The 288,358-nt window shown below is 46.8% G+C and overlaps 1 long non-coding RNA gene across 1 annotated transcript; it reads left to right on the top strand.

Moving 5' to 3' along the window:
* The first annotated feature begins 34,285 nt into the window (after positions 1-34,285).
* On the top strand, positions 34,286-42,623 carry LOC123831844. The gene is made up of 2 exons (XR_006787974.1): positions 34,286-34,733; positions 41,872-42,623. It is a non-coding gene; the product is annotated as an uncharacterized LOC123831844 (long non-coding RNA).
* The last annotated feature ends 245,735 nt before the right edge of the window (positions 42,624-288,358 follow it).

Genomic DNA, 288,358 nt, shown 5'->3' with positions numbered 1-288,358 from the left:
ATGGTATCTCGTGATTAGACTGGGATTATGGATGTTGGGGAAGAATTTTTCAGAAGTGAAAAATTTTTCAGAAGTGAAAAATTCTCATTGTACCATACCAAAGGACACATATCTTTTGTTGATGTTAGTGACATTAGTGCCACAAATTTCCTGGTTGTCCCTTTTTTACTCTCTTCGTTCGGAGTGAGTCAAAATTCTAGCCTACGTTCAAAGGGAATGAAGCTCCTCTTTGAAAGAAGGAGTATCAGAGAATTTGTGAATGTATATTAAAATCACCACAGTTATTAATAAATATTTTTGGAGATACTTTGAGGCTCTGTACCATCTTGTTTCTCCTTAAAGTTTCTCTCACTTGTTGTAGCATGAGTCAGGGGATCTTACCTACTGTAATTATTGTTTTGTTTTAGTGGTGATTTTTTATTTTTCTTATTCTTTCTACTTTTATTAGTTGGAGTTCATGTGTCAGAAAGATTTGTCTTTACTTTCTTCATTTCCTTGTTTAGTTAATCATTTATTTATATCAGTGTGGACTTGTAGATATTTATTTTATTCTTCAGATTTTAGTCCAATACTACTGTTGTTATTTGATGGCTCTGATTGTTCCAGCAATGGGGGCTCTTTGAGGTGGGCACCTATGGTATTTTTAGGACTATAAGACACACCTAGGTTTTAGAGGAGGAAAATAGGAAAAAAATTTTGAAGCAAAAAATGTGGTAAAATATTTAATAACCTGTGATCCTGCTCCACCACCCTCCCCCCACCCCCCTGCACAGCGAGCCAGGTAAGCTATATTCAGACTATAAGACACAACCCCCTTTTCCTCCCAAATTTGGGGGGGGGGTGGAGGTGCATCTTATAGTCCAAAAAACACAGTATATCCTTTTATTTACTTTTTTAAATAACACTTCCTTCTTTTTTATTTTGCATTATAAGACACCCCAGAATCATCTTGTATTTTCTCTAGTCTTGCTTGTCTCCGGGGATTTCTGGTTATTGGAGAATGATATTTAGAGGTCAAGATCTAGGCAGTAGGTGTGCTTATTGCTATTGGGGTGTCACTACTTCTAGCACCTCTGCAGCAGGGAAGCTGGGAAATGTATGCATTTATATTCATTCATGTATGCACACATATCTATGTTTACTTCTGTATTTCTCTATCTATCTGCTGATAGATGACATGCATTCATTCTCATATCGTTGATTTGAATTCAGTCAGTACCACAGGACTTATTCTAGACTTCTGTTGGTCGTTTATTTATAACTTTGTTCTCTGACAATGGGAAACCTAGATCTTACTATCTCCATTGCATTTCCTTAGTTGTTCAACCCCAGTGCACATGGAAAGTTGTTTCAAAATTGTTTACGTACCCTGGTGGGAGAGAACTGGAATAGAGTGATAATGTACAGTTCTTTTTTTTTTTTTTGCCTTTAGTCTTAGTATGCTGTCAAAACACTGTTTTTCAAAGTTTCTCAGCTGAGTTCCCCTTTCCCCTAGCTCTTTCCCTGAAGCTTTGTCACAGATTTATAAGAGTTAAATTTATGTGTCATGATCGGTATTATGCCTGCGTTCTGCACATCCTGGCTGATTTTTATAAAAGTTTCACATAGTTCAGTCTTTCTGTTGTGCAGTTTTATGGTGTCTGACAAATTCACAGGGTCATTTATCTATCTCCAAAGTACCATAAAGAGCAGCTTAAATTTCCTAAAATTCCCTGTGTGCTCCTTTGTATTCACTGCCCCCTCCCAGCCCCCACTAAGCACTGATCTCTTTTCCATCCTTACGCAGCATTGTGGGATTGCCTTGCTTCAGCTAGAAATATATTTAAGGTTCATTCATGGCATTGTGTGAAATAATAGTTTGTGGAGTAGTGTCCAGCTGTATGGATGTACCACAGTTTATTTCATCCTTCACCTGTTGGAGGACCTCTGGATTGTTTCTACTTTTTTGGAAATTAGGAGTAAAGCTGCAATAAACTTTTCATTCAGATTTTTTATGTGAAGTGTTTCAACCACTTGAGGAGATGCCTACACTTGGGATTGCTGGGTTGTACAGTAAGTATGTGTTTGACGTTATATAAGAAACGGCCACATTTTCCCTAAGTGGCTCTGCCACTTTGCATCCCCCTTAGCAGTCAAAGAGTGCTCATTTTTAATGATACTTGCACTTTTGTTTTCTTAAGTTATAAGAGTTTCTTTGAACAAACATATTCAGGATGCAACCCTTTTATCAGATATGTGGTGTGCAAATATTTTTCCAGCTCTGTGGTTCTTCTTAATTCTCTCCAACACTGCCTTTGCACAGTAAAATTTCAAATTTTGGTAAAGTTCAATTTGTGAACTTATTTCTTTGAGGAATTTGCTTAGTATGTTATATTGAATTTTTAATGTGCCACAGAACACCTCTTAGGTTATTGTATCTCTATTTTATTTAATAACATGCTCTATCATGATGAACTCTACTATGTTTTAGTATTTATAAGACATTCATATTTCTCTTCATGCCTTCTTTCTTCAGGATATTTAACATAAACTAGATGCTGCTGTTCGTTAGTGTCTCTTTAGAAAGTTTTTCTATTAATTCAGCTATTGCTTCGGGGGTGGCAAGGTTGAGTGGCCGTGGGGACAGAAGGAGAATTAGACCAGGTGGCACCCACTCTTGCCCAGCTCTGGTACTGGAGCGACCATAGTCACTTCCCCTCTCAAAGTCTCAGTTTTCTCATCTGTTCTATTCCTACCCGCCTTGGTTGTTGTACAGATAAAATAAAACCAGGTAGAGGCTCACATGGAAGTAGTTTTTATGTTTCTGTTTTTAAATGTATATCTGTCCCCAGTCTCTTCCGTATTGCATGAGAGATGAGAAACCGTGGAGGAAGCAGAGAATGATAGCAATTCTTTGCAATGTGGGCATTGGTGTCTGCACGGCAGGAGGAGGACTTGCCACTCACGCCCCTAACACTCTCTGACCTGGTGGTCTGTGTAGGAGGTGCTTTGGAGTCGCCACCCCACCCCCTCGGGGCTGGCCCGGTCCTCCCGAAGCAATTGGGAGGTCACGTGAGGTCGACTAGGACGGACAGCTTCCCTGGGGCCCGCCTACCACCACTGATTTCACTTCTGGATACAAAACAGTGAAGAAAAGAGACCACTAAGTACAAAGCTTTTCTTGGGTTGTTCAACTTGTTCCTGTCGCTTAGAACTATACAAATCATGGAATGTTGTTTGTGGAAAGGACTTCGGAGGTTCATGACTCCACTGCATGGGTCCTGATTTAGAACACGGGTGGGCACATGAGCTCCCTGTAGGGCAGTGGCGAATTTCCTACCAAATCATTAGGGGCTTTTCCCACCAGGTCACCCTGGTGCTTTCCTACCCCGCTCTCCCCCCGCCGCTCATCCCAGCTTTGATGCTGGCCGGGCCCTCTCTCTGGGATGCCTTCTTTTTCATTTTTTCTTCTCTTGCTGAACTTCCCCTTCAAGACACCTCCAAAGTGTCCTATGCTCCGTCCAACTTTCCACCCACCCCTCACTACCGAAAGGAGCTGCACTCTCTTCTGAGTTGACGTGGCATCTTAGCGCAGCTGCTTTGGCACCGTGGTAAAGGCACGCTTCCGTGTCTGTCCCCCTCGCTGAAGCGTCAGCTCCTGGAGGACAAGAAAGGTGCCTCGTCCCACCCCTGGCCAAGGTTCATAGACAACCTTCATGAATGCTTGTAGCTCTGACTCTGACTCCAGTCCTTGGTTGTAAAGGCGAGGAAGCAAGTAACTTGCAACACCCCGCTTCCAAGCATTCCTTTTTCCTGAAGATTAATTGAACTATTAGTACCCTCAGGAGTAGATGGGCTTTGCTAAAGGGTTTCTTTAACTGTTTTTTAGCACAAAGAACCCACAATTCCTCTTTGTGTCAGAGCAAGTGCTCGGGACTTAAGGAAGCGGACCAGGGGGCACACGGGGGTGCCTGTGCAACTGTGCTTCTGGTAAACCCAGCGGACAGAGCTGCAGGAGGCCCCCGTGCAGACTGTCTGGGGTTCTCCTGTGTGGGGCGGACACAATTAGATCTGCAGAGCACCCGTCCTGGGGGGCGAAGGCTGACAGCGCGATGAATAGGCTGCCGCTCCATTTTCATCCCCGTTCCTGCAAAGAGACACACACTCTCTCGTTTGTCGTCCAGAAACCCGAAATTTATAGAGCTCTTCCTTCGCAAAAACTCCTAAACCAGGTTTATTTCCACGGACTTGACCTTTGGCGTTTAGACTTTCTCCCCACTGGCAAGGCCAGGGTCCCTTTTTTTTTTTTCCTGCAGACGGCCATTTTGGCAGTCTCCCTAACAGCCTAAGGAAAGAACCAGAAGGCTTACATATGGAGACCTCATCCCTGGCCGCCTAATGGATTCAAAAGACATCCTGAATATTCATCATCTCTCCTTTTATGAGCACCTTGGCAATTCCCTCCAAAGGTGGAGGCCGCAGTAAATTCAGAAGGGCCATTTCGTGAATACCAATTTATTCTCAATTCAAGTCTCGTTCCTTCCCCCCACTGCTCCCCAGCTCAGCGCTGGAGCTCCTCGGATGGCAGTGAAAGCGCGGCATTGTCTGGGCTCCCAGGAGGCAGGAGGCAGGATCGTTTCTGCAAACCGGGAGACTGAAGGCCCGCTCCCCAGCCTGCTTGCTGGGCACTTACTCTGTATTTGGGCAGCTCCCCTTACCCCCAAGCTGAAGGTGCTGGGGGAACGTTACAGTCACGCTGGAGCCCTTGGCTGGGTGGCAGGGCTTTTCATTGATAGTTGCAAATGAACAAATAATACTTTTCAGCTCGGTGCACAAGGCCTCACCCCATGGTGTACTAGGAATCCATCAAGATTCTCCAGAGCTGTATTCCCTGGGCACTGCCGTGGGGAGTTTGTCAGTGGAGATAGACTCACAGGCAGACAGAGGCTCCCATTATTTTGGTTCATTTAAAGAGCTGAGGCCAGTTGGCCCTGAATGGTGGCCAGAGAAGGGGGCCGTTACACTGTCGACTGCAGCATCTGTCTCCCCCGGGAACTATGCTGGCAGTTGTACCTTTTCTGACACCGGCTTCACTGTCACCCGCGTCACAGCCCATGGCTTATCAATTTCCTCTAGTTCTTCTCTCCTTCCTGGAAAATCTGGGGCCTGAAATCTCAATCCCATTTGCTTTCGTGCCTTCTTACTCTGAAATGGAAACACAGGTACTGAACATTTATCTATTCATGCTGGTGCGCTCATTAAACAAGTCTTCCAATTCTATCTCCTAACTTATTCTAGGAGATTATTTCTCGGACAAAGCAAAGCAGTTGTCAACCCCAAAGGCTTGGGCCAACCAGTGCTGGCCCAGCGCCCAATGCTTCCCCAGGGACCCACCTTTCCTCTGCGCAGGTTGTTAAGCTCCCATCTGAAGTCAGGGGGCTGGGGGGGGCTCTCTTTCTTCCTTTGTGCACCCTGACTGTCTTAGGGACTTTAAATAGCTCTCAGCCTATCACAGAAGTCTCACCTCTGGCTTCTGGACAAGTTTGCCTTGGTCCTCAGGCTATTTTGAAATGTTTTTAATTAGTTGCCAACATTTGCAAATTGGGAAATTTCACATTAAGGAATCCAGACTTTTGGGGAGCCTCATGACATATCTAAAGATCTGGACACTCTGGACCCGCATTTCCGTCCAGCAGTTGGCCGGTACGGAGCAGATGTGGGGGGTGGGTGTGCGTCTGTGAGTTCGCCACGCTCCCCACCACTGGGTGTGCTGCCTGCTCTGCTCACACCGCCCCCAGCCCTGCCGAGCCTATGTGGACACTTGCATTTGTGAGATCTGGCCTCATGGAAGACAGAAAATCTGCCTAGGAAGACTATAGTTCCTGACTCGTCACCTCTTGTTTGTAGTTATTCTTTTCAGAGAACAGAACGGACCCAGGAAGGACCATTTGTGACTTTCACCAATTTGGGAGGCCTTTCGGCTATTTGGAGAGGTAGGGAGAAAATATGGAAGTCTCACACAGCAGGTGTTGTTTCCCCACCTGCCCCCCATACTCGGAGGCAGCAAGCTGACTTAGTCCGAGGTCTTAGGAGTCTGCAACATCCTAGTGGGAATGTCAGCAGGTTGCTTAAGCAGGAACAGACTTGAGTGTAGTGTTGGGGGAATGCAGCAGAGAAGCCATTAACCTAACAGGACAGGGAGTGACAGAGGCCTCAACTCGAGCTTTATAGGAGGCGACTCCATCTGGTTGGACGGAATGCCAGTCACAAGACAAGAGGAAATAGACAAACATGGCCAGTTGCCCCAACAGAAAAGATTAAGGATGTGAAATGCTTTCTGAACCCAGGTGCCCGGGTACAAGTCAAGGGTCATTAATCTTGTTCTTTGGGTTGATGAAGAAGAGAGGGGTGCTTGGTAGAGAGAGTTCGCTCCCTTGACTGAATAGTGGATGGCGGAGAAGGTGGACCATCTTCTGCATCCTCTGGTGACAGGCTGGTGCAGTGACATGGCCTGCCTTTGAGAATGGCAGACAGTAGGGAGAATCATTGGGGGCTTACGAGCAACCATCTTCAAAATTTTGACTTATTCTTAGTTTGTTCTTCTGGTTAAGCAAAAGAAAAATGCACTTAGGTCCTCAAATATGCTGAAAGGAAAGTGCCGAAGAGGTAGCTTTGGCTACCTTTCAGATCTGAGGTTCCAGGGCCCCGTGAAGTGGAAAATTTCCCGTCTCCGACCACCTGCGCTCTAGGTGATCTGAGTGAATTGGAAGAGTTGGAGGGAAGAAATGCTTTGTATCTCCCTTGGTGGCAGATAAGATGACAACTTGAACAGTCCAACCAAACTTCTGTCTTATTCTTTTATTTCAGGTCATGCTCATTCAAAACCCATCCGCTACGAAGTCACCTCTTAAACACGGGCTGACTTCCTGCCTTTTGGGAGCCTTCCCATGATCAGACCCACGCTCTCTCTAGGCCACTTACACCTTCGACTCTGGAATTCCCAATTTTTTGGAACTGGCTCATGGCTTCTGCTTCCACTTCTCACTCAAAGTCATGGTCTGGTCCCTCCTGGCTTTTGATTTTAAGTGCCCTACTTGTAATCCGCTCAGGCTGTGCAAGAACTGAGAAATCGGAAGTATTTTACGTTCCAGGCTGCCGGCCTTACGAGGTGCTGACAGTGTTCTGTAGGGATATCTGCTCTGCTTTTCCTATTGAAATGGGTGGGGGAACCGGAGCGGCGTGCTTAACGGGGGCAGAGAGCATATGAAACTGCCTCTGAGATAAAGCTGAGAATGTGGCGACGGCGTGCATCAGCTCGGCTCGGGGAGGAGGGGTGCACAAGAGCAGGTTGGGGAGCTGGGGAGGAAGGGAAGGCTTCTATCTGTGTCTACGAAGCAGAAACGGCCAAAAGGCCAAGACGCTTAAGAAATAATAATTAATTTGAATAGCCTCTATTAGAACCATCCTCAGAGGCACTTTTCTGAATGGAAGCAAGTAACAGGCATTGTGCACTGGGCCCATTGCAAAGGGGCTGGGCTGTGAGTGGCTGGTGGAGGGACCGTTCATTGGACTCGAGGGCAGAGGGGAATTTCTTACTCAGGCAACATTCCCACCGTGCCTGCAGACTAGTCAGGGACCTGTCTGGGCTCTGTATTTGCAAAACAAACCGAAATCTGCCTTTTTCTCCCTTTGAAAGACAGTAACAAAAAGTACTTCAGAATAGCTTTGGAAAGACAGGAATACCTGTCTTTTTTTTTTTTTTTTTTTTGAAAAGCAAGTTCACGTTCTCCTATAGAAAACATTTTCTCGATGAATCTCTTAAACGTTTTTTGATTCCTTGACTTCTCTCTTCTTGTAATTGTTTTGTTTCTGCAGCCGGAGTTGTATCGGTAACAAGTCAGGGTTCTGTCTCCCCCATGATAACAGTCGGACGGAAAGTCCCTCCTGCCCATTATTAGTATGTTATCCTTTTCTCTGAAGCTCTGGACGCGCCACTGGGTCACAGGTACAGTAATATACCTGGACGTAATCAATAAATGCTTCATTTTCTGGCTGAAAGTCAGCCTGTCTTCATGAGCATTCAGCACAAATCATTATTGGTTTGAGAAGAAATACAACTATTTTAAAGTCACTTGGAGGGTGGTGTTATACTTGTTATACTCAGTGCATCTCAGTAGATATTTGTCCATTGGAACATTCGTAAATAAGTAAATAAATAAATAAATGCATCTCCTTTGTGTTTGCACCTGGGATAGGCCCCAGGGATATATTAGGAAATTCCTTGTTCACCTGGAGCTTGAAATTGTAATTTTCAGATTATAAATTCATATCTTTATTTGGGGTAGAAAATAAAGTCTCACGCATCAAACCTCAGCACACCATGGGAATATGAGAGGTGTTTCTTAACGTGTGTGAATTGATTGGTTAATCACTTGAACTTGGGAAGGTCTGCAAGAGCAAGGTTTCTGTTTGCTGCTTTCTCTTCACTCTCCATAGTCATTAGCTACGTGTTGCCACTGATCCACTACTTATGCTGTCCTTCCTGTGGGAGTTCCTGATTAAGATGGCTCTATACTCACCTTGCAGTCCTGGGGTTAATATAGGAATTGCGAGCCTTTGCTATGCTTCTCCGCTCAAAGGCTCTTAGAAAGTTACAATTGGAAATATCCTCTAGTCCTGTGTGTTTTGCAAAGGGTGCAATTTATGTTAAGAGATGTTTTATGGACAAAAGCATCCTGAGCTCACGTGGGCTTGGGACACGCTGGCCGAAACGGTCCTACCACGTGTCTTCGGTGCGAGACAGCCCAGTGTCTACGGCTCATGGATATTGTGCATCTTCGATTGGATTAGGACATGCAGGATTTTCCAAGTATTTTTGGCCACCCAATGTTTATTTTGAAAGTTTCTTGAAGCATTTTCTGTGGGTCTAGCGCTTGGAGAAATCCACGCTGGAAAGCAGCGCGCGGGCCATGCTCTGTCCGTAGTCCAGACCGGGAAGCCCAGACTAGAGACTCAGTGGCTTGCAGAAGGGGCCGGAGAGAGGTCAGCGCCACTGGGCCCGGGACCCATGTTCTTCAGGGAGCCAGGCCGTTGTCCTCCCATCATGGTATGCTGTTTTTTTTTTTTTTTATTCCTCCCCACCGCTCTGGCTTCAGCCTACAAGCACTCCTTTGTGTTTTCTGGGGACATCGAGTCCCCTTAGGAGGAGTGGGAGTTGGCCCTGTCGGTCGGTTTCTTGGGTTCCGACTGGAGCTTTTTCTTCCCTTGCTCACAAGTTCAGCATTTCAGCCGGTAGGAGACAGTGCCTGCAGTCACACCCTCAACCTGTCCTGGGACAACAAGCCCCAAAGCCTTGATCTTATTGTGGCCTTGTGATTCCTTGTTATTCCTTCAGCTTCACCTCCCATCCTCCTACTCAGTTCCATCAAGTGAGGTGACTCGTTTGAAATGGCTGTTGTACAATTTGTGTGTCCTTGGGGGTTAGCTATGTTTAAGATTGCTCTGGGTTCTGTTTTCCTGGTGAGATTTTTGTCTGGCTACAAGCAGGGGCATTCTCTCCTCTCACCCCTCCCTTCTGCCCCAGTGCCATCAGAGTAGACATTTGTCGTTGGAACTCTTCTTGTTGCCACAATATGTTATTAACTTGTGTGGCATCCAGCTGTCTATGACTGTAAATAAATATAAGAAAGAAAGTAGGTGTTAAACATCTTGTTAATGCCGAAAGAAGCTTTAGATCACTTATTTCACCCAGTGTCTGTCTACTGAGTCAGAAATATCATGAGGTCCTGGACTGAATCACCAATCAGCTGACTGGGCATTATTTCCCAGTAATCTCATTATACTTTGGCTATTTACTGAACTGATGAATTGTTTTCGTGCCATTTTATAAGAGAAAATAGGTACATAATGAATTTTTATTTGTTCGTTGGATTTTTCTTTCCTCGGTAGTTACTGAGATTCTATCTTCTACAACTTCCAGTTTTAATATATTTAGGGTAAAAAAGCTGTTAGATAAATAGAACTAGGAATTATTTTAGTTAAGCCATTTGTTGAACTAATGAAATTAAATGTATCTTCAGGGTGAGATGAAGTGTCTTCTTCAGCATTTCTGCTGGAGGTACTATCTGATAAAGAAAACTGATCCTGTCTTTATCATAACGTTTGGTCCTCCCTCCACCCCCACCCCCACCCCCAGGCAAGAACACAAACTAAGCCTCAAATCTAAAAAAAAAATTATTCCCACGTAGCCTTGCTTTTAATGTAATCCTCTACTTCCTGTTGGAGGAAGGTCCTGTTCATTGGCTAGTCCCACCAAGAGACACATTTAATTACTACTTCTTTGTTTTTGCTTTTTTAAGTGTTATATTTATGATTACCAAAGCTTGTTTAAGGCATTATGGCTGAAAAAAAAATGTAGTCGAATGTACTGGAGCTCTTAAGAAACTTTAATAGGCTATCAGAAAACAGTGAAGATTTATGTAATGTCTCCCTTCCAGGAAGATATATTGTTGGTTCAGCTGCAACTTCTTAACTTCATCATATTTTATATACTTTGGCCATCACAGATTGCCACAAGGCCCATTGCACGGCGTGATTTAAAATGTGTTCTGATTAAGTATACAGAAGTGATCCTGTTCCCCAATGGAGGAAGGAGGAACATCATAAATATACATTGTTTAAGTGTAAATTCTACTTCGCACTCATAGGATATATTGTGCTTGTATGTTTTATGCTCTGTTGGTACTTAAAAAAACACACACAAATTTCATTTGCGGGCATTTCCAGGGATCAAATCAAGAGCCAGGCAGCAGGGACCCACTTAGAATTCCCCCTTGTAATGCGGTGGAATAGGGCAAGTAGAGGAAGTACATCTATAGAACAAAACTCTTCCTTCTATGTAGAGTGGATACCAATCTCAGCTGACCCATTCAAAGAGACAAGGACATTCACCATCTACTTTTCTCACATCAAGGCTCCCAATGTGTTTGATGGGCAGAAGTTCCACCTTGGTCACTTGCTGGACTCTCCTTGTTTCAGGGAGGTGCCAGAATCTGGGTGCAAGGCCTCTTATCATCAGGTTCCCACAAAATCCTTGTGGTCAGACCACCTAGTGTCCTGGGTATCCGGTTGTTCTTTGTCTCCATGCTGGGCTCAGGGCACAGCTGTTTCTGCTGAGCCTGGGATCCTGGGTGCCCAGGGGTGCCTGCCCTGGGAGCCCTGCCCCGCCATGGCCTGGCGAGGCCACGCCAGCTCCACAAGCCACACCCAGAGCAGAAGGGGTCCTCACAGCTCTCAGGTCCTGCAGCGCTCGTGTCTTCCTAGACCCGGCAGGATGACTCTAGGACCCAAAAGGCTCTCCCTCCCCTCCGCGGCTCTGGGGCACACAGCACCACCTCAGCCTTCAGATGCTTCTGCTCTGAGTTCTGCTGGTAAATCTGCTACGATCACCGAGTCAAGGAAGCCCACCTGCTTGAAAAGGGTGGTAATGGTGACAGAGCAAAAATGTAGGGAGAACAGTAACACGTTTATAGTTCAGTAAAATTTCCCTTTTACGTGTTTTGCTTTAGGTGAGCAGAGATGTTAAGACCACAGGAAATGGCAGTGTAAGTGGCCAGATTGGGAATATGAGTCGACTAGGGCACCGTGAGTATCCAGGAGAACAGTTCATGTCACATAAGCAGTAAAATAAGCAAAGACTGGACAATAAAAACAAACAAACAAACAAAACAAACAAAAAGCAGGCCCGGGAATCTGTCTAGGGAAGAGCGATGGAGAGGACAATGAAAGGCAGGGCCGTTGTTCTGTATGCGTGCAGACGACAGTCACTTACCAAGTGCCGTTGTCCCGCTGGCCCCGCCACTGGGGAAGCCAAAGCTCCTTGGAGCTCCTGCTCAATGCTCAGTTCGCATCACAGCCCTGACCCCCAGATCCTAGGGACCGGATGCTTGTGGGACTTTCAGTTACTACAAGGGTAGCGCAGTGCATAGACCTCACACTGCATGACGCCCTCTGCATGGCCAAGGGCAGCACTTTTTAATCAACACAGCATTTCTTAACAAAATGCCCGGTTACTTTGAGTGGGTGAAATAAGTAAAGACTATAAGGATGGTCACATCTGTTCAGGTCAGGTTTCATTGTCATCTGAACTAAAATCAGGTCAAGGTTTCTGTGGCCAAATTATTTGTTACAAAAAACTGTCTGTGTTCAGGGCTTTTTGTATGTTGGAGTTGCCCACAGGGATTGTGGGTCTGAAAAGAGAGTCAAAAGCTGTTTCTAACTGGGCCAGAAGAGAGAATGGTATATTCTGTATGCATGATGTTTGCGTATGCAGCATGAATGTCTTCTCCACGCTGTGGTATTAGTTGTAACAGGAAAAAATACTTTGTTTTGTTTTTTCATATTATTTCAGTTAAATGGCATTAAGAAACTTTGGAATAAACTAGAAGTTTCTGTCTTTCTCTCTGCACTTGACAGTGAATGAGGCCCTCCTCTGTGTGAGGACTGGCCTGAGTGTAGAGGATGTGAGGTCCAGAAGACTGTCCCTGCCTTCGCGGTGTTTCCCCCCAGGGGCGGGAGAGAGTGGGCAGTCAGTGGATAGTGAGGGACAGTGTGGAAGGGCCAACTTAGGCAATAGCTCAGGAGGCTATGGGAATGGAGAAAGGGCGGCCACCTCACACACAGGGCAGGGCTGAGAGTGGGTTTCTGTGAATGAAGGAGGTGATGGCCTTGAGCTGAGTCCTGAGTGACCTCAGGCACTACAGGTGCATGGAGGCAAAGGGATGGGGACTGAGGGACATTGAGGAAATGTTCCAGACCGATGAAGCCACATGCACAAAGGCAGTAATAGAGAAGGTCAGCTGGTTAGAGTGGGGACCGGTGATGTTGGAAGAGAGGGGCCCGGGGCCACATAGTGAAGGATGATAATCTGGACCCCCTGCATCAGTGGATCATTCATGAAAAGCTTGCTCCAAAGTGTCGCAGGTTCGATTCCCAGTCAGGGTACATGCCTGAGTTGCAGGCCATGACCCCCAGCAACCACACAGTGATGTTTCTCTCTTTCTCTCTTTCTCCCTCCCTTCCCTCTCTAAAAAATAAATAAATAAAATCTTAAAAAAAAAAGCTTGCTCCAGTGTGTACAGAATGCTCAGAGTGTCTGTTCACGACCTACTACCAAGAGCTCATCTGGTGTTATTGAAGATCTGTTATTTGTGCCAGAAACAAGGGATTGGGCATGCTCTCTTGGAAGCATGGAACATCCTGGAACATGCGTGGGAAGAAGTAGGTTGAGGATCACACTTGGGGAACCAGCTTCTGGTGGCAGCCCGACAACTGCCACCAGTCATTTCCCGGGGAAGAAGAGAAGACATTGTGGACACAGCTTCCGACAGACCAGAGCTCTACCCATACATTCTGCCTCTCGTTTAGGCGGAAGCCACCATAAACAAATGGGACTGCATCAAATGTAAAAATCCTTCTGCACATCCAAGGGAACAATCAACAGGGTGAAATGGCAACTTACGGAACGAGAGAAAATATTTGCACGTCATACATCTAATAAGGGGGTTATATCCAGAATATTTTAGGAACTCCTACAACGCAATAAAAACAACACCAAGACCCAAGTAAATTAAAAAATGAGTAAGGGATTTGAATAGATAATTCTCAAAAAATATGTACAAATGACCAACAAGTATAAAAAAGATGCTCACCATCACTAACCATAAGAGAAATGCAAATCGAACCCACAGCGAGATACCACCTCATGCCCGTTAGGATGGCCACTATCAAAAGGACAGAAAATAATAGCTGTTGGCGAGGATGCGGTGAAATTGGAACCTTGTGCAGTGTTCATGGGGATGTATAGGGGGGCTGCAGCCACTACGGAACCCAGTATGGAGGCTCCTCAAAAAGTTAAAAACAGAGCTGCCGGATGATCCAGCAACCTCATTTCTGGGTAACTAGCCAAGAGAATTCAAAGTGCCCCTTCCAGAGATATTTGCACACTCACATGCATCGCAGCATTATTCACAATCGCCAAGAGTGGAAGCAACCCAAGTGGCCATCCCCGTATGAATGGTTAAAGGAAACGTGATGTACACATCCAGTGGAACATTCCATAGCCTTATAAAAGAAGGCATTCCTGTGACGTGCTACAACGTGGAGAAACCTCAGGGACATTATGTTAAGTGACATACACCAATCACAAAAGGACAAATACTGTGCAATGCGGTGCACACGAAGTATCACAGAAACAGAAAGCAGATAGGTGTTGGGTTGCTCAGGGCTTGGGGAGGAGGGGGAGGAAATTAGTGTTCAATGAGTAGACAGTTTCAGTTTTGCAAGATGAAAAGTTCCCGAGATCTGTTGCACAACTGTGTGATTTTTACTTACTGAGCTCTACAGAACTTTTAAAATGGGAAATTTAACGTTATATATACATATATTTTGCCTTAGTAAAAACAAACCTCATTGGGTACCAAGGTTCTGGTTGCTGTGGAGGCCCCCTCGGGACCCGGAAAGGGGGGTGGTGCTGGAGAGGGGCCGGCAGTCTGCGCCGTGGCCAGCCGAAGGGCACAGGCGTGTGAACAGCACGTGGAATGGAACGGGGAAAGAATGCCGGAGATGGGACCAGCCTGGGCCATTTTAGAGTCTCCATCCCTGCTGGTCCCCCTTCTTGGCTCTTTCCCTCGTTCTTTGTGTTGTTGCCACGTTACTTCCAGTTGGCAGAGCCGGTGAGTTGCAGGTGACGGCTGTTTCCCAAGTGCTGAGCTCTCTTCCTTAATTACCCCGGTTCCTAGTATTACAGCGCAGACCCGCTGGTAGGGCGTTTGGCACCAGGGCGGGTATAAATCCCTCAGCAATCTCCCCACACGCAGTTCCTAGGATGTAACACATACTTTGCCACCACTGGCTATACATGCCTCCCCTCTCCACACATGCACCCTGAGTGAGCGCTCAGGCCTTGGGGGTGCAGTTGGTTTTTTTTTTTTTTTTTGTTTTAGCCAATCTCAGTGACAGTGGACAGTTTTACATTCCAGAAGAAAACAAAAACTAACCTGGCCTCCATTTTACCCTGGAAGCCAGGTTGTTGAGAAGGAATACCGTGTTCTCTTTGTGCATTTGAACATGTATCCGGGGCTTCCTAAGACAGCTAATGACCTGGCAGAAACTTCCCACTGGGGTTGCCATGGGGAAAAGTGACGGAGGAAGCGCCGTGTGGCTAGCGGCTACAGCAGGGACAGGGTTTCTTGTAGATGTTCAGGAATCTCTTGTGTGCATGTGATCCTGGGAGAAACGCACATCGATGGAAATTATTTCTCTCCTTCACGTCCCTCCTTCCCCTCCGGAAGACCTGACTCTAGGGACCCAGGATGGTTGTGCCGTGGGTGGCTTTCCAGAAGTCTCCTTCTCTGAACATGGCCTGTGATTCTTCACCTTCCCTCCTGAGGAAAACAGGCCTGTGGTGGAGAGAGATCTTATAAAGGGTTTTCTATCACAAAATAGCGCTAAGGTGATACTTCAAACAAATACGTGGAACAGGGCATGTCCAGGGGCCGTGGAAGGTGGGTAAGAGGCAGAATGAGAAGTCAGCACGCACAGATGCCCACCGTGGAGTGTCCACCAGGAGCTGCATTCTCACCCTTCCAGCTTCTCCACACAAGGGATCAGTGTTCCTCCCTCCAAAGCCGGGCTGTTCACTTACGCACTGGTCTAGTCACGTGACATCAAAGTGTGGCTCCTGCAATTCTCCCTCGATCGTATCATCATTTGTCTTCCCTTCCATGTCATTTTAATCAACTTATTAACATGTTATTATTACCCTTATTTAAAAACTCCTTCTTTTGTCTCCTTACCCCATCCCCAAACTAGCACCCCTTTTCTTTGATATCCTCAGAGGAAACATCTCCCAGAAGGTCTTGTGTCTCCTAACGGCCTCCCATACTTTTCTCTCCTGCTGCCTCACGTCCATTCGAGCGAGTCCTTTCCCCTTTTACTCCACTGAGGCTGCTTTTGTGAAGGTCACTCAGGACCTCCATTTGCTAAATTCAGTGACCTATCAGCACTGTCGGACACTGGGAATACTTTCTTTTCTGGATACCACTCTCCCTTGGTTTGGTTACAAACACATTGGCCACTTTTTCTCAGTCCCCTTTGACTGATTCTCCTCTCTGATCTCAGAACATCAGAGTCCCCAGGGCTCAGGTCTGGGGTCCTTTCTTTTCTTTATCTACAGGCACGACTCCTTGAGCTCATCCAGTCTCATGGCTGCAAACCCCACCTGTGCTAATGGTGACCAGATGTGTATGTCCATCCCAGTCTCCTCTCCCAAATCTCCAGACTTCTGCATCCGAAGTGCATCTTCTCTCTCCCCACTTGGATGTCAAAGGTAGATTTTGGCCAAAGTCAAACTGCTAGTGTCCCCCCTCAAGCCCTCAGTCTGATCTGCTGATTCCCCTCCAACCCTCACACAGTCTTCCCCATCTCAGTTGCTCAGGCCAAAGACACCATTATCATCTACGCCTCTCTTCCCCACATCCCATATCCGTTATCCACCAGGAAATCCTGATGGCTGTATCTTCACCATGACATTCAGGATCCAGCCACTTCTCAGCATCTTCACTGCTGCTCTTTTGGTCCATGCACTGACAGCTCTAATCTTAATTATCTCAGCGGATTGGTAATTGGTCTCTTTGCTTCTCCCCTTGTTCCCTCATGGCCTTTACTCAACAGAGAGGGCATTATAAAATAGTTAGAAAGTTAGCTCGTGTCCAGTGCTCTGTGCCCATCCTCCAAAGGGTCCCCATCTTCCTCAGAATGAAAGTCAAAGTCCTTACGATGGTAAGAGGCCCTCGTTGTTCCTCTACAGCCTCCTCTCCTACTTGCCCCCCCCACCACGCCTCACTCCCCCACTCTGCTCCAGTCTCACTGTTCCCCTTGCTGGATCCCAGTACCTCAGACATGCTCCCCACGTCGGGCCTTTGTCCTGGCTCTCTTCTCTGTGCCTGGGAACCTCCTGGAACGATCCACCTGACTGGTTGGTTCCCTTGATTCTTCCTCATGTCTTGGTTCAAGTGTCCCCTTTTGATGAGCCTGCCTGGACCATCCTGTTTTGCATCGCCACCCACCACATGGCACCCCCAATGTCCCTCACTTCAGTGTGTGATTTTCCTATAGCACTTACCAACTTGTAACCTATAACTCGATTATTTATTACGTTTACTATAACTGTCTGTCCATCCCTGACCCCCACCCCCAAGAGGATAAGCTCTATAAGGGCAGTTAAAAAAATACTTTGTTTACGGGTATATTCCAAACACTTGTGAGTGAGTAAGTACCTGGACTGAGTAGCAGTTTCTTAGTTGAGTAAATATTAGTTGAATGAATGAATTAAAAACCACATTAGCATAATATTTTAATCCTCTTAACAGTGCTTTTGTGAGTTTATTATTATTATTATTATTATTACTATTATTGATTGAGAAGTTAAACAGGTTTTCTAAGATTTGGCAGTGACTAGATGGCTGACATACTGGTGTGCAGACGTGGCCTCTTAGGAACAAACCTGCCCCCACTGGTTGGCACACATGCGGTGGTCGACCTGTCTGAAAAATAACTCTTTCTGCCCTTTCGTAGCCTTATGCAGATCTGCGGGTCCCCTAGTTGTGCCCTTGAAAGGTTGTGCTTTGGTGACAGGCTTTGAGGCCAGGAGCCTCATTAGACGTTGGCCCGGAGAGTTGAACATACAATTAATAAGTGGTTCCATTTATTCCTAATGGAAAGTATTTCTTGAAATCATTAGCAAACTTCCCTGTGTTGAAATTCCCAAGACTGTTCTTACAGACTTTTCATTTCCTTGAGCACCACACATGCTTCCCTGAGAATAAGAAAGTTTCCCTGGAGGATCTCACGAGATGACTTTCTCTCTATATTGGTTCTTGTTGCTCTGCAGATGAGTCTCCGGGGCAGGCCTATGCTTCCTTTTGAAGCAGGAAATGCTCATTTCTTGAGGTAGTAAATCTGCATATAATATTAAAATGAGTTCCTTTGGGAGGGCTGGGAGGTACTGACTCAAGGCACCATTCGGCTGAGTACTTACTCGAGTTGTTCTGAGCAGCCTCTTGGACGGGGTGGTTGCAACAGCGTCAAAGGACTCTTGTGGATGGAGAAATGGGGTCTCGGGGAAAGTCACTGAGGAGTGAGTCACAGTTTGGGACGAGGCCAGGGGAAAGCTCTCCACCTCTGTCTCCTGACCCTTGGTGTCAAGGGCCTGCTGGCCCAAGTACTGGGAAGTGTCCCCAGAACCTACGGAACCTGTGTGTCCAGTAGAGAACTCAGGGACCAGGCACTACCTTTGAGTTCTCGGAGAAAAGACAAATTTATTTTGCTCTAAATAGTGATAATTTGGGGGGGGGCATGGAGGGAAATAAAATCATGGAGATCAGCTCACATGAAAGAAACAGTTAAGTGAGCTCAGCTCTGGAGACTTATGGGAGGGACCTCTTCACACTGACTCTGAAGCAGGGAGTTCATGGAGCGTGGGCACCCTGGGGCCCACAGTGTCTTGCCTGGCCCCGAGCTCTCAGTGGGGGCTTATGGGATGTGGAACCCTCGTTTGTAGGAATGGGTGGCCTTTGGGGCAGACAAAGAATTTAAAGGGACATCAGAACACATGGTCAGAAACTCTCTGCCCTCTTTATGTTCAGGGTGTGTTTTCTCATACTCTAGACATCTCCGCTATAGATTTAAGAATGGATTTCAGTGGAACTCAGATACGTTTACAGATGGAAATGTCTTAGAGATCATCTAGTCTGATGCCTTTACTTTTCAAAGGAGAAAAGAGAGACCTATTTAGGACTTACTCACCCGACGCCCATGACCACAGAGCAGCAGCCCCACCAACAGCGGCACCGACCGTTCCTGCCGTTACCACAGTACGTCTTCCCACACCATTTCTTCAGCACCCACTGCTCATGGTGGATCCCATGTGGCCTTGCAATAGAGTCTCTGCATTCTTTGTTCCATCTTCCACAAACCAACCTGTCAAGTAGTGTGATCCTGTTTGAAAGGGGAGGAAATCAAACCTTCTGCATGATTGGTCCATGGTTATGCAGTTGATGTTGGGGTCAGAATTCAAATTCAGTTGTCTGGCTGCAAGGTTTTTGGTTCTAAGAGGTCAGTCCTCTTCCCACTATGGCCCACACTTATGTCCCCTTTTATATATGACGTCAAATAACGACCTGATTGAAGGGAAGTCCTCTCCTCCGAAGGCAGGGGTGTCCAGCCTGTGGCTGGCGGGCTGCATGTGGCTCAGGCTGGATATGAATGCAGCCCAACACAAAATCATACATTTACTTAACACATTATGAGATTTTTTTGTGTGTGATTATGTGTTGCAGTGTATTCACTGTGTGGCCCAACACAACTTTTCTTGTTCCAGTGTGGCCCAGAGACACGAAAAGGTTGGACACCCTTGACTAGGGTTTCCTCATGGCACGGGACTCTTCAAGGTTCTTGTTCTAATGAAGCCCCAGGTATTATGGTGGTTCTTGTCAGAGCAGGGACTTTGCAGTGACCAGGTCATCAGCACCAGGGTTGGGGGTGGTCAAAGCTGGCCTAAGGGCATGCCCAGTTGCAGGCTGCCTGCATGGCTCAAAGTGAGGAAGACTCTGATGGGTGTATCATTGTGTCCGTCCCAGTTATCCCCCAATTTAATAGGTGTGTCCCAGGAGGGATGACACATGAAGTAACTATCAGACCTGGAGCCCTTTACCAGATACTTCACAATTTGTATAGCCATCAGAGAGTGAGGGAACACCCTGACAATGAGACATAAGGTCCAGGAGGGTTTGGACTGGGGGAAGTAGACACAGGGCCCTGAAGTGCAGGTGGTGGGGGGAAGGGGAGACTTTAAAAAAGAAATTCAGTCAAGAATTCCAAGTCCTCCTTTCTGCCCTTAGAACAAACCCCAGACTTCTTACCCTGGCTTACCGCACGCTGTGGGACTTGCACCCTCTCTGAGTTCCTTTATTCACCCTCCTTCTTTTGGTCAAAGCTCATTTCCTTCTTAGGGAGCCTGTACAGCCCTTCTGATGGCTTTGCATGCTTTCCTGTGAACCTCCTCCCCATCTCCCCCTTCCAGCAACATTCATCCCACTTAATTGTCAGTTCCTTCCCGGACTCCCCACCCTCATGCGACATAGCCACCAGTCTCCAACACCTTCTTTTACTTCTCCACATGGTAATTATCACCACATGATATTTTTCTTGTTGGTCCAAAGCCTTGTTTATGCATTTTTCTTCTCTGCCCACAAAAATGTGGTGTAGGGAACCATCGTATCCCGAGTCCCCAAGACCACCTGGCAAATACAACATGCCTGAAAAGTACTTGTTGAATGAGAGGGAATGAAGGGGGTAGTGGACAGATAGAGGTTTTAGATTCGTGCATGTACTGACTCACCCATTAGATCATTCAGTGTTAGACCACACCTTAGCTCAGCATTAGCTTCGAAGCCTTGGATAATTTACCTAACTGACATGGACCCCGGCATTCTCATATGCTAAGTGCACGTGAGATGTCCTGCTTCTGCGTTGCTGTGAAGATGTGATGAGGTGGCTCACATACGTTTCTGATGGGTGAAGGCATGCACAGCCCTCCTGCAGTGTTTATTTAGCACTTAACCGTTTCACTCATTACGGTACACCCAGCTCTTCGTATTGACAGGTGAAGGAACTACGGTTAGTTTCTGCATCCTTCTCAACCAGCAATAATGAATACAGATTAGCTCGTTAGCTCAGCCTCGTCTGGCTGCTTTATTGAGGTCGGAGAGAGAACACACATTTCCCGTGGGCAGGGGGCAGCATGATGACAGAGGCTGGGGTGGTGATCTGGAGGTGGGGGGATGAAGGGCTTGGTGTGGGTTAAGGAAGAAAAGCTTGGGATGCTAAGATGTTTTTAAGGAGAGGTTTGTTGAGTGTGCCCTTTGGTTTGCTTGGGGAGTATATCCCGGGCACGTTATGCTGTGTCAAGGGAAAGAGTTCTATTCCCAGGCAGCACGTGGTCTTGTCGCCTGAGGCTGGCGGGGAAGGGCTGTTCCCGGCAGGCACTGTAGTGCTGGATCATGAGGGTCTGAATCTGGCTCTGCCGTATATTCACTGTGTGACCTTAAACAACATCCTTAACACCGTTGTGCCTCCTTCTCCTCAGCTCTAAAGTGGAGAAAAGGATAACAATCATCTCTACCTTATCATGAAGACTGTGTCTTTCAAATGGAAGGGGCTTAGCACAGTGCTCGGACCACAGTGAGTGTTAAGTGGCTGCTGGCCACTAGACCAGCAGCATTATTGTTCTCTCTGCAGTGTCTTGATCTGTGGAACAGTGCTGATGACGCCTGCCTTAGCGGGTTGTTGCAGAGAGTAGATGAGCTCACAGCTGAATGGCTTGTTAAAGAGGGACCAGGGCGTAGGAGGTGTCCTTCCCTCCATGTGCGTTAATCCTCATCTGCTTTCACTTCTCTTCTCCTCTTGTTATTTTTAAATCTCTCATAAGGTGCATGAAGGGGGCCTGGTGCTTAGGAGCAGGGGCTACAGTTCTGTCCCATTAACCTACCTGGGCGGGGGTGGTCAAGCTACCTTTAGTCTGAAGTTTTCCACCAAGATATTGGACAGTGTATTTTACCTGTCTGTGGTCTGATAGTCTCACCTGCAGAGCAGGGATAATGATGCTGGCGCCACATCCCCTATAGGACTGTCAGTCAACGAAGTCTCAGGTGCGCATGTGTTTGCAAGCTCAGAGCCCTATGAACTGTGAGGTCGTGGTGTCCGAATATGTAGCCAGGTGGGGATATACGGGCAGTGGCCCAGCAATGAGCAGTGTGCTCACTCCTTCCCTCTTACTGAGAATAGCATACGCTTTCTCCTCTGACTGCCTCCCACATATGCGTACAGGCACGTGTACACCTTGGTTTCTCCTTGCCCCAAATTACTGTGTTTACCAACGGTTACTGCAGGTGGGTGAGCAAGTCTATGTGCTTTTGAAGAAGACAAGCCTTTATCTCAGACTGCCCCTCTCCTGGCACTAATCACTTCCAGTTACTTACCTGGCTGCTGTGGTTGGGGTAGAGACGCCCTGCCTGTGTATGAGGTCTGTCCAGAAAAAGTGCAGCCATTGTTGATATAACGAGAATGGTTTGCAAACATCAATGTGACCTGGCAGCCAAGGAGAGTGGACTGGAATGCACGTGGGTGAACAATGATGACCTCACTGTACTCGTCAGTGGAGGCGGTAGACGCCATTGAGTGAGCATGTGTGCTCTGTGGCCACTGCATCCAGAATGACTGAGCTAGTAGAGAAATGAATTTGCATCCAATTTTGTGTTAAGCTTGAACATGCCTCTGGAAACGATTCAGATGATTCAGAAGGCCGCAGCTATGGGTAATTGGTGATTGGTAGCTTCATCATGATGCCATGTCCACTCATGCATCACATCTTGTGCAGAGATTTTTGGTGAAACATCAAATCATCCAGGTGACTCAGTCCCCCTAGAGGTCAGATTTGGCAACCTATGACTTCTGACTTTTTCCAAAACTAAAACCACCTTTCTTCGAAAGGGAAGAGATTTCAGACCGTTGATGAGATTCAGGAAAATATGTTGGGGCAGCTGATGGTAACTGGGAGAACTGTGTGAGGTCCCAAGGTGCCTACTTTGAAGGGGACTGAGGCATCATTGTTTTATGTGCAGCGTTTCTTGTGTCTTTTATCTTCTTCAGTAAAGGTCTCTGCTTTTCATATTACATGGCTGGATACCTCTGGACAGGCCTCGTATGAGGCGTGATGCCGGGATGAGTTGAGCCCAGGTAGCCATCCTCTGGTTATGCATACCGGTTCCTCAGCTAGGCATAAAATACCCTTAAAACTAATTTCTGGATGTGTGGAGCCACTTTCTTTTTTCTTCTTTTCTTTTTGTTTTGCTGAAATTTGAATGAAGGACATGGCTTACACATTTTGGTCTGTTCTTCACACACTCTTTGTGAGACTTCAGAAGCAACTGGGACTTCCTTGACAACGTCTCAGGACAAAACCGGTTATCTTTCAAACAGCTGGTCCCGTTGTGAACAGGATCTCAGAGGCTAAACTGAGGAGGTTATTTTATTTTTGCCAAAGGTAGGCATGACCAGGGAGAGGATGGACTTCAGGAACACATGAGAAATGGGGCTCAGTGAGAACGTCTATCCTGTGCCATCCAGGCTGGGGGAAGACCATCCTTCTGGCTTGGATGCCCATCGTGTACCATCAGTGAAACATGGAACCCTCCACATCCCTAAAACCCGGGGAGAGCGTGCCGTTGAAGGAGCACAGCTGGGCTTGTTTTACACCCCGTGAATGTGTTCATTGGCCCAAGACCAGCTCTACCACTGAACCTGCCCTTGCCCCATGGCCATGGCAGGCCTTGCGTGGGAGCACGCCCCCTCTGCTGCTCTGCTGAGGCTTGTATCCTCTGGGGGAAAGTTGTGCGGTGGGCTGGTGGTGAAGTGAGAGGGAAATATGTACACACAGGGCCCGGCTGAAAATGACTTTAGCACAGAGTTTATTTAATACATCCTCCAAATTGTATTTTGAAGCCTCTGTTAACAAGAAAAGCACTCTCTTCTTGAGCAGCGGGGGTGTTTTATAAATGGAATTTGCAGACCGGCAATGCTCCCATTAATTTTCCCTGTCTACAATTACTATCATTACATTCTTAAAGCACTTTTAAAATAAACTACACCATGATGTAATGTGCGCACTCGGAGCTCCGGCGATGGGGCAGTGAGGCCACAGCATCTGGAGTTTGGAGTGCAGTCTTCTAGGGAACATCTTGATGGCTATAATTACTGTCATGTTATGGGAACTTAAAAAAAAAAGGCGCCAGAGTTCCAAATAAAACATAAAATGGCTTTGATATAATAAATGTTACTATCATTGTTTAAAAATGTTGTGACCCGTCTGCTATAGTTTCTGAGAAAGATATTTTCCAGCACTTGATCCTCACCGCTCCCCCCACTTTCGTATTCTATTACCGCAGATAAGGATGAGGAAAATCCTTAGGACAGACTTGTTTTAAATCAGTGTAACACAATGCCAGCATTGTCTCTCTTCAAGATGAACTCTGAAATTAAATTTGGCATGAGCTTTACCAGAACTCCAAACGTCTTTGCTCCAGAGACACTTTATCCACCCTATTAGGGAGCATTAATAATTCAGATGTGATGGTTGGAGTTAATTGTGCTCATTAGGATAAGGCTGGGGCTGAAGCATTCTTCTGCAGGACACACTTGCATGCACGGCGCCCCTAGCCAAGGCATCCGGAATAGGTTGGGCTCACCCCAGAGGAACTGGGACTGTGCAAAACGCACATGTGGTGTACATGCTATCATCCCATGGGAACCACGGTGAACTTGGACCCAGGTATTGGACCAGTTTCCGTACAGTATGAAGGATCATGTATATGTGGAAGAAGTGATTATCATGGGTCCTGGTCTGTGGAAGTATCCGTTCAATATCTCAAGGCAGTTTTATAATGTACAGTTTATTTAACCTTGTGAAGTCAAAGGGACCATCTCATAATGAGTATTAGCAACTTTAAGGAAGCCAGCGCACCTCAGGCAATGGATGAGCTTTGGGAATGGCGAGTACACAGACCCCGGATGGAGTAATCTGTTCTGTTGATTGTTTTTCTCTACTGGTTTGCGGGTAACTTTTTTTCAGTTGGAAGATGGACCATCTGATGTAAGAGTCGGGACTTAACCTGAGCTGGATCCCATCAGAGTCAGGGAGTTGGTAGTTTTTTTTACACATGTCACACGATCAACTAGCTGTCTCTGCTTGTTCTCTGGGGTAGTGACTTCTTTTTAGTTCATTTGGTATCCTGTGTCCCCTTCTCTCAAAGGTGTGTCCATAATGTCTTCCCTGTGGCTGACTGGCGGTAAGCTAGACCACAGGATGGAGGGGGACAATGATTCAGTCTCCAGGTGTGAGTTTCTTGAGCCTCAGTGTACTCACCGGGGTTAAGTTCAGCAGTCAGCATGGCTGGCTCCCTAGAGAAAACACAGGAGATCACTCCAGGCCAACCCAGGTCAAGGGAGTAGGGTTGACCCTAGTGGCTCATCTGACTTCAGGAAAAGCCATGCAAGCCGAGGCCCAGCTGATAGCATTCCTGGGGCTGTCTTTACATGTAGTCCAGGATGCAGTGCTGATGTCTGCGTTTCCAAGCCTGCGTCCAGAAGATCTTCTGTTCACTGGACCAGCGATTTTCAACCTTCTCCGTCTCAGGGCACACACAAACTAATTTCTAAAATTCTGTGGCACGCCAAAAAGTATATTCTGTTTTTTGCTGACCTGACAAAAAATAGGTACAATTTTGATTCATGCACACCGGACAGCTATCATTATGGTTACTGCTGTCATTGTTTTATTTGACATCCTCAGGGAAAAGAGGTCACTGCCCCTGCCTGAATAGTCAGATATTGTGGGTTTTAACAATTCTTGTGGCCCAGCCATTGAAAATCGCTGCACGAGACACTTTCCAAGGTCTGCTCTTTCTCCGAGCTTGGACTTCATTATCACAGTCCACAACAGTGTTAGGTGGAGAAAAATTGTTTGCAAGGGATGGGGGGCCCATGGGTGGAGGGCTCGTTGCCTACTACCCTCAGGTCCAAGCCAGGTTTCAATTGCTTTGGTGATTCCGTTTTGAAAATGCTCTCGTCTTGACTTCGTCTCACACGTATGCTTCCGTCCTTTGAGAGATAGCTGCATCTTTTTACTGCCCCTTCTACCCCTTTGCTGTTCCCAGTGTGGCTCCAAAGGACCGGAGACTCAGTAATACCCCAGAGAATATTTGTGTGCATGGGCTTTCTGAAACAAATGGAACCTTCTCATTGAAACAACGTGATGCCATTTCAGCACTTTGTGGTGCTTTATAAAAAGACTTCAGCAACACTAACTCAACATTCAGTCGACTCTCTGTTTGTTGAAGCGTTTATGGCTCTTACTCAAGACAAGAGAAATAACAAGGAAAGGAATGACTCCGAATGCAGAACATTTTATTACACAAATAAAGAAAATAAGAGCACATCTGTTAGCTCTTGCCAACTTTTGAAATATGGATTCCATTTGTCTTTATTATGGCCTATTCCCATAGTGCCTTTTCCCTATTTATTAATTTTTGAACGTTACTATTAAACAGAGATATGTGCCTACTGCAAATAGTCAAAGCTATTTCAAGAAACATGAAAAATGAGAAGAATATATTAACTTACCTTTTTACTATTCTGTCAGTAAATTAAGAGGCATGCAACTGTTGCAGCTTATACTTCCTTTAAAAGCGTCCTATGCATTTTCATGGCAAAACATCTCATTAAATCTATAATAATCATGATGACTCATAGATATGTGATTCCCCTCGTTAAGGAAAAAAAGGACAGGAAATCCAATATAAATGAGCTGTTTTCCTCAGTAGTGTAATAAAACTTGGATGCTGGTATATGAGTTTTTGATTATATCATCCACTGATAATCTGGGGGTTCATTTCCTCCCAGGGAAGAGTCCGCCTCCTTCCCCCACCAGCCGCCCCCCCTTGGCCCTTAACATTTCAGCTGGGGAAGAGGCCTCCAGGTCCCAGCCACTACAGCCTAGCATATTTTAAGGGCTGTAAATTTTCACTGTCAGATTTGAGCCAGGGGTGTTAAGCTCTAGAAGATTCACATCTGCTCCCTACTCAAATGCGCTTTTGTTATGCTTCGTAGGAAGGGTGCTGTAATGCCACAAGGATAAATCCCCGTTGGGGAGGGGTACATGATGGTGTCTCAAAGCGAAACGCTCCTGACTACAAACAGAGCCGGCCTTGATTCTGTTCTTCAATTCCGTATTTCTTTCCAGAGTTACATGACGATTTTTCATGGCTCTTGAATGAACAGAATGAGTCACCATTAAATTTCTAACATGAATAATTATTTTGTAACCCAAGTCACAACTCCTGCCTGTATCGGGTTTCGAAGTTTGGATTACCCAATGTCAGGTTTTCCTAAATAGGACTGCATGAATTCAGGGCCAGAAAACAAAAGAAATGTCTCAGCAACTGCTAGGGGAGGGTGCCCGTAGTCCAGGCCAATGCATCCAGCCCCCGAGTGTTTATTAAATACCCATAAAGGTAATCAAAGACTACTTAGTGTTAGAAGTATATTTATGTTCTCTCTATTTGAAAACCTCACCAACCAAGAGGGGAAAGATGATAGACTAATTTTACAGCTAGCAGCGATGCGAAGAGATAAATACAGTCAATCTTCAGTTTACTAATGGATTTTGTTCCAAACTCTGTGAGTCTTTTGGAACTGCCCATGCATTTTCCCATAGACACAAATTTATAAATGGCAGTGAGGTTTCCCAGCCAGCCCACAGAATATCCTTAACCCACAGGCAGCTGAAAACGAATATGGAAGGAGTTGGTCACCAAGTTTCTGGGGATTCCTTTATTAGTTAGTTAGTTTGTTTATTTAAGAATGTGCCGAGCACTTCCAGATGAGAGCCGTGGTGGAAGGTAGAACAGTGTGTTGTGTGAGCGCGGAAGACAGTCAGGTGAAGGTGATGGGGGTCAGAAAACATCTGAGCCCACTTTTGTTTTGCTGGGAGGGAAGGTCAGAGCCAGAGAAGGGAGGGAAAGGAGGAGTTTCCTTGGGTGTGACGGGTCCTCAGCATCTTCGCCTGTTAAGGTCAGGCAGGGAGGTCGGTGACCATGTCAGTCAGAGCTGGATCAATAGGAGGTGACACATATGGGTTTGTTTGTCCCATTTAGAGATGAGACATCTAATAAGGGACTGACGTGATCATACGTGCACTTTAAAGCTTCATTAGGTCCCCATATTAACACTGGAAGAGAGCGGCCAGCAGTGCAGAATAGGGCGAAGGGCTGGGAGGCTATTGGGGTCACGTCAGGGAATATCCAAGAGGCACGAGAACAGGGTGGATGGGGAAGGCTAAGAGGAGAAGAATTAGGGATATATAAATATATATATTTTAATCAGGGATATTAAGGAGGTAAATTTGCTAAGACCCAAAGACAGGTTGCCTTGATGGTAACATCAGAGATGAATAGAAGGAGGTGGTAATAGAGCGGTCACAAAAAATCAAATAGAAAGAAAAAAGGGAAAATGAAAAGGAAGTGAGGGGGAGGCGCTCAGTTCCAGATGTGCGCTTGGGTCTCGGCCCCTCTCCGAGGCTGGGGATGGGGGCTGCACTCCGGAGCGGGAGCAACGGCAGGCAAGAGGCGGCAAGACCCTCAGGGCAGACGAGGAGGGTGTCTCCAAGGGGCAGCCAGAGTTGGGGGACCGCAGCCAGAGAGGGAGCCATGCCCGGAGTCAGGAGAGTCCAACATGTCAGAGAAGATAGTGAGGAAGAGAGTGAGAAATACATGTTGGGTGTAGCAAATCGGAGGACGCTGGTGCTCCGCGTTCCAGCCTGGGAGCCCAGGAACCGTGCCTCTGTGTCCTGTGCTCGTGGCTGTGCCACAGAGCGAAGCAGCTTTACCAGGGTGACATGGGGTGGAGGCGGAGCGGCAGGTCTCTGTCTGGAGGGTGGTGAGCACCGGGTCGGAACAGTGACGGCGGTGAGCTGCAGGCCTGAGCTGCAGGGGTTTATAGGCGGTCCATGATGGGTGTGGGGTGGGGGCAGGATCTGAAGAGCCCTCCTCCAATAAGGGAGAGACCCAAGGAAATGTCCTTACGGTGTGCCCAGCTGTGGGGCATGGGTGCTGACTATAGACATAGGTTATGGACAAGCTGATCCTCATCGGTCACCGTGCCATTATTACTATGAGGACCATGTTTTCAGAAAGCGTGAGGATAATGTCTGTGTGACCCAGCAGACCGTACAAACCTCATCACAAGCTCCTCCTCACTAGCTTCGTCTCTTTCCATTTTTCCACCAGGTTTTCCCCGTACTGGAGAGCTGTCCCTGCCCCCTACCCCCACCCCCACCCCCATCCTCTTCCCTGCTCCGTGCCTTTCACACGCAGTTTGGCGTTTCATGTATGTGCCCTGCTCCTTCTCCCAGCCATCTTCCTAAACTGCCAGTCTGGGCATCACCTCCTTAGTGATGCCTCTGGTAAGAACTCCCTCCAGCCTCTGCTCGCTCAGTGCTTTGCTTGCATCTCTACTGTAGAAAACAATGCAGCTTAAAAATGGCATCTGCCTCCCCCCTCAGGCTGTGAGTTCAAGGACACGGAGGTGCTTGCTGATTTGGACTTTCCCACAGCCCAGCCCTGTGCTTGGGTCCATAGGAGCACAGGGTTTGTTTAATGGCAAACTCTGGCCCGGCTCAAAGGTTAGATGTAAAACAGTCGGTCAGGATGGATGGCGCTGAGCTGCACTGGCTCGGAGTCCTGGGGAGTGGGAAAGACCACCTACCCCAGACTCTTCGGACGTCGAGAGTGCCTAACTGCTATGTACGCTTTTATGTTAGGAAGTTCCATTGATTCCTGGAGCTGCGTCCTCAGTGGTCCTGGGCAGCCAGGATGCCTCGCGACTCTCAACTTAAGCATCTGAAAGAGGCCGTTTTATTTTGGGAGAAACTCTGTGTCACCTCTGTTGGAAAAAGAGGTGCATTTGAGGCCTTGGCAAGAGGCTCTGTTTCCTAAATCTGTAAAATAAATGAAGTTCTTTGGGGACATTGACTCTTCCATAACCTCTCTTGATGCGTTTGGAACGTATTTACTATGACAGAGAGCCAATTCGGAAGTGAGGCTCGGAGAATTTTCTTTCCTGAGCTCCTGGAACACAGTATGGTCGGTGATACTCATGCGTGGTGATGACTCAGTGGCAGGAAGTGACACTGGATGTGACTTGGGCTAAAACAGCACTTGAGGGGAGAGAGGAGCCCGGAGGCCTGGGGGCCTTCGCAGTGTCCTCGGTGTCTTGACTACAGACGGTTGTCCCGCTTCCTTTGGAGCCTGGTCCAGACCCTGCCAGCGAAATGAAGGCCCCCTGCAAGCATCCCTTTGGTTTCTGGCTCCAAAGTTACTGCTCCATTTCCGTTTCTGTTAGACTCAGGCAGACTGCACAAATGGTATCGTGAAAGTTTTGGTATCGTGAATAGTGAGTCAGTGAATCATAGTGGGAGGGGTACCGTACGTGACATTAGACTGGGCTCCAGTTTCAGATTTTCTGCTAGTATCTGCACGACTCCGACTGTCACTTAACCTTTTCAAGCCTCGTGATGTCATCCCTATAAAGGGGGATGACAGTAGGTGATAATGAAACCGTGACAGCATTCGCTGGGCACTCACTATATGCCAGACACCGCTGCATGTGGGTTCACTCTCATCAGTCCCTACGGTGTAGATGTGACCGCTACCCACTGTACAGATGGGTGAAGTTCACGGAGATTGTGTCCACGGGGAGGAAGCGGTGGAGCTGGGGTGAGAATCCAAGTCCTTCTGAGCCTGATGCTGCGCTCTCAGCCGCGGTGCTAAATGTTGCCCGTAATAAACTGAAAATCCCGACGGTAGTGTACAGGATCATCAGGTACTAGGTTCTCCTTGATAGAAGGTGATTCCTCCACGTCACCCCTTTCAGCTTCCTTCGGTCTCCCGCAGAATCTGGGACGTCTCTCCCAATCCGGCTAAATGAGAATTCTGCGGGCTGCCGCTTTCTCCCTGCATTTCCAAGTAGCAAAGGGCGGTGAGTCCGACCAGGGTGTAACACGTGATATTCCCGAGGGGACCCCGAGGAAGGAGCTCCAAGGGGAGGGTCCTTGAGGTATCGAGTGACACAAAAGTACCACTGCTAAAGTAGATTACGGTCATGGCACCTATATTTCCAGTGACAAAGTAACGCATGCGAGCTTAGAAATGGAAAATTTAGAGAACAGAATGAGCAAAAAATTAAAATCACCCATATTCCCTTCACTTGGTAATGCCCAGTAGACATTTTGCTAAATACCAGTATTTCTTCAACATGACGGTATCATGCATATTATCTGAGCGGACGTAACTGTTTGCATTGGGGGTGGAGGGCGGGCGGGCAGCACCGCGAGAGACAGGGCAGGGGCAGACTGCTCTACCGAAGTTCGATTTTTTACACCTTTTGTTTTTCTCTCCTGCCTTCCATCTTTCCCACTTCATAGCTCTTCTTCTCTTTTCTTCACCTAATAACTGTATTCATTTTTTAAAGTCAAAGAGTATAGTTTATTAATAGACAACAACGAATCAGCAAGGCCCACCAGACAAAAGAAAGCAGACGTTAGCTGATTAGACAATTGCACCATCCCAGTGGCAACCAGTTTATGGAACTTGCTACCTCCCAGGCCCAGGCCTTTCTCTTGAGTACCTGTAAGGTTTACACAGGACGGTTGCTGTAACCCAGTGCCCAGCACTAGAACTGTGTGGTGCTGGTCAAAGCAAGACCCGGCAAGACAGTGGGGATGCCCTAGCGCCCCGTGCCACCACTGCTGGAATGTCACTGTCGGCGGCAGCTCCGTGTAACACACTGCGAGCACGGTCACAGTACAGGGCATGAGATGAAGAGGACGTCTCAGCTGGCTTCTGGCCAGTGCAGGTCTGATGCATTTCTTTGACACCTGAATAATCTGATCACGCCCTTTATAGAGGTGAAATAAACCCCATCCTTGCCAATGACCACTTTGTATCAGTGTTCCCCAACATTGAGAAGTTGTTTATTTTTTTTAAAGATTTTATTTATTTATTTTTAGAGAGGGAAGGGAGGGAGGGAGAAAGAGAGAGACAGAGAGAAACATCAATGTGCAGTTGCTGAGGGTCATGGCCTGCAACCCAGGCATGTACCCTGACTGGGAATCGAACCTGTGACACTTTGGTTCGCAGCCTGCGCTCAATCCACTGAGCTATGCCAGCCAGGGCTGAGAAGTTGTTTATTTTTTTTAAAGGCTTTATTTAGACAGAGGGGAAGCGAGAGAGAAAGAGAGGGAGAGAAACATCAGTGTGTGGTTGCCTCTCTTGCACCCCCTACTGGGAGCCTGGCCCACAACCCAGGCAGGCGCCCTGACTGGGAATCCAATGGGTGACCCTTTGGTTGGCAGGCCCGAGCTCAATCCACTGAGCCACACCAGCCAGGACTGTTTATTATTTTTTTTTAAAAAAACAGCAAGTCTGAACAAACTACTCATGCTGCTGAGAAGAAACAGTCTAAAATTAGCTGTTGTTGTTTTTTGTCATCAGGTAATTTGAGCAAGGCCACCCTCTTGTACTCATGATGGAACATTACTTAGGAAGAAAACTAGACGGGTTTTTCCTGTTAATCAGTGGTGACTTCTCCGTTTCTGAGAGATGAGGGGGAGGAGGGCTGTGGCTAAACCTTGAAAGGCTAAGTCATTCGTGATTGGAGAACATGGCTGTGGAGAAGGAAGATATTCCGGAGAACAAGGGGAGTGAGGGATAGACAGTTCCCCTCCGGGTAGGGCTGCCGGATTTAGTGCATGGAAACACGGGACCCGTGAAATCTTTGGGACATACTTACACCAAAGCAACCATTTGTTGTCTATCTAGCTGAAATTTACATATAGCTGGGTCACCTCAATTGTGTCCGGCAACTGTCCCTCTGGGCAGCGAATCAAATCAGTGAACCAGTAGAAACATGAACAAATGCTTAACAGTTCTCTAGTCAATAAAGATGGTTTAAAATTTAATATATTTAAAATTTTCTGCTAGGTGGATATGTGAGATTTGTCCAGCCTGTCCTCTATTGATGAGATTTTAGTTTTATTTCCTGTTTTTTTCATCATTAAAAACAGGGCTGACACTAACATTAAAAATATACTTATGCACGGATAGGTTTCAGTTCTATGAGCAGAGAGTTCACACAGTAAGGTCACTGGGTCAGAGAACATGTACATTTTAAATGTTGATAGATATTACACAATCACTTTCCAAAAAGGTTGTAGCAATCTGTACTCTTCTCCTTCCTTTGTCTGTGCACCCAGCAACAGGCGGGGGAGGTGGGCTCCTTGCATCTTCATTAGCACTGATTGTTTTTAACTTTTGTCAGACTAATGAATGGCAAACTGCTATTTCATCTTCATTCACATTTTTCTAAGCACCCATGAAGTTAAATCTAGTTTTATTGATCTATTCGCCTCTTGGAAATTCATTCTTTTGAATGGCCTATTCATGTTGTATGCCCATTTTCCTATTGATTTATCTTTCTCCAATTCATTTTTAGGTGCTCCATGTGTAGGAATTACATTACCTTGTCTTCAGCTGAAATTGTTTTTTCTTCTCAGGCTATTATTTGCCTTTTGACTTTGTTTAGGCTGTTTCTTTTGCCATGTGAAATTTTTCAAATTTTATATAGCCAAATATTTCATTTTCTTTTTCTTTTTAAAATTTTTTTTTACTGTGAAAGAAATATATCTCCATGGTAAAAACTAAAATGACACAATGAAGTGCAGAATGGAAAGGAAGGGTCCTCTTTCCCATTCTTGGCATTCTCAAGCTGCTTCCCCGAATCTCAGCATCGATAATGTTCTCTTTTTGTACCCATTTGGCATTTCCTGTGGGGATGTCAGCATCCCTCTCCCTCTGTCTGAAATGGCTAACATTTACTGCGTACCTGCTTCATGCTAGGAACTGTCCTACGGGAAATTCCTGCCTATGGAGCTAACATTTCAAAAGTAGAAAAAGATAAGAGATACATAAACCAATAGATAAGCAAAAAAAAAAGTTCAGATCATGATAAATTCTGTAAATAAAAGAAAGCTAAGCCCTGCCTGGCATAGCTCAGTGGATTGAGTGCAGGCTGCGAACCAAAGTGTCGCAGGTTCGATTCCCAGTCAGAGCACATGCCTGGGTTGCAGGCCATGACCCCCAGCAACTGCACATTGATGTTTCTCTCTCTCTCTTTCTCCCTCCCTTCCCTCTCTAAAAATAAATAAATAAAATCTTTAAAAAATATATAAAAAAAGAAAAACACAACCCAGTTTAAAAAAAATAAAAAAAAAAAAGAAGGCAAGCTGTGTTAGGGCACAGGCCGTAATGGTGAGGAGGACCCTGTTTACGTGGGGAGGTGGAGTGCCTGCTGCTGCTTTGCACATACAGAAGCTCCCGTGGCGGTGGAGGGGGTCTGTTTGCTCCCCGGGCATCTCTTTGTTGTGGCTTGGCCGTCTCAGCCTGGGTTCTGGGAAACGGGGCAATGCAGAAGTGAAAGAGATTCCGTGCCCCACGTGTCCGCCGAAGACAAACGAAGCACATCGCCTCTGTGGAGGAGAAAGGAGAAGTGCAAGACTGCAGTGGGGTTCGGCAGTTAATCTCCGGGTTCCTGCTGGTCGTTCGGCTCCTGGGCCGAGCTCTTTGGCGGCTTGCGGAGAGCTGGTTTGCTGACCCAAACAGACGGACAGACAGATGACTTATGGGAAGCTCCTGAGTCACGCCTGCTCCCATAGCCAGCTGCCTTCTCCCTGCTCTGAGGAAGCGCAACTACATCCTTGTGGCAGGAAGTCCTCACAAGGGCCTGTCTACACAGCACATTCCTGCAGGAACGGGCCGTGGAAGCGTGTTATGTCAGGATTCCTCGGCGCCTCTGACGGACCCCTTTGGGTAGTCAAGGTTCTCGTGTACTTTCTTAATTCCTGTAATTGGGTGAGCGAAACGACAAACCATCTGGGGCTCTTGGGGTAGTGCTCCGCATGTTTAAGCGGTCAGAAACCCTGATGTAGGTGAAGGAGGACTTGGAATCACCTTGATGCTCAGCCCTTGGTAAGCGCCCCATTTATTTCAGCGCGTTCTGTAGGTCTTGGCACGGGGAAGCCCAGTCTGAAAAACACATTACTAGACCGTCCGCTGGAGGCAGGTCTCTGCTGTAGGTTCTCAGCTGTGCTGGTACAGGATCCATGCGGGACAATTGTGGGAGGAAGTCGGGGAAATGTGGAATCGGCAAGAGAAACAGAGAAACCACATCAGAAAACAGACGACATGGCTCTTGTCCTTTTAGGAACAATTACAAAATGAGCTGAAGTCCTTTTCAAGCAGACCTAAGTGGGAATGTATACAGTGCCAGCTGTGGGCGTAGGCATTTGAAAGAGTGCTTCGCTGTAGGCTGTGGGATAAGGTGCTGAGTCAGGATTGGTCTGGGAAGTCATCCTAAAACGGTGAAGAAGTGGAGGCAGGTATTTCTATTATGACGGTGGCCTGTGTGGGCAGGAGAGAGTGTGCATGAAGTGACCATTGGTTATTGGTGAGGACACCAGGCTGGGGAAGGCAGGACAATTTTCCAGCGAGAGTGATGATAAGTGGTATTGCCTTAAACCTCCATTTGGTCCTGTTCGAAGTTACCTTCAAGGCAAAGCTATTGGTCTGCTTCCCCTCATGTGTTCAGTTTGCCTGAGGTGTTGCATCGAAGTAATGATAACCAGCAGTCGTCGGGGACTTACTGTGCCTGAGTGCCGGGAGGGGCTCATCTCATTTGATCTCCAGGGCAACACTGAGTGTCGCTACCTGTCATCATCATCACCATTTCACAGATAAAGCATGTGTTAGTCAGGATGAGTTAGGTTATGATATGTAACAAGCAACCCTCAAATCCCAGTGGCTTAAAAGGTACATGCTACCATGGATGGCTAGCAGAGGGGGCTCAGCTCATGGAAGTCATACAGAGGCACAGGCTGACAAGGGTTCCATCTAGAAACACGTTTCTAGGATCTCTGGGGTGGGGGGGCGGCGAGAAAGAGAGAGAGAGAATCTGGTGACCTGGCTGTTAGTTCTTGTTTGAAGGCGATGCCTGCCATTTCAGCTAGCCTTTATAGGACAAAGCAAGTCATGTGCCCATGTCTCACTTCAAAAGGAGGAGGGGAGGGAAGGTCTAGCATGTAACTGGGGGGAGAGAAGAATAATACTGTCTGTGAACAGCTGTGACAACTTCCAGCAAGGGGCCTAAGGGTCAAAGAGGACACTGTTGGTAGACAGACTGTAGTGAGAAGTGAGATTCCTTCTTAACCTTCCGCTCCCTGTTTCTAGGCTGTGGTGACTAGAACAGAACCTTTGAAAACATGATTTCATAGTGGATCTCTCGCCAAGTGAGAAAGAAAAGAGATAGAACGCTGGAACTGTATTCAAAGACTCATTGGTCAGAAATGCTGTGGACTTACTGTCCTTTTTGGAGGAGAGTTAGAGGATGTTGGAAAGCAGTCATTGAAAAATAACAGATTGTGCCACAGTTGGCCTCCTTTGATCCTTAAGATGTTTAAAAAATTGAGATGATGATTCTGCTGCTTGCTTCTTTGGGTCATCTTGGTGCCCGCATCTCAGTTGCCTGATCCTGGCATCCGTGGCTGAGTCTAGGATGGAGGAGAATGAACAAAGGGAGGGAGAAAAAGGCTCACAGAGAGAAGTCAGCGCTTGGGAAAAAAAAAGGACGGAGGGTGTGAAGCAAGGGGGTGAGCTAGAGGGCTCAAGAGAGAATACGAAATGAGTAGGCCCACCCGCATTTCTATTTTCTATTCCAAGACAATCACATTTCTGGGACAGAAGATCAAAAACAAAAACATCCTCTATAAAAAAGCTGTTAAATTGGTGGGCCCGGCCAAGAATCTGAGCACTGCTGTGCTCTAACCCCGCCTTGTTGGGGTTGGCAGACCCTCGTCTGGAGCAGATCTGCCGAGAGACTGGAGCGTCAGGGGCCCGGGAAAGCCAATCTAAGAATTCTGTCCTGGCTTCTGCTTTCCGAGTGCGGCACACAGAGGCTCCCATGGTGTTTCTGTGGCCCTCGGATTCCCTGGTGTCCAGCATGGCTTCAAAAATAGCATTTTGCTTTTTAATCGCCAAGGGTGAAGAACGATTTTCTGTTCCAAGAATTGAGAATTTGTTATAAATGCGAATTTGGAGTAGGGTCCCTTCCAAACATGATATTAAAGCCTAAATTTTAAGGCCAGATCTATACTCTATGGGTGTTAACTGCTAGATTTTGTGAGCAAAGTAAAAATAAATTAATTAGTTAAAACAAAAAAGGAACTTGCTATTTGGTATGGTACACCAAATAGTCAGATTTATTTATTTGTTTCATTTCACTTTTTTTGGCATTGTATTACATAGATATGGTCACAATGATCATATTCTCACATGTATAAATTTTAAGTTTAAAAATAAAATTTTTAAGTACTTAAAGTGAGTTTAATTTAAATTTAAATTAGTTGTGATTAATGCTGCAAATAATATGGGAGAATATGAAATAAAAAGTTAGAATACACTTTCCATTGAATCCCAGCCCTCAGACATAATCTCTAGCTAAAATAGATGCTAGCTAAACTAGAAAGCTTACATAAGACCCAAAGTCTTAGACCGTGATACCAAAATTGTCAATGTTTAAAGTGAAAATCACTCACTATACTAAGAATTAGGAAGATCTCAAATTGAAAGCTCAAAACTCAGTGAAGACAATTAATAGATGCCAACCCCAAGCTGATGGACATATAGAATGATAAACATTTTAGAGAATTTCTTATAGGAATGCCTCAATGAAGAATTACAAACATTATAACATTATAAATTTTAAAAATTACAAAGCATAAACAAAGAAGCAGAAAGCCTCAGGAATGCAATAGGAAAGATAAAGAACTCCCACTCAATGGAAGTTTAGGAGTGGAAAGTACAATGACCAAAATAAGAAACTCAATGAAGAAACGTAAGGACAGCATGGAAGGACTGAGAGAAGAATCTGGTAATCGGCAGGAAGAACAATAGAAATCACCCCATCTGAACAACAGGGAAGAAATAATAATCGAAAGAAACTGTGGACAGAGCCTCAGAGACCTGGAGAAAGAGGAGAAAGAGGGAGAGGCTGAAAGAGCACACCAAGAAATAATGGTTAAAAACTCCGATTTGGCAAAAAACGTGAAGCAACGAATTTAAGAAGCTGAGTGAACCTCAAAGAGGATAAGCCCCTAAAGATGGCTATTTGAAAACACATCAGAGTGAAACTTGAAAACTACAGACAATACAAAAATTTTGAAAGCAGCTTACCTATAGGGGCAACACAATGAGAATGACCACAAACTTCTCACAGAAAGTATACAGGTCAGAAGGAAGTGGATGTTTTCCAAGCGCTGAAAGAAAAGAACTCTCAACTCAGAATCTGATGGCCAGTGAAAGTGTTTTTCAGGAATCAGGAGAAATCAGGGTGTTCTCAAATGAAGAAAAACTAAGATTTTTTTTCAGCAGATCTATTTTTAAAAGAAGGACTAAAGGAACCTCTTCAAGTGAAAAAGCAATGACAGATGAAGGATCTTGGAGCATAGGGAAGAAAGAACATGGTTAGCAAAAATATGGGAGAAAACAATTGACCTCCCTTCTCTTCTTATGTGTAACTGAAAGAAACAAACCTGAAACAAACCAAAAACACATAACACAAACAATGTTTTGAAGAAAGTGTGGAGAGCTTTTTCTTCAGTAAACATTCACATTGAATACAAAATGTGCTTCATATTTTACCCAGCACGAGAATTTCGTCTTCAGAATAACTCTTGGTGAGAAATTCATCCTAAATGGACCATTTCCATTTCTGAAATTTTGTCAGAAGTCTCTTCCTTTCCTGTCTCCTTATTTGCATCATGTCTGATGAAGAGAGCACATCAGATCTCCCCAGAGGTCCATTGCGCTGAGCTCATGGAATTCTCCTACTCTGTTAGCCAAATTCCTGGGAGAGTTCAGTATATGTATTGCATGGTACTGCTTCTTGAAAAATAATTCACACAAATCCTAAATCCTTGCAAGATATTATTTATAAATAAAATAACATTTTTGGTGAATGAGATAGCTTCATTTTATGAAAGAATTGTAAACATTTTAAGGAGTGTTTTATTGTACTTGTTGCACTGGCTTTTCTTCCTCTTTTCTCTTCCATGCTAATATTGAAGGAACTTAATTTAGGTCAAGCATTGAGGCAAATAAAAAATGAGTTAACATTATAGAAGTACTCGATTCCTTTCCTTTCCTTTCAGGATCATTTGAGAATAAGTTGCAATTACATTATCCTTCTTTCTAAATAAATATTTCAGTGTGCATCAGCTAAGAAGCAGGCTCTTATAAACAACCACCATATAATGGCAAGATTGAGGAAAATTACCATCAATGCAATACTATTATCTGAAATAGAGTCACAATTCAGAGATATTTTCTTTCAGAAAATAAAATACTGCTTTTTAAAAAAATGAAATGAAATAGGGTTAATAGGAAGGGAAGTCTTCTAGAATTTTTCGCCTTTCCTTTCTGGAGCTCTTTCCTTTGGATAACCCATTTCTTCTCAGAGACCGGCACCCACATGGTCTCCGCCTCCAGCGGTCAGTGCTGTGGACCATCAGCACTCGGGAAACTTTCCCACGTGCCCTCAGGGCTTTCTAGGGACTGGCTCCGAGTCTTTGCAGCCTGATGGCGGGGAGATGCTGCTGTTGACTTTCTATGATCCCATTTCCCCAGGGCCATGAGTAGTGTTTTCAATGACCTTTAGAAATGTGGACACTTCATGAAGGTCTCCAGGAGCCAGAAGAAGCATTTAAAGAAAAAAGACAGCTGCTGCCCGCTTACCTTATTGTGGTAGCTTTCTGTCTCTCTGCAAGCAAATACGAACAATTTAAAGCTGTTCACAATTCAATGGGTTTTGACCAGATTTGGGAAGCCAATATTTTCAATGGGTTTATCATACTCTCTTATGAAAAAAAAAGCAAATAAAAGCAAGTTACAGCGTAATGTTGATGGAATCAGTTTATCATCATAGATAAAGACAATTTCTGTATGACCATGGACTTGTATGAGCATAAGAAACCAATCAAAGGATATATTCAGTACATCAAATTATTAACATCAGTTACCTTAGAGACGTGAGATCGACTCTTTTTCGCATACCTCTATACTTTCTGGCTTACCCAGAAGATATGTTCTTTTTGTAATAAAAAAATGAAATGAAACAGGTTTTGAAAAGCAAAGTATGCGGAGCAAGCACCCGGACCTCATTTAGTACAAAGCTCCCAAATAGCAGAAGCGGAGGCTATGGGCAGGGTCTCAGCCAAGCGCACTGCCGGACTCGCAGTGACCGACTGCTGAGTGAGTGGACGGATGACGTGGGATCGCCCCTGCTCTGCTCCAAAGAACCGTCCTTTGTATAAGCCCGTTTCTCCTGGAGAAATTGTTTGCATATTCTTCCATGCGAGGACACATTTTGCTGATCTGAGAAGAGATGAAGATCTGGAAGGAAGTGAGATTCTATTTTGGAGAAATAAAACTTGAAAAGGCTTTTTTCAAGGAGTGAAATGAGGCTTTCTAGTTGAATGCCAGGAAAGCCATTGGCACGTGCCCTCTGGGTTTTACATAGCGTTGCCCCCAAGTGCCCTCTGGGTCTTATTACTTCTGGATCTGAAACACCTTCTGGCAGCATCCTCTTTTCTCAAGATCCTCTAAATGCCAGGCTGCGCCCCAGGGCACCGTCCCAAACTGTTAAAACACAGATGGTTACAGCAGCCGTCCTTTGTGTGTGTCGCTTTATAACCCAGACTCCGGCAAATCAGCTGCATTTTTCCACCCAATTGTTTGACTCTTCTGGTGCACACAGCAGGGTCTGTGGAACACAGCTCTCCCCCCAAGGAAACCCTTCGTCACTGGTTTCAATCGGCCTTTAAAAGGGCCTTGTTTCTGTCTGAAGTTCAGTCTTGGAGGCATCTGACTTGAATTTTCTTTGAGCAGCAGTTACATTAAATGGAAACGATTTTTCTCCTCTCTCCTTTCCTCATTCTAAACTGTGCTGGCCCTCGGCTTCTAGCTGTAACGGTGCCTGGAGGTCAGCTCCTCAGAGGACCTCACACAACGGACTGGGTCGTGTGGCCCTTCCAGAAGAGTATACAGCTGGGCCGACCTCCAGAGCACGGAGTGGTCAGTGTGTGAACCCTGCAGCCCCTCCCTCTTGGGGCAGCCCCGTCGTTGACTTAGGCCACTTGCGTCTCGGAAAGGGAAACTGGAAGCCAAACACTTCTTTTTACCTTCTCAAAGGCTTGAACCCCTTCTTGGAAAATCTGCAGGATCCTTACACGTTCTCAGATATTCTCCTTTGTGTCTGACCGCGGTGAAATGATACAGACTCGGTGGAAAAATCTGGGCTGAGCTGGCAGACAGTTGGGGGCGTGGAACCACGTGACTGGAGGGGGTGCAGTGAAAGCCCTTTCAACTTGGCCACGCCAACTGCCCTGAGCCTCCATGAAGACTGGCTCAGCTGCATCCCCTGTTAACCTAGCATTCCACGTGGGACATGAGTACCGTCTCGTAATTAGATGGTGAGCATCGTGATGGACTGGACACAATGCCAGAGAATGGGTGGCATCAACAGGGCCTGGACCCAGCAGGTTTAGTGTGTGGGGCTTGAGAAACCTCAAGTCTAGTTTTTTTAAAATCACTTCTTTGATACAAGATCTCAGGAAAGTCCTGCAGCCCTGGCCCACCTCCACCTCATTCACAGTCAAGGGCAAGCACTGTGAAGAGTGAAACAATCACAACCATAGGGATGGGAAAAATGATCCTCTAATGATCAGACATTAAAGCGCAGTGTAAGGAAAGTAACTTTACCTCATGTACTTTTAATGCATTTCATAAACCACACAGCAATTTACTGGGACACGGATTTAACACACCACACGAGTGGCAAGATAAGAATTACCGAGTTGAATGTGGGTTCACTAAATATGCTGGAACCCTTTTATGGTGTCGACTCTGAGGAATGGGGCTAACACCCTCTTTATGGGTGCGTGGAGAGGGCTTGTGCTTTCACTGTACATAGTTGTTCTGTTTCAAGGGACATGATTTCACTGGTAGCTTTGCCAAATTTTTGCAATAACAAGGTTCTACTGTATTTCTATTTTAGCACCACAATATCATGCACTGAAGGTTACTTGAAAAAAAAAACCTCATAAAAAAAGAATGAATTTCAACCAACCCCAGGTGACTCGGGATTTCGGTTATAATCCAGCATGAAGACTACATCTGCTCTTTGCTTCTCCTCATCTGCAGTGTTCGTCATCTTACGTAGATGTTGCTGCTCAGGAGCTCATTCCCCAAGAGCTGTCAGTGGAATCTACTCAGTTAACTTTGTGTGAGGAGATACTGCCTTGATGTCTTTGTAGTGTGTGTGTGTGTGTGTGTGTGTGTGTGTGTGTGTGTATTAGAGAGAGAAAGAGAGAATTGGGAGGCATTGGTAATATTTTCTGATACTTTACAAATTTAAAGTCAAATTCCCTGGACGGCACAAGCATCTCCCTCTTTTATCCATTTAAGACAGATCATCGAGAGATTGCTCTATGTGATCATCATGTATTTCTCAAAATGAAACTATTGAGGACAGGGGTAATCCATCCGTACCCTGTGAAGACCACAGCGTGTGTGGAGAACATGTCCAGACCTTGAGATAACAGCGGGGGATAAGCCGTGTACACAGGCATCGCATCTTTGGGAAGACACGTGAACCTCCTGGAAAGATGATGGACATGGGAAGAACTCTGTTGTTGAAAAGGGAATCATACCTTGGGAGAGTGAAATTAGTGTGGGGCGCCAAATCCTGAACTATCCATAGCTTCCTGATTTTACCTTTGATGATATTGGTGACTCCCTAACCAAAAAGGAGTGGAAGAGCAAAGCAGCCAGTCAGCCCTTCAAACTATTCGTCTACATTAAGTTAAACAGCAGGATGTCTGATCGAATTCTTTGCCTGGGGAACGCCGGGAGAGAAGTCTGTTTAACTAGAAGTGACTGATGCGGTGAGCTTACACCAACATGTTAACATTCAAGCAATTGTACACCGGAGTTCATCACACCAGTAATCCCAGTTCTATCTTATAAACCAGCTTGCCCCTGGACGTTGGGCTATGTGGACTCTCTCCTTTTGGCGACCCAAAGGAGTATGTAAGCACTAAGAACAGCCTCGGCCTGGACCCGCTGGCTTTGAAAAGGGCTGCCCGAGCCAGCCCTCCACCTGTGGGGAAAACCAGCCTGGACTCTCTCTCTCGTTCGGCTCAGAGGGGGTCAAACTGTCAGTCGACGGCATGCTTTGTTCTTATTTTTCTGGCCAGCTGCCTTGGTGCTGCGGCTGATACTGCCGTGGCCGTCTTCACGTAGGCTGGGTAAGAGGCTCACAAACAATCACCTCCCTTTCCACCTCCTTGGTCAAACGATGGCTCGGTCTCCCACAGGAGCAGCGCCTTGGAACCCAGCGGACAGGGAAGTGGATGAATAGCTGTTAAAAAAAGAAGAGTACATTTTAATGGAAAAATGAGGTATTTTCCATTGTGGTGAAGTCTCTTTTTTCAATCATAAAACTGCTCAAAAGAGGAAGCAAAAAGAGGAACCTGTGTTCATTTGTTTTAACTTGAGTTCGTAAAATGAGTTCTTGAGAAAGCTGGTAGCTATCTATTTCGAAGAATGATGACTTCTCCTTGACATCTGAATCTTGCATCTGGTTCAGAATATAATGATCTTCCGTAGTGATCTGCATTTGTAAATATGACTACAGATCAACAACTAGTCATCCTGTTGGCAGCTCCACATGCCAACATATGGAGAGGGAGAGAGGGGAGGGAGAGGGGAGAGAGAGGGAGAGAAGGGGGAGAATGTTTGCATATTTCAACTATTCAAATTATAAGATCAGAGACTTAAGAGTAAGATGAGACCTTTCCTATTGTGCACAGTCGCCTGATACTAGCAGTGCGTTGTGCTAGCGAGTGCGCAGGTATTGTCAAACATGGCGTCTCTCCACAAGCCCTGTAGTCCGGACTTGCGTGTGGATGCCCACGCTGCAGCGCAGCCCTGGAGCAAAGGCAGAACCAGACTTGTTATTCCGAGAGACGCTCCATGTTCCTAGTACTCCCTAGTTGGGGAACTACTTTGACTGCAGATTACTAATCACAACTTGTCCACGGAGAGCCAAGCTTTGGGCTACAAAACGTGGAAAACCCACTGCACAGAAGCCACCTACAACGTCCACCTGTCAGCTGGCCACTGGCAATCGGAGGGAAAGAGAAAAGCAGGCAGATGTGGTTGCTAAGCCGTTGGAGTTACGGTACCAACAAGACTTCGAGGGAGGTAAGTAGTAGGGGTGTGGGGTGTTACGTTCTCTCTGAAGTTCTGTTCGGAGCCCGCCCGGACCTGGCGGGACACTTTCTCACTGGGCTAACTGCGGGACAGTGGCCGTGACAGTGTCAACAACAGCAGCACGCACAGCAGCCGCTTGGAAAGTGGGCCCCTTCCTTCTGCACCTGAACCTTAGCTGCCTGGCAGATTTCACCCTCTTTCCCTTTTCCCCAAGCAGCGTCTTCCCTGAGTGTGGCTCTAGGGAGAGGGGGGCCGAGGCTTTCCGGCTTGCTTGTGGGAAGGAAGCTGAGTGGGGCGCTTCTTTCAAGAGCAGGGATGACTTCAAGTGGTGTTAGGAATCCACTCATGAGTTGCTTCTCCCTGAGGGTAGTTCTCCAAGTTCCTGTGTAAAGAACTTTGCAAGGGGAGGGGGTGCGATTCATTCGCTCACGGAAGATCAGGTGACTCTAAAGTTGAGCTTGTCACGCGATAAGTAACATAGACGGAGCTTTCTGTGTGCAACGCTCTTGGTCACCATCTCATTCAACCCCAACAGCAGCGCTTCAGCAAGTATTGTTCCCCGCAAGAGTGTAAGCAGGTGAGGGCAGGGACTTCGGTTCACTGGTGGACGCTGAGCACTCAGCAAGTTTGCGTTTTAAGTTCTTTGACAAATATTATGCTGCCAGAGGAAGAAACCGAGGTTCAGTGAGAGTGAATACTCTGAGAAGCTCACCCAGCTGGATAACGGCAGAGCAGGGAATCACGCCTAGTACTCTGTGGGGGCTTTATGCTGGGGGTGGGGGGGGGGTGGCGCTGCATGTCCCAGAGTCCCCGTTCCTGTGGCCCCTGGTTGAGGCTGGGCACAAGGGATGTTTGCATGGGATTTGGGATGCAGGATGAAGCGGCAGCGTTTGTGCTGGAAGGGCAGGCTTCCCCAGCTCCCAGCTGATCTCTAGCAGGTTCTCTGAGTCCCGGGCCAGCACCCTCATGCAGCTTTGTGGCGAAGGGTGCCAGTGCTTCTGCAGGTTACCTGGACTGTCGAGGTTCAAGGCCAGGGGAGCCAGGGACAGGGTCTAGGTTGTTCTTCATCTCCCTGCTTCAGGTCCAGCTTATCTCCCCAATTGCTGACTCTGCTGACCTGCAGCTACTGCAGGGTCACTAACAAAGGCAGAGGCATAGACTCGCAAAGATTCTTCATCAGCTCCCACAATGATGGCTGGTCTAATCCCCATAACAGACCCTTTACTACACATGTGGGGGTTCTGCTTTTCCCATCAAACCTTAGCTGTTACCTCCTGTCAGATCCCAACCTATCTAGAACCCTATGATCACTAGGACAGCCAGAGGGTGAAGGGATAGCTGGTTCCAGTGGGGTTCGAACCATCTGGCTCTGAGAAACTAAGGACTTCTTAACCAGATGCTCAGAGAACACAGGTGAGGGGCACATTCAGTGCAAAACAGAAAATGAAGATGTCATTTCGGTGTTTTTATTTAGCCTGACAGAACGCAGAGCCAGTTTTCATGGCCAATTCCATTGTTCAGATGGGCTAAGAGTAAGCTGATGAAAACATATTGCAGTGGCCATTTGTGGGGGACATAAAATTATCCTTTCTCCTGATTCCTCAATCAGTGCTTTTACATATCTTAGTCACAGGCTTCATTTACATGCCGATGAACCGCGTGGAAAGCGAAAGTGTTCTCTGTTCTTACCTCCACGAAGCATCAGGGCGGGGGAGGGGGGGTGGTGCTTTTCCACGCTTCGTTCATTCGGTGCCGCAGAGATTCCAGCATCAACATGGGCCTCTTTCCCCTTATTATTATTTTCAAAGCGCTATTCCACTTTTCCAGCGTGCTTTTTCTGGAAAACAATCCGGCGAGGCGCTAGCAGCTCAGACGCAATGCGGAAATCTTGGCTGCAGGAAGCACTGGCTGCAGGAAGCACTGAGCCTAACCAAGCAGCGCTTCGAGCCCCAGCGGCCGCCGTTCCGAGGTTCACCCTTGGCCATTGTGCACGTTCCCCTGCAGCCCGCTCACACACTATGGGCCCCGGGACTTTCCAGGGTTTCTCTGCCTTCTGCTTTTGGGGTAATATTGGTTTGACCAGCAGAAGAGCAGCATTAGAAAGACCCAATTTTCTTACAAGGGCAGCAGGAGAGACTTTATACAACCCATCGTGATACTTAACTTGCAGGAGCCTTCTCTGGCTCCTCAGCCCCCGACTCCCTGTGTCTCTGCCCTCTGCCCCTTCAGCGTTACATCGTCTGTCTCGTGTGAGAAACCATACCTGTAATTGGCCCTCCCTTGTTCTACATGGATCAGGTAATAGGCAAGAGGCCCTGTTAAACATGCGCTTCATCTGAACAAGTAATTGTTGGTATAATAAGTACATTCCAAATTTTGCATGGTTCATACTCATCCTAAGAAGAAAATGTATTGCAGAGCTGAAGTTTAAATTTAACCAGGCATTCTGCATTTTATTTGCTAAATCTGGCAACCTCGGTGTGGATGCGCCCTGCCCCCCACATCCCCCACGACCCCCCACTTTCCAAATCCTGCCACAGGAAGCCCAGCTCTGGACAGCTGATGGGATTTTCCTTGATGAGTGTGTTTGCCTTCTAGCCTTTGCCTATGTTTCTTAGTGCCACCACCCAAACACAACGTTAGTAGGGCATTTGATATGAACCTTGTTGTTTTTTTTATAACTGCTCTGGTGGCAGAGCTGGAGAGTTGGAAACAGACTCCAAGCAGCACCAGCCTTCGGACACGCAGTGCTTGCTCACGGACGTCACACGCAGCGTGAACGCTCTCGGGGTCACACAGCTCTCCTTCTGCTCCTTTCCTCTTGTGCTCAGAGTTGGCCAGTCCTTTTCTCTTACGGCAGCAGTGGTCTTCTCTGCTCCAGGCTGAACTGGGCCAACGATTTGTGCGTGCTGATTTCGCTACCCAGAAACGGCGGGCTCACCAGACCACGAAGGCATCCCTGAACTGGAGTGTAGGTTCTTTATATTTCCCAAAGGATCAACATTTTATTTTTTCGATCATGTAAATGCTTTTCAATGATAGTTGACATACAATATCATATTAGTTTCAGGTGTCTGCCTCAGTGGTTAGTCATGATAACTTATGAAGTAGTCATTCTGATAAATCTCATACCCGTCTGGAGTATAGATTCTTATGACCCAGTCACGCAATATCAACAGAGAGAGGCTCACGAGTAGCTTGCAAAGTCATGCTGCAGGGGAGGAGAAAGGCTTTTTGAAATCAGTTGGAAAATAACATTTATCAGGCTTTTCCAGATTCTAAAACTACCGTGTTCATTGTAGGAAAAAATGCAGACAGACAGGAGTGCAAAGAACAAAACTTTAAAAAGTCATTCATGTACCTGACACCTACTGTTAATATTTTTGGTGTGTATTTTAAATAGTATTTCCATATATATATATATATATATATAAAACTATACATATATTATATGTATAGTTTGTATATGTATATGTATATGTATAGAACTGTACATATATCTCAAACTGTGTATGTAGTTTGAAAACAGTGGCATGTCACACAAGAGCATTGAGATTTTTCTGTTACTATTTAACACTGAATTGTGACCATTTCTTCAGCATCAGGTTTACTCGTAGATCAGTAATTCTCTGCGGTGTTTGGGTTGCAGGTCTCATTCAAGAAAGTAGTGAAGGTTTTGAACCTTCTTCTAGGAGAACTGGAAGAAGTATCCAGGTACCCAGAGACTTTTGGATAAAATTAGACTCTCACGCTGAAGCTGTAGTTCCTACAGGGTACCTAGGACCTGTTTTAAAATCCCACAACTGATTTTAATTAGTACCAGTACACGGGGCATTTTGAGGCTCCCTCCCAGTAAGAATGCTTTTCTATAAGCTAGAGGGGCGATTAGCCATTTGCTACTTTGAGACCTCAAGTGCTAAGGTTTTTCCTTTGGTTTTCTTAGAATCTAGGGTTAGGTTATGGTAAAGAGGAACTGGTAGCAAATGTGCAGATTGCTCTCTGTTTACATGTAAGTTCTGAAGTTGTTGAGCTAATGGGTCTTCCCTTGGTCGGGAGCCAGCGGCAAGTCATGAGCGAGAAGCCTAATTTGGATTTCACAAGAGCCCTGTCACAAGCCCCGCGCTTCCTGTAGGAAAGCTGAACGTGCCGTGCCCTGTCTGTACGGCTGGCTGTAGCTCTGCTCCTCGTGTGCGACTTCCACTGGAGGCCGTAGGAAATCGATCTCGTTAATCCCCGAATGCTAAAGACGTCTTTCGGCTACTTTTCTTCTCTGTGTGACTTTCAGGGTATTGTTAGTCAGAAGGAGATGAGGCAACTTGGGAAAACACAAGATGGTGACAGTTTTCCACATGAAGATCGTTTGGTTTTACTGTCCTCCCCCCACCTACCTGCAACAGGTCTGGCCTGGGGCAGGACTGGGGGGTGTCTGTAGCTCACAAAATGCAGCCGCAGGACTGCTAATAATAATAATAATAATAATTATTATTATTATTATTATTATCATGAACTACAGTGATTATAGGTGCTATTTACTGGACACCAGTTATACACCGACTGTTGGGTTGGGCTCTTTGCCTGGCGTACAGTCAATTCTCCGCACTCTGAGAAGCAGGTATCGTTTTCCTCTTACATGGGAGAGGCAGTGGATGGACCAGTCAAGAGCCCAGTCATTGGCACGGCACAGTCTGGAGTCCCATCTGCTGGCCTGGTGACCCTGGGGCTCGTTGGTCTCATTTGTAAACCGGAGGGTAAAAGAAGGATTTGAAACCCAGCTAGCCAGACTCCCTGTGCTGCAGACTGTTCAAGGGTTCAAAAGTCAGAGAGGTCCTTTCCTCATTCTCAAGCACGTGAAGGCCCTTGGTGCAAAGGGAAAAGCTGCCGAGTGGGGTGGAAATAGCCTGAGGTGGAAAGCAAGAGGTTGGAGTCTAACTAGCTAGGTGGCCTTTGGCCAATGGGAGTGATGCCTCCTTGGCCCACTCGACAGGGCTGTTGGAGGTGCTAAACAAGACCAGGGTGGTGAACTTGCGTGCTTGGCTTTTCCTTGCTGCCCTTTCTGACGACGTTGCTGGCTCATGGCAGAGAAGGAATATTTGTTACATTCTGCTCTGTGCTAACTTGGGCATAGATACCAATCCTGAAACAACCCCTGGCCGAGGGAGGGACAGCAGGAGATCGCAAAGCAACCACTACGCCCTATTGTGTACCCACAGAGTAGCTCTCTATTGCATGGAGGCTAAACACATTATTTTCATAGTTTAAAAGCTCAAACACTGGTGTTTAGCCAAAACCTAATGTGAATAAGTTTTAAGAATATGTTAACATTTTATTTTGCATATATTTTTCTTCTCATGAGTGCACATAAGTTTTTAGGATACAAAGATGCACATCAAATTAAGTCTAAAAAAACACTTTGAATGAGTACGAGATAGAAATTATCAGTGATAAGAAAGCAGTTTGTTCTTTCTTTTGGGTAGGTGAAATAAAGGTACGTCTTACGATGAACAGTGTATTAGATTAAATGACATGAAATGATTACTATTTAATAAATGCCTGATAAGTGTGAGGTGCTTTGCATACATGACCTCTAGCCTTCCAAGGTTAAGTTGACAGTACCATTACTGTTCCTATATTACAGATGAGGAAACTGAGATTGAGAAATGCTAAAAATTGCTTAAGACCACACAACTAGTACATAGAACTAGACATAAAACTAGATCAGCAATCTCCAACCTTTTCCATCGCATGACGCACATAAAATAATTACTAAAATTCTGCAGCACACCAAAACCTGTGTTTTTTGCCAATGTGACAGAACAAATAATAGGTATAATGTTGATAGACTTACAAAAAGTCTTAATAGTAATTACCTACCCTTTTTGGCTCCAAAGTGACTTTTTATAAAATCTGGTGCCTATAGGGATTTCCGTTACCAAGAATTCACCAATCAGATGCAACTTTATTATGTGACATGACCAATAAGATACAACTTTATGATATGACCTACCTATGTATTTGTGGTCCGAGACAGGACATTCACACTGGACAGCTATTGTGTTCACCTTAGTCATTTTTTTAAAAATTGGACAATCTAAGGGTTGAAAATCAAGGGACTAACCCTGTCTGTGCTCTTTCTGCTACACCACATTGCTTTTTGCCTCCAGAGGGAACGTAAATTTGGTAAAGTAGCCAGAAGCCCTGACTTATTTATTATATGGCCTCATATAATCCCACGACCACATCTGAAACCAAAAATTGTTATCTGAGAGCTAGTAGCACTGACATGTTTGGGCAACGGGACAGACTATTTTGGATGGGAATCCAAGATCTCATCTTGCGGGTGGGATACTTCCTCACAGATCCTCACCCCTCAACTCTAAAGCCACAAGACTTTCTTGAAGGCCCCGGGGAGGCTGTGCTGCTGGGAGATAGGAGAGGTGGGAGATGGAGGAAGGCGAAAGGCACAGGCGGAAGTGGCCCCCGGCTGTTCCAGCCTTTTCCTCCACAGCTGAAGTGGCTGTGAAGCCACTGGGCCTTCAGGGTCCATGGGGTTCCAAAGGGAAGGAGCCTTCACAGCATGAAGTGACTCAGGTACTGGCCCGCTGTGTCTGCAGCATTATGGATGAGATGAAATAAATTCACATGGACTACTGAGTCCTGTGGAGGAAAAGGGATGGCGCGACTTCTCTCTCAAGGGGAGAGCAAGCCCTGGAGTGCCTCCGCCACCCTCTCAGGAGGAGAGTGCCCCAACCCTTGCCTTGACTGGCTTTTATTGGATTCAATTTGCATAGGAATACAGGGTGTATACGTAAAGCTCATTAATCATTATCAGGCAGTAAGGATCAAACAATAGATAACATACAAAGAACTCTGAGGGCTTATTCTGAGTCAGAGTCAGATAGCTAAATGGCCATAAAACTTTGGGGAACAAACTCACTTCCTGCTTGGACCCTTATCATTTAACTGAGAGCATTCTAAACAAAGCAGGTTTCATAGGGTTTTACACAATCTTTCTTAGGCCTGATTGCCCTAGGGAACCCGCACTTTCCAGCACAAGGCTGCACCCACCACCAGCATCATTTCAGGCTTAAGGCATTGTTTCAGGCTTAAATCAGGCAGGGGAAGTAAGGCAGCCAGGAGATTAAGAGACTTCTCTAAGACAGAATGGGGACTCAGGCTATGTCAAAGCCAAGGGGCAAGGGTCCATCACTCCTTTTCTGTAGCCCCCAAGTCCTTCCCTGGGGACCCCTGTGATTGTGCTTGTCTTAAGTCATCCCTCCCCTGAGGAATCTTACCTGTGATTGGCTAACCGATCAAGCACTGGGGGCCAGGCAGGATGAAGTAAAAGAGGCAGAGGTGGCGCCCCTGCCAGGGAGATAAGCTTTGTCTTCTTAACGGCTTATGGTCTGAAGGTCGCTCACTCAGCTCTAGCCATGGGGGTCGGGGGTGGGGGGGTGGGGTGGGGGATTATAGCTTCTGAAACCAGGTAGGGCAGTTCCCAACAATGAAGGCCCTGTGTCAATCCTGAGTTCACTACAGAACTGTCACTACAAACTGGACCTTTCTAAAGAGTGCAGTGACTCTCACCGGCATGGGGACAATAGTGAAGGTGTTGGTGCAGGTTCAAGAACTCTAGGATGGTCACAGGCTCTATTCATTGGCCAATCATGTATTGAAGTCAACTATGCATTGGGCACTGGGCCTCCCAAAGGTGAGTCTGAGGCAGTCTTACCCTCAAAGAGCCTACCTCTAGGCGGACAGAGCTTAGATCCAGGGTTACCAGCTAAGGCAGCATAGGAGGAGCTGGAGAAGGAGAGAATTATTCTTGCTGGGGCTTCTCAAAGTCAAGGTCATTGAACAAGGCTAGCTTTGGGATGGGAAAGCAAGAACTGAATTTTGATAATACCTATTTCTGTAGCATTCAAAATCATATTGCAATGAACATAACTCATTAATCTACATGCACTGATTGGAGAGAAATATGGATAAGAAATAGGACATAGTTTCTGGCCTCAAGTAATTTCTCTCTAGTGGGCTTCTGTGATAATCCTGCAAATAATGTCTTGGGAGTTAAGTAGAGAGCTAGGAAAGCCGACTCCCTGAGTCAGGCCTTAACTATGTTGTAAAGGTGTCTTTGATTCTTCACTTCAACCCTTTCTTCTCTGTGCACCACCCTCACTAGCCACCTCTCCCTCTTCCCTCACCTTGTCTTTAATTTACTCTTCCTGTTCCCAGGCACCCGATGCCTGCTCTCACCGGTGGGAGGCGCACTGTGAGAGAAGTATGCAGTGTGATGGGAAGTTTACAGCAAGGGCATTCTCAGGGCTGCAGTGCCTCAGAAATGCAGGGAGTCATTTTCTGATACAAGGATGTCTGGAACTGTGATAGAAGGCTGAAGGAGACATCTGGTAGCAAGTTTTTACTTAGTGCTCTGCCCAAACACACAACCCCAGAAGTGACTCTCCTACTTTTCCCTACATTGCTTGGGCTCTGATTTGAGTCAGGAAGAAAATCTTGCCTTACAGCTTCTGTTTGGGATCTTAGTACCTTTTGGGCATGTTTGCACAACTTGTCACGTTGGGGCTCAGGCAGTAGGTAAGACAGGCCCCAACTTTTCCTGAATACGCCCATAGCAGACCTTGCAGATCAGTAAGGGCCCCTTTTATTCCCCTTCATGAAGGGGGAGGAGGAGAACAGTGCTGAGCAACCACCTGGTGGCTGCTTTATGATTGGGTCATGCTAACGTTCTTGGGAAATTTTCCATTAGTCTCTGTTCATATCTGTCAAAGTATTAGCCGTGACATTTGCTCTGGGTCTTATAGCTTCTCATTTTGTCTTCTGAAACTATCCCATACAACCAGGGCTGGGTGAGAAGTTCCCCAGAGGAACTGGGGTCATAGTCACTGGTGCTCTGTCAGCAGGGAAAGGCAGCCAGCAGGTCCACAGGGCTGGGACGGCACCACTCAGTTGTGGAGAAGTGGAGACGTGGACATTACTTTGCCATACACTTTGGCTTTATTTCACTCGAGAGTCCCATGAAGACTCCTCATGGCACTGAGGGATTCTCCTCTGAAATGGAGACACAGCTCAGAGTTGAGCCTGTTGTTTGTGGGCAAGTAGTGTCTGATTAGCAATACAACTCATTTCTCTGAAATCATCTGCCCATAAACTTCAGTCCCAATGTTGAAAGACTAGACCCAAAATGAGGAAGAAGTATAACAAGGAAGAACACTAATTGTTTTCATTCAACAGAAGGTATTTTGTTTTGTGTTATTTGAGCAAGCATATATTTAGGTCCCTATAAAGTGGTATGGGGTCACCCTGGTGAGGTGGCTCAATTGGTTAGAGCATTGTCCCAACATGCCAAGGTTGTGGGTTTGATTCCCAGTCAGGGCACATACAAGAATTGACCAATGGATGTGTGGATGTGGAACAACAAATTGATGTTCCTCTCTTTCTCTTCCTTTGTTGCTCTCTCTCTCTCTAAAATCAATCAATAAGAAAAACTTTTAAATGTTAAAAAAGATGATTCAGGGCATAGTGGTATATGTGATGTTGTCTTCCCCCTCAAAAACCATACCGTTTAGTTGGGAGATAAGGTATGTAATATAACCTTTATATAAAATCATAAAATGTATAGAAAATGAAGCATATACTCTGTACAATTTACAAAGATGTCTTCCAAAGGAGCCTTTGGTGTTTGGTATCATTTTCAAGTGCTACAGTTTTGGTTACGTTTTACCTACTTCTTTGTGTTTTTATTTTGCAGTGAAAAATTATTTAAGATTTTAATAACCAATTTAAAAATCAGTCCAATTTAAAAAGAGATAAGTAGCCATGTAAGCAGTACTCCAGCTAGTAAAAAAAAATAGCTTTTTCTAATAAGTTCAGGAAGGAGTAAGGGTACCGTGTGCTGATGCTACCAGGGAGGTCTCCCTGTGGGTTCTCAAACAGGTTCTTGAAGGGAGAACAGATAAGAGTCATTGCAGGCAGAAGGGGCTTGAGGAAGGACAGATTGGTGGGCAACAACAGGATTCACATCTACGTCCTCATCCCAAAGGACCACCAGCAACCCAGCTGTTTAATGTGTAATGGTTGTTCTCAAAACCAGTGTCCTTTTGTAAAGGTGAGAAGTGGAATAAAGAAGGTCTTGAGGTTAGAGGACGAACAAGCCCACGTTCTTGTGGGTGAAAAAGTATATAAAACCAACTCCCTTTCCTGGAAGGAGAGATTTTTGAAATTAACTCTGGACATTTCAACCTAATTTTAGGTTCAACCTAATTTTAGGTTGAAATTCCCTCAAATTCTGAAGGCAATTGGCTTTTATCTTGTCTTCTGGAATTCAGGGTTGCTACTGAGAAGTGAGATGCTGATCCAATTCCCAGTACAATGGTTTCCAAGAACTATTTTCCACTCTTTTGGAAACTCTTTGCCTGATGTTCTAAAACTTCATCATCATATTCTTGGGTAGTCATTTTTTTTATTAGACTCTTAGTGGGCATTTCAATCTGGATACAGAGTACTGTGGGTTTTGGACATTTTCCCAGCGTTATTTCTTTGCTAATTTTGTCCATTATGTTTTCTCTGTTCTCTTTGAAACCACTATTGGTTGGATGTTGAGCTTCCTGAATGAATTTTCTCATTAGCTTATGTTTTAGGCCCTGTCTTCTGTCTTTCTTCTTTACCTTATTGTCCTACTCTTCCACTGGAAGTTCATGTTTCTGCTGTTTCTACTTTTTCTTTTCAAGGGATTTTTCTTGATCTTTGAGTATTTCTTTTTATATAGTATCTTGTTCTGGTCTCACGAACACAATACTTTTTCTTATCTCTCAGAGATATTAATAGTTTTCTGAGACCATTTTTCTGCTCCCTGCATTCCTATATTTCTTGAATTCAGGCGTCAGATTGAGTTCAGGTCTCCTCCACGCGCCTTTGCCCTGGGCCTGGGAGAAAGGTGCAATGATTACTCAAAACATGTTCTCAAATAAAATCTTTAAAAAAAAAGCCCTGGCTGGTGTAGCTCAGTGGATTGAGCGTGGGCTGCAAACCAAAGTGTTGCAGGTTCGATTCCCAGTCAGGGTACATGCCTGGGTTGCAGGCCATGACCCCCAGCAACCGCACATTGATATTTCTCTCTCTCTCTCTCTCTCTCTCTTTATCCCTCTTTTCCCTCTCTGAAAAATAAATAAATAAAATCTTTTTAAAAAAGCATGTTCTCGTGGAGCATCATGGGAACACAAAAGACCAGGCTCTATGAGCACCTTTAAGTCACCTGTTTACATCCCATCTGCTCATACTCCATTGGCCAAAGCAAGTGACCTGGTCAAGCCCAGAACCAGGTAAGCAGGGAAATTGTATCTTGATAGACACTATTTGGGATATTATTGTGAAACTTTAGGACATCGGGCAAAAAGAGAAGGTCCTAAATGCTAACACAGACATGCAGATACACAAACTAACACGTAAGCAGAAGTCATAAAGCATTCATACCTACAGACCTTTAGCTTTAGGGATTAAATGTGTTTTGTTTGGCAGACTTGAGGCATAAGTATTGCTTATGTGGTTTGCAAAAGGACAAAAGAACGTAATGGTTTCTGCATTTTAATTTTCATGATGGAAATGGTGAAGTTTACTTTTTACCAAAGTTCAGAAAATAGTGCAATTGGGCACAACTTCTCATTGTTCACCAGGAACTCCAGGACGCCATTTATTTTCCAAAAACAAATTCTCTTCTCCTGAATTCTGACCTGCTATTATATCTTCCTGTACGTTGAACTGACCAAAGAGTCATTTCCATCTGTTGAACAGTATCATTTTCCCTCAACCAACATACATTGCAGCCAATGAACACAGTCATTTATGGCAAGAAACCTACGAGGGCTATCGTAGGTGGCATGGTGGGCACATACCCAGCCAGCTACTTGCCTTGGAGGTCTCGTTGGAAAGCTTGGCTTGTCTCAGTAGTGGAAACGTGTCCAGTGGTCTCATCCTTTTCTCAGACATCTGTTCGTTTCTCTAAAACCACTGCAGGTCTTGGCACCACGTCCCAGCTTTTTGGGAGAGGCCCCCAGAATGGTCTGAGACGTATTCTGTACGTTAGGAGTGGGGAAGCTTCTGTAGTGTCTGTCTACATTGCCTTCCCAAAAGAACACAGGAAGGCCCACTCCTTTTGATTTTATGAACTCATGATGGAAACAGGGCATCCTAGCTCATCGTGGAATAAAGGTTTCAGAATTAGGTTGTATTCGGGGCTTGACCCAAAAAGTACAAAAGTCAGGTACCAGACAGTTTTGTGTTTTGGGGTACACGTTTGTACGGTGATTAGGCTTTGATCCCGTGGGGTAGAGCTCCAGCACACAGAAAACGCACCCACACACACCCAGCGGGATACGGGAACATACCAGAGTTTATGAGCATTGGGATTTAATTCTCGGAAACCTTGTCCTTTGGCATCTGCCAGTATGCCCTCTGGAATTTATTATGTGCCCGCAGTGTCTCTCCGACCAGCCGTGCTCCCCTGTTTCCACTGTCACCAGCGTAATTTCAGCCCCTGTCACCTCGCACCTGTATTGTAAAAACAGCTCAGTCCCCGTCTCTCTGACTCCAGTCTTCCCCAGTTCCAGCTCCCACCTTGGAGCGACGGAATCAACTCCAGGACGTGGCTGTTGCCATGTCGCGCCCTCCTCCACCGCTGCTAAAGGCCTCCCTCACTTCTTCACCCAGAAGAACTCGTTGTCCCTGCATCACCTCACCAGGCCCTGCGGGGTGGGGAGAAGGCGACCCAAGAATGTCTGATTATTAGGATCACGTGGGAGATATTGAGATATGTGGTCGCTTGTCCCTCCTATGGATGGGACTAAGGGAGCCACATTTTCAAAATCTTTTATTTTTTTATTTTTTAATATTTTATTTATTTTTTAGAGAGAGGAAGGGAGGGAGAAAGAGAGAGAGAGAGAAACATCAATGTGTGGTTGCTGGGGACCATGGCCTGCAACCCAGGCATGTGCCCTAACTAGGAATCGAACCTGCAACACTTTGGTTCACAGCCTGTGCTCAATCCACTGAGCTACACCAGCCAGGGCTCAAAATCTTTTATTGAAGTCTTATGTACATACAAAAATGTGACAACTAGAGTAATTTTCACCTTTCATCCAGCACCCAGTTCAAAATATAGCAAACAGCAAAAAATGCTAACAGCAAAAAAATGTAGCCACTATGTTGACTTCTAAAAGAATTTTTATATATATACATAAAGATTTCCAGATTATGAGCTTGGTTTTGGGGGCAACTCTGTTTTATGAGAGTTAACGAGGAATAGTTTGTGGTCTTGAGATGATTTTCAGGTTGTTTGATATGTATACAGTTTTTGCCCAACCAAATAGTAGGCTTCAAAGATCAAGAATTTCCTTCATTTATTTCACATCTTTCCAGCAGTGCACCGTTAAAAATTGTTCTTGCGTTTGTTGACTTATTTGGGACACACTTAACTGTGATTATTGTGAACTGCTTCTAAACACAGTATTTCTATGTCTGTCCTCATGCAGAGTGGATGCCTGGCTCACGTTTCCCGAGCTGAACCCTTTGTCTTTTTCCTCCACAGTCAATGGACGAGAAAGAACAGCAGAGTGAGGACCCGCAGGCTGTGAGTTTGAGGCAGGGCCGGCTCAGTGCGGGGACCCCTGACTCCAGGGCTGAGTCTCCTTGCAGCAGGTTCTGCTTCCCCCTTTTTGAGGCCGCAGCAGCACTTCTTAGAAACTCTTTTAAAAGTAGAAGTGACATCAAATACAGTGCTGGGCACACAGTATGCAACAAACACACATTTACCGAATGGAGTAAATAGGAGAGAACTCGTTGAAATAATGCCAACACATTATCTCTAAAGAACCGCGCCCCCCCACCACCACAGTTCCTTGCATAATGTTTTATTGACTGAAAGGTGTGAGCTGATAATATTCTTGCTTCAATGGCTAACTTCCTTTTTACCAGCTAACTGATGTTCAACTCAATTTGTTGTTATTGTGCATTCAGGGGATGAGAATGGTGTGTTCACAGGAGTCTTAGGGAGGTGGTTGTTTCCTCTCTGAGCCATCATAACTTTGCAGTCAGGACCCGTGCATGAAAATGGATAAATGCTAGCTGAAAATAGGTCTTGTTTTTAGCTGTCTCTGTCAATTAGCGCAAATAAGAAACACCATTCTCAAAACCTTGTGGCAGGTACCGTTTCACGTGATGCAGAGAGATCAGGTGTTTATAAGAGCCGAGGACAGGATGCGGTCCCTGTTCTGAAGGAATTTAAGAAGCCACGATGAGGCAATATAAGATGAATGATGAGGGACTTGTCGGTCTGAGACGCCAGAGCCTGGAAACATCATTCTGGCTGCAGAGGGCAAGGCGGCTTCATGGGGAAGATGATACTTGACATGGATCTTGAAGGACTGTGAAGCATTTGACAGGTGCTGATTGGGGCCAAAAACAAAGACAAGGACCTGAGAAAACGCAGGGCAGCTGGGATGGGGAGCAGAAGACCCGGATGGGGCTCTCAAGACGGGTACATCCAATGAGGCAGCAGACAGCAGAGCACGTGGAATTCTGGGCCGGGAAGCTAGGAAGTTCCCGCAGGGCCCAGGTGTGACATAATGAAGTTCTGCATCAAGAGGCAGTGGTGGAGCCTGGCCGGGCGTCCCGGTGGGTGGGAGCACCATCCCATACACCGAAAAGCTGTGGGTTCAATCCCTGGTCAGGGCGCCTGCCTCAGCGGCAGCAGATTCGTTCCCCCGTCAGGGTGCTTACGGGAGGCAACCAGTCGGTGTTTCTCGCTCACATCAGTGTTTCTCTCAGCAAGTCGGTGATGGCAACACAGGGGTGAGGGATCTGAGATATCGGAGAGGGCTGGGCTTTGAGCCTGGGCGACAACTATAATCAAAGTACCAGGCACACAAAAACGCCATTTTTTCTTTCACAACCACGCGCTTCTAGGAACAGTAATCTGTAGTCATTGTCTTCCCTTTTGTCTCCAATCACAGTGCCACCTGTGGCATCTGCCCTGTCTATCTCCTTTATCCAAGCCACCGGTGACCTCCAGCGGGCCAGATCTAACGGACCCATCCAGTTTTCAAGCACCGATCTCTTTACCATGTGTGTGCACTCTTCCCAGTTCCCTCCGTGAAACTCTCTGTCCGCTGGTTTTCATGATTCCATTGTCCGCATGAAAAGCACTTCAAGCCCTGGCTGGCGTAGCTCAGTGCATTGAGCGTGGGCTGCAAACCAAAGTGTCACAGGTTCGATTCCCAGCCAGGGTACATGCCTGGGTTGCAGGCCATGACCCCCAGCAACTGCACATTGATGTTTCTCTCTCTCTCTTTCTCCTTCCCTTCCCTCTCTGAAAATAAATAAATTTTTTTAAAAAAGCACTTCAAAAAGACCAGAAAGTCTGCTAGGCAATCAGAGATCTTTAGCACGACAGCAGAGTCAAACCCAGAGAGGGACAGACCGGATGCAACTGCCCTCTGTCTCACGAAGGAGAGCAAGAAATCTTTGCTTTTTTCTTTCTATGAAAACTGGAGGATGGGGAGTCTAACCCTGATTTTGCAGGTATGACAATGTCTAACTCATGAATTGCCCTAGAGAGACATCAGAATGTATGGGGTGCTAACAAATATTGTGCAAGTGGAGATTAAATCAGGCCAAGTGATTTATTAGACAAGTCTAAAAAGTGATATCATTGGCTCCAGGGAGTAGCACTGGATTGGTTTATAAGATCACTGAACTTGGTTGGAGCGATTGAGTTGTAGATATTTATTGTTGTTTTAACTGCAAGAACCTGGCATAACTTCTGCATTTCCAAACTCCAGAATGTGACATTCATTCAGACTGCAGCTCCCTCGAAAGTGATTGAAGATATTAAGCCATTGTGGTTAAAGGGGTAAAAGTAAATAGATATTCCCCTCTGCTGGTTTTATTGAGCTGCAATTTTGTATACAAATTGGAGCCCCTGTTTATTATTGCCCTTCATGATCGCTGTATCTCATTCTCATTTTGTAAACGACAGCACATTTTTCCCCACAGCAACCACAGTAAGCTCCAACGGGATTTCCAGCCCAGCTGCAGGCTTTCTGTCTGTGTCTGCCGCCTCCAAAAGCAATAAAGATTCCACAGTTATGTTCGGGTTGGACATCTTAGCCTTGCCCAAAGTGGCAGAAAATTGATCTCTCTCTCCCTCTCTCTCTCTCTCCCTCGGCGCTCCCACACACACACAAACACACGCACACCCCAAATAAACAGAGACATGCTGGTCTGAGGAGATAAACTTTGTCTGGTTGTTCTCATAAATAAGCTGCACCAGGAGCCACTGAGCAGAGGGCAAGGCAACCAAGGAGACGATTTTAGGAACCGTTTGAGAAACATGCTTCCTCTTGCCTATAATTTGACTTCAGTCTTTAGCCTGGGTTTGGGAGCCTTGCTTTTGGTATATGAGGCTTTCTCTCCATTTAGCTGAAGGGCATGCAATAGCCTCCTTGGATTAGAATGTATTTACAAATCACCCAATCTTTCAAATAAATATAAGCCTCATGGAAGGTTTATTGTTTGTTTGTTTTTCTTTCTGGTGTGTGTGAAGAGCAGTCAGGTAGAAGGCACCAAAGTTTGGCACATGGGGAGAGGGCAGGGGACGGACCAAATCGCTCTGTTTGCAGTCAGTGGGGACTTGAAACATGGCGCTGCAATGTGAAATCCGCTCTGTGGGTCACAGGACTGTTCCAGCTTTTTCTTTCCTTGCAGCTGGCGAGTCACAATTTTAGTAGACCCGTGGTTCCCAGCTCTGCTGTCGTTCTGACACGTTAAAATACTATACTTCTCCATGCCTATCAATACTTAACATTTAACCATATTGATTTCACAGGGTTATTATAAGATTAGTCAGAATATATGTTAAACTCATAATACAGAAATGGTACCTAGGATATGCTTGGGGGTTTTTTTAGATTTATTGAGGTGTCATTGACAAAGGTTGTGTATCTCTAAGGTGTGCGACACGATGCGTTAATATATGCGTGCTTTGTGAAGTGGTTAGCACAATCAAGGTAACGTATCCATCATCAACTCACATGGTTCCTTTTTTTTGGTGAGAAAAATTAAGATCTACTCTCTTAGCAAGTTTTCAGCACACAGTATGGTATTATTAAGAATTGTCTTTAAAGGACACATGGACAAAAACTAGGGGGAGGGTGGTAATGGGAGGGAAGTGGGGAGGGTTGGGTGGGTGGGCTGGAATGGGAGTAAAAGGGAGAAAACTGTACTTGAACAATGACTAAAATTAAAAAAAAGGAAGAAAAAAAAAAGAATGGTCTCCATGTTGTGCAGTAAGGTCTCCAGAATTCACTTATCACTAGATCAAAATGGATAAAGCTTGATCAAAACGAATCAGAAGGAAGGTTTCTGCGTTTCCCAGCCCCCCCAGCCCTTGCTAAGGGCCATTGCAGCACCAAGCGAGATCATGCCGTGTTTACTTGCCTTTCTGCATCGGGCTAATTTCACACAGATTTTCGTCCTCCAGCTTCATCCACGTTATGGCAGATGGCAGCACATCCTCTTTTTAAGGCTGAATAGTATGCCGCTGTGTGTGTTTACAGGCGTCTTTGTGTGGGTGCACACATCACATTTTCTTTGCCCATCCATCACTGGGCACCTAGGTCGTTGCCGCGTCTTGTCTATGGTGATTCACACAGCCGCGAACACAGGAGGGCAGCTGCCTGTCTGAGGCCCTGGTTTCACTGCCTTTGGCTGTACGCCCAGAGGTGAGATTGCGAGATCACGTGTAGTCCCAGTTTTCATTTCTTGAGGAACCTCCACACTGCTTTTCATGAGGGCTGTACCAATTTACATTCGTACTGTACACAGCATCCCATTTACATTTAACACTGCCCGAGGGCTCCCTTCTCTCCACCTCTTTGCCAACACGGACCTTTAGGATGATACACATCCTAACTGGTGTGAGGTTACATCTCATTTGGTTTTGATTTGCTTTTTCCAGGTTAGTGACGTTGAGTATCTTTTCACGTACTTGTTGGCCACCTGTATGTCTTTTTTCTTTCTTCTTTTTTAAAGATTTTTTATTTTTTATTTATTTATTTTTAGAGAGGGAAGGGAGGGAGAAAGAGAGAGAGAGAGAGAGAGAAACATCAATGTGCGGTTGCTGGGGGCCGTGGCCTGCAACCCAGGCATGTGCCCTGACTGGGAATCGAACCTGCAACACTTGTATGTCTTCTTTTGAAAAATGTTTATTCCGGTCCTTTGCCCATTTTTTAATTGGGTTGTTTTCTTGCTGTTGAGTTGTTTGGGTTCCTTACATATTTTGGATACGAACCTCTTATCAGATACACGATTTGGAAAGATTTCCTGCCGTTCTGCAGGCTGTCTCTTCACGCTGTCTCCTGGTTTCTGTTACTCCGCAGGAGGGTTTAGTTTGATACAGCCTCATTGGCCTATTTTGGCTTTCATTGCCTGTACTTTTGGGGTCATAGCCAAAAAAATTCTTGCCCAGCCCAATGACACGAAGTTTTTTCCTGGTGGTTCTCCAGTGTCAGGCATGACATTCAAGCCTTCGATCCGTTTTGCTCTGATTTTTGTGTACAGTCTGAGACAAGGGAGCAGCCTCATCCTTCTGCGTGTGCAGACCTGGTTGTACTTGTGCCATTTATTACAGAGACTGTCCTTTCCCCATTGTGTGTTCTTGGCAAGAAGGCGAGGGGTTTATGGAAGTTTTTGTCCTGCTAGTTTCACGATTTCTCGAAGTCGAGTCTCAAACATTACAGGCTTTTAAGAGAGGAAGTAGTTTCAATACGAAGACATCACTATTAAAAGAATTAAAACTCACCGGTGTGCCGGAGAACATGAGACATTTGAACAGAGCTGAGTGTGCTAATGGAAAGTCGGAACAATTTAGAAATTTCTCTGGGATTCAGCGAACACTCCATAAATGATTATTAAAAACATAACAGACCCTAGCAGCCATTCGGGTTGACGATAAGGTTTATCATTTGGTTGTGTATGAGATCAGAAAAAGCTAAGATTCTGTGACTTATTTTTTTTTATTCAAGTAATAAATTAACTGGCGACCGGAGCTGAGGGAGCAGAATAGAGAGAACAACCGGCCCGCTGTCTTAGTTACAACATAGCAAATGGCCAGTCTTTTCTGTGTCCTCGACAAGGCTCGCTTTATGGCTGAAACAGTTACGGAGCCATTTGTAATTTTAACGGTGCTTTCTCGCCCCGGTCTCATTCATTCCGTACAGGGCCCCTGTAAAGTGCAAGCCGTCTCAGTCTGAGGCCATCAGCTTGCAGTCGGGCGGCTCGGAGGAGGAACCCCGGCTCCCACAAGGACTGGTCATGTGACCTGGCACAGACCACGTGCGCTTCCCGAACTTTGGTTATTCTCCTCTGCTAATGAAGATCCCATTCACTGTGCTGGAGCTCTGTAGACATCCGCTTATGACAAATGCTTAGCATCATTTTGGGAACACTGCAGGTGTTCAGTTTATTGGGGACAATTATTGTCGTATGGTTCTTGACATCATTGGAGAGAGGTCAATGATCCTGAGCTGAAAGACACTGGGGCCCAAAGAGCGTAAGTGAGTTCAACTGTTGCTCTGTCTGAAGGCCGCACGGCCGCACCCTGTGCTCCAAGGGGCACCCGCTGAAGAGTGAGAACCAGGCAACCTCACCGGCCACCTGGACCGCGGCTTGGTTGGCTTTTTTGCATATAGTGTCTCGTTGCGATGCTAAAACTTGGAAAAGAGTTTCTTGGGCTTCTTTTTCAACTTATTTGGCTGCCCAGAAATATTATAGAATCCCTTGATAGGATCACTTTGATTTTTCTTATATTTCAGAGGCAGCAGAAACAATTTCAATAACAGATTATTAGATAATGATTGATATGCCTGGTTTGTAATAATTGTATTAAATGATCGCCTGCTGTATCATTAGGACTGCAGGGGTTGAGACTGGTTAGTTATTGTCCCGGGATTAACTATCAAATCATCTGGAAACTGAGTAACTATCATGTGGCAGTGATTTATTTTGCTTTGCCAAAAAAAAGTTTATGTTACCCTAACATTCTCGGAGATCAAATTTTAGGACTCTTAAGAACCTAGAAAAGGTGATAAATATTTGTGGTTCTTGACTTATTCCCCACGAGGAGAAAGAAAGCTTTTCACAGTCACAGCTCTATGTGGAGGGAAGTGGTATATTTTTTTCCATCATATAAGCCATTGGTTTAGATCCACAAACATTTCAGTCTTATTTTTCTGGATCCCTAATTTCAAAAGAAGCCTGGTTTTGTCCACCCACTTAGATGAAAACTTAGGGAATTAGAATCTAATAGTTTCTGAATTTTGCCTCAGGGAACTCGGATTTTTTTTACTTTAGAGCCGCTAGTCTTGGAAAGTTGGGAAATGGGCTTGTCTTTCTCTCATGTTTGCCTTTTTTTCCCTAAAAAAACGATCGTTAATGACAATGTAAAAACATACTCAGTTTAGTCATTCCTTTGTTCACGGAACAAATACTGTTCAAGTGCCCACTGTTGCGCTGTGGGGTGCTGGAAAGCCGCCTCTTTGGACCAAACAGCCTCGGTTTGCAGCATTGCTGGGTGTGCACCTTCCCCCAGGGCTGGTTTCAAACTCTCAACAGGTCGTCACTGGTCACAGAGCTGGACAGAGCAGCAGCGGTTCTGCCGAGCTGGGCTGAGCCGGCGCCAGCCCACTCCTGACCGTGTGCCTTAGGGAGCCGTCCTGTACACACAGCGTTAGTGCCAGATGAAAATGGAAACAGTCAGCTCAATATCAGAAAAAAGCGAAGATGGTCTGACCTATTTTTTGAGAAACCCGAGTTCTGATCAACTAGAGTGTAAAAGAAAACGGGATGTTTTCCATTAGTTCCCGACGCCGTCTCCATTCCCATGACTGACGCAGATGACTCCATGATTTGAACCTGGTCAGTAGAAATGTAATTAGTTCAGCATCTTCAACCATGTTTGGAAATAAGATGGCAATGGAATGATAAACTTCTATCGCTTCCACACACACCGTTGCCCAGTGTGTACCCAGGGAGCTCTTTCATCGGGCACGGTTATGGAGGTGGGGTGGGTGTCGTTACGTCATTATAGACACACTGCTCACCTCCATGGGTCCGAGCACTCCACTGATGTTAGAGCTTGGGATTCGGTGTCCTGTGTTCTGTCGCATGTCTATAGCTGGCATCCACAGGCAGGCCAGTCACTGTACAATGTCACACGGGAAAGGGATAATGGGAAATCGATAGATTTGTATAACCCATGCTCACTCCCAGAAAAAAAGATCCCATGGGTGAGCCCTGTGGATGGTGGGTCAACAGAGTTTCCTGGGTGAGTGTGTGTGCATTTTTCTTGATGTGTTGGACATCTAAACACGTTGCTGAACTCACATTGTATACAGATTTTGTTTCTTGATTCTTATAAGTGAACATCATGTCAAAACTATGTCCTTACGTAATAAAAACTCTTTGTTCCATTTTTAGTAGGCACAAAATAGTTCATCATTTCCCTAAACATTCTGCAACTTTCAACATTGGGATGTTTTTTCATATTTTTCTTTTATTATAAATAATGCTTCAGGTGATGTTCCCGTCTACAAATCTTTGGTCATATGTCTGACTCCTTTATTTAGAAGAAATTCTTGAAGTCAAGGGTGTGACTAGTTAAACAACTTTGTATCAAGATGGTCCCAGCATGCTTTTCAATAGTGCGGCATCTTAGGGTGTGGCCTCACAGCAACTTTTTTGCATCAAGAATTACAATTTTTAAAACATTACTCATATGACAGGCAAAAAGTGCTATCTCATTTTAATTTGCCTTAAGAGTACTAGTGACGCTCCACTTTTTGGTATGTTAATCGTTCATTTGAATTTCCTTTCCTATGAATTATCTGCTTATATCCTTTGTCTCCTTATTTCTTTAACTTACATTTTATTTTTCAATTACAGTTTACATTCAATGTTATTTTGTATTTAGTTTCAGGGGTACTGCACAGTGGTTAGACAATGATACACTTTACCAAGTGTTTCCCCTGATATTTCCAGTGCCCACCTGGCTCCGTACATAGTTATTACAATATTTTGACTACATTCCCTCCTGTGCTGTACTTTACATCCCAGTGACTATTTGTAACCACCGATCTGCACTCCTCAATCCCTTCTCATTTTTCACCCGGTCCCCCAGCCTTCTCTGGCAACCATCAGTCTGTTCTCTGTGTCTATTTCTATTTCGCCTCTTTGTTTATTTTGCTCTTTATATACCACATGTAAGTGAAGCCATATGGTATTTTTCTTTCTCTGACCGACTTATTTCACTGAGCATAATACCCTCTACATCCATCTGTGCTGTTGCAAATGGTAAGATTTTGTTCTTTCTAATGGCTGAGTAATAGTCCATGGTATATATGTACCACAACTTTTTTATCCACTCATCTATTAATGGGTTACTGGATTGCTTCCATATCTTGGCTGTATTCGCTGGCTGCAATGACATAGGGGTGCACATATTCTTTTGAATTAGAGTTTTGAGGGGTTTTTTTTTCAGGTAGGTACCCAGAAATGGAATCACTGGGTCACAAGTCCTTTGGCTATTTATTGCATTCTTAGAGTATTATAGTGAGAGTGAGAGTATATAACTTTGTCTTTCATACTTGATGCAAATATTTCACCCAGCTTAGTTTTTTTATATTAGCATATTCTTGTGATATGTGGAAATTAAAATGTGTATCAAAGGTACCTTTATATTTTCCATTTGTAATTTCTTCCATTGAATTTAAGCTTAGCAAAGTTCTTATGCATTCAGATTGAATACTTCCCTATATTTTCTTTTGCTTTTTGTGATTTTAATTTTTTAATACTTAAGTCTTTATTCTGTGTAGTTCACTGCATAGACATAATTTAAAAATTAATATCTAACCAATTATCCTAACATCTATTGTAGAATACTGCTCCCATTCTCCATTAATTTGTGATATTCCAGTTTTCATATATTTATTATTAATTTATAAAAGGTCCTGTTTCTGAAACATTGACTTTCTGCTACCTTTCTGTCTAGTCTTATGTCAATACCATTCTTATTTAATTATTATACACATAATACTTTAATAACTTCTAGTGCTATTTCTCTTGTTATCACCTCCATTTAAAAAGGAGCTGGTTTAAGTAGGTGTTTTAAAAAATTATTTATTTATTTTTAGAGAGAGGGGAAGGGAGGGAGAGAGAGGAGGTGGGGAGAAACATCGATGTGAGAGAGGAACACCAATCGGCTGCCTCCCATACACACCCTGACTGGGAACCAAACCTGCAGCCCAGGTGCGTGCCCTGACCAGGAATCGAACCCATGACCTTTTGGTTTTGTGTGACAATGCCAAACCTGCAGAAACATACCTGCCAGGGCTAAACAGATTAAAAAAAAAAAGTTAGAAAAAACTTCCTGTTGGGGTTTTTGATGATCAGTGTGTGGAGCTTACGTGTATGTTTGGGAAGAATTGTCATAGTCACACCACCGTAATGTAAATCACGGCATAATCATCTAGTTTACAAGTCAAAACACAAGGAAAACCAACCGGAGGCTGAGGTGCGGAAGGGCCGGCGAGGCCTGGGGGTGCGCGGACCCACTGCACTTGGGTCAAGGCTTCCTCACAAATTTATTAGCTGTAAAGTCTTGACGAAGTCCCTTAAGACTTTTGGAACATGTACGTACACATTTTTGATCCCCGTAAAGATCAATATTCCTCTCAGACGGACGCGCCGGGACCAGAATCTGCAAACTACAACTGAGTTTCATTTCCTTCAACTGGAAAAACCTATAAACTATGTTCACTCTCTACCTAGACCTTTTAAACATCAAATGGTTCCCCCCCCGCCTTTCCCTACTACAGGGAGAGGTCATTGACAAAAAGACCCAAACGTTTTCAGGCCACAAAGAATGCCTTGGTGTTTTATAAGCAGGAGGCCTGTCAGGCAAATTGCCCTAGGCAGGAAAGCAGATCATATATCTCCGGCTTATCTGCCTCCTTCAGGCAGCTGCCAGCCCCCCTCGCCCTGGGATGTTCAGGGGAGATCTGGCGGACCCTCGCTGAGCCCCACTGTCTGGCCTGGGCGGGCCTGGGGCTGCTTTGCCCCCGGCGTTTGACAGCTGCTCTCGCCCCAGCCTGCAGGTTAGGAAGCTCAGCTTCTCCCCTTCCATTGGTGACTCTCTGCCATCATTTTCCAACTGCCTACTACTGTTTATCTGGAATCCGAACATCTGGGAAGCCTTAGGAGACCAAATTCGTTGAGGGCACAGACTGTGCTCTGGTTGTATGTGCGCAGGACAAGCAAACATGTTGATAGCAGAACTTACTAAAGGGGAACTTCTGTCATAGAATCCCGGGTTGGGAAGATTTAGTGTCCTCTCCCATGGTACCAGGTATGATGGAGTCTGGGGTCTGGAAGAGGCAGAATGATCGCCAGCTGAACCCTTCTCCCTTTGCAGAGAAGGAGCCCGATTCACAGAGACGGCAGCGTGTCTATGGGCCGTGTCGTGCGTCAGTGGCAGAGCCGGGGGCAGGAAAGAACGGAGCTTCCTGGGTTCTCCCCACGTGGCTGGTACTGCGCCACTCTGGAGGGGACACCAAGGCGAGGCGAAGCGTTCACGGGTGCACTTGACAATCCAGGGAACGGACGTTAGAGCCAGTGACAGGGTACCCCGAAAGCGCCCGGCTCACAGAGGGCGCAAACATGGTCTTCTAAAAGTCTGAAGGAGTAAACACATTGAGAAAATCAAGCTTGTACTTGGAAGAGTCTCTTCTTGGGTCTTAGATATTTTCTTTCTCATTTATAGGAAAATATCTGATTAGGAGGAAACGTTTTTACTTCAGCTGATAGTGGAAAATACTGGACCTGGTTATACCTGGTCTCAAAAATACCCGGGTCTCAACCTGGTTTTCAAAAATATGAATATCCAGGTTTGATCAGCTCCCCAGCCAGTCTGACTGGTTCTATAGAGGGGTTGTTATTAAAACTGGGGACAAGAATAGCCACCTGTCCAAATCCCTTCGGCTGGCTTCTGGATTCTTCCCAATCTGCCTCCATCTGACTTAGCAACTTCAAGACCTACTTGTCCCTAACTGGAAAGATGCTTTTAGCGTATTCAATTCCAACTTTTGAAAGTCTTCTGAACTTTGTTAATTTTGGTTTCCAAGTGAGTTTTTCTTCTCGCTGTTCCTTCTCTTGGTGTATCCAATGTCATCTTCTTACACATAGCTTTAGTCAGCTCTGACCTTTCCTGGCTCTCATCTCGGCCTCCGGGACCTTCATACCCTTGTCACGCATTTTCACGCCTTCTGGCCTCGTCACCCACAGCTGAGTTTGAACCTTGGAAGGATAGGAAATGCAAGGATTTCCTCATGACTAGTCCTAAGACCACTCGGTTATTGTAAGGGGCATGAGTGGGTTGAAAAGAAGAAATCCGGTTGAACGTGGGGAAGGGAGAGGATCAAGTTCAGAGGCCGCCTCTATTTCCTGTCCCGGACCTTGTCGCAGTCAGGCCTGACACAGCCCCCTCTATGTGGATTCTTGAATTCTCATTACCACACGTGGAAGGACAGCCCCTCGGGGCTTCTCCTTTCCCACATTTCTCTGGCTTATTTCACGGTCTCTTTCCTCTCAATGACCTTGTTTTACTTTGAGTCACGGCAACAATTATTTGCTCTCTCTACATATTCCTTCCCCCCTCCCCTTCACTAGTTTCAGGTATTTACTTTCAAGATCTACAAGGATTATTGTAAGAAAAACAAATTAGGCAGGCGGGCTGTGACTGGAGCAGAAAGTTTGTCAGAGGCGAACTGGAAATGGCTCTTTTCTAAGCTTGTAATTCCCCATGACGTAGCTCCATCCTAACCAGTCATCCCGGGCTCTCTGATTTGTGCTTATGTTTCCTTCTCCCACTGTTAGTCCTCGAGCTCAGCGTTATTGATTTTCACGTGCTGAGTACCCAACACAGTGTCTGGTGCACAGTGAGCCCGCAATAAACGTGTGCAGGACACGAAAGAGATCTTAGATTTCTTTAGTATATGTGCTGCCAACGTGAGCACAAGCTTAGATTTCTTTTAAAAAAGTTTCATAACTGAAAAACTATCCTCCTTTTTTTTAAATTTTTTTTTTTTAAGTAGTAGACAAAACAATGGTCTGGACACTTCAGGGAACAAAATGGTATCTTCTTTCTCTACCTCACAGCCTCCTGCTTTTCTCTGAATGTGACCTCAGCTTGTTACGTGTGCCTCGTCTGTGTGGTTGCAAGCATCTGTCTTTTCTGTTTAAGGTTCCGTGTAACCATTTTCTTCTATGGAAATAAAAAGGCCGATGCTTGCAGCAACCGTTTGCTGAAGCTGGTGAAATGGATGGGTTTTGTTGACAAATAGCCCTGGCCTGAATTGCTGACATTTCTCAGCCCTCCGCTGGATTGCACAACATTGTGTAACACTGCATGGAAATAAATGAGTTTATTAGCGATGAGTTGTGTTTGTGGCTGTGTCGGTGTAGGATGATAAACATCTTTTGCGGGTACTTACAGCAATAATGACACCGCTGTTTTTCAGTTCGCCCTTTACCATCAACTATGCCATTATTCAGTTCAGTGGGAGCACCTAACCTCAAAGAATGTTATGAGAGGAGCTTGTTGAAACAGAGTAATGCACAGTAGGTTCAGAGTAACCCGCCACTGGCAGGGCCACGGGATAGCTGCGCAGCCAGCTTCTTCTCTGTTGGTGGTCTGTAATGTTTCTGCTTTAAACCATTCACATCGGACACAGCTTTGCCCCACCAGACCCAGGAGTTTTCAGGGACTGAGAACAGCGCTGTGTTTTCTGGGGGCAGCCCTAGTGATTGTGGGGCGAGCCTGTGCCTCCAGGGTGTGCTTCTTGAGGAGAATCAGCGGAACTGAGGTCCCTGCCCTCACAGAGCCCACGGCCCAGTGTACCCAAACAAGCCACCGATGGGGCTCAGCCCTCAAGTGCAGGAGCCCAAGTCCAAGTGTGTCACCAGGTAGAGCTGAGCTCCCGGACGGCCGGGGTGGTTCCGCCGTGTGGGGGTGAGGTAGGGAAGATCCACAGGAAAACAAGTGAATGGGAGATCTGGAGATTATGGTCAACAAAAAGGAGTAGAGAGAATGTTCTAGTTTGCCCCGGGGTAGGTCATACGGGAAGTTAAGGAGGAAGGAGCAGTGAGTTGTGGGAAATGGAAGGGAAATGAAACCATTAGATAAGCAGACCAGCTAAAATTCCCTCAGGGAAAAAAAAAAGATCATTGTTCTCTGTCTGACTCACTTAAAGAGTTTTAGGTAAGACGTGAAAACAGAGGCAGAATCTAAGCTGAGTTCCGCAGGCTTTTGTTACTGTGCACTCGCTACCAGCAGGGCGGCGGGTGAGGTGTCGGGGGACCAAGGCGAGGAAGAAATGGTTCTGCCCTGTCTAACCAGAGACAAGGAGTAGATGGCTGGTTTTAATACCCTGCGGTAAGGCTAGGTGGGCTAGAGGGGTGCCCAGGGTGCTATGGAAGCCCAGGGGAGTAGGGCCCCCTTTGACCTTGGGAAGGGTGGAGGCGGGTATGAAAGAAGGAAGGCCTGAGACTCATTCTCGTAAAGAAGTCTGTGTGGGGTGGCGGAGCGAGAGGGAGCGGGCAAGGTTCTCACGGGTAGAAGGGAGAGTCCTCACACGTGAAACCACGTGATATTTGCTGAGGCTGCTCCCTGAGCCCGAACCTCTGGCCCATCCAGTCTGAACCGAGGTGGGCGGATGGAGGGAACCGCATCGGGACCCCAGGCAGGGTCACGTGTGCACCGCGGAGCTGAGCCCGAGAACCTGCAAGGGGTCTGAAGACGGGCCCTAGCATGCTGGGGTTGTGAGGAGGGACAGCGTGAGGGCCACAGCGCTCCACAGTCCAGGGACTCTTACAGTGCGAGGTCTGGGGACGTGCCTCCGGGGACAGCACTGAGAACGGAAAGGAGTGACGGGTGCAGAAAGCGTTTGTCACTTAAAACTCCGAAGGTGCCGATACTGTCAGGACATGGAGGAATGGAGGAAGAGTGTGGACTCCCCTCCACATGTGTGGCTCCCTCGGCGCCAGGGTCCTCTGACTGCCCCTGGGTTTGATGGGCTGGGGGTCAGGTGCCTCCTGGCATCTATTCTGAAAGGAGACGGGCACCGAACTTCTTTCCACCCACTGGTGGTTTGATGGTCCGAGGAGTGGTGTCCCCTCTGTCCTGGCTCCACCAGCTACCGGTAGTCTTGTCCCTACAGGCAGGCCAGTGAGTGACCTCTAAATGTGGTTCTGCATGCACAGGTGATGAAAGGGATGCCTGCCTACAGGGTGCTCTGAGGCCCCCTCTGGAGACGCCTGTGAAGGGTGGGAGGCGCCGTGCCCCTGGTTTTTGGCATCGCTCCTCAGAGAGCTCCCCACCCCTTTTCTCTGCTCAGCCCCTTTCCTAGCATGGGGGATTGATGGGGCTTTGTCCCCAGGGCACCCCCTCCCCAGGAAGGCCAACAGAGCAGACACTCCAAACCAGCAGAGACGGCGGCGCAGCATTTGGGAGTATGTGTGTGTGTGGGTTTAACATTGAGTCAACATTATTCTAACACCTTCAAGCTCGCTGAATATTTACAGCGTCTAGTAGGTGGCAGACGGAGGCTCAGCAGCACCGGGAGGGCTCCTCCCCCCAGCCCCAACCCCCGCAACCCCCTGCCAGCAGACTCCTTCCCTGCAGCTCCAGGAAAGCCACAGTGAGATTTTCTCTCCTCCTGGCAATTTTTTTTTATGGTTGAACCATTGAAGCCGATTTAAACGTTCGCTATTAAAAAATAAATGCAAGGAATAAGGAGGCCACAGTGGACTCCTCAGGAAAGACACCGTTTGCAGTCCTGTATAAATGAAAGTCAGAAGGAGGCTGAGAAAAGGATAACTGCCACCCCAACAAAACGAAACAAAAAGTTTCCTATAAGCCGCCCTGGCTGCGAGTTCACAGACAAAGAAGCGGAGGAGAGTTCCTGAAAGGTCCCGGCACCCACACTGGCTCCATCGGCCACTGTGCAACTCCTGCTGACTTCAGCTGGCCTTTGGTCCTTCCAGAAGAGTCAGAAGGTTTCACACGGATTTTTTTTTAATGTTGGAAAAACCACTCAGAAGGAAAAAAAAATGAGAAAAGTTCTTCTTCCCTTTCCTTTTAATATTTTCAGTAGCACAATGCATTTAAAGTTAAGGCCTAGATTCCTCAGTGTACTGTGGCCTCAGGCCACGATTTAGATGGAAAATTTAAGTAAGATTAATGCAGTTTATTATCCGACAGGATATCCCTACAAGCCACACTATTTGGCTGAATTTTAGATTCCTGATCTAATATTTCAGATGAGATTTCCAGATGGGTGTCTTATTCCTGTATTAGTTTAGTCAGGGTGATATAGAGTTTGTAAAACAGGAGAGGTTAAACTACTTTTAACACTTGATTAATCATGGAAATTACTTTGTTACTGTTTGAATTCACTGACTTTTGTTTATTAAGTAACTCCCTAAAACCCAAAGCCAACACAAACTACAGGCACAGTTCCAGCTTTGCTAATTTATTTGATGACTTCTTCAAAGGGAAATTTTTAAAAAAGCGGTAAATTTATGCTTCCATGGAAAGGGCTGCCGCATGCTTGCTCCTGGCCCTGAGAGCATGGAATGGCTAGGTTTACAAGACTGAGATACGCACGTGTGTGCAGGCACACACACACACACACACACACACACACACACACGCATACACACCCAGACCCATATTCGAATTTCCTGGACCATTTCTGGGCAGATCAATCTTCAAAACAAATTGGATGACTAATAATCAGAGCTTTTGCTACTTCCATCAAGAAGCAGACGGGTAACACAGGAACCGTCCGAGGTGACTAACCACACATATGTTCTGCCATCTTCCAAGCCGCCGGCAGGTCTGCCCAGCGAGGGAGGTGGGTCCCAGCACGCCCAGGGAGGCTGCCCTGAATGGAGGGGCGTGCCCTGGAGAAAGTGCCCCAGACAATGAGACAGCCCGCGCCGCCCCCTCAGCCCTCAGCAGGGAGCGAGGAGGGAGGGCCGGCTGAGGAAGGAGACACAGCCCCACACCAGCACTTCTCTCTGGGACATGAAAATTTCCTGAAGTCTGGGTTTGGTAAATTGATTACAATCTCCTTTCAGAGACCTATCAGGAGCAAACCCGTGGGCTGCAGACATAAATTCGAATTCCAGAGTCTCCGACTAACCCAACTCATAAATGGATTCCTCAAAGCCGGCTGAGCCAGAAGACCTGGCTTTGGAAAACCACTTGGCAGGGGTCATTAGCTTCAAAATGAGATGAACTGCTCTATTTAGCCCTCACTCAAAACTTTACAGGGATGCCAGATTTCCATAAACACAGGTTTCCTTGAATTTCCAGGGCTTTGATTAACTGGTGGATGAGGGTGTCTCGCAAACACAGCTTTGTATGCAGCATTCAACTTGGATGGAGCTGGGAGCTGGGAAACAGCACAAAGGTTCCCCTCTTCTCCCTAAGAGGTGGGCTCTTCCCTTGTTTTCCGGAGAGCTCGTTTTGTTCTGAGAAGCCTGGAGAATTAAAAATTAGTCTCTGGGTTAAAAATGGGGCGATCTATCATAGTCTTGTCATGGACGTCACCATCCGTTAAGCTCTAAATGACTGACTGGCAGCGCGCTGCTTTATGGTGCGTCTTGACTGCCCCAGAGGAACGCGGGGATTAAAAATACACACGTTTGTCTCTGCTGAGAAAGTCATAACGCTGTGGCTTCTCCCAAATAAAGAGGTTGCTTGCAAAGAGAGATTTTCTTGTTTTCATGGGTTTTCATTTTTTCCTCTTACGGTGGGTTTTCTGCATTGAGACGGGCACATTGGGCAGAGAACCTCAAATCGATGCCATGTAGGTCCCCAGAGCTAAAAACTTGAGTGGTTGCTTTTCTTTTCTTTTCTTTTCTTTTTTTTTTTTGGTTTCCACATTCAAGTCAATAAAAACAAAATAAATTTGCAGGCTACATAGCCAATTTTCTGTATTCTGAAAAGCTATTTTCTTCCAAGGGAAGTAGCTTGGAGCCCAGGACCGACTTGGGTTATAACATGGATCTGTTGCCTCCATGGGTTTTATTCTGTACTTCCGTCAACACCGGCCATTTGTCTATAGGATTTAAACATCCAAGGTTATGCAAGAAGGAAGTATTAGTTCAGCTAGTTAGGCTGCTTCAGACGGGTTGAATCTCTAGCTTTTCCGAAGGACTAACAGGTATCCTGAGGTAGGGTTTCTTAAGTATATGTTTAAGCCTAATTGACAGCATCCCTGAAAACACATAGTTAGGAGCAACTTTGCCTTCTGTTTTAACCTTTTTCTGGTAGCAGAAACTCCTAGGTTTGTCTAATGAGTTGAATCGTGCAGGTGGTTCTCCCCAAGTTCGAGTTCTAGTTGTAGGAGGGAGTGCTCCTAAAGTCGTCCTCAGAGCACGCTCAGATCACAGTTTGGTTCTAGGCTGCAGGAGAGCAGGGCCAGTCCTGAGGTCACCAAGGTGTGGGTCTAGCACAGCCTGCGACGGCACAGCAGCCCGTGTAGTCATGTCGTTGGAGCATGAGAGTTTCAAGACCTCTCTCTGAGATGTGCCGTGATGACTCCACCCACTCAGAGCCTGACTCAGGCTTTGCCCACAGTACCGGCAGGCAGCTAGAGCTAACCCTGTGGTCAGGTGCTGTTTGTAGATTGTATTCTGTCTCCTGCTTCTCATCCTTATCTTCCTCCTCCTCCTAAACATCATCATCATCATCACAATCACTTCTGGCCCTTAGTGACTAACGTAGAGATTGACCAAGACAAACATAGTTCAGCCAGTTTAGCTGGTTTCTTCTCTTTTTTCTAGTTCCCCCCACCCGCTCTCGTCCTTTTCTTTCAAGAGCCCAAACCAAGTAGATGAGTTCCCAGAAACAGTCCCTATAGAATGCAACACAAACATCTATGTGAAGGGGATTGGCTCCAGTGCGACAAGCAGATGCAGAGCTAATCAGCACATCCTCCCGGGTCTGGTACCTCCTGGGGCTTCTGGGATTAGCCCTTGGAGCCTCCACAATGCAGAGATCCTGAGAAACTCCACCCTTTCATTTGTTAGATTGAGATGCCGTGGAACTGAGTGTCTTGAGTAAGGGCAGAAAAAAGTATGGGAACCCTGGGTGCAAGGGAGGTGAGGAGTGAACGTAATAAAAAGACAACAGAACCCACTCAGTGATTAGACTGAATTTCCATTCCATACTGTGGGCAAGATTCCTTTGAAGAAGTCACGAGAGGCTCTGCCAACAGGGATCGCGTGTGTATTGTTAGGCCAGAGCGGGGAGTTGCTTACATGCATGCACTTAGTGTGACTTGGTAATTTTTCCATGGATCTAGGATGCCTCTCCCGTCCCACCCTCTTCTCTTCCTTAGGGGTGCCTGGTGGGTCGGCTGCTGCCTGCCAGCTACCCCAGCATGGCGATCTGCCGCCAGCGCTGCTCCGGGTAACTTCCGCGAAGCAGCTTCGGTCCTGCACTACAGGCGAACCACCCTTGCTCTGTGTGTACCTTCACTCATCCATCGAAAATTCGTTCACTGTTCTTATTGCCGGGTTTCTGGCTTCGAGGCACTGTGCTAAGCAGCGGGAATACAATGGCGTTTGTGCTTTGTAGGGCAGGCTAACTTAACCAAGTCTTTCTAAAGAAATGTCAATGGCAAGCCAGGCCAATTCCAGGCAGGGGAAGCACAGGGCATCAGAGAGCATCCCGCATTGAGCTGCTGGCAGGATCCGGGGTGTGAGCAGCGAGCCTGGATGCTGAGCAGGAATTTACCGGAGGAAGAGGGGCGCGGAGGGGGCTCTGGTTAGAGAGGGAGGCAGTGCGGTACCGTGTGCGCGTCCGCCCGCCCGCCCGCCCAGCCGACACCGCACGGCGGTCTCCGCAGGAGGTGTGGCGGCGGTGGAGTGGAGGGCGCGTCCCTTCCCTCGCCTCCCAGCGGAAATTTGTCACCTGGATCTTGCAGCCGGTTCTGCCACCTGTGCCCCAAGTTTTATATGGCCTCGCACGTGACAGGGCTCTTTCTTGTCTGGCCCTAACCCCTCGCTAGGCTTCATTCTAAAACAAGAAAAGAAAATAAAGAACAAAGCTCAGGGTGGTCTCTTGAAGAAGTCACACTTTCCTCCACTGCAGAACCTACCAGGTTCCATCTTCTTTGTTTGAATTTTTTGACCCTTAGACTTGACCTGTTTTATTTCATTGTAACTTTAGTTCCTCTAAAACTCTGACTTCCCACCTCAGACCACCCCTGGGGCCACCTTGAGTAGGACTCGGGTCCACGGCCCCCCGACCCCTTTGCCCCTGGAGGTCGGTTTCCTGAAACCAGCAGGCGCCCTACCTGGTTCATCTCCAGGGAGGCCCTGGGCACCCATTGCTCTGCACGGCGACCCTCCAGTCTGATTGTATGAACAGCAGCCGTTCTGTTGAATATTTTTTAATGAGGTCTTTTGTTGTTGTTCTGGTTTTAAAAATAGCATATGCTAGCTTTAGAATGCAGAAGTAAGAAACAGTGATATTAAATACAGAAGTAAGAAATGGTAATATTTAAAAATCGCTCATACATACAGATATGATCAGTATACATATTTTTGTGTATTTTCCTCTAGTATATGAATATATATTATATAAAATTTAAGACTTCTTTATATGGACCAGATAACAGTAATTTGGGGGATGTAAGATTTACAAATCTTATCTTTCAGTCTGTAGCTGGCCTTATATTTTCTTAACAGTGTCTTTGAAGAACAATAGTTTTTAATTTTTAGTAAGCCCAATGTGTTATATATGTTATAAATTATAAATATACTGCAAATTATAAATATTCATTATTATAGATAATGTTTTTATGCCTATTTTTAAAAATTTTTTAAAGATTTTATTTATTTATTTTTAGAGAGGGAAGGGAGGGAGAAAGAGAGAGAGAGAGAGAAACATCAATGTGCAGTTGCTGGGGGTCATGGCCTGCAACCCAGGCATGTACCCTGACTGGGAATCGAACCTGCGATACTTTGGTTTGCAGCCTGCACTCAATCCACTGGCTAGGCCAGAAAGGGCTATAATGTTTTTATGCCTATTTTTTAAAATTTTGCCAAATCCAAGGTAATTAAGATTTTCTCCTTGTTTTCTTCTGGAAGTTTTATGGTTTGGTCTTTTACATCTATGATCTATTTTGAGCTAATTTTTGTGACAGTGTTGTAGTAGACCATTTATATATATATTCTGAACTCTTGGTTTTATGTATTTGTCTGTCAATTCAAATATCATGCTGTCTTGATTACTATCGATTTATAGTGGCTCTTAAAATAAGATAGTGTAAGTATTCTAACTTGGTTCTTTCTGCTTTAAAATGTTTTACTTATTTTAGATCCTTTGAATTTCAGTATGAAGTTTAGAATCAGCTGGTGAGTTTGCACACACTAGCCTGCTGGTATTTTGACTGATTATTTTCTATCCAGTCATCCATTTAAAAAGAATTTACTCCTTAAAATGATTTTCCTTTTTGCTATTATTCGCCAATGAATATTCTCATATTATCTTGTAGGGTCTGTCGTGATGCCCCTGTCTGATTTCCAATATAGGGAGCTGACATGTTCTTCCTTTTCGCTACATGTTTATCAGGTTTGTTTACCTTCTCAAAGTACCAGCTTTTGATTTAATTAGTTTTCTGTATTATTTTTCTATTTTCCACTTCATTGAGCTCTGCTCTACTATGATTACTACTATTATTATTATTCGTTTGTATTTGCTATTCTTTTTGTTGTCCCTTAAGGTGGACATTTGGATCATTGATTTGAGACTTCTTTTCTAATAGAGCCATTGAAAGCGGTACATTTTCCTTTACGTATGATTTTAGCTGGACCCCACACATTTTGATATGTTTTCTTTTCATTTTTATTCCATTTTACATACTTCCCCAATTTCTGTTGATTCTACAGTTGACCTGTGGGGTATTGAAAATTGCATTTTTTAGCTTCTAAATATTGGGAGATTTTGCCAAGATTTTTCTGCTACTCACATTTAATTTAATTCCAGTACGGTCAGAGAACGTACTTTGTATGATTTGAATATTTTTAAATTTATTGAGACTTGTCTTATGGCTTGAAATATTGTTAACTTTGAAAAATGTTCTGGTACACTAGAGAAAAAGTATATTTTGGCATTGTTAGGCAGAATGTTCTATGAATGTCAATAAGGTAACACTGTTTTTCTTCCATACTCTTAATATTTGTGTGTGTGTGTATACTTGTTCTATAATTTATTGAGAGGGGTGTTGAAAGACCTGATTATATTTGTGAGTTTATCTATTTCTCCTTTCCCCTATATTTTGAATCTCTATTACTAACTGTGTAAGTATTTAGGATTTGATAATACACTCCCGATAAATTAACTGCTTTCTTATTATGAAATCACCCTCTTTTTCTCTTGTAATATCCTTTACCGGAAATCAACTTTGATACTGATATAGCTGCTTCCATTCTCTTTGGTTAATACTACAATGCTGTGTCTGTTTCTATCCTTTTCCTTTTATTCTGTGTCTTCATGTTAAAATCTTGTTTCTTGTAGTTGGCAGGCGATTTGTCTTCATTTGTTTTGTATTTGTTTTTCCGTCTGGTAACCTCTGCCTTTATGTGATTGCTATTTATTTCCTATTTCCCCCACCTCCTTCTCTACCCCTTTTCCTCTTTCCTGCCGTGCTTTGGATTAGTTACATATTTTTTTATTCCATTGTACCTTTTGTATGGGCTTATTTGTTACAGATCATTTTAAATACCTACTTTCAGTGACTGTGTTATGGTTTATCGTATATAACGTTGTACCTTCAGGTAATATCAAACCATTCTGCATGAAGTATAGGAACTTCAGAAGAACATACTTTCATTCCTCCCTTTCCTGCCTTAGTACTATTATTGTCATGCATTTTACTTCTGCATATGCTTGTAAGCCCAACAATACATTTTGAAACGATTTGTGCTTCAAAGAGCCAATGATTAAAATGAGAGTGAAGAAATAAAGACAAATGATTTATATTTAAACATATATTCTGCCTTTCTGGCACTCTGGTTCTGCTAGGACCCTCAGCTGTGTTGCTTATGGGGCTTCCAGCTCCGGCAGTAACTGCCAGATTGAGAAGACCGTTCACCTGTATGAAGTGGAGCAGCCAGAACGGCGGCTTCCCCGTGTCCCCTCTGGAGCCGGGGTTCCCAGCCCTGGTGCACCTCTATCCAGGGCAAGCAGGATTAGGGGCGGGTGCCAAGCTATTGGGTAGGAGGGGTGCTGCCACAGTGGACTCCAAGTTGGCCTTACACAAGACCACGCTGTGACTCACATGGCAGTATTCCTGTCTTCTGTGAAACAACCCTAGGTTCTCAAACACTTGAAAATATGTCTTCCGGGAGCCATTTCATGAACCGCCCCAAAGCAGGGGGCAGGCTCCGCTGGCCAGGCCCCGGAGACCGCAAAGCGAGCTGGTTCTGCAGTGAGTCACCGGGCTCCGGGCTCGCTGACCCCTCAGAGGAGGGGGGGGGCGGTCCGTGCCAAGGGCCCTCTGAGCACCTAATCACTAACAGCACCGCAAAGAGTGTCGCTCAGTTCCTGGCCAAGCCCCGGGCTCTTTGGCATTGGAGCGGGAGATCAGCGGGGGACAGGCGGGTGGCAGTCCGGAGTGGCTTTCACTGGGAACTGGCCGAGCATATAATTATACCATGAGTCAAGCTCTCTCCAGGGATGTAAGATGACCAGAGGAAAATGAAATAACATTGGATCCCACATGAATAGAGGCACTGGTGGGGAAAGCTGACTCCTGAGAAAGAATACTCAGACTCAGAAGTTTCCCAGCACTTCAGTGTCTCATGACTTGTCCTGGTGCCCCTCCTCTTAAAAATAAAGGGGTGATAGGGGCACAGTTTATGCCTTTGCCTTAACCTGGGAGGAGCGAGTGACCAGACAAGAAGCCACAACAAGGGATAGATAACCCTTGACAACAGTGAAAGCCATTTAGCTGGAGAACTTGTATCATTTTGGCTCCAACAGGGTGCTGTTTATTCAGGGAGACTTGAAACTGACAAAGGAGTGGGGGGGGGGGAATTAAAACAAATTTTCTCCTGCTAAACCACTTTGAAAGGTATGTTTTTATGGATCCAAGAATAGCAGCCTGTTTGCCTCCCTGGTGCTGGTTCTCCCTCTTGTTTCTTTTTTGGTCAACGTCCAAAGAGTTGGCCTCTTTGCACAGTGGCAACATAGTAGCTGCAGCCAATTAAGTGTGAATGGCCCTCCCTCCCCTCTAAAGCCTCCTTTGCAGATGATATAATTAGCCAGGGGACTTTTGATCGGTTTGCCCCACCCCACTCCCAAAACACGCGCGCGCGCACACACACACACACACACACACACACCAGTTAGGGGGCAGCCCTGGCCTGGGTTCTGTGGGTTAGAGAGATCAAGATAAGAGTGATACTCTTTTAAGATGACTTCCAAAAAGGGTGATTTTGAGACATAACCTGCAGAAACAAGGAAATGCTCTGAGTGGGAAAGAAGACATAGATTCTGAAACTGACCTGCCTTCAGCCATTAGCGGTGTTTCTGAAGGTACCAAGCGGTGGGGTGGCATTGGTGGTAGAATTTGGAAGGTAACTGAATGTGCCTCAAGGAGAGGGTGCCGTGCAGGGTGGGGGCGTCGGTCAAGGTTAGTGTTCAGTGTCTGTTCAGCATTTCAGGTTCAATGTGAATATTCAGGTCATTGGCTTTGGGGGGAAGTGTTGACGCAGAAGGAGAAGTTTCTGCAGCCGACCATGAGTGATGATTTCATACTTACCGCTGAGCTGTGGCCGTCCTTCCAGGGAACAGCTTGCCCCTCCGATGGGACGTGGGTGCTAAGGTCCTCAGGAGCACAACTGCACGCCCTCATCCCCAGAAGTAAAGATGGAGGCAGCTTGGCATGAGCAGTGCCCCTGTGTTCATATGCCTGATGTCATGATACTAAGTCAGCCAGTCGGCAGTTATTGGCTGCCTAGTACTGCTTCTGTTGTTATTATGCGAGCATTGCAGGGGTCCGAAAAGAAGGGCCTTGTAAGAAAAAGCTTGTGATCACCATTGGGATCGATGTCCAGTGTCCTATCTCCGAATGGAAGACTCGGTCCCCTTCCTCACTGCCTGTCCCACCCACAATGTGAAAATCTCAACGACGTTGCGAGTGTGGAGAACGTGTAGCCAACTGATCTACGTGGGTCGTCCAATGGGGCTCCCTCTTCCCGTCCCTCTTTCACGGACCATCATGGTTTTATTGTAATTCTAACTATCAGAGAGTTCGTTGTTTTTAATCTAGCAGCAATTTCTTAGTTTTCAAAGACATCTGTTACCCTGTTTTTGCTAAGATGAATTTTCCTCTTAACACTTCCCATTTCTGCAGTTTGAAATTGGTATGCATATTTCACCTGGAAGTTGTTTTCATCCTCCTTGTGTAGTTATGAAACTGGTAAAATTGGCTTAATATTGAATACGTGAGGTGAAGGCAGGTAGGTCTCTAAGGAAAAGGGTCTTAAGATGTGTTAGGGACTGAACTGCATGCCGCCTCCCCCCCCCCCCCCATGCAGGTATTGAGCCCCTAATTCCCGGTACCTCGGAAAGTGACTGGGTTTGGAGATACACTCTTTAAAGAGGTGGAGTGAGGTCCGGGAGGAGACAGAGGGTGAGTGAAGGAGAAGTTTAGAACTTCTTTGTCTAACTGTCAAAGAATGGCCGTTCCCCAGACGTCGGATCTCTCTACAAAGAGAAACATCAGCTCCTTCTCTAACTTCATAAAATGGCAGCGGGGTGTGGTACTCGAATGACCGTCCTTGGTTTTGTCATTGCGCTTTTTCATTTAAAAAAGCCAGCCCTCACTCATTTCCAGGACGTTGTTCTGACTGGTCAGATTTTTCCTTCCATTTTCAACTCACCGTGGCTGTTTGTACCTGAAGCCAGCATAGCAGGTCAGTTCTGTCAGGTCTCTTGGGAAAATCGATCGGGTACAATGAGATACATTGGTGACATCCAAGTACAGTTGTAGACACCGTCCCAAAAGGAATCATCTTTTTTCTTATTCTCCTTTTTTTTTTTGGTGGAGTTAAAGGCTTTTATTCCCCCTGGAATATTATCTTTTAAATATTGTCAAAGCATTATTTATAGGATCTCTGCAAAATAGCTTTGGATGCTCTTGGTAGGGGAAATGTGGTAGGGAATCAAATTAGATTGGGTCACAAGGGAAAGTGTCTGTAAGAAATATGAATGGGGCCCAGGGGAAATGAAAATTGAAGAGAAACCAGACTCGAGCTGCAAATTCTTTCTTTGGCCAAGTTGGACTTGGATTATGTCATCCTATGTAATTTCAAGGAATGGGCAAACCGATTTGGGGAAAAGTAACAGTGATCTGACTCGTTTTCTAAAACATGGGTTGAATGAGAGGGGGAGAGAGAGAGAGAGAGAGAACGAGAGAGAGTTTTCTTGGATGCAAAATAATTATTCCTGATGTCTTTCTCCCCCTGTTATTCATTCTCGGAAGCCTCATTAATTTTCATTCTAAATGATATGCAAAATGCTGGCATTATATAAAGATAATCATTTCCAGGCATATAACTTCCTCACACTTTCATATTTAATGTTATCATATTACATTCAACTAAAGGTGAAATTCTCCTTATTAATAGCTGCAAGATACATACCATATGTCTGTCTTTTCCATTAAGTGTATGCCACATTCCTTCTCTATTTCCTAACCAGCATAGTACAGCCCTGACTACTCTGTAGATGTATCAGTTGGCTATTGCTGTGTAACAAACCAACTGGAAATTTACTGTCTTAAAACAGCGAGAAGTTATTTAGCTCATGATGCTGTGGACCAGCAATTTAGGCTGGTCTGTCTCTATAGTACCACTTACCGAGGCCAGGCTTGGCTGACCTCAGCCTGGGAGGTGGAGAGGGTCATTCATGCTTCTGCTGTCACCGTCAAAACAGCCTGATTGTTAGCAGAGGGTCTCCGATCCCCTTCAGGGGGTCTCTTAACTGCAGGATGACATGGGCGTGTTCCTGTGGCAGATGGGCTCCCAAAGTAACCGGCAGACATGTTTCAACGTGCAAGTGCTTCTTACCACTCTGCTTGCATCTCATCGGCTCGTGTCCCACAGGCAGAAAGAGAAAGGCGTCACGTGGCTCAGCCCTGAGCCGGTGTCTGAGGGCACTGCCGAGGGCACTGCCAAGGGCACGGACAGAGGAAGAGGGAAAACTGGGGCTGTTTCAGCAGTCAGTCCACAACAGTAGTTATTTTTACAGTTTCTTTCTGATATGAGTATCAAAGGTCACCTAATTCTTCCTATTTTCATAACTCATCGTACAGATAAATATAGTAGCTCTTGCATCGCCAAGAGGCATATTTGCTGTTACTCAAAGGACATTTCCTTTTCTTCTGAGAGGAAGGAATGGCAGCACACTGGCTGTGGGTTGGATGTGCGTGTCTCGACAAAGCCATCCGTTGACGTCTTCACTCCCAGCGGGGCGGGAGATTGGGAAATCACTAAGATTGGCTCAGGGTGGGGCCCATTTTGCTGTGATTCGTGTCCTTATAAGAGGGGACACCAATGCACTTGTATGTGTTCTGTCCACTCCCCTTCTCTCTCTGCATGCACTGCGGGAAGTCCATGTGAGGACATAGCAAAAGACAGCCATGTCTATTCCAGGAAGAGGGCTTTCACTAGAAACCAGGTTTGCCGGCTCCTTGGTCTCGCAGGTCTAGCCTTCAGAACTATGGGACAATAAAAGTAAAAGTCTGTTGTTGACACCTCCCAGGCCACGGGACTTTGTTGTGGCAGCTTGAGCGGACTCAGGCACAGTGATAGAAGAACAAACGTCCTCTCCCTAGACTTTGAACTAAGTGGAACCATTCGAGAGCATTTTACTGTTTTTTTTGTGATACAGCCAGTCAATCAACCAACCAATCAATCAACCAGCCAACAAACCAACCAATGACACTGAAGCCACCTGTACTCTGTCCTACAAAAGTGACAGTTATGTCAAAGTCACACAATGGTATTGTTATATATTACACGTAAAGGTTGTATGTCAATAAAACCTCGATAAAGTGGGGGGAAAAGTAATAGCTAACGTATATTACACACCTAACCCTTTACCTGCCACTTTACATGTATTAGAACAAGCCTGAGATCATCATTATTCTTACTGTTTTACGGATGAGGAACCTGAGGTGCAGCAAAGTTAACTATTTGTTCCGAATAGCACAGCCAGCACGTGGCAGCGTGGGTGCTGAAATCGTGGCCTGTCTGCCTGTAGCGCCACTCAGAGCTCACCTGCCACTGTGCACATTGTCCCTCCCCCGGCCCCAGAGCATCCAGCCTGTGCAGGGAGTGACATTGCTACCCGAGGGCTTCCCGCTTCTCTTCCCTGAACACCTTCTTCTTTCTCCTTCTTGCAGCTGCTTCTTGAGGTGCCCAGATTCTTAACGTTGTTTTATTTTGCCTTCGGGCCCTGGGTCTGGTCTCGCTGACCAAGGGTTTAACAGCGCTGGGTGTCTTTGGCTACGTAGGGAGTTAAGTATTGTTTTTCCACAGGAGTGAAGTCAATCCCTGTCAACTACTCTAGCAGAAACTGACAGCGAGGCGATGCCGGAGGTTTTCATCGAACGGGGCCTTTCAAATAAGATATTTCAGGGACCGGGCAGTGGGAGGAAGCTGGGGTCAGGGGATCTCCAGTAAGCCAAGGAGCATTTCTGAGCATAGCTGGTGGTCATTTGACTGGGGCATCTAAGGTGTAAAGGCAGGGGTGCTATTATCAGTCTCCAAGATGTTTCTTTTTTTAATTTTTAATTTTTAACATATTTTATTGATTATGCTATTACAGTGGTCCCATTTTCCCCCTTCACTCCCCTCCACCCTGCACACCCCCTCCCACCCACATTCCTCCCCTTTTGTTCATGTCCATGTGTCATAGGCTCTTTAGCTTCTGCATTTCCCATACTACTCTTGCCCTCCCCCTGTCTATTGTCTACCTACTGTCTATGATACTTATTCTCTGTACATTCCCCCCCCCCACTCCCCCACAAGACGTCTCCATGAGGTCCTTTGCAGTCTTCGGTGACTCGGAACCGGGGTGAACTCTCTGCTTCCTGGGGCGAAGGGCATATGACAGGAGGAAAGTTTGATGATTAAAACAAACAGCAACAACACTTGACGCCGTGTGGAGAGGAACCCACAATCATGCAGATCATCAGGGTCTTGGTCTCCCGGGCACAGACTTATTTGAGGAGAGTCTGGACGGAGAGGATGTGGGGAATCTGGAAGGACACATCACTGTTTACTCTTCGGCGGAGAGCGTCCGGAGCAATTACCGAAGCCACCAGGGCAATTAGAGACCCCGAGGGAGCGCTGGCAGCCTTTCTGGCTTCAGTGTCAAGTGACCGGAAAGGATGAGTCCACCGAGGCCAGGCCAGGAAGTCTCCGATCCCCTTGGCCTTCGGGCACCTCACGTCCGTCTGCCCAAGGACGGTGTCTCCCCATCTGTCCGCAGCAGGAGGTCTATGTCATTGCCACCCCATTTTCCCGTGAGGCTTGGGACCTGCATTATGTATGCTATTGGGGAGGAACATTCCTGGGATGGAATGCCCACCTGAAAGATAAGCGGCAGGAAAAAAAAAAAAGAGGTCAACCTGACTTCTGGCATTGTCCATCCTGAGTTGTCACAGCGGCCTACGGAAGGGGTGGTCACTGGGTGTCTGGTTAGGGAGTCCGAGGCTAATGAGGTTGGTGGCACTGGGTATGGTCCTGCTAAATTCATTTTCCTTCTCCTGGGGCTTGGGGCGGCCATCTCGTGATGGATGTGTCCGCGTCCCTTTCGTCTCTGCCTTTGCAGTCTGTGTCGCTGTTATCGCACTGTTGTGTCTTCTCGCAGTGACCAGAGCTTTCATCATGGCGTTGAGTAGGAGAGGCGAGAGGAGTCGCCCTGGCCTTGATCCCGGCCCAGCTATAGAGTTTTCCATGCTAACTCTTTCTCAAGTCTAGGGAGTCCCTATAACTATTTTGCTAAGATTTAACAAAAAAAAATCGTGAATTGGTGTTAAATTTTGTTAGATACTTTTTCTGGGGCAACGGATAGGGTCGTATAATTTCTCTTCTTTAGCCTGTGCATAGGACACCTGACCTGTAGTGCAGGGACCTTATAAAAGTGTAGTTTCCTTTCCTCTCTCCTGCCTCAGTCCCGTTCAGCATCCGTTTGAATCGCTTAATTAATATGCTACAATCGCTCAAGACATTGTCACTCGTGTTATTGTTAACAGTTACCTTTTAAGTCTGTTAACAATGAGAAATATTAAAGGTCTAATTTTACTTCCCTCTTTTTATTTTCTCCTTTCTAATGCTTTTTCTTTATGTAGATATAAGTTTCTGACTCCTAAGTTTCTGACTTAGCAGCTTCCATTTTATATCGTTTTCTTAACCCTACAGAACGTCTTTTAACATTTCTTCGCGGGGCCCATGGGTGGCTTTGAAGTCCCTCAGTTTTTGTTTGTCTAAGAAAGTTGTTATTTTTGCTCCACTTTGGAATGATCGTTTTACTGAACAGAATTCTAGGTCGGTGGTTTTTTCCCCACACTCAAACAGTGCACGCCATCCCCTGTTCCTTGCGTGATTTCTGATGAGAAGTCCCCTGTAACCCTCCTTGCTGCTCCCTGCAGGTAAGGTGCTCTTTTCTCTGGCTTATTTAAAGACTTTCTCCTTGTCTCTGGAACCCTGCACTTTAGTCTGATACGCGTGTGCATAGATTTTTGAGGTATTTGTTCCTGCCTGTAGTTCTCTGAGCCTCCTGGCTTGGTGGTTTGGTGTCCTCACTAATTTTGGAAAATCCTCAACCATTATTACCTCAAATATTTTTCTACTCTGTTTTTTCTTTTTTGCCTCTGGTATTCCAATTACACATTGCTAGATCTTTTGAACTTGTCCCACAATTTTTTGATGTTCTGTTCTTTTTTTTTTTTCATTGTCATTCCTTTTTCCTTTCCATGTCAGTGCGGGAAATTTCTGTTGCCGTTTCTTCAACTCACTGATTCTTTTCTCAGCTGTGTCCAGTCTTCTGCAAAGACTGAACACAGGCATTCTTTACTTCCATGTCAGTTTTGGTCTTTTGTGTAAAAAAATAAAAAAACAACCACCAAATAACCTGGTCTAATATCTCAGAAGTAACCTCCTCCCGCCCCACTCATAATGAGGCCCAGAATTGCTAACATCCCCTTTGATTCTTTCTGAGAATTTCCACCTCTGCTATGTTTCCCATTGACTTATTTTTGAACATTGTCATTTTCCGTATTAGAATCCTTAGCATAATATAATCGCAGTTACTTTGACTTCTCTGTCTGGTAATTCCAAAATCTGTGTCACGCCTGGGTCTGCTCCTCCATACTTGTCTCTTTGGCCCTGCTTGCTCGGCCAGGGCATTGGTTCTTAAAATGAGAAGAGACCGGGTGAATCAAAGTGGGGGAGGGGAAGGAAATGGAAGAATTAGGGAGGAGTGGTCTGTAAGATGTTTCTGTGTTTTTTGTTTGTCTGTTTTTGTTTTGTTCTACCCACAAAGAAGAGAAAAAAAACTAGCTTCTCGAGAAAAAGGAAGCATTTCTCTCCTCTTTTGAGCCTGTTTTGATGATGTTTTGGGGTACCCTTGACAAAAAATGTGCTGTCTAAACGGTTGAGTCCTTCAGTTGGATATGGATGCCATGGATGCCGTCCTTGACCCCCACGGTCAATACGGTACAGTCCGGTCATCACTGGCGTCAGACTGGCCTTTCCTGGCCCTCCCCCTTCCTGCTGTGTGACATTGGGCAAAGGACTGGAACCCTCTGTGCCTCGACGCTCTCACTGATAAAACGACCCTGCAGAGGGTCTTACGCAGGTTAGGTGAATATGTATCTACAGACATCAGACTAGATATGTAGCAGGCACTCCATACGTGTGAACCATTACTGCAAGCAGCCCTTCTCTTCCCACATCGGCCCCATCTTCACTGGACGAGCTCAGTGTCTCTCCCTCTCCCTCTCGGACTCATGTTCGGCTTTCCTGCACATAGATACATAGCCGCAGGCTAGGGGTGAGGGGTGGTTTCTGGCCAGCTTCATGACCCACTTCAAACTGCTGGCATCTTACTTTAAATCCGACCTCAGACTTCTAAGGGATTTGCTCATTGACTGAGTCCAGCAAATAGCTCCTTGTGCTGGGTGCCTGCAGGGTGCGGCACAAGATGTACCTTTCAGGACCGGCCCCCGCAAGAAGCAAGCCCCTTCCACTCCCGAGTCATGCCCCCCCTCCTCGTACATGAAGTTAGAGGCCTTGGCCGTGGCATTTCATGTAATTGTAGCATTTTGTTTTGAACCGCTGCCCAGAGACCTGTGGGCAGTAGGCATGTTTCAGAGAGCTAGTAAATGAAGGGAAAAGAAATGCACAGAGTGAAAAGTCAATGGACCAATGCTATTCAGAGAAAAACCCCGAAGCGCCTGCCTGCCGAATAGTTTTAGAACAAGCCAGTAATGTAAACAAGGTGAGTGAAAACACTCTGCTTAGCAAATACACTCGATTGGGCTTTCCACCTTCCTCCTGGGTCTTGGCTTCGTACGAGGAGTTTTACAAGCCTCTTCTGGTGAATAAACTGCCATGACCCAAGGCCAAGGTGGGTCAGCTCTTTGTTCTGTTCGGCTCTCTGGTGACCACGCTACATGGAGGCTGTGAACTAATTTAATTTTCTTTACTAGCTCCATTGAGAAAAGTAACGTGCGTGTCCAGTCTGCGCGAATGGGTGGAGGGGGCTCTCCGTCTGCTTGGAAGCCCCCCTTTCACTTGGTTGACTCTGTCCCTGGATGTGCCTTGGTGGGCATGGCTTGTGTCCTGCTCCGTCCTTCACGCAATTAATGAAGTGGCCCTCAGGGCAGCTAATCACATGGATACAGTTCCGCCTAATGGGACACTCAAGGGGTAGAAAATACCCATGCTCGCGTCCTTCATGCATTTTGCTAATTGATTGAAATAAGAATCTCTCTCTCTCTCTATCTATCTATCTTTCTATCTAGTTGTTAAACAGGGAGACTTTCTACTTAGGAGTTGGTTTTGTTGGTGTAACTCTCCTCGAGGAGGAATAACCATTCCTTGTGTTCTTAGGCTACTTTATATTTGACAAAGAATATTCACACATACAGTGGTGCAAAGAGCCCGGAATCGACAGTTTTAAACCTGGTTCAAATCCCGCCTTTGCCGGTTGCTCCTTCCGTGATGGGAGGCCAGTCACTTCTCTTTTCTGAGCCTCTGATCTCCCTGCACTAAGTGGAGACCATCATCGTGCGGCATCCTTGCAGGCACGCGTGAGGAATGTGTTGCAAAGTGTCTGTGAAACTCCTTGGTGAACAAAAAGTGGTGCATACATATTAGTTGCGATTAATCTCTTCGGCCACTTCATGAGGCCGCTGAGGCCGATGTTTTTATTTCCATTTAAAAAAGGAGAGAGCTGAGCGCGGCAAGCACTGGTTGGGCCCTGCCCACGTGCCTTTTTTCCATGTGGAAAGTTGCCTGCAGCTGGTGTTCCTCCTCTTGGTCAGCGTCCTGGGCCTCCCCAGGCGAGGCTGTCCTTTGAACTGGGGGCCAGCCAGAAGTGCCAGACAGCTGACACTTCAGGAGTGACCCCCGATCAACGAGGGACGGGACAGGAGTAGGTGGCTAAACACCCCTGCTTCCTCCCCTCTCGGTCAGACATTCTGAGCCGAGTTTTACTTAGCGTTCCAGAAGGTTCTGGGAGTGGGGTGGGTGGGAAGGTGAGCCGCGTTCCAGTTGCCCAGAGCAGTGAACAGCTCACTAATGATCCCTGCCCTGTTTGTCCCTGTTTGTCACTCGTAGTGCTTCCAGAGATCGGTCACCCTGCTGCCACCACCCCCTCCAGCAAGCCACCTGCACCAAGGTCATCGTCTCAGGCCTGATTTTGGGACAATCCAAATAAGAGAGAGAGACTCTGAGGGAGTCAGAGATTTGTGCGTGGTCACCCAGCCCTTGGGGGCCAGAGGGGCTTATACGTCTTCTCTCTGAAATAAATTCGCACTGTGTTATGGGGTTACAAATGCAGGACCCCTCCCCCCGCAATACTTGACTTAATTTTTATGGACAACATAGTGATTAATGAGAAAAAGAACCTCGACCATTTTCTCCTTTCTCCTTAAATTTATTAAGGATATTTTGAAAGGGGCAGAAGTACAAATATTTGGGCGCGTAGATGAATGTTGAATAGCCCATAAAAATGAGTTCTGCGAGGCAGGACTGGAGAATGTATTAACTTTTTAAAAGAAATCTGAAACCATAAATTTAAAAACAATCATTTACAGTGAGAAGAATAATAAAAGAATGGCATTTCTGCTTCGGGAAGATGGCCTGAAGTTAATCAAAGAAGGGAAGGCAAAACCATTTGAATTTTTGTTTCTCTCTTTTTTTTTTTTCCTTCAAGGAGAACAGTCCTCAAATGATAAAATTTGGCACTCACTTGCTGAAGATGAAATTGACTGTTATGTTTGGGGAGGAGCAACTAAGAACTCATGTAGCAGCTCACAGTGCATTCCTGTCTCAGGCCTAGATGCCGTTCAAGTTCAAGTGCTGCAAGCAAAGAAGACATGATACCAGAATCATATCAATAATTGTCATTTTACTGTGAAGACCTGGAGAAGTGGCCAGCAGTTCTGACACATGAACCTATAAGACAGACACTGTGACCCAACACACCTGAATTTGGTTCTAGGTGAAAACATTCTAAAAGGAATTATTAGGAGGCAGTAATTGAACATTCAGAAAAGGGAACCGGTCGTTCAGCAGGGAGGGTTTGCCAAGACAGGTTATTAGGATTCACCTTATTTTCAGCCTGGGAATGCAGTGTCCGGGGTGAATCAGAGGGGTGGTGTTGTGTCCTGACTATTGTTACATGCAGGAGTGGACGTCGACGTGCAGCTTTGTGTTGACCGGCTGAGATCCGTGCCGTAAACGAAGACACATTCCCTCACCGGTGTCCTCACTCGAGGACTTATACTCGTCAGCCACACGGACCGACTCCTCCGTCACAGCAGGTCTGCTCGTCTCGCTGCCCTTTGGCTGTGGGAGAGAGAAATTTGGGTGTCAGGCCCAGGTTCGTATGCTGGCTGCGACCCCTTCTAAGTCAATTATGAAACGAAACGCTTAATTTCTCCAGCTACAAAATGAGGGGGGAAAGTTATTTCGTGGTGTTCTTTTGATGCCTACGTGAAATGAGTTCTGTCAGAGAATTTTTATTGCTTGTAAAGCCTTAAGTGAATGGTAGTGATGACTGCATCTCAGCAAAGCAGTGCTTACATTTTCAATTGTTATGAGAAAATCTGAGTCCAGAATGCATCTCTGCTTCCTTGTCTGTGTCAGAATAAAAATGCAAATAAATAAAAACTCCACCCATTTTTAGATTCGGTCCAAAGTTGCTTGACCTGGCTGTTTTATGCAAAGGCTGCCTGTACGAGGCAATGATCGCCCACGGAAAACTTTTATTGGGGGACAGCCACGCCCATCTGGTGTGGTATTGTCTGCAGCTACATTCAGAGGCAAGTACTTCTGACAGACACCCTATGGCTTGCCAAGCCAAGAATATGTACTATCTGGCCCTTCATAAAAAAAAAAGTTTGCCGATTCCTGGCCTGCACTATGAAATGTGCGTGTAATGTGACACGGCCATATATGGCCGTACTCAGGGAGGATATGTTTCAGCAAAGATAGGGAAATTTGGGAGTTTGTAAATGACAGTAACCACAACGGGAGTCCAAATGTTTCAGATAGCACACACATTTCATCTAATGAAGTCACGGGAGGGTTATTAATTTTTGTACGCTTGCAGGCAGAGGGCTTCACGCAAAGAATCACGACTCTGGAGCGTGGCCTTGAAAACATCTTTAAGGGTCAGAATTCAAGGTGTTGGTCTGAGGAACCCTTTGGGGAGAGAGACTCCGAGGAGGAACTGAGTGTTCTTTGGGGGCTTCCTGGCTAAGATTTCCCTTTTTAATTTTGATGGAAGTTCCGGACCAGTGTTCTCCCCGGTCCAATCATTTGTGAGAGCTTTGGAAATCCTCCCTGTAGCTTCCAAAAGCTACACGCCTTGTGCTGTTGAAAAAAATTGCGATCATACCCTGGCTGGTGTAGCTCAGTGGATTGAGCGCGGGCTGTGAACCAAAGCATCGCAGGTTCGATTCCCAGTCAGGACACATGCCTGGGTTGCAGGCCATGGGCCCCAGCAACCACACATTGATGTTCCTCTCTCTCTCTCTCTCTTTCTCCCTCCCTTCCCTCTCTAAAAATAAGTAAATAAAATCTTTATTAAAATTTCGATAATAGTTGTTTTGTGTTAACAGCCTGGCGCCCTGAACCTCGTGTAGCCGTTTGGCTTAGTCATATTTGAGACAGGCGACTGCCTTCACTAAAACGGGAACCAAGTTCATCCTTCACCCCAAATTTACACCGAACCCAAACGTTCTTGAAGAAGTTTAAGAAGAATTCAGTGCATTTCCAAGAGCATTACCAAGCGAGCAGAATATTCTGATTTCTGCTTCATTGGTCAAGGCTGAATGAAGACATTAAGAAATGTATTTCCTTAAATTTTTGAACTGGACAAAGATGGCGGTGGTCTGGATAATGCTGGGAGCTTAGCCCTTATCAGAGTTTTAGTGGTGGGCTCTGCTTGCAAGTGACAGGCAATAGATTGCGAAATTATGATAACGAAGGCTCTAACTTTGAATTTATCACATAATTTGGGGCATGGGTTAGTGTTTGATTATTACTTTTTGTGCAATTTTGTGCTGGTGAAAATAAACTAGGCATAGGGATGTCCACCCACACCACCTCTGTGGATGGAGAAGGCACCGTCTAGTACTAGGGGGAAAGGGCGGCTTTTGGAGTTTCTAGAAAGCGACATCAGCCTAGGTCTAGAGAAATAGGTGCTAACTTAAGTCTGGATAACATGAAACGAAACCGTAGAATTGGAGAGTCTGAAGCATTTGTAAGGCTCTATGCCAACCGTTTCCACTGTGAACCCCATTGTGTAGGTGAAAAGACTGAGGATGACGAGGTGACTTTGCTGTAGTTGTGCCTCTGGTTTCTGGAAGAGCACAGATTGGAACCCGACCCTGACATTGAGTGCCGTTTCCCCTGCAGAGAATTCCTAGGGGAAGCTAACCAGAGCGGGTGTGCCTGGGAAGGAGTTCAGCGAATGGGGTGCGAGCTGAGAGAGCCGGCTTGCGTTCAGGGAGCAGGGCCAGGGCTCGGGAACACGGCGGCTGAGCCCCGGGCTAAGGACGGTCCGGTGCGGACCCGAGAGGGAACCCACTGACTGCTGTGTCAGCACCAGCGCGGACACCTCTATGCCAGTGACCAATTGGGAAGAGAATTCGTCACTTCAATTAGCAAATTCTTAACAGGCTAAGGGTGAAAACAAATGCTAATAAACATGTCTGACATCCTAGAACCTGTCAAAACCCTGTCAGGACCGTGGCCAGTGGAGCTCCTGACAGAGAGGGAGGCGGAGATGGCTGGGAGAGGTTGTTAAAGGACGTGGGGTTTTAGGGGTTGATTTTTAAATAGTTCAAACGTGTATCATGTATTTGGAAGCTGCATGTTTCAAAACAATCTGTACATTAAAGGTGAAAGCATGGTATGTCAAAATGTGTGGTTGCAGTTAGCAAAAAATTAATAACTTTAAAAATAACATGAAACTCTAAAGATTAAAAGCAAATGAGCTGAGTTTTCAGTTTACGAAGTTGGGAAAGGGGCAGTGAGCAAGCCTGAAGAAACAAGAAAGAAGGAAAGGATGAGATAAAAGTAGAAATCAAGAACAGAGGCACAGGAGTGAAGAGGAACTTTGTTTTGATACTGTGTCTACAAAGTGTTTATGTAGCATAGGTCACAGACTTTTCTCTCACGTTTTCTTCTAGCAATTCTATAGCTTAAGCTCTTATGTCTAGGACTATGTATGACCCACGTGAGTTAATTTTTCTGTATGGTGTGAAGTGAGGGCTAAGTTATTTTTTTCATGTGGGAATATTCAGTTATACCAGTGCCAGTCATGGATATCCTTGCCGCACTGAGTCACCTTGGCACCTTTATTGAAACTCAGTGGACTAACAATTAAAAGTTTATTTCTGTGTCATCTGTTTTCATGACATACTGTCTGGACTACTGTGGCTTTGTTGTCTTCTGAGTTATGACTGATGTAGCAAAAGGCAGGGGTGGTGGGTAAAGGAAGTCAAAAGCAAGGGAATGGAAGGGGTGGCTGGGTGTTACCTTCTCCCTTTCTCTCCTTGAACACAAAGGATCTTGTCACAAAAGGGTAGGTCTTGGATTGGCTCGGGATTGCTTCTGGATTCTGGATAAACTGACTTGGCCTTAGGGGGAGGAAAGGGGTAGCTCTGGTGGCAATAAGTGGAGAGGAGAGATGAGGGCGGGGCTTCAGGTGTGAGAGCAGGTCTCTCTCCCATGCTGGAAAGGATCTGAGGACCCCTATCTCCATGGAAACCCCTCAGGGGAGTGATGGAGAGCACTGGCTGTTGATAGATGTAATATTTACCATTGCATTCCACCACGTAAGATAGTGCACCACTCCAGTGAGACGTGAGTATCGAAGCTTATCGCTAACATGGTCCACAAAACTGGAAAAAACAGTCTCTCCCACAGACACAGGCTGTGCCATGTCATTGGTCACCAAGGGGCGTGGCTATGAAGGTTGAATGGGGCAGGGGGAGGGGCCTGCAATTCTGGTCCCAATATTCAGAGAGTCGGGAGGGGCGATCCTTTGTCTCTTCTTTGCATGTCCTTCATTCTCTCGGTGGTTGCAGAAGGCCACTGGTGAGGGACGCTGACCTGCACAAAGGGCTCCTCCGGACAAGGGCCCCCCTGGCAGGACCTTGTCTTTCCAAGGGCAATGCTGCTGCATCTGCCACGAGAAGGCAGGTCTACGTGGCTCTCTTTTTAGGTTCCCCTCAATTTTCAAATGAGAGTAATTTTTATACCTGCAGTCCAAAACCATTTTTTTTTTTCAGGAATGCTTTTGTGCTTCACACGCCCGTGAACTCTGTGACCACGTACCCTCCTCGGGAAGGTCTGCGCGGCGGTGGTCGAGCAGGCTGCCAGGTTCGGCCCCAAGTACCCTATGATTTCTGCATCTGAAGTGCCTTTGCTCCCCCTGAGAGCTTAAGTTAAATATTCAGAGGCACTGGGACTAGACTTGAGTGGCTTAGTCCAATTTGTCACCGCTCCACACACACAGACACACAATCTCTAACCCGGGGGTGGGGGAGGGGTGTGGTGGTGGTATTTGTTAGGACCCAGGGAACCGATGGAAGGGGAGGGGAGGGCTCTAATCACAACTTTCCAAGTTAGAGTGCGGCTCAGTTCTCTGTTTTGAGAACAAGAGATTGTTGTTGCTTTGGCTGGCAAAGGCCGTTGTCTGGAATGGTCTCAACAGGCATTTTCTCACAAGGAAGGCCCTTCCTGCAGTACTGCCCCAAGGAAAGCCTTTCTGAGGCTACTCATCAAGTTCAAAGATACAATGACATTCAGTTTCCATCGCAATGCAGTCTGTGGTTTCTATGCATGTGTGGGGACACTCTCTTACAGCATCAACTTAAGATTTAAACATTCATGGAGTTTGATAGCTGTTTCCTATTGTCGTCTGCCTGGTCCCCTTGTTCCACTCTGGGAAGTTCTCCTCTCCACCTGTACCTGGTTCTCACGGCCAGAAGCAGTTTATTACAGCCACTGCCACCCAGCACCTCCGGACGTAGCCACAGCAGTGGGTAATGATCCAGATTGGGCCAATCATGGTGACCAATTAAGGATGACACCGTGACTCGAGAAGAGCTAGATTACTTCCATTTGGGTAAAAATAAATAAATAAACAAAGCCTTAGCTGGCATAGCTCAGTGGATTGAGCGTGGGCTGTGAACCAGGCATCGCAGGTTCGATTCCCAGTCAGGACATATGCCTGGGTTGCAGGCCACGACCCCCAGCAACTGCACATCGATGTTTCTCTCTCTCTCTCTTTCTCCCTCCCTTCCCTCTCTAAAAATAAATAAATAAAATCTTTAAAAAATCAAAATAAATAAACGGTGTTGCTGTATTTTGATGGGTTCCTTGGATATGGCCATCAAAAGCGAGAGCTATGAACGAGAAGACTCCGTTGGCATTCCTGTCCCCGAGTCACCCTGAGACTCAGCACAGGACTTCCTGAGGTTCCGTTACCTCAGAAAGGGATGATGGCACCTGTCCTGGATGCCACCAGGCTGTCAGGACATTAAACAGCCAACAAACACAAAGTGACTTTAAAAGGCATTGGGAAGCAGGGTGCTGTTGAGGAAAGACAATGGCCTTTGGATTAAGTAGATCTGGGTTCAAGTCCCGCCTGGAAAAATCGGGGTCAAACCGCTGACCCTCTTTGTGATTTTGTTTCCTCATTTCTGTCCCGGACGGAAGAGCATCTGTCTCAGCGCTGTAGGTGGTGTCAACAAACGTAAATGAGGTTTGACCTCTGTGAGTCCTCCCTTCCTTTGTGCGAACTTCCTTTAGGAACACGGTTCTTCTGCTGCTGGCCTAGGAATCGGCTTTGCCCCCGGAGTGAGGAGGATGAAGGGGGCGGGGGACTGGCTGTCCGTTCTCCTCCATGTTCCCGAGTGCCCTTGGTTTAGGGTCTGCTGTCTGTTTCGGCCCCCTTGCTGCTGTCGCTGTGGTTTCTCCGCGTCATTGGACTTCAGTCTTGCTTATGTGTACTTGAAATTTGCATGGATCATTTTAGGAGTCTTCCACCTGCCTATTTTTATATCCCCCGGCCCCCATTTAGCTCTTCATTTCTCCTGTTTCATTTTCATGTCTACATCATTTATCTTCTTGGCAAGTGTCTTGTTTAGGTAGAGATTTTGACAATGTCTTATCTGTTGCGTCCATCTTGGATTTGCCAGCTTCGCCTTGTGAAGACTTTTCAGGTACTAGACATGGTTTTCTTTTTTCTTTTCTTTTCTTTTCTTTTCTTTTCTTTTCTTTTCTTTTCTTTTCTTTTCTTTTCTTTTCTTTTCTTTTCTTTTCTTTTCTTTTCTTTTCTTTTCTTTTCTTTTCTTTTCTTTTCTTTTCTTTCTAATTCCTTTACTCCATCACCACCTTTTCCCCTCTGGCCTTGCACCAAAGTTTCTCTTCACCTCTGGGTTAAACATTGTCATTGTCGATTGTCCCACACCATTTCCAGAATGCACTCGGGCTTCTGCCCAGGAAGTCCTTGCTGTCATTGGCTCCCCACCGCCAACAACCCGTGGGCCCGGGGCCCCTTCTCGTTCCTACAGGGCGCCTCCGTCTCACAGCCATTGCGGGGGGCACTTCCTTTCCCTCCTGGGCCCCACAGGTGGGTAACACCAGGAAGGTGTCTTAGGGAGCAGTGCTCAAGGGAGAGAACTGCCTGCCATGGAAAGAACAGGACGTCACAGTCAGATGGGATAACATGTATGAAGCACCTTAAAGTGGCCGCCACATGGTGCATGTTTAATAATCAGTACCACTCGGTGCTGGTTGCTTGTGGAATGGTATTTGGGGAGGCTGGGTTGGGAATATCTTGCAACATTTGGAGACTGTGAAACTTAACATTATGCCGATCTAGTGACATGACAGTTTAAGCTCAAATGTAGGAACAGAGAAAGAAGTAGGACTTTGCTGTTAGACGCAGATAAAGGAACGTTTGGCCCAGTGTGCTTATTGGTCATTTTGTGGAAGAACCACCGCTTCACCTTCTGGAAGACTCGGTAAAGGTTTCATGCCTGTTTGTAATGCCTCCTTTTTCCTTATTACTTTTAACTAAAAGTATGCACAAATGTTCTACCTCTATTTGTTTTTAAAAGTTCACTGATCAGTTTGAACTTGATCTAAAAGTGTTAGAAATAGAAATAATTTCCTCTGCTGTATTTACATGCTATTGATTTCTTTCCTGTTTCCCTTTTTAAACTTGTGCTTTTATTATTGAGCTATGTATGGTCAGATTTGCATTTCTTGCATATTGTCTGTCCCTTCTCAGGCACGATGGGTTTCTGCAAATCAGGGGCCGTGTTTGGGTCTTCGCATTTCCCCCAGAGCTCACATAGCATCTCATACGTTGCAGGCACTCTTCAATGGTGAATACATTAAAACTAAATTTTCGGTGCCAAGACTAAGGACCAAATGCCAACTAACGTTCAATGTAGGGGAATAATTCAGAATTTTACAGAAACGGTATTCACAAAAGCCCCTGCCGATGGGCTAGCACCAGTTTTATGGATTTGAGAGCGCAGATTAATAAATATTCAGGAATGTTATGAGCCAGTTGTTACCCGTTTGGAAATTGACATTGGCTTTGCTGGGACTCTTCACACCATGGAAATCAGCAAAGGCTACCCACCAATCAGGGTTGTTTGCTTCTTTGGAGAGTCGGTTTTCCAGCGCTCCGCCGACAACAACCACAGAAGTGAGCCTGGGTCTCTGGTTCAAAGGACAGACCTCGAGGAAATAGTTGAGTACTGGCTGTAGCCAAGATATTCCTAAACAACCCAGTTTTGCGACAGAAAGCCTAACGGAAGTGCAACTCGTGAATTGTCCGTGGGCCATTTAGGTGGCTTTTTAAATGCCGGAGGCGAAGGCGTGTGGGACAATATGCTCATAGCGCCTTCATGAAGAAAGGTTCAGATCCTCCCCCCAAAACAAAAACCAAAACCAGGGCCCTGCTGAAGAAAGCAAGACAGACAGCGTCGCAAAGGCCCTTTCCCCAAATGCCAGGCCTAGTTCAAGGTGTTTGTGGGCATTGAGATCCGTATTGTGACCTATCCTATTGGCTCCAAATACTTAAAACTATTTTCTTTCCCTGGCATAGACATGATTAAGTCTATGGAAGTATTCAGGAGCATGAAAAAACATGATGTTAGAGGAAAATGTTAGAAGGTATATTTGAAGTTATGCAAAGCATACTTACGGCACATCAAAATAAAATGGGGAAATTCTAAACCACTTCTCACTTTCTGACTTCTAGCACAGTTAATGATGCAACATGTGAATGCTTCCTCAGTGGCCCTTATCTGCAGAGTCTGTTTAAACATCTTTCTTGTTATTGTCCCTGCTCATTCATTTCCACAGACCTTTGTATTCACAAAATCCTCCAAACGATGGAGAGGGAAGTGCCAGTCAGGTTCACACAGAGTGGGAGGCAGTTCTAAGAGAGTGATTAGAAAGCAATTTCAAGATGGTTTTGACAAGGAATCAAAATATCTTTCACAAGGTACCAGAGTTGCATATAATCCGAATATAGCAGCATAGTGTTGGGCTTAATTTTATTTAAAACAATCTTTAAGATGTTGAGACGACGAAATAAGTCACAGAAGAGAGCTTAAAGATATTTCATTATGTGTAAATAGGGTATTTTTGGCTAAAAGGCTTCTGGCACCCTGTGAGTGGTTTGGGAGGTCCACTGAGGAATTCTGGGACGGCTGGAGTTGCCCAGTCAATTCAAAAGCGTTCAGGAGTACGAAGCATGGAGCTCGCCTAGGGAGCCTGGCTGTTGAGAAGCACCAGGCGAGGCCACTCAGTCACTCAGTGAGGTGATCTCAGGAGATCTTTTTCTGGCTCTCCACAAGTGCTCCTTGCTTTTCAGCAGTCTACCACGTGCATAAAATTAACAACGTGCTACAATGCCCTCTTATCTCACGAAGGGAGTCCCTTCGGGTGATATTCCTCCCCCCACTTTCACAGCCTTCCGGTGAGAATTGCTACTGGTCTCCACGTATTTGACCCGAAGGTGTGAGTTTAAGGCACGAGCAAACACACCAGCAACATATTAGCTGCCTTTACTCATGTATGGGCGGCACTTGAGTTTCTCGTGGGCTGCATCTGGCCTCAGAAACCGATTTCATGAGATGCTAAATCTTCCCCAAAGCATCTTTGGGAAGGTCGGACGTGTTCTGAACAGCTCTCTCCCCTGACGGTTTCAGCTGAGGTTTTGGTTTTCGCCTGGTTGTTTTCGGGCAATGTAGGTCCCTCCGTGATCGCCTCCTCGTGGGGCTGTTTGGAGGAAACTTCTGCCAGTGGAGTGTCAGCTCCTTCTTACCAATCTGATGTTTTCAGTAAGGAAACACAGAGACATTCAAAGGAAAAGCTGAGGCTGCTTGAAGACTAACTTGCCTGTAGAAGTAAGAATGATGATGGTGGTGATGGAGGTGGTTGTGATGGTAAACATCGATTGAACACGAATGCCACTGTAGCAAATCATTTAATCCTCACAAAACCCTAAGAGATAGGCACTATTTTTATATCCATTTTGCGAAATGAAAGCAGCACGTCCAAGGTCGTAGAGCTAGTAACGGGGGTATGATGGACTTTAATCCCAGCGGTCTGAGTCCAGATCCTTCCTCTTAACTATTATCCTTAAATACCCAAAGCAGTCCTTTGCCGTGATGCACCAGGGGTGACAGGGGCAGCCTCTGGGGCAGTGTGCCTGTTTTCCAAAAGGTAGACCTCACCCCGGTGATAGTCTCCTCCTTTTTCTTGGTTTCCAGATCATATCCAATTTCATAGAGGCAAGTTCAACCACACAAAGATCTTTTATTTGCTTGATTTTTGCAATCAGCTTAGGGCTTCCACACTCAGCACCTAAAAAATACAGGGTGCCCGCCTAAATTTGAATTTCAGATAAATGACCCATATTTTCCTGAAGTACATCCCAAATATTGCATGGCACAGACTTCTATGAAAGATTGTTTGTTGTTCATCTGAAACTGCACTTCAGGTGGACTTCCTGTGTTTTATCTGGCAACCCTAAGGTAGCTGAGCTTCAAACCTCAGTGCCAACACCATAAAAATCATTCAATCATCTCGTAGAGATGATAGAAAAAAAACCCCAACACCTCGCCGGTTGGTCCAGTTGGGGGTGAAAGGCTGCTCCAGTTTGCCTTGGAACTGAGTGAAACGGACCAGGGGTAGGGTGGGGTTTGGGCGTTTCTATCAATCACGGCCCCACTCCCTGGTGTTCCCCAAGTCGTGTGGAGCGTTTGGGGTGGTGTTTGGGGCACAGAGTATTGTACTTTGATAGACGCATAGTCCTAGGACCCCACCCCTTAGATTAAAATAAAATCCCTAAATGTTGTTTTAACGATGTGAGCCCCGCATTGCAAACGGTCCTCTTTGCCGTGGCCTCTAAAATCGAGTAATCGACCCTGACGCCATTCGGCTGGGGACACATCACTCATGTCACGGTCAATTATCTCTGGGTGGACTTGAGCACAGTGGGAGCCATTGTCCATGTACTTAGTGTGGCGGGGGGTGGGGGGCAGGGCCCCTGGACCAGCTAGGGGGCCTCAGCTGTGACCCAAGGGCCAGGCCCCATTTCTCTTTGCGTGCCCTACCCTCAGCCCCGTGCCCGGCACCTTCCTGTCTATAGCAAACGCTTACTGAGCCCCGACTCCGCGCTGCATGCCAGGGCCCAGGGGGCAGGGACTTAGGGCCTGTCCCTGTCCTCATGGAGTCCCAGTCAGGAGGTGTTCAATATAGAAGTGAAAGCACACCCGATGCAGAGATCCAAGGGTTTCTCGGCTACGGTGTAACAGATGAGGAAACTGAGGCCCAAGGGTGGAACCACACTGGCAAACAGAAGGCTGGGGCTTGGAAACCAGTGTTCCCATTTTTGGTCCCTGAGCAAGTCACTAAAGTTCCCTCCGCCTCGGTGTGCTCATCTGTGAAATGGAGAGAATATTGCCGCCTAGGCTGTGAGGTGGAAATGAGGTCATTGTCTAGAGGCTGAAGAGCACCGTGGAACTGTGAAGGACAATGTTCAGAAACGCAGAAGCGAGGTTGCTCAGCCGAGCGCTTCAAGCTGCAGAGATAGCTTCGCAGAGTGGCTCGGGGCAGGCCCTGCTGGAGCCAGCTGCCTGGGCTCGTTCAGGCTCCTCTGTCTACTGGCCGTGTGACCTCTTGCCAAGATTTAACCTTCGCGTCCCTCGGTTTCCTCATCTGTAAGATGAAGGCCATCGGGGCCCCTACCTCACATGATCATGGTGAATATCAGTCGCATGGAAACGTGTAAACATCAAAAGCAGTCAGTAGCGCTATTTGCAATCGGCCTGTGTTGCAACGCCTGGCTGTGGAGGGGTAGGTTTGCTGCCTCCCGCAGTCAAGGCAGATGGCCCATCTCACGGGCACCCTCGCATTTCAATGCAGAGAAATTCATTGTCAGCCTAGAGCAACGAGATGTCAGTCCCACTGTCTGTTCCTTACATAATGATCAGGTCAAGCGATGTTTCTATGACCACGAACTTTGATCAGAGGTTTCTGGGGAGCCCGCAAATAAAAATATCAGCCATGGCGAGTGGAGAGAAATGGGAAACTGATTTATTCATTCCTAGTCAATAAAGCAAGCATGCAGTAGCTGGATCGTAAATACCCCTGCAAAGGGAGATTTACAAGGCATAATATTGGAAGACAGATTTATCCCAGTTGAAAGTGCATTGCCGTTGAAGCAAGTTGGGTGGAATTTATAAGATGAGGCCCTTGACTGAGAAGAACTCAGGGGCCTTGGGGAGTGGGGCTCGTGAGGCTGGCTCAGCACGAGCTGGGTTTTGCATCTTCAGGAAGGCCCGGCGAAGCGTTTTCTGAGAATGTTGCAGGGAAAGGGAAAAAAACAACCAGAGGCGGGGGCATCAGCTTTGTTTGAAACTTCCTTTCACTCAGGACTGTTGGGTTTATAAATCAAAGTTATGTGTCCAGTGAGGAAATGGGAAGTAAAACTGTTTCCAAAAGAAAAAAAAAAAAAGAAAAGAAAAGAAAGCAAGTGATTCATGTTGGCCTGAATAATTGAAAACGCAGAAAGTCCAAGCATTCCTGGCTGCCTGGCCGCGAGCAGACCCGTCGTCCTGCTGCCGTGAAGCGGCCCCGGGATGGGGCCTGGGGAGATGAGCCATTTGTCTCTGGGAACCTGTAAACTGTTTGGTGAGATCCGCTGGAGCCCAATCCTTGGCTCCTTACAGGGTCTCAGACTTCCTCTTCACGCGGGGCAGCACCCAAACAAAGCAGCATTGTTGTGTTTATTCTGTGCCAAAGGAAGAAAAAGGAGGGAGGGAAGGAAGGAAGGGAAGGAAGGGAAGGGGGGAGGAAAGAAGGAAGTGAGCAGAGGGGGGGAGGAAAGGAAGAAAGAAACAACAGAGATGAAAACGGGGCCAAGAGGTCACTTTTCCAGAGGTACGAAGCCAGACTTCGAAGCCTCACTGCAGAAATCTCACCGCCGGGCCTGTGGTTGACGTCAAGTCCCTTCTGGGTACAGGACCCCGAGTGACTGAGACGTGGACAGCGTGCGGAGCCTGCGCTTGTTCAAGGCCAGCCGTGGGGCCGCCCGTCAGGCTAAGTCTTGCACGTGTCCTTGATGTCTGAGGGGAACTTCAGCAAGGGCCCAGGGCGAGGGGGCTCATCATTCCTCAGGCTTTTCCTTCTAGGAAGGCCAGGAACACTGGAGATCCATTCGTGCGATAGAACACGGTAGCGAGTGTCCGATGACGTAATAGAAGGCAGCACAGTGGGTGAAGGAGGCAAAGGAGGGGGATTTGGTTTTAATTTTCTTCTTGTTGTTTGGCCGGGGGAGTAGAGGAAGGCTTCTCGGAGGACGTGGCTTTGAGCTGAGCCCTGAACCGTGCTCCAGAGACAGCAGAACCCGGTCAGCGGAGGGGCTTACGGGGCGACGAGGGCTGGAGAGGGGTGACCTGGGACTCTTCAGCCCTGAAGGGCATTTAGGAAAAGAAGGGTGGTGCTTCTGATAAGTTAGACAAGGGTGGCATTCTAACTGTTTGTTCATTTCTACTATGAGTGGAGATGAAAAGTCCTTTGTCCCTCTCACAACACTTGATGTATTATTACTCCCCAGAGTGGAGCATTCATTCTCTGCCCCAAAGATGTGATTGTTTCAAAATGTATACACGTTCAGCTCAGGATGGAAAGGAAGTAGAGACGCTGTGCGATGTCACCCACTATTCTATGGATAACGTGACTGAGTCACAGGGAGATGAAGTGGCCCATGAAAAGGTCACAAAGCTAGTTACCAATAGGATTGGAGCTAGAGCCTTAGTCTTCCAACTCCAAATTCACAGGAATTGGGAGGGTAGGACTTTCCTACCAGGACACTACCCTCCTCCAGTGGGAGGTAGCGACACTTGGTCAGTAAGTGGAAGGAGCCCTTTATATGCTTACGAACCAAATAAGGAAACTGCAAAGCAGCTACAAGACCAATGCCCAGCCACGCCTCTGTAGAGCTCAGCAAAAACTGAGAAGGGAATTAAAATATTCAGGCTTGCACCATACGCGGTTAATTTTTGCAAAAATGGTCTCACCAATGAATGGAAGAGAAATGTTATTTTCTATGAGTAGAAAGAGAAAAGCTTTTGTTTGTTTGTTTGTTTGTTTGTTTGTTTTTAAGTTTTAACACCTGGGGGACATCATGGGAATAGGGTGGTGATAAAGCGTAGTTAGTTGATAAGTTTTGTCTCTTATTAACCGAACTTAGTCAATACACAGCATCTTCTTTTCCAGTCAACCAAGAGGCAATGAGACACAGTCTTGCTTAAGAACTGATTTCTGATTGGATACATTTAGATGTGTGCAATCCAGAGGGGAGGATGAGTACCCAGGCTGGGAGCTCCCTGGGGTCAAGGTTGATTCATCTCTGTGTCCCAGCAACGAGCAGTATGTCCCATAGTGGCAGGCCATGGAAGTTCTTCAATGGATGGCTCTGCCCCTCGAGGATTCTGTATCACGCTGCAGATTCTCGTTCTTTCCCAACTTGCCCGATTAAATGAGGACGGCAACCGAATCCCACCCGGAGGGTTGCTAAGGTGTGGGCTGTGATTTCCCAAAACAGGCCTCGGGGGTGGATGAGTCCCCCAGCTGGTTTGAGGGCCCCACTGCAATATAGATTAGATAGCATTCCTTTTCTTTCAGAACCGGTTTAATCAAGTGCAACTTCCCCTTTCCTCGTCAGGGAAGAAACAAGTCGGAGCTTTGGCTTTCTAATTTATCAGCCAGTAAATTACAGCGGCAAAGGTCTCGTGTAGGCCAGGGATTTTCCACACGGAGCGAGGGGGATCCTGGGGGGCCCGACAGCAGATCAGATATGTGACTCATGGTGTGGGTAGAATTACATGTGAACTCGAAAAGGTCAAGCCGAGAAAAAGCTCTTTTCCATAAAAATAAATTGAAATTTTAAAAGCTCTTCTCCACGCAACTGGAATTTCGAATGCTGCTCCAGAATTATTCATCAGCAGACATGTTAGTTTATAGAAGTAGGGCGTAAGGGATGGCTAAAGAAATGGGAAATAGGCCCTATTTTAAAAGCACAGACAATTAGAAAATAAAGCGAGAGCGGCTCAAGAGATCTAATTTACATGTTGCTCACAGATTTTTGTTCAAGGAACGAGTATTATTTCTCTCTCTAGTCTAATATTCTATGTAGTTTATGTTGGCAGGATACAATAATTAGGATATATGTTTTGTGTTCCTAACTATACTTCCATTCTGAACTTGAAACATTGGTTTGTGTTAAAGGCATTCAATAATCACCCGAGTTGCCTGTGAGGCATGAATTAGAAGCATGACATCCAGGCATACTTGGAAATGTTATGAATTTGCATAAAAACACACAAAGAAGAACTTACGTTAAAGAAGAATTCTTAAAGTAAAAGGGATGACCTGGTGGCCTGAGGCCCCTCCCAGAGCAATGAGTCTCATCACTTGGGAGAAGTGGAAACAGGGATACAGTGCCCACCTTCTCCATTGGCTCTTGGCTCTTCTTGGCTGGCACGCTGGACGCGCGTTTCAGTGGGACAGAGCGCACCCCTCCTCTGCTCTGTTCCCTCACCTGCAGGGCCGCCCCTCGCGAGAGCCCACTGCGGGCCTCCCGGTGCGGCCGCTGAGGTTCTGCACACAGTGACCGGGAGTGAGGATCAACGCAGCAAAGGTGATGGACCCTCGATTTGGACCAGACGACGTGCCAGGCAGGCTGGGCCTTCCCTGGGAGGGCTGGAAGGCCTCTGTAACAGGCCTCGAATCCGACCCCTGTCCACGAGGAAACGGAACACGGCCGGGGTCTAAGAAATCTGGCACAAGAGGTTGAAAGAGTAACTGAAGGGACTATGGACTGTGTTCAACTTAGAACTGGAGGGAGGAGGCTCTGGGCCTTTCTGGACAGATACGGGTTTAAAGTGTTTCATGGTTTTCCAAAGGAGCCCAAGTAGGTTCCGAAGAGGTCCCCGTATGAGACGGGAGGGTGGCCGACAGGGTGCGAGCAATGGTCGCCTCGCTGGAAAAGCAGATCGCATTGTAGGATCTGCTTTTGTCTCATTCCCTTCCCTCGCCTTAGGGGAAAGAGAGGATGAAGGCGTCTGGGAAGAGCGTACGGTGATCTCTTCATTTGAGTCACAAAATGTTAGCCCTGGAAGGCCATGGGCTGAGGAAACTGAGACCAGAGAGAATTCACTCAGAAAGTGAGAACGAAAACATTGGTACTTGAATTTCTTCAGTCTGGAGTTTTTCGTGTGCATTTATTTATTATTTATTTGCCACACTGCTCCTAGAACTCTTTGCTTGCCCTTAATCTTTATCCCGTTTCCATTCAATCTAGGGATTCTTGTTTTTGTTTTTTTTCCCCCTCCTAAACTGCTGGGTGTTTGAGTATTCACTGTTGTGGGTTTTTGTGATTTTTTTTGGTGATTTTGTTTTCTCCTGCCCTAGCTCTTCTGGAAGACAAACTCATTCAATTCATCTGCCATTTAGACCCTGAACCCTCCTGAGGCTCCCCAAGGGGAAGTCCTCCTGAGGCCTCTTAGATTAGACGTGGCTCCTCAGGGGTCACTCTGTCCCGCTTTTTCCCAGAGCGAAGAGGTGCTCCGCGAGGTGACCCGGCGGCAGTGGGGAAGAGGTGCGCAGGGGCTCCCAGGACCGTGATGTATGATGATATTTCTGAAGAAGTCAAACCCATTGGGAGACCAGGTTTTGATGAATTGCAGGAAATGGTGGGTTTGCAACCATTCCAGATTCCCAGAGGCTGATTGTCATCGGGTGACGACAAGAATTTCAACTCGCATGTTTTGGAAGGCCAAGGCCAGGACTCAGCCAGAAGCGCTGCGCTTGGGTCCCCTGCTATAGAGCCGTGCCCCCGGGGAAAGTGCTTAAAGTAGATTTTAACTTACCTGAGATTGTTTCTAAATCGTCTGCCGAGGCCAAGAATTCACAGGAAAACATAAAGAGCCTACTGAGAAATACTCTGCCACGAAGATGGAAAATACTCACACCACCCATCTTCTCAGGGGACACTTTCTCCAAGGAAACAAACCCTCATTATAGAACCATGAACTTGGACACAGCGCTGCCCGCAGAAGGACCAGCATTTCTTCCCGTCTGTCCCTGGGGCTCCGCCCTTCCATCGCCACTACTGCTGGTCAAGAAACGGCAGGGACCCAAGCAGCCACTTTTAAGCTCTTTATGGGAACCCAGTCAATGCCAAGACGACGTTTACACAAGGTGATATTTGCAACCGAGCTGACGGAAAACATCATCCCGCTATAGACTGGGAAGACTTCGCTCCATGAGGACGGCCAAGGGTAAAGCTAACAGCGACAAGGAACAACAGGGAATGAAAACTGGGGGAGGAATCTGGCACCCAAGATTCCTTCTCCTTCTTCTGACCCTTTGAAAATGACCCAATCCCTGAAACTCTCATTATATCATTTCGAGGGTGTCCGTGATCTCTGCCATTTCCTTGGTGAGTTCTTCGCCATCTGCCTGTCAAGCGTGGTCTTGGGGACGTAGTCCGTACGCCACACGCATGGTGTAAGTCGATCTCCTCCGTTCAGGTGGCAAACCCGAAGATGGGATTTTGTAGGACAAAAACCAGGTCTTCCCCTTTGAACACAGTTATTAAATTATTCAAAGCCCGAGATATTTTTATAAAAGCCTGTGGAGTTTTAATAAGGCCAGCTATTTAGGAAGTGGCCACAATGTGCAATCTGCAAAAAGGGGAAGCTGCAGGGGTGCTGTGGTAATAATGCAGTTACTTAAAGAACATTTAAACTACAAATATCTCTGTGGTTTTTTATTTGGTTCCACGCTACAGTCACTCTGAGAAATTTCTCAAACCTTGGCTAATCACTTTAAAATGTAAGGTTTAGCAAAGGATTACACTTCCCCAAATGCTCTGGTCCTTTCAACCCCTCCCCGCCAGCCTCCTCCCCTTTTTGTATCGGATAAAGGCAAGGAACTCGATGCCAAGAAGAACTATGGAAGAAAATGGAATTTTAGCAACCGGATGGGAAAATAATAATTGTAGCTCTGAAGCGGCTGCGATTCCATCTACTGATACAGAAAATAACGGACACGTGGTGAAGGGGGCGTCCCTCCTTTTGAAGGACGTGACATCCATCGGAGTGCTGAGATGCGCTTAGTTGGTGTGGCTGGAAAACAGACCTGACTTGGAGGCACCGAGACCCTCGCGTTCCAGTGTGCATGCGCGGAGTCACGCTGGAAGAAACAGCTGGCAGGACGCGTGCGTTCGTGCGCTTTAGCCTGATTTGGAATGACGTTCACCGTCCTGAGCCCCTGTCATTTGGAGGACCACCCACCTAACGGGGAAACCGTTGGTGCAACCCAGTGACTGGTGCTGCGGTGACAGGGTGGGGGGGGGGTCCTGCTGACTTCCTCAGGGTGCCCCAGTTAGGCCCACGACTGGGACAGACAGGGATGTCCATGATGAGGGCAGCGTGACGATGACTTTCTAAAGAGGAGTGACCCAGTGGTTCGCCTGGTCTCATCTTGGCCAAGGTCAGCGTGAGGCTGTTAATGAGCTGTTTCCTGAGCGTTGATCTTGTTTGACCGACGGGGTTATGAGTTTCTGGAAGGTAGGGGCCTTATACTTAAAAAATTTATGGCACTTCTTTAAAAAAAATCTTTCTCTGTATCTGAAAGGTAATTAAGATAGACTTGATGAATTAATGAAAGACAGGTTCAGCTTGGAGACTCTACAACTGGTACATTGTCACAAGCTCGCTTTCCAAGGGGTCCAGGCGTAGGTTCATCCATTATGTCCTTGGATTTTCTTCCCATAACACTGTCTTCTCAGATGTACCCCATGGTAGATCTCTACCACCCGCTATAGGAGATTGACACTCCTGTGTTTAGTGTAGCGGGCCAGTGGCCACTAAATGAGACCATCAGAAACAACATCTTCACCCTTCACATTGTCCAGAACCCTGAGGTGAATGACCTATGACACTCCTTGTACTGACGTGTGGCTGTGTACAGAGTGAATACGGTTCTTTTAAATTCATTTTGACACTCATTATGGTTGACGTATGTTAAGCACCTACTCTGTGCAATGGCCCACACCTGGCATACAACATCATTTTTCTTTCTTGTAACACTCTTTAGGAGAGGTATTGATGTCTGTGTGTTTTACAAGGGAGGAAACTGAGTCTCAGAGAGACTAGGTTAGTAATCAAAGGGGATTGTAGCTAGAATGTAGATACATCAGGATTTGAACTCAGGCCTCTCTGGTTCCAAAGCCTATGTTCCTGCCACCAAACAGACTGCTTTTCTAAAATAAACAACATTGAGTTTATTATAGACATATTAGTGGATATCGATTGCTTAAAGAGATGGAGTTTGTTTTTTTAAGATTTTATTTGTTTTTAGAGAGGGAAGGGAGGGAGAAAGAGAGAGAGAGAAACATCAATGTGCGGTTGCTGGGGGTCATGGCCTGCAACACAGGCATGTGCCCTGACTGGGAATCGAACCTGCGACACTTTGGTTCACAGCCGGCGCTCAATCCACTGAGTTACGCCAGCCAGGGAGATGGAAGTTTTAAAGAATTATTCTGGTTGCTTGTATATGCAACTATTATAATTCTTTTAGTAGACTTAGGGTTTTCAATTTTATGAGCAGCTCTATCTTTTTCCATCTCATTTTATCTTCACAACAGCCTATGGGGGTATAAGGCTTAAGTCATTTGGATCCTAGACACAGATGATAAAAACGAGGTCATGGAAACGCAAGCAACCTGCCCAAAGTCATCCTGCGGGAAAGTGCCTGACTTAGTAACGTCCTTCGGGTCCTCTCCCCCTTCACCATTTGGCAAACAGCTCCCTGTGTAAGCCCTTTGGCCCGTGGGCCTGAAGACTGATACGGGCCCGTTGTGAGCCCTCAGCAGTCCGCACATAAAAAAGTCACGGAGAAGCCAGGAGGCGATCCCAGGCCCCTACCTCCCCCTCCTACCCTCTGTCTGTGACTTTAATGCGACTCTCAGGGTTTCCCCTCCTCGGCGAGACAATTCACAGCATTGTTCTGCACGGGTATAAAAACACTGTCATTTGGAAGGGGGGCGTTAGTATAGTTCAAACGGCCTCAGCATTTCTCCACACGCTGTTGTTGGGATGACGTCTTGGAGGCAGGGGAAGGCTTCTAAGCAGCTTGGAGTGGACACAGGCTCCCTGACTGCTTTCTCAGTCGTATCCCAGCCTGCCTAGCTGTCAGGGCGGACGAGCTGTGCCCTCCCTGCCCACATTCCCACTACAGCTTTGAGTGGCGCCCGGAGAGGCCAAGGGGACTGTTGACGTCCATCTACTTAGCAGTGGGTGGCAGGAACTCCGGAGTCTAATCCCAGACCTGTTCCTAATTTCCTGGATGGCTTTTGGTCCATCCATTAATCTCTCTCTATCATCGTTTCCTTCTCCGGAGGAGATAGCAAGAATAATGGGATGGTTTGTACATTAACACATTTACGACCCTAGTGCGCTCTGCAAAAGCATGCTTTTCTGGAAATGCTCAGTGGTAGCAAGTAAATCAAAAGAAACCCAGTTTCTTTTGCTCTAATATGACAGGTTGACAGGATCTATCTTTTTTTGTGACTGCCATATTTAGAGACCAGAACTGAGACGGGTAAAGAACTGAGGATTCACTGCCTGAAAAGCACGGTATTTTCACATGCTCACTCCTGGGTTACCTAATAATACTCGCAAAGGTACCTTCAAGCGAGGATGCGTCCATGAGGGAACGTTCCTCAGATCAGGGCTAATAAAATTAAAATCTCATCTTTTTCTCCAGAGGAGCATTTTCATTATTCATGGGGAATGTGAGGCCGGGACTGGTCTCATTAGGACTTTGGCTGGAAGTACTTAATTTTTTTTTATATCTCTAACAGAACACTTCAGTTATGGATTTCACAAACATTTGACTGCATCAGCATGACTTACACGAGAGCAGGGAGGACGGAATACCCTCTGAGAGGTCATTCCGGATGAACTGCGTTGCACACTCTCCAAGAAATGTCCTTCCCTATTTTGTTTCTCCAAGTGTCTCAGCCCGCTAGGAAGAGATGGGAAAGCTCTGAGGAGAAGTCAAATCATGTGCGCCGTGACCTTGTGCAGGACGGAATGGAAATGCGGTTGAGTTAGGAAACTGCAGTCCAGTCCAGCCTCATTTTGAAGACGTAATTCTGCGATGTACATGCATTGGCTTGTTTTTCCTCCCTGGCATTTTCTTTATTCAGGGATGATTGTTTTTGACATTAGCATGGGGAAAAAAAAACAAATAATCAAAAATAGTTCATTTTTTAAAGGAACCAGACAAGTCCAGCGGTTTTCCCTTGTAAGGGAAAGTAGAGTGTCTGCCTTTTCAATGAATTACTAGTCAGCTGGATGTAAGTGGGTCCTGTGATTAGATGAGAAAATGTAATCTAGGGTAAATCTGGGGAAAGTCTTGAGCACATAGGGTGCCTTTAAAAGGGCATTTTGCAAAGCAGCCGCAGCATGCTTTCAAAAATCTCCCGTAATGGCAAACGATAGGGAGAATTTTGGTCAAAAAACCTAGATATTGCCTGATGGGGCATACACAGTGTGTGAAATGTAGCAAATGCAAGAGTCCTTTTGGGTTTATTTTTGTTTATTTTTCTTTTTCTATTGACTTATAAAATCTATTGAAAGCAACTTAAGTTTGTGTTATGGAATGAAACTGATAAAAACCATTCAGACAACTGAACAAGATATATAAATATCTGTTTTAAAATATAAGTTTGTAGCCCTGGCTGGCGTAGTTCAGTGGGTTGAGAGCGGACTGCGAACCAAAGCATCACAGTTTTGATTCCCAGTCAGGGCACATGCTTGGGTTGTAGGCCACGGCCCCCAGCAACCGCACATTAATGCTTCTCTCTCTCTCTCTTTCTCCCTCCCTTCCCTATCTAAAAGTAAATAAAATAAAATTATTTAAAAAATAAAATATAATATAAATTTGTGAATGTATTATTTCTAAAAAGACATCAACATGCCATTTAACTGGGCTTGGTCCACAATTAATAGACACAAGCCAGTAGTGGTGATTAAAAGCATACAATTAACACCCAGTTACTTACGGTTCAAATAATTCACATCTGTTTCAAAGATAAATCACCTAGAATGCCTATTTCAGCTTTAATATTCAGTAAATATATGGAAGTTAGATTTTATATTTATTTCCAAACTTGAACAGTTAAGTCCTATACACTGTTTATTAAAATGTGCATTTGAAAAACACGAAATACATAATAAACACTTGACTTAATAAATATTAAATTGTTTCATCATTTGTTTGAAATAAGTCCATTCAACTTACTATTTTCCAAGCCATTTATCTATAAAGCATTTATAGTCAGTACAGCCAAGAGCCTCAGGTATAACACCTAGCATGACCTTCTGTTCACGTCAGTGCGCCACAGAGCTCTCTGCGGAGACCCCAGGTGTGGTGGGAGACCTACAGCTGAGAATCATTTAAATAGATTTTCCGTGTACCTCCCAAATAGAAAATGCCCTCCTATAAACTATTTCTGGTTATTGTGGTCTAGGTTATTCCGATCTATCTTCTTGTCAAAAACAATAAAAAATGATGGATAAAATATTTTTATTGCAAAGTCGATGAAATCTTGGAAGTGCTTAAAAAGAGAGACCAAGAAACTTCCAGGTTAACTGAGAGACGAAAGCCAGGATCTAGAACGGCAGGTAGAACGTGGGCACACTCAGGCTGCCTAGGCCCGTAGAGTAGTCGCCAACACAGCACACTTGGATGTTGGGTCAGTGGCTGACCGGAGTGAGAGAGACAGAAGGAAAGGCCCAAGGGGTAGTGAACACTAGGAGTTTTATAAGGTGCCCTCACTAGTTAAGTGGGAATGCCAAGAGCTACGTATTGTACTTAGAGCTGAAGCAGAACTAAACCCACACTCTTCCCTGTAACGTTAGGGAGTGTAGAAAAGGCTTCCTTGGTGCTGAGCATAGCAGAAGAAGAGAAGGAAAAGGAAGAAAATAATTAAAGCTGATCTCCATAGGCTGATACACATTTATACCCTGGACACATAACCTGGGTGAACGCTGGAACCCTGAGCCTTGGCCCGAGGTGGTGCCTGTCTGGAAGCGTCCCAGAAGTCTTGCAGAAGTAAATACAAAGTCTCTGTGGTGGAGGGAACTACTCATCCAGGGCGGCAGGTCATTTTTCAAGGGCAATGACCAGTGTGCACGCAAAGGTGAGTAGGCACCCAAGGAAACAAGGCAACAAGTAAGGAGCTTGCACAAACACGGGCTCTTGAGACAGCGGTCAGCACAGGTATCAGATTTTCGAGTTACCAGATGTAGATTCTAAAACAACTATGCTGAAAAAGTTTAAATGCTAACCAAAACCTCAAAGCTATCTACAGGAAATAGGAAACCATAAAGAGTGACAGAAAGATTTAGGGGTTCAGGGGATCACCATGTAACTGAAACCTGCTAAAAGGTCGGACAGACATTGCTTCTTGTGCCTGGAGACTCTTCCCTGTAGTTGACCAGCAATGTGGTTCTCGCCGTGAACTTCAGGGATCAGGCAATAGCGTAATGTGGCCTTTCTCCGGTCTGCAACACAGCTATCTCAGCTCGTCAATGAAAATAATCGCTTATCAACCACTCTTCCTCACGTGGTACGGACCTCCCAACAACCAAAACCAAACTGAGCGCAGGGTAGTGGTTTCTGGCTCATAGTAAGTGGTTATATAAAAAACTACTGTTTTATTTTTTGCCCCAAAGGGTATTGTGTTTTATATTTGTAGACAGAAGAGTCTCTTGCATGGATGAGACAGTCTTATAAGGTAGTCTTTTTACAAATGTTACTTAAAATCACAAAGAATACTGTGCTCTGCGTTTGTCACTGAACAGTTCATCTTCTTTGAGTATTAACTGTCTTTACCTTCCTGTGAACATCAACATCAGAGTGTGTTTTCTGAGTGTGTCTGTGCATGTGTATAGATGCATGTGTGTGGCATACCTGGTGAGTCTCTGTGTGTGGGGATTATATTGGAGTCACATATGATTGTGTGCGTGTATGTGAGTATGTATATGAGTGGGTTGTGAGTGCATGCATTGTGCACATATGTGCCTATACTGTTCACATTTCTGAAATGAGACTCAACACTCTGGGTCATAAATCAGGAGTTCCCTTGGTTTTTCTTAGTTTTAGACTCACTGCTGACAGCCGCTTGGAACCAAGTTCCCCCAACACCCACCCACAATGGAAAACGGAGAGTTGGACAGTTGCATGCAGCTCCTTCAGGCTTGTGAGACATTTACTCCAACTTGTTGAAAAATTTTCTGGATGTAGACATGCGCCAACAGCCGGGGCAGTGAAAGTGCTGCTTACATGGTTCCTTGATGTGGTGAGTGAGCTCTTGGCCCCAGGAATTGCTGTCACCTGAATAATGCGGAGAGCTCAAGCATGGACATTGGGGCTTCTGGAAGAGCTTAAGGAATCAAACTGCGTGTGGACGAGTGAGGTGTGTGGGGGGGTGTGCGCATGTGTATACATGTGCATGTACTATTGTGCCGTGTGTGTAGATGTGTGAGGTATGTGGTGTGTGCACACATGTGTATGTACTGTGCATGTACTGTAGTGTTTGTGTGTGGGCATGTGGGGTGTTCATGCATGTGTGTGTGTGTGTGGGGATGGTATAGCATATATCCTTCAGGCCGCACTAGGAAACAACATCTTTAAAGTCTCTGAAATGCCCAAACCCCTCATACTTCCATCACTTCCCTCACTGTTAAATGGACTTCTGTCCACATGACCAATAAAGCCGAGGTTGGTGTCCTTCCTTCCACTGTAAAATTGTTATTGAAAAAACAATCTTGTAAGGAAAACAGGAAGCACTGGGAAAAGAGGGAGTGATTTTTATAACCGCTAAAATTGTTTTAATTATTTTCAAAGACGTAGTTCAGCTGCCCGTGCACAAGGGCACAAAGAGCCGCGTCGGGGAAGGGTGCGCGCCTTCCCAGCGCCGTCCTGCAGGGGGAGTCGAGCCGGGCGCCGCACACGGTGGCGGCCCGCTCACTACTGTTTGAATGAAGGAACAAAGACATCAGAGCAAAGTGGTGATGATCGTGGAGCCAATCTCCATGAGTTACGAAAACCCCCCTGTGCCTCAGATTTCCCACCTGCGAAATGGGACTAAGATAACATCTATCTATCGGTGTCATGAAGATTAAGAGTTTGAACAGTTAAAATCCTTAGCGCAGCCTCTGGCACGTAACACAAGTGAAGTAAATATAAATCTTATTACAGTCACAGTAATTGCTTCTGTTCTATATGAGGAGGAGACTGAAGTCTCAAGGATGTTTGGATCTTTAGGCCACACCTCTCATCATGCCTCTAAGACGCGATCGTGTTGGCTGGAACCTCATCCACTCTCCTTGCGCCCGTTCATTCTGGGGACAATGGCTACGGGTAGGAAAAGCGTGGAAATTGTGCCCGGGACTGCTATGGCTTGCCTGTCACCAGATCCCACAGTCTGTGGAGAGGGTTTCCTGGGAAGCCCGCTTCTGGTTGTCTTCCCGATGGCCCTCGGTTGCAGGAAACCCTGTGACGAGCCCCCTACAGTCTGGGAGGAAAATGGTTTTCATCTGCCCGGAAGGAGCGAGTGGGAACCAGGGTAAATGGGTCCTGTGGCGTCACGTCCTCGGATGGAGGAACGACTGTTCATCTCTCTCCCTCCCTAGCTGAGCTTTGTAGGGCTGAGAATCGCAGGCACCGACTGGGCACATGGGGTGGAGGGGCTGTCCGCCCGGAGCTCTGGGGGAAGGGCAGGCAGCTCAGAGCCAGGAACACTGCCCTGCCCTCGCTTCGCATGGGCCTCCAGTGGCCCGCGAGCAGCGGACAGACGGCTCAATCATTTCCTCAGGGCCAGCGGACTCCCACACCAGCTGGCTTTGACATCAGTGCTCAGGCCCTGACTGACAGGGGACTTGTCCTTGGCTGCCCCCGGAGGCCCGTGAGAGTCTATTCTAAGTCCTCCTCGAGTCTGTTGATTTACTGCCCCTGTCGCCTGGTTGCCGATCCATCTCTCCTCCCCGTGTGCTCACAGGGCACCCCAGAAACCATCCCCTAGTAATATATTTGGTTTATGATTTCCTCGGGAGCTCAGGAAGGAAAACAACCTCGGCAGTGCACCTGTCAGACGTTCAAGTGCAAGGCCTTTCAGCCGGCACAGCGGCGGCACGGAAAGACAGACAGTGCGGGTCCCAGGTTCACATGGAGCTCGCATTCCTCCGCCAGGATCCCAGCAGAGGCAGAATTAGGTCCCTTGGAAATGTATTTACTTTATTTATAGCTCCGGTTGGGCCCTTGGTGCCTATCAGTCTGATTTTGGCCAATGCACCGCTGCTGAGTCTGATTCCAAATGGCGAATCTCAGGGGGACGGGGAAGGCCTAGAAGCAGCCCGTGGGCACCGCAGATGGGCAGCGCCTGTTCCACCCAGGTGGAGGGCCCACGACAACCCGCTCATCACCGACTTCGGCCGTAGTCGGAGACCATGTAGGCGCAGAACGTACAGGCGCAGAACACGTGACCGGGCAGCTCAGAATGAATGCATCTGCTCATGGAGTTTTTTAAATTTTCCATCTGTGCTGGACTGTTTAGTGGGTGCACAAGAGTCACCCACAGTAGGACACAAAGTGGACTGACGTCTGACTCCCCGGTTCACTGCACTTTGAGTATTCCAGAATCTCTTCCTCCTTCTCTCTCTCTCTCTCTCTCTCCTCTCCCCCAAACTTAAGGGGACAATGAAAAAACTAGGGGCACAGAAAAAAGGGAGCTATAATAACTGTGTATGACGTTCAGGGACAGGTGCCCCCGGGAGGCAGGGGAATGATTGTGGAAAGTGGGTTCCGGACTTAACAACGCACACACCAGTGGTTCGCAAAGGGTGGTCCCCGGACGGACAGCCTCGGCATCGCCTGGAAGGAAACACCTTAGAAATACAAACTCCCAGCCTCCACCGTGGGTCTGTCGGAACAAAAACTCGGGAGGGGAGGCCTGGTGATGTATTTTGTCAAGCGCCCCAGGGGATGCTGGCGTGCACGTGAGTGGAAGCACCCCTGGCCTGCACCAGTGTTTTCATGTTATCTCTGGATTTTTTAAAAAAGATTTTATGTATTTACTTTTTAGACAGGGAAGGGAGGGAGAGAGAGAGAGAGAGAAAAACATCAATGTGTGGTTGCTGGGGGTCATGGCCTGCAACCCAGGCATGTACCCTGACTGGGAACCGAACCTGGGACACTTTAGTTCGCAGCCCGTGCTTAATCCACTGAGCTATGCCAGCCAGGGTATCTCTGGATTCTGACTGTGGTGGTGAACCTCAGCCAGGGAGACGTGTCACACTTAGGGTAGAGGGCACTTTCAGCACAGGAATGACATGGTGCCACAGTGCCAAGTATTTTCAAAAGGGTTAAAATAACCAAGACACAAACTATGCACAATTACTGCAGCTGCTTCGATGCAGGCAAATGAAGGGCGTTGTTTTCTCCATCGACGGAAACCAACATCAGCCGCGCATCTCTTCTTCCAGAACTTTAGAGAGCTCCGAAAGGCTCAGTGTGAGGTCTAGCCCATCGGTGGTGTCCCTCAGATGAAACAATGAAGTCCGGTGACAGTCTGGTAGTAAGACATCCTTCTGACAAGGCTGCTGCTCTTTGTCCCTGCACAGGCGTGCAGAAGGCAGCGTGGGACCGGGCGTTTTAACCCAAGTGTCCATGTGGTCGTGACCACTGCCAGCTACGGTCCAAGCTGTTGTTGCAGTATTATAGCCCTATGTAAAGTTGGCTGTGGGAGCTTCTCTGAACAAAACAAAACTGCGTTAGTCCCCTAACAGGCCTTTTCACTGTGGGAATGTGGAGGTGGGCACGAAGAAATTCTCACCACGTTTGTCTGCAGAAGATCTTACTGCACAGGGGAGTTCCCTGTCTTTAGGACTCTGCCACCAGCTGGCCTTGTAATTCTGGGTGATTTTAGCCACCGGGTCTGTGTTCCCTAACCTGTAAAATGGGGAGGTTAGACAAGAGCATCTGTGTGACTCTCTGGCAGTCCATGGTTGTCTGATTCATCCTCAGAAAACTGCCAGGAACCACAAGCACGTTCTTGGGAGGCTCTGGTCTCCTTTGCCAGAATTTAATGTTGATCCCACAAAGTTTTGTGCTCGAAATCCAGGCCTAGTTCTTTGTTTCTCCATCTGCAGGTTATCCAGCCGCGCTTCACAGACATCCTGTGAAAGCCAGTTAGAAAAACCAAAGGCCCTATCAAGGACATCAGCCTGAACTCCAAAGAAGGAAAGATCTATAGGAGAGAGGAAGGAGGAAGGACAAGAAAGAAAATAAAACAAAAGACGCTTATTGAGAGAGAGAAGGAAGGAGGGAAGGAAAGGGAGTGGAAGAAAGAGAGAGAAAGAAAAGTAAAAACAAGAGGCCCTGCACCTCAGGACCAGTAGGATGTGGAGCTGGACAATTTTTAGGTCTTTTATTGGGCTCAGGAGAAACCCCATAAATATTGTTTCCTTTTGAGCTGGCCTGTGCTTACTGCCTACAAAGAAGTGGGTCGATATTAGGCTGTGTATGTCAGATCTGTGGATCTGATGTTTTTACCTGTGTTAGTTTTTTGGGGAGCGGGGGTTGCTGTACCAACGTGCCACCAACTGAGTGCCTCACACAACAGAAATCCATCATCGCAGCGTTCTGGAGGCCAAGGGTGAGATCAAAGAGCCAGCAGGGTTATTTTTTTCCGAGGGCTGCGAATCTGTTAGATTCCTTTCTCCTGGCTCCTGGTGGTTTGCTAACACTCTCTGGTGTCCCTTTGCTTGTTGATGCGCCACTCCAAACTCTAAAATCACATTCATGCAGCATTTTCCTGTGTATGTTTCTGTCTCCGTGTCTAAATTTCTCCTTGTTCCAGGGATACCAGTCATATTGGATTAGGGCCCAACCTAACAGCCTAATTTTAACCTGATCATCTCTGTAAAGACATCTCCAAATAAGGTCACATTCTGAGGTACTGGGGGTCAGGCCATTAACACAGTTTACCCCCCAGCACGACCTTTCCATGTCATCCTGGGTAAAATGCAGGGGACAAGCTGTTTGTCTCGGATCCACCTTGAGCTGTTATGAGAAGCAGTTTTATGTCACTTAGGTTTAGGATGGGCTGAACCGGTGAAGCGGGTTGTATTTTTCCAACATGGCTATTCCAACATCTCCCTTCCCGGATGTTCTTCTGCAATATGGCTCTGCCGTTCTCCAGGCAGAGGTGGACTCCAGTTCCTGTTCTCATCCATCATGGCTGTCCTCGGTGGCTCGACAGAACGCAGCATAAATACTGTTCTGGAGCTTCTGAGACAAGACCCCATACAGAGGTCTTGACACTCCTACGCAGATCTCTCGGTAGCTTGATTTCCTCTTCCTGTGAGGAGGCCCAGGGATCCCGTGGGGAAGCTCATGGGGGTGGGGTAGGTAACCAAAACCCGTTAGCTGAGTCCCAGGTGACAACCAGTATCAACTGCCACTCATTTGGGGGAACCCTTTGGATGCTCAGCCCAGCTGAGCATTCAGGCTGCAGCTCCAGCTGATGCCTGATTCAACCAGCTCCCAGGAAGGATGCCGAGGGACCTTGGGGCTGAGCCCCAGTCAAACCACAGAACCTCTGGGAGACAACATTCAATTTTTGCTTTGAGCCGTGACGTTTTGGGGTGGGTGGTTACATAGCAATCAACAGAACAGTTGGCCATGTCCTCAAAGAAACAGGGATTTCTGCGTTCCTGAACTCTGTCCTGGACACTTCATCACTCATTTTGTGCCTCTGTCTTACGGAGCATTTCAACATTCCTGCATCTTAAAAGACCAAGTAGGAGACAATCATTTGCATTTCCACAAACTTCTTCATTTTACCAAATGTTTCACTGCCAGTTTTCAAAGCAAGCATTCTTAGTATATATAGCATGAATGAATGAAAGTTGACTTAGTAAAAATGCACATTGCTCACTAAATGGCAATGTGTGTTTTGATAGGGTTAACGGTTTAATATTTTATGTGAAATTTTACTGATTTATTGATAGTGGGTGATAGTAGGATTCCTGAAAGCCTTGGATTCAGGATTTGAAATTCAGCCCAGGAAGTACCTCCAAACTTCTTAAAACCATGAATCTAGAGTTTCTCTTTATATTTTGGAAAATTTTAGGACCTGGCTTATAAAAAAAGAGTCAAGTACTTTAAAAATGCCAATATTTAACTATTTTTTACAAGGAAAAGATAGATGAATTAATACACACATGCACCTATAAAATGTCTTTGTGTGTTCTCAAGAATTAAACAAGGAGAGAGAGAATAAAGGAAAAGTGGGGAGGAAGGGCTATGATACGCAGTACCTTTGAGTCTTATCAAAGCTGAGACATTTGGGATGGCATGAGTCATGCTGCACAACTCTAAAAGCCATTGTGGTATGTGTCCTGAGAAGGCTGGGCTTCGCTCAGGGCATACATTTCCAGGGGCCCTCCTGATATGGTGTATTTCCAAATTCCTGAGCTGCGTGGTGGGAGGAATTATTAGGTAATTTATACTTTAGATATAGAACATCAATCTTGGTTTAACAGCAGGTTTAGAGGAATAGCCATTTTTTAAAAAAATAAAGAGCCATTTAACTTATAATTTTCTTAGCAGGGGCATTAAAGAAGTGATATGCAATCATCAAATTAGGTGTCTAGAAAGGGTCATTAATATAATGTGGCCCATCTCCTGGACAGAGAGTTATTCAGTGGGTTATCATGTAGTGTCTTTAGCCTGAGGAGTTATTAATGAAACTCATCATGGGATGTCTTCATAGTCTTGGGAGAGGAGAGGAGAAAGTACGAGGAGGGGGGGAGGTCACAGAGAGAGGGCGGACAGAGGGCTGCCATCCCAACGGCCCGCAATTTTATAAACAGCAAAACCCAGAACTGACATAAAAAGCTCGGTCGAGTCTGGGAAGGGACACAGACCTAGAACAAGGCTTGGGAATGCTGAGTCAAGGCTCAGACTCCGCTTTCACAGAAGCCAGTTTTCTACCCCTCGGTTGTGCCCGGTACCCAGCAGTGACTCTCCACGTGTGGAAAGTTACGTGGGCTGCGTCCGTGCTGCTTTCAACTCTTGTGTGAAATATCCCCGTGGCCCAGAGTCATGCAGGCCAAACAGAGAAGAGGACTTTTGGGAAAGTAATTCTGGCTTAAAGATGTCACGGTGTGCATCAGCCGTGCGCAACTTCGCGTGAGCAGCTTTCTGTGGTAGCTCTCTCAGGACCGTGTCGTTCAGTCACAGCGTGTATGGGGACTCAGTCTGGCTACACAGCGTCACATTGCTCACCAGAAAGGCTGTATGTTCCCAGGCTGTGTTCCCAGCCATGGGCGTGACAGTTCCTATCTCGTAGTATTCAACTTGTCAGTCTAAAACACTGCTGGCTGCCCACGTGTTTTAACGTCACTGCCTATTTCTGTCAACCATTAGAATTTCACCTACCCTTTGCCATGCTCCTGCTGAAATGTCTACCTTTCGCATCTTGATTTTCAGAAGTCTTTTTGGTATTAATCATGTATTGCTTTAGGTGTTGAAAATGTATTTTCCGAATTGCCATTGGCTGTTCAATTTGTCAGTGGTGTGTTTGGTTAGGCAGAAATTCTGAATTTTGATTAATCAAATACACCAACTTTCCACATTATAATTTCTGCTTTCAGGTTCCTCAAGTTTCCTTTGACCTCCAAATCTATGCCTTAGTCTTCCTTTTGGTGCCCTTAATCTGGAGGGACTTCAGGGAAAACTTCCAGAAGGGATTAGATGAAAATGAAAGATAAACAGTGTTTATCTATAAAAATTTTTAAAAATTAATAAAACATTTAGAACTATGAGAAAAACAAATGGAGTTGCTATCATCTATGGGAACAGAGCCAAAGTAATGCTTAAGGGAAAATTTATGCTCTGAAATGCACTTACAAAGGGAAAAATAGTACATGAATAAGGCTTTTCAACTTATTAAGTTAGAAAAAAAGAAACAAGCAAACAACAAAATAAACACAACACAAAGTGATTAAGAATAAGGAAATAATTCCCAGCCAGGGCACATGCCTGGGTTGCAGGCCATGGCCCCCAGCAACCGCACATTGATGTTTCTCTCCCTCTCTCTCTCCCTCCCTTCCCTCTCTAAAAATAAAAAAATAAATCTTAAAAAAAAAGAATAAGAAAATAGTGAAAACAAGCACAGAAATTAAAGAGTCAAAACAGAGTTGATCAGTAACCCTGAAGTTAGATCTCTGTGAACAAAGCCCTGTGGCAAATAGGATAAAGGAAAAAAGAAAAGTTATAAACTACGTCAAGAAGTAAATATATATATGTATATATATACACACACACATATATTTTATATATGTTTGTATTCAAAAGAAATAAAAACTTAAAGATTTACTAGGAATAAAATAAATGACCCCAATAAATATAATACCTAGATGCATTGGTCAACCTTTTAGGGAAATACTCATTATTGTAATTGTCCCAAGGAGAATTAAAAAAAAAGTGACAATAATGACCTTAAAAAGAATTGAAACAGTAAAGATCTACTCACCAATTTTTAAATACCACTGGGCCTAGATAATTGTATGCTTTACCAAGAATCTAAAGGCCAGCTAAATCTCATCATGCAACTAAATCTTTCTAGAGAATAAAAAAGGAAGTGACCCAATTACCTCAAAGACACCAATATGACTGTAATCCAGTGGTAACAAAAGGGAAAACAAAAGTATGGGTCAATCTCAGTTATAAGGGCAGGTATAAAAATCCCAAATGAGGTTATTAGGAAAGTAGACTCTAACAGTGTTTTAATAGAATTTTACAACCATGTTAGGTTTGTCCCAGGAATGCTAGGATTGTCTCATAGTTTTTTGTGTGTCAATAAAATTCATTCACTACAATGACACATTACAGGAGAACACTACACATTTACAGCATTACATGCAACAAAAGCACTTCCTACATGAATACCTATTCATGGTAAAATATTCTATCATTTTATTTTCTTAATCCAGAAAGGGCTTCTACTAGAAGCTTACAGCAAACATCATGTATCAGCGAACCATTAGAAGTCCAGTAAAGCCCAGGGGAGAGATGGGGGTGTCCCTGCCCTTATGAATTCAGCATGGTACTGGCCTAGCCACGTTCTAGAAGGCAGTGAAATGGAATGAGTCGTAAATATTTGAGAAGTAGGGCAACATTTTCTTTTTATACCCCAGTGGATGCTGAGGTGGGTCACCCAGACCTTCCTCTTTCATGGCTGACAGACTCTCGCAGCTTCCCTGAGGGCTGATGGACAACAGCGAGCCCTTGGCTGAAGAGAGTGACCTTCCTCAAGGTCACACTCTGTCTCTGGGTGTCTCGCCTGTGCAAATGGGGGAGCAGGTGAGAATGGAAAGGCTTCCTCCTCTGGCCTCCGCTCTGTCACTCTGCAGAGCCACCCCGGCTCTGCCACTGACTGGGGAGAACCCTGGAGCCTTTTGCTGTGACAGCATTTTAGCCTAACTTTGTCCTCTGTCCAGTCTTACTGCCTTCCCGCCCCAACAGGGGTTCATCCGAACAGATCTTCCCAGTAAACCTTCCTAGGGAGCTTGGCCTGAAACCCATACTGAGGACGTCACGACCTAATAATATAAGCCCCCCCAAATCAACCACCAAAATATTAAGACTAATGAAAAGGTTTATCGAAATAACCAGTAGACCAATACAAGATCAGTGTCAAAACTCAGTAGCTTTCCTTTACTCAGCAAAAACAATGAGAAAATAACCAATAAAAATTTTCACAGTAGCAGGAAAACTATAAAGCAATTACAGATAGAATTAACAAAATTACACAGGCTTTTAAAAAAATGGTATAAATATTTCCAAGACACTGAAGATTACCATGAGAAGTAGAGAGAAAGGTCTTAGAAGCCCTCTGTTCTGTTATGATTGAGACTGAGAATTAGTTGATGATAAAAAGCTTCTTTTTAAAAATATATTATTTAAGTATGTCTATATATTCATATATGTTTAATTCTTTGACATTTATATAAGTATTTTGGCACCTATGTTTTTTAGAGTATTTTGTACCTATTTTTTGGTAGTTTTTTTTTTCCCTTATAGTATGGTTGTGTAATTGTACTGTCAGTATAATGCTAGCTTCACCAAATGTGTTGGCAAATGTTCTTTGCTATATTCCTTTTCCAAGGACTTTGAGTAGAGTTGCGATTGTTTTGTTCTCAAGTGTTTGGTGATAATAAAGTTTCTTAAGGCCTGGAATCATTAAAGAAAAAGAAAAATGTAAACTAAAATATTTTTGTGAGCTTTGAGCCTATACATTCACATTTATTCACCAATACTTTTCTGCAGAGCAGAGCTTTCCTTCTTATCTTTTTTTAAAGATTTTATTTATTTATTTCTAGAGAGGGAAGGGAGGGAGATAGAGAGAGAGAGAGAAACATCAATGTGCGGTTGCTGGGGGTCATGTCCTGCAACCCAGGCATGTACCCTGACTGGGAATCGAACCTGCGACACTTTGGTTTGTGGCCCGCGCTCAATCCACTCAGCTACGCCAGCCGGGGCTCCTTCTTATCTTTTACAAGGTCACTGATTGGGGTGCTTCACTGACTGCTTTGCATGAGCCATCCCGTAAAGGCAGCAAGTCAGATATCCAGTTTCATTTCCTTTGAAGGGAAAGTACTAGCGAAAAGTATTGATGAAGCAATATTTAACCAATTCCTCACTTACATCTAATTTTAGCCACTTCCCTTCATAGAGTCTTTCCAGAGCATCAGCTGAGGATTGGGGGGCGGAGGGTGGGGACAACAGTACTATCTTTTCGCATGCCTTTGGTTTCTGTAACATTTAATCAAGTTGTATATTAATATCAACCGGTGCAGATGTCATGAAAAGGGTGTGGAAGCTTTCAACTCAGTCGATGAGAGCGGGAAGATGTGGGTGTTCTGGAAATGTTCTTGCTGGGTGAATTCAGCGTGAGGGAGTGTCAATGAGCGTATTTCCAGTAATGTGGTTATGGAGAGTTTGACTCAATATTGTAAAGATGTCGATTCTTCCAAAATTAGCTTGTAATTCATGTGATTGCCAGGGTTTTCATGGACCGTCATAAAGTGATTCTCAAATTCATATGTAAGGATTTTTATAAAGATGACATTGATAGCAAAGGAAGAGAATGGGTCCTACCATTTTTGGAAACATACTACAAGTTTATAGCATTGCCGTGGGTCACTACGGGAGAAATGGGGCAGAATAAAAAATAAAGAAAGTAGAATAAAGAAACCAATCCATGCACGTGTAGGGATTAAGAATAAAAAGGGGCATTTGAAAGCCAGGGGAATGGTATTCAGACGGTGGGCTCTCCACCCAGAAAAAATTTCCAACCTCCTCATATTTTATTTAAAGGAAAAACAACAAAAAAAAATCCCATCTAAAAGAATTAAAGACCTAAATCTTTACATGTATGTTATAAACCCTCAGGAAAGAAATAAAAAAAGAAAAGGAAATATTGAAAAATTTGACCATATTAAAAAAAAGAGAAAGAAAACTTCGGTATAACAGAAAGATACATCATAAACAAAGACAAAATATAAACATCAGACTGGGAGAAGATTTTTGCAGTAGATTTCACAGACAAAATATTTGCTGCTTAATTAGATAAAGAATATCTACAAACCAGCCCTGGTTGGCGTAGCTCAGTGGATTGAGCGTGGGCTGCGAACCAAAGCATCGCAGGTTCGATTCCCAGTCAGGACACATACCTGGGTTGCAGGCCACAGACCCCAGCAACCGCACATTGATGTTTCTCTTTCTCTCTCTTTCTCCCTCCCTTCCCTCTCTAAAAATACATAAATAAAATCTAAAAAAAAAAGAATTACTTTTTAAAAAAGAATATCTACAAACTAATACAAAAAAATAGATATTTCAACATAAAATGGGCAAAATAAATCAACAGGCAAAAAATAGACAAAAGAGGAAATACAAATGGCTGATAAAACATGAAAAGAGGCTCAATTTGAATACTGATTAGAAAAATGTGAAATAAAGCAGTAAATGAGATGCCATTCTCATTCTTCAAATAGGCAAAAAAAATTAGCAAAAACGTTAAGTGAAATAAATGTAAGGAATGACGGGCAGTGGGAAGACGTGGAGGAGAGGTGCTCTGATTTCTCGCTGACGGGAGCGGAGAAAGCCACGTGGGGGGGCGACTTCTCAGTGTTCCTTACAACTTAACATGCACTGCGTAAGAGATACCGATATCACATCACTGCGCTGTATGCCTGAAACGGATGTAATGGACACGAACTCCACTTTAATAAGTAAAGAAGAAGAACCTCTGAAAATTAAAAAAAAAATACACACCCCCAGTAATTCCCCCTTTTTGACATCAAGCACTTGCACACGTGTGTGATGAGACAGGCACGAGAATGTTCTTCGGAGTAAGTGAATGAAACAGCCCATGAAGAGTGGAATCTCAACCTTCTTTGCCCTCCTAAAACACAACGTTCTATAACAGATAAAAGGAATAGACTAGATCTGTACGGACTCAAGTCTGAACAGTACGAAGAGGCGTGCTCCACTCCGAAGGAACTTCTGGGGTTTTCTGCTGGATACAGGCAGAAGTCCTGCAAAGACGTGCCGAGTGGACCTTAAGGGAGAGCCGCATCCAGCAGGGCTGGTGCTGCGTAAGAAGGCATGCAAGGTCGCCCCCTCCCCACCCCCACCCCCACACAGTGGAGAGGCAATTCACTGTTGTTCCTGCGGATTTCAGGCCTGGCTTCAAATCAGAACCAAGGGGAGGGAGGCTGCAAGCAGTCCTGTCCCACTGGAGGGATCCGACTTCATTAGTTTGCAGTGGGGCCTGGGCAAGGGTAGGTTCTCGAGCTGGAGCGGGCCCCTTGGATGGAGCACCGCGGTTGAGTCCCGAACCTCTCGGATTCTCCTGGGTGTTCCCCGGGCCCGTCGCAGGGCCTGGTGCCCTGGAGCCACTTAATAGGAGCTGATTGTGTAAATTAACTCCTTTATTTTGGCTCAGGTTCCGTGTTTCTAAGATGCGTCTACAAAGTCAGGGTGGGCAGCGCATTTTCTTAAAAAGGAAGGCGGTGCTGGAAGTGACACATTTATGAGGTGACAAAGTCAAGGGTGAGTGTGTCAGGGGACCCTGAATTAGGAAGTAAGCCGACTCTAGCAATAGCTTACAGCTCCGAGTGGGTGGTAGAGGGGCCCCACTTGGCGTGTCAGGCCTTTTAAAGTCACTGCAAGCAAGAAGCTTTGCCCGGATTATATTCCAAGTGACCCCCTTCCAGCAGTGAGCAAATCGGAGTGAAACAGTGTATTGTTTCATCCGCTTATGAATTTTAAAACACTGAATGTGGCTGTAAGTCGGACGCCAAACTGACGGAAATCCAGGCATCTTAGCAAAGAGGATTATTGGGCAACAACCTCTGCTGATCTCAGAAGAATTTCATTTTAGATAATAAAATTTCCAATGGTGAAAAGATGAGGGTAGCCTCTGAGAAAGGCCTTCATGAGAGAGAGAGAGAGAGAGAGAGAGACAGAGAAAGGAAGGCAGGCCCAGCAAGCCCCTGGGAACCAGGAGGGGCACGCAGTTACTTGAGAAGTAGGTTGTAGTCGAGGCCGCCCTGAGCTGGGCGACTTCTGCAGAGATTCAGGAAGGTGGGTCCAGCCGGGTGCCCAGTGGCCGGAGGCAGACGTGTACCCCAGCCGGAGCAATGAGGCTCCTGAGAGCCTGTTCCCTTTTGAGGAGTTCGGGGAGGCAGCTGTTCAACGCGGCCATTATTAAAACTTAAATTGTAAAAGCATACACCAGAATAAATTACATGCAGAACAAACTAATAAGTACTCAGAACCCTTTACTTCCTAATTATTTTACCACAGTGCACCACTAGGTAAGTGCTGGAGGTTAGTTAATGCCTATTACACCTTTACGGTGAAAATGCTATATAACGGTGTGTGTACTACGGTATATTCCTTCTTCCACATCCGGGGCCGCCATGGTGGCCGCTTGACCGTTGACACCATGGAAATGCTGTGGGACAAATAAGATTAGGAAAAAATTGAATAGGATTAGTAAAGCAGAAATGTTTGAGAAACCTTAAGTGTGTGAAATAATGCCATATTTTTACACTTATTAGAAAAGTATTTATATAATTATTCTCTTTGGTTGATTCTTTTATTATACAATTAATTGCCACCTAATAGATTTACTGTGTATGTTGTGATATTTGCATATCAGATCTTATTAAAGGAGGCAGGGAAGGAGCTTTCTCCTTAAAGGAATTTGTAGCTCACAAGTTATTTAAAATAGTACACACATCTCCAAACAACGACAAAACAACCTCTAAGTAAGGGAGACGGGTTAGTCTTGGATATGTATTCTCAATACTGGGCTGTTCGGGATGACAGTGGAATAAAGAAATTAATAATATTGAATTACAAGATGCAGACGCTTGTGATATATTTGAAAGCTGAAAGAAGTATAGGACATAAAGAAATGCTTTTTTAAAAAAATCCAATATTTTAAAAGGAGTTTAAGTGCCTGAAAAAAAAAAGAGTTGCTCTCTGACCACCGGTAATCTTTTCGGCAGACGTGGGAAGGGCAAGCCAGTGTGCCTTTGTATTTTCAGTTCCTGACAAAGGCCGCCTGTGCAGGAATGGGGAGACCATTAACCCGCGTTTGCCCTTGAACGTAATCTGCGATCGCGCCGTGCCAACGACACCGGCGAACACCAAGAACAATTCATTATCGGAGGTTTCTCAAACATCTGGACGTTTGGCACCCAGAACCAAAACATCTGGACGCCGGCCTGAATCCTCCGCTTGTTTCCCAAGTTTGACGTCGGGTCAGCATAATAATAATAACTAGCAGGCTCGAGCCAGGCTGAGTAGTTTACCTGCACTGGCTTGTCGGGTCTTCCCGGCCGTCGAATGAATCCTGAACTAAGGACACATTCTTCTTCCAGATGAGGGTTCTGCGCCCCGGACAGGGATATACGGAGCCCGGAGGGGAACCCTGCCTGCCTGCCCGAGGATAAACTCGCGGCTGTTAGCTCTACTCCGTTTCGCCAAAACGACGACAGAGGGTCAGAGCTGCAGCAGATGCTATATATCCAATTTGTGGCTATGCTATTTCAGGAAAGGGAGACGGTGCGATATCTATGTTAAAACTTTTTATTACTCAGAAATATCACCGCTGCTAGCCAATTTGGGACTTTAGAGGAGAATCGCCTTTCTCTTCAATTACTCTGACTGGCAACACAGACATGTTCAAATCCACTTGGTAATTGCATATTCCATGTCTTAAACTTAGGGTAAGGACAAAAAAACCCCTAAAAATGCATCTCCTTTGTCAGGTTAAAGTATTAAGAAAGTGGGAGGGAAAGTCCACAAAACTCGTCAAATAAGAATCAGAATTAATGCCTGGGCTAAAGACGAATAATCCAGGTCCTTTTCCTAGTTTGTTACCGTTTTAACCTTGAGCGAGATACTTAATCTCTTCCACCTCAGTTTCCTCATTTTAAAAACACAAATAAGTAACAAAACCTACTCCATCTTACTTTGCCTGCCAAAGGGATAAAATAACGCCTGTGAGGTGCTTAAGCGCATGGCTCAGAGTGTGGTCTTAATGCATTAGTGACTATTATTATCATAAATATATATTATAACTGTACTACGGGACAAAACTAAATTCAGGGCTACCCCTGATGCTTACCCCTGCCAATAGGGAACCCCTGCAAAGTAAAGAAACCTCATTCAACTTTCACTCTCTTCTCCTTGTTTTAGTATCTTCCCATTCAAAGAAAGCAAGCTTCACTTCCCCTGTTACTACTGCCCCCTGCTGGCTGGGGAGAGAAAGAGAAGATGTTGGAGGTGAAACTGAATTTGCCTTCCCTCCTGCTGTTCCCTTTCTCTCACTTTCCTCCACCAGGTCTTCAGATTTCTTTCCATACTAACACTGGGTAACCCTAGCCTCGTATAAAAGTGAGAACAGAAATAGAATCATGGCCTCTTTAGCACTGTAAAAAATTTATGTTTAGGTAGACTTGATGTTTAAAACAACAACAACAGAAAAACTCTGATGAAATTGCTCCGGATAAATAACGTTACGGCCGGTGACGCAGGGGAGGGCGGGGGAGGGAAGGGTCGTGTGTTTTTTGATTCTTCAGCGCAGACAGCTGGTTTCCGCATCTTCAGCACTCAGAGCTTTCTGAGGAGCATTATATAATCTCCTTGCAGTTACCAAATGAAATCAGAAATTCCTCATTTGGCAGACAGAGCTCGCAGATCGAGTTCATAAACTTTAGTGCTTCTCCCAAGTCCAAAATCAGAGACGACCTGCTCCAAGTCAGTTTCCCATTTGCACTTAATTAGAGAGTATGTTTTGGAGGTCAGCGAAAACCAGTGGAGTACGTTTTCATAATAACTTTCCTCACAATAAAATTATTTGGGAGGCAGCTCTCCAACTCCTTCTGGAGCGAGGGCAGGAAGAATGGGGGACACGGAGTGAGGTTATGGGATACCTTATCTGGAACTGCCCGAACACTTGTCTGAGGTCCAAAGAACACACCGTACCTTCTGGAGCAGGGGAGAGAGGCCACATGTTTCTTGTATTCCCAACAAGGTCCAGAACTACACGATTTCACACAATTTTAAGCATTCTAAATACTGGAGAACAAAAGCTTTCTCTGAGCTGGCATAGTGCCACACTTGCAGACGCAGAGACCATAGTTCTTCTGGTTAAGGAAAAAGTGACGTGTGGATTAGAGAAAGCGGCTGGTAGGTAGGACAGGTAGCCAGATTGTCACTTAGTAGCTGTATGGTCTTGTGCACTTGGGTTTCTCAAAGATAACACAATGAGCCCCCCAAATATTATACTTCGCTTTATCAGTATGTGATATCATTGTAGCTATCGGAGAGTGTGTTATGCTTGCGTGAGCCTTGTCCTAAGCCATTCTAGAGAATGACAGGATGGATTCTAAGTCACAAACTCTGAGTAGAAAGTCAAATCAGAGGGAATAAATTTCCTTACTAGATTAGGAAACCAAATTGTGATAGGCTAGTACATTCTTTGTAGTTGTTTATTTTTCTTTCTTTATAAAAAGCAAGATGTTGGCTCCTTCTAAATTCTATTTGGGTTTTACAATCCCCATTAACTGAGGAAGACGATGCCAAGACCCACAGGCTCTGAATTGCGGTTGATAAGCTTTTATTGCACTAGGGAGCCTTTGGCTGCAAAACATTGAAAAGATCTTCAACCTCATAAATGGAACATGGTTAACGTTTTCATCTTATTCTTACACACATGCACACATCTGTGAACATGTGACTTGGGGTAGGGTTACTTACCGTTACGCTGTGTAGGTCCAGTGATAAATTGTTCTGAGTTGAAGTCTTGAGGCTTGAAAACCAAATTTCCCTCAAAGGCAGTTCATATGTCAAAGTTGCTCCAGTCACCAAAGGACTGAAGTGTAACCATGACCAATGTAGCATGACCAATGCCTCAGAATGAATACGCCATGTCTCTTTAGCCTCTTAATTTGATAGCGATGATGACAGGGAATTTGTCATACTTTGTTTCTAATATTTGGCACATCATCCAGATTATGACCTTCACAAATTACCTGTCTATAAATCACCCTACATTCAGTCTAGCTGGTGTTTTTTTTTTTCTGTGTTAATAGGAGTGACTTGATTTTACATATTAATTCTAGGAAGCGTTGCTGTTTCAGGCTGCTGTGGTGTGTCATATTTGGGGTGGTAGGCAGACTCTGAGATGACCACCAATGAGCTCCTTCTTCTGGTGCGGACGCCTTGGCACAATTCTCTCCCAGTCCAGAATGGGTTGAACTTACTGACTCACTTCTAGCAAACAGAATGGGGCAGAAGCTTTGGGATGACCCTACCGAGATTAGGTTATAAAAAGACTGCGGCTTGCATCTTGGGCACCTTCTCTTGTGCTCTCCTTGGTGGAACCCTCACGTTGAGGGACCCATGCTGCCATCTCGTGTTCAGCCCTATGGAGAGACCCATGTGGGGAAGGACTGAAGAATCTGGTCAACCGCCAGTGAGCACCTGTAGCCTGCCAACCTCTTGGGTGACAGCAGTCCTCGCTGATGCCTTCGGGGCAGCTTTGTGAGAGACCTTGAACCAGAATGCACCCAGATAAGCCATGCCCAGATTCCTGCCCCACAGAGATGGCGAGATGATGAACACTTATTATTCAGAACTGCTAAATGGGGGTGGCTTGTTACACAGCAATTGGTAACTAATACATATTTCTACCTCTGCTCATGGTCAAATATCACAGAGTAACTGTTCTTAAGCACAGTCCGTGTCCATAATGCTCAATATTCTTTGGCAAGTGTTACAAGCCAGGCCTCTACCCAACAGAAGAGAGGCCAGGGCTCTCTGGTTCCAGAGGTGAAACATTCACTGTGCATGTGCAAGGACGATGCCCCACTGGACACGAGAAGAGGGTCATCCTCAAAATCATGTAAAGAGAGAGGGAACCTAACCGAATAATAAATGCCAGGAAAACTGTATCCGAAGTGTTTGCTTAAAATGGATTTCTGATGACAGTTTCAGAATTATATGTTTCTGAGACTTTAAAAAATGTCATTTCTGTAAAGTTAAGCCAGGGTGTCTTTCTGCAGTCACTGTAACTAAACATAGACTCGGCGAGAAGGGAAGTGAGACTTGTGATTTTGCCTGTTCATTCCCCCAAGTGACACAAAAGCATCAGAGTACTAATAGCTTAGCCACAGATACTTTCTTGTAAAATAGGACAACACGGGGAGTTCTGCCCAGAGCAGATTTTTTTTTTCTTTAGAAAATTGAACAATAAATGTCTCGGGGTCAGAAGGATGCAGCGGATCGGAGCTGGGAGCCCGCAGCGTTGGTCGCAGACGCTCTGAAACAATATTGTTTGTCCTCCCCTTCATTTCCTCAGAGGTGCACAATGCTCTTTCCTCCCCGCCCTGCAGGCCTCTTTCTAAAATTGTTTTGGACCTTTGGGGGCCTTCTATATTAAGACCGAAGGAAACTGGAATCATTATTTGTCCTTTCTTCTGAGCACTGTTCCTGGATGTGATAAACAGTGAATGTGGGACCACAGGGGCTTCCCAGGGGGGCTCTGAGCCTGTGTCTCCCAGACCCCTTTCTCTCAAGTTCACCGCCTTCTTTCCTCCTTCTCCTCTCCCTCCTTCTCCACGTTCTCTCTGATGTCCTTAACACTCCTTGACCCCCCATCCCTCTATCCACCATCTGCCAAAAAGCAAACTGGGGCGGGGAAGAGAAGGAAGGGAAAACAGCCCAAACCAACCAACCGAACAAAAACAGCAGAAGGCCTTCCAGAAGTTTCTCACTGGTTCTGCAAGACCGAGGCTACTTAGTCAAGCAAGCGCAGTTTGGCGAATTCTTCTAGGTAATTAGTTTCTTGGAAATCTGCTGGGTGGTAGAATCTTTGCCCCTTGAATCCCAGGAATGTCTGAAATACCAGGCAAGCACTCTTCCCACAAAGTTATGTCAAGAGGCTTAATTAACAGAAAATACTGCGTGTCGCACAGAGAAACATTTCAATGAGCTCAGTATATCTGGGCAGTCGGGTTTCTGAGACAACGCTCGGGGTGCCAGGCCCGCGCTGCTGCGCGGAGCGAGAACACGAAAGGCATGTTGGTGCGCCAGTTCCCGCTGGAACCCCGCTGCGCCTGCCACCCTCCCCGTGGTTACTTTGGGTGACTCTGTAGGACAAGCTGCCATTACGGACCGCTTCTTTGGCTTTTCTTCAATCCGCAGCACTTTTCATATTCTTTTCTTGACTTTTCCAAGGGTTGAGGAGAAGCCTCTTTATGTCCCAGGGGCTGTGATTTTTTCTTCTCCTCACCTTCTGCCTGCCCTCTCCCATGTCCGAGTCGCTCCCCGGGCCCACTGTGCTCCCCAGAGGCCGTTGCACTTGAGCGGGGGGTTCTGGGCGTCTGCAGCGCAGCCAGGAATGAGGGTTTTGCTCTCGGTGGAGATGAAAGCTGTCTCCAGCGTCACGGGGACCTCATCCCTCCTTAGGCCAGGCCCTATCTATTACCGCGCCGGTGTAACACAGAACCTTGCCTCTTTTCAAGACTTTGCAACATGTAAGGCCACAGCTTCCGGGTGTAAGAGGGAAAAGAGAATGGGTGGATGGAGAGATTCGTTACTGTTATTCTCCCGCGCCAGGCCCTCCCTTCCTGCCTCCCATGACCCGCCTTCAGCACGCGCATGTGCAGTCCTTCAAGGTCTCTCTGTGGAAATGGCAGCGGGGTGGCTCGTGGCAGCGGAGCATTTGCACGCTTGAATCATCAGAAACATGCCACTCCGTTCCCTCCTGGGATACAGATGCATGCCCCCTCTTAGCATGCTTTCTGACTGCCTGATGGGTCGTGTGCTCCCAAAGGAAATACTATGAACAGATGACTTATGAAAATCGTCTTTGCCATTCTGGGATGGGACACAACTGTTATTTTCAACACTGGGCCAGAGTTGAAACTTCTGTTGAAGACATACAAAAGATATTGAATATATATCCAACAAGCACATATTCGTGTATATTCAAGATAATCAATGTGAGTTATCAAATATGAAGTGATCTGGGTGCTTCTTGATTCTGATGGGTTCTGGGATGTTGGCCAAGTCCCTTATGCCCCCTGGGTATAGATTTCTACATCTGTACAATGTGAGGACCTGAGAAATAACTCTGCTGCCTCCACTGAACTCCTCATTCTCTGTTTCCGTGACTCTCGTTTTGGTTTGGACAGGGATGGAATGGGCAATCAAAAGCCACAGATGACCCCCCAAATCTCCAGCCAGCCAATAGACTCCACCTTCATGCACTTTAACTAGAATGACTCCGCGTGCGCCAAATAGACTACATGAACTCATTTTTGTCACTTACTGCTCTGACTGATCTCATAGAGTTTTTATGAGCAATGAAATGACAGGAAGGGAGGAGAAAGAAGGAAGGGGAGGTGGAGGAGGAGAGTCAGAGACTGTCGTCCATTCACGAGCTAGATGAATAAGCTGTCCTTCGTCCCCGTAGCCTGTGTCCAGCTTCATCTCCAGCTCCCCCACCGGACGTGCCGGCCTTCCTCTGTGGAGTGGTGTTTGGCCTGAGGGCTCGGGAGGCTCAGCGCAGGGATGTGCTCTGCTCTGTATGGACACGGTGGCTCAGATCACCTGCAGGCTCAGCCCTTTTCGTTGTGCGGGTGGCGATGGCAATGACTCGAACAAAGCCAGCTTTCTCTGGTGGGGACTCAGGCGAGCATTTGTGTAAAGCCCGGGTGACAGCGTGCCAGGGGGAGGTGTCACCTCTGAGGCCACGGAGCAGGGTTCACTTACTTGTGGGTTATTCTTAGGTAAAGGTCACTGGCTCCTGTGTGAACTGAACAGCTTTTTACTACCTTGATCTAATTCAGGAAATGCACCCTTGTTTACTTCCTGAGTTAAAGACCACAAGCATAAGGTTTCATTAGTATTGCACCAAGAATTATGAAAGTTTATCCATATTAATAATCAGCCTTCAGGCCGAACCACACTAAAGCTCTTTTGACTGGGAAAAATCAGATTTTTCTTCTCAGAATCTTATTTTTTTTTTAATTTTAGAATCTTCTAGGAGAAGTAGAATTCATAATCCATGGCCCCTACCCCACTGAAGGATATATAATAGATGTTTTTCTGGCATGTTTGTACAAAGATTTATTTCTTGCGTCCAAGAAACCCACGAATTATTCTAATATCAGCACCTTCAAGCAGAAAACGTTTCCACAGGGCTTGCCATCATCTGCGTGCTTGCACGCTCTCCTTCATGTGGCTCGTTGAGGGAGAGACGGAATGTCGTCACTGCCATTAGTGGAGACAGTCCTAAGAACATGGGTCTCATGTGGCGGGTCACCTGGGGAGGCGAGGAGGGCTTGCAGAGCTTGGTGACAGCTCAGGGTCACGCCGCCCAATCTGCCATGTCCACCTTCTGGCCCACAAGGGCCTCGAAGCTGAAGAAAAGTCTCTTTAAAGCTCCGGCTTGTTTTTTTGGGGGGGTTCCCTTGGTTTGCAGGTCATCGCTTCTTGCCCACATGATCTTTAAAAAGTCACTGTGCCTTCATGACATCAGCTCCTAGTCTGCAAAATGAAATAGCAATTCTGGCCCTGCCTAATTCACAAGTTCACGATAAAGGTCAAAAAGGATGATTCAACAGATGATGGGCTTTGGAAAAAGCAAAACTCATCCTACCAACACAAAAGAGTGGGTTGTGGTGATATCAGCGTTTTGATAGGAAACCCTCTGGTTCAGCAGCTTGCAGAGGGCGAAATGCGTCTTTTCATGCCTGGGAACTTTTGAGTTTCTTTCCCCCCAAAACTCATGTAAAAATTCATGTATGTTGGCCAGTGTCGCTGTGTCCCAGCATTTCAATAAGCTGGCATCCCAGCAGAGGTTAAAATAAGGCAAACAGACAGTTGCCCAGGGTGTGTGTGTGCGCATATTTAAGAAAGGGCACGTACCTTTGACCTCCGACATATGTTCATACAATTAAAAAAGGAATAATGACTCATTAACCAAACAAGGCCTAGAAAAAAAAATCCTCATTTAATACAATCACAGTGACTTCCTCACCGTTTCCACTTCATTGCTGCTTATGTGAGTAAAAACAACATGCTAAATGGAGACTTTCAGAACCCCGTGGGACCAATTACTGCCACGTGACTTCCTCCCTGCCTTCCACGAACGTAACTATATTATAATGGCCTGTGATATTAATATCAGCTCTGGAAAAGCCAGGCGGCGGCTCCAGAGGGGAGGAGGCGGCCTGACCCAGGACTGTGGAATGCACAGCATTCGACGCACTCCCTGGAGGCGGCATCATTTTATAAGCTACGTCGCACAGTTAAATGGTGTGGGGGCACCCAATGGGCTTGCGGGTTAATTAAGGTTAAAAGGCCACCGGAGTAGTCTATCTCTGATCTCAGGCTCCCAGAACATGTGGTTATTGGCGGAAATGTTGGAAATTAAAGTTCTCAGAAATAAAACCAGTTCCAGAGCACGCTCCCCCTCCCCACCGCCGGATTTCTCCAGACTCCTGCCCACCACAGAGGCAGGATGTGTTAGGACAGCTCTGTTTGTGTTGGAGTGCCGACCTGGGATGAGGTTGGCTGGGTGCACCTCCCCAGCGTGTAGAGTAGTTCAGTGGGGACTTCTAAGGATGCCAGAAGGCTGGGCAGAGCCCAGGGGAAGATGAGCCACGGCATTGGTGGCCTTGCTCCTGGACTCCCTCAGATGCAGTTGTAGAGACCCCGGGTCCATGCCCCACCCAGGTCCCATCCCTCCCTGCGGGGTCTTGGGGGAGCTTCTGCATTCTCCCTGTGGCTAGTCAAATTCTCCTCCCTAGCACTTGGCAATGGGCCAGTTGCTTTTCTCGGTTGTAAATTGCTAGAGTGCATTAATCCACTCAAGGGTGGTCCCAAAGCACAATGGAGCATAAAAATTCTCCAGGGATCAGATGTTCTGTGGTGCCTCTAATTATCCAGGAGAGATTGCCTAAGGAAACAGTCTAGGTCCAATTCCTGGACAGTAGCTAACGGTTTGGTTAGATAATCGTCAGAGGCTTAGAAGGAAAAATATTGGAGAATTGGTGATGGGGAAGTTAAGGGAAAAGCTGGATACACTTCTTAGCATGAACCCCAAATGTTAAACTATTTTGTGTCCAAGCTATGTGCTCACCCAAAGGTCCCCACTGCAGAGAGATTTTCAGTGATTAGGAGAACAGAGTGACTTCCACTGAAGGTGTCCCTGGGAGTCCTCCTCTGGGCCTTAATCAATGGACTCATAAACAGAACAGCTGTGCTGGCTGGGATACCTAAAGGCATGAACCTAATCACAAGCACCCCTCCCCTTAGGGGGACCTGGCTCTTCCTCTGCTGAGTCCTCCCCTGGCCAAGAGTAGCAACCAGGCCTGAGCACCACAATGCCACTGGACCCAGGAAGGCCAGTCACCTACCTGGCAGAAACTGATTATATCGGACCCATCCTTCATGGAAGGGGTGGAGATTACCCACTGAAATAGTAACTTGTTTTATGTGTAGGTTTGTTTTCACTGTCCCACTCTGCTAGCATGTTCATCAGTGGAACTTACTGAAATCCTTAAGTATCATAATTCTTTTTGAAATCATCATTGCAATTTTCTTGATGGTTATTTTCCAAATCTCTTTAAGGACTCCTCATATATGGTAATGCCATTCAAATAAACTTTGAAAACAATTCAAACAAACTGACCGGTAATAAAAATTAAAAGTATAAGTAGACTAAAGTATAAATAAATAAATAAATAAATAAATAGACTAAGTATAAATAAATCCACTTAGGACTAAGAAAGTGGATTTACGAAGAAAGAAATAATGGGCTGATGGTTGTCGAATTCATTGATCTGACCGTGTGGCCCATTACCCATAAGCAAGAGACCTTACAGAAAGACGAAAGGATCTATTGAAAACTCAGACACAGCACTAACTGGCTACCCCTTGATAGACAATATCTTGCAAATTTGGGATGCTTTCCCTTAGGATGAAGCACTCCCTTTGAATTAATGGTGAATAAATGGCACTCTCCCTGTTCTAGAACACACCGATTTAGGGGCATTGAGGAAGACACATGAGGAACCACTGACAATCACACCAAATGACCCACTCTCAAGATGATGCGTTCTGTCCCTGGGCTCTGCTGGTTTACGGCCCAATGGAGGCTGGCTTCTACCGAGGATATCACACACATTCTATAAAATTGTGGGTGAAACAGCCACTTAGCCATTCAGGGGTTCTCTTGCCACTGAAGAATTATGAAAAGAGGAAGTTGAATTTTTCTGGGTTGATTGATTCTGACTTTTAAAAAGAAGGAGAGGAAGGACCACAGAGGCAACTCAAGGGCACTTCTGGCACTAGTATTTTGAGTGGTAAAGATGGGTAAAGATGGGTATTGAGTGGTAAAGATGGGCAAGCTTGCACAAGCAGAAACAAGGGCTTGGATTTCTAAAGAGTGAAGATTTAGGTTTAGGTTGCCCTACTGTGTGCTAGCTGAGGCAGAGAGAACATGAAATGGTAGTAAGGGGAAATCTGTAAGTACTAGCTACCATCTGTATACAGAAATGCCTATTAGAATGTGTCGCTGGTAGTTATAATTCCCATTTAATTTCCAGTTTTCAAAACTCGAGGTGGGATTGGATTGTAACAAGAAGAATGGGCAGTGGTCAGAGAACTGAAAGTGACATTGGAAGGAGTAAATAATAATAAAACTTTGTATTTTCTCTGTCTGGGACGAGGGTGAGTGTGTTTTTGGTTGCATGAGATGCGCTACCTACATTACATAGAAACGTGTTTGGAAGCATACATTTGGGAGGAAGTGTTTATGAGGATGTAAGGCAGTCAAGGGAATAGATTGTAATAGACTTGCCTATCCAGAATCTCAACATTCTCTTTATTATTAGGGAGAGACCCCCAAAATGGTAGAACACCAGCACCCCACTTTCCAGTAGGAAAACAAAGGAGACAGACTTCCCTCATGTTTAGGGTCACACCCAGAACTTGTGAAACTCAAGGGAGTGATGTACAGACCAAGCACAGAGATAAGAAGCTTTTTATAATGGCAGGGCCATCAGAGCTGACAGTGCTGAGATGGGGTCAGCTAGTGGATGGGTGGATGGTCAGCCTGGGTGGATGTGGTGATAATGAAAGCTTCCACACGTCCTGAGCTGGTGACATTTCGGCCAGATTATTTCAGCGCGGTGATCTCAGCGCTGTGTTTGGCCGCCCAGCCTTCCCTTGGTTCCCATCCATCTTCTGAGTCAGGTTCTCCAGCCTTCATGTTGGTTTGGGAGCGGTCCAAGAGCCTTCCCACGAATGTCCTTCCTGCTCATAATGGCCAGGGGTCATTCCCGTTATTCGTGCAGTGGTATATGATGGCTCGAGGTGCCATTCGTTCTACCTGGGCGACCTCACTGCAGCCATTTCCTGTGAAATTGGCAGGCTCCGGGATCGGTCCCTGTCTTAGTGCGAGACTCTGCTCACCAAAGGCCTGTCTCCTCCGGCTTCCCGGGCAGTGGCTATCCACTGTACGTCATCTTTCAGTGTGAAAGAGCCTTTCCCTCTGAGAGCATGGCTTTTATTTTTTCTAAGGCACGGCGTGGAAGACAATATGAGGAAATCATCCCTATGAAGCAAGCCAAATTGTCCTTGAAGTTAATTCCAGTTCTTGTGTGGGGACTGATTAGATGAACTCTGACCACCTCCATTCCAGGTGAGTTTCTTTTCCACCTGGCTAGAGGTATGCTCACTTGCTTTCCGTTTTTATAATCTGAAGTCACTTTCCGAATATAGCAATGAACTCCAATATGTTCCAACCTTCTTCCCAGATGACTCCTGAGGACACTAAACATTTCATCTCCTTAGTCTGATACATTTAAACTCTCCCTCAATAAAAATGAATTTGGGGACCTGAGCCATAGATACATAATTTTAGATAGAGACTCACTCAGTAGTATAATTTAGCTTAGATCTCTTGGCCTGAAAGGGCCTATTAAGAATACAGTAAACACAGATGTTTTTAATGACAAAAAAGTGACAGTTCATCATTTAGAGTTTTCCTTCAGCAAATATTTGTGGAACAGGTCTAGGGATCTCCTAGTCACTGGAGATTTATATGTGAGCAAAATAGTGTCTCATACTTATTTGGGGGTTAAGATGGTAAACATATGATAAAGGAATCTATTTCAAGGGCAAGTACTGTCAAGAGACATGGAGCAGGGTGTACAAGGAGCAAGCTTACCCACTCAAGGCCCTGTGCAAAGGCCTCTGCGCCTGCAGAGTGAGTAACGGGACATACTAGGTGTCGTGAGGAACCAGAACATGGAGGACCTTAAGATTATTGTAAGGATTCCGGTTTGGGGACAAAGGGCATTTGGAGGTTTGAACAAAGGAATGGCATTATCTGACTTACATCCTTTCACAAGGCCAAGTACAGACTTTAAAAATGTAGGTAAAATTTACATAGAGCAAAATCACACATGGTAAGTGTTCTCTTGGTTGAGTCTGTCAAATGCATACATTCTATGTAAATAGTTGCATTTGTCCTATAACTTCATCGAAATAGAATCGCATGGTGTTCCTCCCATGTGGCTGGCTTCTTCCAGGCAGCACGATGTCTGGGGGTGTCATTCATGATGTCGTACAAACCAGTTGTTTGTTCTTCTTATTGTGGACGAGCAGTATCCCCTTCTATGACCATGCCACAGTTCTCTACCCACTGTCCTGCTGGTAGCTGTTCGGACGATTTTCTTCGTTTTGTTCCTTCATTGATTTTCACCACTACTAATAAAGCTGCTATGAATGAACATTCTTGCCATGCCTACTTTTGGACATGTTTTAATTTTTTTTTTTTGGTAAATGCTTCAAGTGCAGTTTCTGGGTTACATGCTAAATGTACTTTAACCTTATAAGAAATTATCTAATAGTTTTTCAAAGAGATTGTATGATTATATACTCTCTCTGTATAAGATTGCCCAATTGTTCTACATGCTCTGGAAAATTTGGTGTTGGCTTTTAAAATTTTTTATATATTTTACTTCTATTCATGTTGTCAACTTCACCTTACAAAGCTATTCATTTATCTCTAAGTGGCCAATTTCTTTTAAGGATGTTATTTCAAACATGATATTTTATAATAACCCACTTTTGTATTATTTCTGGTGCTCTTTATTTCTTCATGTGTATACTAGTTTCTATCTCGTATCATTTATCTTTAGTCTTTGGGTTTTGTTACCATAAATTCTCTCAAGTTTTGCTTATGTGAGGATGCCATTGTTTTTCCTTCCTTTCAAAGGATATTTTCATTGGTTATAGAATTCTGTGTTGATAGTGGGTTTTTTTCCCATTTATTTTAAAGGTGGCATCCCATTATCTTCTGGCTGCCATGGTTTCTAATAGGAAATCAGCTGTCATTTGTGTCATTGTGCCTTGATATATAACGTGTTTTCCCCTTATCTGCTTTCAGGGTTTTTTCCTTTATCTTTGGTTTTAAGCAGTTTGACTCTGATGTGCCTAGATATTGTTTTCTTTGTATTTAGTTTTGGGGTTTGCTAAGCTTCTTAATCAGTAAGTTGATATTTTTGAACAAATATGAAAATTTTTTCATTGTTCTCACTCTGGTCTCCAAATACATGCATCTTAGACAGTTTTAAATGTCTCATAAGTACTTCAGCACCTTTATTTTTCTTTGTTACTTCTCTATTCTTGTGTTATTTCCAGTCTGCTATTTTTCTGCCATTTCTAGCATCTATTCAATTTTAATTTAAATTTTTATTCCAGTTTAGTTATTTTTATTTGATTCTTCATTTTACAGTTACATTTATTTGTAGACATTCCCTATATGTTCACTCATTAAGGTCATATTTTCCTTTAATACTTTGAACATATTTTTCTTTATTTCCTCAATGATATTTATGATAATAGTTTTTAAAGTCTTTGTCTGGATATCCAATATCTGAGCCATTACAGGGTGGGTATCGGTTCTTTGCTTTTTTTGTTGTTGATTGCGGGTCACATTTTCCTTTTTTATTTGCACATTTTTATATTTCTGAGTGTGTGCTCCACTGACTGAAGGCCATGTTGCAGAGTTTCTGAAGGGTGTTGAGTTTTGTTCTAGTAGGCAGTTCAGTGACAACCTGCTGACATTGAACTTGTAAAAGCTTGGTTCATGCTTCATTATTGCAGTTCTATGGAGAGCCCAAAGTGTCTACCAACTCCCTCTAATTTGGGGCTGGGGTGGGAGAAGCAATTTTTAAACTCTGTCTCCCTTGAGGCTTTTCTCAGGGCTTAGTCTAAAGCATTCTTAGGGCAGATACAGAGTGGGAATTTTTCTAGAGTGTTGCTTTCACTTCTACGCCTGGCCTTTCTGACATCTCAGCCAGCTGCCTGGAGACTTAATGAGGCACTAACAAAGTTTCTCTACTCCAGCTGTAGCAGAGCTGCAACATCTCCCAGGCACTCCTCATTCCTCCACTACCTTTGTTTGACTCTCTCTGAAACCCACAGCAGCCACTCTCCCGGCAGCCTCCAGCAGTCTTGCTCTGTGCAGCTGTAGCCCAGCCTGCAACCAAGGACTCACAGGGTCCCTCGCTTGGGCTTTGGGACATTTCCTTCCTCTCTGGTGACTTTTCCTGCAGATGGTAGCAAGATCTAGAGCTAGGGGGCTGCCCAGGTGGCCAGGGAATGGAAAGAGAGTTTCCGAAGATGGCCAGGGGGTGCTACAGGGCTGGGCCCTGTCCCGCTCTTTCAGGCAGCTGGACAGTAGATCCATGAGTGTCTCTTCATTTAAGGTGACAGAGCTGTCCTCAGTCAGCGCCTTGTGCCTCTCTAAGTTTTCACACGTAATCTCTGATGGTACCTATCTCCCTGTCCCTCTGTGCACAAGAATATTTATTCCCAGACTTGGGCCCTTGGCTGTGCTGGCAGAAAAATGAAACGCACACTGAAAATCAGACATGCCTGGGCTGGGGAGCCTCTGGAGGGTCTCCCCCCGCCCCAGCCCTCAGGGTCCCTTTAGGTAAGTTGATGGAGGGAGGAGGCTGCCTCTTGTCTGTGCTTCCTCCTTCCCTCCCCCCAAATAATCAGTGCCCGCTTCTGAGAAACAGAATGCACCCACACAGTCCGAAGGGGTGGGGCGCTGCCAGCTCCCCCCGCCCTCCACTCCCACGTGCCTCTCCCCCACCCCAACACAGTGTAGCTGGGTTGCAGCTGCATTTGGAGCAACCTATGGGGAGCTCCTCGGTGGGGCAGCTTTGATGATTTCTTCAGACACACGGAGCAGACTGACAAATTGACTTTCAAGCGAAAGGTCAGTGTCGAGAACCAAGGGGTACAGCATCTGGATTCACAATTAAAACGCCCGCGGAGCACAGTGTGCAGCTCCGGCGTCTCCCGGTGTAGGAGGTGCTGTCAGAGCGACTCATTTGGCAGCTGCGTCGTCTGACTCCGGATTGGGATTGGAGGAAATAAAAATTCCTTGTGGTCGTCTGTGCATGGACGTGCGCGCACACCCGCGATGGTGTGTGGGTGTTTCAAGAGCAATCCTGCTCCTTGGCAAAAGCAAGCACAGCTTTTTTGCTAACTCAGGTCTGTCCTCGATTTGACCTCCACGGTCTGTCCAGGGTGAGTGGGTCCTCAGGAGGGCTGGCTGGCTCGTCCCTGAGCCCGCCTTGTAAAGCTATGAATGAAAGAACGGCGAGGTTGGCGTTGGAAACCAAGTGTAATCGGTGATGTCCTCTCTGACCTTGGGCCAGTTGCCTTTCACAGTGCATGACAGCTGGGCCCAGACACCTGCAGAACCTGGAGCTGCTCGTCCAGTGGAAAAGAAAGCTGGGCCCCATCAATGCCTTTGCTCTACGTAGGAATAGTTCTGCTTCCAGTTTCCAAAGTGGTCCCACACCCCGCCACATGGTGAAAGAAAACAGGATGTTCCGGAAGTGCCTGTGGGCCCGGACCTCGCAAAGTGCTGCGTGTTGGGGCCCAGGGCACCTAGCGCTTAGCTTTCGCAGGGTGCTTTCTCTGCCCAACACTCGCTTTTGAGAGCCTACTGACACAACTAAGCAGGTAGATGATAAACCCCTGCAATAACACCATTCATTACAGCCTGTTTACTTTCGTCCCCTTTGCAGCCGCCAGGCCTGCAGGAGGTCCCTAAAACCCTCTGTTGAGTGATGGGATGCAAACCTCCCTCCACAGCGAGGCTCTGCTGCTCTGCCTACCCCCAGGGAGCGGCCCAGCAGGCAGTTCCACTTTGGGGAGCCCTTGGGAAGGGATGTTTATAGCTCGCCCCGTCCCCTTCCTCCTCCTCCCAGGAAGCAGTCAAGATAATGGAACTGAGCTAGTGGCAGAAAGTGTCAGAGACGGTTTCTAGATGAGACAGACAGACAGGCAGGCAGACAGAAGCTGAGCATGGAGTTTGGAGGGTCCTAATTTGAAAGGGCCTGTGTTTTCCCTGTAAGTAAGCCAAAGAGGGTTTGAGCTGCTGGCTGAACACGGGCTGAGAGACAAAGCACACTTTGCTGAACAATGCGGCCTCCGGGGATCTCCCACCAGGAGCCCAGCCCCTGCTCCTGTGACTGACTGCCCGCCGTGCGATGTTGGGAATATGATTTCACTTCTCCGTGTCTCAGTTTCCTCTTCTGCAAAATGAGGATAACAATAAGACCTGTCTCAGGGAGTCGTTGCAAAGATCAGACTCGTTACGGCAGGAGAAGCGCCGAGAACAGTCTCCAGGGCACAGTGAGCGCTGCGTGAGTCTCGATGGTAAATACCACTGACTTCCCGCCGGCGGATGCGTGGTCCTCACGTCCCCGTTCGCTGCCTCCTCCCTGCGCTGCTTCAGACGAACCCGTTCTCATTTCGGTGTCACCTTCCCCAGCAGATGAGAACCTGCAGAAACGGTCTCCTTTTACTGAGCTTCGAGGTCCACATTCTTACCTAGAACTTTCTCTTCTCTTTCTCCTATGCACTCTTCACGCTTGTGGGGAGGTGGAGGAGTTATTTATATTCATAGCCTGCAAAGACTTACTGGACACCTACTGCACGCCAGAATCTGGTCTGAGTGCTAGGAACGGAAGGGTGAGCAAGACGCCGCTCTTGCTGTCACGGAGTTTATAAGGGCGTCTTACCTCTTTCGTGAGAATCTAGGCTTTCGGTCGGCAGAGCATGTGCCTGATTTATCTTTATATCCACAGAAGTACTGAGCACACAAGTTCCCAGTAGGTGCTCAAATGCTTGTTGATAGAAGCGTTATAGCAAATATTCGAGTAATGTCAGGCACCGTGTTAACTGTTTTTACGTTCATTATCTCACTAGTGCTGTAATAAGGGTTCTGTGAGGTTGGTATTTTATGGAGGGGGAAACCAATTTGAGGGACTCGCCTAAGTTCACTCAGGTAGTTCATTATTAGCACAATGTTTCATGCTTTTTGACTTTGGAGATGGAGTTGGAATGAAGGACCTACATTAAATTATGATAATAGGTGAGTGAATGGCATCTCCGAGCTCATAAAGAAACTACTGACAGTTATATACATCCTCACTACTCTCTGGCTCTTTTGTCTGACCCTTTTTGTACTCTCCCCCGCCCCCCAAAAATGCAAGGCCGCACTTGGACTAGGGCACCGCCTGCGAGGTAGTCCTGTTTCTCTGGCACCCATGTTTGGAGGTGAATTTATGCTCCCTTGCATCCTGCTGGGGAGGAAGCAGCCATCCAAATGCTGGGCGGTCGCCGCAACCCCGGGAAAGAGAAACATCGCTCATCCCACTTGCCACCCTGCTTGAAACATGGGGGCCTATTTTTAGACCGATGCAGAGCAAGGAAATTATTAAACAGTAGCTTGCTCAGTGACTAAGTTATAGGTCCCCGTTCTGTGAAGACAACTTGGATTTTAAAATATTTATATTACTCGTTTGACTATCAGTGGATTTATTTTGGCCCCAGCTGGTAGGGATTCGAGTACACAGGACTTGTTTTAGTGTCTTCAGTTTACTGAGCAACTTTTATTTCTGACTCGAAGTTAGATGGTGTTCTTTGTAAAACAGTTGGTGTTCAGGACACATTTAAGAATTATTTAAAATATAAAAAACAGAAAGGATGATCTCCGTGTCTTACCTCCTGGGCATGGCAGCAGGATATGGCTCAGTGAGCTGTTAGGGAGTCTTTGTCACAGACGTGACTGTCGGCAAATTACTAATATTAATTTTTATTCCTGGTTGGTAGAATTTACCTTATTACCTTTGATTCACTCACTTCCATATTTAAAAATAAAAATAATAATAAAATATCCTTGCCATAACAAAGAAGCAAAGGGTAGTCATAATAGACAACAGGCTTATCAATAAATGAATTTTAAGTTATTAATTCTGTCCATAAGTATTATTTAGCACCTATGTGGCATATTATTGAGTTGGAATACAGACATAGACTCTACCTATAAAAAGGCCACTCATTAGTTCACAGTTGTGAATACTCTGTTAAAATTCATGTATACGTGTATGTCAGTCTACATAGGTGATATTTTGAGCTGACCACATCAAGAATATGATGGAGAACTTCAGTTTCTGGGCATATTTTAGATTAACTTACATTAAAATCCTCTTCTAGAAACACTTAGAAATATAGATTAAAATATAATAAACATCGTATTCAATGTATAGGCAAGTTTGCAAGAAGGAAAGGAAATTTGGGGGGAAGAAAATGGCAACCACGAACAGAGACAATAAACACGTGAGCCTTTGCCCCAGTTACCTTGGGTGTGGGGAGGAGTTCGGGCCCCAAGATCAGAGGGTGTGGGTTTCAAAGCTCATGAGGGAATCAATACACAACAACAACAACAACAACAACAACAACAACAACCCCCAAGTGTCTCCCTCAAAAAACATGGAGACTTGTGCATCTGCGGGTTTGTGGTTCGCTGTTTTGAGCACCATTGTAGTTGGGGGACACCCGATGATGATGTCATCAGAAAACAAGAGTGACCGGCAGAAGGTGAAACGCTCCTTTGGGGGGACGCGCCCTCGTTCCAGGCTACAGAGTCCACAGTAATCCCTTAAAGATCAGCTCATAATCCCGAATTACAAAGGACAAGTCCACCATGAGCAAAAATCCCATCAAAAACAGTAAAGGGATTAGTCTACCAAGATACTCAAATAGCAAAACTATCTTTTAGAGATAATGAAATAAGGATGTTTTAGCTGATGACATTAAATCTTTTTTTAAAAACTTTTAAAATAACTTCTTTTTTTAGTTTTTCTTTTTTTTAAGATTTTATTTATTTATTTCCAAAGGGGCAAGGGAGAGAGAAAGAGAGAGAGAGAGAGAAACATCAATGTGCGGTTGCTGGGGGCCATGGCCTGCAACCCAGGCATGCGTCCTGACTGGGAATCGAACCTGCGATGCTTTGGTTCTCAGCCTGAGCTCAATCCACTGAGCTACGCCAGCCAGGGACATTAAATCTTTTTAATGGTGACATTAAAAAGCTGGGATTAAAAACATAGACATATAAAACATTATCAAAATGGACAGACTCTAAAAAGAACCAAATAGAACTTCTAGAAATTAAAAACATAGTCATGTAAAAAATGCCCAGTGCCAAGACGAAAGAGCAGATTAAATATGAGTGTGGAGAGCATGTGCAGACTGAAAGACAGATGTGCAGAAATTACCCAGAGGCAGCACAATGAGATTCAAAAACTGAAATGGGAAAAGAAAAACAATGTAGATAAATACAGATGAAGAGACTTGGAGGACGAGATGAAACATTTTGACATCACGTTAAGAGAGGCAGTGCTTTAAAAGTTAAGGCAAGAATGTTCCATGGTTAGCAAAAGACATACATATCCCTAACAAGATATATAAAAGTAAATCTCACTTAAATACATCATGGTTCAACTTCAGAAAAGACCTAAAAGTCAGGTGCAAAAAAAGAGAGAGAGAGTTTAACAAAAGTGGGACTATTATACTAACGGATAACTTTTCACAAGCTAACTTTTCACAAGCATCAACAGATGCCACAGAGAGATAGGATCACATCTTCCAGAAATTGAGGTACAAGCCTATGAATTTAGAATTGTACATTCTTCTAATTTTTACTCAGTTGTAGTGAGAGCAAAATAAAGACAGTGTAGATGTAGGTGCTGGTGGTACATGAAGAATGTGTGTGGGGAAGAAATGGTTTTCATGGTGCTAGGGATGATAGTGGGAGTGGGGACTATACATGGGACTACATCCCAGATTGCCATAAATCCCAGACAACATGTCTCTAGTAAAATCTGTACCCGGATCACTGATAAATAAGAACATCATGCAATGGTTTATAAGTAGCTGACACTTAGTCCTAAACTCCCCAGCAGAATTCTAGTCAGAAAACTAGACCACAGGAAGAGTCTCTTTTTTACTTTTATGCTAGATAGTCCCAAATAATCCCTAACCAAAGAAGTTTCACCTGTTCAGTTTATCTGACGTTCCTTTTAACGCCCACGCCTGAATCTCTTATACTGCGTGTGTGTGCATACGCATGCAAGAGGCTAGCTATAATAAACACCAGCAGATCCACACAGACAGACATGGAGACGGCACACCTGTGCCATTGCCTGGTTCAGAGCTCACCTCGGTTACTCATACGACATAAGAGAGTGGAGTGCCCCATCCTTCATATTCTGCAAAAGTGCCCTGGGGAAGAAGGGGATATAACCGATTTTGTTGAGTTGTAAGGTCAATGGCTGGACAGCTTTTTTTTTTTTTGATTTGAGAAGTTTTCCTAGGCTTTAAACTATGACATGGATTTTATCGACTGTGCCTGTCGCCACGTGTAACCAGAGGAAGTGCTCCATAACCATTTGTTGAGTTAACAAATGGAAGAGATAAGCAGTTGAGAGTTAGATCATTATAATTATTTGGGGGAAGCTTCTTATGTCTTAGGAGGGTTTTGTAAGGAATCTCCATGTTTCCTACTCTGGGGCAGACATCTTACTGCTGAAGGCTTTTTTTTTCTTCTGCTTCTTTTTGCTAAGCTGTATTTTTCCACAGCTGGGCTTTGAGTGAGACATCTAAAAATGTGTACCGTTGCCCAGAGACACAGGCTGAGTAAATATAAGGGGCTGTTGCTATGCAATGGTGGAGTACTCAGAGACCACAGAAGCTGCAGAGGCACATAGGTTATTGAAAGTCTTCAGGCCTCACCACGAAGGCCTTGAACTCTGTGTGAGCATTGTAGCCAAAGTAGTTTCCAAAGGGTGGGGTTCAGTGACTCTTTCACCTCGATATGAAAGAGCATCAACTCCTACAGTTTACAGCTGCCGCCGCCACTGGGTGCACTTCAAGGGAGAATGACTCATCATAGAATTCCTGCCGGCGGAGACTCATGTTAATGGAACCCGTAGTTGGATGGGATTTAGCTGATTTTTAAATATCACCAAGCCCTTTGATAGGCATAAAAGGCAAGTATCAGAAGGAATAATGTTAATGATCCAGCTGAATTTCCATTATCCACACTAATGTTGTCAATTTCCCCAAAGTATGTTTCATGCTGGAAGACATGGCGTGATGTTGTCCTTGTTCCGTGGCAACAAATTTATCTGCCCAATCATGTTAGGCTGAACTCTGTTACTGAAATAATTTTTGCATTGTCTCAATATGCAAAGGAAAGGCAAGGAGGCCCAGCAGACGTGTGTTGGCAATGATCAAATCAACAGAGAATAATCATTTGTACATAGCTTTAAAATGTTCAAAGTAAAACGTATCTCATTTCATTATTGTGAGTTACACTGAGTGGGGATGAAATGTCTAATCATGTAGTTGGAGAGGTTTTGCCTTACATAATCCCTATTAGCCTCCTAGCAACTCCTACATAATTAGCTTTTCTAAGAAAAGACAACAGCTTGCTGTGCAATCACAACTGCAGGACAAAATCTTCTAGCCTTTGCCTTCCAACTAGAGGAACACTACATCCACGTGCTGACTGATGGCATTCAAGGTCCCATCCACACCCATTGGAACGTGACTTCGCAGCTCCCCCCATCAAGAGGTAGGGTCAGTGTTCCCACCCCTTGATCCGGAGTTTTCCCATGTGACTGGCTTTAGTGGTTCCGAGGCAAGCAGGACTTGAAACATGCCTGCAGGTTCCTGTTCATGCTTTTGCTTGTTGTGTGTCCTAAGAAAACATCTGGACTACCCTGCAGTAGGCGAGGCACAGAGAACAGAGCCTGGTCCCCTGGCCCTAGGGAGGAACGTCAGGATGTCAGGAATGTGAAAAGGAAGGAGGAAGGAAGATAGGAAAGGTGGGAGGGAGGGAGGAAGAATGAGAAACTTCTGTTACTGAGAGCTAAGCACTTTAGGAAAAACTATCCTTCCCAATATCTTTTGTCTATACAGCCATGTGTGCATGTAAAATGTAAATCAGAAGTTCTGATTTGTTCCTTTGGAAGTATGCCATAAATATCTTTCCTAACCATCAAATATGGATCCACTCACCATTTTTAATAGCTGCAAAATAGTCTAATGTAATCATTACCGTACTTTATGCAACCAGTTCCTTATTGTGCTACATTGCAAAATAGCCACAATTTTCTGCTTCTCCCTGTATCCATGCTCCTTTGCAATAGGATTTTGCTGCACCTGCCCCGAAGAAGTGGAGTTTATTTCCCCACCCTTTAAATCTGGGCTGGCCTGTGACTTTCTTTGGCTGAGAGAATGGTATAGAAATGATATTATGCACGGACTGGTGTTCGGCCTCGAGAGACTTGAATGCTTCTGTTTGTTTCCTGGGAGTCCTGCCACACCGCCTGCCTCGTGAACTGGCCCAGAGGACAGCCAGCGACGGACACGCAAATGAGGTCGGCCGACAGCAGAAGAGCCGCCTAGCTAAGCCCGGCCCAAATTGCCAACCCGTAACTCATTAGCTTAATAATACAGTTATTTGGGGTGTTTTTATAGTAAATTGAAAACTGATGTATACCTATTGATGAACTTTTAGACTATTTCTAATTTTTCTTCATTATACACAAAGCTTTCTTTTAAGATTTTGTTTATTTATTTATTTTTAGAGAGGGAAGGGAGAGAGAAAGAGAGAGAGAGAGAGAAACATCAATGTGCGGTTGCTGGGGATTATGGCCTGCAACCCAGGCATCTACCCTGACTGGGAATCGAACCTACAACACTATGCACAAAGCTTTGATGAACATTTGTACAGCTCTTCCCATATTTGTCCAAATATTTCCTTAGTATAATTGCCTAGGAGTGAGACCAGGCCAGTGGATCAGAGGGAATGTTCATCTTCAGTTAGAACCTGTGTAGCTAAATTGCTCTCCGGACAGTAGAGTTAATTTCTATTTTAGTTAATCGAGGGTACCCATCCTGGTTGGGTTGGAGGCAGGGACTATTTCAGCTAGGGTGGTCAGGGAAGACTTTTCTGGAGTGGGGACGCTTGAGCTGGAGACCTGAGGAGTAAGTTAGTGAGCCACAAGAGATAAAAAAAGTGGTCCAGGCAAGAAAAAGAGCAAATACAAAGAGACTAAGACTGGAGGGTGTGTGAGGCGTCGGCTCTTGTGGCCGCAGCTGAGAAAACAGGCCCACAGGTGAGTTTGCTGACAGGTGGGGGCCAGGTCACGTAGAGCCCAGGAGACTGCAATCAGGTTTGATGGTGTCTCTGGAAGGTTCTGAGCAGGGGAGTGGGGCCATCACCATTCACTTTGGCGGCGATGGCGTCTTCCTCATGAATACTTATTCCATGTTTGCTATGTGCCAGATGTTGTTGTAAGCATGTTCTTTGTATTAATGCACTTACACGTTCGGGGCAAGAATTGGGATACGTATTGCTATCATTGCAGTTTTACAAATGACATAACTGAAGCCCAACAGGACTAGGTGAGCCGCTCAAGGTCACACAGTGAGTTGGAGGCAGAAGTAGAATTCAAATCCAGGCAGTTAGGCTCTGGGTCCTAGGATTCTGTGAAATATGATTTTAAATGATGCCTCTTGTAAGAAGCGTCACCTGTAGGAGGGCAAGCAGGGAAGCGGGCCCTTCAGAGTCTATTACAGGGGCCTCGAGGGCAGAATGGCTGGACTTGTAGTAGCTGTGTAAGGGTGGTGAGAAGTGGCCCATAAGAGGATTTTGCTAGTAGATTCTCAGTGATCCTTTAGTTATTTTTAAGAATCCTAGATAATCTGATTGGCAAAAAAACAGTGAAGTCTTGCCCTGGCTGGTGTGGCTCAGTGGATTGAGTGCCAGCCTGCGAACCAAAGAGTTATCAGTTTGATTCCCAGTCAGGGCACATGCCTGGGTTACTGGCCAGGTCCCCAGTAGGAGGTGTGTGGGAGGCAACCACACATTGATGTTCCTCTCCCTCTCTTTCTTCCTCCTTTCCCTTCTCTCTAAAAATAAATAAATAAAATCGTAAAAAAAACACAAACCAGTGATGTCTCTTTGGTATTTCATTTGCATTTAATTAATAGTGAAGTTTAATTTTTTCTTAGTTATATCGGCTATTTCTATTTCTTCTATTATTTGCTTGTATATATTCTTCTTTAGGGGTACATATTCTCCATACACATTTTATTGGGGGTTGTCCTTTATTGATTTCTGAGAATCCTCTATATATTAAACACATGGATGTATTTATATACATATAATTTGCTAATATAAATATAGAAATATAATATTCTCATGTATTTTCTAGTTTGTTGTCTCTAGTATTTCAACTTCAATGATTTTTTTTTCTGTACCACAACATTTGATGTTATTTCTGTGCAGCAGAAGTGTGTTATGTTTTACGGTTTCTGAATTTTCTGTTACACTTGAAATACTTCCCTCCATCACAATATTATAAAAGTTTCACCCATATTTTCCTAGCACTTTTATGTTCTCTTTTAACTTTAATGCTTGATTCATCTAAAATTTATATTAGAATCAGGAGTGAGTCGGGATGCAGCTCAGTTTATTTAATAAATCACTAGCAGACTTTTCGACATTATGTTAAGTGTGCACAATATTTTCTGCACTGATTTGAAATCCCACCTTTGATATACACTAAAACTACATGTACTTTTGGTACTATTTTTATACTCAGTTCCATTCCATCCATAAACCAGACCGTTTTCGTGATAGTCATTATAGAGTTAGTTTTCATCTCTGTTAGGGTCACTACCCCCTCCCCCAATTATTCTTCCTTTTCAGAATTTTCCTAATTATTTCTGCTTGTTCATTCTTTCAGCTCCATTTTAGACTCATTTCTGTTCAAGTTAAAAGGATTTGGTTGAGATTTTGATTGGGGTTGCAGGAGTCTATACGTATTTTGTAGATCAATTTAGGGAGAATTGACATCTTTAAAAACGGAAATTGTAACTAAAAGCTATGGTTACGTACTAATAATACATTTACCGCCATTGTAACTACTAATATGTTGCATTTGGGGAAAATTCCTTACTAACATCGTGTCATCTCTCCCCCCACCTCCCACGCACACACTGAAATTGCAGAGCACTTTAAAAGGGGATTTTCACTATTTACTCTTGAACTTGAGCTTCCTTCTTTTACTTGCCCGGCCTCACCTGCTCCCAGAGCTGGGGCGTTATTATTAATTAGCTCTACATCTTAATTCCCAGCAGGGGATTGTGGGTGAAACACCAGACTGGCCTCCGCGCCTGTAACTTTCCAGGCCTCGGTGTGACTCGTCGGTGAGCCAGCCACCGGGCTTTCGTTTCTTTCCTCCCTGATCTGAGACTGACTTCATGCTAGCACACGCTTGTTTTACAACACCATTTCCAAGTTTACGGCTTTCTTGCTCGAGCCGCCCGTTCCAATTGCGTCTCCTATTTCATCAAATACGGTAAAGCAAGCCCGCGGAGGAATAGATGGTCCTTGTGAGCCGCCCGAGCGGACACCGCCAGATTGCTGCAAAACGGTTTTCCTTTTTAGCCCTTCTGAACCGTCATATGTTTCTGAGGCCAAATTCTTCGGGGAAACATTAGGACTCTTTAAGGTCTCCAAATTTTATGCCTCGGTACAAAAGGCCTAAGGGTGAGGATTTTAAATGGATGAAGTGGAGAAATTTGCACTTCCTTAAGCAAACATATAGCATTTCCTTCCATGTGTCAGAAATGAAAACAGAAAATACAAACTAATTTGTCATGAAATGTTCCCTTTTATAATTCCCTCTTTGGTGCTTTCTCAACCTAACAAGTCATATTTTCTCTTCTTCCGTGTCAGGTTTATAGCTCTGCTGGTCACAGTTTCAATAACCATGATGGACGACCTTCTGTTCTATATATCATGTACAAGTATTCCGCTTAAAAGTATCTTTGTGTTCACAGCTTGCTCTCTGTCACCTCCCGCTCCCTCCTCCCGCCGCGGACGCACATGGCGTTATATTATATGCGCGGAGAGCTTTGGGGGAAGCTCATATTTAGGAGCATTCAGTGAGCAGAGGATGGCCGCTTGTTTGGGCTGCGCCTGACCTCGCTATGAAATGAGGCACATTGTCATATTTATGACTCAGGGTAAGTCAATAATATATTGGTGTTCACATGTGGGAACACGTTTACTCCCTGACATGTGGAGTAAACTTGTCTTCTGCTGTGTTTTCTCTCGCAAGTGGTAGTTCTCACCTAAGTATGTGTTTTCTTTTCTTCTTCCTTCTTTCTTTACTTGTTCTTCTTTCCTCCCTCCCTTCTTTTTTCTCCCTCTTTTCTTGCTTTCTCCCTTTTTTTCTTTTCTGAGCCTTTAATAAACTTGGTGGTTTTATGGAAATGGAGGATGGCATAAAAAAAGCCTTCTCTTCAGTTACCTAAAGTCGTTATTCTCCTTACCCTCCTATTTCAGCCTCTGTCTGCTAGATGCAAGCTTACACACGCACTCACACATACCCCACACACCGAAAGAAAAAGCAATGTGGCTGGATAAATGCTCTTCACGACTCTTGCCTGGAAATCTGATCCCACTGGGTCCCTTGGAATCCGAGACAGTATCTTTTGTTTTTCTTGCTGTACTGCGCGTCTGTAAATTACAGCAGGAGAAGGGAAGGTGATGTGGCTTCTGATTTACTGTAGAAAATATTGAGAAGGGGAAAAACGTATCAGAGTGGTCATTGATAATCAAAAACCATAGAAAAACCTCACTGTGAAAGTCTTTATTATTTCTGAGTTTGGTCAGCTGTACCTTCCTGTCCCCCAAATGCAAGGCCCCTGTTATCCCGGAGTCTATTTTTGTAACAACTCCATTTTGCAAGTAGGACTTCGGTTGGGAGGGCATATCAGAAAAGTTCCATCCCTCTCCCTTTTCCCAATGTGTTCTAAAAACTAGGTTCCTCTCTCTAGATTTTCTGTGCAGATTGGTGGGGGTGATGGGTCCTGCCTGTCCCATCCTCCTCCTCCTCTTTTCCTTTGGGCCACAGTTTGGATTCCATGGGCTGCCTTGTGACTCACCACCCCTGTCTCCCAGCAGCCATGACCCGCAGATGGTCAGTGGACTCGGATCAAGAGAAAGAGTCCTGTTCTGGGAAAGGCCTCAGAGATGCCCGGCTGGTCTTCGCCAGCTGCTGTCATTCTTGATTGTCCTCGCCAAGCTGATGGCCATCAGAAGGTGCTAGAACAGCCAGCCAGCCAGACGCTGAGCAGATGCAGTGTTGGAGCTAAACGTCATCAAGGCAGTCAGCCACCAAGTGAAATCAGCAATTTCTTGTTTGCATGTCTCTGTTCCCTTCAAAGTAACTGGTTGGGACGAATGTGCCACTCTTTAACCCCTTCGATTCAGGAGGATGGAGTTATTAAAGCACAGGATTGGACACCAGGAGACTGGTTGAAAAAAATCATTGGTGTGGCCATCTTTCCTGTCCCTTGATGATGCCATTCCCCCACCCCGAGACTCAGTTTCCCAATCTGTGATTCAAACGAACTGGTTCTGTCTGAGGTCACTCTCTGTAATAACATGTGATGCCCCGTTTGTTTCCATCGCTGTTGTTGTTTGTTAAGAAGGGACCTGGGTAGGATTTTCTTACTACTACACTTTCAGTGCTTCCTATGACTGGGGCAAAGCACAGGACTGTTCTCTCTCCATCTACATGGGGGAGAATGATACTCAGGAGCGACCTGCTTCCCCCAAATGTTGACAAGACCAGGGACCGGGGGCAGAGGCTGTCTCCACACAGCATAAAGCAAAGCTGGATTTGGCAGCTCGCCAGCTCCAGTTACACAGGGGCAGTTTCTTTTATATATTTTATTTTTGGCTTGATGCTAGTCATAGAGGTTTTGGGAAAGTGGATACTGGTGCAATTACTGCTCCTTCTACAGACAACTTGTATGGTAGTTTATGAAGCAGGTGTTATTCCCAAGAATTCCAGTTGTGTGACTAATTTCTACTTTAAAAAATGTTGCATGTGGGTAAAGCTGTCGGAGCACGAAGTATATATTTATGAGGACTTTAGTTAATTTGCTTGAAATGAGTAATTAGGCTGCGGAAGTTGGGCTCAAGCTTCAGCTTCAAGCAATTCAGGGGCCTGACTGCTCTGATGCTCCCGTATTAAAAATTCACATTCCCTGGCCGTAGCATCTGGATTTCTACTTTGGTCAATCAGCGGAAGGGAGAACCAACCAGAACTCTCAATTCCAGCCACTTCTCCAAACAGATGCATTTTTAGAAGAACAAATCTGGAAGCTGAGGATCAGAAAACATATTCACTTCAAATTACTCATGTCAGCTGCCCGTGGAAAGCATGTTTCCCCAGGGGTACCCACACTCTAGCTTAATCACCAGTGTCTTATGCTCCCCTGCACCCTCGCCGCTTAGTTTAATACACACGGATATTTACGGCGACACACAGTTGTAAATTCCTTACTTTCATTCCTCCCTATTGCGATGAACTGGTTACTTCCGAGGGTTACTGATCGCATAGCTCTGTGTGCCAGACCCCTGATTCATTCATTATTTTCAATCATTAATACTTAACGAGCACCTACCATTTGCCAGTCGTTGTGGCTGAGCTGAAGACAAAAACCACAGAAAATAAGGAGCTGATATTTTGTAGGAATGAGAAGGCTCGCACTCAGATAACTACGGTACTGGTGAGACGGGACTAGATTGTGCATGTGGGAGAGAACTGTTCTCTCAGAGGAGAGAACAGCTCACTGTGGCTGAAAGAACCAGCTCCCAAGAATGACAGCACACATGAACGTAGACAGGAGGAAGGTCACTGCGGCTTCTAGACATGCAACTCGACAGACCCATTGGCATAATCTCACTGTTGGAAAAACAGCCCTTTTTAAAAAATGTGTAATGTGCATACCCATGCTTAGATTCTTGAGTGCATGGATTAAAAACCCGTAAAATGAATTAACCTATTTCCTACCTATGGGGTGGATGGAATCATCCTTAACTTCATTTTCTGCTAAGAATAGGCGTACAGCATTATAACCTGTCAGTTTCCTATTTATTGGGGGAATGTTTGCAGAGCAGTCTCTCCTCACTGACTTGAGAACACATTTACTTTTATTTCATGAACTTTACTTCAACCAAAAAAAAAACAACAAAAAAAAAAGATCTCTGATGCTGACTCAGCGCACCCAGCTACATTTTATACCTGTCAGGATGCATATAGATTTTTATAAGGTGAACAATGGCTTTATTTAAGCCCTGATGCAGTACTCGTGAAGTTTTCTGGCAGTGTCCTTCGCAAACCAAATCCATAAATTTTATGAGTATTCAATGTTTCTAATGGGAGTTGACAAATGGCTGAATGAGACAGCTTTTTCTCTGTACTTGGCAAGGAGAGAGGGAAGGAAAAAAAGCCCCTATTACACAACGAGAAACGCATCAATGCTCAATCCCATTCATCTCAATTTTGCGCGAATATAATTTAAGACGTTTTACGACTGTTGGTGAAATTACAGTGTGCTGCGGGGAAGTTGCAAAAATTTTATGGCTCTAATAAAATTGTCATTGTAATACCATTATAGGGTGCTGGGACAGTATAGATATTCGTAATGCTCCGCCTGCCATGCCAAGCCCTGAAGGAGATTGGAAGTTGGATGGGAGACGAATGTGGAGCAGAGCTACAGCCCAAGTTTGTTTGATAACGAAAACCTCCCTCCGAGTGTTTGTTATCAAATGAAACTGAATGGGTGATTAGACATTTTTAACTGGTTGCTTTTATAATGGAGCTGATAAACCTTATCAAGCACGGTCTATAAAATAAGTTGTTGTTGAAATAATCATGGATTATCTTCCAAAGAATTTCAGAAGAATTTCCAGTTGTGTATCTCGCTTTCAGCAGACGGCCCCCAGTCTCTTGATGGTCTTTCCTCAGGCCGAAAGCTTTGGGAGGTGTCTGATAAGAAAGAAATTCAGCCACTTGGAAGCACCATAAAGAGCCCTCCTTGCTATCCACACCTCGGGGAGGGGGGAGTCACTTGAAAGAACACTGCGTAGCCACGCACACGCCCACAAGGAAATCGCGAGGGCTGAAAACAGAACTTGCAGGATGTGCCCCAAACGGAGGTGTGGCCTTTTCCCTGTGGCTTCATCCTTTGCCTCCCCTGGATTCACATCTGAGACCCACTCACAGGATCCAAAGGGTCAAACATGCAGTTTCTCCAAGGTGGACAGTAAGAGATTAAAAAAAAAAAAAAAAGCATGGTCTTTTCCTGTCTTGGACCCAACTGTGGCTGCGGAAATTCCGCAGGTGTCTCGCTCCAGCTGAGACGGAGGCAACACAGAGAGGAGGACAGACCATGCGAGGGCAGGCCCTGCAGACCCGGGACAGAGCCCCAGTGCCGTCCACCTGGAACATAGCCTCCACCTGGAACCGGCTTCCCGTCGTTCACGCAGCGTGCCCATCACGGCCGGCAGCGCCTGCGCCGGACTCGGCCCAGTTCCCCAAAGGCGCACTGGCCTCTCTCATCATGGTTTTCTGGTCAGACCTTCAGTCGTGGCTTGGGACTTACAACTTCAGTCCAAGGAGATTTTCAGCCCCAGAAGTCACTCATTCTTGCAAGGGTTACGGGGAGCTGACAGGTAAATAAAGGCACGAGTGAGCATTCATGTAGCAGTCTTTTTATCTTTTTTTTTAATAAACATTACACATTTTTTCTGGTTCTTTTTCCATGATTAATATGTATTTCCTTCAGTTTTTTAAAAGATTTTATTTACTTATTTTTAGAGAGGGAAGGGAGGGAGAAAGAGAGAGAAACATCAATGTGTGGTTGCTGGGGGTCATGGGCTGCAACCCAGGCTTGTGCCCTGACTGGGAATCGAACCTGCGACACTTTGGTTCGCAGCCTGCGCTCAATCCACTGAGCTACGCCAGCCAGGGCTAGCAGTCTTTTTATCTTAATGAGTATTTTATTTTGATATGCCTGTGTTATAGGGGCAATTGTCAATACAAACACTCAGAAAATTAAATTATAATTAGATTATTTTAGCTAAAATATATTGAGGTTTAGTATATTGAGGTTCTATATTGAGGTCTTACACAATGATCTCTTTTTTTAAATGTTATTTTTTCCCACTAACATTTTTATAATGTTTTTTTTAACGATTTTATTTCTTTATTTTTAGAGAAAGGGGAAGGGAAGGAGAAAGGGAGGGAGAGGAACATCAATGTGTGGTTGCCTCTCATGCGCCTCCTACTGGGGACCTGGCCTGAAACCCAGGCATGTGCCCTGACTGGGAATCGAACCTGCGACCCTTTGGTTTGCAGGCCAGCACACAATCCACTGAGCCACGGCAGAACAATGATCCCATTGAATTCTCACTGCACTCCTGGGAGGCAGGAGCTCTCTCGGCCCTCACTTTGCAGGTCAGGCCCTTGGCCTACGAAGTCCTCACGAGCACGGAGCACCTCCAGGACACCCAGTGTCTCACTCCGCACTCAGGTTCCGAGCTTTCTTCGCGCTGGACTCTAAAGCAGGGCCGATGGCTAGATTGTCTGTAGTCTCTAAAAGCCTTGCGCTTTCAAGGGACCTGAGCGGGCCCACTTCCGCTCTCCAAGGAGCCATAAGCCTGCGTCTCCTCAGCTGGGCCCTGCACCGTGAGGCTGCGGGAACCCGAGCGCCTTGGGGAGGAGACCTGAAGGGGAACACACACACTCTCCGTCTTGTGCCTCGGCAGTTTCGAATTTAGGGTTCATTTCCATGTTCCTTTCAATCTGGGAAAGCACGATTTCATTTCAAGGAAAAAAAAGAAAACAATCGCTTTAATAAAAATCTTTATGAACAAGGTTCAGAGGGCTTCTTGGACAACACGTGAATCTTAGAAAACAGCATCGTGGTGAGTTAAGTGTAAATGGCTCAGAAACACGCAGATTAAGTTTCCCTGGAAACACTCAAGGGCCTCTGAAATTAATGGGGGAAAATACTTGGACAATGTATATTTCAGACATTATGCCTTTTTTTTTTCACTGTGCTGATTTTATTTTTTTTTTCCTGCAAAACACTTCCTAGGGTGACTTCATCTCTTGTGGTCAGGATGCTGTCAAGCCCAGTTGTCATTAATCCTGGTGCATTCTGGGTGGTCCGACCTGGGTATCAGCCGTGTTCCCTCTTTTACGGAATTGGCTTTTTCTCTCGACTATTTGTCTTTCAATATAAGAAATATATAAAAATAAAAACACAATTTAAAGTCGGTGCCAAGCTTTCGGGCCTTGTGAAAGTTCACCATTGTAACACTTGAAGATAAATATGCGAGGTTCTTGTATGTTGAAAGCTGATAAATCTTCTGCGTTTTAACTCAGAAAATACCACTGTGGATATGGATGTGGGTGAGGTGTCCATAAATCAAGATTTGAAGATTCTTCGGAGAGGCTTTTTAAAGGCCCTCACCCATTCTCCAGCCTCCGACATATCTCAGTATAAAACATGACAGAAGCATCATTGTGGATCCGTTTCTTGACTGTTGCCTTAGATAAATTTTCTTCAACAGGCTTAAGAAAAACACTCCTGTGTTTTCTCCTCTGCAGAAGTTCCCATAAAACTAAGCAAATTCCATTTCATAGGAGTTTCAGTTTATTTAGTGTATTTCCCTGTCCTGGAAGGAGACAAAATCTGGGGCACTGGGTTGATTTCTGAGACTGTTCTTGCCCAGGCCTCGCCCGGCTTTCGCCAGTGAAGCTCATCAGAAGTTCCTCTCTTTCCGAAGAGAACAATGCCGAGGATGCTTCTTTTGCGGTTCTTCCTGCCATCTCTCCAAGCAATATGTTCCCCAGGGCTACCGAAGGGCCTTAGGTCCTCTCTGTCTCAGGGCACGATGTGACGGGGAAAAGCAATTTACGTTATTTAGTAAGTGCAACCGTGGTGCGAAATACCAGGTCTCCTGGAGCTTCGAGTTCAGCCGCGTGATAGAAGTCATACACACGGTTGGGGTTCAGTGAACTGTCTCTCCAAAGGCAACTGTCAAGTTGGACAAAGTTACCAAAAACAACCAGTTCTGCAACTCACCCCCAAGCGTGCATCCATCAGCAAATCCTTCCTGCCTGGAGTGCTGCTGCAATTCAGAACAGTGGGAGTCAGTGACGCTCTCACCCGCGCTGCACCCACCCACTCCTCCCAGCGCCCCACTCGGTCTGCCCGGAGGGTCCAGCAGAGCCAGGCAGGCCAAGAGGACACGCAGCTTCACTGCCACCACTGAGGGGCCATCCCTTCGTTTGGAGGGGTGGGTAAAGACTGCCAAGCGTAGTGGAAGTGACGTTTTTTGGTGGCAAGAGGCCTCTGTCTCTATTAACCATCAGTTGCTGATATGGGTATATGAAGCTGTCAGTAAGACACTGTGTGTTACCAATAAGGAGTGTGGCTATGTGAAAACTTTTCTATTTTACAAAAGTTGTCAGTATATTGTGATAAATTAAGATGCATCCAGTAATATCTTTTTTAAAGATTTTATTTATTTATTTTTAGAAAGGGAAAGGAGGGAGAAAAAGAGAGAGAAAGAAACACCAATGTGTGGTTGCTGAGGGCTGTGGCCTGCAACTCAGGCATGTGCCCTGACTGGGAATCGAACCTGCGATGCTTTGGTTCGAAGCCAGAGCTCAATCCACTGAGCTACGCCATCCGGGGCTCGCATCCAGTAAAATCTTTAAAATAGTAACTCATGAAATAATACTAGGAAGAAAGAAAACAGAGGAATGAAAATTCTACACTGCAGAGTATTTTTAACAGGAAAGATGACCTTGAAAGAAAAACAGAGGACCAAAACTACAGGAAACAGAAAACAAACAGCAAAATGAAAAGTACGAATGCACTGATGTCAGTAACTGTATTCAATGGGAAAGGCCTAAACACCCTGATCAAGAGGAAGAGGTTGGTCATCATGAATCAAAAGGCAGAATCCAGTTATTGCTGACTGCAAGGAATACACTACTGATTCAAAACCGGAAATAAAGTGAAAGATAGAAAACATATACCAACTAAATAGTAGCCATAAAAAAAAAGCTGGTGTAATTGTATTAACATCAGACAAAATTGAGTGTAAGGTAAGATATATGATGACAAAAGGAGACACTTCATAATGGTAAAAATGCCAATAATCTAGAAATATGAAACAATTATATACACACCTAACATTAGAGCCTCAAAATGAATGAGTAAGAAACAGCCAGAATGGAAAGAATTGATAATGTAGTGATAGTTGGAGATTCAAGTACCTAACTCTTGAAAACTGAAGGAGCTGTCAGACAGTAAATCAGCAAACACAGAAGACTCAGACTACACTTTCAGCTAACACAACTTCTGTTTTTAAAAAACACTCTACCATGTATATTGCAAAATATGTCTTTGAAGCAGATACATGAATGCAGAAAATCTCAGAGAATCCACAAAAATACGAAAATTAACCTACAAGTTACACATACACAGGAATCCATGTGTGGTGAGAAGTGGTCCTGAGATACCGGGGTTATGGAGCCCAGTGGATGTGCCGACGCTGTGGGGAACGAAGAGTATCAAGGGTGACCCCCGGTTTCTGGGGGTGGGGGAATGTACTAGGCTCTGAGACAGGTAACTTCAGGAGAGGAGCACCTGAGCCAAAGACTGCAGGCAGGGTTGTACAAAATTAATCAGTACGATCCTGATCAAACAGAACAGCGGCCCTGGCAGGGTAGCTCCGTTGGTTAGAGCATCATCCCAAATACGCTAAGGATGGGGGTTCAATATTCACTCCCAGGGGTGTCCCACCTTTTGGCGTCTCTGGGCCACACTGGAAGAAGCAGCATTGTCGTGGGCCACACATGAAATACACACACACTAATGAAAACTGATGAGCACAAGAGAAGGTTTTAAGTAAATTTACGATCTGGGGTTGGGCCGCATTCGTAGTCATCCTGGGCCCCGTGCGGCCCGTGGACACTTCTGATAGGGCACTTACAAAAATCAACCAATAAATGCATAGATCAGTGGGACAACAAGCTGATGTGTCTCCTTCCTCTTTCTCTCTCCTCCCTCCTTTCCACCCTCCCTCCCTCCAGCTCATTCTCTTAAAAACAAACAAACAAAAAAACCCCAGTGGAATGGGATAATGGAGCTCTGTCTATGCAGTAGTTAACTCAGATATGAATGGCTGGGGACTCGGCCTGGGCTACTCTTCGCTGCCGACACCACAGTTACAAAGGATTTCCACACTCCCACACTCAGGAAAGGAGAAAGGGTACCCTCAAACTCCTGACGTCTCAAACATGGCGGCTGCCTTCTTTATTCTGGGGGCTCCAGGACCTGCCCCACCAGATGGCAGCACTGAGGTCCAGAGGCCCGGAGCCTGGAGCCTCCTTCCTTAATGAATATAAATGAGGAGTCTCAGGCCCCTTTTCAGACAAGTCAGACTGGTCGTCTCCCTCCTATCTCCCCTCCCCCCACCGAGGGCAACCCCTTCCATAGCTGGCCTCCTAGACTATAATAGAAGCTTTTAGGGGTATAATCTCTTGTCCCATTACTCAGCAGTCTCATCGGGGCCCAGGAAACCATTTCCTGCAGGCCTCCTTTTTATTTGTGTTCATTAGCTCCACTAATACATTCTCTTGGAAACCACAGTTTAATAAATTTCGTAGCCCATGACCAGAGGACTTAATGAATATTAGTCACTCGAAGCCATTTTTTTTTGTTTATTCAGCTTCGCTCTCCTTCCCTCCCTTCCCCTACCCCAGGCCTCATTCGGGGGGCACCCCAGGCCTCATTCGGGGGGCACGAGGGTGCACAGCGAGCCGGCTGGCCGCAGCCGGCCGAAAACAAGGAGTAAAAGGATCTTTCTGAGCTCACACCTGTTTTAAGATTTGTTATCCTGAAAACGAAAAGCTGTAGGGATTCACTCGGCTCCTTCCTTGTGGCTCCCGGTGGACACTGCTATTAAACCGCAGGGAGGAGCGCAGACTTCAGGGCACTTCAAACTCCTTCTGTCAAATCCATCCCGCTCTTCCGGCCTCCATCCCCCCCCCCCGCCCCCCCAGCCGCCGTCCCCAGGGGCTGGCGCACATTACAAGCCATTCACTTCATCTCAATGGGCACAAACAGACTTTTTCACCATTTCGCCGTGTCTACATTTGCAGGCACATCCTGTAGCCTGCCTGAAACAGCCTTAATTTCAATTTACTGTCTCCCCAAGGATCTTGCCATTCTCCCGCAAGTGAAAAACTCGGTGGTCGTTCCTCCTCCCCCGACCTCTCGCCCCAGCCTCTCTCTGCCCTCCTCCTCTGTCAAGGAAAAAGCTGTACTGGGGGGGGGGGAACCTTTTGCTCAAGATGAATAGGAGGAAGTTCTGATGCTTCTAACAGTTGCATATGATCTTTTAGTTTCCAAAGGTGACCAGCAAGTTGCACCAGCCAGTGCCCTCTTGGGTCGCCCTGGGAGATGGCTTTACAAGTGAGTGGCAGGCTGTCGTCTTGAAGTCTCACATTGTCATTTCTGTTCTGCGGGGGCTACCTATACTTAACTGTTTATTATGGAAATTTTCAAGTCCATTCGAAAGTGGAGTTGATGGTATAATGGACCTCTGTGTGTCTCTTTTTTAAATGTTCAGTTACAGTTTATATTCAATATTATTCTGTGTTTGTTTCCTGTGTGGTTAGACAGTCATGCACCCTCTGGTATTTCCCGTACCTATTCCATCTATCCATTCTTTAACTTGCACAATAATCAACATTTGACCCATTTCACATTATTTAATCCTCGTCTACCTCATGCACATCTTCTTTACTTGGAGATTTAGAGAACAAATGATGGGTTTTATATCTTTTTTTCTCCTGTAAACAATCTTGCATACATTGCTACATGATAAGGGCTTTCTATTTTTAGCACGATCACCAGGTCACTGTCACACCCGACAACATGAATGTTAAGTACTTAAAATGATCTAATATCCAGTACATATTTATTTTTCTGGATTTTCTCTATATGTCTTTTTATAGTTCAGAATCCAGGCAAGGTGCCCTAGTTGCGTTATTGTTTTGTCCTTTAGTCCCTTTCTTTCTACAACAGTTCCTCTTCTTTTTAAACTCGATGCCATAGACTCGTTGGTGACACCCAGATGTGTGTTCTGTAGCAATGTCCTACACTACAGATTTTGACTGATTGCTTTCTTACAGTGTCATCGAACTTGTTTTTCTACTGTCACGGCTATTTCTGGAAGAGAAAATTTTGGCTGAGTTCTTCACTCTTAAAGCAAGCAAGAAACAGATTAGGTAGCTAAATGGATTAGACTATTAGGAATAATAGTCATCTTGCTTCGCCATCTGGAACTGGAGTTACTGTTTATTCATTCGAAATATATTAAATTGCTCTTGCACTGTGCCAGGTACAGTGCTGGGCCTTGGGAATGCAGAATGACAAAGGGAAGTGAACGTGCAGGAAATGTTGATGAAAATGTAGACCGTATCTTCATGAAATTTAAGGGTCGTAGGTTTTAAAGCATCACTTAAAAAGATGCCTGTGTCGGGTTCCCATAGCACCCTTGTCAAGCCCGTCCAGCTGCCAAGCCCTCTCGAATCTACTGAGTAACGCCGAGGATGAAGTGGCAGGAACTATGGAGAGGAACTGGACCCGGAACGAGCAACGGAGATGCCTGGCCCAAGCCTCCTGGGCCTTTGGATTCCGATCCTTGGGTTCAGACGCCATCACAGGTGGATCATGCTAAAAAGACTTGGGCAGCTTCTGAACCAGATTATTACTAGGGTACCAACTTGTAGTGGCCTGAGGAACCCAAGAAGTTCCCTAAGAGTCCCTTGATTTTGATGCGCATCTCCGAGAGACCACCAGCGAGCTGAAATAAGAATTACACTGCAGTGTAGTGTGCGCAGACTCAACACCCCGCGAAAGGGTCACACAAAGGAAAACTTACCTTCTCTTGTCTCCCAGTGTGTGATAAACTCTGATATTCCAGAATCTCTTTGGCTTTAGGGTTATGTTATTGTATCTTTTAAAAATGCTGGTTGCACCTCAGTAAATGAGTTCAATGACCCTCCCACCATGAGTCAGGACCCGCTGATTGAATTGCTGAGTTTGGGAATCACTTGGCTTTTGCATAAGATGGAGTCGTGGACCTTCTGCGTCAGCTGGGTGGCTGAGGCACGATTTCTCAAAAGACTAGATTCGTGTCTTTGAATTGACATTTGAGGAAGGAACTGAGGTGGAAGTCAAGATCGTCAAGACCCTCTTCCTATTTATTTTTTTTCTGGGAGGAGGATTTGGCAAGCGAGACGGAAGGAGACACGTGGACAAAACAAGATCCTCAGGAATGCCATGTGCCTTATTTAGAAAGATGAGCAGTAAAATTTGTGAAGTGGCTCTGACATGCTGGCTGTTTTTCCCTTTAGTCTCACGTAATTGTCACAACAATGTGATGGAGCGGCCTCTACCATCCACAAGGCCCGCATGCGACAGCCTGGGCTCCAAGAGGACAGTCAAGAAGAGGCACAGACCACAGACCAACTAACAGAGGCCACATCTCCTGGTGATCGGGAACCACAGAGGTTGGAGCCAGTCTTTACTCTGAATCCTTATTGTGTCACTTACAGACTCTCAGTTGGTAAGGGCGGAATGAATAAGACTAAACATGCAAACAAGATTATCTAGTAGGCAAAGATTATATATACGTATATAAGGTACATATACATATGTAGGAGATGTATGTGTCTATATATACATATATATATATTTCTAAGAATTATAAAGAAAATCATAAACTCAGAAAATATTTTAAATAAGATAGGGCCTAAAAACGAGGAACATTGTCATTTAGTGGCATCCTTCAGATGAAAAGTGTAAAGAAGTTTATGATGAAACATTTGTATTTGGAGTTCATTTTTCTCTTTATTCTCTTCCTTCCTTCCTCTTCCCATGCCTCCTTCTATTGTTCCTCCTCCTGCTTCCCTTCCTTTCCTTCTCCTTGTCTGCCTCCTCCTGGTGGGACGTTTGTAGAGTCACATGCAGGAAGTCATAAACAAGACAACTACAATCTCTCCTTTTGGAAACGGCGATCGGAGAAGCTTTATGGGCACTCTGTCTTCCTCTCTAATAAGTAACTCCTGAATCTCTGGACAGTCTTCCCCTTGATGTCCAGGAAGATTTTTGACAGGGGGGGAGATATTCAGAGTGACCAATTCTGAACCCATTATCTCAGTCCTCACAGAGATGAATCTATGTCAAAATGATTGGCTAATTGAAAATTAAAAGTCATGTTTATTTTGGAAGTAAATAAACCTCCCTGAGGGGAACCAGATGCCCAGATGTCTTCATCCTTTCGTAGTTGACCATTTATCTTCCTCTGAAGAATCATCTTGGGCTGGTTACTCTACAGTTAGCCTTATAATGAGTCATTGACTTGCTGAAATGCTGGGAATCTCACTAACGCATCATAGATCTCATTAGCAATGCAAAGATCTGTTCCTGGGTAGAAGTATTACCTGCTGTTAAGATGAACAAGTATCTGTCATTCAGGACTACACTGTAGGAGTCAGCTACCTCCCATCCCGTTACAAAGGGGTTCCTTCAGTGTGGATGCAAGTGACATGTGAATTTATTTTCCTTTGTGGTTTCTCAACATGAGCTAGATGCAGGCAGTCTTAGAAATGGGTTATGCCAAAAGGGTTATCTTGTAAGACTTTTATAAGTTTGCAACTAAAAAAGACATCGTCCAATAAAGACTGTTACAAGTCCAGGCTGGGTCCCCGCAAACAACCTGTGAAAGACTACTGAAAGCAAAGACAAAGTTTTGTGATTGAAATCCGCTCATCTACCCAAACAGCCCACTGCCCCAGCTTGGAGCCCCTGAGGACTCCAAGGCTGGAGTTGCTGTTGAGATAGTGAAGAAGAGGCTGGGGATGGGTGGAGCAAAGGTGGAAGGAATAAAATGGGAGTGCCATGGCTCCTACGGTGTCCACTGGGGTCATCGGTCCACCAGAGACGGTCTGTAGTCTAGAGACCTTGGACTTCTCACTCTGCGGCTCTCTAGCTCCGTTGCCTCCATGAAGGTCTCAGATGTTTGTCATCGAGAAACTTCATCCTTGAAAAAATTAAGAATTGATGGCCACATCTGGAGCCTCTGAGAAATGGATCTTTCTCTGGGGGGTGAGAGATGCCCAACACAAGTTGTCGACATCACATACAGATTGATTTTTAAGTTCATTGCCTCAGGGTCGTAAGTTGGAGAGCAGCCGAACTGTGTGATTGGCTGGCATTTGTTTGACTGTAACCAAATCTCAGGTCTTCATGAGAATTCTAGAGAATCAGAATTATCTCTTTCCAGGGCTGAATCATGAACCCCAGCCTGGAACATAATTCCCTCCTGCTGCACCGACTCCAGGGAGGACAGTCTGAACCCCAGTTGTGTCTGGTCGGGGGGGGCAGGGGGGTGTGGTCTGCACATCAGCTCGCAGACACACACAGTCACAGATGCAACTGTGTGTAGTGCTGTCTTCCAGGCTGTGGCAGGGCTTTTCCAAAGCTGGGACCACCCGCAAGGGCTGTTCTTGGAGTAGACTGAAGGGCGGGCAAGTGGCGGTGGATGTATGTCTAAACCTCTTCAACGCTGTCCTAGAACAGGGTACATAAATCCCCTATTGCCCGTCAAGATATTTAACTAGAAATGAGTGTGTAACGTGTTATATGCTGTTACCAGGCATGTCAGACATAATGTCTCTGCTTTGAGGAATTTATAGCCTAGCTGTGTAGATGCATGGACTAATAATTACCATGCAATAGGATATATGCTATAATAGAAATCTGTCCCAGAGGAGGGAGAAGTGAACTTGACTCGGAGGAAGTTCGAGAAGATGCCACAGACTTGTTCCTTGAGAAAGCTGTAACATGGCTATAGATGATGAAGGAAGGCAGGGACATACGGGCGAGAGAGAACCATGTGAGTGAATACTGGAGGTAGGAAAGTATCTAGCCGGCCTGGGAAGGAACGAGGATCCCTGGCGTGGCAGAAACTGAATGACAGTGAGGCTGGAATATTTGTAGACTGATTGGTTGGAGTGTTCTTTTCAAGCATTAACTATGCATGACCCTGTGGTTTCTCATTCATCTACGTCTGAATATTTAAAAACGAACTCTGTGTTTGCCTGTTACTTTCCTCCTGTAACATGACCTATGAACCAGCCACCTTGGGCTCCAAGCAGAAATTTATGAATCGGCAGAAGACATGCTCGTTCACCAGCTTCCCGGAGTCCACCCGCTACTTCCCTTTTCCATTCAGTGCTAGCACGCCACCCAATAACTCAGTATGCGTGCGGCCTCACCTTCTCACAGCGGCGTCTCTGAAGGGTCTCATCCTCTGTTCCACCCTTATGGGAGGGTCTGAGCTCAGCAGTTGCTCCACAGCCAAGCTGAAACCACGAGAATCACCTCACTCTTGCTGAGACTGGTTTAGGGGCTCCTTAAAGCGGTGGTGTGGTTCCAGAGCCTAGAGCAGGGGGACAGTGTCATCAGGATGCGACTGCAGGGCACCCTTTTATAGGGCAGTCACCCATCTTTCAAGCTGTTCCCCGCTTCACCCATCTAACCCTGACGAAGGGGCTCCGGCAGACGGGTCTGGGCCACCCGGGGGTGCTTGCCGATGCACAGGTGACCCCTCCGTTCGCCGGCAAAGGTTCTAGGAGGCCCAGTGTTCTTGGCTGGCAGATAAGAGACCTGAGGAGGCAAAGGTCGTCTGTCTCCAGGCCCTTCCCCGTGCCTAGGAGTGTGTTTAGTTAACCTGCCTCTGCCGGGCTTGCCGCCTGGCAGCAGAGCAGAGGGTGCAGAAAGGAAAGGCGAGGAGCCCAAGGGATGAAGACGTGTGATCGCCAGGAAAAAACCCCGCTCGGCGGGAGAAGTCTCCGAATGGCATCTCTGCACGGCTTATACATCAGGAGACTCAGAGTTGTCATCGTACCCGATTTTGTGCAGTGCAGCTATTGCCTCAGGGGAGAAGCAGCATCTACGACAGAAACGGAGGGTGTGCATAAAGGTCACGTGAAACTTAAATCCCAACTGCCGCCTGCTTCCCCCGCCTCCAGCTCAGTCCCCGTCTTCTAAGTGCGTCCCCAGAACATTGGAAACGCGCACGTCACCACCAGCAGCCGCCACAAAAGGCCTTTCTGGCCCGGGAATCCCATGCCGGCAGGCCTGACTTCTGTCAGTTACCCCAGATGCTAAACTAATTGGTTTGATGCGCAGATGAAAGAGTCCAAGTCTCGGAGGCAGGAAAAGCCCCCTTCTGTGACCAAAGCCATTAAACCTCAATTAGGACATAGACAAGGAAGGTGTGGATGAGTCTGGGGTAATTACCAGGCTTTGTCTGACAGCTCAGTTCCTGCAGCCCGGCCCAGAGCAGGTGACTGGGAAACCCGATCCCCAGACAGCTGCAGATGGCGCAGGCTGATTGCCCCCTGCCAGCCGGACCTCCCGGCTGCTGGCGGCCCTCTGCCGTGTGTGGCCCCTCGCCGCGGATCGCTGCCGGGCAAGCTGGCCCCACCTGTTTCGGAAGTGGCCGAGCACACAGAGAGCCACTCAAGGGGAAGGAGCCACAGACTGCAGCCCAGGAGACAAAGCGCGGGTGGGGGTACAGGTGCTCCTTCTGAGGCTTGGAGACCAGCTCGAGAAAATCCCTTCTGTTCCTGCTTCAGCGGAGTGAGAGACTAACTAGAGGTTCCACGGTCCCGTCTGGGGCTCTTCAGGAGACAGGGCGCCTGGCCGTCCCAGTCTAGTTTCCCAAGGCTTCCTGAGGCTGGAGTGGATGCCGCCTCCCACACTGAAAGGCATGGACACAGGACCGGGGCGCTCCTGGGGCTGTGGGCCAACTCGTGTCCCCACCCCGCCCTACGTGTTGAAATCTTTCTCCGTCTGACTTACTTCGCTGAGCATAGTGCCCTGAGGGTCCATCTGTTCCATCCACGTTGATGCAAATGGCAAGATTTTGTTTTATACAGCTTACTAGTATTTCATTGTATGTGCATATGTATATACATTTGTGTATATATATTGTACATCAATATATACAATTCTTTCTTTATTCACTCATTTGTTGACAGGCGCTGGGTTGTCTCACATTTTGGCCATTGTGACTAATGCTGCAGTGACCATGGGGGAGCATGTATCTTTTTGAGTTAGTGTTCTTGTTTGGTTACATACCCAGAAGTGGACGTGCTGGATCGTATGGTCGTTCTATTTTTAACGGTTTGAGGAAACTTTATTATGTTGCCCACAATGGCTATACCATTTTACAGTCCCACTAACCATGCACAAGGGTTGTTATAACAAGCGTCCTCACCAATGCTTGTTCTTTCTTGTCTGTACAATAATAGCCACTCTAGCAGGTGTGAGGTGACATGTCATTGTGGTTTTGATTTGCAACTTCCTGATGATTCATAACATTGAGCATCTTTTCATGTCCCTGTCGGCCACCTGTGTGCCTTCTTTGGAAAAATGTCTGTTCATCTCTCCTGCTCGTATTTTAAATCGGATTGTTGTTTCGTTTTGGTGTTTTTTGCTATTGAGTTGGATGAGTTCTTTATATATATTTACATTTTGAATATTAACTCATTACCAGATATGTAATTTGCAGTTTTCTCCTATTCAGGACATTGCCTTTTCACTTTATTGATGGTTTCCTTGCTGTGCAGAAATAGTTGTATGTAGTCTCACTTGTTTATTTTTGCTTTTGGTCTCAGACTAAAATGAACCATCACCAAGACCTATGTCAAGGAATGTATTGCCTATGTTTTCTTCCAGGAATTATATTCAAGTCTTTATGCTCTTTTGACTTACTTTTTGTGTCTGGTATAAGATAGTGGACCAGTTTCATTCTTTAGCATGTGGCTGTCCAGTTTTCCCAACACCATTTATTGAAGAGACTGTCCTTCCCCCATTGTGTATTCTTGGCTTCTTTGTCATATATTAATTAACTATATATGTGAGGATTTATTCTGTTCCATTGACCTATGTGTCAATTATTAGGATAATACCACATTGTTTTGATGACTGTAGCTTTGCAATATAGTTTGTAATCATGGAGCATGATGTCTCCAGCTTTGTTCTTCTTTCTCAAGATTGCTTTCGCTATTTGGGATTTTTTGTGTTCCCATACAAATTTTAGGATTGTTTGCTATATTTCTGTGAAGAATGCCATTGACATTTTGAGAGGGATTGCATTGTATCTGTAGATTGCTTTGGGCAGTATGCACATTTCAACAATATTAATTCTTCTGTTCCAATCCATGAGCATAGGATAACTTTCCATTTATTTGTTTTTTATTCAATTTCTTTCATTAAGGTCTTACAATTTTCAGTGTATAGGTCTTTTACCTCCTTAGTTAAATTTATTCCTAGGTATTTTATTCTTATCCATGCAGTGTATATATGATTATTTTTCTTAATTCTCTTTTTGATAAGTGTTTGCTATACAGAAACACTATAGACTTTTGTGTATTGATTTTATATTCTGCAACTTCACTGAATTTTTAAATTAACTCTCACAGTTTTTGGTGGTGTCTTTAGGGTTTTCTATATAAAATATATTATCTGCAAATAGTGATATTTGTACTTCTTTCTTTTCAGTTTGGATGTGTTTTATTTCTTTTTCTTTTCTAATTGCTCTGGCTAGTACTTCCAGTGCTATGTAGAATAAAAGTGGCAAGAGTGGGCACCTTCGTATCCTTCCTGATCTTTCAGTTTTCCACCACTGAGTGTGGTGTTAGGTGTGGGCTTGTCCTATATGGTCTTTATCATGTTCAGATATGTTCTCTCTATACCCACTTAGTTGGGAGCTTTTTTAAAAATGGCAAATGGATGTTGAGTTTTGTTAAATGGTTTTTCTATATCTATTGATATGATCATATGATTTTTATTATTAATTTTGTTAATGTGGTACAACATATGGAGTGATTTGTGGATGTTGGAACCATCCTTGTATACCTGGAATAAATCCTAATTGATCAAGGCGTATGATCCTTTCAATGTGTTGTTGAAATAATTTTGTTAAGGATTTTTTAATCTATGTTCGTCAGTGATATTGGCTTGTGTTTTTCTTTTCTGGAGGCATCGTTGTCCAATTTTAGTATCAGGGTAATGCCAGCCTCGTTAAATTGGTTGAGAAGCATTCCCTCTTCTCTTCTTCTATTTTTTGGAAGAGTTTGAGAATGATTGGTATTGATTCCTTGAATGTTTTGCAGAATTCACCAGTGAAAATGCCTGGTCCTGGACTTTGGTTTGTTAGGAGGTTTTTGATGACTGATTCAATCTCCTTACTAGTAATCTGTTCAGATTTTCTGTGTCTTCATGATTCATTCTTGAAAGTTTGCATGTTTCCAGAAATGTATTCATTCTTGCTAGGCTGTCAGATCTGTTGGTGTATACTTGTTCATAGTAGTCTTTTATGACTTTTTGTGTGTCTGTGGTATCATTTATGTCTCCCCTTTCCTTTCTGATTTTATTTTTCTTGAGTTCTCTTTCTCCTTGTATATTCCCGTTAATGGAGATGTGTCATTTTTCTGCCCCATCCTCTATATCTGGGCTCTGCATCTTGCCCTGGGGACAGAGATCCTCCTATGGTTTTCTTTTTCCATCTTCAACTACTCCCAGTCAATTGATTGTTGTTCTTAGCCTATAAATAAACTCAAATTTTTCTAAACATAAAACAAAATTCCCCTTGGATCCTGCATCTACTGCTAGTCACTGCCCTACTTTATTTTCCTTTTGGAGGCAGCATTTTTTTACAAAGACATTTGACATTCACCATTTCCATTTCCTTATCAACAATGGCCTCATCTCATAGACATCCATTTTCACACCTTCCTTGAAACCAAAGTTCTGAGTTACCAAAGGATCTTTGAGTTTCCAAAATTCACGGTGTCCTTTATTCTTTAACTTACTTGGCCTTCTTATACATTTGACTCTATTGGCCAATCCCTTATTTTTAAAGAATATTTATTGGTTTATGTGAGTATTACCTACATTGTTCTAGAAATAATTGAAAGTATCCTGTTAAAGTACAAAGAATTAGGAAAGATAAAATAAAATTATAAACTATTTTAGAGATTTATCTAAGCATTTAATACATATACTTAGCCAACTGTAGAGATAATTAATGTTATTATTTTGTCAGATGACATGAGGTCCTTAGAACACTCCATCCACTCAGTCCCTTCATATTTATATGCATGTTTTGGTCCTTTATTTCAGTGTGATGTTTTGAAGGACATATAAATAGATCATAGTGTTGTTTTTCAAAAACCAGTCTTTTATATTCACCCACATACTTTTCTATTTCTTCGTACATTGTTTCTTCTGTACCCCCTGCTTTCCCTCTGGGACCACTTCCTCCCTCTCTCTACAGCACTGACTTTACAAGCTGCTTAAGTAGAGTTCTGTTGGTGGCAAATTCTTCTTTTGCTTATCTGAACATTTTGTGTTTTGTCCTCATCCTGAAAGAAAATAAACTACCCTAGATTGATTGTTTTGTTTTCTCAACACAGTGAACATATATTTTATTGTCTATTTTTGATGAAACATCGGATTTTTACTGGTCTTTACTCTTACACTTTGCTTATGGGTGTTCTTTTCTGTCTACTTTTAAGATGCCCCCTCTGGCTTTGGTGTATTGGATATCATTGCTACGTCTTGAGGTACACTCTGCTTAAAATGTGTAGGTTGCCTGGAATGAAAGATTGGTTTCTTTGATCAGTTCTGTAAAAGTTTATCCATAATATCTTTAAATATTGCCTCTCTCTTGTTCTCTTACTTGTCTCCTTCCATAGTTTTGATTCGTAACATTTTGGACATTTTACTTTATTTTTAATACCCTCTTTTATTTCTTTCATGTATTAAACATATGTTTGGTTGTTGTCCTTTGCTTGATAATTCTAGAAGCTATAGTCTTTGTCGACCTACTAAGACCTCTGCTATTTATGTTGATTATTGTTTTGGTGCAACATTTACTTTGTGTTTTAGTGTTTTTATTTTTATTTTTTAAACTATGATTTTATATTCAAACCATGTAAGGTCTAATTTGTGGTTGCAAATTTTTAAGGAAAACTTTTTTTCATAGGTGAAATATTTCCTCCCCACTACTTACTCAAGAGAAGCCAGTTGAAGTAGGCAAGATTCTTGGTTCCTCTCTGCTGGGTTTATTCATTTATTTTTCACTTTTCTATCAGAATCCTCACATGCCTACTGCACATCCTATTAGACTCTTTGCCACATTATCTCCTCCTTTGTACATCCTGCATGGTTATCACAACGAAAGCTCGTTCTGTGGGGTCCAATTGTTACTTCTCCAAGAATTTGGGCCTCAGTACCAGCTTGCCTCGCTGAATTCATGCTTTTATTATGATTTTGGGTTCTGAGGATTCCTTACTTAACCCACTTACCAGCTCAACAACTCATTTGAAAATGTGTTTCAATTTTATCCACCCCTTGTTTTGAGAAGAAGGATTGTTCAGGATAATTTGTCAGTCAAATTGCTAGAAATGCAAAACTCAACTGATTCCCTGATAAGTTTTTTTTCTCCCTTGGCTTGGGATCTCACAATCTTTTTCTCCCACTCGAGCCATCTTTCTTAGCCTTCTGCGTTGGGTCCTCTTTTTTCCGCTCATCCCCCATAGGTCAGTGCCCCACAGTGTTCTAACCCTCACCTGCTCCTAATCGGGTTGGAACATACAACCTGCGCAGGGCTTCGGCTTCCAAGTCCACGCTGGTGCCTCCCCAGCAGAGCAGTGTCTGGAGCTCCAGACCCTCGTAGGGACAGGCCTGCCTTATTCGGCTCTCCCTGTGACTTCACAAGCGCAATGTGTCCAAAGTTGACTTGATCACCCTCCTCCACTTCCTCCTTTTATTTTTTGTTTGGAAAAATGACAGCAGCGTTCATCCTGTTAACCGACATATGAATGAGGGAAACATCGCAGGCTCCTCCCTCTCGCACACCCTCCCCATGCAGTTGATCAGTACGTTTGTTGATACCACCCCTAAAAAGCTCTCAAGTGGGCCCCTCCTCTCCATCCCAACTCCCACCACCTTATTAATTAAAAGCTTCATCCTTGCTCTGCTGGATTGATGGAAAAGCCTCCTAAATGTCTGCCAGCCATCCACAGTCCTCACCCGAGTCAAAGTCATCTCTCTGAGACACATGTGTGATTATCCCGTAACCTGACCCTACCTCAAATTCATCAATGACGCTCTATGAGGCCCAAGATAAAATTCACATTCCAAGTTCATCTCTTCTATTCCCGCTTAACCCAGGCGGGCGACACTTTGAAACATTTGCAGTTTCCCAAGCGTGGCAGGTGTTCCACAGCTCTGTGACTTTGCACACAGTGTTTCTTTTGCTTGCTTAGGATTTTCTTCCTCTTCTTCTTTGTCTGGCTTACATGTTCTTATTTAATAGACACGCCATATGTTAATGCTCCCTCAGGCATCCTCCAAGTCTTCCACCTACCCTACTCTGTATTCTCCCTCTGCACCCTTGATTCATTCATTCAAGAAATATGTATTGAGTCTGTATTCTCTCTCTCTGGCATTATTGCACTATCCTGGGCGTTATTAGGAAAGTAATAAAAAATAAGAAACCATCCTTGTTACATTGCAGTTTAATAAATGCCAAAATATCAGATAGCACAAAGAAGGGCCACCTGACCCAGCCTTGAATGGACAGAGAGGGCTTTCTGGGCAGGTTTGTACATAAATTCACACCATTGCTCGCTATTCTGGTCCCCTACCCTTGATTTTACCTGCACTGAGCAATCAATCGTTTGTGTATGAAATAAATACACATGTGGCTGCTTATGAAAATTTTAAATAAATTCCTATAGTTTAAATCAGCCTCTGGCTGTCACTGACATCCTAGATATAAAGCTCTGAGTAATGGGATTATGTGTCCTAGTGGGTTTTTCCAACCCTGGGAAAATACTAGTATCCAACCCAACAGAACTAGCACAGGCCAAACCTAAGGAAAGAGGTAAACATGTATTGAACTATGTTTTTTAGATTTTTAAAATACATTAATTCTTGTGTCATCCCAAAAAGACACTGTAGAAGTGTATGAAAATATACATGGCTCCATGGGATAAAACATATTATCCAGGGAATGAGAGTAAAGGGGAAATAAAAGGAACATCATAAATCTGGCATAAGATTAGTACATGAAAGCACTTGAGAACAGCAACAAACTTGACTCTAAACTTCTTAACAGCCAAAACAAAGAAGGATCACGATTCGTCACAGTTCTCCGTAAGAAAAATAAAACAAACCACTTGTTCAGAAGGAGCGCAGTTTCACTGAAAACTGATTCCCGAGGAATTTCTCCCCTGGACGCAGACACAGCCGTGGGATGGGGTGGACGAGGGCCTGACAGTGTCCCTCAGGAGCTCGGGTCCCAGATGTGACGAGTCTGTCTCAACCTGTCCTTCCTCATGGGCAGTTGGCCCAGTGCCAAGGAGCATGGAAAAGTCAGTGAAAGCCATTCTACAAGGAGCACATTTCAGTGAAGCTCATGGAAAATTCCAAGACTCCAGAGTCAAACAGCTGAGGTTTGAGTCCTGGTTCATTCAAACACTAACCGTGGACACGGTCGTGTGACTTCCTCTTCGTGAGTCTGATCACTTGTGCAAACTGAGGGTAATGCTCACCGTTTGGTCCTGTAGGGCAGCTGAAATTCCGAATATTTAGTAACAGTAATCAGCACCCATTCAGTTCTTCCCCTGTGCCAGACACTGTTCTAAACACATTGCTTTCACCATCTGACTTAATTCTTCGAGCAAGTCTGTTTTGGGGATACTGTTATTCCCACTCACAAACTCACACTTTAAAAACTAAGACCAGAGAGGTCAGGTAATTCGTCCAAAACCACAGAACTAGGCAGAAGGGCGCAGAGATGTTAGACCGGGCAGCCAGATGGTGGAGTTCCTGCTCTGTAATATTCTATAATATTACACAGCTTTCAGGCGTCTCTGGATAAAAATCATTTCTCACAACCAGAGTTTTGATAGCATTGTCCTGTGACAACCTAAAAAAACAGAGTTTCTCCATGGCAGTTAAGGTGAGATCTCTTTGCATTGCCAAAGGCAGTTTGGTCAAGTTCCTCTAAAGAAAACCAAGGAATGTGACCAGACAGACAGAATAAATGGCGGGTTCCCCCGAAGAGCTGGGAGACCAGAGAAGTTAATCCTCGGGCTCTGCTTACTGTCTGCGGCAAAGACAGCCCCTCGCCATGCGGTCACCTCGTTTATTCAGTTGACAGACAGCTGCCGGCTGATTGGCCCGCCGTGTGGCCCCTCCGCCGGTCCCTGCGGCAGGGCGGACCTGGCTGGGCGCCTCCAGCAGCGCTCACCCGGCGTGGCTTCAGCTGAACCTCTCCAAAAATAGAAGACTCGGGTTCTGCACAGCCCGGATGAACATCCAACCGGCAGATGCCCGAAGACAGGTCTGCCGTCTCCAGGGTGGCTGGTGTTTCCTAGTAAACTGGAGTTGGAACGACAAGGGGCAAACTGGAGGGCATTAGCGTCTGACCAGAACGGCACAGGGGTGCTCCGGGCAGGGCCGGGTCCTGGCTGTAAATCGGAGCCACAGCAGCCTGGGACAACTGTCACAGACCCTGCGATCTCCGTAGAGTGGCCTGGGTCAGCCATGGCGAGAAGGCTGCCTTCTCAGGTATAAGAACCCCATGCCCCAGCACAGAAGGCACGCCTTCCTGTGATCCATGCCTTCGTCCAGACTTGTGGATCCAGACTTGTTTTCATTTTTCCTGGAATTCTCCTTCCAGTTCCACGGCCCGATCAAGGGTTACGGAGGATTCCACGTCCCCCAAGGCAGTAGAGAAACGTGGCAGCGTGTCAGACAGGGGCCGGGTGCACCTGTGTTTAAGTCAGCCCGTCTGGATCCACATCCAGGCTCCATCCTTTACGTAAGGATGCACGCAACCTAGGGTGAGGTATTTAATCTTCACTAGTTTCATTATCACCCAGAGACCTAGCTGGTTCTCTGCAAAACAGGGGCAATAAGAGCGCCAGCTGCGTGGAGTGGTGTTGGGACTAAAGGGAGGTAACCCAAATAAAGCACTTAGCACAGGTTCTAGAGAAAATGCTCCATAAAAGTTACTTTCATCGTGATGATTAGTATCACGTGTTCACACTGGGGGGCGAAAAGTGGAACTTTTTGAATGAACTTCAGAAATCCAAACTAAATGCAGGGGGTAACAGAAGGAAACCCAACTGCATTCAGGAGTGACATACTCTGTAACGCACTCCACTCCATGGGGAGGCTTCTTCCTTTTGTCAGTCAGGGCTTCCCTGCTTCTCATGCATGCCCTCAAAGGGAATTCACGTACCTGTTAGCATAGGTGCCCATTCACGCAAAGGCTGAAGTCTTCCTCCCCTCGGACAGGTTGGTGAGACAAGGAGGAGAAAACCCACAGCCGCTATCACTTTAGTCATCAGTCTGAATGGACAGTAAAAAGATTATTTGAGAGCAGTCTACAGCAAATAAGGAACACACAATAAGAAATATAACTGGCTTTGGAGGAAATACATCCACTGTGGTCTTGGAAGGTACCCCTGTGGGTAAAGGGAGAATACTGTATACTGTATTAAAACTAGATATTGAGAAAAAAGATAGCCAAGTGGTTCATATTCACTTAGAAATTAATAAAACACTCTTCTAATTAAAACTAGGGTTTAAGAAGAAATCATGTTAGAATTATAGAGCATTTAGAAATTTGTGAAAATGAAATTACCACATTAAAATATAACAGTACTTGAATATAAATCAGTACTTAAATGACTAAGTACTCAAATTTCTAAGAAGTGTACCTCTTAGAAATCAAGAAAGAGTGAAAATAAAATTAAGCAGTCAATTAAAATATAAAAACTAGTAAACCTATAAAAAGTAAATGAAGGGAGTTAATAAGATAAAGCAGAAATTAATGAAATATAAAACTATAAAATTAATAAAAATAACACAATCTTCAAGTAAGCAAAAAGTTTTTTTCTTTAAAAAGGTCAATAAAATAGGTAAGTATTTAAATATTTAAAGTTAAAATACAACTCACATTATAAAACAATAAAGGGAAAATAAGCAGACAAAATTTTTTAAATTAGAAAATATATTTATTTTACATCATCAAATTTGAAATACAGATGAAATTGATAACTTTCTAGAAAAATAGAGAGGAATAAAACAGACTTCAGAAGATGCAAAAAACCTAAAAAAAAACAGTAACCATAAAATAAGTTGAAATAATTCTTAAAGACCTGCCTATCTATATAGAAAAGTTTGAAGTAATTTTCCTGGTAGGTTCCATCAGTCTTCAAGAAACCTGTCATTTCTCTGTTACACTCTTTCAGAGCATAGAAAATATGAACATTTTCCAACTCATTTTCCAAGACTAGAATAATTCCGACATTATAACTGAACAGGAGAGTATCAAAAAGCCATGGATAACTCTCACTTATGACCACAGATGTAAAAACCATAAATAAATACATGCAAGTAAAATCCAGCAGCTTATAAAAAGAATGTTGTTGTTGTTGTTGTTGTTTTTGCAAGAGCAGCTCAACAGAGGAAATCTATTCGTGCAACATTTTACATAAAAGAGATAAAACTACAGGACCGTCATAATGGACACCCCAATGCTGACTAAGTACAGAAAGAAATCAACTCCAGGGTGATAAACGATATTTACCAGGAAACTACGGCAAACATCAGACTACACAGGGAAACTTCGGAATCTTTCTTGTGGACAGCTAGCACAGGGTCAGACACGGGGGAGGCCACCAACAGGACGTGGTGAAGAGACGACTTGTTGATCAGAGAAAGAAAAGCACTGAGTCAGCCAGTATTCCCACCGAGCATCCTTATTCCATGCCTAATTCCCCAGTGAGACTTGTGCATACTTGTTAACCCAAGTAATCACCTGTTTTTTTTTGTGACATTGTTAAAAAATGCTGCCTTCTAAGGAAGGAAAGCTATTTTTAGGCAATGCTTTTGTTTTGCATAATTGTAATTTGCTAGACACATTCCTACAGAGCATAGCTCATAGCGGGCAGATGTGATCTGAGTGAATACATTAAGCGCTGGCTTCACGTGCCTGTCTCCCTGCAGGAAAACACTTCAAGGGCATCATCAGATGTTTCCGCGGGCTCTTACACTCCATGGACTCCATGCCATGGACAGTGGCCACGGGGCCCCGAGTCTAATGCACTCATCGTACTGGGAGTCAACACACTGTGGTGCAAAATTCAAAACGAGTCCAAGCCTCTAAGAGGAAGTTTCGGGAACCAGCACAAGCTAGAAGACATCAAAGAACGTTTTGACCTGTAACTGAAGCGGTATTAAATGACTTCCACGTAACTGAGTCACAGCTTTATCTGAGACTCTAGTCGCTCTGTGAACTCTGACTTCTGCAGCCCCAAGGTGCGCTGAACTTGGAGGGAGTGGTCACCGCAGAACCCTCTGTCACTGTTGCTCGGACTAGCTGAGTGCAGTGGCCCCCAAGAGGTAGCTGCATTTATTCCTAGACGTATTTAGGTCAGGTGGGATTGTTCTCGAAAGCAGGTAACTTAATTCAGTAGTACGTAAACCAATTACAGAATTCCTGCTTCTATGAAAACTAGGTTGGCACTTAGGAAAGAATGAAGGCAGGTGGTGACCCCATTCCTCGCACTTTCTGGGTATTAGTGCCGGGTCAGTTTGGACCTTACAAATAACTTCTCCCCCGTCTGTCATGATGTCTGTTTACTTCATCCATGTTATTCTTTATTGAGCAAAAATCAAGGTATGCCTTACATGTTGGGCTCTTTTTACAAGTCCCTCCTACCCCTAGGTCACAGAGATAGAGTCTTGTGCAGGGCTGGCTACATAAATTGCCACCCCAGTGGAAAATGAAAGTATGGGACCCTGTGTTTAAAAATCATTATGAATTTCAAGCTGGCGAGAGCAGAGCGTCCCGCCCAGACTGGACCCTTCTGGGTGTCGCCCCTGCCGGTCTTGTGCCCACAAAGCCAGCTGGGTTCCTGTATCATCTGTGAATTGCACTGCTTTACTTTCCACATTGAGGGTTTTGATCTTCCTAGAGTTCATACGTGCAGCATGTTACATTGGGGGTTAACATTTTCCCTCATGTTGTGAACCACTTTCCCCCGAGCCATCCTCCAGGCCTGGCCTTTCCTTATGGCTTCACAGTGCCCACCTCGTCACATATTGTGTTGCACGTGGGCCTCTCTCTGCGCTCTCTTTTGAGCTCCACTCCTCTGTGGTTTGTTTGTCTTGGTTTGGTTTGGGCTTCTATGACTTTGGCCAATTTTCACTTTTGTCTGACTTGCTTTTGCTCTTCACGGACCTTTGTTCTTCATATACTGTTTTACAATAAGTTTATTAAGTACCCTTTCAAAACTCAACCAAGGAGTATAATGAGGACTGTGTTACATGTGTAGGTTAATTAGGGAGAGAATTGCTCCCCTTATAGTTGTTTGTTCACCCAAGAAATTGAACCGACAGATTTTCTTTTAGAATGTTTGTCGGGCGTTGAAATATCCTCCAGAGGCCTTGTCTGTTGGATTAAGTTAAATCTGGGGAATGTTGCTAGCTTTTGTAAATAATATCTTTTTTAATAAAATATAACTATTTTACATCTGTAATTGATTATTGAAAATTTGGAGAAATCATATTGATTAAAAAACAATCCTATACCCAAATTCCTTGATTCCTTCTAAGAGTTTGGCTATACTCCTTTTCCCTATGACAATGATCACATCATCTGCAAATAAAGCCAGCCATATACTTGCAGGGCCCGGCACAAAGTGTAAAAAAGGAAAAAAACAAAGCAGAGAAAGAACTCATGAACACAGACAACAGGGTGGTGACTGCTGGGGAGAGAAGGGGTGGCAGGATGTGGAGGAGGGTGTGGGGGGATAAATGGTGATAAAAAAAAGAAAAAACAATCTTGTGAAGCCCATATGCTTGAGAATATTTTATTAGATCCTCATATTTAAGTGTCAGTACCCCTAAATAAAAGTTTATGAATCTAAGTTATTTGAATTTGACAAAAATTCTTTCACCTCTTGTATCGAAGTTGCTGCCAAATAAGATGAAATACATTTGATTCTTTCTCCAGTGTAAGTTTTTTTTTCTTATTTTTGGAAGCATTCTGAATAATTTCTTTATCTTTGACATTCTTAGATTTCATTAGAATACATGTAGGCATGTTATGAGTCTTTTAAATCTAAATTACATCTTTTATTGTTAATTCTGAAAAGTTTATCAAGACTTTTGTCATGTTTCTCCCACCTATTCATTTTTTAAATTTTTGGCACCCTCACCACCTGCACACTGTCATTCCTACTTGTATATACCCTCCATCTTTTAGCTTTTTAAAATATATTTTGCATAAAAAATTTTTTTTCTTATTGCCCTCTAGTTAACCCAAAATGTCTGATTAGTCCCAAAGCTTTATCAATTCTATTATTTTAAAAATTTTTATTGATTTTTGAGAGAGGAAGAAGAAGAGGAGGAGGAGGGGAGAGAGAGAGAGAGAAACGTTGATTTGCTGTTCCATTTATTGCTGTGTTCATTGGTTGATTCTTGTATGTGCCCTGACCAGGGCTCAAACCCTCAACCTTGGTGTATTGGGACAATGCTTTAACTAACTGTGCTACCAGGCCAGGCCCTTTATCAATTCTATTATTGATTCCATCTATTGGATTCCTTATTTCAGCTATTATATATTTTTTTTACTTAGTATTTCTGCTCGGTTCTTGCTATGATCTCTTGTTCCTGATTTATAGTGTCAATTTCTTTCTCTCTTGGAGCATTTTACACTGTGTTTGTTTCGCATCATTGGTGTGTTCATCCCAGCCCTGCTCTAGGAGTTATGTGTTCTTCGGTTGGTTGTTTTTATTTTATAGTGGACACATTCCTCAGGTCCATAAACATATCAGACTACAAACCCATCTTTTCCAGGGTTTGTCCCCTTCCCAAGCAGGTGGCGTTTTTCAGAGGCAGGTTACGGCTAAGTCTCCCCCTTCCTGTAAACTGAAAGAGAGGGAAGATGGTGCGATCCAGTCGGGGAGCCCGTGGCGCCGTGAACACGTTATCAACCTCCTTCATTTGCTCCCGCGCCAACAAGCACACCCTCTGCTCCTGGATGCGCCTTTGCTCGTGGATCACGTGACTTTCTAACTGTCGAAGGTGAGCGTGTCAGATGGGGAAGGCGTGTAGGAGTGAATGCTCCAGGCTGAACGGTCAGGCAGCTCCTGTGTCTCATCAGCTTGCCACCCCAGAGGGTTTCTGTACATCTCTGGTGCCTGGACAAGTGGCCAGGGCTGCTGTTGCTAATGTTCATGGCCATGAGGCATCCGTTTACTGTCCCAGGCAAGAGGAGAACTTTAAACCCCTCTGCAGAGTAGCCTCCCACAGCCGGCCACCTTTTCTCCCAGCCTCCCTTCCCTGGTGCGTACGGAGATCATTGTCATCAGAAGTCAGTGGACCAACACACTTGCCGTCAGAGCTAATACAGGCTTAACTGGTTTCTGATGACTTTTTAATTTGATCCAAAGCAGGGAAAGCAGTCTCTGCAAAGGGACAAGGACACACAATTTCAGGGGACGCAAGGGAGAAGCCATCCAGTTAAAATTAAGACTGGGCGAGGGATTGGGACACGTCATCTGGCCAGGAGTGGAATGGAACCTAAATTCTTCCTTAGGACTGTCTTACCCCAAAAGACGGAGCTGGGTGTGGGACCAGTTGACATGGCAGGTGGGCGAGGCCCTTCCAATTTATGAAGTGCTTCATACAAACATCTTTTTCAATACTTACCATGGCCCTTCGCCGTAAGCCAAGCTGGCGGGGGTCCCGTTTTATGGACCAATGCATCAAGGCTCGGTACCTTCCCCTCCACACATTGTTGGCACGGGGCAGAAGCAGTTCCTAAACACAGACCTCTCTGCCGCTCCACCGATGACCACACACTCTCTCTGGGAGAGAACATGACCTCCCTTATCAGCAAGCAAACAAACACAAAATTGGTCAAGGCTTGCTGACTCATTTAGATAGAATGGAGTACCGGAGTGTAGAGTTACCCTGTAAAAAAGATGTGTCTGGATGGGGGCCAGCTGGAGATTTAGCTTCGGGCCTGTAGAGAGGTGTAGGGACCTCAGTGGCAGGCAAAGGAAGGAAAGAGGGGAGAGAGAGAGAGAGAGAGAGAGAGAGAGAGAGAGAGAGAGAGAGAGAGAGAGCGCGCCACAGGGAAAGGGTGCTCTCAGCAAAGACTATTTTAGGAGTCTCCTTTCCTGTGAGTTGTCCTCCACAAGATTATAAAAGCCAACCCCAGGCCACAGATTTTTAAACAGGAAAACAAGCTCTCCGTTTGTTTTCTGACCTAGTCCTCTTCCCCATAACTCAATCTGTCCAACGCGCAGGGCACCGAAGTTACATTTCTTGGAGTACAACCCGAAAATATTTCTGGTCTTTCCCATGTGGTTTGTTTACTGGGTCACGGTTGGTTTAATCTTATCAGTTCTGCTGAGCAAGAGGCTGCTAGCAATCTTCCCGAAGTCTGTCTCTCAGCAGGCAATTCTCTCCTCCCTGCTACCTCATTAACGTCAGAAACCCGGAGGTGAGGCGTTGGCCGAACTGCAGCTCTCAGGAGAGAGAGAGAGAGAGAGAGAGATAGCGAGGGAGAGAAGGGGAGCGTCATTTCCTGTGGGCACGCACACACACTGCATCCTTTTCTCCTTCTAATGTCTTCAATAAGGAGGAATAAGGAGGAATGATGCCCTCCTAATAGAATTCAGCCTACAGCATAAATCATAGTCCCGGGGAGAATGAAAAAAAAACCCACACACACAGAGAAGAAAGAAACAAAACTATTGGGCATCCTGGCTAAAAATGACCCTAAAGACAGGTCTGTGGACCAAGGACTGACTCCTCCCTCGAACTGCGTGGGATTGAGGATGTGTCTTGGTGCGGGGTGGAGACGGGGAGGCCGGTGTTGGAAGGTGTAGGGTGTGGACGTGAGAGAGAGACAGTGGGGAGAGGAAGGGGAGAAAGAAATGAGTGTGCATTTCTGTCATCAGCGATGTTATTTTGGACGGTGAAGCCACTGAACGCCAAAAGGATGGCTATGTCATGGGAAGGGGCGTCGAGGTCATCGAGTGCCACCATGGCCACCCGTCCCGTACCCGTGGCTGCACCCGATGCAAGGGGCGAGTGGTGGCTGGTCCGATGACACACTGGCAAGGGTGCAGCCGTGGGTGAATCCCAGGGGAATCCAAGCGGAGTCAGGCTTGTCTCATGATAATAGCGACGCCCACCCATCCCACAGCTCTCATGGCGTATCCGCCCCAACTTAAAATCTAAGTATTTTACATGTTTTAACTCTCTAATTCCAAATAACAATTCTTCAGGTGGGCACCATCATCGCTCCATTTTGCAGGTGAGAAAACTGAGGTGCAGAGAAGTTGTGCCATTTGCCCAATAACAGGCAGCTAAGGAACTGGGATTAAAACTCAGGCCACCGGGCTCTTGACCGTGGGGCCCTAACACTACATTTTGTTACTTCTCTGGGCCGAGTGAGAAGGTCCATGCTTGTGTTAGCTGCAAGAATAGAAAGTAAATAATAGACTTTCAGTGGAATGGGGAAGCGGTTAAATAAATTAACCTATACCCTTCATTTTAGGGGCATGGAAATGTGTGTTTTAAAGTAATATTTAACAGCATGGAGAAGTTTTCATGAGAGCACATCGAAAGAAAAAGCACCACGCAAACTAACCTGGAGTGTGGCCCTCCTTGTTTCATGACGAAAGCTTTGGTACCTCCATCTGTGTCCTCTCTCTCTCTGAACAGATGAGCATAGGGAAAAAACAGAAAGACGTGTACCCAAATATCTACCACAGTTATTTCCATACAGGGGGCTGAATGACAACTTTTGTTTTCTTCTTTATGCTTTGACGTACTTGCCACTTTTTAAAAAACAATGCGCACACACGATGCATTTATAACAGAAAACATTCACTGTGTGGGGAAGTGATGGGATGGATCTGATTTCTTCTTTGCTGCTAAATGCACTCTGTTCTGAGACCACTGTTCGCGGTGCTGGCTGCTCTTCCTGGCGGGGTGGGGGTGTTCTCTTGCACCCCTAATCCATCCCCTGGAGCCTCCCCTCCTGTTCCAGGGTCGCACTGTATAAGCTCACCCCTGTCCAGAGAAAGGAACTCTGGGAGGGAGCAGACCTCTTTTCCGTGAGGTTCCTCCCTCCTCCACGAGGATGCTTTGAAGTGTTGGCTTGGCGTGTCACCTTTCTGCTCCGAGGACAGAGGTGTTCTCACCTGGTGGCTGGTTATTAAGCTAGGCATGATGATTTAATTAAAGGGTTGCACATAAATGGTAACAGGTAGAGGATATATTTATATGTGAGCCAGAAAAAAAGGGAATATAAAGTCTTTCAATGTAGACATGTCTGTACACACTTGTTCCTTTATAAAGAGTTGATGGGCAGGGGGGGGAATGTGTCTTTGGGTCTTTTGCATACTAATTATCATACGGCCGGCTAAGTAAGGGAATATCCACCCTGCTACCCCTCACCTTCTGCGGAATGTTACTTTTGTAAAGACTGGCAAAAGACCATTTTCCTCTCCTTGCTGTTTCTGGAGTTTTCTTTTTAGGGGCTTATATAACCTGAATCCTTTCTTCTGTGACTTAGACGTTTTTCTCCTTTTCTTATATTCAGCCAAAGTATCCCCGGAGGGCAGCGGGCCTTTGCCTCTTTAGGGTGAACTAAGACATTAATTAATGGATCTGTTCCATGATTCTTTTAATGAGAAATTCAAATACACAAACCATTAGCATCCAATAGGCCCCAGACGGGTTCTAGAATTCCCCAGCCTGCCGCAAGGGACTCTGATGATTGTCGGGGTGACGGCCACCATTCTCCCGAGGACAACACGGAGGTCCAGGCGGAGAAGAGGGTAGGGAGGAGCTTGGGTCTAGCTGCGAGTTCCCAGCAATCTGGCATCGTACCTGCTACAACCAGTGACTTACTTGCCACAACCAGTGACTTACTCGGATCCTGTACCAAGGGGTTGACATCCAGGATGGAAAAAACCGCCCAGGTCTGAGGACTGAGGGCCAGCCCGCAGAACTGTTTTCCATTCACTGGCAGGACCCAAAGGTCCCGCACAGCCCCCACGGCTGATGTCAACCCTGGCCAGATGTAGGGCCAGCACAGCCCGTGAGCCCAAGTCCTCAGTGCCTCTTGGGCCCAAAGGCATAAATCATCGATTTTCTATGAATTGGGGATTACTGCTAAATCGTGTGCTTTCTATTAATAGATCTTCATAAATGCTGCAGGTGCAGCTGGGGCTGGTCTTTGAAGTGCCACTTAACCGTCCCCTTTCCAAATCCGCTTGATCCAACCCTCGTAAAACACCCCGGGGATTATTGATTGAGAAGGCCTCGGGGATCCCTAAAGGCGCTGCGGCTCAGGCTCTGGCCGGCGTGCCCCCGAGGTGCGGCTGCAGGCGCAGGAATGCGTGCCAGGTGTGGCTGTCCTGCTGCGCCAGCCCGGGGCCAGGCCGGGTCCTCCCAGGCAGTGGCGGGGGCGGAGCCTCAGGGAAGAGAACCCCGGGCCCACCGGCCCACAGGCCTCCAGCGTCCACCCCGTCATTCCAGCCCTAGAGAGTGTGGCTCTTCCCTCTTAGGAAATGTCTTGCTTCAGACGATATTCTATCAATTGAGGCTAATTTTCTGATTCCAATGAGTTGATTCATGTGAGTTAAATCATTTGTTTGAGCATCTTAATTGATTTCATCCAACTAAAATTCATCTGTGTAGATTAATGAATTTCTTTATTATACTTACATTTCCGCCCTGGTCTTCTGGGCTCCACCCCCCTCCAGGCACTGTCCCTCCAACCAGCCGGTGCTGTCTCTCAGTCCCGCCACGCGGAACCACACCCGATACTGCGTTCCTGCAGTTCCCACACCTGGAGTGTCTTTCTCCCTCTATTTTATGAAGCTCTTCTAAGGAGTCCAGATTCAGAGCATGTCGCCTTGCCCCTGGAGCCCTTTTGAGTTCTTGGGCAGACTTTCCCCTTCCTGTTTTGGTGATGCGTTGTTTTCTTTTAAGATTCATTTTTTTTTTTATTTTTTAGACGGGGGGGAAGGGAGGGAGAAAGAGAGAGAGAGAGAGAAACATCAATGTGCGGTTGCTGGGGGCCGTGGCCTGCAACCCAGGCATGCGCCCTGACTGGGAATCGAACCTGAGATGCTTTGGTTCTCAGCCCACGCTCAATCCACTGAGCTACACCAGCCAGGGCTGACGATGTGTTCTTTGTGCGTGCCCCTGTTTCCGCACAGGTTGGGTTGGAGACTGTTTGATCACTGGGCTCGGCCACGCCGCCCTGAGGGAGACAGGCTTGTCTGACTCAGAGGGAGACAGGCTTGTCTGACTCAGAGGGAGTCGCAGGGCTGTGGAAGAAAGATTTGAAAGCACCTGGGTGAGTGGGACATGCTGAGTCTTAGAAGGAGAAGCACCCTGGGGTCTTGGGGAAGGACCCTCCAGCCCTCTCTGGGTTGTGAACGCTTGGGAGCTGTCGGTGGAAACACCCAAAGGGTGCCAGGCTCTCCTCGCCTGCACGCCCTCAGCCTCTGAAAGATGCCCGATCTGGACCGTCGCCCAGGCTGTGTCTGTCAGAAGACACATACTCAGGGCAGGTCCCTTGGGCATGCTGCCCTCCTTTCTCGTCAATGAAATGGGTGTAATACTACCGGCCTTCTGGCAGATGGCGGGGCGGGGGGGCCTGCTGAACACTCGGAGGAGGGAACGGGGTGTGGCGGATGCTGTTATCTCCGTAAGACAGGGCGTCCCTTCTACCGAAAGCCGCTCTGCGCTCGGAACCCCAGGGGCTCTGCTACAAGACGCGGGAAGCTAAAATGATCACAGGTGTTGGGACGGTGAAGAGAGGCAACCCTGGGCTTCCGTTTCTCTTGAACTTCGGTCCACGCGCAGCGTGTCGCACGGAACCTCTGGGTTCTGAAGTTTCCTAGGGTTCTAGGCTATCTTTGACGTGGAGCTGGCCAACTCTCTCTTACGTAGGGTAGACCCAGCGCACGCCGAGATCTGCGCCTCCCGGGGAGAATTTCCCCAGCGGTTCTTCCTGGCCTGATAGAAATGACCCCTCCTGGACCCAGACTCAGCCAGACACGTGTGGCTGTGCTCGGCGGGTTTTGAGAATTGCCGTCGCGTTCAGGTTTCTTCTCGTGGCCTTGACATCTGTGCTCAGCCATGAACAGCAGTAGCCTGCCAGTGTGAGTTGGGGGGTGCACAGATCCACCAGGGGTCTGGGTAGCTTTGCGCTGCACCACGGTGCTAGAAATCACAAAATTAATCAACCGGTAGAAAGACACCCTTGGAGGCGAAGGCGTGGAAGATGGGAACGGAAAGGAACACGTCTGGACAGGGCTCTATTTATCACTGCCTCTTATGAAAACACGGGAGCGTGCGGGGGAGTGGGACGCACGGTGGAGGGAGACGGCGGCTTCCTTCCGTGAAAGGGGACGGGGCTGTGCAACCGTTTCGACTCTCCCTCCCACACGGAGGGGCGTTTCTTCGGCGGAGTAATCTGCGATGACAGATGAAGCCCCGTGTGGCCTGTGGGGTAGGACGGTGCAGATCTTTCTATACGTCAGGCCCTTCTCATGAGCCCCCAAGTGTGCGTGTCACGTGACGGAGAAGGCGAGACGCTGGGCAGCCAGGGCTGAGCCGCTGGGAGGGGCGCTGTGGCGTGGAGCCGCGTGGCGTCTGGAAGACCCCCATGAGGCGGGTGCAGTCACCTGGAGGTTAGCGTGCCCTCCGGCTTTGGGTAAGTGACTCTACTATGCAGCCGGAAAGAAGAGCTTGGGGGGGTGGACTCAGATCGATAGGATTGGTACCACCAGAGGCCAGGCTGTGACCCACCCGCCACGGGGACCCACTCTGCTAGTCACCAGCATTTTCCGCAGCGTTCTCTGAGAATGGCGGATCCCTGGGGAATGCCTCAGCAATCCCAATTGTGAATCTTTTCTGTAGGCAAACAGGCATGAACGATTGAGTTGTGCTTTTTTTTTCCCCCAGGCAAATAAAAAGGAAATTCAATGTTTGATCTCTTCCTGTAGCACTGCATTTGATTCCTTGATGTGTATGCCTTTCCTTGGGAATAAAGAAATAATCACAAAGAAAAATCCCATCAAAATCCGTAGTGCTCTTCGCAGACACGAGTAAGGTTTTTCTCACCCGTGGCCTCCAGGGATCCACTTCCGTTTCCTCCGTTTGCCTTACATGGGGAGCAGCCAGAAGTACTCATTTAACGTCCCGATGCCATGGGCATGCCTGCAGCCCTAGCGAATGCTAATTAGGGGACCAGCAGACTCCTCAGGGGCTGCTCACTGACTCGGCCCAGTACCGTCCAGGACGGAGAGGCAAGGTTCTTCTAAGCTATGGGCCCCAAGTCACCCACCAGAGGTGGCAAATTCCCAGGGAAAGTATCACATGAATCTGTTAGTGAGCCAAACACTAGGAGGGAGGGCGAGAGGGGAGGGGTGGGTGCAGGTCCAGAGACTGGGGGCTCTGAGGAGGGGGAGGGTACATTTATCTGGATCTTAAATGATGTGAGGGGCTCTCGTCTTGGTTGGAAGCAGTTTTGAGGCAAATCTTTTCCTATATTAAGGAATCTCCGTTACAATAAGGACCTCAGAGATTACATTAAAAAAAAAAACAAGCAACGTGAGCCTCATGTTCTATATTCATGATGGTTAGGACTTGTCCACATTGATATGTTTATGGCCTTTACATAAGAATTTATCCTAAATTAAACCCCGAGTTGAGAAAGAAAGAAAAAAAAACCTTGGAGAGCAGCAGTGTGTCCAAACTTTGGTTTCCCAGGGAGGTTGAGTGACATGCCCAAGGTCATACAAATGAACGTGACATCTGGTTAAGGAACGACAGGGGCTGAACCCATTCCAGTGATGTCGTCGCCAGCACCAGCTCCGTGTTTTCTGTCTGCCCGGCTGGGTTTCTCCCGCTCCTGCCCGGTGCCCCCCTCCCCGACCCTGCGATTCTGGACACACTGCACCAGCTCGAGGCTGCAAACACGCCACCCCCCCCACTCCTCACCCGCCATTCCCATTCTCCCCGCTCCCCCACCCTGCACCTCTGTTCTCTTAACGATTACTGAGGAGACTTTCACGTGCATACTTCGCTTTAAAATTATAAGGTTAATACCTTTACCCTCCTTTCACTGTCAGGTTAATCAAACGTCTTTACCCTCCTAAGAGACCTCAGAAAATGTTCAAGTCCAAATACGCGAACCCTCTACCATCGTCCAGTACGTCGCTTCTGTCGTATTTTTCAGGTTAAGGTAAAACTTACAGGGAACTGAACAGATGCGGGTGGACAGCCCTACCTGTTTTAATCAAGACAGACTCAGTGTTTATATCAGTGTAGCCCCACGCCAGTGAAAATGGGGGACAGTTCCATTAGCTCCCCTCGGTCCTTCTTCCGGTCCATCTCTCCCCCCCACAGGCCCCTTGCTGCTGTGACTTTTATCACCGTAAATGACTTCCGCCTGGCCTACAATGTCACACGGATAAAGAAACAGAGTATGTCTTTTCTGTGTCTGGTGTCTTCTGCTCAATGTGTTTTTTTTGAAACTCATCCATGTTATTTTATGTAGATCAATAGTTTAGTGATTCCCAAAGTGGACCACTGGGGGTCCCTAAGACCCTTTGTAAGGGGTCCGTGAGGTCAATAGTATCTTTGGTTCACAGCCCGCGCTCAATCCATTGAGCTACGCCAGCCAGGGCAACAGTATCTTATAATTATACAAAAGTGCTATTAACCTTTTACATTCTTATTCTCTCATGAGAGTGCCGCGTAATCTCTCTATATATGTACATACGTACATATATATGTACGTATGTACATATGTATATATGTAATCTCTCTACACACACGCATGTAGATATCCTAGCGGTTCCATTCCTGTGGAGGGCTCCAATACAGGGACCGTACAAATGAATAGAAATCCTCTCCATACTGTGAAGTCTCTGCCCTCCTTCGCCGCGAGCAGACACAGGCTGCCTGGCAAGGTCGGCCTGGGGCCATGGGCTCACCCCTTCCCCCAGAGACTGAAAGGTTTCAGTTCAAGTGGATAAAAAGTGTGGCTCCGTATATGCTCGGATTTCGAAGGAGGTACCCAGTATGACCTGAAAACAACAGTACGCATGACAAATAAAAATCGATTCTTGTTCTGTTTTGAAAGTGTATTCCTTTAAGAGCTCCCGGTAAACTATTCACCCCCCAAACACCAAAAACCCAGCATTATTCCTGGACAGAGTCTTCAACACTGTCTTGCTGCTGTCCATACAAGTATGTGGCCCACGCCCCCCAAATTGAGGAAATAAATAGTGTTACCCTTTGGGGGGCCATTTCAGCAACATGTTTCCAAATCATTTCCTTTAGAAGGGGACTGCAGGTGACAAGGGACGGCAGGTTCCTTTCACCCCAGCTGCTCCCCTTCACCCCCATGGACACCTCCCACCTTGTCACCCCCGTGAAGTAACTGTGCCCAGCCCTGCGGCAGAGGGTCTTTGCCCTCTCCAGTCTCTTTGCTCCTGTCACCGAAGGCCGCCTTGACATTGACCCTCATGTCTCTATCATTAGCAGGCGCCATTTTAGTGTGGATGATGGACTTTTCCACTAGACCTCAGAGTCTCCCCCGTTTTGCTCAGGGAGCCCCAGGAGACAGGACAGGTGTGGCGACGCTGAGGCGTGTCTGGCCCAACCCGAGCTCGGGCTCAGCCCCGCCTTCGCACCAGCCCCCTCTCCTCTGAGTCCCAGCAGGACACCCACGGGAGGGCCCGTGCAGCCAGCAGAGCGCAGACCCCCGACGCCAGGCGCAGCTTCCTCCCGGGGCCACGCTTCTCGGAGGACCGGGGCTCCCCTTGGCCTCTCCGCGTTCTCCGGTGTCTCTTTAAAGGGGTCACTGTTGGTGTGTTCCAAAGCCCCCTTCCCATCTGCTGCTAGACAAGGTGTCTGACTAAATTGCATTCTGTGACGCATGCTGGCCACAAGCTAATAAAAGAATAGCCAGGTAAGTAGTCGGTAGGTTTTTAATCAGAAGACGATATTGAACTGGAGATAGTAAAACCCCGGGTAACCGCCTGCAGATGCCGAAACTCTATAAAGGGAGAGAGTGGGTCAGCGCCCTAATATGCTCCCCTTTGTTTTGCACAGAGCGTTCTTATTGGACTTAATAAACTATCAGTTTTATTGTGTACAGTACATAACTCCTGGAGTTTTACTGTAGTAACGGTAATCCCAGCACAGCTGAGAGAGATGAAACAGATCACTCCGTGGGCGGATAGTCCGAAACGCAGAGAACTAAAGACCAACTTGTTGAAGACGCTTATTGGCACCAAGCAATCTGACGTTTGGAAAAAAAATTGAATACATCACCCTTGAAAATAATGTTTCATTTCCCCATTCCTGGAGGTGGTGCCTCATATGATATCGACTTAAATGGACCCTTGAAACATTTGAAGCATTTCACCAGAAAACCTGCTATAAATTCACCAGGATCGTCATGAAATGAAACCTCGGGGGAAAGATGGGCTATAAAAAACAATGACACCCTTGCTCCCCCTCGGAGTTCTCGTAGAAGCACTGGCTCACAATACCAGGCAGGAGAAACACCGCCCTGGGAGCTTGATGAGTTTTGCAGACTTTCTTCCACTCCGTGGTCCGGTGAAGTTTGTGATTTGGGCATTGTGCGTCGGATGCGATGTAGACACAAAGGACGGTTGGCAGTCATCTTGCTTGCCGTTACTCTTGAGAGTGTTCGGTTGAAACTAGGTTCACGGAACCCTAACTTGACCAAACAATAGCCAGGGAAATGATCCGTTTATCACTGGCGTGCCTCAAGGGGAGGTTTGCTGTTGCTTTTGCTTGAGACTTGGGCTGGTCAGAGGGAAGGCAAAATAACGGGCTTGAAGACTGAGTCGGCTTCCCGAGAGACACGCAAAGTTATCAGCATGGTCCGCACGAACCCAAGGAGCAGAGACTTTAGGTTAAAATAAATATCACATTTGCTTTTCCTGCCTGTTTGCATTTTAGAGTCACAGAGCCGATGTCCCAAAATTTTGAAAATATTTTTTAGACCAATAAGCAAGCTGAACTTCTGGGGATCTGTGTTTTCAGCCCGATCCTCACACAGACTTTGAAACGAGGATCATGTCTTCGATTTCCTTTGCTCCCTCTTGCTGTCTCCCAGCGGCCAGAAGGCAGGGCACGGCTGGCCGGCTGTCCTGCCTCATTCGGTTGGTTCGCCTGGGACTGGAGAGGACACAACGGGACATGGGGTCGTATTCTTAGCCACAGGGTTGGCTTCCCTCGGGGAGGGGTGACAGGGCGCAGGGACAGCCTAAACCGTGACTGAGCATCTGCCTCCACCGTTGGGTCCCCTGCACTTCGCGTTTCTCTTTTCTGGACACAGGTTGTGCGATGGGTTGGAGGTTACCTTAGGAGAGCAACTTCCTATTCTGTAAAAAACTCTTCCCTGTCTCCCGGATTCAGCTGTTCCTTTGCACCTCAGGCTGAAGATCTTCTGACCCCAGAGAAAGAAACTGTCACCATGACTCCCTCCGCAAGCCTGGAACAGGATCTGTTTCTCGTTTCTTCCTGTAAGAAGCTGGGACTCTGCATGACCTGGGGAGGTGGATGGGTCGGAGGGTGGAGTTTGTTCCCAGGGGACCCCAGAAGAATCAGTGACCCCCCCACCACACACACACACCCCTGAAACCTGGATTTATTTTCTTGGACAATGGAAGGACCATCAGCCACGGGTGGCATGAGCACCAGGGCAGGAGAGGGGAAGTGAAGCTTCAGATAAATGGTCCAGTTTGCTGTGCGAGGCCGTTCTGTGTGGCGCGGGCCCAGCTCCCACTCGGAGATGCACAGGACCCACGCCCACGGATAGGTTCTCCCGTGGGAAATCAGGCCTGCCATGTCCTTAGGCCACTATGAGTCTTGCTTTTTGCTAAAAACTCCCTCACCCTGAATTGAGGACATTTACTGCAAAGCAACTTCCTAAAATCCATGCTAACCCTTCCAAGGATGAGTGTAACCGGTTCAGCCACTTTTGCCTTTTCATCTGCAAATATCCCTCTTCTGTGATGTGATGAGCAGCATCGGCTCCTTTGTTTTCTGTAAAAGGTAACCACCTAAAGCGAGCCTGTGCATAGTTAACGAGGACTTTCTTGTCATGTGCCCAGTAAGACGATAAAAGCTCATTGGAGCGAGGGCCAAGGCTTTTGCTCCCCTTGAGAGAAAAGCCATGCCGTCCCCTTTTTCCTCCACCGGACTCAGTAGTCCGTGTGAATGTCTCATTTTCACCCATAATGACGCGGATCCCACGAGCCGGGGTCCGCATCAGCTAGCCATTGTGCGGTGGCGGGCCCTGGGTGGTGCACACTCTCCAGGCGACGCAAGTGCCCTGTGCCCAGCAGCGAGACCTGCACGAACATCTGCGGATACAGGCCGTCGTGACGCTGGATCGTCAGGAGAGAACACAGACCCGTCCCGATGTGGGAAGGTGAGCCTCCAAGCGTCACACTGCCCTTCTTTTCTGCAGCGCTGCGGATGGGAACCGCGCACGCATCTCCAGGAGGATAGCCACTTGCGGTGGTTTCTCCTTCACCGGTAACCGGTCACCCACATGCTCTGCCACCTATTTTATTACTCTTTTCGACTTGTGACAAAGAGCGCAGGGCGGCGATGTTGCTCACCCAGCTTTTGCTGGCCGTACGATCATCTTCTCTGGCGACTGGGCAGGAATTGGGCAACACGGTCACGAGCATCTGGGACGCGTGTGGAGAACGCTGAGCTCTCGCGGGAACGGGGATGGGAAGCATTTAGGAGACGATGTTACCTCGGCACAACATGGGAAGACCTCGAATACGCCTACCGGGAAAGACAAAATAGGATGAGGGGTTAAGTACTGGGAGGCAGCGAACGTGAATAACTCCTGTTATGTTCAAGGAATTGAATGAGGAGGCACCCACTACAATCTGAGGGAGCTAATAGCAATCAGTGTACTTTACAATCATTACTTGTAAATATTATCTTACAGGTTTATTCTTTTTTCTGCAGAGCGAGCATGATTAGCTTTTAAAATTAATTATACTTCAAAGGGACACAGGCCAAAAAAGAAAATATGCTGGATGTAATTGGTATTACTGTTTTACTAAGTGTTTTCTGAAAAGTATTAGCCTGGTATTATTAACACAAAGCAAGAAAAGCAGTTTCCACGATCCTACACGTTTAGAAAATTCCGCATGTGCATCTGACTCTTGGGCAGTTATAATCCACGTTGCAGTGTCGTAGGCCCTGAGTTATCTCAGGGAAAAGAAAGTCATTTAACGTGGTTTAACCCTACCTTTCCTGCACTCATTTTATGAAAGAGTGCCTTTTGCCCAGACTCTAACATCCGACAGAATGGTAATCTTACCTCGAAGAAAATCTAATCTGTATTTATTAGTGAAGAATGGATTTCTCATGGGTACCAGGGGAAATCAAGACTTCGGTGTGTTATATTTGGTGCATGGTATTAAACTGCAGGGCTGTATCCAGAAGGTTACTTACTGGGTTTGTTCCCTCGTGTCTCTCTAAGATCAGATGTACCAGAGTCTGACATTGTGCAGAAAAATCACTTGTTTTATGAGAACGATAGTTAATATTTGTTGAGTCCTCGTTACAAAACCCTGGGAGGAGCACACTAGTATAATCTGCATTTTACAGGTGAGGATATTGCCGTGGCCGGGACTTGAACTCAGGCTTTCAGCCTCGAGACCCACGACCACGGTGCTGCCCGCCATCCCCCTCTGCGTGGCCCTGCAGCACCTGGGGAAAGCGAAACAGGTAGGCGACTGTGACCACAGATACCGGGGGTCATGGACATGTGGTGATTCCGTTGGCGTCTCTATGAAATCGAGGAGGAAGAGGCCAGGCATCCATGTGCTCAGAAACAGCTGAAAGGCAAAGGGCTTTACCATGGCCGGAATGATTTTAAACCGAGGAAGGGCAGAGTGTGTTACAGAAAACCAGGTAATGGGAGGGGGTTCTGGTGGCTTGAGACGCCACTGTTTATTTCACATGTCTTTTCCCAGTCTCCAAGGTTATGGCCGCGGCCCCAGTCCTATCACATCCTGTCAGGCCTCTCAGCACGGCCAGACCCACCCCCCCCCTGCCCCGCCCGGACTCCGTCGGCCACTCCTGCCCCTCCGTGATCTGTGCCTGCACAGCAGCCAGCGTGAAACTGCACGGCCAAGGTGAGCGCTGTGGGACTCTCCTGTTCAGGTCCTGCCGCGGCCCCGTCCTCGAGTCAGTAAATCCAAAGTCCCGAAAACGCCCTAGAAAGCCCTGCGCCCGCCCCCTCACCCCCACCGCCCACCTTGATCACTCCGCTCCGACCACACCGGTCCCTTCGCTGAGCCTCGCACACACGCACGGTGGTTCTCTTTGCTCCCGCACTGCTTTGTGTGGCCAAGAGGTGTTGCTCACAGGAGTGTATAAAATAGCACCCCTCCCCCCTCTCTACTCTTTCCCAAGTCTCCTTCATTTTTCCTGACGTCACTAGTTAGTGACGTCAGCACTACGACGCTTGGCATCACGCGTATATGGTTGTTGACGGTCCGTTGAGATTCTGCACTCCGTGAGTGACAGGGACTTTATCTGTGTTATTTCGAGTTGCAGTCTGTCTGGCCATGGAGACCTTGGCACCTAATGGATTTCACAAGAAATGGTTGTCGCGCATGTGCTCAGCAGGCCCCCCACCCAGGAGGAGAGTGGCCAGCAGAAGTGCAGGTGGGGAAGCAGGTGAGCTGCTGAGCCCCGTGGTTCTGGGGCTCACCTGGGTCGTGTAGGGCTGGTGGGGAGGGGTCAGCAAGGGGGTCTGGCTCCTTGTCCAGTGCTCTTTTTACTCCTTTCACACCACCTCCCCATTTCCACGGATCCTGGATAGTTTTGTATCAGAAACGCTGGGATGTGGGATGTAAAAGCCTGTGAGGTTTCCACCAGGAAATGCTCTGGGGTCCAAAGTGAAGCGGATCCGATACACTGAGTCGACTCCTAGAGACCCCTCTCGGCCCAGCCCCGACCACTCCTTCCGAAAAGTGGCCGTAAAGTAATGGGCCTGCAGACTGTTCTGGGCAATTACGGCGTTCCCGGCGTGAGCGCGGGCTGTCGTTAGCCACGCTTATGGACACCAGCTTGTCGCGGCTGGCTCTCGGCCAGGCCGGGAAACTGCCTTCCATTGAGAGGACACAGGTTCAAGGGGATAATTAGGCCGAGTTCTGTGCAAGTCTGTTGATATAAATGTGCTACAGATTAGCCTTTTCCCCTCTCCTTGCTGAGTAACGATCAGAACGAACAGGTGGTAAGCTAATGGGGGGACGTGAAATTAATACTTTGTTTCCTGGTCCCGCCTTTGTTGTTTTTGTCGAGAGGATTTCTTTAGAATCTTCAAACACATTGCCAGCACCTTTTCCCTCCCGGTCTTATTTAGTTTAGTCTAAAACCTTTGCCCCACAGGGAGCTGAGCCATGCAGGTTTTCAAAAGGAGTTCCCCCGCTTTTGTGGGAAGCGATCCAGCAACACACATCTGGGAAATGGAACAATTAAAAACGACATGAAGTAAAACACAAGCCTTTTTTGCACTGGCGATGAAACTCCGACCACAGCTCCATCTCAGGCTCCAAATGTCAGCCCAGCCTTAGTCCGAGCAGTGTATGCATGCTTGGGAAATGCGCCAGGCAGCAACAACGCAGCCACTCGTGCCTCTGGAATGACAGGACTTCTTGCACGGTGAGTGATGGTTTTCATAAGGGGCATTTTCCTCACAGGTACTAATGACCCCAGAGCTTGCCTCTGCATATCAGTTGTCAGGCTACAAAGGCAAAACAACAAACAACTCGGTCCCGTTCTTTAGGATGGTCAAACCAATTTCCTTCCCTCATCTTTGGACTCAGTAAAATGTTTCAGAATTAGTGTAGAAGGATCTGGAGACTCAGGCTTTCTTCTTTCATGGGAGATCCTCAGCAACAAAAATGTATCCTGTGGCATGCACATGTGTATAAGCAACCAAGCAAATGCCTGACCTCCCTACAAAAACTAACAAACGAAACCCCATACATTCAAAATGGTAGAAAATTCTGTGGTGTGTGGCTCATTCTTCCTCTACCTTTTCCCCCTGCACGGCACGGCAGTTGGGAGAAAGTCACCCAGAGTCCCAGGTCCTCCCTCAGGGTGGCAGGAAGGGAACGGAACGTTCTGACAGTGTTCTTGCTGGCCAAGGGACTGGGTGCTGTTTTGCCAACTCGGAGTGCCGATGGGAACAGTGGCAGAGTCACGTTAGATGTCCCATTGGAGGCTGCTGGAAGCCACGGTGGGCGCGGTGGCACATGAGTCCTGCAGGGGGACTGCAGATCTGTGGGTGCCCGGGAGCACGAGATTATAATCTCTGCCTATAATCTCAAGGTCGTTTGACATTATTGAGCCTGAAGAACAAAAAGAAAATAAAAGGGAAAATGGGGAAAAAAGTGAAGAGAGCCCCAGGGACTTATGGGACAGCATCCAACGGACCCATATGTCCATCACAAGAGTCCCGGATGGAGAAGAGAAGGGGAAAAAGGACAGAGAGTTTATTTGAAGAGGTAATGGCCCCAAACTCCCCCAAATTGAGGAAAGGTGTGAATAATACAAGAAGTTCAACAAATTCCAAGTAGGTTAGGTCCAAAGAGATGCACACAGACATGTTATGATCAAACGGTTGCAAGTCTAAGTCAAAGGGGAACCTTGAAAGCAGTCAGAGAAGAGTGACCAGCCAGGAGGTCCTCAGCTAGACTGCCCAGCAGGTTGCCCAGCAGACCCCTTGCAGGCTGCCAGGCAGTGGGACGATATAGTTAAAGTGCTGAAAGACTGAAAAAACAATTCTGTTGCCTGGCAGAACTATCCTTCAGAGAGGACGGAGAAATTAAGATATTCCCATATTCAAAAAAAAAAATAAGCTGGGGTGGTTTGTTATCGTGGAACCTGCCTTACAGGAAATGTTAAAGGGAGTCCTTCAAGTTGAAACAAAAAGATGCTAGACAGGAGCTCGAAGATGTACAACATACAGAGTTTTCTGGCAAAGATGAATCGGTAGGCAAATACAAAAACCTGTGTTATAATGTTGGTTATAAGTCCACTTTCTATTGTTTTACAGGACTTAGAAGACAAAAGCATAAAATAATTCTAAACGTATGGTGACATGTATGCACTTGCAACATCACAAGCGAAACGCGGGACTCATGCTCCAAGGAATGTGTGAATCCTGTAGACGTCATGCCAAGCGAAAGCGGCATGTCACAAGAAGACCAGGAGCCTCTAACTCCCCTTGTAGGCGGTACCTCGCGCAGTCGAACTCCGAGGGACAGAAAGCAGAAGTGTGGTGGCAGGGGGCCGGGGGGCAGGGGCCCGAGGGCAGGGGGCCGGGACTTGCTCCCAATAAGTACAGAGTTGCAGTTTGGGAAGACGAAAAATTCTGGAGACGAATTGCGCCACAATCTGAACTCGACACTTCAAAACAGGTATTAGGATGAATTGTATGTATATATTCTCACGATTAAAAGTATAAAAATACGGGCTTTGGAAGTAGACAGCCTTGACATGCCGTGATTTGGAGGCTCAGGCCTCTTTGAGTCCTAACTGAGTAACTGGAAACAGGTGACCTGCACGCTCTCGTCTTCAGTGTCCCGTGATGATGTGACGAGGAGCCCGGGTGGCCGTGGGGCACATGGGATGAGTACACGCGCGCGAAGTGCCTGGGACCCGGTTTAGAAAAAGTAATGATGAAAAGCAATCAAGTAAAACAGTAAAGACAACAAGGTCCTCAATGGCAGTTCTCAAGGGCAATTCGATTTCAAAAGGCTCCGATAATTGCCATTCTATTTTCAGTGTTAGTGTTTGCCAATGTTTCCAGGAACCCAGATTCTGGACCATGGCAAAGCCACCTTGAAGCCTCACGGGGCAGTGGGTGAAGACGAGAATCGTTTTCTCGCTTGTGTTACTGTTCCTTCCACAACGAAATTCTCAAAAGCTTCGCCGGAGTGAGGAGGCAGAGGAGGGCGGGAGGGAAGAGCGAGAAGAGATACATGAGCGTGGATATGTTCCCGTTCCATAAACATACTCGTACAGGATGCCTCGCTGATGCCTTCTGGAAACCCGCGTTGGGCCCTTTCCCCGCCCCGGCCACACGCACATGCTGTTTCACGCAGAGCCAGCATCCACAGCGAAAGGATCCGAGACCCCCTGCGTTCTCGCTCACTCAGCCTTCCGTGCCAGCTCGAGGGGGCGAGCCCGGGGCGAGCAGACGGGGACCCGGCTTCCGTTCCGGCCCGCAGCTCCGAGCCGGTCTTATCGCAATCCCGCCCGGGGAACCCCGGCCTTGGCTTCAGCCAGCTTCTCGGTGACTCGTTTAGATTTCAAAACCCTTGTTTATATGGATTTATTTGGAAAAATAAAGCCTTAAAATAGAAGCCCGGGCTTATCATGGGAAGGCCTTTTCCGACCGACGTATAAGCAGCAAACTATTTAGTTTATTTTTTCCTTCTCTTTGAGATAGAGTCCATGCCGAGAGGAAGTCGGTGTCAAGGATTTGGACAAACAGCTAAGATTCAAGGGCTGGCTTTCTTGGGGTGGGGGAGGGTTTCTTTAATACTTGTTGAGATGTGGGCACTGCAGGTTTGCGGCAATTATTTAAAAAATGAGAGAGAAGAAAAGAAGGAAAAAGAAAGAAGGGAGGGAGGGAGGAAGGAAGAAAGCAAGCGAGGAAGGGAGGAAAGAAGGAGAGACGCCAGGCATTTTTATCTCATTGGGAAACACCTTTTTAACAGACCAAGGGGACACATGGGCTCTGGGCGTCCCTCAGGCAGGAGCCCCGGCCTCTGTAACTGGGGTCTCCCCTGCCTGTGCCCCGGGCAGCTACTCCGGCAGCCTGCAGAGCAGCCTTCCCAGGGGGAGAGGAGCTACTCCCCCAGCCCAAGCAGGGAAGCAGGTGACTGAATGCGGAATAGTTCCCGAGTACGGACGCTTTTGCTTTTGCTTTTCTTCCTGGAAGCAGCTCTGGCCTGGGGAAATGGGCCTGTCTTACTACTGTCCCCATCTAGGGCCGGGGACATGATGGACCCGTGACCAGCAGCACAACAGAGAACTTTGGTGGGAAACAGTGGGTTCTGGAGTTCAGGGAGGGCTCTGCAGATTCCCACGGACCTCGCCCTTGTCTACCAGGTTCGGGGGGCTGGGGTGGGGCAGAGAGAAGGGGACTGAGACCTCACTCTGGTGGGCAGCCAGCCCTGCTGCTCAAAGGCTGCAGAACTGAAAGCTCCTTCCTGAGAGCATGTGGGAGAGAGAGAGACAGAGAGACAGAGAGAGAGAGAGGGAGGGAGAGAGGGTGGGAGGGAGAGAGATTACATCAGAGGATCAAAGCTGGCACAGTTTTGTGGCGGGATGGAGATTACAGTGGAGAGTGAAGCGACATTAAAAGCCCCCCCATGTTGTCACTGGCGGCAGCCCCTCCCCATCCTGGCCCCTGGGGACTGTTCTCTCACAAGCTCCACCCTGGGAGGAGAAATCAGTTTGGCCCGAGGCCTAAGGGTTAGGGCTTTGAAAAACAGCCACAATACACAAACAACAAGTTACCAACGCTGGAGGCCACGGGGCTCCCCAGGGACTCGCCTCAGGCTGTGCTGGTCTCCAGCTTCTTCTCTGGGAGGCGTGGAGGGGTCTCAGTGAGGCCTCAGGCTCTCGGGGAACAGCGCCCCCACCTTGTTGCCCAAACCCACCTGGGTTGTTTTGGGTGGGCCCGACAGAGAAACATCGTTCCTTCACAGGCTGAGACGGGGTGGGTGTGGCAGGAATAATTGTCCTATCGTGCATGCAGTATGAGTTTTGGGTCCTTTGACGAATCGTTTTCTCTAGAAGAGCTAGAGAAGCAACCAGGAGAACAAACTGGAAACTGTTTTGGGCTGGGGATCAGCGGCAGCAGCAAACAGGGCCCACCCCCATCACTAAGTCACAATGTGGACAAAGTGGTGCGTTCTTTTCTTCTTCCTTCCTTCCCCTAAACACGCGCCTGTTCGTTCCACGTCCAGACATTATTAGTTCCCTCCATTCCTACCGACTCGCTCTGACTCTGCTCCCCACGTGGCACTCCATTTTTTTTTTCTGATGTCAAGATCCAGAGAAAAGCTAAGATACTCCTGACATGTCAGTGCTGGAGAACTGGAGACCAATATGGGGATGACAACTGTCCCCCCGCCCCCCGCCCCCGATTCCCGTTCAATTCTTTCATTGGTTCTGTCTCTTAGGGGCTGTTCAACATGAACAAGTGAGTTCAAAGCTCGATTCATGTTCCACAAAAATATCTTTTTCGACTTTTCTTCCTATTCAAAATCAAGATTGCTTCTCATAGCTACCACAGGCCCTGTGTGCAGCACAGCAGCCATTTCTAGGAGCACCTTCTAGTCACCAAGAGATGCAGAGGGTTACTTTTATAGAGTCACAGCCTCTGCCACTGACCAGTGACCAGACACGCCTGCTGTCGGCTGCTCAGAAGCACTCAAAGACAATGAACTAGAGGCATATTCTGTGAGTTTCCTGGCTGCCAGTTGTCACTGGCAAAAACTGTCCCTTGTCTTTGTGATTACGTATCTCTCCAGCCAGGGCCTTCTCACTTTCTCCAGAGACTGTTTAGTCTTTCCTAGAACTCTGGGTTGCATTTGAAAGAAGCACCAGGCTTTGTGTTAATACCAAGGCTCTGAAACCACGGTGGATAATGACTCAACCAGCTGTCTCTCGTGATCTTGAAGAGTGACCTCTCTTTAGGAATAACTGCCACCTAATACCTCCCTCTCAAATACTAGGTCAACAGAGAGTCCTTTGACTGATTTTTCCATCAACAGGCTGGGGAATTGGGAGTCGGCCCCAACTGCCTGTATACATCTCTTTCTCCAGCCTCTCCCTGTGCCTGCCTGTGTCTTCGTATTTCTCCGATGGATACTAGTGCAATCAATACAGTGTTAATGATGGTGCTATTCCGATCCTGTCCTACCCAGAAATCGTACTGCCCCCCAGCACCCCCACCAACATATACACACAGATCACGTGCTGACAGCACCTTCGTTACAAATACAGGCTCTGGCTATTTGACTAGTACGTGCGTTCAGCTTCCGTCTTCATTCATGACTCCTGACTTTGCCCAAGTACGAAATACCTCCAGTTTCAGCCAGCGCCAAGGCACCCAGCCTCCGAGGAGGAGCGTGCGTGAGGTCAGAGCTTAGATTCCTTGGGTAACGCGCTCCCCAGGGTCAGTGCATGGGTGCGGGTAGTGGTGGTGTGACATTTGAAAGGGGCGTCACAAGAGCGTGGGCCCGTTGCTTGGAGAAAGTGATCCCAAGCTGGGAGACGGTCCTTGGGAAGAGGTGACAAACTCAAACCGAAGTGCTTGGTGTCAGGCTGTTTCTGCCCTTTGGTCCTTTGGCCAGTGTCCTCCCTGGGGTTTCAGACTCAGACACTCGGCGCGGGCCAGTCTCTTTCCTTGGGGTTGACGGCTGGCCGTCACCACGTCATCATGGAGCTAAGGGGCATGGTACCCGCCCCCCAGCTGCAACCTGGGCTGCCTCACTGTTAAACTTTTGACTGTTTCCATGCTATATATGATCAACCACAAACCACTAGGGAATGTGTTCATAGGTAAAACTGTCCAACAGGTAATAGCAGAGCCCCTGCAGTTGGAAATTTGTGCATCCAGATTTGGTCTCTATTTTGCTGGCTGTGAGGCCAGAGGGGGGCTGTGTAACCCAGCCTCGTGTCTCTGGTCTGTGAGAGGTCAACCATTAAGTCTCCTTTTTGGGGTGAGTGGGAAGACTCCCAGGTCATGGATGTAGAGGGACAGCTGTGGGGTTTTCCATACATGAAATGCTCAAAATAATGTGTTTTTGTTATTAATCATTTTGATATTTTATGATATGTACAAGGATTAAATCGACAGAAAGATGAACACCGAATGAGAAGACAGTTTATGAAACTGAGGACATGAAACGTGTGCGAACAGTGATACCAAATTCAGAGTCGTCTCGGGGTCCCTTTCGGTTCCCTGGGCATGTTTCCACCCAAGTCATTAGGATTTTCTAATTGTTGTTCAAGGGTCTGGAAACCTGGGGACCTTTTGGGCTGTTGAGTAGATGCAGCGAGTTTTTCTTATGGACGAATACCACCACCAGCCCTCTCCTTCACTGCGGGACAAATACGTGTTTCTAGGCTCAATGAAAACATTACCAAGTACACAGAATAGTTTTCTAGTGATGAGGGTCTGGGGAAAGGACATAAGCAGAAGCCCACACAGACACAGTGGGGTGCGGGGGGGGGGGGCCAGTTAACCGCCTGAGCATTCGTGGAGACGGTTGTCACCATCGAGAAAGCAGAATCTTTCATTTTGGGCTGAGGGCCCCTCCCAGCCCCATGATGCCACTTTGGAACTTTGAACTGAGGAGACACTAGAAGGCAAACATTGCTTTTATATATATTTGTTCTGAGGACAGAGGTAAAAGACACAGTTTTCTGAGGGTTGGGGGGAGACAAGAGCATTTGCACCCACGCACGCATTCCCAATGGGGCAATAATCCTCCTCGGTGATTTAGGGCCGCGCACAAAGACCATTTGCAATGCGACCCCTCCCCCTTGCCCTGGCTCCGCTCTCACTTTCCAAAGTCCGTATGTTGTAACTGATATGAGGCGCCAGCTGCTTTGCTGCACATGTGAATGTAATAGAGGCACATTTAGATGGAATCGTTCAGTTGTGCCGGCGTATTTTCATCAGTGGCAACATCACAACAGTAATTTGTTTTCCAAGTTGGTGGTGCAGTGAGGCTTCTCGAGATGAATGATGGGTAGTGCTGACCACAGCTGGGCACCAGGGGAACCCGCTCTGTTCTGAGGACTGGGCATCGTGCTGAGCAGCCTTCTGAGTGACAGGAGCTCAGCCAGGACGTGGGCATGTCTTCATGGACACTGGCCAATCCCAAGGCAGAAAGACAAGAGGCACACTAAAACACGCCCATCCTATTCAAAGTATCTCATAATCGCATTCTGAATTACATCACCCAGGGTGGAAAGTCTCTGAACTTGTTGACTCTCTTCTGTCTTTGTCCAACACTTGTATTCTTGGTGGAATCTCAAATCTTCCTATTTTGGAAATTATAAAACTTCTAGTGGATGCCAGGATTCCTTCAATGTCTTTGGTAAAACATAGCATCATGGTCAGGATGGCGTCTTATTCTTTCTGAGGTTGGCCGTGGTATTATTCCTTAGCTCCTTCTCTTCCTCATTACCAGATTCTGGCTCATCTTGGCCAATGTTTATTAACTTCTTATTGCAAAATGTTAACTAGTAACTCGGGTCTCTCGTGTTTTGAAAACCACCTCTCAAATTTCGCTGGTGATTCTCTGACCCCAAAGCCCAGCAGATTCTCCAGAATCAGAGGTGAGTCAGTGTCTAATTTCCAAAATAGAATCTTGGGTGTGTGAGACCACGTTTCGCTGTGATGTGTAACTGGTAGCGGGACCACGTGGCTCCTTTGTTTCTTGCGGACCATCAGAGCGGTGGCTGGGGCTGAGCGCCCCGGGCTGCTGTGCGAGCTGAGCCAGGATCAGCCCTGTGTGATCCGTGAGCTCTGGGACGGGCTACACGGGACAAGTGCTAGAACTGCCGGTGGGCTCAGGAAATTACGGTAAGAGCGGGCTCGAGGCGGTTCCGGGTTCTGGAGGATCCCGGGGGGGATTCCAACTTGCCCAGGAAGGCTGTCCGGTGGTTTAGACAGGAAACAGAATGCATCCCACCCTTGCTATTTCAGGGTTCCTGAGTATCCGCCTCAGAATCCCCCAGCTGAGGAACTGCATGGAATACACTTGCCCTTATTGTCAGTCCAGTTCTGAGCCCAGAATGAAGGGGTTCAGAAGCTACTTTCCAGGGTTTTGAAGTTCAGGGTGGGATTCCTCATGCCCAGTTGTGCCCAGATGAAAAGAATAGGAAAGTAGAGTTGGTGGAGATGATGAAGAGAGAATGGATATATCGTGGCATGAGAGGCCACTGTAAGAAGTGATTGGTGCTTCCCGAAGTGTGTTGGGTAAAACGGAAAAGGAGTAACACTCCTTATTAGTACTTCTTCTGTGTCCAGCGTGTTACTGCATCCTGCCAACCGTGAGGAGCATTTGGACTGGTGCGCTGGTCCGTGTTCGTCTTGTTTGGAGGCTCATTAGATCCAGCAACACATGGTGTTAGTTACACGCAAATGAGTTGGCTGCGAGGCGGAGTGGTAATGCTTGTTTCCTATTCTCTGTTCCCGCCGCTGCCAGGGAATTGCTGGCAGCGTCTCGGGTTCTGCTTCTCCTGACCCGCAAAATGGCGATCACGGTCATGTCCGCAGAGGAGGGAGAAGTGGCACCTCAAAGGGCAACTGTGGCATGCTGGAAAGAACGTGGGCTTCGGCACTGAGAAGATCTTGGCTGAGGTCGACGGCTCGGCGTTGCCTCACCGCACACCCTTGTCCCCATCACTCAGTCTCCCTAAGGCTCCGTTTCCCCACCTCTAACCTCAGCACAGTAGTACTTGCCTCGGAGGATCGCTGTGTCAGGAGAGGACAGTAAATACACAAAAGTGCTTTGCAAATCTAACACACACTTCAGCTGGAGTCGCTCTGGGGGCCGGGCACTCTGCTAGGGGTTGAGGGTAGGTTGGCAGAGACCACACTTAATGCCCTCTGTGCGCAACAGGGAGGCAGAGACGTAAATGAGTGATTGTAACGATTCTGACCCCAGAAAGTCATACATTTAACGGTGGTAGGCAGAAAGCAGAGTGGGATTAACAAAGAGAGCAAAACGCAGCAGCTTGGAAACAAAGGATGAGTTCAAGATCACCTGGCAGACATATCGGGGAGGGACTAAAGGATGGGAATGTCACATGTGTTACTATTATTGTCCAATGTTACCTATTACCCAGATTTTACTCACACAAGCTGACGTGGACCATCTGACCATTTTAATAAACAGAGATAAAATAGAATTTTACCATGTTCCTTTGAAACTTTTAACATAAATGATATTTTAAAAGTAAAACTATAATGTCGCCTACATTAAAACTTCTACTCCTCAGCAGCTTTGGGAGCTGGGCTGGAGTAATGGTGAGACGGTGTGAGCTTATCTCATAAACAACATCAATGCAAAGGCAAGTGCAGGCATCACGTGGTGTTGCTTAGCCCTGATCATATCTATTAGCCGATGTCTGACACCTATCTAGACATCTGCCCATTCCCCCTGGCAGTGACAATCAGGGGCTCAGTAGTAACCATCTAAGCTGCGCAGACAGCAAACCCATGTAAGAGATAGTCCTGGGAGCCCTCTTCCCGATCCCTGCCCCGCCCACGAGGTCCTGGCGAACCCAGAATCCTCGGCAAGCATCTGCCTTTCTTGCCCCGCCCCCCCTGCGCCTGTGGTGCGTGGTATTGCAGCGCAGCCCGAGTCCACAGCACAAAATGGAAATCCAGATTTCTCTGTCCAGTTGGCTGTGTCGGGCTACGAACAAACTTCCATCAAATCCAGCTTCGGCTCAAAACATAGATTCCAAAGGATTCCGTTTAGAATCTGGGCCATGGAGAAAGAGTAGAACCACCTCCTACAGCCAAGCTGGAAAGCCCAGTGTCTGTTTGCAGGGGTGTCTGTGGTCACCTTGGTCCCCACACTGCCGTAGTCTCCCTAACCCAAGGGCAGGATGGAGCCTGACTCCGGGATTTCAATGACGTGGAAATTCACTAAATGACGATGGCCCATTAAATGAAATCCACTCTCTCCCCTGCCCTGTTGCAGATCAGTTCAGGGAAGTTAGGGCTTTATAAAATCTCTTGTTTTCTAAGAAGAGGGTTTGGAATTGACAGAAAGTTCCCAAATGTGATTCTGCAGTAAGTATTCTCTAACTGGCCTAGTTCTTCCTAATCGACAACTAGTCATCGTTGATGTTGAGGAACTTATAACATTCAAAAGCGCCACACTGGCTTGCCGATTAGCAAGTGGATAAAGGAGAAATGCAGATTGTTCATGGGATCGATAAGCATTAGTGAGTGCCCCGACACACCCATGCCCCTGCGCGACAGTCTGCAAAGAGCTGGACACACAAAATGTGTAACCAGTGGTCTTTTCTTGCTCTGTGTCAAACGGTTCAGTAGTAAAGTTAAACGTGGCATCAGGCCCGAGATAGGACATTGGAAGGGAGCTGATTTGAGAAGACAGCGCACTGAGGAAGGTCAGTTCTGTGAGCTAGGCGGGAGGCTTTGAGGGCGTGACAGCTGACCGTCTGAAGGCACCAGCAGTAAAGACGATTGCCCAACTACCATATGCAAATCCGGCAGGCCTTACAATCGAATGGCCCTGTGCCAATTTACAGATGGAATCAACAGACCCCGACAAAGGGCCATTGAATGCACGGACACACACACAGAAACCTTTCTCGAAGGAACACGAGGAACTCATTTTGCTTTGTGAGAATAAAGGAATAAATTTCCCAGATTCAGTGCATTTAGGACAGAGCCTTACCGAAAGAGGTGTATGGGTCCCCGGGCACCCTGGGGTTCAGAAGTTAACCCTGGACACATTTCTGTGAGCCCCGTTCTAGCTAACTTCCCAGTGTTAGGGAGAACAGGTAAAAATTACTGAAAGAATACATCTTTGCTTCCCCTCCTTTACCAGAAGGTAGGTCAAAAGGAGCAATGAAGATTTAAACGAATGGTCTTTAAAAAGCTGTGTTTTCCTTTTACTACAGAACCTTTTCGGTAATCTGTGACCTCATACGTATTGTTTTAGACACAGAAAGTAGTTACCTTATAAAGATAAAATCAGGCTCGACCTATGACAACGTTCTAAAAGAAGTGACGGCTTCCACACTGCCCGGGCACTGCTCGGCAGAGGTTGGGACTGGCTGCTTGAAGATGCATGTGGGCAGAAAGAAGCTGGGAAGGGTTGCTGAGACTAATCTAAGGCCACGGGGCAGGAGGGAACATGTTTGCTGCATCGAGAACAAGAAGGCAGAGCACAAGGTGGAGATGGAAAGGGGCGCGCGCGTGACTTCATTTATTTATACAGCACTTGTTGATGCTTTTTCCTGTCTCTGTTCCTTCACCAAGACTGTCTCTCTAGAATGTGGGAGAGAGACGCAAGCCAGAGCACCAAACTAACTCCCTGGTCACACGTCCGCCCGTAGAGACTCCCAGGAAAAAGTCCTCGCTGTGGGAATCGGTTCCAATGGGACACATCGATGCCAGTGTCGGCTGAGCACCGGGTGCTCCCCGTGGCAGGCCCCACTGTGAGTGCAGGTCTCTGCACCTACAGAGCACAGGCCTCGCTGAGGGGTCCGGGGTGGCCGTTGTGGCTGGGGAGTGAGACCCATCACGAAAAGGTGATTTCAGAGAGTGGCACACCCGTTAAGGGAAACGAACCACGTGGCAGAACAGAGATGTCAAATGCACGAGGCGGGGCTAGGAGGGACGTGAGACTGAAGCTGAGACCTGACTACGGAGACAAAGCCAGCCCTGCAAAGAACAGGGGGGAAGAGCCTTTCAGGCACAAGAAGCAGGAAGTGCAAAGACCCCGTGGTGGGAAGGAACTTGGCTAATCAAAAAACAACAGAAGGACTCATGTGGCTGGCGTCCAGTTAGTAAGGCAAGACACCATCCAAGATGTGGTTGGAGAGGCAGGCAGAGGCAGGGGTAAGTGTAGCTATTTTGGGGCACTCAAGTTTATAAAATTGGGGGACCTGTTCTAGGAGAAAGAAAGCAGAACTACAAATAGGAAGTTAAGTACAAAAGTGGGTATTTGTTTTATTTATTTCCAGCTTTACTGAGCTATAACTAACACGGGCCACTGTATGAGTTCAAGGTGTAAAATGTGACAATCTGATACACGTATCCATTGTACAATGATTACCATGATAAGCCTCGTTAACACATCCATCACCTCACGTAATTCCAGATACTTTTTGTGGTGAGAATGTTTCAGATGTACTCTGTTAGCAACTTCCAAGTATATAACAGAGTGTTGCTAAGGTAGTCACCATGCTGCGTATTGTACCCCTAGAACTTCTTCCTCCTATACCTAGAAGTTAGGGCCCTCTGACTGGCATCTCCCCATTCCCCCCAACCCCCAGCCCCAGGCACCCACCCTTCTACTCTCTGTTTCTATGAGCCCAAGGGTTTTTCCTTAAAGTCTTGCACGTAAATGAAGTCATGCAGTATTTGTCTTTCTCAATCTGACTGACTTACAGTAATGACCTCAAAGTTCACCCATGTTATTATCAAGCCTAGCATTTCCTTCTTTTTTAAAAGATTTTTATTTATTTATTTTTATTCATTTTTAGAGAGGGAAGGGAGAGAGAAAGAGAGAGAGAGAGAAACATCAATGTGCGGTTGCTGGGGGCTGTGGCCTGCAACCCAGGCATGTGCCCTGACTGGGAATCGAACCTGCAATGCTTTGGTTTGCAGCCTGTGCTCAATCCACTGAGTTACGCCAGCCAGGGCGGATTTCCTTTTTTTAATGGCTGAATAATAGTCCATTGTGTGTGTGTGTGTGTGTGTGTGTGTAGTATATATCTAGTATATATATATATACTAGAACTTTACCCATTCACCGAACGATGGACACACATGAGTTGCTTCTGTTATTCTGTCTTGATTAGTGCTGCCATAGACATGGGAGTGTAGCTCAGATGTCCTGTTTCTCTGACGTCCTGATTTCACTCCTTTGGACAGTCCCGGAAGTGGGATTGCTGGATGACAAGGCAAGCTCGTTCTACCTTTCATTCATTGAGGCGCTTTTGTGCTGTTTCCCGTCGTGGCTGCACCAGTCTACACTCCCACCAGCAGTGCACTGTGGCTTCCTTTCCTCCACGTCCCCGGCCACACCTGCTCTCTCTGGTCTTTTTGACGACAGCCATCCCAACAGGCGTGGCGAGGTGACATCCCATGGTGGTTTCGATTTGCATTTCTCTGATGGCGAGTGATGCGAAGCATCTTTCCGTGCGCCCGTTGGCCATCTCTGTGTCATTTCGGGAGGTTAGATGTGAATGCTTGGATGACTTCCTCTGCATGCAGATATCTGGCGGAAACCAGGACATACAAGACGGAAGCCCGGAGTGAGGGGGGTGTCAGTACCAGAGCTAGGCTTGGTATTAACACGGGTGGCGACAGACCCAGGGGACAGCAGGAGATAAGCTGGGGTGGGGGGGGGCGGAGAGAGTGGAGCTAAAGAAGAAACTGACCACGAGTGAGCCCTGGAGCACCCAACTTTAAGAGTTTGCACGCAAAGGGAGGGCCAGCAAAGGAATCTGAGAAGGAGTCTTCACTAAAGGCTGGAGGGGACCCACAGAGGGAGGAAAACTTTGTTTTGAAACTTCCTGCAAATCCCTGCACTTACTCTCAACTCTCGAATGCAAATATATGTATTTATTTGGAGGACCACAAAGGGGTGGGGGGGAGGGGTTGGAACAAACCTCCAGAGGCTTATTTAAGTCCCTCTCAAGTTGCTGTGAATGACAAATTGGGGTTAAAACACCATATTTGAATGATTTAAGCGTAAATGAGCAAAAACACATGGATTGTATTTCCTTCCAATGGCCTATGAGTTTAACAATTAAGCACAAAAGGGTCCTTGGAGCGGAAGGCTTGCTGGGGCTTTATAAAGTCCAAACTGGAAGGTCTGGGGCTGGAGAGTCAGCAAGGGACGCGAATAGCCAGGTTGCCCTGGGAAATTGAATCTGGACTGTATTCTCCACCCCCACTGCACCTCCTCGGATCTCTCTCTCTCTCTCTCCCCGTCTGTGTTGTTTTTGTCTGTCTCCCCTGGCCTTCCTCCCCCACCCATCTCTGGGTCCCGGCTCCCATCCGAGTGCTCGTGGACATCTTGAAAGCACATTGCCCAGCTGCCTCGAAGCAACGGCCAGAGTTCTCTGCGCTTGTGGAATTCCACCAAGGACTGCCAGTTGGAGACGAGGAGAAATCAGTAGCAGGTGTTGCAGCTCTTCAGGGAGAGTGTTGTTTATTATGGCTATTCTCTACAGAAATATCAGGACGCATGCTACAGTGGAGAATATATTGCTTCATATAATTCTGCACTATTTCTTCCTCCAGGCTTTCTGCTCTTACTTGACCTTCAACTTGCTCTCTGCTAGACAAGCCGGACACATAAGAGTTAGAAGCCATTTTCCTTTTGTTGCTAAACACGGCTGGATAATGTGTTCATGACGTAGTTAAAGACTGGCTGGTGACAGACGTTATAGAATGGCTGTGGAGCTCAGCGTGGGCTGGGGGCAGGCAGGGCGTTGCTCTTGTTTCCAGGGCTTTTGAAGACGCAGTAGTGGGATCTGGGGTGAGAGGGTGGGCCAAAGGGAAAATGAAATGGATTTATTTTTTATTCCTATCTTTGTTTGAAAGTGGAATGCTTTTACCATAAAAAGAAATACTGTGATCTTTCTAGTATTTCAGAGAAATACTGTAGGCCACTAGGGAAATCCATGCAGGCTAGGGAGTTTGAGCAGAGGGAAGTGAGAAAGGCTGACCTTGACTGTGACCTTGACCGTGACCTTGCTAAGACTCTGAGGGCGGAGCCGGCCATGGTGTTCTGGAGTCCAGGGTCCTTAATATGGCATGGGAATGGTGAGTGATTTTGTCTGTCTGTTAAAAGTATCCAGGTGAAGGAATTTCTATAGTTTTATGCAGTTGTGTAGCTACCATTGTAATCAATATATAGAACAGTTCTTTTATATCAAAAAGCGCCCTCCTGCCCCATCCAGTACCCCCCGCCCCGACTCCCAGGCCTAGCAACCAAAGACCTGCCTTTATCACTGGGGTTGGCCTAATTTTAGAATTACACATAAATGGAACCACAGAGCATTTATTGTTGTTGTTATTATTATTACTACTACCATTAATGGACTTATTTGCTTAACCATAATGATTTCGAGATTCTCCATGTTGTACCACGGACCAATGCCTTGCTCCCTTTTATTGCCAGGTGCTGTTGCTGGGGACAAATATATGTCCTGTCATCAGTCGGTGGGTATTTGGGTTGTTTTCACTTGGGGGTATTACGAATAATACTCTTATAAATATGCTTTTGTAAGTCCTTGAGTGGACGTGTGTTTTTATTTCCCTCCGGTAAAGACCAAGGAGGGGTCAGCAGGCGTTTGACTCTCTTTGTAAGCTATTGTCAAAGCGGTTCACAGGACGGCACCGTTTCCCATTCCACTGGAGTTCCGTCTGCGGCACACCCTCACCAACGCTTGCGATTTCCAGGCGTCCAGCTCAGCCACCTAACGGGTGTGTAGTGGTGGCTCACTGCGGGTGTTTTTCTCTCTTCTTGTCATGGTGAGATGCACCTCCCACAAAGCTTGCCTTTTGAAGTGTTTCTAAGTGTGCCGTTCAGTGGCATCGGGTACACTCAGTGCTGCTCCACCCCCACCGCGATCTAGTTCCAGAACTCCGTTTGTGTCATTCCAAGGGGAAGCTCTGTCCCCAGTGAGAAATAGCCCCTCACTCCTTCCTCCCCAGGCCCCGGTGACCTCCATTCTACTTCTGTCTCACGGAAGCGAGGTCACACAGCCACGCAGTGCTTGTCCCTTTCGTGTCTGGCTTCTTTCACTTAGACGGTGTTGTCACGGTTCATCCGTGTTGTCATGGTTCATCCATGTCATCATGGTGCATCCATGTTGTCACGGTTCATCCACATTGTCACGGTTCCTCCATGTTGTCACAGTTCATCCACGTCGTCATGGTTCATCCATGTTGCAGCATGTATCAGAATTTTTTAAGGCAGAATCATATTTTATTTACACACACACACACACACGTCCAGACTTTGTTACCTATTCATCTCCATTCCTCGGCGATCATTTGGGTTGTCTGACCTGTGTGAACCGTGTTGCTGTGAACACTGGTGTGTAGGACGCAAGTTCCGTTTCCCATGTCCCGACATTCCCTGTGGAACTGGGATTCCGCTGAACTCCTGGAGGGCCCTGCAGGCTGTCCCACAGTGGCCGCGCTGTCCCACCCGCAGGGCGAGAGGGCCCGATGTCTCTGCATCCTCACTGGTTTCCTGTCTTTTCTTTTTGACAACAGCCATCCTCATTGGTGTGAAGCGGTATCTTACTGTGTTTAATTTGCATTTCCCTAATGACTCCTGATGTTCATTCTCTTTTCACGTCCTTATTGATCATTTATGTATCTTCCTTGGAAAAACATCTGTTCGAGCCCTCTGCCCATTTTTCGGTTGGGCACGCAGAGCTGGCCTGTCCCGTGGGCTGTGGTTCCAATGGCACATGCAGTTCAGAAGCTCTGCCTGCTGCCGTGAATTGTTTCCAAGGGTTGTAGTTGCATTTAGTGGGAAGCAGCGGAGAGAAACAAGCCTATACCGTCTTGCTTGGACCAGAAGTCCCTAATTTATGCTGGAAACAGAATGGCTGAAAATAATAAATGGGTTATTTGTTAAATGAACTTTCTTCAGGGAGTGAGTGCTTAGTGGGAGCGCGTAAATTTCCTAGTTCTTTGTTAAGAATCGCTCCTACCGAACGAGCTGAGGTTCTCCTTGCTGAAAAAAACACACCACTCTCCGAAAAAAAATCTGCTTTACCGCAGGCATTGATCTGCAGTGAGAACAGAACTGACATACAGTAGGTCTCAATAAATAATTGTTAAATGGAAGAAATAGTGGCTGAAAATGAAAGACCCTCTCCCCCAACTTCATGAAATAATTCAGATGGTCAAGTAAGGGCTGGATGTTGCACAATGAATATCACAGACATTTTGCTGATTTGCCTACGGATTATTTCTCCTGGTTCTGGGCATGGAAGGGGTCCCCCGTGCATCTATAAATAATGCCACGGAAGACAATCTGAATGTGACTTTGTCGTTGTACTCAGGACCGGGAAGTTCTTGAAAAGGGAATGAGAAAAGATCGATTCAGAGTTCACGCGGAAGATGGGGGCTCACCGTGGTTTGGTGTTTGCTCCAAGTCCGGGCTTGGGTCAAACCTTGGTGTTCATTACCTGTCACTTCAGGAGGACTCGGTCGTGGAGGCTCCTTCAGGAACTGCAGCTCCTGAAGTTCTGGAAATGCAGAAGAGCAAAGGTAGGAGGTGCTTTTCTCTGACAGCAGAAGGCGATGTTCAGACGGATCGCTTCCCGAGAGAGGGCCCTGGAGGAAGGGGACACGGTGCACCCTCCGACACCAAGCTCGCCTGCTCCCCTTGGTGCACCCAGTGACTCCTCCCCCTCCGAGGGCCGGAGCTCTGGGGTCCTTGGAAGGCACTGTCTTCCCTCTTGGCAGCCTGACCTGCATTTCACCACCTGACACACGGCTGAGTCACAGCCCTCCCCTGAGTGGACACCACTACCAATCGCCTTGCGACTCTCCTGTCCCCAGGAGACAGTCGGGTCACCAGGGCACATCCCGGGGACCTGGCCCTGATGCCCGACAGCAGACCCCAGCCGGAGGCTCAGTCTCCCCTCATTCCACGGCTGATGGGCTCCAGCACGAGGAGTTAGAGGGACCGGCCCAGGCCTCGGTCTGCAGACTTCAAACACTCCCAGCAGATGAGGCCTGGTGTTGGTTAAGGGCCATTTGCAATTGCAGCTCTGGCTTTCAGCTGCACTTTTTATGTTTCGCATTACCAAATTTCCCGCCCCCCTGCCAGGCCCTGGAGATGGATTGTGCAGGCAGACCCAGGCTGCAGTGCCTCTGTGGGAGGTGGGGGCCGGCCTTCACCTTGCACGTGGCCAGTTCTTGCACGTGAGGAGACCACATGCGACTCCTCCACGGTGAGAGGTTGGGCTGCTTTATCTGTCGCGGCACTGGGCAGGCCTGAGCTGTGAACACCTGGCACCCTGCCCCCTTCTGACCAAGAGCACGTTTGGGGACTCTCCAGTCTCCACCTTGGGGAGAGAGGAATTTGTTGTGCAAAGCTGAGGGTGCACCTAGGCACCTCTCCTGCGGGCAGGCCTGACCAGAAACATCTCTCCGTGGACAGCTGCATTTCAGGGATGGGATGCCACGTGGTGGGTTCTTCAGTCCCTTACAGCCACAAAAAGATGGGCCGCTGCCTGCGGGCCTCCTCCAGGAAGGCGGCTAGACGGCGTCTGGGACTGAGCTGCCCAGCGAGCATGCCCACGGGAGGGCGGAAGCATGAGGCCTTTCCTCAGGCTCTTCCCGACCTGCCTGCATCATGTCCTAAAATTCTGGCATGGAGAATTTTTACTGAACCGCAAGGACCCCAAGGAAAGATATAATATTGAGAATTCATTCTTATAAAAGATACCCTTGGGTTCTAAGGGACTGTGGGGAGAGGAGGAGGAAGAGGAGGAGGAGATAGCTACAACATAAATGTGGTTCATTTTGTTTAAAAAATAATATTACTCAAAGATTTATTTTTTCATTTTGAAATTTTTAAAAAGATTTTATTTATTTATTTTTAGAGAGGGAAGGGAGGGAGAAAGAGAGAGAGAGAAAGAGAGAGAGAGAGAGAGAAACATCAATGTGCGGTTGCTGGGGGCCATGGCCTGCAACCCAGGCATGTACCCTGACTGGGAATCGAACCTGTGATGCTTTGGTTCACAGCCCGAGCTCAATCCACTGAGCCACGCCAACCAGGGCTTCCATTTTGAAATTTGTGTTTTAAAAAATCATGCTATACAAACATATGGAGTCAAATGGAAAACTCGCCTTGACATCAGTGATAAAATAGGATCCTTCAGATTTTTGGACTCAACTTCAGGCTGCTGTGAGCTTCGTCCGCCGCAGAGCACTCCCTGTGCTCAGCAAGAGGATGCATCAGGGGCATTGGGGGCGCACCCTGGGGATGCACCAGCGCACAGGTGGGCTTCCCTGGGAGGCAGCAGGGGGCTGGCGGGAGGAAGGGGGATTCACAGCAGAGGGGACTCTGGCCCTCATGCAGCATTAGGTACATGGTGACGGTCAGCTCACTAAAAGCTTACCACGTGGAGACTGGGCGTGCAGGAATCCAGCTGAGGCTGCTGTCCGTGAATGGTCCCGAGTGTGTCCTTCCACTGTGCGGACCTCAGGAAGCATCAGACGAATCTCCCACGCGGCCTGCTGTGGGCGAGGGGCGCTGGGTGAGAAGGGCGCCTGGGCGCGACCTCAGTGTCCCATACAGGACGGATGAAGGTGCTTTAACCACACCTCACTCATCTTCCTTGACCTCAAGGGCAAGCAGGCCAGGAAAGCCATTTTAGAGATGAGAAAACTGAGTGTAAGGGGGTCAGAGATGTGTCTAAAGTGACTTGGGACAGAGCACACGCCGCTGATAGTGCCCAGGAACTCACTTCCGCGGCGCGAGGGTTACCGCGTCTTCCCCCCACGAAAGATGCAAGTGCAGGTCGAGACTGAGAATGCAGCGAAGAGGGTAGAAATGCCGGTATCTGCCCAGCAGGCATCGGGCAGCTCAGGATGTCTGTGGATCTGGTCGCAGCCCTGGCCAAAGGAACTTCGGCTTTCAAAGCTGGCTTTGCCTCTCCTTGTAGGGTCTGAGGAAGGTCTAAAATCTTCAACGCATCCTCTTTGTCCCCAAAATGCCACTAATTTTTCTGTTTGACTCCATGAGATACCCTACATATTTTTAATATAGAAATTTCAAAATGGAAAAAAATGGAATAATATTAATTGTTTTCATCAAACTCTCTCTCTCTCTGGGGGCCTCTGTATGTGAGCTAAGCAGCCACAGAACATTTGGGAAGAATAAAGGGAGAACAGCATAGTGACCTCGTACCCTCGGAAACTACCAGAAAGTTCCGTAGGAATCCCATGTGCTGCCAGGCACGGCTGCGTGGGAGAGCAGCGGCTGCGTGTACTCGCTGCGTGCTGTCGCGGCGTGGAAGGCCCCTCCTCCCTCCCTCCTTCCTCTGTGGTGACAGCCACGGCCCAGGTGCCTGTTGCTGCAGACCCCCAGTCTCAGCATTTGCCCATGTGGGCCACCAATCGGAGGTCCTACTACCGACCCACGTGACAACTGTGCAGGAAGTAGCACTCGAGGACCTGGGCGCCGTGTCTCAGCAGACTGTAGTTCCAGACTGAGCTCCGCGGGTTTCTAATCCCATCCCGCCTTGATGTGACTTGGACGGCCTGCGGAGATTTATCGCAGTCAGCAGGCATACCGCCTGCACCTAAGAAATGCTCTGGCCTCCAAAGCAGCGTCCAAGGCTCAGCTTCCCCAGGAAGAAGGGCTCCTTTGTTAGAAACAACCTGACAATTGGAAGGGCCCCTTGGTTTGAACGTGGGCGTGACGCGCATTGCAGATGGTGGCCTGCCTTGTCTCTCTGCCTCTGGCTCAGATCGCGGTGGATCTGTTGCTCTCTGCTTTTCTGAACCAAAGGCTGTATGACAGGTTTCTCACGAGGCTCCTTTGAACCAATGGAACTTTCTCTGGCTTGCTGACATGTTTTTTTTTTCTTCCTTGACATATACACTTATTTGAAAAACAAATCTGGAAATGTTTGCCAGGAGGCTCCCTGCCCATAAAACCATCCGTTGTCTGCAGAGCCCTCTGGGGGTCCCCTGCAGGTGCCACAGGCTCAGCAGCTGTGCAGTCACACGTGGCGAATTTAGGGAATGGAGTGGACTTCAGATCAAGATGACCGATGAGATCCGCTTTACAACTCAGGCTGAAGCTTATGTTAAAGATTAAAAGGCCTTTATAGGTGGGTTCTGCTTTCCCCCTGAGTTTCCTAAGCCAGGAAGACGGCTTGTAGCAGCCCCATGGTGGGTGTTTTGTGCATGGCCGGCTCCCTGGACAGCCAGAGGCCCGGCACATTCGCACCCGTTGGGTTTGGAACGGGGAAGGCAGAATGTTGCTAGCAGTGCTGTGCTGGGGGTCTTCTGCCCGCTGGAGAAGCTGGGTGCCTTTTCCAAGTGGGTGTTGGCAGTCATGGATGTCACCTGCATTTCCAAGCTCCTTTGTGACTTATAGTCTCCTAAGGTGACAGGTGTAACAAACGTCACAGCTGATGAGATAATGCAGGTCTGGCTTATTGTTCAAAGTAGATTAAAATAGCATAGCAGCAACCCGTTCCCTTGCAGTGTAGACCATCTCAACTCTAAGTCAACGAAGAAAGATGCTCCAGCAAAACTGCAGGTGTGGTCCCATTGCAAGCAGGAGCCCTCCCGGCTTTGTTGCCATGATGAGGGGCTTCTCCACTTTAGCAGCCTGGCGGGGGTGGGGGGGAGCCGGTCATGCTGTTCCACAGTTGGAGGGCCTCTGGGTGTCCGCACACTTTTTCCTGATGATCCAGTCACAACTATGGTGAAAACGAGCATGACAAGCCATCTGAAAGCGTGTTGTTCTGAGAGGGAGAAGCAAAGAACTTGCGTCCTTCATTCCCAATACTTTAATCCTTTCAACTAAGCTTTTTTTAAAAAAAAAAAACAAATGACCTTACTGAGAATTAAGCCCATTCTTCCATCATGTGGCCCGAGAAACAAGCTCATCTTTAATGTTCTAATATTGCCGTTCCAAAATTCTTTACGGCGTTTTGTAAACCCCCACCCAGCAGTGCGGAGCATGTGGGGCTGGTGTTCCCGGAGCGTGTGATGGGTTTGGAACATCCTGGCTACAGCAGCCTTGCTGGCGGAGGTCAAAAAGGGGAGCATGCGCTTTTCAACGGCATGTCTCTTGAAGACCCTGTGCAAGGTCTTTGAAGGTTTGCATGTTTCGCAGCAGTAAAACAGACAGAAATGAAATGTTTCAGAAAAAGACAAAAAGAGCTCGATGGCTAAACTCCCAGGAACAAGCGAGCCTGGGTCTCCAGCGTCAATTCCCTCCGAGGACTTTGAAGTTTGTCTCAATCTGTGAAATTCTCGTAACGGTCTAAATTTGCTCCTCCACATCTGGCGGAGATAATTGCAACAGTAAATGGTATGGGGTTGTCCGTGTGCTCATGTATTGTTCATTAAGTCGAGACGGGTTCGTGGAGAGCCTCCTGGGTGTGGGAACACGGTCTCAGCGCTTGCAGGAGTAGAGACGTAAGGTCGCCCTTGCCCTGGAAGACCTCACTCTGCACTTGGGAGGGGAGGATCCCCAAGCACCTGTTAGTACAATAATATGCGTTACCCTGAGACAAACAACAGAAACTGTATCCAATCCAGGGGTGAAAAGACGAGCCATGACCCATTTGGGGGACTGATCTAATGGAAGGATTCATATTGGGGTTTGCATCACAGCTAAAGAATATGTTGGGGTTCTGTGTCTGGAAAGGTCAGCAGGTGTGGGAGGGTGTTCAAACGAAGGTACAATGTGAACAGAAAGCACGTAGGTGGGGGAAGGGCTGGGCAAGTGTGGGAACAGGAAGAAGTTGAACTTGATCGGATTACAGGATGTGTGTAGGAGAGTGATGAGAGCCGCGATTTGATGCCAGTATCATGGAAGGTGCCAGATGTCAGGTGGGCAAATTCAGATGGATTTAGTACCTCAGCCAGAATATGGGCAGGCCCTTGGGAAGACGGTATAAGGACAGAGGGAAGAGAGTGCAATCCCATTTCAAAAAGAACTTAACTCCAGAGACAGCTTCCATTCCTTTCATGGGCCTGGGTCATGCTGCCGACTCAGTCAGTGGGGTTGCTCATCCACGCCCCCCTTTTCTAGAACCTTCATTTGTGCAGAATGAGTGATACTCTGGCTCTTCCTCCTCAAGGAGCCCACGTCCCTTCTTCTGTCTACCACATCCATCCATGATTGTGCTTCCACCTTCATGAGTCATTATCTAGCCATTGTGCAGCCTCTAATGACACCCCACCTCTCCAGGACCCCCATCTCCAGGACCCCCATCTCCAGGCCGGGTCATGAGCGCTCATAGGAGGGACGGGCCCACGGTTGCAGAGCTAGGAAGTGGTAGACCGAGAGACTCTCCCTTTGGAAAACGAGGGTGCCCTTGTGTCCCAAGAAATTGACATCCCCACTTGTCCCACCATCTGTTTCCTTTGACTCATTGCTTCATTGATTACTTTCACACATATTTCCAAAGCACTTAGGCTCCAGCACTGAGTCAAGTGCCAAGGATATAATAATGAACTCGATTGACTTAATTTCCTCTCACGTGGGTGATACAGGCCGTTTGGAAAGGCAGACAGGAACAGCAGAGTACCCCCTGCCAGTCTCCTGCTGCCAGGGACCCAGTGCACCCTCCAGGGCGGGCACTGCGGACCAGTCCTCCCTGTTTCCCTCCTTTCTCAGACAGCCACTCTCGCTGGGGCCCCCTCCCTGGAATTTGCCTAGTATCGGACTCCATCCTGTGCAATTAGATACTCTGGACCTTTCTAAATGTTGTCCATTAATCTTAAACACGAATACTGATATTAACAGAATGGGAGATGCAGTAAGAGCACTTCTCTGGCCATGTCCGGCTGATCAAAGTGGAACTTTAAAGATGGCAACTTGAGAATTTAGCCATGTTTGGATGAGTTCAAGAGGGCAGAGTCAAGTTCAAGTGGGCAGAGTCAAGCCCCTCCCTTGGTATTTTTACAGATTTAGAGAAAAACCAACTGCGAGTGAAACTTGGGAGCCACGTAGATTTAACTGGGGCCAGAGTGGGTCCCCTGAGGAACAGCTGGAGGGCCTGTGGTTACCCACGGGAAGACAAAAAATAAACAAAGTTACTAAACGATCATTTATTTACGAAAGAGGGGTAAGCCCTGACTTTCATACCCACATAAAATGAACACGTGTCGAAGATCTCATTACCTGATTAACTAATGGGGGAATGAGGAAGGAATTAAAAACTTGTTCAAAGGAAAACGTAAAGAGCAGACACATATGTTATATGCAATCCGGGAGGCTGAAATGAATTTGTATAATAGATGCAGAATCGGCTTGTGACACAGGACACAGACACAAGGTTGTATCAATTTCACCCTCACGGGACAAAACTCAAATTTCTACGAATAAGAATAATTTACGCAGATTCCAGTTTTCTAAAACTTACAGAATGGTGGGGAGAACAAAGGGGGGAAATTTGGGATAACTGTAATAGCATAGACAGTGCAATATGATAATTAGAAAAAAACAAAAAGAAAAATAGCTCCAAGGCCATGAAAAATGCAGATCTCATAGACTCATACGCCTGGAAGGGCACACTAGACGAAACCTAGTGTTCCCTTGAAAAGCTGCTCATTGAAAAGCCTTTCCCAATGTTTCCCGACCTGGTATTTTTCCACTGAAGTTTCCGTCCTTCTCTGTCTTCTCTGATGAGAAAGCGGTTCAGTGGTTCGGTTTGGACGTTTGGACACGGGATCCTTCTCTGTGTTGGGCGACCCACGTGCAACTAATAAGGAGCATCAGCCGTGTCCCTGGGAAAAGACATGTAAGGATGCAAATGAATGGAAGCAAACAAGTTCAACGGCAGCGCAACCTCCACGCCCTGGCGTTGAGCTGAACCGGGGGACACGGGGGGGCTTCTTGTAAGACCCCCGAGGGGTCGGGAATAGGCCTCCTCTTAACATGGAGATGACTCATTCATTCATGAAGGAACTGGCAAGAGGACCTGAGACATAACTGCACTAGGCAATTGAACTGATGGACAAGGACTGGAAGGAGGGGGTCCCCGAAAGCAGAACAGACAAAATTAAAGAGAGGGAGCAGTGTCGTCTCGATACTGTGCTGTGCCCCGTGGTGGGGGTTTGGGGAGAGAGAACTGTGCGCTGTGATACTGAGAGCGACTTGTTTGCATGTGGCGAACAGGAACAGAGTCAAGGGGACCGCACTGGCACACAGGGGTAATTGACCGTGGGCGCATGTGACAAACAGATTTCTGAGTCTGACATATAATAAGCTAAATATGGAACCTATTATTACATAATTATGCTATTATTATACAACAGAACCCGCGCAAGGCTGCCACGGTTCACCGATGAGGGTATTGCACGTAAGTAATAATAAACACCTACATCCCTACAGCACCTGGTCCTCGGATGTTCTCATTCCCAACCCCTGGATGCATGCACTGTCATCTCCGTCCTTCAGCGGAAGGACCGAAGTTCAAGGCAGCGATGACCCGGCCCCCCAGTCTCTGTACCACAAACCAATCTCCGGGTCATGCTGCCCTGACCAGACCCAGCCTGGATTTCTGTGCGGATCCAGAGGTCGGGCAAGGAGGCCAAAACCCAGGAAAGCGAGACCCGCCAACCACGTCCTGGAGATTTATGAACATGTCCTCAGGAGACCGGGAAGCTGGGGAAGACGGCGCGTATGTTGTGGCTGAAATGACAAATAACAAGTAACGGCCCCGGATGCCCTGACGGGAGATGCACAATGAGGAAGGAATAACGGACTGCTTGGGAGCATTGGCTGTGCAAGTTACACAGCCTCCCTCATGTGTTCTTTTCAACGGGCCTCTGGGATAGGTGCCGTCATTATCTTTGTTTTTCAGATGGGGAAACTGAGGCACAGAGGCATTAGCAGAGTTTCCAAGGTCTGAACCTTGCAAATGGCAGAGCTGGGACTGGAACCCGGGCCTTTTGGATTCTAAACCTGCCACCATTCGCCACTGTGCCCGACGCACACACGGCCAGCAAAGTGGTTGTGGTTAGCCAGGGCTTTTTCGGGTGTGGAAGACACGTCTGAGGGAGTGTGAGAAACACTTCTTTGGGAATAAAGTCAACGATTAGGTCCACGTTTTGTCTGACATATTAGTAGTTTGCAGTAGTTTAAAGATTTACCTTAAAAGACTCCTCGATCTTAATCGATGACTGACGCATGGTGTTTTAGAATGCGTCAGTAGCCGTCTTGGTAGGTTGAGAGGTTCCAGGCTGGGAAAGAATGGTGTGATTTAGTAGGAAGTCTGTATTATACAAAATTTCAAAATAAATTGGGTATTATTTCAGTTAATAGCCAATCGATAGGTAATACATAACTACTAATTTGGATGCTATTTAGTAAAAAAAAAAAAGAAAACGGAATCTTTACTATTCATAATCAACTATGGCGTGAAAGTTATGAATGCCTATGGGAAGAGCTCTTGACTTCTGAAGCATCTGTTTGAACACAGTGACTGCGTTTGGGTGGAATTCCATTTACACACGAAGCAGATCCGAGGATTTCCCAAGTGCCATCTTCGAACATGACCTTGGCCTTCAATTCCTTCATTCTCAGCCAGTGCCGTCTGAACTGGGGTGATATTACTGGTTTCTCACAAATTGCCTCAGATGAAAATCTAATACAATTAAAAAGGAGAAAGTCCAGAAAAACCACATTGTCACGGACCCCAAGCTATCGGAGATTCCTTTTATTTTCTTTGATTTCTTCTGTTGAATCTGCATCCCAGCCACCTGTCTGGGCTTTCGAACCTGTCTCATCTCTCCACCTCCCGTATCAATGCTGACTTCCTGTGCAGCTTCTCTCCTCCGGTGGGTCCTGCTTACAGCCACGTGGGGGGCTAGGGCTCCCATACGTGACCTCTAGCTGGCACTGTGGGGCGAGTTTTCTGCAGAACCCCACCCCCATGGCGTGGTATTAAACAAAACATGACATCGTCAGAGGAAAACTTGCATCTGGACTACTTTATTGAAGCCCAGCGGTGTTACTGAGGATAATGACAACTTTATTGACCAAGAGTGTTCACTAAAGCAACGAAAGAGGCTGTCCGACCGAGAATTCCTGGGTCCTCTTTCACAGGCAAAGGGCAGGGGTTGGGCGGGGGGCGGTTCCTGGCAATTTTTGAATAACCCTTTTGTCCTTCCCTTCGGTCATCAAACTTTTAGAAAGATTGAGGTCTGCCCTTACAGAGCCTAGCTCTGAAATGGGGACGTTAAAAGCACTATATTAAAAAATAATATGGACATGGCCTATTTTCATATTTTTTACCAGACCAAAAGTTAAAATACTACTTTGTCATTTGATCCAAGGCCTATGGCCACACTGCTGACGACAGGACTCCAGTGCCCAATGAAAAACGTCTCCTTCACTGTCTTGGTAAATGGCTGACCTTCCATGGTAGATCTTTGTCAAGGCCATTACCTCCTGGCCAGTCTTGGTTGGGAACCTTGTTTCTCCTGAGACCTCGGCTCTTCCTGGAGGCCGAGGGGGTGGTCGAAAGATCTCGAGTTCTCCCTCACCTCCTCCGGCGTAATTCTCTGCTTCTCTTCAGCCTTGGCTGGGCCTTGCCTTTTTCCTGCTTCCCCTCGTGAGTGATTAAGGTTCTGGCATTTTGCCTTCTGAATTTTTGGAGAGCTTGTCATGGCTCAGCACAGTGGTAACGATTTCATTTCATTTTCAAAATTATTTATGAGGACAATGGAATGGTTTTAATTTGACTCATCCACAGCCTTATGATTTTCCAGTAGATGGTTTGTTGTTTTTTTTTTACCCTCTCATGGCCTTGTTTAGCAAAATCCCTGATTTGCCCTTGGCTAATTCAAAGAGCAAGCAACAGAGATATTTTCAGGTGTTCTTAATCTCCAAGTTGGTGATAAATTATGTAGTTATTAAATAGACTTGTCTTGCTGCCAAGGGCAAAATAAATAAAGATGTTTGCTTCCACAGAGATAACCATATTTCCAGCCTTTTCTAAATCTTGCCTGGATCTGCGGGGCATTAGCACATTAAAGAAAATCTTCAGCAGTGACTAAAGGCCTCCAGCCCCAAGATCATCCTCATCCTACTTTAATCACAGCAGCTCCGTGGGGCCGGGGCTCAGAGGAGAAGCACATTTAGGGGAGGATTTATAGATGGGAAACAACTGAAGACAAGTTGATGGGACGAGTCAGACCATCCCGAGGTGACATAGCAAAGTATTTGGGGGGAAATCACTATAATCCTGGGATTTATTTTGAGTTGGTTGTATTGGTGAGTGGTTGTATATTGTTGCTTTCTGTTTGGTTTCTTTGGGGGCCTATACATTCCTCCAGATTCCAGGGGTCAGTGCTCTTCTTGTTGTAGACCCTTCAGTAGATGGGCCCTGCCCACTCTCCTAGCCTCCCGATTGCTGTTTAGCCAACCGCACCCCCTTCTCCTGCTTCACTCCAAGGCCTCGAGATGTAACTTCCGTGACAGGTGGTTCAAGCCTGGGTCTGGAGAAGAATGACAAACTGGGGGACACTTTCTTCAGAGCTGTCCAGTTTCCTTCCTAAACCTCCCATGCTGGGAATGACGGTCTGGTGGGCAGTGTCCTGCAGGCTGGTGGCAGTGTAGGTTTGCATAATCTTCCTGGAAAGCGTTTTTACAATATGCATCCATAGGCTTATTGCATTCATCCATTTGACCCCAGAATTCTAACTTTGGAAATCTATCCTAAGGAAAGCATCTGAAATAGAGCACATTTTATGCACTGAGGTGTTCACTTCTTCGTTGTTTATGTTAGCACATACCGTAAGCAATCTGGGAGTCCAGCACGGAGGGAATTATCTATACATTGTCACAGACGCACACTGTGGAATATTACACACCTTGTGCATGTGCTTCAACAAGGAGAAAGTGTGACTTGCAAGGTTACATAATATGTGAAAGATGCAGTGTGAGCTCAGTGCATATTCAAATTTGTAAAGGACGGAAATGCACAGCAGGGGAAATAAAGACTTGTTCTGGGTGATAGAACTGAGCAAATTTGTTTTCTTTGTATTGCTCTGCATTTTCTGAAGTCAGTGTCACAAGCTTATGTAACTTTGCAAACAGGAAAAGAAATTATGTGGGTTTTCACTGCTCCGGCCTAAGAAAGAGCAGATAGAAGAGCCACGTGGTTGCCCCCAGAGACCTTCCCAAGAAGAGTAGGGGGGGAACTCTCCCTTCCCGAGCAGCGCTTGGACGGGCCTCAGAGCCCACACCCTCAGCCTGGACCTATGGGCCCTGTGCTCTGTGGGGAGGAGACCTACTGAGACCCTGAGACTCGCCAAGGGTAGGAACGATCCCACCTGCAGGAGGGGCTTAAGCAGACTAGGAGGAGAAGAAGGGTCTCCACATACATGACTTTTGGGGTTGCCTTGGGTGTCAGGACGCTACTTGGCATAGAAAAGCTAAGAGCATTTGAGCTCTCTAGGGCACCTCAGTCATGTCTCCATTCAGACTGAGCCCCTCCAGGCCAGCTCCGCAGACTCGAGGCCTTAGGGAAGGGTGCCTTCCCATTCCTGAGCCTCAGTTTCCTCATGGGAAGTGGGGGTCCTGATTGTCCCTGTTTTGTAGGGTTGTTCTGAAGATTCAGTCGACATAAAGTGTTTAGGGCAGTGCACAAAAAAACATTCAATTCCTATAGGCATTATTGATATCCAGTATTCATAGTGGTTGCTTTCAATTAGTGATACAATATGAAACTATCTTTATTACTAGTTTACTTGTTTACTACATGTTTCCCTCACTCTTATGATTTTCATGTCTTGTTAATAAGTTGTTAAAACAGAGTCTGCTACACCATGGGTGCTCAGTCAATAATGATTTGATGACGGGATGATCACACAGGCGTCTGATAAGGATCAGGCCTCTCCCCTGGCTGTAAGGGCTCAGCTGAGGCCAGCCCAGGGGGGATTCGGATGCATCAGGAATATGCTGGTGGCCGGAGGGTGGCGCAGCAGAGCGGCGCCGTGAAACAAGGGAACGCAGCGGTGAGAGCCAGGAGGGTTCGTGGGAGGAAGGTCTCCAGAGTGGTGAGTAAGGAGCACAGTCTTGCGCTGCAGAAGCCAGAGCATCGAAGGGCCAACGAGACAACAGCAGGGAGTGTGGCTCTAACACAGAAGGTGGGGGAGGGGGGTCTGGGCCAGTGGTGGCAATGGCTGGTTTCCGTGGGATGCCCAGCAAGGTCACGAGCTAACGGGCCAGCTCTGTGGTAAGGACAGAGTTCTTGACTGGAAGCATGGCCAGCACGTTGTTTGTGGAAACTGATCAGGGACTAACAGAATTTGAGAGAGTAGAAAACTTAAGTAGCCCCAGAAAAATGATTCCCAGTCCCCTGTCCAATACTGCTTGCATGAAATTTTCCCAGTCACTCCGGCCATCTCCTTCTCCTTTTGCTTTCACTGGCTGGAGTTTTGCGTAATCTGGTTCAGGTCTACCCGGACTTGAATTGTGAACCGAACTTTCATCTAACAGGATGGTGTTTCCTGATTTGGTGAGTCCAGTCCTGCGGAAGGAAAGGTAGACCAGTTCGATCATGCTTCAAATGCCATTGGAAAAGCACTTTTCAAAAATTGTAAATCGATATATCCCTGCCTCCTTCAGGGCCCCGCACTGTAATTTCCCCAAACGGTTCTCAGATTCAGCTCTCTCTTTCTTTCCCTCTGTCACACGCCGTTACTGTTTGTGCCGGTCCTTTTAAAGCCACATTTGTTATCTTAATCTTGAGTTTTTCCACAGGATTACGTAGATTGCTGTTGTCTAAAGTTGTTAACTCTTGAAAGAGTGGCTTTGTGTCTCATTTGTATCTCTGTCTCTGAGTCAGCACAGCGATACCAAGCCTGTGCTGACTCGGACAATCAGCCTGATACTAAGCCTGTACAATATCCTGGAGTATTTTTAGTGATATCCTTTTTTCGGGTGACTCTTTTCCGTTTCTGGATGACTCAATTCTGAAAATAATGTTCAGTTAACTTTAATTTTAAAATATGATGTTCCAGAAAGCTGGTGGGAAGAAATACAAACGTTTGTCACCAGTCCCCAAAGGCGAGAAGTGGATTGAGGAGAGGTTCGCCGACCTGGCGGTATTACAGCCCACATCTATGAACGTGACTCAGCTAATGAGGTTGAGGAGTAGGACAAAGTCTTTCCTGTGATGAGTACTGTCCTTGCATTATGTGCCCAGTTTTCAAGAAGTCGGTCAGACTAGCAGGTGCACTATGACGTCATTGCCTGTGACTCATGTGGAATCCACCCTTTGAGTCCAAACCTTTTGTTTCAGCATAACTTCAACTTCCAAACTCTTGGCAGCAACGAGAGCCAAGCACAGACACGTACTCACTATATGGCCAGCATCACACTCTAGACGCTTTCTTTTTCATGAAAGTTGCTTTAGACAGATTTTGACCTTGATCAAGAATGGCATGAAGTTCCAGAAAAAAAAAACCTGGAGCTGTAGTCAGGGAATTTTCCACTGAAATAACTCTTGTGCTAAATGACAGCAGGGAAAGGTCGTCCATCGGTGCTCTGAACATGGAAGGCACATTTCTTCTCTCTGAGAAAGGGCCAGGCACCGAAGGGCAAAGCCGAGCTTTGCTCAGTGCTCTGTTATTTCCATGCCCAGCGCTGCGCCGGGAGGTAACCCCCGGTCCTGGGGTCGTGAGGGAGCCAGCTCCACCACCAGATGCCTCCCTGTGGCCGTCATCTCCGTAACCTCAGGCAGGCCAAGCCTCAGCAGCGACGGCGAACTTCCAGGTGTTTTAGCTGGATCCTACTTGTGATTCCTTGTGATGGGCAAGGCTCATCATACTCGTGTTCACGTGTCCCCGTCTAAATCAGCACCTACCACATACGTAGTCCTTAAGAACTGTTTGTAGAATTGAAGTTGCGGAAGCCACATTTTTCATACTAGTCAAGAGTGTTGAGTGATTTTCCCGAATTCAGCCGGATCGTACCCACCGGATCCCACGGTTTTGCTGCTGGCACCCGGGAAAGGCCTGTTTTCCCCAGCTGCGGGTCCCAAAGCCAAACAGCCGTTGCTGGTGCTGCCACAGAGCTGCGAGGGCTCGAACAACTTTGCGAACAGGCTTAAGTGCCACGCGCTGCTCTATTCGGCCGTGTATAACGCGCACCCATGTTTTTGGCCCCGACTTTCAGGGAAAAAAATCTTTCGTTTTAATTTTTTTTAAGATTTTATTTATGTATTTTTAGAGAGGGAAGGGAGGGAGAAAGAGGGAGAGAGAGAAACATCAATGTGCGGTTGCTGGGGGCCGTGGCCTGCAACCCAGACATGTGACCTGACTGGGAATCGAACCCGCGACACTTTGGTACGCAGCCCGCGCTCAATCCACTGAGCTACACCAGCCAGGGCTCGTTTTAATTTTTTAATTCAATCGTTTTAACTTATTTATATTTAGGAACAAAACCAAGTATTGTATTCCATGGTATTATTTGCACATGGATATTGTTATTGCTTTCTAGATTTATGCTGTTAATGCATAAGCATAAATAAAAGAATTAAAGACATTTATGCGAATATAGAATTAGTACTACCTATATATAATGTGCATCCCTATTTCCCCTAAAAAATCTGGGCCAAAAAAGTGCGCATTATACACAGCAAAGTACGGTACATGCTCAAGAGAAAAAGGAGAGGGAGTGGGAGGGAGCAGAACGGTGATAAAGGCTTTGGGTGTGGCCCGGAGTGGCATTTAAAATAAATACAATAAAACTTATCCTGTAATCAGTAAACAGCAATATAATTAGAATTTTTCCCCTATTTACTTCCCTTAACATGCAATGGGGGGAAATGAAAAAAAAAATCCAAGGACTGCATCACACAGATGGTTCTCAAGTTATTATTTTCCCCCTGATGTTGTTTACAAGAAGAGACGTGTTTAACAAAACGTGATTCACAGATTCCGGTGAGACCGGCGGCTGCGTCTGGGAAGGAGAGAGGAAAACAGTGGAAAGAACACCCCGATCATAAGCTTTTATGATGCACATTATTATGCCTCATTAATGAACCCAACCACGGTCCCGGTGACGTCCTGGGCTCACTTCACAGGAAAAAATTAGTCTGGATTGCCAAGTCAGATAGACAATTACAGGAAGATTGAATTATGCCTACATCGCGTTCTACAGGGGCACCACGCCAAACTCATGTCAGATTCCTAAGACGGGGATATCCTCCCTGAAAACAGCCCTGAGCAACCGACGTCACGAGCGGTTTGACGTCTGCACAGAGGATGTGTCGGTCCTGCCTGCGCTTCCTTTCTCAGACCCGCATAATAGGCCGAGAGGCGGCTTTCTGAGCATCGCATTCCCTGACACACGCCAGCTGGCTGCACCCTTTGTTATGTCCCATAAAACACAATGTGGTGGGGAAGACACCCCACCTCGTGCGCCCCTGTCGCCCATCCTGGCCGGCAGCTGTCACAGCCCTGCGAGGACAGCGAGGACATGCAAAGAGAACAATGGGAACTCCTAGTGCAGGACTGTGGAGCCCTTGGTCCTGTCCGTGATCTTGAGGCAAGCTATTCCGTTTTTTTTGAGAGTGGCTGGAGCAGACCCGAAGCCCACACCGGGTTTCCAGGCTCCGCTGTCCCGGAATGTGTAACGTTTCCAACACCGGCGACAACAGCCCGCTGGGGTGAGCGAGAGCAATCACAAGGATGCCTTCGAGTACTGTGATATCTACCAGTGGTCCAGGACTCAGCAAGAACAGTGAAAACTGCATCTTACAACCACTAGCGAGGGAAAAGTTTCAGGATTTCCATTTGGATGCCTGGATGCATCTTGGAAAGAAAGCTGCTGCCTCATCCCCATTCCTCCTTCGTGATCACGGGTGCCTGCATTACTTCCCCGTTAGCTAGACAGCCCCCAGATCCGAGCCTTCCACTCCTGTTTTCTAGCGGATGTGTCGACTGGACATAGACACCATTTTCAGGGGTCCTCCCTCCACTGGATTGGCATTCCCTACACGGCCACCAGGCACAAGATACTTTTTGAGGGGCACTGAACAGTCTATTTTCTTCAGGCCTTCCCAGTGGACACCTTCTGTGTTGCTGTCCCCCACCTCTCCCTCCCCCCACCTCTCCCCCCCCACCTCCTCCGCCCAGGTCTGTGCCCAGACCTCTCCTAGTCTTTCTCTTTGTGCTTTCTTTGGGTGACCTCCTGTGCTTCCGGATCCTCGGCTTCTGCCTGTTGAGGAGCCCACGTTTGATTTTAACACTCGAGACCTTTCTCACTCCAGCTGCAACCTGTTGATGCTCTTTATTCTGGACACCTAGAGGTTTCACAAAATGAACTTCAAAACACAAGTAGTTTTCACCCTCGACATAGCCGCTCCTTTCGTGTAGCCCCCTGCTCCGTGGACAGCGCTGTTGACTCTGTCTCCTGTACCTTTCCTGGGTCTGCCCACTTGTTTACACCTTCCCGCTGCCGCTTCCTTCATCCACATCACCAGCATCCCTCCTGTGGGTCGCAGCCGTACCTCTGATGACGCCTCTGCCCCCCACCCTCGGGGAGCCCTGGGGCCCTTTGCAGAATGCACACACCCTCCTCTGTGGTTTGGCACTGCTGAGTGCCTGGGCTGGCATTTCACTTAGGGACAGCATCTCACATGCCAGCCCTTCTGAGCTTCTCGTGATTCCCGGTCACGTCGTATTCTCTCTCCCTGGTGGGCTTTCCTTCTCTAGTGCCCATTGCCCACGCTGCCCCTCTGTCTTCTGTTTCTCCACTTAGATGTCTCCCCTGGGCCACTGCCGTCCCTCTGTGGCCGTTGCCAATTCCTTCCTCCCTGTCTGCATGTGCTGTCCCACCCTTTAAGAGGAAGAGTCTGTTTGCTTCCCTCTTACGACTTTCCGTAAGACCACTGAGTCCAAATCGAGCAAGAACTAGAAGCTGTCACCTTCCCCCTCTGCAAAAGCCAGCTGACATAAAAGTTCAGCTCCCTCGAGGCCGCCATGTTGTGGGGAATCCCAGGCTAGGTGTGGAGCAACCACACGGAGGAGAACCAAGGAACCTGGGCCACCGTGATAACCTTGACCCCAGACACACGACTCCCCTTATATTGCTCCTGCCTGCTGCCACAGCTCAAGCCATTCGGCGGATGTCCAGATACGGTGGGGTGGGGACCAGCCCTCCCCACTGCACTTTGCATTCTTGATCCACAGAATCATAAGCGTAATAAATAACTGTTATGTTCACGTACAAAGTTTGGAAAGGTCTTTTGTGGCGTGCATGACTAAAATGCCCTCCAAATCGGGCATGGCTACTCCTCCCCACAGTCCTCTTGGTGTCTCTGTGGGTCTCTGGCATATTGCCACTCCACCCCAATCTCCAAAATAAAGATTTTTTTCTATGTATACCTGCCTAGCCCCAATTTTCTCTCTTCAAGCATGTGGAAATTCATTATAGTAATAGCTTGGAGAATCCTTTTGGAGAGAGACTGTCTATGTTTGTAAAGGTAAGTTTCTGAGCCTCTGGAAGTTGAGAAATAAGACTTTGTTATCCAGAACAAAGGTTTGTGGGGATGATGGTTAAGCTGAAGGTGTAATGGGGGAGGAAGATCATTTGGAGAGAATGCAGGTCCCCCATGAGGCAGGGGACCCTGTGGTGGGGGGCAGCCCGTGGACACTGCCCACTCAGATATGACTAAGGAACATCTTTAAATGCACAATTGGGCCTTGTGTTAGGTTTTCACATGCAACATGTTCTTCCACCCTTGCCCATCTCCCCCCCAGCTCCACGCCACCAGTAAAGCTTCCTTTATCACAAGTTTTTCTGCGAACGGGATAGTTTTGTGTGAATCGTGGACTCTATCTCGGAGACTAACAGAATATCATCCCCAAAGAACATGACAGAAACTGAGAGGAGGGCCTCGGACATTCGCTGGACGTGGAACTGGGGGTTCAAGATAAAATCACCCAGATCCCAAGGGGCCAGGAGAGAGACTGACTTGTGCGTTTGGGGTTACCTGTGCCTTCCCAGCGCCCAGCATGGAGTCTAGCATGCTGTAGTTTTCAGTAAGCATTTGCCGAGTACACGGTTGAGTGACTGGAAGAAAGACACAATGAAAGACTGATTTGCAGGAGGACGTGTGGCTGCTGTAGAACCTGTGGGCTGCGGCAGAGCAGCCTGAGGGCTCAAGTCAGGGAATGTGTTGGAGTCTCCTTCTTCAGGGACGATGGGCAAATTGCTCTTCAACTCAGTTTCCTCATCTGTAGAGTAGAAGCAGTCGTCATGCCTGTTCCCAAGCCTCAGCAGACACCCAGGAAAGGCCGCTGCTCCCCCATTGCCCAGGACAGCAGCAGCCCGTACGGGACGGGAGGGAATGTTCTCAGGCCCTCAGTGGGGACGGAGAGGGTGGGGCCAGAATGCACGGGAGGGCACAGGGCTGGGCTCCATGGTTGTCACCAGGAATTTGTTCGGTCACAATCACGCAAAGAGCTTTCTTTCGTGCGTTCGGCCCCAAAATAAGAAAGTTAGGGATCGTTGCTAGTTTGGATGCATTTGTGTGTGTGTTTCGTTTTTGACATTCTAAATCTGGGAGATGGAGGGACGTGGGGAGATGAAAGGATAATAGCCTCGGATAAGTCATCTAAAAAGATGACAGGCAAAGAGAGCAAACATTAGCCACAAAGGGTTGTTGAAAACGAGCAGTGGGTTCATGGGTGTCATTGTATCTTTGCAGTGGGACCAAAAAAGGTGAAGAGAGGGACAGGGAAGAATTTTCGCCGTTCAGGTACTCAGGTTCTGATGCCCAAGTAGCGGTTCCAGAAAATGCATTTTCCTTCCAAACTGGACTCCTCCCCCAAGCACCCCCACTAACTAAGAGAAACCATGTCCCCGTCCGGCTGATAACCAGCAAGCACACTTGTTTTCCTCTTCTCTGCTCCTTGCACCTTGCCCTCCCTGGTCAGGTGGCTTAGATTTCCATTTTCACGCTCCCTGTAAAACGGTGGTGAGAATCCTTTGACACATACTTGAGACCCCAAGAAATAGCCCCACCGTATTAAGCTGATTTGTATCTCCAGTCTTTGGTGACATGGAAAATGAATTCCACTGATTCCTGCTCTAGTCTTTATTATTTCTTTTCTTCTGCTGACCTTGGGCTTCATTGGCTCATCTTTCCAGTTATTTTTAAGGCAAAAGCCAAGGTCACTGATGAGAGACTCTTCTTGTCTCATAAAGATGTTAAATGCTGTAAATTCCCCTCTCAGCACCACTCAGTTGGCATCCCACACGTTTTGGGGTGTTATACTTTCATTTTCATCCCGTTCAAACTGCTTTTTATTTATTTTCTTGATTATTCCTTTGACTCATGGGTTATTTTGAGCCCGTTATGTAATTTCCAAACATTAGGAGGCTTCCCACATGTCTTTCTGTCCTTGATTTATAATTTCATTCCATTGTAGTTAGAGACCATTCTTTGTATGATTTACATCTTTCAATGTGTTGAGACTTGCTTTATGGCACAAATTATGGTCTATCTTAGTCTACGTTTCGTGTGCGTTTGGAAAGTTTTATTTTGTTGTTGCTGGCTGAAGTGTTCTATGAATGTCAAATAGGTGAACTTGGTCAGCAGTGTTGTTCCAAGCTCCCATATCCTTACCGATTTCTTATTATTGAGGGAGGGCTGTTGGAAGACCTCACCATTCTTGTGGATGCATCTATTTCTTCTTTCAATTTTGCCTTCTATCAAATTTTGCTTTGTGAAATTTGAAGCTCTGTACTAAACGTTCGGGATTGTTATATCCTCTTGATGAACTGATTGATCCCTTACTAATTCCCAAATGACCCTTCTGTTTTCATAGTAATATTCTTTGTTCTGAAACCTACTTTGTCTATTGATGTAGCCACTCCAGCTTTCCTTAGATTTTCCCTTCCTTTACCTTCTTCATGTGTTTACATTTCGAATGGATGTCTTATAGGTGCCATATGGTTTTGTCTCACTTTTTAAAATATAATCTGACAACCTCTGAGTTTTAATGAAAATATTTAGACCATTTGCATTTAATGTGGTTAAAGTTGAGTTCAGATCTGCCATTCTGCTCATTGCTTCTCATTTGTTCCATTTGCTGTTTATGCTTTTTTATGTTTGGCTCTCTTTTGTACTGAGTACTTCTCTGAATTCCATTTTATTCCTCTTTGGCTTAGTAGTATAACTCTTATGTTATTGTTGTTTTAAGTAATGGTTCCAGGGTTTATAATACTCATACTTAAATCTAATCCTTCCAGTAACTCTATTCTACTTAACTTTTAGTACAGGAACCTCCCAAGAGAGCATTTTCTCTCCAATTGCTGGAGACATCTAAAAGCAAATTGAGTCCGCTCAGCTATCATAGGTCAGTTGAGGTCCATATTTGCCACCAAATGCTTTTTGAATTTTGGAAAAACAGATGAGGGGCTATGGATCCGTATGCAGTTTAAGGTTCTAGAAGTAAGTTTCCCTAGGATACAGGGAAGCTCTAGATCTGGGGAGTTTGTTCCCTAACTGGTACGTGTGGGATCTTTGCTCGAGGATATTGTGGATTCTGTTCACTCTTGAAGTTCTTTGAAAAAGATGCCAGATCACAGCAGAGCTGACACGCTGGCTCTAGCCTGACCGAGCTGCAGTCACACCAGTGAGATAAAGCCCACACATCTCGCGGAATGACTGTTTAAAGGAAAATGAGGCCCTGGCTGGCGTAGCTCAGTGGATTGAGTGCGGGCTGCGAACCAAAGTGTCACAGGTTCGATTCCCAGTCAGGGCACATGTCTGGGTTTCAGGCCACGGCCCCCAGCAACCGCACATTGATGTTTCTGTCTCTCTCTCTTTCTCCCTCCCTCCCCTCTCTAAAAATATATAAATAAAATCTTTAAAATATATATACTCAATTAAAAAACGAAAAAATGAGAAAGAAAGAGTGAGAGAGAGACAGAGAGAATGAGGGAAAGAAGGGAAGGTCTATCGGATCGGCCCGGATAGGGGGCTGAGCTAGGGATGCAGACAGAAGACCGATGACAGTCAGGCAAAGTGGACTCATTCGTAGCGGAAGGGAGATGCGGCTGCGGTTCCATGCTCATTGAGGACCAAGGCTCCGTGAGCCCTGGTACAGTGGACCCTGGGTGACGGGCATCAGATCGGTATCCATCCTCCGCTCTTTGGTGAGGAAGCATTTCTCAATGGGACAAGAAGTTTGGTCCTTGGAGGCTCAAGACTGGGGCGGGTCCAGGCCTGCCCCCGGGAGGAGGTGAACACGGCCAGTGGATCCTGAGCACACTGAGAGGCATGGCAGCTGCCAGTTTTGCAAAGTGTTTATTTGGGCAAAGGGAGTCACTAATGAATACATCATTGTTAAACGTTTCCTAAGAAAGCCGCTGGATAATGCTAGGGTATCTATTTTTAGATAAAAGTTGGGACCTCACAGTCTGTTGTCAGCTACTGGTAATATTTTACACTTGGCACCCAGATGATGCACAGATTTTCCTTAAAAGCAATAGCTCATCCATTTCCTAGAGTATGTGACTCGGCTTCCTCTGAAAGGTGACCTGCTGATTTTGACTAATGACCTTGCTAATGAATATCACATAGAGACTCCTAACCCAATATTTTCATTTCCCATTAGAAAAGAAACCTCCTTCTTTCAGTTGAATGCTTTCCCTTAGGTCACAGAGGTGGTTTGGCCTAGAAGCCAGCACTAGAACCAATACCATTGTTCTTCTGGGCCTCTGCCTGACTTACCCCCCTCTGTGGGCAGTAACGGCGCTGGCCTGCATCCAAAAACGACGCGTCAGCAATCATCTTTGTTTTATGTTCCCTTGTCATCATGGGTTAATATTTCCTGGTGCATCAGCAAAGGATTCCATCTGGATACACAGGCTTCCTTCTCCTATTGAGAGCCTTTGCCATTTGTCATAAATTGTTGGTCATTAAATAAGCATGTCTCTTAATTACGACAGGTCTGGGAAGAGTGTCGACTAGCAACCTTAAGAAAAAAAAAACACCACTCTTTCCTACCTCGCATTCCTTTTGGCAGAACTGAATTATGGTGGACTTTGTTCTGTTTCCTGCTTGGGGCCAGTAACGGGACTTCAGCGTCCCTTGCTTGTTTGGCAGAAGGGCGACGTATTTCCTGCAGCTCTTTCCACAGTCAGACAGCTGGGGGTCCCTCGCGGTAATGAACCAGGCATCTTGTGGGCACCCAGGGCAGCTTCTAAACATGCATCAGCCTTTAGTTCCTTGTTTTGGAAAAAAATCTCTGCTGAAACCACTCAAAGAATTAAATAGTATTTCTCCTCCTAGAGCCTCACCTCTGGTATCCACAGTGATTTGGCCGCCCTCTCAGCCCACGTGGTGAGTGACTCACTCTTGGGTGTGGTTCTCATGTCTGCTGGTTCTTTGGGGGCAGCCAGCCATTCGGGGTGCAAAGGGTTTATGACAACAACAGCCTTGAGGACAGAGATTAGCCACAGATCAGATCAATTTCAGATGCCATACCATGACACCGAAATCAGCTGGGTTTAAGTAAAACTCTAGGCAGTATCTGAAAATTAATTTTCTAACTTAGTTCTCAGAGGAAGCAAGTTTTCTGCATCTTCAGGCAGCATAAACCCTACCTCTAAGACATGTGCAGTGCAGCCGCGTCTCTCTCTAGCCCCTTTTTGTAGTTTTTAGAATACACCAAGGACTCACCAAAGAAGCTGTGTTTCCTTTTCTTCTTTGTGTTCTAAAATTAAAAAAAAAAGTGGATACAGCCCTGGCTGGCGTAGCTCAGTGGATTGAGCGTGGGCTGAAAGACAAAGTGTCAGAGGTTCGATTCCCAGCCAGAGTACATGCCTGGGTTGCAGGCCACGGCCCCCAGCAACCGCACATTGATGTTTCTCTCTCTCTTTCTCCCTCCCTTCCCTCTCTAAAAATAAATTTTAAAAAATTTAAAAAATGGATACAGAAAACATTATACAACACAAATGCAGGGCTTAGGAAGTTATCATAAAGATGAATATTCCTGCTACTATTACGCAGGTCAAGAAGTATAAGTTGCTTCCACAGCAGAAGCCGCCCACGTGGTGCCGCCTCCATCACCCCTCCCCCCAAGTTAATGGTGGCCTGTTCTTCAGAGTGATCACTTTCTCACCTTTCTCCATCGTTTTATCAATGATGTGGGTGGCCCTCCTTAGAAACTATAATTTAGTCTCACTCATTTAAAGAAAATCGATGCATCTCTTAATAGTTTAACCCACAGTTCCTTCCTTCACACCATGCTTTTCCTTACAATTTGTCCCTTGAATAAGGGGCATTCGACCCCGGCATGTCCTCCGCAGCCCGGGTCTCGCTCATCGCCAACACAGGGGTCAGCCCGACACATCCTCCGTGTTTGTTGCAGGCTGCACCCGACCGGGCTGCGCTCACCTCGGGCTGCTCAAACACCGACACCATGGAGGTGCCGCGGCTGCCGGCAGTTGAACTTGCCCTTTTGTTGTTTGAAGATGGTGGGTATAACTTGTTATCTAGTGTTCTTAATAGGTTTATTGATTTTAGAGAGGGAGGAAGGGAAAGAGAGAAAGAGAACATCAACGTGAGAGATAAACATAGATTGGTTGCCTCCCATACAAGCCTCAACCAAAAATCAAACCTGCAACCTAGGTATGCGCCCCGACTGGGAATCAGACTCCCAACCCATTGGCTAGGGGACCGCGCTCCAGCCAATGAGAGCACACCAGCCAGGGCTGTTATCTAGTCTTGTTGTCAAATACCAACCACGCGTTTCTGGTTCTGCTATGGTGATACTATCCCTTCCCGTGCTGGGTTTTGGAAAGGTTGAAAAACAATGCGGCTGGCACTGCTGCCCTCCGTCCAGAGTCACATTTCAACGGGATTATTAAAAGTTAAGGGTTGGTCACCTGCCAAGTGAAATGTGAGTGAAGTGCAAGTGCACAGAGAGGTCTGTAGTAGGGAGTGCATTTCATATTTCATTACAATAAAAGGACCAGCACTCCAGTTTTTACTCAGAAGGTCACCAGTCGTTTTGTAAGTGTCTCATTTCCCGGGTCAAATATACTTTATTACAAAGCACATTAAGAACCATGAATAAACCGCTGGCTTTGCTGTAGGCCTCGCCTGGGTCCAACTCTGGCTATGCCATGAGTGGTTTCTCTGAACTTGGGTATCGGTGGTTAAATTACCCGAGCCTGTGTACGATCCATACAAAGTAACATTCGTCTCATGGACCCAGTGTCTACAGGGCCATCCTTATAATCTGTCCCCCACCTCTCATCCCTCTCTCCCCACACCAAGACATAACACAGATTCCATTTGATGCTACTCAATGAAGAGCTCTTTTTTTTTTTAGATTTATTTATTTATCTTTAGAGAGGGAAGGGAGGGAGAGAGAGAGAGAGAAACATCAATGTGTGGTTGCTGGGGGCCATGGCCTGCAACCCTGGCATGTGCCCTGGCTGGGAATCGAACCTGTGATACTTTGGTTCACAGTCCGCGCTCAATCCACTGAGCTACGCCAGCCAGGAATAAAGAGCTCTTGAATTTGACCACTTGTCTTCATCTCCACCACTCTAATGCAAATTATCATCTTCTATTGCTTGGACCCGTTAAGCATTCTCTTCAACTCCCTACCAGCACGGCCTCTGTCCCCTCTCATGACCTTTCCTGAAACTCAGCCAAAATAATCTTGAAATGTCATTTTGCCAACCTCTTGCTTAAATAATACTGATTGTATCAACTCTTGTCTCAAAACTCTTCATGGTCTTCTCACGGCTTGCAGGATTTAGTTGAAAGGGGTGGGGGTGGAGGAAGGTGGAGGAGGGGAAGTGGGGAAGAAAGGGTGATGGGCAGAGACTTGACTTGGGGTGGGGAACACACAGTACAGTGTACAGATGACGTGCCCTTGGATGGTGCGCCTGAAACTTGTATAATTTTAGTAACCAATGTCACCCGATGTGTGGGTTTTGGGCTGGGGGTACAATACAAACAAAACTTCTCCCTGTCCTCACAGAGAGTAAGTAGCATAGACGGTAGGTAGAAGATAGACAGGGGGAGGGCAAGAGTAGTATGGGAAATGTAGAAGCTAAAGAACTTATGACACATGGACTTGAACTAGAGGGGGGGAATGTGGGTGGGAGGGGTGTGCAGGGTGGAGGGGAATGAAGGGGGAAATGGGACCACTGTAATAGCATATCAATACAATGAAAAAAAAGAAAGAAAGAAAATTTCCCTTAATGAGTGAACAAATGTTTGATTGTTGCCAAGATCGGTTTTACCTGTGTTGCGAACTGGCCTATGCCGAGGTGTTTTTAGGCACCAGTTAAGTTCTTAGTAGCGGCCACATTGCTGGAGGCGATGAGGTACCAGCAAGCAGCTTCCTCGCCACCTCGCTACCAGGTGATGACGAAAACAAGCCTCAGATCCCATCGTGCCGCCAACAACCAAAAAACGAACAGACAAGCAAGTGCTGTCGCCAGGCCCCGAGCTCCCTCACTGGACTGTAGGCAGAGCCTTACAGCAAACCCATCAAAGCCGCAGCGGTGTTAACATTCCTGCCGGAGTTCTTTGTCTCGGGTTATCACTTTCCTCAATGCCGGGAAGGCTGAGATAAAAGAGGGCGATGGAGAATAAAGCAGTTCCTGTGTGCGAGCGATTCCTGGAGGAATAAAGCAAGTGAGTAGAAAGGAACTTCCCCGTTAAAAAAAAATCGAAGTCATTGTTTCCTAGCCTTGTAATGGTAGCTCCAAACAGCTGAGATAATTATGATTTATGACGAACATTCCCGTAGCACCTGGGGGCTGGCTCTTGCACCCACAACGAGTGAGTCATTCCGACTTGTTTGTGCGATCCCGAGAGGAAAACAAGATCCCCTATCTCCCTCTCGGTGACACTGCATGAAAATAAAGGACCCTGAGAGAATTCAGAGAGGCCCATTTTCAAAGGGATCGTTGAGACGTGTCCTTTGGTCCCCAGAAAAACACATTTCAGGAAAAGGATATAATAATCATTCCGATTAGATTAGTGGGTCAAAACCAGAGAGATGTTGCTTCCCTAAAGGACATTTGGGAAATCTGGGGACATTTTTGGATGTCACCACTGGGTGGCGGGCTACTGGCTCCTCGCTGGGAGAGGCTGGAGATAAAACCGCTGAACCTTCCACACTGGACAGGGTGGACCCTACAAGAAGGATTCAATTATCCTGTGCGCAATGTCGGTAATGACGCTGTTGAGACACCCTGGACTACAGCGTGATGCGGGACCGCTGGGGTGCCGCAGGGCCGTGCTGAGCCTCAGGACCATGCTGCGGTGGGGGGGTGACACCAGTTACCCCAAGGCTGAAAGTCTAGCCAAGCCCAAGTTCTCCCTGTCCCAGCAAACCCTGTCAGGCCCCAGTTCTGGTTTTCTCTCCCTGGGGACTTCATGGGGAGATGGGTGACAGGTGAATCAGACGGTGGCGTCAGGCATTCACAGGATCACTCCCATACAACGTCTTCAATACCGTCTTCTCCAATCTGGGTAGCTTCTCTCCTCCTCCAGCCCTCTTTCCCTGCCTGCTCTTTGCCGCTTCCCATCCGTGTGGCAGCTCCGCGGGGGCAGGGCGAGGATGAGTCCGGGCAGCTGGCACAGCGTGGGAAGGTCGCGCACGGGGACCAGGGGCAGCGCCCTGCGTGAGAGAAGACCTGACCCGCAGCGGTGGGACCGTCTCTGGTGTTTCCCCACCCCGTGTCCCCCTACGGGGTGGGCTCCCAGCCCCGAATGGTGTCTTCGAAAGTCCCATCAGAAGGAAGAGGCCTCAGGAACTAGGGGCCAGACCGTGCGAACATCAGACTGCGCTAGACTTGGTGTCCCCAGTGTGAACCTGAGTGGGGATTGTTTGTTGAACCCTAGCGGAGTGCCTGGGCCCAGATTTGGAACACGTGGTCTCTTAAGGGTAAATGTTCTCTTAGGAACAATAGGATGGGCTGCGTTCAATCATGACTGTTGCAGAAAAGTCTGAATATATATAGTCCTTACGCATGTATGGGGGAATGTAACGACAAGTTAAGTTTTAGGTGAGCTTTCATGGGGGGGCGGGCATGATAATCCCAGTTCTCCCCCAGGTCCGCATGCCAACCTCAGCCCCGCCCCCCCAGGGGGTTATAGCACAGGGCGCAAAGCGGGCCACGGGGTTGTAGGAGGAAGGGAGGGCCCGGCCTCTGCCTCCCTCCCTCTCCCTCCTGAGCCCTGCCGAGCTGCCCCACCCCAACCTGTCAACAATCACTGGAGAAGAGCCTGGGTTGGGGCAGAGTCTGAGCCAAGTGCCAGCCAACAGAGGGGACGCCACCGCGCAGATTTGCGGTGGAAACACCCGTGACTTCTCTTCACGGCAGCAGCAGGCGAGCTCTGTGTGTGCGTGGAACTTGCAGTGGATCCCCCGCACCAGCTCCTGTGACTGAAGCCGACAGGCGACCTCCCCTGGGCAGAGGGGGCGGCGAATACAACTGTCGCCCGCCCTGGGGGAACAGCTCTGTCACCGGCCTTCCTTCTCCCTCCACACAGCAGGGATCCAAGCTCTGTCCCTTCCGGTCAGGGTCACATTGAACACGAAGATGTCGAAGGTGTTCAAAGTACGACTTCATCAGTCTTAGGGCCCCAGGAAAGGCGTGGCCGAGGGTCTGGGTTTTGAGGACACCAGGCTCAGGATGGGTGTGTGACGGATCGCACGCAGCCAGGAATAAACCTTCCCTTGTGCAGCAAGGTCACAAGACCTGCAGACACACTCGAGAGTAACTGAAGAAGGTTCCATATTTCACGAGTGGAGTCTCGCCATAGAGAGAGCTCTCCATCAGAGGGTGCACATTTGTGATGGTCGCAGGGACATTCTTAGTTCTCTGTGCCCCTTTGGGGACCCGACACGCCCCCCGTAGCCAGGGTTCAAGTGCCCACGCCATTCCGTCAGGTGGGGGCCGGGCTCTGATGGTTCCTACCACGAAATGCAGTCTTTAAATGGAATCGGTGCATTACAAGGCAGACTGTTCCAATGTGAAAAAAAAATACATATATCCATTCGTTTGGATAAAGAAAATAGCAGACAGTTGGTAGGAGGGCCCCATTCTTTAAGAAGAAATATAATTTCATATGAACAGGAGAAAAACAACTACAGGCTTAAACCAAACCAACAAACAAAAAACTGGGCTTCGGGAAACTTCAGTTAGTACTGCTACAAAGCCCACGTCTTAAGCTTGCCAAGAGGCCTTCGTTCAAGAAAGAGAGGACACAGATGTGTCCCAATTACGCGGCTGTGGGAACTATGAAATCCAAGTCTGTAGGTATTTTAAGGAGTTTTCAGGGAAATTAAAAATTTAGGGGACTTCCATTTCTAGCAATATGAGTAGATATCATATCAAAGGATACCACCCAAAAAAGTCTTACAGTGCAGAGTAAATTGTACTTTATAAAAATGTAAACATGTACATTTGAGTGTAATTTCTCTTTATATAGTTGTATATATTTTTGGTCTGCTGAATGATATATATGTTTCATACATTATTATATAATAATCCAGCAGGCAAAAATTCCTGTGAGGTTATTGTCTAACAACGCAACATAGAGAACTGCTCTTGGCAATTGGAAAAGAAGACATTTTCAACTACTTGGATTATTTACAGACTTTAACATCTGCAAAGTCATCAAGCTGTTATGATACATTTCAAAGAGTCAGTGTCATGTAGATTTTCTTCTCTAACCACTGTGCGGTTAAGATAGAAATAAATAGTGAATAAAAAGTAAAAGATAGCTTTTTTTTAAATGACATTTGCCACAAGTGACTCTTTTTTTAAGATTTTATTTATTTATTTTTTAGAGAGGGAAGGGAAGGAGAAAGAGAGAGAGAGCAAGAAACATCAATGTGCAGTTGCTGGGGGTCATGGCCTGCAACCCAGGCATGGGCCCTGACTGGGAATCGAACCTGCGATGCTTTGGTTCGCAGCTGGCGCTCAATCCACTGAGCTACACCAGCCAGGTCAAAGATAGCTTTTTAACTTCAAAAAATCAAATGTTTAAAAATCCACAAAAAGTTAAAGCTGAAATCATTTGAGCAACGCAGTAAGTAACAACCAGATTCCCTTAAAAATATAAATGATGAAGGCTGATTCCAAAAGACCATGAGACTCACAATGATTTGAGGTGAGCGATTCAGGTTTTTCAGGAGCAGACAACTCTGTTTTCACACTGAATCTTCCACAAAGACCAGGGCACCTGGACAAGGGAACCAGGCAAGCTCTCCTTCACAAACATAGATGCAAAATACAAAGGAAAACACGGCAAACAGAACCCCTCATTGTAAAAAAACAATAATATGTGATGACTAAGTTGAGTAATATTCCAGGAATAAGCGATTAGTTTAATCTTAGGTCATCTATTAATGTCATTCAGTACACGAACAAATCAAACAAAAAAATCATTTAATTGCTTCAATGTATACAGAGGGAGCATGCAATAATATTTAATACCCATTCATAATATTTAAAAATTCCTCAGTGAATGAGGAATAGAGCATACTTCTGCAAGCTGCAAAAGAAAGACATTTAATAAAAGTGTTCTCTATATACCAGCTACGATTACAAAATACAGCGAAGATACTTTATTTACATCACATAAAAATACAAAACACCCAAGAACAAAAGATAACAAATACATTTTTGTTAAATGCCTTTCAAAAAAGGTATTGCGTGACTTTAAATACCAGTGGAATCAAGATATATACTATGTCCATGATTAACCATACTTCATATTATGACTGCCAGTTCTCTACAAATCCAGTTAATCGATTTAATGATATTTCTACCGATATCCTAACAGATTTTCATAGAATTTGACAGACGGATCCTATAATTGGCAAAAAAAGCAAAGGGCCAAGGTTAGTCAAGAGTGTAGGAGGCCTTTTCGCACCAGGGGCCAGACGCTTCCAGAAAGCGTTAGCAGTGGTGCTGAGTCATGCCGCCCCAGGAGCGGAGAGATCAAGGAACCAGCAGATGCCCCAGGCAGAGACCCACGCGTGTTCGGAAACTTGGTAGAAGGCAAGTGTGGTGCTGCCTGTGGATGCGTCCCTATTGGCTCTGGAAAGCTGGCTATCAATGTGGAAAAAATGAAGGTGATGCTTGCTTCACCGCATGCAAGGCAGCACCTCTCTGACGTGCTGGGTGACGGTGCGGTCCAAAAGGTTTCCAGGAAAGGGGCCGGGTCGGCGGGAGCATCCCGAGGCAAGGATCCACCCGCCCATGTGTGGCTGTTTCCCTGTGGCCACCTCAGGGCGCACTGGCTGGACCTCAGCCCTGGGAGAACTCGGACGGGTAACGGGCGGGGTGCGGTGGGGAGACGATACCATGGAAAGGTACCGCGGACATTCAGGGTTCTTGGTCATGCTCCATCTCCCACCATGAGAGGGAGTTCACTTCTTCTCACTGTTGGTTTTTAACACGTGCAGACATGCTTTTGTGTGTATAATACAGTCCATAGTAGTCATGAATCTGAAAGTGCTAATACCAGCAGTCCAGTTTTTTTTTTTTCCCAAGTAAAAATCCTTCAAAAGAAGCACACAAATACTCAAAGGAGCACGGGGCGCCAAACAGCTGTGGTCAGAGGATGATGAGTGGAGAGAGTGTTTTCTTTTTTGTTCTCAACCCCCTTCTTGTGGACAAGGCCGTCCAGTTGCAAGCTTCACCGCCACCTACCTGCCTGCTGGAGGCTCACAAGGACCACCTGAGCTCCAGCTCCCGGGGCGGGGGGCAGGGGGTGCTGCCTGGGATCCACGTAGGCCTGCGGAGGCATCCCCACTTACCGCGCGAGCCCACCGCTTCCGATCAGGCTCCCCGGGCAGGAGGTGTGCACGCAGGGCGTTCATGGGGACAACCCGGGATCCAAACCTACACGGGAATAAAGGCCACACGATCCGGCAGAGGGAGGGGGTGAGCTGCGGTTCGCTTACAGGTGAGGAGGCCCCGGCAGGTGCCGCCCCAGGTTTTGAGCTGGATGACCCCCTCCGAGCTCTCCTGCCTCCGGGACCCGCAGGTGGGGGGCGCTCGGACCCGCAGTGCTGCTGCTCCCCACACTTGCAGGGGGCTCGCCTTGAGTGAGGGGAGGCTCTTCCGCTGAGGGCCGTCCTGGAGGCAGTGCTGAGCGCTGTCATCCTGGCCCTCCCAGCGAGGGTGGGCGGATGCTGCCTCGGTCTCACAGGGATCCTCAGCGTCCTGTCTCCCCATCCTTAGGGTTCTCCTCGTCGCTACGTCCTTCCGAGGAGCATCATGCCTCGTTAGTGCATCATCGCACCTGGTTTCTTAGGCCAGCGTGTTCAGGGTGAGGGACAGGCAGCAAGAGGTGCGATTCCCTCTCCCTCTCCTCTCTCAGTCCGGGGACGTGCACGTGATGCCACGCGGAAATGCCCCCCTTCCTGCCGGTGCACACCCCTGCCCTGCTGCCCACGAGTCTCCCTGCCCTTAGTTTCTCTGCCTTCACCTTGTCTCCCAGGGATCGCCTTCATGATCACGTGGCTCCCTCGCCAAAGTCTTTAGTGGTCCGTGTTTCAGGTTCTTCTAAAGTGACAGACCAGAACAGCAAGGGCCTGGGAGTTAGAGGGCGCCCTGCCTAGCCACAGGGAGCGAACTCACTAGCAGGTCTCTCGGCCTCTGGGGGACTCAGTTTAGCTATTTGTCTTGTTGCCCCCAGGTCACTGTTCTTTCTTTTGTCGTGACTTCTGGCACAGACCAGGCTACAGGGGAGGAGTCCGTATCCTCTGCTGAAACACCAGCCAGTGTGTCCCGATGTTCTGGCCACAGTGCTTGCTTCACGACCGGGCACTCGAGCAAGACAGGACTCGGTGGCCACACGTGCATGGAAGTTGGCAGGACACTGGGTTTTCCAGGGAGGGTGGTAACGTGCCTTTGAGGTCACGGCAGCAGGGTGAGGTCAGACACCTCAGGAGCCTGAGAACGGGGTCCACCTGGAGCTAATGGAGAGACGGATCCTGGGGATGTCCTTTGCCCATTGAATCCCAGCTGTGCCTGGAGTCCAGTGGGTGTCTTCCTTTGTACAAACCAATCAGTTCTCTTTCTGCTTAGGCCATTTGCACTGGGTGCTGTGGTGCCTAAAATCTAAAGGGTCCCAAGGGATAAAATCAGGATGCAGTGTTTTGTTTTGATTTTTAACTGTAAAGCAGCATAGGTGTGACCTTAACACCTCTGTGATCCTTGTCTCGGCATCAAGAACTATCATAACATTGTTGCGATTTACCTTTTTTGCCCTAATCTCTTGCTACTTTTGACCCGAGCACACGTGGTCCAGGCCACACAATTCTATGCTTCTTCCCCAAGTATATAATTCCACGTTGTCTGTATTCTCACAGTATTCTTAATTTTTCCCTAAAAGGCCTTCCCCCACTTCATGGCTGGCCGAAAAGCTAGTTTCACATTCTAAGACGAAGCTCAGATACTCCCTGGTGTGGGATAGAATCAGCTCTCGAAGCTGCTGAGTTTGTTTGTATCATTTTAAATCCGTACTGTGGTGTTTGGGGTGAGCTGAGGGGTCCCTTTGCTCCCCCTTCCACAGGGAGCCGCTTGACGGGGCGCTGCGAGGCCGTTTATGTGCATGCCCATTACTGAACGCTGGTTGACATTCAATAAACATCTGTGAACTCATGAGTGACCTCCCTAATTGGACAACAGCACGATGAATGTAAAAGTTTATAGTTGGCAAATTAGTCAGAGCTCAACAAATAAATGAAAGAGCACAGAGAAACCCCCCTTGACCCTAACTTTATCTTGCGCTGACTTTTGGGGGCCCTTTCTGCCTAAGCAAACAGATCGTCACAGTTGCACAAAGAAGCACAGCCCTGCCTGGTTCCTCTTCCCATCAGAGAAGCCGACCCTGATTGACAGCCTCAAAAAATGCAAATTTCTCTCCACTGTTTCATCTGGCCTGGTTAACACACACACACACAGAGTCATTTGCCCTCCTTTTTCCTCCCATAAATTACTTTATTGTTGTTCAATTACAGTTGTCTGCATTTTCCCTCCACCCCTCTCCCCCACCCCAGCCAAACCCCCCTCCCTCCCTTGCTCCCACCCTCCCCCTCAGTTTTGTCCACGTGTCCTTTATAGTGGTTCCTGGAAACCCTTCTCCCCACTGTCCCCTCCCGCCTCCCGTCTGGCTATTGTTAGATTGTTCTTCATTTCCATGTCTCTGGTTATATTTTGTTTGCTTTTTTCTTGTGTTGATTATGTTCCAGTTAAAGGTGAGATCATATGGTATTTGTCCCTCACTGCCTAGCTTACTTCACTTAGCATAATGCTCTCCTGTTCCATCCATGCTGTCCCAAAGGGTAGGAGATCCTTCTTTCTCTGCTGTGTGGAGTTCCATTGTGTAAATGTACCACAGTTTTCTGATCCACTCACTTGCCGATGGGCACTTAGGCTGCTTCTAGCACTTGGCTATTGTCAATGGTGCTGCTATGAACATTGGGGTGCGCAGGTTCTTTTGGATTGGTGTTTCAGGGCTCTTAGGGTGTAATCCCAGCAGTGGAATCATTTGGCCTTTTGTTTCGCACGCACTCTGGGCTGGTGGAGAACGGTTTTCAGGGGGAACGCAGAGATTTGGGACTCCCTCCGCCTCGTGCTAGCCAAGGTTCACCTAAGTGCGGATGAGGGTTTTCCTTTCAGTTTTGTGCTGCTTTTATTTCTTCTCCCACGTTCATTCATCACCTTGGATGCTGTGCTTGGAAGGAAAGGGGATTCAGTTGCAGACCTTGCTTCCTGTTAATTTTTCCACTCCAGAACATTTTGAAAACAGATGTAATGTCTTAAATATAATAATAAAAGTAAAATAATCATATCCAGACTACTGAAAATCATTTTACTAGGTGAAGTTCAATTTTCCTTTTTCTAGACCTGGTATTGCAATCCCTGCCTCTCTGCTTGCATCCCTTCGGTTAATTAAATAATATTGGAGAGGCCCTTTGCATGGTAATTTTATGTAAATGTGTAGATGACTGTATTCCACCTGCATTGTAATAGGACTCGGCATTTCATATATTTGAATAACAATGGTCCCTAAACATAACCACTGTGCATTGAAATAGGTTACAGAACCAAGAAACAGAAAGTTGTTCTGCACTACAAATCCCAGAGGCCTTGAACATTTTCACTTCATTCAATATGATGCAGAAGCATATTTAGGAAATAGATTGCAGGATGCTATTCACTGGTTTATTTTGAGAAAATGGACTGGTTCTGAGTTATTTTTATTATATCCACAGCACATTCACAGTAAGTAAATAAACATTGGTCAAATGCATGAACAAATGATGTCAGAAATGATGTGAAGAAACATAAAATTTGGGAGGACACTGAGCTTTAATAAATATGTCTATAAATATTTGAGGGGCTGGAAATGACGGACCAACAGTTTTGGTTGGAACACAACCGAGAGGGGATGTTTTGCTCCTGCGACAGATAGCTTCATGTCTGCCGTTGCCAGAGAAGCCAATTTTAATATCCTAAAACATCAAAAACAAACAAAACCAAACAGAAATCAACAATGAGGATGACAACAAAAGAAGTCTTCAGGCTCCACAAGGTGCGGTGATAACGACATGTGTATCTTGTCTAGGGAGACAAGACCCAGCCCCCACTAAACTGCTTGCACAGGATAGTACTCTTCTTTCTCATTAAGTACATCTCCTAGCCCTAGCTGGCGCAGCTCAGTGGATTGAGTGTGGGCTGCGAACCAAAGCATCGCAGGTTCGATTCCCAGTCAGGGCACATGCCTGGATTGCAGGTCACGGCCCCCAGCAACCGCACATTGGTGTTTCTCTCTCTCTCCCTCTTTCTCCCTCCCTTCCCTCTCTAAAAACAAATAAATAAAATCTTAAAAAAAATTCAGAACACCCACTTTTAAAAAAGTACATCTTCTATACTAGTCGACTAATTCACATCTATGTGTAATTTAACCAAAGCATTCATAAGGACAGCCAGACCACTCAAAAATGTCCATGTTTTGACAAGCAAGGGTGAAAAATAAGAGATTCCTCAACTGGTGGCAACTATTTTTTGGATAACTTAAAAAAAAAGGTAAACAGATAGAAGGAGTGAGATGATATAAAGAGTATCCTTGAAATCGCTTAATCTGGAGGCCACAAGAACAGAACTTTCTCCCAGGAGGGGGTGAGACGTCTCCGTGGTGCATTTCTGGGCCTTGCCAGAATTATCTCACTAGGTAACTATTACAAAGTCACTCCCCATAATAAGTCAGGGAAGAAAGAAATCAAGTCTCATTCTTGCACCTCCCGGGCGAGAGATTTCTCAGCTGTGTCAGGGGCAAGGATAGAAATCAGAGAGCAAACTAAGACAGAAACAGTGGAACCGTCGAATTGAACTACCGCAGAGGGCAGAAGCCAGCTCGGAATGTAATTGGTCTATTTTTACCAAAAAGAATGTTTCTGGGAATGTAAACCTGTTTGCATGCTAAGGACCCTGGATTTTACAAACACCAGATGATGAGATTTTGGAAGAAGACACAGTCTTTTTTTTCCCCCACTGTTTCCCAAACCCATTGGCCACTTACTGCCCACATTAGTTCTCCTAAACGACATTAGAAGGTAAACACAAGGTCCAGTTGATTACTCCTGCTTAGATGAGGAATTGAAAGTTATTTAGCTTGGCTTTGAGAATTTACTTTACATTTGCACACTTACTCTCACTTGCAGAAAATTGCTTTGGCTTTAAAAATAACCCCGCCTTCGAGCAGAAAACCGCGGCCCAAGCAAGACTGCTTGTGTGAAGACGGACACCTGGTGGTCAATATGGGGAACTGCAGCCCAGGGAAGGCTTCTGAGGATGTCTCTTCCCCCCAGGCCCCTTCCCCTCCTGCTTTCTGGGTCCGGACTGCTGTTGACGGTGGACATACTGCAGCTGTATGAGAGCAAGTCTCAAGTTCAAGTCAAAGGATTTCCAGAACAGTTACATCAACTGCATGAAAGCTCCAGGTCACAAGTTCTCTAAATTATTTAGAAAGCCAACCAATGTAGTGTGCTAACCATTTTTAAAAGCCGCTAAAATCTCTTATCCAAGAAGCTGAACAGGAGCCTCAGTGTTTGGGAGTAAGGTTTAATCTCTACCTCAAAACCTCTGGGCTCCCCCTGCCAGGGTAACGAGCTTCTGTTTTCTTTTGCGAAGAAAAAAGAAGTGCTGAGTCCTTCGGCTCCACAAACACAAGCATTTTGAGCTTCTAAATATGGCCTTGCCCCCACACCGACCCTGCCTTTTCCACATTGAACTCTGCAGGACAAAAATATGTAACTGAAAAAAGAAAAGGAAAGTAAAATCCCTCTTTCTAGCTGCCTCTGGTTCCTGGTTTTGTTCTCTTTAATTTTGAAGCGTGGAGATGAGCGTCTGGGAGCCGATGGGAAGCCCTTTCAGAACTTCCTCGGGGTTTATGCACTTGGTGCGGGAGAGTGACATCAAATCCCGGGTCCTCCTTGTGATGTTTGCCGCTGCAATGAGGGGGGAGGATGTGCATCGGGACACAGTGCATCTTCCAGAAGGATCGGGGGCTCCTGAACTGACGCACCACAGAGCTGAGACGCCCCGATTTCCCTTCCCGCTGCCCCAGAAAAAGACATCCTCTGGATCTCTGATGTACAATTCCAGGCTCTGCTGCACCTGAAGTGACAAGACCTTCTGGGTCGGGACGGCCTTTGCCGAACTCACACGGGGCCATGGCTACGTGGGCCGAGTCCCACTCCTGGCGGAGGGCTGGGGGTCACGCTGGAGCCGAACCCTGGCCTGCCCTTGTCTTCTTTCTAGCTCACACACACACACACACACATACACACACCCTACTGCGAGCACAGAGGCTGATTGGCCAGTGTTTTTATTTACTCCCCCGAAACAATGGGAGAGGCTCTCACAAAAGTGTTACAGGAGAAGACACATTCATGTAGCTTGAATAAAGGAGTGTCAATAACCACCCCTCCTCCCACACGTGGTCACGTAAGTGGGACCTTCTGACAAAGACTAAACGATGCCTGGAGAAGAGGTTCCTGGTGGCCAGGACACAAACTGTCATATCATAAGAGCCATTTAAAGTTCAGGCACACTGTCCCCTTTCAGAAACCCTTCTGAGCAGACATGTTTTAGAATTCAAAATGTTTCGGATGGTAGGTAGGCACCACGGCCCATTTATATAAGAATATCCTGGAACACCCCAAGGCAAGATGGGAGTGGGGCTCCCTGATTAACACACGAATGTAGCTCTGCCACAAAACAGACAAATGGTCACATTTTTTAAAAAGACTAAAAATAGCCTGATGCTGGTTCAGATCAGGTGGGGTCACCAAGTGAACCTGATGTCCGTGAAAAAACTTGCTTCTCAGGCATGTTTTGAATTTTCTATTTCAGGCGACAGACGGTGGCCCCATACGTCACGGAAGAGCCATGATAGGTCTGTGGTTCTGTCCAGAAGCCTCCCATAACCTCCTGACTCAAGACGTGCAAACACAACTAAGAAGAAAATCTCTTACCAAGTAAGTCACTTCCTGTGTTCGTCAAAAGTCCACGTATTCATCGTGAAACCATAAGACTTTTGGAAGTAACCACAGGAGGAGATCTTCACGTCTGGGGTTAGGCAGCGTGTTAGAAATGACAGCAGAAACACAGCCCAGGAAAGGAAAATCAGTCTTTATCGTGTTAGAAACTTGGCTCAGCCAAGTCATTGACAAGAGAGTAAAAAAGACAGCCACAGACGGGGAGAAGATATTTTCACGCCCTATATATGACAGAGAACTTATATCTAGAATATATAAAATTCTTTAAATTTAACAGTAAAAAATCAAAGAACCCAATGAAAAATGGGGATAGGACTTGAAGAGACACTTCAAGTGCTATATAATATAAAAATGACAAACACATCAAAAAGATGTTCAACACCATAGTCATTAGGATAATGTAAACTTAAAGCACAAAGTGATATTACTATACACCCATTAGAATATCTAAAATGAAAAAACAGAACGGACAATCCCCAAGTGTTGACAAGGATGTGGAGTAAGAAACTCATTTACATTGCTGGTGAGACTGAAAAACAGTACAGCCACTTTGGAAAGCAGTTTGGCAGCTTTCTTATAAAGTTAAATATACACTCGTCATATGACCCAGCAATCCACCTCTGTTGTTGTTGTTTTACACCAGATGATAGAAGCTTACCTTCCCTTGAAAACTGGCATACAGATGTTCATAAGCAGCCTTATCTGTCCCAGCCCCACACTGGAAACAACTCGAATGCCCTTCAGTGCGTGAAAGGACAAACTAAGTGTGCTATGCAGTGTGACCCGTCGTTCCTCGGCAATACAAAGAGCAGACCGCTGGCACACACGGGCACTGGGATGGACCGCAGACGCTGTGCTGAGTGAGAGAAGCCAGCCTCCAAGTCAGGAGTGCAGACACGGAGGATAGATCCACGGTTGCGGGAGGCTGTGGGTGGGAGGAGGGTCTCACCAGGAAGGGATACCATGAGGGGGCATGGGGGGATGATGGGAACTTCCTGCATCCTTATTCTGGCGGTGGCTGCACAAATCTATAAATATGTTAAAATTCATAGGACCTTACACCAGAGAAAGGAAGTCAATGTGGGCATGTGGTCATTTGAAGTAGAAAAGTCTTAACACAAGCCAACACATTCACATTGGACTTCTGCGTCCCTAGCTCACCGCCATCCTCCCCTTACCTAGCGGACGACGTTGTCCTGCATCCATCACCGCCGGCCGGGCCGGGTGACAGGAGGCGGGGGGTGGGGCGGGGCGGGGAAGCACTGTGGGCACAGAGGTGAGGCAGGCAGGGGCCCTGCCACGCAGGGCTGGAGACCTGGGCGGAGGAAGGGGACAGAGAGGTGACAGGTTTCACCGAATCCCACCACGCAGACTCAAGGTGGGGATCCCCGGGGCCGTAAGCACCAAGAAGGTTTTCTTCATTTGACCCAGAAGGAATACCTGTTTGTGGTCACTGGTTTCTTACCAAGTACATTGTCGGAGGGTCATTTTGAAGATTCCTTTGCTTTGCCCAAAGTAGATATTAAATGGAAAAAAGGCCCATCCGTTGGTAGGGATGGTGTGTGTGTGCCAGACGCAGACTTAGTGAACCGCGCCCGTCCCACCCATCCACTCTGACGCCCAGCACCCTGACACGCAGGAGTCCCGCACTCACGAACCAGTTATTAAACAATTGAATGAAAGGTGACACCAGCACAACATGCTAATCAGTGCAAGCCTCTACAAGATGGCTTTCTATTTGGCCAGCATCCGCATCACTGTGGCTCCTCTCCTCATCCTGGGCGACGGCCGGGGGCGGGGGGGTGCATGTGCACTGATGTGTCCTACCCATGCTCTTGCTGACGGGGGGCACTTCCAAAGGGAGAGTCCCTAAACGTGAGTCACAGTGATTAGTCATGTCCGGTGGCATCGGTCTTTGAAACCCAAGGCCGTGGCTACCCTCTTAATACCGACAGGAAATAAATAGAGAGCTGCGAATGGCGACCCTTTTTAGAAAACCACTAATCCCGCTGTGAGCAGTGCCTGGGCCCTCACTCCAGCGGGGTGTTTGTGCTGCCATGGAAACAGGGTGGGTGCTTTCCCAGGTTCTAAATTCAGCGTCTGAATCTGGACAGAAATGTGCCGAATGTCACGAGTCCAGTTCCCTAGACTCAGCCTGACTTCAGTGTCTTTATCTGGGACATAAGAGTCACTCACCATACCCTGGTGTGCATGCATGACGACGGAGGTCCTTGAAAAATATATACATAAAATCTCATTGTTTTTATTCCTATCCGGGCAAAAGTGAAGTTCAAAGTCAGCGTTCCCCCATCTGGGCTCAGCTTCTGTGATCGGCCAGACCATTTCTGTTTAGAAGATACTTTTCTAAAGTAAGTGCTAAGTATTTTAGGCAAAGAAACCCAGCTGTGAAAATACTGTTAACATTTGCACAGTTGTTTTATATGTGGATTTATTTTTACTTGCACTTAATTCGGTGCAATTCTGGGGAGAGACGTGTCTCGGCCCCTCCCCCCCCCATCGCCCCCCCCCCCCATCGCCCCATCGCTCACTCGCGCTGACCCTCACGGGTCTTTGGAGCAACGACAGCTCCCCTCTCCAGCTCCTCGGGGTCACAAGTGTTCTGCATCACAGCACACCCTCGGCTAATTAGCATTAATAAGTGATGCTGAGAGAAAGAACCCTGGAGAACAAGCAGGCCTGATTCTGCCAAATTGGACTTGACCCAACTGGCAGACCTTCCCAGTGCACTTTCCCATTCTCCTGCCTCCAGGGTGTTCCTGCTGCCTGAACGCACATTTCTGACGCCGGGTCTCGGACGCCCCGCGAGGCACAGCGGCCCCGCGGACTCTCTGTTCCAGGAGGCACGCGGGCTTTGTTCGCTTTTGTCTTACTTTCTTAACTGCATGGCCACGAGACATCGTTTCTGCCTCCTACGATCCTAAGATGCTTCAGCAGAGACAGAGAACACAGTAACTCCTTCTTTATCGAGCACCTACTGTGTGCAAGGCATTGGGCTAGGGACAGGCAGTAGGGTTTTCCAGAATGAGCAGGATGTCAACAGGTGGGGGACAGGGCAGGTGGGCTGAGCGGCAGAAGGAAACGCTGGGAGGCGGAGAAGCAGAAGGACAGTGGGACACTCCGAAGAGTGAATCAGAAGAAGGGTCGATAAACACCACATCATCACAGTTCTCTCCCGTCCTGGCGGTATGTCCTGGTCCCCACCCCAAGGCAGTGCAGGTCCCGGGTCCCGCTACCCCTTCACGTGCGTTCTCTTCATCGGCTCCAACCCGACTCAACGCAGCCCGTGAACGATTATGTCCCTTGCTTGGTTTTTCCACCAGAAAAAAAAAAAAAGGTTTGCCTTAAGATCTTTTTTAAAATATAAAACACTCAGATTCTTGGGATTTATTGTTCATCATAGGTTTCAAATGGGAATCTCAGAAGTTGTAAATTATTGTACATTATTTCCTTCTTACGGGGCTCTGAGCTCGTAATAAAAGGAGGAGTCTACCTCGGAGGTTGGCGAGTCGGTGACGCCGGCTGCGAGCCCCTGAGAATAAGAGAACCCGCCCCGGGCCCGTGCAGCTCTTGGCTCCCAAGAAGAAGAGTCTCATGGGAGGACGCACTGCACTGGTGTCGCACACATGAGTTCTGTCCGGAACTCGAGTCCCCAGTCGGTTTTAAAACACCGAGTCCCGGGAAAGTTGACATGGTTCACATCTGCTTAAATGAAAGAACAATTTTTACTCTTTTTATAAGTTGGCAAGGACGTGGTAGTGCTGGTATTAGCAGTGAGTGAGTAGCTCTAGAGTACACGCATGGAGGGCTTGGTAAAAACCTCCCCAGTTTTGTCCGTCTTAGGACAGAAATCCAAAGACGTAAAACTACGGAACCACCCACCTTGCTGAGCTGTCCAATGACCCAGATGGGGAGAGAATCGGTGTCCAAATTTGACACCTGAGGAAAGTATTGAGTTGGTCACTCAAACTCCAAGAAGAAGAGTGGCTCTCTGTGACTCTTGCTTGTTCTGAGGGCCAAAGGGTGACCACAGCATTGTCTCGGGGTCAGAGCGCCAGGCGAGGATGCCAGCTCCACCCTCCGACACGCCGTGGCGTAGACGGGGTGACCCATAAACACCAGGTACTAGGTGTCCACACACGGAATGATGGGAAAAGTGATACGCCTGAGAAACCAGAGAAATCAAAGCTCGTTGTCACTTTCTGTCTATTCTCACCCTCGCTCAGCCCTTCTGACGGATCTTCAGAAGTCTCCACTTAAACAGATTCCAGTCGATATACGAGGAAACGGAACCAAGGGGGAAAAAAGACCCATAAGTAAATTCACCTAAGATTAGAACACGGTGCCGATGCATTCTGAATATGAGATTTCAGGCTCGTTGAAAGGAGGGGCAGGTCTGACCCACCTCTGTGTCTCCCACTCCCTCCGGGATCGGGGACTGAGAGTTCACGGGGGCGACTGACAGGAAAGCAGGGCTGTGAGCAGGAGAAAGGCTCGTGCTCAAGGGCGCTGCACTAAAAGGCACTTCAAATACCCGCTGGGTATTGGAAACTATGGAAAGGAAGTCACACGGCATGACCGTGCTCGTCCCCGGTGCTGATGGGGATGGAAGACAGTAACGGACGGAGAGGGCTGGTGGGTGGAACGAAGAGGTGGAGGCTGAGTAACGTGACAGGGGACAGTAGAGCCAGGGAAACTGTTCCGTGCGCCACTGGCTGTGACCAGTCTCTCTCTCTCTCTGACATTCAGTTTCCCTGTGGTGGAGGAAAGGAACTAAACTCCATGGCTGCTAAATCATGTCCCAAGGAACCAAGGGTTCTAAGAAAGGGACTCTTTAAGAAAAATTTTATTTATTAATTTTAAAGAGAGGAGAAGGGAGGAGAGAAGGAGAGAGACATCAATGTGTTGTTCCACTTACAGATGCATTCATTGGTTGATTCCTGTATGCGCCCTGACCAGGGATCGAACCCACAATCTATGTATCAGGGCGATGCTCTAACCAACTGAACTACCCACCCAGGGCCCTGGGGCAGGGACTCTTCCTTTGATTTCCCCAGAAACAGACCCCAAGGTCAGAATTTGCATAGAAGACCTTTATGGGAAGGTGACCCCGGGAACTGTGATCTGGGGGTGGAGAAATGAGACAGAGGAGTGAGTGTGGTAAGAAGGTGACAGCTGGGAGCGTTTGAGAGGAAAGCAACTAGGAAGCGCAGGAACTGTGGGTAACAACGGTTTCCAAACGCTCTGACTTCGGTACACCTTCGTCATCTTCACAGCACTGAGGATCCCGAGAAGCCCATGCTGTTTGTGTGGGTTTTCTCTGAAAATATCTATCTTATTAGAAAATGAAACAGAAAACATTTAAACTTTCATGTGTTCATTTAAAAATAAGAATAAAGACATCCCATGGTAGATAAACGGCCAGTATTTTATGAAAAGCCATTATATTTTCCAATATTAAAAATTATCTGAGAAAGATGACATGATGTTACATAATTTACACAAATCTTTTCAATATATGGCTTAATCAAAAACAAGTAAATCCTCATCTGTGTGTCTGCGTTCAATCTGTGGCCTCATGGTCTTATTGGAGTGCTTTGTCTTTAACCAGATGTGTCATTAGAAAAGGGGAGGGTATTTCAATCATGTATATAATTTTGTATACTCCCAGATCATTGTGTAAAATCTTTTTTTTAGGATTTTATTTATTTATTTTCAGAGAGGGAAGGGAGAGAAATAGAGAGAGAGAAAAATCAATGTGCGGTTGCTGGGGGTCATGGCCTGCAACCCAGGCATGTACCCTGACTGGGAATCGAACCTGCGACACTTTGGTTCGCAGCTCGCGCTCAATCCACTGAGCTACGCCAGCCAGGTCATTGTGTAAAGTCTTGTTTGATGTCACACTAAAATTTGACAATTGGTAATTTCTTAAAGGTTGGTTTCCATGTGACATTTGGAAATGATAGCCATGAACTTTCTGTACTGTTTCATGGAAGTCCGTTTTTCTGTCCTGCATTTCGAACAAATCTTTCACCAGATCTTTCATCTGTTCCATATCTACCTGTTTAATTTGGATCATGTGCCGGTCGCACGAAGACGAATGGCTCCCTGAGTTAGGCAGATATTCCAAACGCTGACACATTCCATCACACGGCCTCCAAAATCCGCACCCATTATCGCCCCCGCTTGTCTCATCAGAAAAGCAGTCGGGAGAGTCATCAAGTTCACCGGGGTGGATGCAAGTTTTCAGAAATTCTAATCTTCTCTTGAAAGCTCCGGTTTTATTACTGGCAACAAATAGGGTCAGTGGTTTCTTTGAAGTGACGGCCTCATTCCGAATTCCTTCGGTTTGGGAAAAATGTCTTCTAAGTGCCCGGGTCTGAAGACGCATAGTTCGTTCTTGCAACTCAAACGGTCACACCTGTGCTTCTCCTGGAAACGAGCATCGTCCTTCCTGGTGGAGCAGAATTGCTTTCTCTGTGGTTTCCGTCTTGTCCAAAAAATATTAAAGTGATTTGCACTGAAGGGCCATATTTAATAAAATGTAATCACTTTTTACCGCTTCATCAAGGACAGTGTAAGGAAATTGTTTTTTTGCCCCTATCAGTTCAGACAGGGAAGAATGCGACGGCCACACATAACACTAGTGCAACAAACCCACCGGGTATCTCTGCCCGATTCCACTGTTGATGTTGCACTGCTCTGTGCACATGTTAACCCAGTGAAAAGGGCGAATCACACTTTAACGTTATTGGGCAATAGTTGGAGGACTTCCGGGTGGCCAGGGACCATCCTTTGGGCACGTAAGCACCAGAGCTGTCCTCCTGAGGGGCAAGCCAGCCGGGAATGGGTAGGTGAACGGCAGCTCTGCAGGGGCGCAGGGACTCCCCATAACATCCCACCCACTACTCATGCGGTGCAACTGGCTCAGCAACCTGGAAGAGCCCTGTGGGAAGGACATGAACTTGCTGGAAGCTGGAAGTCGGGAGGGCATGCGCCGACATAGAAGAGACTGAGGGGAAGGAGGTGTTTGAAGAAACAGGGGTGCAAATAGCTCTTTGCGATCTTGGTGGCAGATATTTTACATAAACCCCAGAAAGCAGGATTGCTGGAGCCGATGGTAGCTCTATTTTTAATCTTTGGAGGAAATGCCATACCATTTGCATAGTGGCTGCACCATGGTGTATTCTCACCAAAAGTGCACAAGGGCTGCAGTGCTCCTCGTCCTCACCAACGTTTGTCATTTCTGTGTTTGTTGAAGAGACCCTTCTTCTTTCATTGTGTATACTTGGTACCCTTGTCCAAGATCAGCTCACTGTATATGTGTAGGTTTACTCTGGGCTCTCTAGTCTGTCCGTTGGTGAATATATCTGTGTGCATGCCAGCGCGACCCCGTGTTGATCATTGTAGCTTTAGACTGTGTTAGGGAGTCAAAAAGTAGGAAGCTTCCAGCTTTGTTGTTCTTTCTCAAGATCGCTTCGACTCTTCGGGGTCTTTGGTGGTGCCATACGAATTTTAGGATTGCTTTTCTGTTTCTGCAAAGCGAAAATGGCATAGAGACTTTGATTAGGGTTACAATGTAGACAGCTCTGAGCAGTATGGGTGTTTTAACAATATTAAGTCTTCTGGCCCAGAGAAAGACACAGGCCATCCTTCCGTTTGTGTCTTCTTTCATTTCCTTCAGCATCGCTTTGTCGTTTTCTGCGTGTAAGTCCTTCGCCTCCTCGGTTAAGTTTATTCCTGAGTATTGTATTATTTTGGATGCCTTTAAAAATGAAATTGGTTTCCCAATTTTCTTTTCACTGTGCACTTGCCCTGCTTTCACAAAATGTTCTCCCCAGGGCCCAGAAAACAGACACACGCACAGCGTCATCCTTAGATCCTGTGCTCGGAGTGGCTGGAGCAGCCAACTCTGTCCTAATGACCAAGTGGACTCGTCTTTACACCCACGCTCTTCAAAGCGCTCTCAGGCCCGAAAGGGCCTCCTGACCCCAAGCTCCTTATTACTACACACGTCCTCTGTGACAGGGACTGGTATGCATGGGCGGGCGCGGGCCGGAGAGCCGTGTGAGGGACCTCCTGCATTTTCTCGTGGCTCGGTCTTCAGTTGAGCCTTCTTCACTGAGGAAATTGCATTCTGGGCATTTGTAGAACTGATTTTTTTCTAAGTTGCGGTTTTAAACCAGACAGAAACCAGTCAGAGGTGTCGCAATTTGCTGCAGTCGCTCTGCTGGGCCCCTTGTGATCACAGGCTGCCCCAAGTGCGGGGCGCATTTCGCTCCCGCACTGAAAGATTACACCTGAAGTTATTTTTTCCTGACTTGTCATGGGACCTGGCTCCTTGGAAGGGGGCCCTGAGCTGTCTAACTCGATCACTCGGTGCTGCTGGCCTCCGCGTTGCTCGGGATGGTGTGAGGTGGCCTCTGCCCCCCGGGGGGGGGGGGCAGGTCGGGAGACATTGCCGCGTGGAGGGGGAGCAGAGCGGCTGGGGATCTGAGGAAGGCTGGGGACCGTCTGTCCGTGCACCTGCCGGCTGTCTGGGAAGGGTGGTCGGAGCTCCCGGCTGCAGGGGGAGGGGCGGGTTCTCCAGACAGGAACTGCTGAGCAGGAAGCCGTGGAAGGGCCCTCCCTGTAGGTGCAGCCCTGGGCCTTTCTGGAAAAGAGCCAGCCACAGGCCTGGAACAGTTCTGACCCTTTTACCTGCACACTTACCGAAGTGCTGGCCTAGAGTGATTCAGGGAGGTACAGACCGCATCATCCCTCCTTATTTTCCTTTCACTGAAAGCACATGAAGCCCTGGCTGGGTAGCTCAGTTGCTTAGAACATCGTCCTGATACCCCAAGGTTAGGGGTTTGATCTCCCGTCAGGGCACATACAAGAATCAACCAGTGAATGGGCACCCCGTCTTTAAAGTGGAGCATGTAGCAACCTGATGAGCCAATGGCCGGAATAATGAAGGAACTCTCCCTGGGAGCGGGGAGGAGGCCCTGACGTCCAGCAGGGCCCAGCTCAGGGGTGTGACTGGAATCGGGGCTCAGAGGATGAGTAGAATCTGAATTTATTTCACATAAATAAGTGAAGCAACACATCAATGTTTCTCTCCCTCTCTCTCAAATCACTTTTTAAAAGATTTTAAAGCACACATATACACAATAATGACAACCAAAAAATTTAAAATGCTCATTTCTTTTTTCAAAAATAACATACTTCTTATACAAATTAAAAAATACAGTGAAGCTAATCATGACAATCACAACAATAAACATAGTAGTAATAAAAAAATACAGTATCTACGGTCCCGTCAGTCAAAGTCCTGTCATGCAAAGATCAGCACTCGTGATATTCTGGCACAGTGCCTGCCTCTGTTTCTCCCCTACAGTTTGCATATATGTGGGGTCATAAAATTGTTTTATAACCAGCTTCCATTTTTCACATACCACTGTCCAGTAAACATTTTACCCAGTTCATTAGTGTCCTGTCACATCGTGGTAATCACATATTATTTCATGCTCAGTGGAGTGAGTTCCATTTCCTCCTCCGTGACTGACGCTCTCAGAGCCTCAGCCTCCTGGTCCGGGGCACGGGCGGACGTAGGCGGGTATTCCGGAGCTGCCCTGGCAGCGGAGTGCCTGCCGCGGTTGCCGCTCAGGGGGTGACGTCTCCAGGTCCCTTTTCTGCCTCCACGCTTGCTGCCCAGGTCTGTTCCAGCAGTCGCCCCTGTCCCATCTTCAAAGGACTCCTTTTTATTTTATAGCTGTTTGATTAGCGCAAATCCATCCTTCTTTTCTTGGACTAAAGAACTAAACAGGAACTTACAGGATCAAGATCTGTGAGATTAAAAATGGTACCTGGGAAATCCCAGAGCACTTCTTTTGTTCAGTGAGCCTGGTCTGCACACCCCCTGAGCGAGGCACCGCGTGAGGTGCCGGAGTGCCATGCGCGCACACGGGGCACAGCTGGCTCAGGCCCGTGTGCAAGGGCGTTGATAGGCGACAAGCGCAGGTGTGGAAAGAAACACTGGCTTGTCGAGCTCTCTCTTCCCTGGAGAAAAGACAAGTACCCTACAAGGCAGTAAGCCAAACGCACTGGCTGTTCGCTGAACTGCTAAGATGGGCTGATGGGAAAGGTATATAATGTCTGCTTGACTTGCACACACTAGTGTGAGCACCAGGTGCCACCCTGTCACGGACAAACTATTGCGTTTCCGGTCGAGCACCCTCTGCCTCTGCACACAGAGGCAGTGATTGGGGGGGGGGCAGGGGAAGGGAGTCCCAATTTGTTGAGCTGTGCAGGGTTCCCCATGGTGGCTCTGGGACCCCGATAGTCGGGATGAGAGCATACACATAAAAATCATTCAGATGGGCACCCAGTCTCTAAAGTGGAGCATGTAGCAACCTGATGAGCCAATGGCCGGAATAATGAAGGAACTCTCCCTGGGAGCCGGGAGGAGGCCCTGACGTCCAGCAGGGCCCAGCACAGGGGTGTGACTGGAGTCGGGGCTCAGAGGATGAGTAGAATCTGAATCTGTGTAGGCAAGGGCAGTGTAGAGATTGCCCAAGAACGGGAAATGGGAACCGAGTCGTGGCGGCATGCACCGAAAGCAGTCCTAGCTGTTCAGCTCGGCCGAAGGAAAAGGGAGAGGCAAGAGATGTAAGAACTCCCCTGTGCTGAGCTCTCCATGGACAACAACTGTGGGGTGCCGGGCTCAAGACATGGCGTCGTTTGGACTCTGCAACTCCGTGACAGGTTGTATTTTGCTCGTTCTACAGACTGAGACGATGGAAACCCACCGAAGACTGTAGGCCCAAGAAACACCGCCCCCTGGGAGCTGTGCTCCTGGAAGATTAATTTGACATCTGTGTGCAAAATGTGGAATAATGGGGGAGTAATGGGAACTGGAGACTCTCCCCATTGTTAAGGTCGTGGCCATTGTCCAAGTAACAAGTGGTGAAGGTCTGGCTTGTACGAATGCAGTGGAGGAAGGAGGATGGATGCAGGTGTGTGGCAGGGGTTAGGGGTCTACAGGACGGTGGTAAGCTGATTGCATGTGAAAGGCAAGGAAAAAAATCGATGCAGAGGTTTCAACCCTGGATGACTTTGAGGATGATGGTACCAGGTACAGGGCGGGTGAGGTGGCTTTGGTGATGGACTTGGTTTGGAACATGCTGGGTGTGTGGAACAGCCGGCTGCAGAGCTACTGTGGATGATGGGAAAGGGGAGGCCCGAATCCAAGTTCTGAAGAGGAGACAGAACTTTGAAAGCTGAGATGTAATGAGAGTTAATAATAGGCCGGTAGCTGACACATTTCACAAGACTGGCTACCCCGCTGAGCTGCATCATGGAGCTATAACAGGACAATGATACTCCCAAACACCGCGGTTCCAAGGTTACTTAAAATGTATAATTGCTTAGTCCTTTAGCTCAAAATTGTGTTTGGTGAAGAGGAGTGAAGCCAGAAGAGCTGTTAGAGATGCTCATTGTACTATGGGGAGAAACTTATTTCAGAGCAGTGGGTGTGTGTGTGTGTGTGTGTGTGTGTGTGTGTGAAGTTTCCTCTAACAACAAAATAGAAGAAAAGCAGTTTCTGTGCTCTGTTCTTCAAAAATTGGATAACTGGTAGCATTTTTTTAATCCCGAAAGCAAATGACTTGCTCTCAAATCGAAGGCATAAATCATAATCATGCTTTCTCTCTGGGGCTTCTGCCTTATGTCAAATTAACAGCTTTCGAAAGAAACACATATTTCCAGCTGACCTGCAGTTGGACCTCACATTTCTTCCCCAAACTGCTCTCAGCCACTCTCGCCACGGTGGGGAGAGGACGCACTTCCAGAATCGGCTGCGTGTGGCCCGGAATCTGTTCCCTGGCCCCACGCCGCTTAATCCCCCTGCCACGCGGGGGCCACTCTGGGCTAATGAACCCTGAGTTCCAAGTTTCCCTTCCTCCTAATGAGTGCTAATAAAATGCATTTAACTCCACTAATGCAACGAAAAAAAATCAGCATTATTTCATTGTATCTACTTAATAAGAGCCTTGTTTAATATTGAATTACAGCCTGCTCAGCCAAAGCACTATACGGGGACAAGCGGGACCGGGGGAGGGAGTATCAAGTGCTCTAATTTGGACATTCCGCCTTACTATGCCCTGCAGTCTTGCGTGATTGCTTAATTCATCCAGCCCAGCCAGTCTGATCCTTCTGCCAACTGTTTTGTAGAATTTACTGCAATGCTAGGCAACCGGTCGCCCCACACAGGCTGGAAATATAGTATTGCTCTTCCTGGGACCGAGCTCTTAACAGTTGTTTGGGGAGGGGCCGCATGCAATGGAGCAGATACTGTTACAAAAAAAAAAAAAGAAAGAAAGGAAAAGGGCTTTCAGAGGTTCCTCCTTTTGTAGCATAGTTACAGCAAATCCGATTTTTATTGACCGAATCTCTCCCTCTCCTCAAAATTGTTTATGGCCCGATTTCAGAAGCAATTCATCTTTATTTTTAGATGAATCTTACATGAACAGTGATGTCTATTCTCACATTTAGCTTAGCAATGAACTTCTCCTCCTCCTTTTGAGCCACCCCTCACTCCGCAGCTAACACCTCCTGAAAGCTATCATCCATTTAAAGAAAACAATCATTTTGTAACTGGAATAAACCTTGCTTGAATTTGTTCATCTTAAGCTTTCATGTCTATTGGACTTTCTCCAGTCGAACGAAGCACACCTAGGACCTCATCACCTGGACAGTAGAAATAAGAACCTTCGTTCCCACTCAGTCTATCGTATTCAGTGGTCTGGTCTTCCTGTTGTTACCCAAGGCAGACCACAGCGCAGTCGGAGACCTTCTCAGCTGCATCAAATCCTAAGGTACACGAGTCTTTTTGCTTTGGAGGCCTGCTTAGTACACTGGTTGGCACACTTCTCTTGGTTTTTTTAATTAAGAAATTCAAAAGAACTGTGACGTTTTCGTGAATTTACGAAGGGAAAAGAAGATGGAGGGGAAGAGGGAGACTTTCTTTCATCCTTTTTTACATTTATTCAGGAAAACTGATAGGTATGAAAATAGCTTATAAATTGTTTAGGAAAATAACAGTGTAAAGAGGTAATAGTTATGTCTTGAGACCTTCTACCTGGTCACCTGATGGGAGTACGGGCGAAGAGAGCCGGAGTGCATCGAAGGGTGAGCGAGTAGAAATCACCTAGGGGTCGTTAAGACCAGAAAGTGTGGTTGCTGAATTTCTAATACATGGCTTGAATCAAGATTTAGCTACGGCAAACTAGGAAGTATAGCTGCTCTGTTCTCCCTCCAGCCCCCTTACTCCTTGGGAGGTGTAGCAAGGATAGATCCTGGGTGCCCCCAGCCAAGGACAAGCCAGGACTTACTGCCAGCCATCGCTGTGAAACACCACAACTCCCGACATTTCGGAAGAATAAACGGAGTTTCCATCTGGACGAGAAATGCACCTTTGTTCCAGACCGAGCCTGGATGAGACGACCACTGTTCATACCTGCTAGTTATAAATCGAGTGGTGTTTTCTCCTTCCAAGACCTAGTTTTTCGTCAGAATATAAAATAAATTTCAGAATGTATATGGCTTCTGATAAAGGCATGAAATAAGCCAGTAATGCAGTGGGGTTGTGTGTGTGTGTGTGTGTCTGTGTGTGTGTGTGTGTCTGTGTGTCTGTGTGTGAGAGAGAGAGATAGGGAGTATTAATAGGAAAATATGTTCTGTATAATCCATTTCTCTCTTTTTTTTGAAACTGCAGTTTTAGATTATTTATTTATTAATTTATTTATAAGCAATACTAAATGATTTCACATCACATGTCTCTGACTCACTTTATAACACTTCCAGTGCCTGGGCAGAGAGACGTTGCTAAGTAGCTTCATGGTTCAGAGTACATTTGTGCAAAGGCCAGTGAAAGGAGAACCCCAAGTAAGCTTCTGAGACAGCGAATCAAACAGGTGGTTCTTCTTAAACAGACAAACAAAAACTTAGAGGGTTATCCTTTAAGACAGTATGTTTTGTTTGTTTGCTTTGCTTTTGTTTTCGAAACGTAGGGAAGCGTAGCCTTCGTCTGAACAAAGGCGTTGCTGGCCACGGCTGAGATTAACTGGTCCGTGAGCGAGTGGACGCTTGGGCTCATGCAACTGGGAGCAGGAGCTGCAGCCACTCCAGGGGAGCAGCTGGAAAGGGAAGAGGGGTATTGCCTCCCTAATGCGGGCCAGGGCTCCTCAAGGTGGCCGAGCCCCCGTGCGCCTAGGATGAAATCTAACCCTGACTGGACCGGCCTGGGTGGGCTGGGGCTTAGGAGGCTGTTTAGTTCTCTCTGTTTCAGACTCTCGGGAAGACTGGCTTCCTCTTAAGAACCGAGGCTCTGACGAGGGGGAAGGGAAAGAAGAAGCCGTGAAGCCTGTCTCAATTCTACACTGTTACGGGACCGAAAAGAAGTGACTTTGTTCATAAAAAGAAGGGACGGTGCAGGCCTTCGTTTAATCGTTGTGTCTTTGAGCCCTAACTCATTATCTTTCTCATGTTTGTTACAAGTCACTGTTACCGACCCTTTTGGGTCAGGGCCTTCTGCCTGGTGCTGGTGGCGCGCCAAGAAAGAGACTGGGTTCAGTAAAGCAGCACAGACACTTTATTCCTTGGTCCTGGAAGGGGGAAGGGCGAGCTCACGGGGCCCCTTCTCCCAGACCGGAGTAGCCGATCTCCAATCTCCACGTTCGCCATCTCCTCCGGATGCCCGTCGACATCCCTACTGTGTGCAACACTGAATGAACCACAGCTCTCTCCTCCACCCTTGCTCCCCTTGCAGCCCTCCTCACCCTGTGTTCCGGAATAAAAATCTTGTCATTCCCCCTCCCTTGCCCTATTCCTCCTTGTCCAAAGTTCTGGATGGTTGCGCCTAGAAAATATAACAAAATTCCAGCACCTCTTACTACCTGGCTCCCGATCGCCAACACCTCTCTCCCGCATTATTGCCGGGGACTCCTCGCTGGCGTTCGCTCTTCCCCGCCGGTCCCTGCGCAATGCAGCTCTCCAGACTAACCAGAGCCTCACGTCGGATCATGGAACTCCTCTGCTCGAAACATCCCCGTGGCTTTCCGTTTGGGTCAGATCAGAAATTAAGTCCTTGCCCTGGCTGGTGTGGCTCAGTGGCTTGGGCATCACCTTGCAAAGTGAAAAGTCACCAGTTTGATTCCCGGTCCCAGTACATGCCTGGGTTGTGGGTTCGGCCCCAGGCTTGGGTGTGTATAGAGGGCAACCGATCGATGTTTCTCTCTCACATCAATGTTTCTCTCCCTCTCTTTCTCCCTCCCTTCCCCTCTCTCTAATTAAAAAAAATTAAATAATTCAGCCTCCATGCTGGTCTGAAGTGCCGCATGGGATCTGACCGCTCTTAGCCCTTTGCTGCCGTAAGCCCTCCGCTGCCCCCTACTCCCTCCATCCGGGCCACACTGGCCTCTTCCCTGCTTGCCTGGTTACTGGGGTCTGCAGAGTTGCACCGAAGGAACTCCCTCCCCGAGTGTCCCGGCTCCTTTCCCCAAGGAGGGACCCACTCCTGTCGTTCCTCCTCCCGCCCGACCCCGAGAGCAGCGCTTTGCCTACGGTGAGCGCTCAGGGAATGTTTGCTGAGTCCCTGCGGCTCAAGCATTTTCGTGACTAAACACAAAAACACGTTCAGAGAACAAAGAGTTCTGGGTGCTTTCATGTGTCAGAGTCTAATTAATAATCCGTCTGGCAGCGATGTGACCTTGGGTTAATCACTTAACCTTGGGACCTCGATGTTCTCATCCGAGAAGCGCAGGTGATAGCAAGGGCTTCCCCGCGTGCTCACTGGTCTAGGCCAGAGGAGACGCTCGAAAGTGTTCCCTCGAGTCTGCCTGCTGCGCCCCTGCTGGGGCTGCTGCACACCCTGTCGGGGGCGGGGTGTGTAGGGTGGGGGCCAGAGGAGGGACCTGGGTGGGTGGAGAGCACAGGGGAGACTCACCCAGGGGGTCACCCCTTCCCCCGCTGGCTTCCTCCCGGAACAGGTGTGGGGTGGGGGAGGGGTGGGAGAGAGAACGGAGCACGCTAGCAGTGTCCTGGTTCTTTATTATTGTTTTCACCCGTGTGGCGATAAATCAATGTGAGGTTTGTCCCTTTAATTAGTCTTCCTGCCGTCAGAAAAGTCAAGGCTGTTCAGTGCTGATAGGGAGCTGAAAAATGGCCTGAGAACGATGTCCGGAATGAGGCCCGGCGTCTTGGCCTCAGCGTGCCGCTGGGCACTGGGGACAGGGTGCGTGGCCAGCCCTCCACCCTGGAAAGGGGGGATCTGGGTTGGGTGTAAGGCTGTGGGTGGGTGTGGGGGGAGCTGGATGGGTCCCTTTCTCACTTGCCCCTCATCCAAACCTATGGGAGCTACATAGGAACATGGGGGGGGGGAACAAATGAGTGGGTGAATCTCTATGGACGCTTCCATCTAAAGTGAGGATGCAGAAATAAAATATACCAAACAGTTGGGGATCCCTGCCCCGTAAAAAGAAAACAGGAGGAAACAGAGCAAAGCGAAGCAAAGCTCTGTTTTAAAGTTCAGCAAAGGAAATGTTGCCAACTGGATTTCCCTGCCTGGAAATCCGCTGTATCACAGGGAAGCCCGTGGTTGCTGGCTTGTCGGGGGCGCTCCACAAGGGACTTCGCGTCCTGACGTCTCTTCTCCACTTGCATTAACTTACCCTGCCTCTACCTACGTTACCAGAAAGGTTCTGCGTGGCAGATTAGATTCATGTTCAGAAACCTTTACTCCCTCGCCAAAACCCCCATGGGAAGAACTGAATGCCCCACTTCGCCGATGGTGGACTTGGCTGTGTGGGTTGTTTTGGCCAATGGGGTGTCAGCAGCCATGCAGCCATAGAGTCGTGAAAAGTATCCTCTTGCTTGAGCCTCTGCCGTTTCCCTGGGGACGATACACCCAGGACAGATGGTTCATCTCAGGAGGAGAACGAGCATCTCAAGAGCGGTGGGAGCACAGAGGAACCGCCCTGGCCGAGGCCAGCCCGGATCAGCAGCGCCCTGCCGACCCCAGGCAGCTGCAGAGACACGAGCGAGTCCAGCCGAGACCCACAGAACTGCCGGCCCGCACACCCGTGAGATAAATCCAAGCTTCAGCAAAAGCTTTTTGGGGATGTTCCTGAAGTTTGGGGGGCTGTGTCACACGCAGTGATACTGTGGCCACAGTTATCCGAAATAACCAGTAAACCGAAATCGACGCAGCTGAGGCGGGTTCACGGTTCCCTCTTCTCAATGACATGGGAAGCCAATGCTTTTGTTTGTTCAATAAATATGCAAGTGCGTTCGAGATGCCACAGTGCCGGAAAGTAGTTACTTTTCCCTTGTCCGGGGGACTCTTCTCTGAAGAAGGCTACTTAAGCAGTATCAGAATTATCCTGGAGCCCGATTCCCTGTCTTGAAGTTCCTACTACACTCAAAGCCCAATGCGACACTGCTACACGAGCAAGACTCACTCCGCTTCTTCCTCGTTAACCCGTGGGCATCGCTCTGCCTCGTGGCCCCGGGGCATCACCTTACTCCCCTGGTTCCACCAGAGCATGCTGGAAAAGCCCCGAAATTCGGGGTGATAAGGTGGAATTTTGTTAGGCGGAGAGCTATTCCTCTCCCCTTTCTATAGAGTGCCCCAAACTCCGCTCCCTGTCTTTTCCACGGTGATAGGCAGGTGTTGCAGACGACTCCTGAGTTCCCTGGCTTTTTGGAGTGCGGAGAGAAGGACGGGAGCCAGTCAGGACCAGCTTTCCCTCGGCGGGGACTCCCCTGGGACCGGCTCGCAGTGGGCTTGCAGGAGGCCCAGCGCACAGAAGAGGGCGCTCTTGTGCAAAGCTGTGGCCGCCTTCCTGGGAGGAGGTGAAGTTTCCTTGCTCCGCTCCTTACAGAGCGGATGTTTCATCGCTTGTGGTGCTCTCTGGATGCAGTCTGCATTCGTGCACACGTGCTCTGCGGCCACAGATAAAAACTACAAACGGCAAACATGTCAGGAAACTCATTTGCGTGGAGACTGCGCGTCCATCGTCTCTGCCGCTCTGATAGGGCGTTTGCCCGCTTTTATCTGCATCTTCCCCTTTGACCCCGTCTGCCAGGCCCTCGAGATGGAAATGGTCAAGGAGTAAGGACAACAATAGTGTCATTTTTTAAATAGTTCTCACATTGCTTTCACTATTGGGGAAATAATTACTTATCCATTAATTCATTTGTCACACAAGTATGTATTAAGGGCCGGTTATTGCTTTTTAATGTTTTTAGAAAAAAAAATTCAAGCTCCTTTCCTACCAGCCAGCAAGCTATCCGGTCCTGGCCTCTCTCTCCAATATAATCTCATGATAACTGCTTTCTTTGGAGCTCTGTTTAGCCCCAGGCTTTTGTTCCCATTTTTCATTTTATTTGAATTATTTTTTTTTCTGGTTCTTATGATGTCTGTTTTTTCCCTCATTTCCCAGAGCTTAGCACAAATGTCATTGTTTCAGAGAGACTCTCCCTGAGCTCATGTTAGCCATGGTCCTCCGGAGAACCCACGGGAGATGCAGAGAGAAAGGGACGTGTCTAGACATGAGTGTATTGGAAGGAGGTGGCTCCTGTGATCCTGGAGGCTGGGAAGATCCGCAGTCAGCAAGCTGGGGACCCAGCAGAGCTGATGGTGTAAGTTCCCGCCTGAGTCTGCGTCCGAAGGCGGGGGAGACACATGTCTCAGCTGAAAGAAAAGCAAACGGAGAGAAAGGACGCTCCTTTACGCAGCTGTTTTGTGCTTTTCAGACCTTCAACTGATTGGATGAGGCCCACCCACACCGGGGAGGGCAATCTGCTCTACTAAGCCTGTTGATTCAGATGTTAATCTCTTCCAGAAACACCCCCCCCCACATACACACACACACGGAGATAATGTTTCACCAAATATCCAGACACCCCATGGTCCAGTCACGTTAACACTTAAAATCAATAATCGCAATCCACGTCTCAGCTGTCCTTCCGTAACTAATGTACAATTGCCTCATCCTGCTTATTTTCTCCTCAGCGTTTATCATGGTGTGCACATGTCTTGCTTATTTATTCGTCATGTTTACTGTCTCTCTCTCTCTTCAGTGTGAGCTTCGTGAAGGCAGGCACAGAGACTGTCACGTGTATTTCTCTGTCCTCTGAGGCCAAGAACCACTTGACATGTAGTTTTTGAATGATAGAACTATGAATAAGAAATAAAATAATTGGACAATGAAATAAGAAAGGTCGGAAGACAACATTAACAGAATGTTATGACAACATGCAAGGGTGGGAGCCTGATTCTCTTTGGAAGAGTCAGGAAAGGCTTTAAAACGAGGAGGCGTTTTCCTGAAACACGATGAGAATCCACAGACCAGGAGCAGAACGGAGGCAAGATTCACACCACAGACCCAGCGAGGCCGGGGGCTGCAGGGGTGAACATGACCCAGAAGTGGTAAGAAAGGGCGCCCAGGGAGCAGAGCGGATGGAGAATGGTTTCCCATGCAGCTTCAGGACTCTGACTGGACTTGGCAGAAGCTGGGAACTCGACAGAGGATGTGAGATACCAGCGCGGGCTCCAGGGACTGCCGAGGAGAGAGATAGTAAGACCAACCTCCAAAGGATTTATGGCTTAGTTAGAATCAGCAAAGGTCAGCTCTCCCCACCATGGTGACTACTTTCACCTTATGTAACAACCCCCAGACCCATTATACACTCTTGGTAATACATCGGCATGCTAAATAACATGCTATGTGATCAGAAACAGAAAGCCTATATAAAGACACAACGTGGCTGACACAGCTCTTCTGAGAAGTCTCCACCTCTCCCGGGACAGATCCTGACCAGGCTTCCCCCTTATCCAATGCCCCACCCCTGGATTAAATAAGTTCAGTGAAAGAAGCACCGCATTTTGCCGTGCATAAAGAGCACCCCCATTTCTGTGCTCATTATACACAGGACAATTATTATGTTCGTGGTATGTAATCATTATACCCATGTATAATGCACATCCTTATTTTTCCCCCCAAAATTTGGGCAGCGCTCTGGCTGGCGTGGCTCAGTGGATTGAGTGCAGGCTGACAACCAAAGTGTTGCAGGTTCGATTCCCAGTCAGGGCACATGCCTGGGTTGCAGGCCATGACCCCCAGCAACCGCACATTGATGTTTCTCTCTCTGTCTCTTTCTCCCTCCCTTCCCTCTCTAAAAATAAATAAATAAAATCTTAAAAATAATTTGGGCAAAAAAGTGTGCATTATACACAGCAAAATATGGGCAAATCCCACTGGGGAGGGGTTGCTCTGTGCCTAACTCTCTGTCTCACTGCTTCACTAGTATGCTCCCTTCCCCTCTAAACTCTATACTTGCTCAACGTTTGAATTCTTCCCTGAGTGAAGTCAAGAACCCACAACAGGTCCCGGACTCTCGGGTCTCAGGGATCAGACAGAGTTTTGAACAGGAATATTCAAAACCTATTGAATGTTTTGAGTTCAGTGTTCCAGAATGCAGTAGCTCATACCACAGGTAAGAACGGGGAGGAACAGGTGCCCAGGGTCGGAACAACTGGCTGAGGAGGGAGCGACCCTTTGTGGGGATGGACGTGGCTGGAAAGGAGATACGAAACATTCTGAGCAGTTCGAGCGAAATAAAAGAGGAGAAAGTACATTTGAGGAAACGTCTGGAGTGGAATTCATAAGACCTGGTGAGGAATTATATATCGGATGACAGGGATGAAAAACAGGAAAATCTGTTACAGGAGTGAGGTTGGAGTGCCTGATGCTTCGAAGGGAAGGCCAACGTTGAATCCATAAGAGTTTGGAAAGGTTTGTTCATCGAGAAGTCCTGGCCGGAGAAGATGGGAGTGCCTCACGGCATTCCACACATCCGTCTCAAGAGTCTGGGCTGCAAGGCGTCTTTTTTTTTTTTTTGCCAGGGGAAGAGAGAAGGGCAAGGCCCGGGTGGGTACGGGCTGCAGACAGGTAGACGCAGCCAGGGACCCCAGGAGGAACGCAAAAATGTCTAAATCCCTTTGCTCCCGGTTGGTCCCGCTCATCTGAGTCCAACTCGGGAGTCATTGCTTCGTGCAACGCAGCTAGCTACCTGGAGGCCCTACAGTCACCCCTCCACAGCCAGGTGGTGGGGATTTTCTAAAGAACACTACTCACCAACCAGCCCCAGGGGGAGAAGATACAGTGCTCAGTTCCGAACCTGCTCCTCAGAACGGGCACCGGAGAATCGATCCCTATTACCATCGGCATCGCTATCCGCATCGTCATCAGCATCGTCATCCATCATCCTTGGCATCTTCCTTTTCATCTAAAGCAGCAGAAGCTCTTATTGCGGGGCGTTTCTTGTGGTACCATTCACTGTGTATTGAGCACTTACTATGCACCAGGCTTCTTCTGTCTTCTCCGCACGTTCACCCACTTGAACCCCGAGTGAAGGAAGCCCACGTTACCCCTTGTTAGAGCCGAAAGACCTGAGTCGTGGGGAGGTGAGTGATGGGCCCAGGTGGGCGGGGCCATCACACGCGGCGGAAGTACTCAGTGTTAGTGTCTCTCGGAGCCCTCGTATACTTGGAGTTCCGTGATTATTGCCTTTTTACAGAAACAAGGACCACAAGGTGTCAGGGAAGCTTAATTACCCCAGACCATCCAGCTCACTTCTAAGCCAGGCCACAGAGAAGGAACTAGTACCTGACGATTAGCTTTTGATTATAATGTGAGTGTCTGACATTAAGCTTCTGATGGCCCTGAGATCCACTCCAGAAATAGCCATCTCCAGTGGACAAACCGCCAGCTACACAGCTAGAGAAAGCCAGACTGCCCCTCCGGGGAGGCTGCCCATTTAAAATCCCCTGGTGACCCAGATAATGGACCATTTGCTTCACTTTTAATACCCACTGTTACATTTTTAATTCATCAATAAAGGCTGAACCCCTGAAACACTGGGCAGTCCCACCTTGAAATCACCACAGAGCAAAACAATGAGGAGGTCTAGTATGAAGGTCAGGGGCAAAAGCTTTGGGATCAGCTCAAATGTGGGTTTCACTGTCCACTTATAATTTAGCTGTGTGACCTTGAATGAGTTACCTACCTTCTCTGACCTTCCATTTCCTAATCTGCAAAAAGAGAGAAAATACCAACCTACTACGGTTGCTGAAAGGATGACGCAAGACCTAGTGTGTGAACCAGTTGACACAAAGCCTGCCACACGGTGGGCGCGTGACAAGTGGTAGCTATTGTTCCTCTTACAGTAGAGATGGGCCATACATTTCATCACTCATGCTCTCTCTGAGATGCAATTGAAGTCCCTGGTCTCTGGCAACGCAAGCAAAGTGGGTGGGTCTTCCTGGAGTAATTGCAGACAGGAGAAATGATAGTTTTTACTGCCTTCTTCCCCCTGAGCTCCCCCACCCCGGTTCTTTGGCTTTTTCTTGCAAGTCTCCTCCTATTACTGAACCCAACCAAGTCTGTGTGCCCAACGCTTCAAAAGGACACAACTCAGAATGTCAGGGTTTGGAGTAAGGAAAGTTGATTGATGGAGAAAGCACCCACCAAGAAGATGGGGAGACCTAGTGGTGCCTCAAATCCATCTCGATTGCTGCACTAGGTTAAGGACTTTGAGGGGCTGGGGGAAGAGAGACGCGGAAGCCCCGGTGGGGCAAGTTTTAACCAGAGGAGCTCGGAGCTTGGCCGTTCATGGTAAAGGGCATCAACCCCTCATCTTCCCGGACAATGGACCCCTCGGTCCTGAAAGGGTCCTGGTGTTAAATTCCAGTTGTGTCCTGGCCCTCTTGTTCCATGGGGAAGAGGGGCAAGACTCTGGTTCCGGGTGCAGCTGGAGGTCCAAGTTCTCTCCTCTGCGTGTGCTTTGTCAGCATGACTTGCAGTTTTGTCTGTTGTCCCTGAAGAGCAAAACAGTATCTCGTTAAACAGGACAGGACCATTTAGAGCTGGTTCTGACCATCAGCTTCTGTGGGACGTTATCCATGGACCCAGTTGGGCTGGGCTTGTATTTTTTCTTAATGATACCGAGATGCCATGAACCTTACATTATTACCTTATGTTACTACCTCCATCATTACCTTACAAGACTATTTGTAGTTGTTTGTTTATATGAGAAGCTTTGGGCAAAGATGGTGATTTATTGATCTTTCTATCTCTGCTATTGGTAGTTTGGCTAGAATATCCTAAGCATTCAAAAATGTTTAGTTCAATGAATGAATGGCCAACCATTTCTATCCAACAGATACTAACTTCCTAAAACAAAACAATGTCTACCCTTGTTTCCTGTGTTCTAGCCTAGAACTTCAAAGTTGCTTTTATCTGTTAGTTCATGGGTCCTAGTCCTTTAAGCACTAATCTGCCATCTCTGCATTGAAAAAGTCCATCTTCAGAGATATATTTCTGTCTTTGGACACTGGCTAACCCACCACTCCCCCTGCTCTTACGCTCAATGGTTGTCGGCACCTCTGTGCAATTTCCGAGTGCAGCGTGCCAGGGAGCCCATCGCACACTCGGCATAAAGATGTTGTGTCGTTCATATGACTGGCTCGGCGAACAAGGATGCGAAATTGAGTTATTTATTCGATGACTCAGGCTGTGATTACTAAATTGGAATTTGCTTCTGTACCTTGAGGGAGTGGAGGAGAGAAATCTAATAGATTAAATGAGACTGCGCTGCGTCTCTCTCCGTGCCTCTGCCAGGAGCACTGTGCAGGCAATAATCAAGTGCCCAGAAGAGGAAACCTGGCCGTGGAATGAAGAATACAGACCTAGCATCCGTAGTGAGAGGCCCAGCGCGGGGCTGCCCTAAATGTTTCATGTTAACAACTGTATTTCTCTGATCGAGAAATTTCCCATTGACAAGTATTACTTTGTGGGGCATGTCCATCACTCGACAGCATCGCAATGCGTGTGTGTTTCCTCTGTGAGCACCAGGTAGCAGCAGACTGGGGAGATGCCATAACATGTGGGAAGGTGAATGAGTCTCCGTCACTGGGGAGGATGCTGTCGGGAACCGTATGTGCTCTGGGACTTTGGTGGTGGATAACAACCCCCATCACTTGTAACACAGCCGTGCCTTCAGTATGTGGGGAAGGGGCGATCCATTTTCTCTCCTGCTCATGTGTCTTCAATGTCCCTCTGCCTCCCTGCTTAGGACGTGCCCAGCAGCTCCAAAAGCATTAGCATGTATGTGCATGGGGTTTGGTCAGTAACTATTAACGATCAATAACCAGGCAGTTAAGCATCTGTTTGCATGACTGTTAGCAAGGGAAGACTGGGGAAGTGCTGAGCAATGCAGCCCAGCGTGCCAACATATCTCAGAGCAGCCCTCAGAACGGTTCAGAAAAGATTGCCTCACTCTGACTCGCATTTAGTCTGACTTGCATAGCAGCGCTCTCTCGTGAGCGCTCTTTTCTTCATTCTCCAGTCTCTGCCCTTAAAAATGGTTTACCCCACTGATTAAACATGAATCCGGGCACGTCGTATGTCACCGCCTTTGTGCACCGTCCTGTTTTTCTTGGCGCCCTGTAATTGTCAAAGATCCCATCTCAGTGAATCTGTGTGTACACATCCTTGTTTCTTTCTGACGGATGGGTGATATTATACATTCGTGCCTTCATAATTTTTCTTTAAAGATACAAATGTTTATTGAGCATCGGCTATGAGGCAAGCAAGGTAGACAGATGCAGATTTCCTACATTGTGAACAAGTGTCTCAAGGTTACTCCACTCCTGGGTGTGAGGTCGGAGTCGCTCAAGGAACCAGACGGATGCAGCGAGCTAAGGAGCAGGGTTTATTAGCAGGGAATAAGAGGGAAAGTGGAGCCAGCCAAGGGAGGTTGGGACTCGTTCGGTTGTTCTTAGGTCAGGGTTTTTAAACACAAAAACCTGCGGAGGGTATCAGACTTTGACTGGCTACAGCTGGCTGCTGGGTGCAGGCTCAAGTTAAAGCCGCATCCTGTTATGCGGGATAGGCCAACCCCAGACCCTAACCTTCATCTGTGTTTCCTGGGTAGGGTGTGCAGGCAGCTTCCCACGGTGCCCATTTCTCGTTCCTTTCCTCCTAGGCCTGCCTCGGCCTGTCCCTGGGCAGCAGGCCTCTTCCTGGTCCTGCTGGCCCTGCCCTTCATCGCTGCCTCATGTTTCTCAGGGAAGGACACAGCCACCCCAAGCACCGTGCAGCCCCCCTAGCTGCTGGCCCCCAGAAACGTCACGGCAGGCCCCAGAAGGGACAGGGTGACTGCAGCGCTGCCCTCCAAGGCACCTCCCCTCTGTCCGCTGGACCCAGGCTGCAGACCGTGGGGCCCTGCATCAGTGTCGCGACCCCTCACCCAGCCCTCCTTGCCGAGTCCCCGTTCCACGGAGCTTCGTGGGGCAAGGACGTCACTCACATCTTCTTTCAGACGAGCTTGGAAAGACCCATTTCCCCCTCTTTCGACTTCTACCCTAAAGACAAAAACCGCCAGAAAGGCCGACCAGAAACCTGTCGGTCAGAGTCAGCCTGTGCATTTCTGCCAGAGAAGCGCTCTGCTCTCCGCGCAACGCGATGGACTGCAAAGTGGCTGGGAGGCCCTTTCCTGCACTTCTCCTTCCAAATTGCACAAGTCGCTTAAGCTATGCTGACTGTTGCGGCAAATAATATAATGAAGCCTGGCTGGCATAGCTCAGTGGATTGAGCGCAGGCTGGGAACCCAAGGGTCCCAGGTTCGATTCCCAGCCAGGGTACATGCCTGGTTTGCAGGCCATGACCCCCAGCAACCGCACATTGATGTTTCTCTCTCTCTCTCTCTTTCTCCCTCCCTTCCCTCCCTAAAAAATAAATAAATAAAATATTTAAAAAATAATAATAATATAATGAAAGCAAAGAAGTGGTGTTAAAAAAGTTTATCCTTCCACACTCCCTTGTTTCGGGTCTCGGACTCTATAGTAGGCACATCTAACCACACTCTTATACACGTTTCATTTAAAAGGCTTTTTTTTTTTGAGCCACAGACTTTTTCCAAAAGAAACAAGGCTGCAATGAATATTTCTGAATTTCTATTTAATTTAAATGAGTAGAGGAAGTATAGCAACAAAAATACACTAAAAACGTACTCTGTCTGAAAAGAAGTCTTTTTTTTTAACAAATAGAATGTCAGCTTTTTTTTTAGATTTTATTTATTTACTTTTAGAGAGGGGAAGGGAGGGAGAGAGAGAGAGAAACATCAACGTGTGGTTGCATCTCACATGGCCCCCACTGGGGACCTGGCCCACAACCCAGGCATGTGCCCTGACTGGGAATCGAACCTGCGACCCTCTGGTTCTCAGCCCATGCTTGATCCACTGAGCTATGCCAGCCAGGGCCGAAAATAAGTCTTTACTCAGATTATTTATTGAATTCTTCAAATCACCGCATGGAGTAGGTTCTCTTGATCCCCATCGACAGATACACACATACAGATGCTAAGGGAGAAGTAGGAGACTCACCCAACACCCAGCTAGCAAATGATGGACTGAGTCTTGAAACCTATTCTTTCCAACTTAAGTTGTTTTTTTGTCCTCCATGTTCATTCTGTCAAGGACAGGGGGAAAAAATGTCCTGGACATTATCTGCTTGAAGTGGTGGCAGCCCGCTGTCAGACTGGTGCTTTGTGGGGTGGGGGGGCAGCTGCAGGCGGTGACCACCATGGGCATTTAGTGGAGAAACTCAGGCGCCCTCAGCACAATCCCACGCCATAAAGAATCACCCCGTCTCCCACATGCAAACAGCAACCCGTGAGCCACCTTACACTGCAGGCTTGCAATGGTAAGAAAAAGATCGAGACGGACATATTTACACTGTAAAACAATAAATGCTAAATAAAAATGCTGTTTTTAAGTAGTTTTTCAAAACAGCAGGAACTCTGAGACGAAACCCAGCTCCCCAGGCTGATGGAGGCTTTATCATAGGTAAATACCATATCTATTTATGATTCCATCTCTCTGTAGAAAATCATTTTAAAAGACACATTCATGAGAGTTATCTTTACGGCCTCATGATAATGGTTTTTCCTATGGGAGGTGGGGGAGAAAAGCAGTGGAAAATGAAGTTTTGAATTGTAGGTTTTTAAATGTTCTTTTACAAAAAGAAAAAAAGAATATGAAGCTAATAAAACAAAATGTTTAGATCTTTAAATCCTCATGATGAATGTCTGAGCTTATGCTATATTATTTTCTGAATGTTTGAAATAAGTCATACCTGCAATACATACAACAAGAAAATCATACGTACTGTTTATGTTTATGCAAATCCAGGAAACAGATGGCAAAAAAAGACTTGAAAGTATGAAGTATGGACGAAGAGTATGAAACAAAAAAAAATGGAATTCTCTCTGAAGACCAGCTTTGCCTCACCCACGATGTCGCTACCGTCGTCTGTGTCAACCAACTGTCAAAGGCTTTTCCTCAGCCAGAGACAGCCTGTCGGCTTGTCACAGCAACGCAGCTACCTCGGCTCTACCTTCCAAACCTGGGGACTCTCCAGGGTCCCTGAGGAAGAGATTGGAGAAGGGTTCCCTCTTCAGTTTTGCTGCAGACCTCCAGAGTTTAAAAAGATGGGAATCACGAAATCCCTGGCTCAGGGTCATGGCTTTTGGGTGAGCTCCCTCGGTGAGAGAGGAGCAACGGATGTTTCCCTGCAGATCGGAGAACGCTGTAGCCCCGTGCCGTCCTGCGGTCTGTGTGCAGAACGCTCCTCGGTGGCTGGCCAGAAACTGGGCCCACACAAAGGTGACAATAAAAGCAGCAGCCAGGGCTTCCATTGATTGTGTGTGTGCTACTCCACTTGTCCCTTGAAGGGAGGCACTTCGGTCATCTCTAGCTGATAAAGAAGGACAGTAAGCATGGCTAAGTTGAAGGCCAAGGTCAAACAGCCACGGAAGGGCAGAGTGAAACACCCTCAGTTCCAGAGGAGGTTCTCGACTAGTCCTCAATACTGAGAAGACTGCAGTTTGTGTGGGAAGCTTCCCCAACTCCCTCAAGACTATTCCAAAACAAAAAACAAAAAAATCTTTTAATGTCTCTCTCCTTGGGCTTTGTCTTTCTGCCCCCTTTTTGGAGAACTGCTGGTGGGGCTCCAAAGAGAGAAGATAGGTGCGCCCCCTTTTCCCATGCAGACTGGCACGAACGCGAAAGGACCCTCTGGGCTGTGCTCCCTGCCTCCTTGGGCCTGGCTTACGCTGCTGTTCAGCGTGCGCCTGGCCAGCTGCCCTGCTCACCGGCAGAAAACGAGCCAGCGCGACAGGCACGTCACAGTCCGAGGGCAGAGCAGACGAAGGACTGCGGCAAAGCGCTGGGGTCCAAAAATCGGCCACTCTTCGTCTGTACTGCACGGAACCTGGACTAGACGCACAAACGAGTTCCCCCCCGAGAGGCGTGCAATCCCGAAGCTGCATTCCACTTCCCAGGAGGCCTTGGAGGACCTCCGCACTGCAGCCTACAGAGTGTGCTGAACCGAGATCCGAGGGGTCAGAGAGCCCACGCTGGTGTGCGTGCGGGTGCGGGGCGTGCGCTGCCGGGGCTGATGGTGGGAGAGACTGTCCCTGTTGCAGAGACTAGAGGAGGGAAGGAGGCAGCTGCCCTTGGTCGGATGCTGAGGGGCTGACGTTAGATCCTGGACTCCACCCGAGAGAACAAGAGCAAAGAGAAACAGTGAAAGGCGTGCCCTTGAGAGAGGCCAACAGTCCTTGGGTAATGAACAGGGAGAGGAGGAGGCTCAGAGGAGAGAGACCGCGGTTCTCCCTGGGCCGTGCCCATCTTCCGGGCTGTGCAGAGCCCGCTTTTCCCCCGGGCACAGCCCTCCTGTACCCCACCGCTGCCTCCACCCCTTCGGTGCTTACGGTCTCCCTCCTTTGTCGGGAGCAGAGGGCAGGGATCTATCTGTCCCTCCACACACATTTCTCACGCCCTCCCTGTTTACCTAAAACTCTGCTAAGTTATGCAGAGCACAGAAGAAAAGAGCGATGCATCCGTCTCCCCTTGCCGCTGGGGTTGTGTTTCTCAGAAGGAGGTACTATCGCCCTTGGCAATTCCATGGAGCCCACGTGCTAGAAAATACTTTTTTTTTCTTCACATTTTTCTAAAAGCATTGTACGGTCCATTGTCCGGGTGAAGAGACACACCAACACTTCTCTCGATGGTGTAAACCCATCTTACAGGCCACTGGCAGTCTGCTTGTAGACACAGCTGTGGGTGATGTGAAAAACACGGCTGACCAAGTACTCATGGCAACAAAATACTTAGAAACTTGACTTCTTGAGGAAGAGGAGGGAGAAAAGAGTCCAGGGCTCTTCTCTTTAGCCTGCACCCCTCTGCTGGGCTGGAACGCCGAGGACCGCTCCAAGCCCACGCAGTCAAAGGAACTTGGCCTTCCAAACCCAACATCTCTCCCCTGTCTGTTCCAGGTGCCGTCTTCACCGGCTGAATAACTAACTTCCTATCAGCTTCCTCCCTGCCTCTTCCTCGTCCGGGACCCCCGCTCAGCTGTCCTCGGGCAGGTCTGGAGTGAAGTAGTTCTCGATTTCCTGCCCCTACCTCCGTTTCCACGACTGGTCCCCGGGCTGACTTAAGTCCTCCTTATCTCTAACCTGGGCCTTACTAACTGCCTCCTAATTGACCCTTTTTGCAGCTCCGTTCTTCCGCCTCTCTTTTACTTCATCCAGATAAATCTTCATACACCAGGGCCCCGAGGGTGTCACTGCCCTGCTCAGACGCCCTTAAAGACTCCCCAGGGCAAACAGAGTGAAGAACGAACCCTCAGCCTGGTCTCTGAGGCCCTGGTGCTCTGGCCTTGTCGCTGCAGACTTCTCCCGTGTAGGCCTTGCTCACCCCTGCTGTGCTTTCCTGGGGCGCAGGGTGGTGGGTGGCGGGGGAGGTGCTGGCTAATGCTGTTTCCCCCAGAACACTGTCCACCAACTGCCGCCTTTTACCCCTTGCTCATCTTTCGGAGCCATCCAATGTGACTTCCGTAGAGCAATCCTCTGAATTCCCCAAGTAAACATTGCCAATTTGGAACTTTCATAAGTGCTTGATCTGGTGGCACTTGCTCTGTACTTTTTTTACTGTTGTATTCTTTCATTCATTCCTCTATTCATCCAACCAACAAAGTAGCAAATGCCTTGATAGTGAAAAAAAATCTCAATGAATAGGTGTTGAATGAAATGAAGGTTGCTTTTTTTTTTTTTTGGCCATTTCACCTCTCTCTCATATCGACGGAGAAGAATGCCAGAAGCTGTTTGTGAGATAATT

This window comes from Phyllostomus hastatus, unplaced genomic scaffold, assembly GCF_019186645.2.
Source record: "Phyllostomus hastatus isolate PE091 unplaced genomic scaffold, TTU_PhHast_1.1 phas_contig_148, whole genome shotgun sequence".
NCBI classification, from domain to species: domain Eukaryota; kingdom Metazoa; phylum Chordata; class Mammalia; order Chiroptera; family Phyllostomidae; genus Phyllostomus; species Phyllostomus hastatus.
The sequence above is the reverse complement of the archived record's forward strand: the minus strand, read 5'-3'. Positions and strand labels throughout refer to the sequence as shown.